The sequence below is a fragment of the Strix uralensis genome, chromosome 3 (genome assembly GCF_047716275.1).
Source record: "Strix uralensis isolate ZFMK-TIS-50842 chromosome 3, bStrUra1, whole genome shotgun sequence".
Lineage (NCBI taxonomy): Eukaryota > Metazoa > Chordata > Aves > Strigiformes > Strigidae > Strix > Strix uralensis.
This window is the reverse complement of record NC_133974.1, coordinates 35,875,732-36,150,075: the sequence shown is the minus strand read 5'-3', so window position 1 is coordinate 36,150,075 and position 274,344 is coordinate 35,875,732. Positions and strand designations below refer to the sequence as shown.

Below are 274,344 nucleotides of genomic sequence, written 5' to 3'. Positions count from 1 at the left end.
AAAAATCAACAGTTCTGTTTGAAGTCTCCGATCTTTAAAGAGTGTACTCAGTTTCTTAAGCATGAAAAATAGGAATGTCATAAGGGAGTACTTAAACATCTCTTCTGCTTTTGCAGCTATCCTGCAAATGTGCACCAGAAGTGCATGCATTTTTTATGCTAAGTAATCTAAAACTTCTATAAGAATTCTTAACTGTTATTCTACCCGTTGTGAAAAACAATACAAACAGATACATTTAATTAGGTAGCCATCTGATATCTCATACTGCAGAAAGCAGTCATGCTACTCTTAAAGCATTTGTAATCTTAAATCTTATACAGGAATGTAACTTCTGCTTTCCTCAGAGTGTACATGTTGTTATAATTATTAAACAAACATATCTAGTCCCCACCCCGCTAACTTCCACTTAATAAATCTGATTCAGACAATTTACTGGTAAAACTCCTTGTTAGATTGCAAAACACTGTAGTGCAGCTGACCATTACATTAAGAAAAAATACCTAACAAGCACATGAGGTAGTGAGCTTTTTAAACCAAGTCAGTAAGGTTTTAAATAACTCATTCTTAATTCTGTGGTTTTTTTCTATTAACATCACATTTTATTAAAAAAATAAGTTTCCTATATTTAACATGTATATTAGCTTGCTGTATATGACTGAAGATCTCGAGACCTTTAACATTAAATGATAAATCAAACACTTTCTTCACAGCTTTGAAAAAGGGGAGGGAGAAAGAAGGGGAGGACAGGAAAGAGGAAGGAAAAGGAGGAAGCACCAGGCCATTCCTAGCAAGAGAACCAAATAGTTCTACAGCATCAAATTATGAACCTGCATCACAAATGTTAGAAAAAGGAAAACTAACTATTATATTGATCAAATTTGGATATATTCCATATAATTAGAACATATCATTGGCAAAGACCAGACTGGGAAGGAATACATTCTATTTGCAATTGTCTCTTCTCTGTATTTCCAAGAAATTATTTTCCTTCCATCTCTACAAGCCATCACCGATTTACTTGCATTTGTATAAACTACTATTCCAGTATGTCAGTTGCACTAAAGCCAGGTGTACAAGACCCTGCAGGGAAACAGTCTGAAACTATTTTATCTCAGATTTCACCAAGAATATTGGATAAATTTGATGTGGGAAACAACTCAGAAGTGTTCACATTACATATTTAATTTGTAGCCCAAAAGACTGCCCCCACATGCTTTCAACAAGAAACCTGTGGAGTTATCATCTCTAACACAATGTATATATGTGGTGTTTACATATTCTCCACAGGGCCCAGGGTCTACGCAAGAAGAAAGAGACGAGGGAATGAACAACTCCCTTAAATCCCTCGGGTTATCTGTGCAAAAGATTAGCAGCCCATGGTTGTATTGCTCCATGTGCAATCCCTCTGCCTTGGTGAGTGAACCCCCTTTTACACAGAGGGTTTTGCAGGTAGTCACCTGTAAAGAAATGCCCTGGCAGTAATGTCACTAGCAGCTGTGTTTTCAGGGTTTAGTGAGAACCTGAAGTACTAGGTTAGATTTGATCTTGTGTCTATAAACTGTTCTCAGCGGACACAGAGTTCAGTAGCTGAATTCCCTGCTGCTTCTCTTTGGGAGAAGGGAATGACAAATGACATTCCCAGTAGAGAAACCAGGAGAGAAAATACTATCTGCAAGGAGGGATAGAAGGTCTCTCTTCCCCCGACAGATTCCTTCCTGGGAAGAGACAGTTTCTGATTCCCTTAAAAGGTATTTATAGCAGTAGAAGACTGGATATACATATCCTTGCACAAACCATCTCTTACTTTCCTTGTTTGAGTACCAAAGCCTTTCTGTAACAAGGATAAAAGGCTATGTTTGCAGTTTAAGTAGCAATGGCATTTTTGATTGTTGTAAAATCAAAATACACTGGAAATATCCAAACAAATCCCAACATTAGTCTGACGCTACCTAAAGCCAAGAACAAACAAGCAAGCAATGAACACTGGTATTTTGGTTTTTTGCGTGGATATTACAAAAAATAGTAATCATACACTTTTTTCTTTTTAAATGTTCATTACTTAGATAAAGCACATATGAATGTAACATTCAGAATTGTAACATAGAAAATGTAATGTGGGCAATCTGCTATTCCAAGTACACTTACCAAAATACAATTTTATAATGAAGAAAGTCTCAAAATACACCTGTACAACACTTGGGATCCACAAAATATGATTTAATAGTATCACTCAAGATCACTTCATTGAAACCACTTTTATAATACTGTTTGAATAGTCATCTCTGGTCAAAGAGCATTCTCCCCCTTTCCCTAGCCCGTCCCACTAAAGCAAGGGTGGAATTTTAATTGCAATGCATATCTTTTAAAACCCCAAATCTGAAGCAGTCCTAGTAACTATTACACTGCCTACACTTAGATACTGGGAGGATGGAAATCACCCTCTCTGAGGCCATGGTACATTGAGACACCCATATTACTGTTTGTAGCGCAAGCAGAATAATCTTGTAAAGGGCAACTAAATAGGGTCAAAATATGAATTATCTCACTACCAAATCATTCCCTATATGTTACTTAAGCCTGTAACATTACAACTTTACTGAAAAAGAAAAAGTTAACCATTTTATCCTATAAATATTTTCTTTATTTGCTTTATGTTTAGAAGTTGCTATTTAAGTTCTATTAACAGAAATACATAACAAAAGCTCCCTAACAAGTGGAAAAAAAGTAATTACAAATGCTGAAAAAGTTGGCCTCATTAACATATGTACAGACTTGCTTACTTAATACACATCTTTGTGGGAATTAAATCATTTTATGACACACATTTATACAGGCATTAAACATTCCCAAGTAACTTTGAGCAGAGAATACGCCAAATCTTTAGTTTGGGCAGACAAAAATGTATTTTCAGTTTTGATTGTGGAGCTAACATGCAACAGATACAACATTCAGTCTGAGCTGCTGTTGATAAGTTGTTCTGTTTTTTCCTGCAAAGATCTTTCCATTGAACCTGGGTCCTTTTGTCCCTTCTTTTCCTTGTTCTGCTGTTCCTGCAGCTTCAGGATTATTTTTCGTATTTCTTCTCTTTTGGTTTTCATTCTTGGCCGTGGAAACCAGTCTGTTAAGTTCATTGGTAGCTCAAAACTCAGAATGGGATTCTGAAAAGAAAGATCGTTTGGAGTAAAGAGTTATTACCTAAAAGATTGGAGAGATTTGTAGTGGGGAAAACTACATTCTTCCCCACCTCATTCTGTCATCATGGAACAAAATTTCTACAATTTGTGTGTTTTGTATGTATAAAATTAAGGTAAAAGTCAATGAATCTTCAGTATGTTACAGAGCAACATCCATTCAGATCACAGTTCTGATTGTAAGAAGGCCCAAATAATCTACTCAGTTTGCTACATCTTTTAGACAAAGCATCTGACTGCATAAATGTGTAAAATTGTTCTAATTAAAAAAAAAGAGAGAAAATTATTGTAATGATATAGATCCTTTTTTTTTTTTTTTAAAGGATAACTAGCATCAAAATATAGAGCTGATTAAGAATCTCTTGCTAAATACTCCTGGTCTTATAAACACCTTTAGGACCACAACCAACTAGGAAACACAGTTTTACATTTCACCCTAAAAAACAGGGTCTGTGAAAAGCCCCTGGCTACCACCAGCCCTTTTTACACTTACATTGTTTTCTTGCTAGAGGTCATTCATCCACGGAATTAAGAGAAGCTAACCACTGAACAGTTTGTGGAATAGTGTTTTCTCTCAAACAAACTCCTCCTTTTGTGTAATCTAGTTTACATCATTAACAGGGTTATTTAAGAGCAAATTACATTCACTCCCTGAGCTAACACTAGCAAGGCTACCTGGGAAAAAACTTGTCACATTCTGCACAGGAACATGTCAATGCCTGATGCTGCACTAGCAATGTCACCGCACATCCAAACAGAACATCAACTAGATTATACGGCAATAAACCCCCTGTGCTGAACTGACTTTGTGGATGAAACTACCTAAGGTCAGCAGTAAGTAGGCTTCAGGAGAATGACACTAAAAATGCAGAAAACCATGGGCAAAAACTGAATAGGTTTTCCATCATTTCAGTTATGAAATAGGCCAGACAAAGGTATAAGAACATTAACAAAAATTAATTAGCGTGGTTACCAACAGCAAAGATATTTCACATTAATCCGAACACACCCTTAACCAGGGCTTTTCGTCGTCGTTGCTGCTCTCTTTGGGGAAGACAAGCCGGGACATGGGTCAGAGGCCAGCTGTGCGGGTATTCCGCCGTCTCGGAGCTCCTCCTTGCTCTGGGAGTTGCTCCGTGGCCCCCTGCTCCCCCCCGCAGCGCCCCCCCTGCCCGGCCCCAGGGCGGCCCCTGGCGGCGGGAGTCGCGCCCCCGGCAGCCCGGCCAGCCCCCCCCCCCGCCCCAAACCGCCAGAGGGAACGCGGGGACCCGGCTTGTGGCAGGTCAGGGAGCTGCCCCCCTGGCCCAGGGGCCAAGCAGAACCGGCACGGTGCCAAGGGAGGGCTGAAAAAGTACTTGGTGTGATAGCTGATAGGTACCCGCCTCATTACCCGCCCTGCCAAATGAGTCTTGGCTTTAAAAAACACACATCATGATTTTAACCCTTATTAGTAAAAAAGAGATACTTTCAATAAATCCACAGAGAAGAAAAAGATGTGGCTGAATAGTCCGTGAACATCAAATTCAGCACCCCTCCCCACATACTCCCCACTCTGTTGGTACAGCTGCTGAAAACAATGAGACCTTGTGCAATTTCTCAAATACATCAGCAGCTGAAATTACTAGTTCAGAAACTGTAAGACAGTCAAGTACCATGCAGCCAGTCCAGGTTTTCCTATTCCCACTAGTGTTACTTCTGAGAATACCTTGTGATTTGCTCTCTGACATATCTACAGGTCATCCCTATTCCCTGGCAGACAAAGCTGCTCCATACTGCAAGGCCAGGCAGGACAAGGGATTCAGCCCGATGTAATTCAGCAAACAATTTGCAAGAAGGAAGGGGCTAAAATAAGTAAAACTTGGTTGCTCCTCATATCCCCTGTGTACAAGACAGGAAGCACTTGAGGATGGCTCTAAGGTCCCCAGAGCTCAACGGTAAAGCAAAAGCTTTTGGCTTCCATTTGCATGAACACACTCTGCTAAAGCCTTGCTACTCTCATATAAAGTACAAAGGAGGGGAGGGTGGATGAACAGAGAGGAAACCACCAGCTTTCTCAGGAAAAATAGTTACAGGAGAGTTTAGGAACAGTGCTCTGAGGTACTATAGACTGGAGAGAGCGTTCCATGCAGGCAACATCTCACTTGACCATCATTTCTCCTTCCAACCCAGACCTGAAGGTGCTACTGCCTCTACTTGTGAAAGGAGCTGTAACTTGAAGACTGAGACAGTTAACATTAGTAAGATTTGAACCAATTTCTTCAATGGAATCAACATTTGGCATTTAGCTGTAATGATTCCACTTAAATATTTTAATGCAAGTTATAAAAACTAGCTGTATCATATTAATGGATTTATTCAATCTCACATTTCTTAGGAAAAAAAGAACAAGCTTTTCGTATCACATCTTTAGTTTAGATTTTGAACTCAAATTTGAACTGTTTTTTAACAGATAATTTTAAAGGGTATGCACTATAAAGAACACAAGGAAGACTCTAAATGTATTTTCTTAACATTCTCTCAGAAAATTCCATGGCTTCCAATTTCTGATACATATGTGCAACTAATAATGATAATTAGCTTATTTTTCAAAAACAATTATGCATGTTAATGTGTAAACTAGTTTATAATGCATAATCTAATAAATAGGTACAAAAGCTACACTAGAGAGCCCTTTATTATTGTAATAATTTTAATAGCTCATATTTGATTGCTGTGGGAGACCCAAAATAATACGTACATAAACAGGTATACATACCTCAAAAAAGCTCTCCACATACTGTAGTATGTACACTCCACAATCACTGAAGTTGTTCTGTTGTGGCACTTTTGGGTTGGAACCTTTCATGACATCTTTGGAAAAGCTTCTTTTGTTGCCTTTCCTGACTTCCCATTCCACCTCTAAATATCTGTGATAAAAGACCATACAAATTCAAACTTCTGTTTTCTTGCAGAATTTTGTAAATAAAAGAAAAACCAAACCCAAAAACCCAGATATGAAACTTACTCCCTTAGTGTTTTCACAACATTTGACCTGGAAGGGCCTCTCAGTGAGTCCATAAGCAAAATGCAGGGCCTGAGAGAGAACAAAATTTTTAAGTACATAGTATTTTAAAGCAGTTTGGAAAACACAATGTCACACAGCTAGCTAGCTCTGAAGTAATCTGTGGGGTGACCTTGAACAAAACTAGATCAATACTATGAGTTTTGCCAGTGCTGCTGTAATCCCCTAACTGGGATAGCTACATGCAAAGTTATCTTTAGATTTTACTATACACGAAGTACAGAGAACTTCAGAATACACTTAGAAAATACACTACTGTCAGACTGAAAGCATTTGCAAGAGGCAAAATCTACTTGCTTAAACTCCCTCAGGTGTCTAGTGCTCTTTTAGATGCACAAGGTATCTGGGACACTGCCAGAGACTAGAAAGTAAGGCACAGAACCCATCAACATCCTTCTGGAGTAGCAGCTGGAGAACAGATGGGACAGTCCACAGCACCTAAGAGGACGGTAGGCAGGCATGTTCAAGAAGTGATCCCAACCAATGAATCGGAAATCTACCTGACAGTTACCCACAAAACACACACCTACTCTGTTTGATAGACTTTAGAAAAAAACTCTATCCATAAACAAACATTTTCTAGATAACTAAGTCTGTTTGAACACTCTCTTGCACACTACCCTATCACTTGATCTAGAGGATACCACCTTTGCAGTAGCTATAAACATAACAATCGTATCAGCCGCCTTATATGCAACAGCTGGATTTATAAATCAAAGCTAACTCATACCAGAGTTCAGAATCTCAGCATTAGATGCAAGATGTATTTTGAGGAATATATAGGATGCAAATTACTTTTCACAAAGCTCTGCTTTCTCTTTTCTAACAATAACACACATGCATTCAGACAAGTCATCCTTTATAGAAACTGCAAACTAGTAAATTCAGACAAAATACCTGACTGTGTTTATGTATAGGTTTGTTTGCATTTATAAATTATTTTACACAAATGCAATTTTTAGGCATAAGCATGTAGTCACTTGAATAATGTTTGCTTTTACTTGTGGTTCTTTTAATTTCTGATAAAAGAAAGTTATTATTTATGTAGAAAATGCTCTTTAAAAATGCACAATCCAGTACTGGGGGGGGGGGGGGGGGGGGAGAAGAAGTGAAAGCTTTTCAAGGTAATTTTCTTTTTCATATAGAATTAATTCAAAAATATGCTAATAGTAAAGTATTTAAGTGCCCTTAATGACTTTTGATACTTATGTCTCAAAGATCTCATGGAATTTCATGTTTGGATTAAAATAAGGTCTGGTGGAAAGTATTATGCACAGATAATCCATCATCAGAATGGGACAAATTTAGCCAAGCTATAATCAGAAGCTCATAAATATGCTTAAAACTCTCAACACCGATGGATTTTTACCCCTCCATGAAAGCATATTACGAACAGTTCATACACATTCCATATCACATTCAAATACATAGTTTTATCCTGCACCATAAGAATGTATTGTGAAAGCCTGTACCTTTCTAGTAACCATTTTATTCACAAAGAAGGAAATATAAAAATGGATAAATAAATCACAAAAAAATACAAATGAAATTGTGAAGACAGCAATAGTAGTAACAGTATTTCTAGATGGGGAATCATGCATTTCTGTCACAGCAAAATACAAACAACTGCAGTCAATCATTATTAATAAATAGTTACTTGGTTTCAAACATCAAAAATATATTTTAAGAGTTTTAAAATCCAAAACCAGTTAAAAAGTAAACAAAGAAATGTAACTGAACTTAGTACCATGCAACATTCTTAGAGAAAAAAGAATAATGCTAAGAAAAGAAAGACAATAAAGAGAAACAGCTAGAACACACTTGGGTAAGAAATGGGGGCAATTAAAATTATTCCCATTTTCCTGTACTAATTTGAGTGGTGACAAAGTTTTTCTTTAGTATTAAATTAAGTTACTTATTTTCATTTAAAGACTTTTTTCTTTTTTAATATAGAAGGATACATTTAAACATGCCTCTGCACCTTCTTTTTGTAGGAACTTAAGTGCAAGATATCAAAGAACAGCCTTATTTGAAAAAACAATCTTCAATTGCCTGAAGCAGCACACAGGCTTAACAGAAACCCAAAAAGCTATTATTTCACTCGTAGTTTCATTCATTAAATCTTCTGCTGACAGAAGATGATGATACTACAAAGTATAAAATTCTCTCAAACACTAATAACATGTTGATTAAAGTGTTTGAAGACTGATGTATGACTGTTTACCATAATTACTCTCTTTTAAATTTCATAAACTTTTATGAAATTTCCATTTTAACTGTTTTAATACTTACTGTTTGCAGATAGTAGGCTTCAGGTGCCATTGTCCCATTTCTGAATTACAGTTATCATCTACAAGGCCACCATCATCACTACTGTCTTCCTACAGAAGCAACATGTTTAAGGGTGTTTAAAAGCTAGTATTGTTTTTCAAACAGATGCAAAAGAAATTATTGCTATACTTACCATTTTTATTCAAGACCAGTAACATAAGTTTAATAAAAAAGTGATAGCTTTAATCGGAAACCATTCATTGTTTGTCAAGTTTGCATTACCAACTTTTAGTCACACAGTTTCTGAAATTCATGCCGGAACAACACGGAGCGAACAGTGCTATTTATTTAACGACTGCTGAAACCAGAAAAAAGTTGCAACTGACATTTTCAAAGCATTGCTGGCTTAGAAGAGGCACGTCTCCATTATTTAGTTATAAACCAAATTATCAATACTTTCTCTTGCTAATGATTACTAAAAACTTGCTTGGTGGTTTCATGTATGTAATCTTCTAGATGAAATGAGACAAAATCTGCAATGAACTCAGAAATAAAATTTGATCTTTACTCCAGAATGCACCAAGTCGGTTCTTAGGGCAAGGGAAATTAAACTGCCATGATATTATATCTCATGGGTTGCAAAACCAGTCATGCCACAAACCTGGGAATATCCTTTGATTTCAATACTGATTGCTATGAAGGATATGAAAGTTTTATGAGCAAAACCATTAAGTTGTTCTATCTAAAAGTAACCTAATGATCCATAGTTTCTTACCTGTCTTACCACCACAGTCCACTGAGTTATAGAGAAAGAGATGCTTTCCAAAAATGGGAACCCCCATAACAGCATGATTTGTGAGATTTTTGCTGAGAAATACATACACTTCACTAACATGCAGGATCCTATGACTGAAATCCTCATGCAATGCCATGAAGATGTTAACATATTAGAAGCTACTGCCTAGATCCTAAACACTTGTTTCTGATGCAGCCTCAACTCCATTTTTGGCAGATGTGAAGGTGCACTGAACTTGTCTTGGTCTACCATTTCTATACTTGCTTTGTGCATTCTAGAAGATATCAGAAATAGCTTCAGCCTGAAGTAAGTTCTAAGCTACACTGCAATGAGGGAACTCAACATTTTTTCTTCCTCTCAGCGAACACAGCAGGCCATGTGCTTTCTTCCCTGCCTCCATGCCATGTACTTCAGATTGGGAACACTGTACTACTCATTCTCCATCTTCAAGGAACTTTAACTGCTACAAAATAGACAGAAAGGCACTTCCATCAGGTGAGAACCACAGAATGTTTGGGCAAGTGGCATGACAGGAGAGGTGGGCTGAGTCTGTATGAAAAGCATAGTTAGGTTTCAACAATACCTGGAACTTTTATATGTGTGCACATATATAAATACTATTTGGAAGCCATTACAAATAGCTGCAGACTTTGGAAAATAATTATTTGTTCTGGACTCAAAGGTGAAAACCAGGTAATTCCTATACTGTATATTTGATAGTCTCCAATTCTTTATTTTGGACAGCTTGGAGTCATACACCTGGAACATGAACAGCAAGGCCAATTAGGAAGAGTACATGTGTAACTCCTAGCTTGCTCACATTGAGCTTGAACTGTAGAAGCAACAGGGCTATGGAATAACGCCCTCATACCCAGTAGTGAGTCAGTAAAGGCCATTTTAACGATCAGTCTCTCCACAACTCTAAAATCTAAACATCTTCCAATCTGAACAAGAACACTACTTGATTATAAATCCATGTTGTTTAAATTTGATTAGGAGAAGCACCAATGAAACAAACCAGCAGAGTAGCACCTACTTATAAATGTGTCTGTTTATGTCCAGGAAATGCAGCTGAAAGAAGAGTAACTCATTCTTGGGTCTGGTAGATAAACATACAGGTGGGGCAGATGAAAGATAGTAATGTGTTGACTTTCAGAGTTTCCACTAAAATCATTGTGTAGTATTGTCACGATGCAAAAGACTCACAAAATTAAATGCAGGATCAGTACAGCAGTTTCCTATTAAACAATTAAATGAACAAATGTACAATCCTCTCCTGTCAAGCTAATTTGCAAATTTTTGTAGGTTACAGGTGCTTTGGATTTGACACTTGCAAAGATAACTAGCTTTAGACAATGCACATTCACAATGTGTGTACAGCTCTTAAGCTGACCATTCAAAATACAACGCAACAGTTTGTATTTCCCAAATAAAATTGCTTTACCTGGTTATCTTGGTCTTCAGAAAAATCTATAAGCTCATCTTCATTTAGTTTACTGCCATCAGCTGAGTCTTCACTATAGTTTAGCCTGATTTTGTGCAATCCATCTGTATCAATCACAGATAGTAATGTTATTTAAACATCAAATACTACGTCATCTTTGAAGACCAAACTAATTTTAAATAACTCAGATTTGTTCAGGATTGCTCACAAGAACTATGATACAGCTGACATAATATTTTATTAATGCATATGAACAAGAGTGAAAAGTTTCTTCTAAGTAACACAGCAGAAATTATTCTTTATTCTGTGAAATGCCTAAAAAAATTCTAGATACCTAGATGAAAAGCCACCATGAAATTACTCTATAGTTCCATGAAGCATTTACAACAGTATAAATTGGTACTGCTACCAAAAGAGGCAGTGTCATTTGGTCCCTAATACAACCGCTTATTCCCATCCCCAGCTGGTTCCTTCCGTGACATCAAATACATCCACACACAGTGGACCAGACTGAGAAAGTCAGTCACAAACTTACTATTTTTTAACTTGGATCAGTTCCTTGATCAGATTAGCTGTGCAGTTGTATGAAGACTTGTGCTGGTAAAAGGCAAAAGGCAGCTTGGGAACGTGCTGCTAGGGAGAGTAGAACACAGGACCAGCTCTCCTGGGAGCAGCAGCTTAGAAATATTTGTGAAACTTCACTAGTTGCTACATAAAAAAAGTATCTGTAAATTAACTCCCTACCCCCTCTACACATTTAGTCACTTGGGAAACAGCATCAAAAGAAATGAAGAACAATGAATGTTATAGCTATACCTGAGAAAGAAGCAGCTAGAGGCTCACTATGCTACCACGGAAGACTTAGAACAGATTTTGAAGGGAAAATAATAAACCATGTGGAAATAAGTAAGAAATTAATCAATCATGCCAGCCAAACCTGAAATCTTCATAAGCAAACTTTTCCTAGAAGGAGGCTATACAATATATCTAAACAATCACAATAACAGAAGTGTTGGTTACAGTGTCGCTGAAGGACATATTACTTATTAAAGAAAACCAGGATTTTTATAAGAACTGTAAATAGGGCAATGAACTAGATAATGGAGAAAATGGAGAAGACCTGCATTTGAGAATACTTCAACAGAGAAGCTGAAGTAACATTTTGGAAAAAGGAGTGGAGTTCCACAGGGAGAAAATTGGGAATTAGTCTTACTCAGTATCTTTGAAAAGACCTTAGCACAAGAAGTAGGCCACATAGTAATGTGACTTATTTCTGACAGATTCCTAAAAAATAAAAATTGGGATGAGAAGAATCACATCTCATACAAGAATTAAGCAATAAAAAGTGAATTAGTTAAGTAATAAAAAAATACAATTTTGGATGATTTCTTCAAAGTTATTTAGGTATCAACTCCTACTGATTCACAAGTCCAACACCAGGACTTAGTTTGAGATCACAACATCTAAGTTTAGGCTCCCATGTACAGTAGGCATCTAGGGTCTCACAACGTTAAGTGGAGACTATAGCAAGAGCAGAGAGCTACTCAACTGAACAGCTACTCTGTGTCTGCTTTGGGCTTAGAAAAGGAGGTCTCTTGGTTTCATTGATTATACTATCAAAGAGGCACCCTCTGTCTCTTGAGATATCCTAGGATATCCAGGACATACATATGGATTTGGCAGAGTCAAGGCACTCTTCTGGAGCAACAGCTAAAAGCTGGGCAGAAAACTAAAGGTCTACATCCCCATCTTCCATCTGGTTAAAACCGAAGTTTAGACACACAGCATATCTAAATTTAGCTGCCTAAACATATGCTTAGTGTCAATCTCAAATTGAATGACACCCTTAAACCAGGACTGTGACCTGTAAGAATGTCAGCAGTAATGAAAGGGTGCATCATCTGCAATAGCTGAGCAAGAGAGTCTGAATGTTTTAGTCAGCAACAGAATGACCATCAGCCACCAATACAATGCAGCCATAAAAAAATGTAATCCTCACAAAAATGTCATAAAGTACATTCCAACTAATTACAGACAAGTAACAGTAGCAGCATCCAAGACACCTGAGACCGTATCATACAGTAGCAATATCACAAACAGTAACAATCACACATAAAATGAAAAAACAATTCAGATGAGGACATACACACACTCCCAACCCCCAACCAAGACCTTCCAGAAGTGACAGTATTATCACAAATGAATAAATTTAGAAGTGTTTATACCCACAAAGATATTAAAGTTGTAATGACCTGCAGTATACAGATTAGACCATATGATTGATAATCTTTTCAGAGCTTGTACGATAAACTATGCAATTACTGTGTAAACTAAGTCACTAGGAATACTATCGGTGACCAAAGTAAAAGTTTCTGCATGACCAGATGTTTTGTACTTTATGCCTCAAAGGGATCCAAACCTTGCAGTGAAAACAATTGTTTTCCTAATTCCTTCATCTGCCTTTAAAAGTATGTCAGCTCCTTTGTTCACTTTGGTACAAACGCTGTTCCAGATCACTGAAATCAGCCTCCACAGCAGTGATGCATGCAGAAAGCCTCTCTAAATATGATGCAGATCTCATGAGAGATTTTTTTTTTTTAAATTATTTTCTTCTTAGTCTGTTTACATACCTTCTAGCAGGATATTCAAGAACTTAGTGTTGAAGCAAAACCTCAAAATATAGAGGACACTGGAATTAAGGCTGCTCACACAATCTTAATTCAGTTCTCCCATGCACATACATTATGAAGATCCATGGTCAACTACTATTCTTTCCTTAACGATTACAGTCTTAAGTAATGCAAAGTGATATCTACAAAATGATTTCGTGTGAAAAAGGGTCTCACAACTGAAAAAATTAATCTGATTTAGGAAGACAGTGTTTTATCTCCAGTCCTTTGCCATGAGAGTTATGTCAACTGCCCCAAAAACATTTTATACACAATGGCTTTAAACTGCTTACATTGAAAGCACTCAAACTTCAGCCACATGCTAAACTTTCAAAGTATGAAGTTTACACAATTGCAAAAGTAGAAACAGATGTGAAATCTCCAAATTTTTCATTAAAATGTGCATAATTTTACAATTACATACCCATAGATTGGCTAGCAGTCGTGAATTCGCCCTGTATACCGTTTTCATCCGGAGTCCTGTGGTCTAGTTTATGGCATGCTGATTCCACAGTGTTAGGTTCTTCCACATCACTGTCTATTTGATTTAGTTTTTTGAAAGAACTTTTTCCCCTACAAGGACTTCTTATACAACATGAAGACTCACTGTCCTCGGTTTCAGTGTTTGGATCAATTAAAGCTGTATTATACTTTTTGGTCAACGTCTTCTTTGCTGTAGACTTGGAAGGCGAGTTTTGTGCATCTAACTCATTTGACAAAGGAGATGGTGTGTTGCTCTCTCCATCCGAAGAGGAAGATTTTATCTGTGCTGTAGCATTTTCATGATAGTGGGGATTTGGTTCATACTTGGGTTTTTCTAAACCAGGAAAACAGATGACAGCCAAAAACCAGTGGGCACTGCAAAGGAAAAAATACTTTAAAAATAGAATTACATTAATGCTCACAGTTAAACCTGAAGTTGGTAAAAAACAAGCAAAACACTGCATGTGCACACACACGCTAAGAAAACCTAATCCTGTCCCCCATAGTTATAAAAGATAAATTGTAACAGCTGTTCACTCCTCTGAGCAGGTTTTACTCAAGCCTTCAGAGTCTTCTCTAAAGGTAAGATGATTCCATGCAAGCATTCACCAACAAATTTATTAATAAGATGCAGGTAGTTGGAAACAGGTGCTGTCTAAATATTTGCTTCAATTTGCTCATACTTTATAATGCTTTCCCTTTGAATTTAAACTTCTTTCTTTTTAACATTTTGTTTACCACTGCATGAATTAGTGATTGTAGAGTTCATGTTTTATGGCTATAAAAATTTTTCCAGTACTAGAACTAGAAACTAATTTTAGTAGTTTAGTTCAGAAATTGCTTCTTAGTTCTAGACTAGAAGTACTTCTAGTACTTCTCAGTTCTAGTTTAGAAACTACGTCTAAATCTAGTACTAGAACTAGAAACTACATCTAGTTCTAGTACTAGAACTAGAAACTAGCTAGAAACTACTCATTGCACTAGCAATACAAGTAGTCAGATCTAATGGTATAGCTGAGTTGCTTGTATTCTTCCACCTATGAGATCTTCCTACTGTATATGACACTTCACATTTTTAAAGAAATCTTGTCAGCAGTGAATTAAAAAAAAGGAGAAAAAGTGTTTGCAATGCCATCACCACGACTCTGTTGTCCTCCTTATCCTTCACAGAACTGACATTCCAACCCTTTCAGGATAAAAACGAGTTATATCCCCCAACATAAAATAAGATAGGAGATAAGTTTTGCCCCAGTTTCCTCCTTATCTCCTTGCCTCTTTGGACTTCACTGACTTGCCACTCCATCAGAAATGGAGCAGCAGCAAATTCAGGGATTGAGGGATTGCAAGTATCAACTGACCTTACTTAGAAATTTTCTGAAGGTTCTCTGATTCCCTTGAGCAAGTAGCAAAACCAGAACCTAGCTATGTATTATGCAAGTGAAGCCACATTTCAATGTGTTTTAGAAAAAAGAAAAAGTAGTAGTTAGAAATTCATGTCTAACTGACATATTAAAAAATTAATTAATGATTATGAAGCCTAAATTCCATCAAAACTCAATGGCAGTTACAGTAAGTGGCCTTTGAAAGCAGCATATGAAGTATGGAGGCATTTTGTCTTGACTGATTCACCACACCTAGTAAATGAACATATTAAGTATTGCCAAACCCTGGAATTTGTGTGTGCTCTATTAATATAGGTTTTATGTATCAATTATGTAAATAGACTAGCAAATTAACTTGGATCTAAAAAGAAAAGAGATTGTAAGTTTTAAAACAACAACTTATTTCCATTGGAGACAGGAACAAAAAGGACTGTACTGCCAAATGACACTGATGCAGTCATGGTTAAATCAGCCATGTTAATTCTCCCCTAGATTCATCCTGCCCACCTCCAGTTACTGCAGTTTGACAGTTTGTTAGATGATGAGCCCATATTCCCTAAACTAGCGGTTATGGGAGAGTCTGGAAAGAATTTCTGGAAGTAGACAATGAAGTCCAGCAACTCCAAAGCAATCACTTCTAGAATGTACTCTTAAACCAGATGCCAGAATAAATAGCTGTGTCCTAAAAGAAAAAAAGCATCATTTTAGGCAGTATAGGAGAAGCATTATCAGAAGCAACCACTAGCAGCATTCCTGTAATGCCAGAGAAGCTCTCAAGTTTTCTCACATCCTAGAATAACTTGTTTCACATACTACTTAATTCAAGACACAAAGAAGCAAAAGAAACTTTGAGATTGGTTCTCAACCAGACTAATTTTGCCACAGATCAAGGTTTGAGACCTTTTATAAATAGTAATGATTGCAAATCTTTCACTGGAACCAAAGAAATTCTTCCATACCCTTGATCCACTACTGCATCACATTGGGAAAGTTCTGTTTACACAGACTAATAACCAGCGTGGCAAATTCCTGAACAATACCTGCAGTGCTGCAATGCATCAAGTTGCAAACACTGGGAGTCTACGTGTGAATTCTACGATCATAATCTATGAAGACAAGGAATAAACTGATGGAAGAGAAGTGGGTGATGAAGGCCTTACTACACTATATTAGGTTGCACATGCAGATGTCCAGGCAAAGGCATGTTGAAAAAATTCTGAAAACCAGGTTCTCCAAAAACCACACAGAATGGCATGTACTTTGCTTTCTATTCACCACAGGCATTACCTGGCTCTCCCTCACCACCACTGATTCTCTGTGCTCCTAGCATTTTCAATAATTCCTTGAAGTTATGAGGCAATGCCCTGATTACACACAAAAAAAACCCCACAAAACACTAGACAGCTAAACACAAAGCAGTTGGAAGTTACATTCTACTGAACATACAGCATCTAAACACCTCCATTCTTGTCAACATAAAAGCATGATAGTCCTCATTTTGCAAGTTAGGAACAGGAGCATGGGGAAATTTGGGGAAATTACACAACAAAAAAGAAGTCACACAAGGGAGCTTCTGAAAAAGCTGCAGCTTAGCACAGACGTCAGGTTGCAGCCCTCAGCCTTCATCATAAGACTTCCACATCTGAAAGACTCACTGCAGATTAAGAATCCAACTAATATACAAATCAACACCACAAATATATAAAAATGTATTTGACACAAAACGAGGTCTCACAGTCCTATTAACAGACAAAGTCCAGGGGCTATACATTTCATAACACATTATATACACAGCTACAGAATGCTACCTGAGGCTGTAACTTCCACAAAGAGGATCTATACTGTATTTGCTAACCAGATCAGAAATCCTTCAGGTTAGTATTTTGCCATTAAGAAACAAAAATCAGCACTGATACTTATTACCTCTTTTGTCAGTAGTATGCTTAGTTCTAAAAATAAAACTTTCTGGTTCTATATCAGAGAAGGTAAGAAGCACTCGAAGTGGTACTATAGTGAAGTTAATGAAAATAAAACAGGACTTGCATTTCAATTCAACATAAAGAGCTGCCTATCAAAGTAACAGAGATAATTCAAATAACGTAACCAGCAAAACCTCAAGACACTTTTTGACTGAAAAAAGTTAAGACTACTCCAGTTCTCTGCTCTCGACCCATTTTGAAACACAAGAATATATAGAAAAGAGCAGTCAAATATATAGTAACCTGGTAAAACCTGCTATTCTTCTGCGTCATGGCAATATAAGGAAGGAGGAGACACTTAGGAAGTGACAACTCTGCTACAGGGATGGAGGCCTAGAAGCCTTCATAGTCACCAGTTTTTGTGTTCTTCCCCAGGTAGCTCCCCAGCCTCCTCTCTGTCCTGCAATACCAATAACTTATCATAATGGGAGTACTTCATAGTCAAGCCATTGACTCTTTCCTAAATATGTTAGCATCTCCCCCCAAAAAGTTTAGCTTTTTGTTCCTCAAAACCTAATGCTAGGTTTTGGGAGATGGGGGAAGTGACATGTTAGAAGTGAGACAGAATAGCAAGGTACATCCAAGAAAAATACTAGCATCTAATAACAATAAATTAAAAGAAGAAATATGGAAGATCTAATTTATGCTTTGTCAGAAAGCAGGTCAAAAACAACAATAAAACCCAAACCCACTCCCTGTGCCAAATCAGCACTTTCTCATCTTCCTGGATACTTGTTTTTTTCTGCTCTGAGATGTTCTTACTGTACAAGTCAGGAAGCCACTTTTGCAAACAAATGTCTTACTATCACCACTTACCAAGTTTCAGATCACAGTGAAGGACGGTTCCAGAAAGGGTGAACACGATCATTTCCAGATAAAAGATGTACACCAAAAATAGACTTTTCATGCTCTAATCATCACTACTGGATGAGTCCATGAGACCAAGCTAGTCCAAAGCAAAATCCCACACACATACATGATCATGCCCTCCGTACAAACTGGTTTGTTCTCCAAATTCACTCCTACTGAGCTGCACTACTTGCTAAGGTAGACAGACATTGCTTTAGTTGCTTAACAGTGAATGAACAAGACAGTGAAAACTACTATGTGCTAAGTTACCTGCACTATAACTAATTCTTGTTAAACCACAGAACTGTTTCTTTTCATTTTCAGGTGACTTCTAAGTCACACTGCCTGATATTTGTAGCATGATAAGTCTCATTCCTCCTGTGCATAACCAATGTGGATGTGTGATGACACAAGAGAGGATGGTGAAAAGTAAACTATGTAACAAGCTCCAAGGCAACTAAAATTTCAGTGACAGACACTTCAATGTTCTGGCACTTAAAACTTCAGGGGAGAGCGATGGCAAGGATGAAGTCTGCAGTGGACAGGAGCAATCTCTTACAGAAGTCACTTTCATCACCTACAGACTGGCTGACTTTCCATGGCTGTACAGAAGTCATAGCATCTCAGATTCTGAAGTCAGTGCTTGTGAACAGCTTTCTCAGGGATTTACTTACTACTTTAAAACAAAGACACATCTATGGTCAATTACCTCATAACTGCCTCTCCACAGTTAGCCTCAGAATTCAGCTGGGGAGGAGGTGGGAAAAGAAGATTCAGAAAGCCTCCTCCTAATGCACAATGGCACAGTACCTAGATAGATTTCTCTGAAGAGCTTTCAATTAAAAAAAAAAAACCACACCTATTCTTTGACTTTTCAAAAGGTCAGTTAGGTATGCCTATGATAAGTCAGTTACAATTCTCCTGTCTCTCTGCCCTTACTTTATTTATGCTTTTATTGTATATTTTTAAAATGCAGTAGTTTAACTTTCCTAATTAATTTGGCTTAAGGATGGGTTAGATTCTTTTTGCGAAATGTAAAACTGTGTTGGTGACAACTTGCTCTGATCTTAAGGAAAGCAAGCATCATTAAAAGTCCTTAACAACCATTTGAGTATTAACAGTCTGCTTCAGGACCCAAGAAAGGTATCAGGACAAAAGGATATAAAGAAAAAGAATAAAACTCCCAATACAGGGCAGCAGAGATTTTCAATTACATTTTCTTCTGATATAGGTTTACTGCAACTAAAGGATGATCTCATCTATAGCAAAGAGATCTCATTAGAAGAAAAAGTAAGGACTGAAAAAGGTAAATCCAAAAGTTATCAACATCAAAGGCTTAGAAGGAAGAACTCCAGAGAACCCAGTAAAACCTAGAAAGAAGTACTCAGAAGAGTTCATTTTTGCTCAGTCTTTATATTGTCCAATACTTCTTATACTACAGCAGTGCACTTACAGATCTTACATTACTATTTTGCTTTTATCACCTGGAAAAAGACATTTATTCTCTTATTTTTCAACTTCCAATTCACACAAAACTTTCAATTTTAGAATTATGAAGCTTAAGGCTTTACCATGTAAACGCAATAAAAAGGTATGCTTACTTACGCTTCATTAAGGGGAACAAAAATGAAATCTTTCTCAAAAATGTCAACATGCCGCGTCCATGTTTTTACTCGCCCATGTCGTCTTTGTTGTATTCTGCAAGAAGAAACCAACACATGATTTGTACTGTGGCTTATTTTAATGGAAAGACTGCACTTCGAGATATTTTGACCTTAACAGCTTCTTAAGATTTTCAAGCCATATTCTACGTTTGTTATAGGTCTGGATGCTTTCTAGAGTTCTGCAGGTATCATAACATTGTCTGTAAGGATTTTATCCCTGTGAAACATCTGTTCTTCTAGTCTTCAGTGTACTTAGGTCTTCGTAAAACTAACTTATCAAGAGACTTACGAAAGGTTTGAAGTTTCATGAATATTTCTTCTTTCTCTTTGATTAAGGCGTTTATAGAAGAATGAACTGAACACATGTATTCTATCAGCATCTTCTTTTTTCAGTTTTTCAAGTACCAAATACCTGGTTAAAAAAAAAAAAAAAACAAAAGAAAAATTCATGGAAGTATTTATCAGCAGAGTAAAAAGGACTGCCAACAGTGCTACCACCCCACTGAATAGTTCCAGCCTCTAACTAACCACAGAAACTCATTAATGCAATATCTGTGTCAGTATTTCAAGGTATTAAGCACTCTGCTCAATCAACAAGTTGTTCTGCTGCTGTTGTATTTACTTCTATATTATGGCAGCAAAAAAGATTTTCAATTAGTTTGTTACATATGACTTACCTAGGAAATACACGTATTTTGTAACTGAGCCACGAAATCTCCAAACACTCCCAGAGTGATGCACTAATTTTCTATTCACCTCTAAAATATTTTAATAGCCTGAAAATTATACACATGCACCTTATATGTAGCATAAACACAGCAGCATATAATAATTTAATATGTTCCTAACATCAGTAGGCCAGTGACACCAAAAAATTAGTTTATTTGTTATGTTAATCAAAACAAATTAAATTCCAGGGAACACAAATACTCTGAAAAGAACAACTGAACTTAAAAATGCCTTTTTTTTTTTTTTCATTGCAGTTAAAATTTCCCTTTAAATGCCAATAAATTTTAAAGAACCTTTTCTCCAAGTGAGGACAATGTCACTGTCAAGCTGGATAGGAATGGAACCAAAATTTCTTGCAAAAATACAAAACAACTTTTAAAATTAGAGCTATACATAGTTGGGAGACCAAGAATTATCAACTGACCTATGAATTTTTAATGCTAGAACTTTTCAAGTTTCAGAGTAGAAGATGACTGAAAACTGATTTGAAATAAAACTTACTTTAAATAAAAATCAATTATAACATCATTTAAAAATTCTCCTTCATTTAGACAATGGAGGTCTTCATTGGTCACAGAAATACCACCTTTAGCTGGAGGAGGTGGATAAACTATCAACCTGAAAAGAAAAATACGTTCAATAATAAATATGAAATGTCAAAAACACTCAGAAAATTGTTAGAGGGCAAAGATAAGTATCTTACTTTTCTATAGGACCAATAAATACTGTATGTGGTTCTCCAATTTCTTCATCATCATCAAAATACGGTAACTGTTTATTTCGCTGCTGCATTTTGGTCTCAGAAGCAACCTTACAAGAATAAAGTCAGTATTAATTTGCATACTGCGCTCAAATTTACCAAAAAGGTAATAAAGCTTTGTGAAGTGCAGCAGTGTAATATCCATTGCTCTTGAGAAGGACTTCAAGTTGGTTTTTTACCTTTCCTAGTTAATTTATTACACTTAGGTCTGTACTCATTTCTTACAGAGCCACAAAACTTTCAAATTCTTTAAGAGGTAATTTTGGTTAAAGAAGTCATTAATCAAATTTAACTACAACACTGCAACTTAATTTCTGGTTTGAAATAACATCATTTTACCAATAGATTAATTTGGAAACAATTATGCTGTCTAGTTATACTACAAATTTCTTGTCCCTTAATAATTTTTAAACGACAACATTACTTGTGGACCATTGTGCAACCTTATGATCAAACTGAACACACTAAAAAGTATTGTGAATGCACTATTTCCCATAGTGTTATAACCCACCATGGACCAGTCTAGGAATCCTCAGATAAAAGCCAGCAGAAGTCGTTGGGATTTTTTTTTTTTGGTCTAGTGACTAGCACAGTATCTTCAGTGTATTTGTAACCCAAATAATATAATGACTTTGTTCTAAAACAAAACATAATTACATTTTTTATTTTGTTTTCTCTGTGAGATGGACTTCCTTTGGAATTGTCTTCCAAGCACTTAGTAAATGCAACAAGCCTGCCATTAGCTTCTTCAAAAGAAATTTTCACAAAGAAGTCAGAAATATTATTTCTAATACCAATGTCAGTAATTATTTTTTCAAATATTGAGTTTGCATGAGGATCAAGACCAGTTTCAAAAATCAAAATGATGTATTGTTCTTCTTGACCTACAAGAAAGCAGAGATAAAAATATTCATTTAGAAACAAAGTATGTAGCAATTATAAACAGATTTCAAAGAATCACAGGCCAACACACGTACACACCGCTGACAATACATACAAGCAGTAATATACCTGTATGCAGACAGACTGAAGGATTAACTACAAAACCCATCTACCTACATTTGGAAAAAGAGTGCATTCAATTTCTGCCCTCATCTAGAAATGTTATTACAGCTGATAAATTTTTAAAAGATATTGAACGCAAAGCTGAAACATATTTTGAAATAACAGCTCTGTGTACTGACAGTAAGACTATGTAATCAATACCTTCTCTTTTTCTTATTATGGTTTCTATCCTATTGTTTCAATACATTTCCAGAATTCAGTGTAATTTCCTCTCTATACAGGGAAACACCATGCCCTAATTTCTCTCAAGTCAACACTAAGAAGTCTAGAGCAGCTCTCTCAAAAATCAGTGAGGATATATTCATCTGTGGAAATTTATTAGAAAAGGGGAACTGTATGGGGCTTTTGTAGTCTCAATGTTTGTTATAAAAATGGCTTTCATCTACTTAACCCCTTCAACATCTACACAGTATTTTATTTGAAAAGATTTCAGCCTGGTTTTCTCCTACTTTCAAATAGATGTGATTGTAAAAGGGTAAGGAAAATTTAAAAAAAAAGAAAGAACTAAGACAACATATACTGAATTAAACAAGAAACAGTATATGAGACCCCATGATTCAGGTAGATTCATGGTCTGTCCTGATCCCAGAAGGCTACACTATAAAACATTATTGCTTTTTGAAAATTTTACATATGAAAGTTACTACAGTATATAAGCCCAGAGATGACCCTCCTTTTAACTAAAACATTCTATAAGAATCACTCCTGCATGGATATACAGCACTGACATCTACATGTCAACTCTTTCAGACAATAGAGATTCTCAGAAACAGTGACAGGTTGAAAACAATAATACTTGAACTTGGGGTAGCTAGCAAGCAGGATGCAAAACTTAAAACCACTGCTTAGAAACGAAACTGAATACTGAGGGGGAAAAAAAAGTACATTTTTGAGACAACTGTTTCCAGACTTAAATGGGAAAATAAGCATGATGCTTTTTTAAAAAGTGGATACAAACTGTGTATCACATATTAGAAGCACAAAGTTCAAACAAAACTACTCTTACTGATTCTAGTCACGTGTTGTTGGGTATGTAAGTACAAAAACCTGTAATGGCAATTTCACAAAAGAAACAGTTATTCTTCTCTGATCAGATTTCTGTTACCATAGAAACTGAAATCTCTAAAGGATCTCCAATCCACTGGCAACTAGTTTTCATTTCTAAAAAGTATGCATGTGAATAAGGAATTTAAAATGTTACAGTAATCAAAACTTTCATCTCCTTACACAGGTAAAGGGATCTCACCACCTAGAAGAGCAAAGCCCTGCCTTCAGGTCCTGTAACAAACAAAACAAAACCTCTCTGTCCTCAGTGAACATTCTGCAAACAGAACACTGTCAGGTGCTCTCTCACATTTACTCTTGATAGCCCTAATAAATCTTGCATTTCTTTTGGTACAGCAGCTTAGCTTCAACAAGTCAGCCTACACCTTTACCAAAATTGGCGACCGGGAGTAGGATTAATCAGCTATTGTATAAATAACACCCGCTCACATCTTCTGAAAAATAAAAAGCAGGAAGTTGCACCAAGAGCAATTATTTAGGCAGTCAGACACAGGAATAGGATTCAGGCTGCAAATCTCAGTCTCACGTAGCTGGCTAACTCAGAGCTGCACAGACCTGTGTTTCTGTAAGAGAAGAGTTTCAGACACACACATTACCTTCTGGTTATTCTTAACTTGGCATGCTAACTGTTGTGAAAAATAACTCTTCAGCAGCATGTTTTCCAATTCCACACACAGAATTTAGGTGTCTAGCTGGATTTTGGGTGTTCCTGTTTTGGGAACTAAGCATCTACACATAATTGCTTACACAGCTATGGGCTTAAAAGTAATTTCATTGCTCACAACGCAAATAGCAACTGTGTTAATGCAAAGTACTCTTAAGTATCAAGTACAATAAAGCAGTTGGGTGCAAAACTAGCTCAGCGCCACAGCTTCAGAGGGAAAAGCTGGGGAGAGAAAGCCTGGACACATGGAAAGGGAAGCACTTCTTACCTGGACATCTCAGGAAGCTTTTCCTTTTTTCACCTGTGAACACCTGTGTTCACCTGGGATCTAATGCCTGCTCCCAGGATTGTCTCTAGATCCCCCTCACGCTCTGCAATTACTTTTCTAATTAGAAAACTCCTTACAGCTCACACTTTTAATAGGAGGTGGATGAGGTTATTACAACAGTATGACACATTGGAAGCACACAATTCTGAGATTGTTGAAAGCATTCTTCCTCCATTTGAATGTATCATGTATCTATGAAGCTGAGTACAAGTATAAATAACCACAAAATTTAACCTAAAGAAAGGTCTATTTAAGGGGAAGAGGGCTCTATGCTAATTTAAAAACCAGTGTGCATATTAAGATGCTAGACCCTTGAAGAAAACTACGTTGAAATTAAACTTAAAATTAAGACACATGAAGACAATCCACTTGTTTTCCAAGCAGGTATTTGTCTACATCACAACATCACTACAAGCATACAGGAAAAAAACCCAAGACAACTCAGACAACAGTTTGTATTGAAACTAAGGCCTGTAAGCAGAACAGCACAGAAAGCAGAAGTATACCAAAAGCTGTCATATAAATGTAAACGTCCATATACAAAAGCTAAACAAACCAACTTGCTTTCATTCAGTACAAATATGAGTGACAAAATTTATACTAAACTGACTAAATGTTGTAACTAGCATGTGTCTGGACAAACAGAAGACTACAGTTTTGCCAAGCTGTATGCCTCATCAACCTGGGAACATGATAGTGTCTGGAAAAACACTACACCTGCCCCAGCCAGTTGTGCCAGTTTTAGTCTTTACTGCACTCAGTCATGACCTAAAACATTAAAACACAATTTAAAGTGAATAGTAGACTAAAATTATTTTACTTACTGTCTCCTTTACATTCGTACCAGACATTATCTTTACTCATTTTCAGTTGGTCTCTCAGGCTACTACAGGTTGAGGGTACTGTTTGTAGGAAAACTACTGGTAATTTTCGGACACTACACCATTCACATTTGGTAAGTTCTGAAGTTTTCAGGTTAATCTCTCGGATATCGCTTTCTGTTTCTAGGAGAAAATAATGACACTATATTAAATTATAGTAAAAGTATGAAGGTTTCCTTTACAATGTCCCCCTTGTCTTTAACAAGAAATCAGTATGTGCTTATTAACGTTTTTAAAAGTTTTTTAAAGTTTGAAATTAACACATATCCAGGAAGTGATGCCTGTTAATATCTTAAAAGATGAACTGAACTCCACTGTCATCTGTCAGGAAAGTAATCAGAAACAAACTGTTTTCTTCTCACCAACTTTAATCCAGTTTCTATTCCACAGCAAAAATGCCATTTCCAGTGGTTTAAATTTCCAAGTACTGCTATGACACATTTTACAAAAGGTTTGTAAAGCTTTCTTTGTAGCTTTATCTTTGATCAAGCTCCCTTATGAAAAATAACTTTAAAATGAAAAGGAGAACATACACATGCAGAGAAATGACCTGATTGCCTGAGGGAAATAAGGTACTGCTCTCAATTTACTACCAAAGAGAAATGTCAACAACATGGCAAATTTTTAACACTATATCTGATGCTGCTGATACCAATGTTGAGTATTTTACCGGTTTTGCTGAACTATAAAAATGGAAGGAAAAATGTGTAAAGTCAAAGTTCTTCAAATCTGGTGAAAAGACCCAGAAATTCAATGCCAGTAATTGTTTCTAGATCAGCAAAATGGTTAATGGTAGTCACTTAAAGCTTTAGTTAGTGACAGCTTCCACACGTGCTTGATGGCAGCCTCCACCACAGAAACTATATCCCCTTACATAGGGGACAACACATAGACAGGATAGAAGGAGATATGGAGTCAACATAAAGTCCTTCTAATAAATAAAAATCAATGCAAGAAGTCTCTCTCCTCCTTCTTTCCCTGTAAAAGGAAGGAGACACTGCAGGAAATTCCTGAGAAGACTAAGGCTTTCCTCGAGTTAAATTCTAGTAAGTATTTCACGACCAGACAGACAGTGAGTAAAAATTAGTAAAACAGTTACCACCTAAAGAGTTTAATTTGCATCACCCTGAATATAATAGCAGAAAACCATATGGTGAATAATTTAAAAAAAAAAAAAACAAAACAGACATACCGTTACTTTCTACCTTAGTAGTATCAGTGAGTCTTATTGTTCATGGAGGGAGTGCCTCCCTTCTCCAGCCCCCTGACATCCTTCTCTTGGCATTGAGAGCAGTCAATTTAGCAGTCACTCTCTACATCCTCCCCTCTTGCTAGCAACTGAATTCACACCCCTGTGCCTGCCAGAAAGAGTCTGGTGCTTGTGAAGACAGGGCACTTATCCAAAGCAAAGCATCCACTAGCTGCTGACTGGAAGTGGTGGCCACCACAGCTTCTGTGGAGCAGAGCAGCTCCCCTTTCTTTCTGAACCTCCAGCACCCCCATCCCACTAGCTGAGGAAGAAGCAGCCCAGCTCTGAGTCAGGCTGCAGCAACAACATGCTTCCTTCAAGCCGACTGGGCAGCATTTACTGCTCAGAACAGTAGTTTGCCATCTCAACAGGAAGAGTGGCAGAAATATGCTACATGGATCTAACTAGTTCATCTCCTTTTGTACTGAATCTCCTTTATCTCCCTAGGGACTTACACAGGAAAAAAGGAAGGTAGTAACTAAATTAAGATTTATACATGACTCCTAGAGTCTTCTCTCCTTTCTGTTTAAGACAAACAATGAAGTAGCTTTACAAGGCTAGGCTATAATACGTTAGCCTCTATAGTAATAGTTCAGTTTTCTCCTTCCTAAATGAAAACACTTTGCTTAATTCATTTTACCTAACTTCTCACTTTCAGAGGCAGACTGTAGTAACATCAATCTCAACTTAAAACCAGATTCAACCCATTTAAGTGAGGCATACAGGTCCTTCTAATGGTGTCTAGATAGAAGGTCCTTGCCAAAACATGAGCTAGCTGGTGTTTAAAGGAAACTCTAAATCCTTGTAACTGTGTTTGCACTGAGATGAAGCATACTGAATTTCATGTGGGAGGAAGACTATCTGCTCTTCAGATGAAAATTTAAATTATATTCATCCTTTTTGCATTAAGACTGGCATCTTATAATACATTTCACCATAAATGCCTTAACCTGTGAACAGTACTTCCTGTAACATTGACATAAGACAGACTTATCCATTAAAGGCAATGTCAATAGTTGTTTACGTGTTGGAAACAGAAAGCTGTTTTCTTGAAACACCAGTTGGGAGTTGCAGAAAACTGACAAGGGATGTGGAGATAATTTTGAGAACTTGACATATACACGCAAAAACAAGGTCAAGGTAGGACAGTACTGCTGTTTCTACAGCTGTTCAAAGCATTTGCCTTTCCCTGAAAAAGCATGACTTGTAATCAAGCTAAAGAAAAAAAAATATATTAGGTGTCATTTTTATTTCAAAACCATCACTTGTATTAAAACAACTCATGCTATGATTATGAAGTTAACAGAAATGGAGCTAGCTGGGAATACACCCATCTTCCTCCAGATGCAAAACTCAAAAAAATGAAATGGAGACGTGCTAAATGTTCCAATAAATACAGCATTTAGTGAGTCGCCATTTTTATGCTATTGAGGGATCAAGTCCCATGGAACTAATTTCACCATGTAGCTGTTTTGACTAAAAATTGATAGACGTTGTCTACAAATTTTACTAAGCTTTTTAGTGGTTTTTTTATAATGCATTTATTGCATGAAAACCGGTAGTTTCTATGCATCTGTATTTTAGATGCAACAAAAACTTAAATACTTGACTGAGCAAAGGCTACACTTATCTTTACAGGTTGTGAGACACCTTTTTGTATATAATAATAATATATATGTGTATAATATATAATAAAATATATATGTAATATATAATAATAATATATATGTGTATAATAATAATAAAATACAACAGCTCTCTTTTACAAGTAAGAAAAGGCAAAATTCAGTAGGACTACATCTTCACGGAACCCTAAGATTAGCCAAAGGAAGCAAAGCTACTTTTCAGGCCCAAAGCAAAACCCTACAAAAGAAAACAAAGAAAATAGAGCAATAGTTGTAAGCTCACCACTTCCTAAACTAGGTCACTGTTATTTCTTTCAGCAACATGAAATATACAAATTACAGGCTAGAGAAGAAAAAATTTTCAAGGAAGATATAGACAGGAAAGGTCTAAGACACCTGTATAGTTTTTACTGTCTACTTATGCATCTGAAATAAAAGAACTAATAAACCCTTTTGTTTGCCTTTTGTTTTTGTTAATCATTTTCAAGACAACCTTTGCCAATCATCACCAGAGTATCTACAGCTCTTCAACTAGAATGAAGAGGAAGAACTAATGACCCAGCTGCATGCACACCACAAATTGCTAATTCCTGCTATCTGTGAACTTTCTTTCTGTCAGTAGAAGGCGAGGATAATACAAAATCATTTTGGTTTTTATTCACCAGGCAGTTCAGGTCAAATTTATACTCTCAGGTTTTTTTAAACTCTTATTTGACTACTGGCATCCAGTATAATTTATTACTTACATAACAAAACCAGAATCAACATTTCATTATGATTCACTTGTTAATACCCTTGACAAAGGTACTTCATTCAAATTATATATATTGAGTACTAACATAAAATGAAAGATGTACTCACCTTCTTGACTTTCTAGGCGTATTTTAATATAATCCAGGCAAAACTGTGGAAAACAACACAAGAGTAAGATTTCACATCTTCTCCAAACCAAAACTGACTTAATACCTTTTAACTGTTAGCAAACATATTTCAATTGACTAAGTACTTAAGTAATGAAAATTTTAAAATAAAAATGTTAAATGTTTATTTTTTTTAAAAACAAAGTGTACATTTTAGCACAACTCAAGGAAGCAATTATATTCTTTACTATTCAGTGTCTCATATTGATTGTTGAAACTTAAGATCTCTCCTAAGTACTCCATTTTCAAGAAGGTTTAAAATACTCTGAAAAATACCACAAATTATAGGGAGAAAAAAAATCTTCAAAAGAGAATGTCATCTATCAGTATCAGTATTTAAGCAAACCAAGCAATAGTGTTTTGCAGGGAGGTGGAAAGAAGACGTTAACACCTCTCTGCTATCCATAAGCTCTCTCCAACCAAGCAAACAGGGTTTTCAAGGCTTTTGCAGGCACAATGTTTTATTAAAACACCAGAACTAGATCATATGCGTTATTACGTAATAGTACTTTAGGATTCTTTGGGAATCACAGCCTCTGAAACCAGAGACAAACTTAATATTTTGCCTTTGTCTGTGGAACAGTATGTTGTTCAAGTATGAAAATAACAATGCCCATCAAAAACTGAAAGGATATTTGTCAAATAACAAGTTTACTTACAATCACAGGTTCCACTACCATTCTTCGTAGTGTTCCTATTCGTATACTTCGACAGTTCAGAATGACACTTTCACAGGAATTTTGATAATTTAGAGGTACAGCCTCAGTTACAATCTCTTGAGAAATAACTTTACGACGTTTTATTGGAGTGTTAGACACAATGTTCCCAAACTGAAAAGCAATTTTCAAGGTTTCAGAATGTCTCACTAAGATTTATTACTAAAACAAGCTTGTTAAAAACTAGTGACTAATCTTCAGCTACTTTTCTCTTGGTCATCAGGATTACTTACTATAGCATCCACCTCAACCATATACAGAAGGTAGAAATTTCCTAAAGGACTTTTTGGAACACCTGAAGACGTTATTATTGCCAGATTAAAAAAAATCCTGTAAGCTAACACTTGTAGACAGTTTGTTAACATTTCTAAATCACAAATAATGCTTCTAAAATTGCTAAAACAAATTTAGTTTTTGTAATTTTGAAATACTGTGCAGCTTGGCAAAACAAAGTTATTTTTCATATATTTTATTTATTTATATAAAAACACTAATGCTGTAAAAGCACCACAATGTATGTTGTTTTTTTCTTTCAGTTTTTATTAGTCCAAGCTTTTGGTGACTGAAAACGCTGAGTAATTACTGAAGTACAGTGCATCACATTAGCAGGAGTAGAATCTTCAAGAAATATAAATAAACCCAATCAAAATTCCTTAAAGCAACTCTACAAAATTATTAACATTTTTTTAGGACAGGTTCCAGGGTCTGAGACTAAATAGTGAGAGAAGGCCACGTAGAGTTTGGCTCCAGTTCAAGGAAGTGTCTAGCTACTGACTGAAGCTGTAATCTCAATGAAGTCACCTGTCTACCAACAGGACAATCTTACAAAAACCTATTAAAATGAAAGAAAGCTGGCTGATAACCATCAGATTAAATATATTTATTTGTTGTATTGCTTATATTGCTCTACTTTGTTGAACCATTTTCTGTACACTAGTCTTTTCTTTGGTATTTATATTCCTTCATATAGCTGTTCATTAATAAACATTGTTTTGGGTTACAAAATACAATTAAACGCCCACAAAAAACATTTTAAGGGATTCAATATTTCTATTAAGACTAAATGTCTACAATTATTTTGAAGACCCTAATCACTAGACTATTTTGGCCATAATTCAAAATATACGTTTGGATGCTTCATTTAAATACAGTGGAAAAGGCAGAGATTCTAAATCTCTGTAATTAAAATATTTTCCCAGGACTCTTACTGAAGACAGCTTTTCATTTTTGTCTGCTGGACTAGCTGAATACTGTTAAAAGCTCAAAACTCAAATCACAGACAAACAGTAAAACAGTAAACATTAAAGCGGTGCTATATGTAAGCAGCCTTTTCAGTAAAAAATTAATATTTTGAAAGAAAAACAAGCGAACAAAAGCTTCTTCTATCATATCTGACAAGAACACGGTGATACCTGCAATTCTTGGTAGTTTCCTTGAATCAGTGCAAATTTTGTGTTAAATTTCATTTTAAAAAAAGTTTCCTTTGTTTTCAAAAGCAGACTCTATTCTACATTTGTCTAGAATATGCCATTAATTTCCAATGTTACAACTGGTTTTTAAAGACTAGTCAACAGGAACATATGGATACACAAAAGAAAACATTTGGGAGAGTTTCAGAAGTCTTAGACACCAGTGCCTTCACAAGGCAACACTTTCAATTAATCCAGCACATAATGCCAGAATAACTGAAATTCAAAACTATTTATCGTTCAAGGTTTTAGCCCCACAGCTTTCTTGTAGGCTAAAGGTTCACAGCTTTATACTGATAGTGGTGACTAATTATACACCACATTATAAACATCCATAATTACAGCACTAGAATATTGGCTTCTGAATCTCAACATAGGACGAATGTTTTGGCATCATTACTTCAGCGTTCTAACTCAGAAAACACAAAGTATTTGAGACTGCGGGTTGAAATCTGATCAGATACTCTTGTTGAAGTAAACTCACAATAGTGAAACTGGACAGGTGACCCAAGGATGGTTTTAATCAGCACTATTAATTAAATGCCAGTTGCCACAGGGAATTTATTCTTCTTAATGGCTATTGAAGTGGTTTTTAACATATTGTGAAATCTGTCCCCTTTGACAGCACTTAAGGAATCTGTTCATGGTGCGTTTTTTGTCTTTGTTTATCCAATTCTTGCAGTGGTACTCAACTAGAAAACAAAGCCCCACCATGAAATCCTTAAAATAAGTGCTATTAATTGGGACAGTTGTCAAAGTATTTTAATTTAAAAGGGCTACTATTGTTTCCAGTGTCCTGTTTTCATGTTTAACTTAGTATGTTCAAAGTCTTACCAGGCAACAGCTGGTACTGACATTCTTCCACAAACTAAAGAGGCCCTTCAGTTTCATAGAGAAACCCTGCCCAGTCTCAAAGAGTATACATTCAACACAGAAGCATCTATGTTAAAAGCATAATTCAAACCATTATGAACGCTTGCAAAAATATAATGAACACATTTTCTTACATTTCCAGTATTATGTAAGCAGAGATACTACTTGATGAGATAAGAAAAGCAATCAAATATAGCCATCTTCTGACAATGCAAAACAAGCCTTTACATTTTCCATTTATGATTTGATTTTTGTTTTCTTTAAACAAAGCATTAAATAGTACCTGATCTTTCATTCTTGCTTTTCTTGGTAGTGTGACTGCAATTTCTGTATCTGTTGTTATACTACCTATTCTCTGTTCTATTCCACAACTGTTTTCCTTTAATGCTGCTTCCACCTTTCCTGTAGAAGGAGCTGGGGAGGAGCGGGCTGAATCTGCAGGACGAGGTGAAATGCTTTCCATTCTCCTAGTGCTGCCACTATCCTCCTCCTCATCATCATCACTAGACAAAACAACTAAACAGAAAATATTAAATTCTCAACTACTACATTTCTATGTAACAGAAATTACTTTTAAGCTATTGCTTGAAAATAAATATATGTAATTGTCCTGCAGTGCCAAAAAAAAGTTCACATTTATCATTATATTATGCTTTCATTAACGTTTATTTGGAATCTGCTCACAGGCACTCTCTCCTTCACTTTTTATTTCTCACAAATAACTATACAATATGGGTATCATTAATCTACCTCTAGACACAGAAGTGAAGCCATACATTTCTTGGTTCAATCAAGAATTCTTACTGTGAGGGTGGTGAGACAACAGGTTGCCCAGAGAAGTGGTAGATGCCCCCTCCCTGGGAAGTGTTCAAGGCCAGGTTGGACGGGGCTTTGAGCAACCTGATCTAGTGGAAGGTGTCCCTGCCCATGGCAGGGGGGTTGGACCTAGATGATCTTTAAGATCCTTCCAAACCATACCATTCTATGATTCGACAAAGAACTGAAAGTGAATAATACAATTTAAGAAAAACTGTCACGAGAAATTATGATTTAAGTAGTTCAAATCAGTAAGACAACATGGTCCAGTAAACTAAGCATGGAATTAGAAACATAATTTCCCAAATTCCAGTTCCTTCCTGCTTATAAATTGAGTTTACACAGAGAAAGCACAAAAAATTAGTATTTTATAAATTATGAAATTTAAATGCATAGCTCAAAAGGAAAGAGGGAGAAAATATAAAATAAAAATCAAAGACTGTCTTTCCCTTTGGGAAAATGAATGATGGAATTCTGCTAATAATGTTTTTTACAAAATTATAAAGTATAAGTCTTTAAAAAAAAAAAAATCACTAAAAAAAGATTCATGAAATAATTTTTGTTTTCCCCAATGTTCATCTTTCTCAGAGAGTACCTCAGTATATGAAAAGGAAATTATAAAAGGGTCTGTCCCTCTTCCCCAAGAACACATCCACAAAAAAACTTCATGCAAAATCAGTAACATAAACCTGCAAGGAGAATTCCTTCATTACACAGTATTTTGGGTTTCCAGTTTATGGCTATATTCATAAAAAGGCACTTACTTGGATCATTTAGTTCAGATGGTCTTGAACTCCTCTGTCTTAAGCTTCCTGTAATTTTAGGATTTTTTGTCCCAGTTATAAGACCAACTTTTCCATTCTGTCTTAACATGGAATGTCCTACAACTTCATTACTCAGTAGAATATCTGTCGGACCCTTCCCAACAGTAGAACTATAAAACTTCTTTGTGTTGAACCCTGTACCTGAAGATTTTTGCCCTGTTGAATTCTGATGTATTGAAGAGCGTGATAAAGGCCCCACAGATTCATTTAATGTCACAGTTTGTCTGGAGACTCTTTGCAAATCCTTTAGAGATGCACTTTCACAATGTCGGCATTTGGTCTGATTTTCATTTGCCCGCCCACAATTTGGGCAATCAGTAGAATAATCAATTTGTTCCAAAAGCTAGAGGGGAAATACACACAAAATCAGTAATTGTGTAAGTACAAAGATACCATTTCCAAATCTTGCATTTAAATTATGTTCAGAATGAAGACTGACAACACTATGTTAGCAATTACAGTAAACAGAGAAAGGAAACATTAAAATACATTTGATTTTTTTCATTTAAGAAAATGAAAAATGTTCTAACAGAAACAAATGTCATTTGTGGCAATTTTTAAAATGATTAATGTTGGACAATTCACATTTTCCTTCTTGCCTCTTTCTATATGTAAAAGGTTGAACACCTTTCAGATATATATATATATATCTCCATCAGAAAGAAGGTCCAATTACACCATTTCTATAAAAATAGTTTAACTGGAGGAAAATAAAGTAACCTAAGGATCCACAGAGCAATGCTAAAGAGGACCAGAAGCAACCTCCTAGGTCATGAAGTTCATTTGTCCTCCCAAGATATCTTCTAACAGCCTTGTAAAGCATGAAGAAAAATCACTCCTCAAAAGAGGGAAATAAAAGAGGGAGGGGAATATAAAAAGAAAAGTATGTACACTGCTCTAGAGTCCAGTATCTCAGAAAAGAAAACAGGACTTGAGGAAAAGGAGTTCCTCAAACTTTCAAGAGGAAAGCAGGGGCTACAAGGGAAAATGTATCCTATTACTGTAAAGGCAGAGATGTATTTTGTTTCACTAACACGTACAAGGTCCCACTTAATTACCTGTCACAAGTGCAGAACTTGGACTTCTAAATCTAAGGGATTAAATACTAACATAAAGTACTGCATATGTACTGAGTTGAATACAGAACATCTCTGGAACTGAAATTCAGTGTATGTTATTGTCTCCTGGAACACTGAGCTCAAATGACATAACCACTGTACTGTGAACTACTGAAGCTAATAAATACCTACATCCCACCAAAAACATTTTGAACCTATTTTCAAAACATAGCTATCACAATTTACACCCTCTCATCCCCAGCCATGAACGCCTTCCCAATAAAGAGGACTTCCTCGGGTGTGGAATCTTCAATCATTTTTAAAAACAAATGTAAAGACAGAAGTCATACAGGGAGAATATATTATTTTCATAAAATTGAACAGAGCTACACATACCATAGTGAAACAGATGCAAAAAAATCCCACTGTATAAAATGTATCAGACCTTTAAAACCTGAGTGGTGGGATAAGATGAAAAACAATGTTGTGCCTCAGTGCTCAGTTACAGGATGTAGTTTTTACAAAGATACTGGTAACCACATTGAAGAACTTCAATCAGACATTAAAATATTCAGCAGAAGCTACCAATTGTACCTGTAGGATCTTAAGTATAGAGTAACTGCACCTCTCTACTTCAACCACACACCAAAATTTTAAAACTAACTTTATTTCCATGGTTTGAGAGCCTGCATCTTGATGGTAGGGGTAGCAGTGTTTAATTAAAGAGGGGCATACTTTTTAGACTCCATTTTAAGATAAATGACTACTTAAATAGATGAGTTCTACCTAAAAATGTGTCTGCTTTATAACTTGTATAATACAGCATTTTTTTTAAACTTTGAAATCTGCTGTGGTGGGATAGAGTTATTTTCTTCACAGTATCTGGTATGAGGCTATGTTTTGGATTTGTGGTGAAATCAGTGTTGATAATACAGGGATGTTTTTGTTATTGCTGAGCAGTGCTTACACAGAGTCAAGGCCTTTTCTGCTTCTCACACCACCCCACCAGCAAGTGGGCTGGGGGTGTGCAAGAAGTTGGGAGGGGACACAGCCGGGACAGCTGACCCCAACTGACCAAAGGGATATTCCATAGCATATGATGTCATGCTCAGCACATAAAGCTGGAGGAGGAAGGAGGAGAGGGGGGATGTTCAGAGTGATGGTGTTTGTCTTCCCAGGTAACCGTTATGAGTGATGGAGCTCTGCTTTTCTGGAGATGGCTGAACACCTGCCTGCTGATGGGAAGTAACAAATTAATTCCTTGCACATGGCTTTTTCTTTATCTATTAAACTGTCTTTATCTCAATCCACGAGTTTTCTCACTTTTTTTTTCACCCTTCTGACTCTCTCCCCCATCCTACCGGGAGAGAAGGAGGGAGTGAGTGGCTGTGTGGTGTTTAGTTGCCAGCTGGGGTTACACCACAACATCTGCAAAATACAAATACTATATGCCCTATACAAATAAATACTCTGCCCTACCTCTTAAGTTTCAGAATTCAAAGCTTGTGTTATTTTTCAGCATTTTGGTAAACACATATGAAGCAGAAAATCTTCCTTCCCTTAAAAATTATATACATTTTTAACAATTAGAAAGTGCAACCTGTTATAGTCTAGTAAGATGAAAACCATTTGCACTTTGCCTGACAAGCAGCTGGTTATGTCTGTAACTTCTCTGGCACAAAACCGTAATGAACGCTTTTGAATTGTTCAGAGGTTCCATAAACCTCTGATCAATCATCTGCATACTTTGGCAACTCATGGCTCATGAAAATGCATATGGTTCATGACAAATGCATAAATCATTGTGTTAAATCCCTTTACTGTGATAAAGGATAAAACTGTTAACCCATTTAAATAAGAAAATAAAACCAAGAGTTGTGCTAGTGAATTCAGCTGCAGCAAGTTCTCTTCTATATCCATGAAGTGTATATATCCATAGTCTTACAGGATCATAACTATCCTGTGGGACTGGAGTAATGATTCATCTAGCTGTGTGCTGTACTTTTAACAGTGGCCAGTGGTAGATGGTTGGGAGCACAGGGAACAGAGTAAGGACATATCCTCCTTACTTGATGTAATTACCAATTCAGACATTTCCTGCATCAGCGGTTGAATTTAAATCAACCTGTTTAATGATGATGTAGCCTCACAAATTTTACCAATCCCTTTTTGAAATCTCATAATACATCATGCGAAAAATATAGGGGTTTCACCTTTTTTAAGCTTACTGCTTGACAGTTTTACCACAGTGCTTTTGTCTGAGAAAAAGTAACTGGTTTCCATTCATGACTGCTGGTGTTTTCAACTTACAGATTTCTAAGATATGCATGGGAAAAAGTACCAGATGCAATTATTAAATGGCGTTTACAAGTACAATCTGTCTAATGGCTCTGGAAACGAAATCACGCCCCTAGAACAATGTAATCGAGTCTGCTGCTTTTTTATCGGGGAGACAGAGAACAGCTTGTTTTAGCTACATGCAATCTGGCTCAAGGACACTACGCTACTGATGCTTCCACATGCAGCTCCAGCCCTTGCTTTCCATGTATATACAATGTAGCTCTGGAAGTCAGTACCATGGCTCTGTAATAGGGAGGAATATGCTGAAAGCACACCTCACTTCTACATGTACACAGTCTTCTAGTTCGAGCTAGGAGTTACTGCAAATGGCCTACACAGTTCACAGTCCAGCTACAAATGATGAGGCTGCTCTCCTTCCTCTCATGCTAATTCATGTGATTTGTAATGGAGAAACTTTATATATTAAAAAATGACATTTGTTTGATCTACAGAGTGAAAATTGTTTTATGAAGGCAGTGACAAGATTCTATTTATTTTTCAACCGTTTCCTTCAATGCCCGTTTCAATCTAGAAGACTGTTTTCTACTTTCGTCCCTTACCTGACAGGATGTAATGTAGGCTGCAATGAATATTTTACTTCTTTAAACAAACATGAATGTTATCAACGTAATGATTAAAACAAAACCCACAGAACTGTAATGTCTTTTGTTTTGTTTTTAACTGTTTTGTTACTTCATTACTTAGCTTGTATAGCTCATATCTACATAGTATCATGTAGCTCAAAACCTCAGCTATTAAAATTTCCAAGTAATATTGTATTAATTAACTAAATATGTAACAGAAAGGCATAATAGTAGTAGCAAGTGTCTCATCCTAACAAAGAAATACAGTCTGACTTACTTTCTAATACACAGGAGCAAACACAAGCTGATGACATAATCACACATCTACCTTCTTTTTTTTTTTTAAAAGCAAGATCTCCTTACAGGAAAGTTTTGCTTTGATAGTCATAAAGCATAACCTGCATGTGGGCATTATGAATCTTCTACAGTAACCTGGGAAGAAATATGGAAAGCCTTACAGGAATTTCCAAAATATCTTACACTGGATATTCAGAAAAGTTCCAGACAAAACATCCTGGTTGGCTGCATCTAGACCAGAGAAGGCCATTGGGATACCTGTGTTAGTTTCACTAAGAAAGAGAGCAACTTAGTAAGAAGTACCTGCATCTTTGCAGTACCTCTATCTTTTTTGTTCTGACTACAGAAAATCATGACGCTAAAAAAAAAAAAAATTTAAAAAAATCTGTAGATCAAATCAAAGAGTAAAATATTGTTCCTCTGTTTTACAGGCAGCAAACCAAAATTATCAGTTTCTTGTCTGTCAATCAGCAAATCAATTATCAATTTAAACACAGGTTCTTTTGTTTTCCAGTGCAGCATCTGTTCAAATCAGAAAATAAATATTTCATAGCTAGTATCAATATTAACTTAAATATATAACAACATTTTAAAAAAATTTAATTACGTAAATCTTTCTCCCAACTCTTAAGGATTTTTAGAACATTAACTTATTTTACAACAATGTCTGTTTTTCAAATATGCATCAACTTTTAAAGTTAAACAGAAGTTTACATGTTTTTAAAATCTAACCTACCTTTAACTGAGTTAAACATTTTTTTGTAGCAGAAGATAGAGTCAAGTCAGATTGATATGAATTGCAGTGACGTTTCTGTTGCACCTTTCTCTTAATTTCAGATTCTGATTCTGATTCTGACTCTTCTGTGTTTTCCATTATACTGTCTAGGAGGAAAAAAAATACGAGAATGTTAACAGGAAATGTCTACTCATATGCTGTTAAAATTACGATCAACTTATTTCTTCACATACACTAACTTGAACTAAACATAAACACCTTTCTAAACATCCAACAACCTACACTGCTTCAAGTGTCTCATGATCTGTTGTATGAATAAGAAAAAATTCCCTAAAGTAACTTTGAAAATGTTCTTTTATTAATAATATTTCAGTGTCTCTCGGTGACAATCTGTAGCTTAGTATCTTCGGAGGAGGCTTTGGACTTAAAAATCTATACTAACTTCACCACAACTAGAATGGAGCAACTGCCACCGACAATAGGAGGGGATCTGCTAGATTATGCTGATGGTAACTTTCACTGAAGGACTGCTGGTGAATGCGTTTAGAATAATTGCAAATGCTCCGTGTAATTAGGATTTATTCCTTCAACACAAGACTCAGCAGTACAGTGAACTATACTGTCATATCCTGCTTTATACTGGGGCACTCATTTAAATACTGGGAGAGTATAGGAACAAAGAAACCCGTAAATTAACAATGCACTGAGTGAGATTTTCTTTTTAGAAGTGTAGTATGTTGTACAAGAGTGCCTTAATTCAGTTTAATGTAAAAGTGCTATTTATACTCCCTAGTTTAATTGCAATCTCCATATTGGAACTTTTTTAAGTCTGTATTTTTTTTTAAACAGATATGAACACTTTTTCAATATACATACTGATAGCCTCACAAGCATCCTACTATTAGAAAACATCTCAAAACAAAAGAATGACACATTTTCAAAAAAGAAACAATAATAGGTAGGTTTTTTCTAAGTTACCTTACTTTTGCATAGAACTGATGAAGTTCTACTTAACATTAACCTGAAGAAGGCACAGCAGCATAACTGGCCAGTGTAAATGGCTAAGCAGCTGAATAGCAGGTCTACAAACTGTATCTGTACTGACAAAGTTCAACCACAGAGATTTTTCTTTTCCAATTTCACAGTTTCCACACCTCAAAGTAAACTGTATTTTCTCTATTGCATCTCCATCAGTGGTCCCTAACTAATGATATAAGAGCGTATTTCTGTTGAGGCACAGAGCAGTGCTGATGCTGGCTCTTCTATTCACTACCTTAGTGCATGAACGTACTTTGTGTCAAGTATTATTACCATGTTACATTTTGCACCTACTAACAGCGCTACAGAAGTTCCTCATCAATAATTCAAGAACAAGCTCGGGGCTTGGGCTCAGACTAGATGATCTCCAGAGATCTGTTCCATCTCCCAACAATTCGATGATTCTATATCTTCCCCATTTCAGTTGTTTTTAAAATAACTGAAGCCTAATTTAAAATTAATTATAACCTGAGTGAACATGTTGAAGTCTGTCAAAAAGGGCAAAATCCTCCCTTCATGCACAAACTTGTATAAATCTACAATAACATGATATAAGGATGTAAATAGATATACTAAAGGTTACACAAAGTCTGACAACACACCCACCCAAAGCAGATATTCAAAAAAATCATTCTGCTTAAAAAAAATGAGAACTCTAAATGTAACTTACCCACTCCTTGAGACCGTGGTAACCTAATGTGGTCTGCTTCTACTTTCTGAAGCTGAGGGGGGTATTCTTTTCTGGAAAGTGAATTAGATATATGGTTGTTATTTTGACAGACACCATTATAATTTAGCCACACTTGTACATGAACAAAATGAACCTGAAATGTATCTGAAAGCTACAAGTAAATAACTTCTCCTATTACATGTTATTTGTACACTTTAAAAAATATTACCAGAACAGTAGGAACAGCTACAGTAAAGGTCTTAGAAGTATTATGATCTAAATCCCTTTTGATAATAACCAATAGTCCAGGAGTCTCTCACTTTCAGACCCAAGTCTTCCAAGACTGAAGCCTGCATCTCCTCCTCATTCATGAAGTACAACGTAGATACTTTTAAAATCCAAAAATAGAGACAATTATTTTAATATTGAACTAGATTCCACAAGTTGCACAACTTAAAAAACAGGAGGAAAAGATGCAGAACAGAGGAAAGAGATCTGACATTAAAAATTGTTGTGGCCAAAAAATAAGAACAACACAGGAGAAGACATAGCTCCTATATATTTGTTTTAAAAATATAATAATATAGACAAATTAGTGGATAATAAAACTTTTGATGGTATAATCTGCGTAATATACATATCACATGTTCTTTGTGCAAATTAATGCAATATAAAACATTATAGTTAGATTTTTTTGAGTCTCTTGAAAGATATTTTCTGTTTACACACAAGTGTGTCAAATAGTGCTACTACCAAATTCAGATTCCTTAAGCTCACTGCATCTCAATTACTGTGGCAGTTCTTTCTCAGCTATCTTACCCTGCTCTGCAGTTGTAGATTACTGTTCCTGTTATAACAGAAGATAACACGCACCTGAAACTTGGGACGCCTTGCCAACAACTTCAGCAGAAACTGTTTTTACTGACAAGTTAAGCCAGTGCACTGGGCTGCAAATGGGTCACACACATCCCATACTGCTACCTCTGATTACAAGGACATTAATCAACAGCAAGGGGGCAAAGAAACAGCTGTAGGCAGTAACATCTGAAACTAACAGCTAAATTTTGAGGACTCACCTGACAAAAATTTGACTATGGCTGAAGTAGACTTCAGCACTAGGCATAAGTTTTTATTCCTTTCAGCACAGCATCAAATTATAAAACCTTTGAATTTTCTGCATCTCCAGGTAATATTTCTCAGTGTTTTCCCATATTTTATTATTAACTAACATCTTTGGAACAAGATTAATCTATGATGCCCTCTGGGATACTTCTTACCTAAACACAAATACATTTTATTGTGTTGAGGGGCTACAGCATGAAGGAAAACACAGGCAGAAAGAAGGATGGAGAAACAAGCATGTCTGGATTGCAGCACAGAACGTAGAGATGTCACAGTACTTTACCATGAGTGCCCACAAGCACATCACAGATGACAGATTAAACAGTTTGTTACTGATTGCATCAAGCATGTTTCTGAAACAATTCTGTCTGCACACACAAAAGCTGAACCAAAATCAGAAACTCAACATGAATATTTGTTCATAAATTATGATTTTTTTTAACGTTTTCTTTAAAAATTCAAATCTCACGGGATTACTTTAAAGGCAGAATTGGTGGAAATATACAGCAAAGCTCAAGCTAATCATTATATAATGAGAAGCTGTTACTATCAAACCCAATGATAATGACATTCTAAAGGGTAGAAAAAAATCCTGTAACATCATTATAGAAGATTTGAAAAATATAAACTTTCCAGTAAGGATGCATGAGCTGTTGTCTGACATGTTATAATTATCTTCCATGAGTATTTCATAACAATACGCATTCTTTTAAACATAAACACTATCAGAAAAATTATTTTCTGTAAATGTTTTAAATATAAAACATTTAATTGATATTTAAGAGAAACAATATTGAAACTATTTGACATTTAATTGAAAGCAATGAAAACAATATGATAGATTTAGAACACTAAAATTTCTTTTAAAAATTAGTTTGACAATTCAATGTCCCTGGACATTTGTAAGTTATGATTCTTCTTCTAAAAATAGTACAGGTTGTATTACATTTTTAATATGCAACATATATTTATCTTTTTAAGATGATAAATTCATCAGTTACCATATATTGCCAAATAATTTTTTGACAATACAGTAACATTATTTACCATTGTCTGAATTTTGTGTTGTCAACAGAGACTCATACTGATACTTAATAAATAGCCAAACACAAGAATACACAAGGGCTAGCATAAAATGAGTATCCTTCTTCTCCCACAATAAAAGACTTTTACTTGTATGCTCACAATGAACCAGTGACACCCAAACCGAAGTTACAAAAAAACAGCTCCAAGTCAGCTCTGGCTTCCCACTTGGGAAGTTTAACTTGGTTAGCAATTCAAGGTCAGGTTTGAAGTTGCCTTGAGTTAGAAAAAAAAGCAAAGACAATTTTAAACAGTACTTAATTTTACATTTCATCTGAAATAAATGCTGTCCTGGAGACAGTAACAGCCCTCCCAGAAGAGGGCAGCAACCTGAAGCGCCTCCTACTAGCTTCCTTTCCTGACACTCCCCCCGCCCAAAAAAAAAAAAAGGCAGAGCCCACCACCACAAAGTTTTTACAAATGAGAAAACAAAGGCTCTCCCCTCAGCACAGTGTTTGTTGCCATTTGAACAGCTTCAGACCCATTGATACCTTCTCCAGTAAAGCACTTAATACAATGAGCAGTTTAATTGCATGTGAGTGCAGAAACAGAATGGAAACTATCAGTTTTTTAAAATTGAACATAACATCTATCTTTAAATGGACTATTTAAAAAATAAAAAAATTCTTATAAGAGATTAAGAAACATACAGCACTTCTTGCTGCTTGCCTTCTTCCTGTTAAATCCTAATTTAAACTAATAATCTCCTGTTTCAAAAGGAATAAATGAGGCACCAAACAGCTAAACAGATCAAGATGCAAGTCTATCTACATACTGTGTGTCTAAGAGTATTGTATCTATTATAGTAAATCTATTTCTCGTTTTTCTACAAGAAATACAATATTGATTGCTGTACCTACCATGCTAGCAAATATTAAAAATACACTTTTTTTCTCCCTCTTAGAATTCTTAAAAATATTTATGTGATTTAGAATTTGCTTGAAGAACAAGGCTCCATATTTAGAGATTAACTCATTTTAGGCATCTCCTTTATCTCATCAATTACAAGAAGTATTGATTTTAATACCTTGAAGTACAAGGAAGGCAGACCACTATTTGAAAAAAGTAACTTCAAAAAGTAGTTAAGCATCAAACAGCAAAACATTAATTACAGTACCAAGAAAGATCAGGCTCTTCATGCAACAGACATAACAAAAATACTGAGGTAGTCTGGACTGTGGAGAGTCCTGAACTTTTGACACATCTTAACAGCTCAACGGTATAGCATTCTTGACTAAACATGTTTTGCCCAGACAGAATGGTGTCACTGATTTAGTGTTTTCAGCACGCATTCAAGATTACTGCCATATTCCTTTGCTGATGGAATTGGACCTTAATATCTTTACCTCGGGCTGGTAGACAGACCTCTGTGACTCCCTCCAGTCAAAGGGCAATTTTCATATTAAAATTTTGTCTCAGGGTGGGATGGGGGAAGAAAAGGGGGCGGGGAGAATAGCGATGACAATTTCTGTCTATGCCAGAAAGGAATAAACCTAAAGAAACATCTGGATCTCGGAATTTAGGATACAGTGCTATCTCAGAGCAGAACTTTCAAAACTACCCATGATCTGATATGAGGCACATCAAAAATACCACATATGCGCAAGGCCACACCAGCATCTAAATTTGTTGAGTTGTAGGCTCACAAAAGAGCTATCTTTAATGTGCAGCCTGGCTCTTTGAGAGGCTGCCTTATTCAGCCTTTCTTCACTCTGCCTCTGTACACTCCTATTTGGAGTCATACCAGCACAGGCAGGCTGTTGGTTTCTATATTATTACACAAAAACAGCCTAAAGCATGATAAGATAGAAGCACCAAGCTGCTGCAGTGAGATTTACCTTCAGTGTCTTATAGGAAAAGCAGAGTACAAAAGTCAAAAGCTGAAACAGAGAAGCAGCAGCACAGGGACTTGGGTTTTTAGTACGCAGGTCAGTAGCCCCATTTGGCCCAGAAAGTCGGGAGCTGCAGCTGCACTTATGATGGTAATGATTAAAACTAAATTTAGCAGCTCCTGCCTAAATCATCTTCCCCTGATAGGACAACAACAAAAAGCAGGGAAGGAAAAAAGAACATATCTAGTAGTAATGGATGAAGAAACAGTGGGCGTCCCCAAGGGAAAATTAAGATCACCAGCATGCAAATCAACCCTAGCCTTCCATGACACACAGTGCCAAATTAAAAACATTAATAGCTGAATGGATAACTAGTAACATAAATGCAGCACAAAGAAAAACAGGAAAAAATACATAAACTCGAAGCCCATGCATCAAGAGAATATCCAAATCCCTTCTTTGAGCACCAAAACTAACTGATGAGTGTCTCTTTGATATTTAAGAAATAACAAAAGGCAGTAAAAAAGGCTTGATTTTACTACTGAATTTGAAATAAATCTAGAAAATCCCAAATTCAGAAAGAACAGATCTACACTAGATATCAGTGTTATTTATATCATTATTGGTTAAACATTATATACACTGTTTAAACAATTCAACCTAATATCAAGTGTATACTGCCAAAAAACACCTACATAGGCAGGATATTTACAAAACCTCAATTAATTCATTACTATCAACAAAACATTTCCGCTTACATATAAATTTAAGCTATATAGGAAGAAAACCAAATGTATGGTATTTCATATTAATATAACAAAATATTAAGAGCAGTAAACCAAACGTAAAATGAGTGAGAAAGCCTGAAATAAGCAATGTAAAACTAGTGTGCCTGCTTTTGCTATATGTTTTCTGTTAAATCACTTTAACATATATACTTCACAAACAGAATGTACACAGTAATGCAATGAAAACCTTTAATGCTATTCAAACCAAGCTGAGATGACAGAGTGAATGCTGTTAAACACCCAACTAAGATATGCATCAGAACCATGCTATTACATAAAGTTTGCTGCTCTACAAAAAGAATTAGCCATGAATTCTTAAATTCCAGAGAAGGTTATAATTTATCTATTTTCACATTTGATATATAAATAGATAGACAAATTTCCAGTGGAAATGTACCCAAGTTCACATTAACATGGCATTATTTCGAGATGGATGCAAAGGTCCTTTTTTGGTAAAAGGGAGAAAGTGAACCACAAAACCAGAACAAAAACAACAAACCCCCCCTCACACATGAGCAGATATTATTGACTGGATTGAATATTCTTTAACTAGCATTGGTAAAGCATTCATTCAGTTAATTTTCTTACTGCTCATTGCCATGCTCATTTCATCAACAGTAAGCTTACCTTTCCTTTCGGTCCAGATTGCTTAAAATATGAAAAAAGAAAAAAAAACATAAGATGCAAAGCCCCACATGTGTTGCACATCACTAAAATTCAAGTTATTAAACATAAACTATAACTGTTTTATTGTCTCTTGCACTCACTGGACTAATTTTCAAATGAGCATTATTTTTCACAGCATTTTTGTAACAGTAATTATAAACACACAAACAAATGTTACTTCACAGACAGCAATGGTCAGTGGTCTAAATACTACATTGTCTGGCCTTTTTCAACGTAAAATTTGATTAATTCTGAACTCAACCTGGTTGTCTCACTTAATTCACTGCAATGTAGAACCTGATATGACATATTTCTTATACATGAATTCAGATCAAGCCTCATTTCCAATCCCTGATCACTATACAAAAGAAGATAAAACAAATTTACATTAACAACTTGTTTCCAATTATTCAAAAAATATTTATGTGTTTTGAGAAATTGAGAAAAAAAAATTCAGAAAGCACTGCTTAAATATTTAGGAGACCATGTGGAAACAGCTACTAGATAGAGAAGGACAAAGAGAAGCAATCAGCCTCCTTCTGAGGTTTGGGCTAAAAAGAATCTCTGAAAATATTTAAGAATTAGGGCCACTAGTTTCAGAAGCATCTCCTATAACATCAGTGCATGTAGCTGGTGCTCACAACTCAGGTCCTTCGTATACCAAGGCTGATATAAAAATAGACCTAACTAAGCACAGCACGAAGACAACTTGAAAACAGTATCTTTATCTCTCCTGCCTTTTCAAAACTTGCAATACGGAATGCTGTACACTTTTAATCTATGTGGCTGTTCCTCCCAAATATCAAAAGCCTAACAAACATCTGTCATACATGCATTACGCTAACATTATTCTAAAACAGAACAAATTCAAACTGTTTCCTGCTTTACTTCAGTCAAATAAAACAGAGTAATGATATTCGAGTAATATAAATTCATTCTTTCCTTTTCACAAAAAGAACACTCACACTCCCACGAATAGAGCAAACTCTCTAACTCTCTGTAACCCAGAGGAATGGCAGGATTGAAAGTAAACCGGTAAGAAAGTAATCCTGATAATCCTACAGAGTGCAGTATGAAAACACAATCTCCACAGTGCTCTGAGAAGAGAGTAAAAGAAATTCAAAACTGAGTATGACCACTGCAACTTAGACTGGGGTGGGGGTAATCAGCCAATGTTGCATGAAAGTGGGGAAAAATTGCTTCCAACTGGAGTCAGCCTTTACAAACAATAAACACTGGTTTTGTACGGGTCACATCTGAGTTTATAAATCTAGTCAGATCCAAACCATGTCTGTATGGAGCCATATCCAGTATCTTTGTATCCTTGGCACAGTTAATACATAACTTGGATTAACTGTTTACAGGTGCTTTAAAGAGTCACACTTAAGAATTGTAAATTTTAATGCTAAAGAAACCTAAAGGCCGGAAAAACATTTCCAGAATGCCTCATACTGTACACTGTCATTACATTAGATGCCTCGCTTGTTTTAAAATCACAAATCATGGAATTGTTTAGGTTGGAAAAGACCTTTAAGACTATTGAGTCTAACTGTAAACCTAACACTGCGAAGTCCACCAAATCCCATATTAGTATAATGCATTTAAAAGAATTCTCACTTTGACATCTCAGAAAGATTAAGAAATGGGAATCTTGGACAGATCCAGGAATTATAACAAGCACTGTCCCTATGAATTGCTTCAAGCAGCTCGTGCATAAGATTTGTTAGACGTGCTGTACATACGTGCTACTCCAATGCCAAGTCTTAGAGAACAGTCAGTTAATAGCATATGCAGAACTATGCATCTATTAAACGAAGCAAAATAGTTTGAACCAACTACAACCCTAGGCTAAGCTGTATCTGAAAATCTGTTGTATCAGAAGTGAACAAATTTTAATTTCATCCCTGGATTTTACTGGAAAAAAAAAAGAATAATATTTTTCAAAATATTACTTTGAAATGCCCTGTTTTGTTGTACTGGAACCTTATATTTTAAATATGAGTGAAACAGATAGCCAGCCAGAATTTAAATTAACATGTGCAAAAAAGTTGGAGAAAAAGATGAGAAATACAGTACACATCACAAGCTCCAAATTCAACTTGGTAGAGATTAAAACAAAGTTTCATAATTAGCTTGCCCCATGTGACACCATCCCCACTTAAAGAACCTAGTATAAATCACAGAATCCATAACGTCAGTGCCAAAGACCCAATCTGCTCAGAATTCATTTAATTGTGTTTTTATTTTTGGTTATCCTTTCCATAATCCACTATAGATTTAAGAACAATATGTTAGGTTACCTAAAACTATTTTCCCCATGTTGTTACTGATCACCCTACCATAACACAATTCTACAAATGCAAACAATGTAAAAGAACAAAACTTGTGCTGCCTGTAAATTAGTATAGGAAAAAAACCTCAACACTTTAGAACTCAACTGCCATGCTACCAGCTTTTTTGTCTGATTTATATACCTAAAATTTTATTCTTGGTTTGCCACCCACATTCTCTACATATATTTCTTTCTGAGGAGACACATCAGAATTTACTTTTAAACTCAACTATTGTCTAATGTCAGTAAAAACCAGGAAAAAAAGATGTAAAAAATTCCCAAAGAACTAAAAATATATGGCCAAAAAAAATTACCCACTGGAATTTTGTATTATGAACAGTTCTATAGTCTTATTTTAGTTTTTTTTTTTTTCCTAACAACTATTGTCTTCTCATTCATAAACCTACATTTTCCATATCAAGAAGCCTTGAGATCCCTGTTCTTTTTTAATTAAAAAAACCCAAGAAGTATGACAGGAGGCCATGTTCTATTAATTTTCAATTCTCTAACTCAGAAAAATATTTAGAAGCTTTCAAAAAGTAGTCAATTCAGTCAACTGGCAAAAGATACTGGAATTAAAAATCCTTTTCACAGTTCCTCTATAAAGCTCACCCTCAGTCAACTAGATCACACCGGTTCTGACATTCTCCAGTACCAAACATTGCTTGGAATTGTTATGACTACTTCCTGCCTTTGAAACTCCTAAAATATTCTTAGCATTAGAGTTAATTGTCTGTTGTTAATGTAAATGCACTACAATAACAGCTCTAAAAGAAAACATATTTAGAAACATTCAAGATGACTACTATCCAGTTACTTCATGCAATATTCAGCTTGCCTATATTATGCATTAGTTTTCTTTCTGTGTGTCACACATACAAAGTTGCTACCTTTTTTTTTTTTTTTCCACATTACATTGCAGGCTTATAAAGAAGCAAGTCGCATAGGTGAGAAAGGCAAGCAGACAAATTTAACATCCCCTCAAGATTAAGAATCACTGGACTGGACTCTCTTGCATGCTGAAGAAGCCTACGGCGCTTAACTAGATAACACGAATCCATGCTGACTGGCTGTTTCAAAGAACCATCTTACAACATAGCTTAATCAAGTACACTAAAATATTAAGGTCAACATTTAGAGATCCAAGAGTGAGCAGTCTCACATGATTTTGCTTACTCAAATAATTTTAATTAGCACTGCAGATCAAGATTTTTATCCCTTAGAATTACCAAAAAAAAAGTGAAAGGTAAGGGCATGAATGCTTAGGGATGCCCCATGTTTTCCTCAGTGGAACACTGAACAAAGATACTCTCAAAAGGACTGCATGTAAAAGTAAAGAGCACAGCTGGTTCAGCCTAAACCACACTGATAACATAAACCTTGTCTTTAATTCATGGGAAAAGTTCTGCCAATCCTCCTTAGTCACCCCTGCCTTGCAAAGATGGGAAGAAATGTAAAGAAAAGGGAGATCTCTACTACTGTATCCACTATTACAAAGAGGAAGGAAATGTCCGTGCTATTTTCCATTTACAGATGATAGTACAGTTTGAAATGGAAGGAGGCAACAGTGGTGTAGGTACCCAGGGACACAACTGCAAAATCCATTTTTCAGTCTGTTTCTTCAATGCCAAATTGCCCTAATACACATTTGGATCACATCATTTATTCACGTTAGTATGTGAGCTTTGTTTTTCTGAAGGTAGCAAATGAAAGCGAGGGAAGTGGGATGGAAAAAAAAGATGATTCCTACATATGCCACCACCCCAAAAAATCTACACTAAAAAAGAGAGTTAAAAAGGGCCAGAAGGAGGCTACAAAATGCTGATGGAATGAAGCACTCAGAATCACAGAATCATTCAGGTTGGAAAAGACCCTTGGGATCATCGAGTCCAACCATCAGCCCTACTCTACAAAGTTCTCCCCTACACCATATCCCCCAACATCTCATCCAAACGACCCTTAAACACATCCAGAGATGGTGACTCCACCACCTCCCTGAGCAGCCCATTCCACTGTCTGACCACTCTTTCTGTGAAAATTTTTTTCCTAATGCCCAGTCTAAACCTCTCCTGTTGGAGTTTAAAGCCATTCCCTCTTGTTCTATCACTAATTACCTGTGAGAAGAGACCAGCACCAACCTCTCTACAATGTCCTTTCAGGTAGGTGTAGAGAGTGATGAGGTCTCCCCTTAGCCTTCTCCTTCTCAAGCTAAACAGTCCCAGCTCCTTCAATCACTCCTCACAGGATTTATTCTCCAGGCCCTTCACCAGCTTCGTTGCCCTCCTCTGCACTCGCTCCAGCACCTCGATATCTCTCTCGCATTGAGGTGCCCAAAACTGGACACAATACTCAAGGTGTGGCCTCACCAGTGCAGAGTACAGGGGGACTGTCACCTCCCTACTTCTGCTGGTCACACTATTTCTAATACAAGCCAGGATGCTGTTGGCTTTCTTGGCCACCTGGGCACGCTGCTGGCTCGTGTTCAGCTACTTGTCAATTAGAACCCCCAGATCCTTCTCTTCCAGACAGCTCTCCAGCCACACCTCCCCAAGCCTGTAGCGATGCATGAGGTTGTTGTGGCCCAAGTGCAGGACCTGGCACTTGTCCTTGTTGAAGCTCATCCCGTTAACGTTGGCCCACCGATCCAACCTATCCAAGTCTCTCTGTAGTGCCTCCCTATCCTCATGCAGATCAACACTCCTGCTTAACTTGGTGTCATCTGCGAACTTACTGATGATACACTCTATGTCCTTATCAAGATCATCAATAACTCGTGGGCTGGTGGAAATCCATGAAATTTGTAAGATAGGAAGAGCGCTGAATGGACAAATTTTGAAAGAAAATTCCTTAAAGCAATGGTTAGGTCATATGTCTGTGATGCACATCAGGTGTGAAAAGCCTATAAAAGAAATAATTTTAAAACAACCCTGCAATTTATACAAGTCTGATCTTGTTTTAAGTTTTCCAAACAATTAAGTTTAACTCAGCATAGCTGAGTAAGATTTCCCAGTTTCCAGCTGTCCATTCTAACAATTATTTATACAACCTTGCTTCTGTGAGATGTCCTAGTTTATATGTTTTATGTTCTATTTACAGACTACATAGGATCAACAGATCTATAACTTAATCTTTAGATGGATTTTATTCAAACTCGAGTTGCTGTGAATTAGTATTTGATGATCACGTTGTCAGTTATGTGAATTTCTACTGCATACTATGTTTGTCCATTTCAAAGTATTTTTTAAATGTATTTCCATTAGCAGGTGCTCTCCTACTGAATACATGCCATAGTGTGCTTTAAAATTGGTAAATTCTAAGGTTATACAATAGTGAATTCTAAATGGTAAGTTTTATGAAACTTTAGTAATTAAGATCAAAGCTCATGATCAAAAATGCACCATGTAATTACTTACATTTCTTAAAACACTTCACAGCATAAGGAAAACCATTACATACAAAATCAAAAAGGACTTTTTTCAATTGGAACATCTGGAGAAACAAATGTAGTCTTACCTTTGGGCTGCTGTTTTTACTACTGCTGTCTGCGCATGAGCATGGTGAAAACGTCTGCCATGTACCACAGTTACAGAACAAGACATATTCTGAGCATTTTCACTGCAAACACACAGAAAAACTGTTTAAGAAAAGACTCTGGTGTATTTGTACATAGTCTTAGCTAAAAATTGTGGCGTTCTGCTTTTACAGTAACAGCCATACAAAACCAAAAACCAACAAAGTATTTCTGAATCAATCATACAACTTGTTAGGATCCTCTGACAGGCATAGAAACATTCAGTCTAGAATAAAATAGACAAATAAGAATATGCACATTTTTTTCCTGGAAGTAAAAATAAAGATTTTTTTAAAATTTTATCACCATCCAAAACACTGTGAACCAGCTCTCCTTTACTCAACACTGTCACTGCAAAAAGACACTGCCTTTTTTAATGAGTTATAACTATTTATAATTGATTTTATACATCCATCTATACATTTTACTAAGGCATAATATTAACTTCTTCAATATGACTTAAAGGGCATAACATGTGAACAGATTGAATCGTACATTCAGGAATTTCCCTTATCTTATTACTCATAAGGGAAAATAAATGCAGAAAATTTATGGATGTAAGATGGCTGGTATCTGAAACAACACAACACATCCCAAAAAGAAAAAAGAAGATTCTCAGGTGCTCAAATATCTCAGCAGGACTCTACACAGAGATAGTATATTCACCAATGCCTTTTACAATTTCTTTTGTTTCTTCATTTGTTGCCTTTTGACACTTTAATCTCATTATTATGTAAACCAAGCAATTCTGGAGAGAAGATTACTTACCATTATCCTCTCTAGTAAAAGCTGATATAAAGACACAGTAGATGAATAATAGAGTACTCTTTCAAAGATCGTTAGACCCTAACAATTATCTTGCACACTTCTGTGACAGGACACAAAATACTGCATTTGAAATGTTAAAAAACCATGCAACTTTTAACAGACAGCATGTTGATAATGCAAATTGTTTCAAATTATGGAAATACAATGCTTAAATTTTAATTGCACTAAATAAAATGATGCGAAAAAGCATTCCGATTGATTCAAAATATTTCTCAGAAATATTACTCAACAGAAGTTTTGCTCCTGCCATTTGTCCTGTTACGAACCATGAAAAAAACAGAAGTACCAAAATTCCCCCAAAAGCTGACAACCAATTCCTAATTCTTCCTCTACATTCCCGCAAAAGGTGAAAATGAGCAAACTGCTAGCTTGCTTTTTAAATCTGTTTTCAGCTTAGCATTATGAACCTTTTGGGAGCCTTATATTGAGTATCATAAGTCAATATTAGAAGCTTTCAGAGCATTTCTGACTGATCATGAGATGACTGTTAAGATCTGACTGATCATAAGATAGCCATGAACATAACAGAACAAGACCTATCAAAACCAATCAAATGGTAAAACTCTCTTTTCTAGAATATGAAGTTTAGAAACATCGTAAGTATTCTAAGTTAACAGTTCAACTCCTCTAAAGTAACCTAACAGCGTCCCATTCAATCACCAAAGTAAATGCACTCATCCCACATGCTTCCAAGTGAAGATTATGCAACTCCAGCTGGTCAGTCATCATCCAGACTAATTTACAGTCAACCTTCTGTTTGATGTTGTCACCTGAGAAATAAAAAGCCGACAGCTACTTGCCCTGAATACTTAAGGATGTCTCAAATCCTCTCTGGATTCCAATTTAATGTCTTTGAAAGAGATAATAGAAAAGAAAACACAAGCAAAGTACAGGAATGCCTTTTCAAATGTTTAAAACCTAAGGAGTTTAAACAAGCAAGTCACATAATCTCATGTTTTATTATTTTATTTGTTGAATCTGAGCTTTGCCAAACTGTCATGACTGAGAAACTCTAAGTCTTGTGACCCTGCAGCACAAAAAGCTGTTAAGCAGCACTTCTGCCTTCTGCCTCACTCAAGTAGTGAGAAACACCAGTAGGTGCTGGAATAGAATATCACAGCCTGCTGGGTGATCAGATTTGAGTCAAAGCAGACTGTTCTAGATGGCACACTTAACTGGGTTCATATGGTGTCAGATATGCTTCCAAGTAGGACAGCTATAAAATGCAAGCTGCTCTCTAATCCTGTTCTTTGAATAGAACATACCCAGTGCGGACAGAATCACCAGATAGTTTAGTCATGAAGTCCTAGCAAGTTGCAAAATGAGCACATCCGAACTGAAATCTGGGTTTATAAGTTTCAAGAAAATTAACATGCAACACTAAAACCAGGGTGATGTAATGGTCAGAAAGTTCCCTCAAAGAACAAATGTTCTAGAAGACTTAAAGAACTTACAATATATGGTATCTCCTTGACATACCATTTAAACCACTTAAAGTCTAGGCTCCAATGTAAACAAGATTACACTATCACATTCTATCAGCTGATCCTAAGAATTTCTTACCACCACAGATTTAAAAGGCAAAGCACAGAGGAATCTTGCACTGGAAAAAGGGATGGAACTAGAAGTAATGGGACCATGACATTTCAGGAACACAGGACACAACCACAGACTACATTAATTCTGCTGTTCATCAAATAACTTTTTTTTTTACAAAGTATTACAAAAAAAATCTAAAAGGGATTTAATAATGTGAGAAATTTTGATACAAGTTTATTGAAAACTAGTGAAGATAAAAGCAATTTCAAGTAAGACCTCATGATTAAAAAACCCTGAACAACAAAACTATTAGGGTTAAGTTAGAGTTTGATAATGGATTTGCTTAACCAGGTAACAGATGATAACTTCTTGATTGACTTAAATTTTTGTACATGCAAATGGAGATGTACAGGGAAAATTTCTTCTCACTGTCCTTGCATATCCCTTCTTTCCATCACTCATTCCCTGAATTTTAGGCAATACTGTACTACAATAATACCAATTTGAGTCAAGCCCCACTGATCTGAAGAGCTTTTCATCCCTATTCTGCAGACAAGGTGGAAAAAAAAAAAGAGACTTCAACTTTGTGATAAAAATCACCATGAATATCTCAAGAATCTCAAGTATCTGATCTTTGTGCATTTAATCTAGCAGCTTAACTGCATGATCAACCTTCAGAATTTTCTCTAGTTGAAGAGTCCAAATATTGGAAGAGTAACTATTAAGCACCTTCTGTGCTGCATGTCAACATGAACACACCACCAGTCTTCACTACAGACAGTGACTGGATCACAAACCTTTACAGATTTAGGGATTTTGTTGTGATACATGTGTTACGAAAGGTATGATGCTATCACAGTTAAGGTATTAAATCAAGATAAACACTTATATCATAATCAAGCAGACTTAGTGGCCAAAATCTGAAAATGAGTTAAATAGTATGGGTTTTAATCCAACATTGATTGTTTATGGCAGTCGCAGTGGCCTACACACATCCATCATTCCTCCATTAATGACAGTTTAGTAAGAAGGTGTAAATTCAGCATGTAGCTCAGTAGCAGATAGAAGGTGGATGCCTGCTTTCAATGTATATGATGTGACCTTTAAGTAAGGTAACACACATGCAACAGATTTTCCTTTTTTTTAGTTAGATTTTATAAATCATACTAGGTGTTAGGTTTATACCATAGTATTTGTCAATAGAAGGCAGTCCCAATCCAAATAACAGAATGTCTGAACTAAATGCTTAGACTCTTTAAAAAAACTTGAGCGATTATTTACCTTAAAAACAAAATTAAACCCACATTCCTTTACAGAACTTAAAACACACATACACAGTCACATATGACTGCTTTAACAAAAAAGGGAGAAAAAATACGTACTAAGGTTGTATTTCACTATAAATCTGACAGCCAGACAGAAGAAAATTCTAGTTTTCAGAAGACTAGAGGAATCTTATTTTAAATGATCAGCTGTACTCAAAACAAACAGCAAATATAATGTACATGCACAGTCTTCTTCACTACTCTCGTTTTGAGTTTCTTTGTTTTTAAGGTAAATAATCGCTGAGTTTTTATAAGAACTGGCCAATATGAAGAGAAGCAAGCCAGAAATCTGTATGTTATCTTATAAATCTGTTGCGTGCACTAAAAATTAAAGATTGAAACACAAAACATCATTTGCACAGCATAAATCAACGATAATGAAGTACTGTGATAATTTGTGTAAGTGTAGAAAGAATTAAAAAAAGGGATTGAAGGAAGTACCCGTGTTCAGAGTGGGCAAGAGCTGCCAAGGAAGTGCTTGAATATGTTGGAAAATAACGGATCCCAGTGCAATGGCACAACTTTTAACATACAACAAAAAACCTTGCCATTATTAAATCTATTGTATTTTAACAAAGCTTTTTAAGTTCCACATAACATCCTATTAGTCTATCTCAAAAACCAAGACATTGTCTGTATTCCCAAAGGAAGGAAGGGAAAACATAGGTGCACTCTCACCAAAAAGCTCAGTGAAATCTTTTTTGTAAATGTCTGATCTGTTTCTGATCTGATCAGGTCTGAAACATCCGTGGAGAGAATGCAATGTTTGCTTTTATGTTTCACTGGACATTGGGAAGGCAGTGATTTTGGTTTAGGTTTATATGAACAAAACCTATACAATAAAACTCCACGGGTAGAGGTGAATTTTTAAACAGTGACAGGAGAAATTAATAGTTTTATGGAAGTCTACAGACTTTTTTTGTCTTCAATAACATTTAGCTAGAAATCATGACTCTTCAGAGGAGTTCACTATTGAAAACTTAATAAAATGTAAATAAAGCATTAAAGACACTTAATTTTATTCAAAATAACCCAGTATACAATACTTAATAGCCTGCAGTTAGTTCCAAACATACATTACATACACCCGAACAATCCCCTAAACAATGGCATGTTGGTTATAATAACAATAACTTGAACTATTAAGAGTGCAGAATTTTACTCATCAGTGAAAGTTTCACTGTTCTTTGTCAAATCTAAGTCACTGAAAAAAGAATGAAGGATAAGAATATCCTTTCATTCACCAAATAAGCTAAACTATTGTTTATATGTGGTCCTTACAGCAGTAGTTCCGAAGAGGAAAATATTCATAACTGGCCATCTCTTATCAGAAAATTCAGAATCTGTGGGGGTTAGTTTTGGTTTGGTTTTTGTTTATTTAAGAGTATGCATGAATTTAAGACCATTCACAAGCTACAGAAAAACTAAATTAGAGTGGTATGTATCACATTTGGTTAAGACAGTGGGTGAAGGCTCATCTAGGTTTTGAAATTCAACAGGATAGATTAATATGTGGGAATAGGTTACAATTACAACATAAAGGTAATAAGAGTCCTTATTTTGACTGAAGTATGAACAATTCTTGTATTTGTTCTTCTCTACCAAACTCTATCAAACTAGTCCAGACTGGAAATTCTGGATTTGTTCCCCGTACGTTAGGCTCAAAGATCAGAACTGCAGGAGAGGACACATATCAGATAGAACTTCAAGGATTTATTTTCTCAAGTGACTCTGTGATAATACGGTCCCACTGACCAACAGTGCTCTACAGATCAGCATGCAAGAATGAAGACAAGGACATTCCTCATACAGATACTCATGGGTCCGATATTTAACAACTGGCCCAACTGTAACTAGCTATCTTATGAACTATTCCTTCCTGCAGAAGTAACCAAACTGAGTGCACTTTAGCAATATGAAATACTCCCAGAGAAAGTTACATGAATGTATCACTTTTTATTATATACTAAATAAAGCGATCAGTCTGTTACAAGCTAGGGCCAGTAGTAACAAGCAAGTACAGCACTGAATGCTTAAATGCTATTCCTGTCAGCTCTAAATGCAAGTGACAATCTCAAGCTATCATGTAGGAGTAGGAATATTTGCTGAATCCTTTAAAGGAACAGTCCATGACTCCTAAATCAAATGACACCTTGCAGTAAGGAAAACAGAAAAAGCACCCTGAGTTAACCTTGGCAATTCACAGTCATGGAAAGAAGAAATTCTTGATGGGGATGTTAGAAACAGTCTTCCACATGCTAACACTGTATAGAGGAAACAATAGCGTATGCAGACAACATTGGTAAGGCACTGACAAGTGTGCCACTGAATGCTCTAACTCTATTTTAATAACCTTTTGGTATTTTACTAATGTGCTGTTTAACATTTTGGAAGATGAAAGACCTTAATCTAGTTTTCTGTCTTTGCTCAGAAGCACAGAACAGCATAGCTTCTTAAAATGCACAGCCGTAACGCAAATGTACTACAAGTTCTACTCATTTAGCATTGATGTATATCAATGATCAAATAGGTAAGTAAACATAAAACTAAATGTGGTACCTCAGTTTCTTGCTATTTCCCATCATGTTGAGGCCAATTGCGTTCCCTTTAAAAAGTCTCAGGCTTCCAGTTTTGCCTCGCCTTGCATATGTTTTTATGGAATCACCACTGGTGCCGACAGCTCCAGGCCGACAACGAAGTGACTGTAACAACAGAATTCACATATATTAAAATGCTCGTATAAAAGTTAAAGGAAAAAACAAATTACAAAATATTTATATAAATATTACTTCGGCTTCATTTGTAACAAATTTCATGTACAAAATGCATAACCGCTTTTGTACCAAATTTCACGTAAAATATACCCTGTCTGCACCCTTACTCATTAGGATTCCTTACTAAACAAAATATGAATATTTTCAAAGTATTATGAAGCATCTTGCAGTTGTAAGCTATTTCAATATACATAAAAAACCCACAAAAAGCATGGGTTTTGCCTATGCATCTTCATCCTTTTATATACACACACATATACATGCGTACAAAAGTGGGAAATCTGACAGTAAGCAATCATGGGATATACCGATTAACATTTTTAATTTAATAAATACAATCCCATTAATGAAAATTGTCTAAACTTAAAACCAGTTATTCATGCTCATATTTTCAGAGTACTATACAAACCAACAAGATCTATAGGAGTAAAAGGAACATTAAGGGTAGGCAGAAGAAAACCTTGAGCATATGTTGCTAAATCAACACATAAACTTTCACTTTGTAATACCACACAGATGACTATGCAACATTCTTTAAAAACCTAGGAAGCTTTAAAGATATGTTTTCACCAGTAAACAGTAGTTACCTTTCTTTCTTCATTGGGACTGAAAGGCCCATCACTGTCATCTATGCTGAGCAGATTTGCCTCGCTAGATAGGAGAGAAAAACAGATACATTGTAATGCAACAGAGCACCAGCAAAACATTTTAAACACAGAGTGAGGTTTTCTCCTTCCCTCTTTAAATTTAAATGCATCACATGCACATTGTACATACATGCCTAGAACAACAGGAATGTTAAGTGGGCAACGTAGTGATCCAGATGGATTATGTGAACATGAACTTAAACCGTACATCAAATTATTTCACAAAAAGCAAAATTAAAAGGATGTTATTAACTCAAAATGGAGAATACTATTGAACCTTCAATATATAATAATTATATATAATTATAACGATAACAATGTTACTGACATCATGAAAGATTCTATACAGCCCTATTCATAAATTGAGTCAATACTAAGTTAACCTATAAAACAGTCTTAGTTTGTTCATGCATATCGGTGTTCAAGTATGTGGTTTAAAACCGCAGACTTCAGTGTTGTAGGAGAAGAACTTGCATATAACTAAATTTTATCCCATAGCAATTACCACCAAAATATGTCTTCCTAAAAACATTGTACTCAGTTTGGCTCCACTGCTCATTAAAATGTGTTTCTTTAGTACTTCTGTGTTTGTCATCTTCAACTATTATAATGGGGAAGAAGATATAAAAAAAGAAACCCACTCCATGATATTGTGAAAATGTATTCTTTTCAATAATAGGCAATTATCCTCAAATGATTTTAAGTATTTAAATTAAACCCCCAATCATACATTTTATACTGATAGCAGCTAGATTAAGCTAACACATTCTTGCCTCCAGGAGAAACAACATGCTTCTCATCAATCCCTTCTCATCAATCTTGATAAGGTTACTCCTCTCTTGGCCACAACAAAATAATACAACCTTTAGCCAATTTTTAATTACATAGGTTTGGGGTTTTTTATTAAGATCATTCAGGCAGCAACTACTTAAGAATACAAGCAGTTGTATCAGGAGTTCCAAGGGAACGGCTACAGAAGAGAAACAATGATGGAGGTGAAGATGAAAACACTTTGTAGCTACAGATATGACATGTTGACTGCAATATACATAGTGAACTTTAGCTCTTTATATACAAAGTAACCACTCAGTACTCTCCCCACCCCCCCAATTTCCTAAAACCTTTTTCCGTGCACAAGATTACCCTTCATGTTACAATTCATTCCCCCACCTTATGCAATACAGATATCCTCACATCAAATAAAATAGAAGAAAAAAGTTCTTGACTCATAGGGTGAGAACTGCAGATCCTGTAACTTCAGGAGGTAAGATTGTGCACACAGCTGGTTTTGATATGGAAAGAATGATATAAATGTCAACACTTAGCCAGTGGCACTGTTGTATCTTCCTTTCATTTACAGACCACAACAATTCTAGGTGTGTAATGGTAAAATGAACAGTGTAGTGGATCATCACTAATTTCCAACAGAAAGTGTCAGCAAGACAAAAGAATATAGTTGTACTTCTGTACAGACTATCCACTGATATTAAAATTTTAAAATAGTGTAACTTTTTTTTTTTTTAAACTCCCTTTCAGGATAGCATATTCTTTCAAGGGAGGCTCACTGAGCTTTCTTAACCCTTCATCAGAACACAATGAGTTTAATGATTTCAGAAATTTTCCAGATCCCAAAGAATAAATGAAACCCTGCAGCACAAACATGAAATAGCAACCTATGGTACCTGCATCTCTGGCATTCACCTACTGTGTTGATCTAGCCAGATCATTTTACCTCTAGATACATTTTCCTTCTTCAGCTCCAGCTCATACAAAATTATGACAATTTTCAAAATGCCCTTGTATAGTGGCTATACTTTTAGGGTTTCAAGATGCCCCAATACTGTAACCATTTTAATAAAAGGGCATGTGGGTGGGTGAGAGAGAAGGTAACAGATTGCAAACGAACAAAACATTGAAAAAAATCCTTAAAACTGAAGAGTAGCTCTTATGGTGCAACTAAGATGACACGACTAGAAAAATATTTGGTAATTGGATGTTTTTAAAGAACAAATATTTTTAGATTTTAAGGAATGCAAAGTATATGCATCAGTACCAGAAAGGCTGTTTTTTCAGAAAGCAGAATACATAGTAACTGACTAATGTCTATTTGCTCATGTATCACATGCTTACAGTTGCCGCTTAAAAGATGCAATTTGTACAGACAGGAAAAAAACCCACTATACCACACTCCCACATACCAGACAATAATATTTTAACACTACTGAAATGAAACCTCAGTGGTCTTGCTGGAAGAAGGCTATGCCTCCACACTTTGTCACTTTTAACCAAAGAACCACAGAGGGATTTTCACATTAGAACTGTAATTTCTAACTTTTCAATACTTTAATTAAAAGTTTGTAACAAATGAAAGTTAAGTCCTTACCCAAATTTTTTTTTTAAGAGAAGAAGTTTAGGTAAACAGAGTTCTTTCCAAAATGGAGTTCATAATTATGCATTTGAATTTAGGCACTGAACAAGGAAAAAAATATATTCTATTTACTCATAATTTGTTTAATATTTTAAAAAATTAAGAACTGTGCAATAGCTAGATACCTCGGTTTAAGAGACCATGTTTTTACTACTATCTACAAGCAACCCAAACTTTAAACCTCTGTTGAACACTGAGATTACACTCCAATGAGCTGCATGCATATTTCTATCAACTACCAACTGATCCAGTCACGTTTCAAATGTGATTGGAATTTCTTTCCAAAAACTCTTAAATATAAAACCAGGAGGCTGACATATTTCCCCTCACAATGCACTTGTACATTCTTTATTCTAAATTACATGGTGGTAGGCAACATATTAAAAAAAGCCCTGACATCAGAGGCACAAGGGAAGCAGTGATATTATTCTACTCACACACAATGCTATCGCGTTAAAAATAACCTTAACTAAAACTCCTGAAAATTAAGAACTGAGACTCTGAACAAAAAGTTATTTACTAGTTTAAAGGCTGTAGTGCCTTACTAACAGGGTCGTAAAAGCAGCATGAAACATCTATATAAATATGAGGAGCTGTTTTGAGAAAGGAATAAAAAGGAAAACAATACCAGAAAAAAGTAAACAGAAATAATTTTTTAAAAGTATCATTGCTTTTTCATTCAGGAATAAAAGGGAACAAGCAGTTTATCCCCTGTAAATAAAAGGGAAACAAACAAACAAAAAACTTTGTGAAAGTGTTTGTTAAGAAAGGATACCATAGGGCAAATAAATGAAACGAACCCATTTATTTGTATTCAGTTTTTTAATAAGGCTATTATTAAACAAATCTCAGTGGAAGGCCCAAGTCTGGACTATTAAAAAACCAGCATGACAGCCAAGAGAAAACTGGGCCCATCAGTTTATAAAACCATTGTGAGGCATATTGAAACATACTTCAAAAACATTTACCCAGATATTAAAAAGAAAGTAAATATAAATTATCGAAGATGCTTCATTATAATCACCTGTAAAACTAGAAAGCATCTTATAACATGTTCATTTCAGTAATCAATTTAATATATTACTTTGGCCATGTTTGTATAAGTCTTCCATCTTTCATGTCTTCTGCTACGTAAGATACGCAATTTCCGTCATTTATTCTGTGATGGTCTATGCAGGTTTCAGTGTGTTCAACTGACCAACTGGTCTTTTTTTCTACTGTTCTACATAAAAGTTCCTCTCTTTCTGTGTGATGTCCAAGTACAAAGCAAGAAAAGCCTCAAGTCACTTGCTATCATCTTGACTGCTATCTGAAGTAGATCAAATCTTGTAAATCATCAAAAATGTTACTTTTACTTTTTTAAGCAGACAGAAGATTATCTGCAGGCATTTCCTTTGGGATAAGATACTTGTCAATTACCATTCTGAATTTCCATAACTCTAGTTCCATGCCTAGCAGCATTTAAAAATGTATATATTGTGTTGGGTGACAGTTTATTTTTCAAATCTTCTTCAGTTTACAAAAGTTCTTTACTCTTTTTGCGTTCATTACTTGACACCTTACCATTATGACACAGCCTATCTAATTCCCCAAATAAGTTAAACAACACACTTTTAAAATTATCTACCTATTCTAAAAATTGCTTTGGTAGGAGGTCATTAGCCACATACTCCATCAGTGTTCATCTCGCTGAGGAAAGATAATCCAAGGAAGACATCCAGTACTGACCACAACATTAGCACAGGTCTCATGGGGCAATACAAGAATACAGCCAATCCTTTAAGTGCTGGGATGTTTTTCCTGGGCCAGTTCAAAACAAACTTACTGTATGTCTGCCATTAAGAGGGCAAAAAGCTGTGATAAGGTCAGACACTAAAATGCTAGTGCCTCAACAACAAGCGTGAGAGGCATCCAGACACTTGCTTCAGAGTTACTGCTTTCTCCACACAGAAATGCAGTAAATTACAAGCACTGCTAGTAAGTATCAGCATACCATAGTGAATAAGAATGACATTACCAAAAAATTGCCAGAATACATACTTATTGCATAGTACACTCAAAATATTGGGGGGACACCAAGCTTTATGTTGGAACAGTTCTATGAACTAAAGCTGCTAATCTTTGAAATGTTCTGCTAAGGGTAACGGGAATTTAAAAAGAAAAGGACAATTTACTGTCAAAATCATGTGTTTTCTAAAGGTTCCCGTCTGTCAGTGTTTTGTTATACAGAGTAAAAACATATGAGAACAGCAATATACACAAAGTATTTCAGAATGCTCAAAGCTTACAATGCCATTAAGACAAAAAAACCCCAGGTGTTACCAGAAGTACGTGGGCAGCTTAAAACATATAGCTCTTTGGAGGGAGTGAGAAGTTGCCTGAAATGGTATCAGAGGATGAGTAAGCAAAAAAAGCAGGATCTCCAGTTTAAATCAATTTTCAACTACTCTTTTATCTATACTTCCAGACAAGATTCTGTGTAATTCACAGGTATAAAAACAAAATACTGATGTGAGTAGGTAACAAAATTTCAATACTGACTACAGGAAAACTGTTTATCGTACAGAATATTTGAAAGGAATGAAAAATCACTCAGAAAAACCATCTTAAAATCAGACACAATTATATAAAACATATGTTCTATAATCAGTTTTTAAAACTTTTTTTTTTTACCATTGCTACACTATACATATCTCATTCTGTGTTCTTAAGTGAACATCAACTGGAGACTGCAGTAAATTACTAGAAAGAAAAAAAAGCTGCTGTGCTTACAAATGTGAGTCACTTTTACTTCTGAAGACAAGTAGAATGCAAATACTAACTGTATTGTATGTACCACCGCTACACTTAAAACATATTACTGTGCACCAGAAATGGATGTAAAATTGCTAAGAAAAAAAGCAAGCTTAATTTTGTAAAACTAAAATGCCCTTGAAAATCTTTGAAAAAGTGGTCTTAACTTCTGATAGTTGTGTTGTCAAAAGCTCTTAATGCTTACCTAACACTTCAATGAACTTCTGAACTCATTTTTTAATGACTAAACCAGCACATTTATTAACATTTTCTAAGATTACAGCACAGCCTGCTGCTGCAGCCTAAGTGGTTATGTGTCTGTTTTTCTATCTCCCTTCCAATGCACAATTATTTGGCAGAATATTACAAGAATATTATAAGAATTTATATAACAATATTATAAGAATTATTTTTGTACGTAACCACAGGATTCATTTCTCATTACTGGAGAATCATAGCATCCTTTTTAAACTTGCAGGTCTTACTCTCCATATATCTAAGAACAACAAATAAACTTAACATGCATTCTTCATGCATGAAACTTGTACTTTTAACAGTTCATTAGTCCTTCTGGAAAGAAATACATTAATATTGAGAAAACATAGTAACAATAAAATGTCACAAGAACAAAGTATGTATTCAAACTACACGCATAGGCTTTAAGCTTTAGTCAAAATCCAAACATACCAAGTAAAGAAATAAATTACCAGGGAACAAAACCAGTCTTAACTTTACCCACTGAGATAAGGACAAGGGAGAAGAACCTACCATCTTTTAAGCTCAGTTTAACTTGATATAGGTCTACAGCTACAGAAGTACCTTAATCATAACTGTGAAGTACTGAGTAGCATCACCACTAAAGGAAAAGTTGAAGCTGCTTGGATACCCTACCTTTCAGTTTCCTTACTTTGCATGTTGATGTATTTCTTGTCTGTGTTCCTTAGACTTTCACAGTAGCTCCAAGGACAGTTGCAACACTTTTGAAATGTACTGTGTGCTATGTCTAAGTCCCATGTTTACAGTTAAATTTACATTATAATGCATTGTTATATGGCAATACTATTTAAAATAATCACTTCTTTGAAAACATTTTTCTTAATCACTGATTATGTATTATATATTATTTCTTATTAATAAATTACAAAAAAGTATTTATTTATAGACACTTTTACTTTCAATAGCCTAAATAAAAGGATCCTTACTCTTTCTCTGTATCTCCTTCACTTTCTTCTGCATGATCAAAGCTCCAATTATTTTTAAAACCTCCATCTCTCTTGGACTGTGATCTATCCAAAGCTGAAATGAGAACAAGTTAAGGTAAGTCTTAATTTCAAGCTGAGTTATTAATCAACACAAACTAGAGGAGTAAACCAGATGCATATATTTTCCCCAAGTATTTATTTTACTGATGCCAATGTTTAACTATCATTTGACAAAATAAGTTCATCAATGCAGTGGTGCCTCATTATCCTAAGTAAATACAAGTGAGTATCTGTCAGCATCTTGACTACTAAAGCACAAATTAGCAGGCTATTAAAAATTATGACACAAGGCAGTTTTACAAGGATTTCAACTGTTTTACTGACACCTGTAAATTTAAGGGTTCTCCGATATGAACTATATGCCACACGCAGAAAGGGTCCTCACATTCATTATTTAAATGTCTAATACCCAAGCACATATTTAATTTTTCCATATAAAAGCAACAGTTCTGAACTGCCTCAAGTACAATTTCAACACAATACCTTTTTGCAATTCAACATCGGATGCTAACTGAAATTTTGGTATTAGCATTAAGTAAAAACCTAAACTTTCTGAGAACAGTCACATGACAGCATTATCCAACAGTATGGACATTTTCATATAATATGATGGCACGGGGGTATTCTTAAGTGAAGGAGGTCCAGAGCATGAAGACAGCACTCATTAAAGCAAGGCACTGTTCACACCAGGCCCTAATTATTGCAACTAAGAGCTGCCTCACATAAATTCTATAAGACAAACTATGCAGCAGCTTTGATTTTGGTGTAATATTTAAATGTGTCTTTTCTTTACATAGTTGGAAACGCATTTAGAAATAATGAACACAACTCTATGTTTTGATAGGAAAGAAAAATCACAACCAATAACAGATGTCTAGGGTAAAGTACAAACAGTGCACAAAGAAATATTTATAGCATATACAACCTTTGCTTCCAGCTACTTGCATGTACCAAGGACTTCCTGAGCCATGGATGATATTTTTGTGTTTAACAGCCTTTGCTAGCCTTTTTCTTCTACCCGCTTGCTTTTTTAACCAACCTTACTTTACAGAATCAACAGCATCTTGCTGCAGACAGTACCTCTGCTTAAATATGTATTATATGAGTATCTCTTTTCGTTTGTTCTGATTCAATCTGGAATCTTTGGCGCCTAATTAGTACTCTACTCCTCCAGTTCTTGTACTTTGGAAGACAGTAATAAGTAATCCTTCCCTATTCACTCATGATTGTATAGATCCCTGTTGTGTTCTTTCATGGTCATCCTTTTCCCAGGTAGAAAATGAAAAAAAAAAAAACAACAGTCTTTTAAATTTTTCCTCACATAAAAGCTGTTTCATGCCTTTAAATCACTCTCAGTGCTTCTCTCTGAACCTCTTCTAGTCTACTGTTCCCTTTTTGAGATGATGATACCAACATTATGAGGAATATTCAAGATGCATACATGCCACAAACTTCTACAGAAGCAGCGTGATGTTTATGTTTTGTTCTTTATTCCTTTCTTAGTAAGTCTTAACACTGGATTCATTGTTTTCACTGCTATGAAGAACCACATTGATTTTTATGTACTAGATAATTACATCTTTCACTCGTGATTGGTAAGAACCAGTTCAGAGGCAATCATTGTCTACAAAAATTCTCTTTCCTACTTCTCATTCAGATTACTTCGCATTTACCTACATGGAATTTCATGTAAGATTTTAACCCACATAACCCAAAACCTGAGCATCTGCAATTTTCTTTAAGTAGCTAGCCATTATACTAACCCAAGAAAAGTTTGTAACATCTACAAACTTTGTCACCTTGCTATCAAACCCTTTTCCTTATATCTGTGCACCAATGTTAACGCAGAACCTTGTGGAATTCAATGGGTTACTCCTATTAACAAAATGAACCATTTTTTGCCCTCTCTTTCCATCTGTGGCCAGTTATTCCTTATAAAACTTTCCATTTTATCCAGAGGCAACTTAGCCTCTCCAAAAGCCTTTGGTAGACGACTTTACAGAGGGAACAATGAAACAAATTCTGGTCTTCATTATCACTTCTACGAATCTGGGTTGTACAGTCACAAAGCTCACTGATATAAAGTTCCTCCAATGCCTTTTTAAAAAGTTGTTATCGTACTAGCTACCTTCTTTACCTGCAACATGCTACAGTCAGTAGCTCCTTTATCCCAGAGTTCCTCTTATAACACTTGGATGAATGCCATTTGATCCTGCTGCCTTGTTCATTGTTTGCTTAATGTACTGCAATTTCTTCCACTGATGTTTCACTTTGAGTCATATACTCTATTACAGTTCTTCTTAAGAAATATTCTGGCATGAAGACCTCTGTAAGTGTTGTCAAAGTGAGTGCAAGCAATTCTGTTTTACAGCTATGACCATACATTCTCCAAAGCCGCTCGGTTGCATACTGACCTTACAGATGCTCCAGAAACTTTTCTGATTAGTTTAAAGAAATACTTAACAATAGTTTTTATGACTGTTGGGAGTTATTCATCAAAAATTTTTCTGCCTGCCTCATTGTAAGTTAAATCCACCAGCTTTTTTATTATTCTCTATTTTCATCATTCAGACAAAAGTTCAGATTCACAAGGATGATGTTTTATTTCAGACATTTCACCTTACCCTGCTGTTTAGTCATGCCAACATTTGGGGGCCTTCTGAAGTCTATTTAAATGAGCAGTACACATGTGCTGTAAGCCTCCAATATGGTGTCTTTAAATAACTCCCAAGCTGTCTGCAAATATTTTACATTTTGGCTGCATCTTTGAGTTCCTTTTCAAAAAGTTTCTTAGGGTTTTCTGTAGTCCTTTTTTTGAATTAAGCACTTCTGTGTTGGATGGTTTGTCCATCACTACAGATCAGCTCAGTTGTCCATGGAAGAGTAGTCTTAGTATCCCAGCTCTGCTCACTCAGCTCTGGATCAATTTTAACTCTCTCTAGCATTCTTGGTCCTACCAAAACACAAATCTAGAAGTATACCATCATGTTAGCCAGACAGTTCACCTGACTGAGTTACTTGGGTCATTTGGGATGTGATTCCATAGAGGATTTTTTTTTTTTAAACAGGGATAACAAGTCATCTGTTACACAGGCTGTTTCTAACTATTTTATAGTAAGACTTAAATTTGGAACCTCTACCTTTCTACTATCAAGGCCATTTTAATCAGAAGACACATTCATACCCAGAAGGTAAAAATATTCAAATAAGCAGAACTGGCCCTAAGACATTGAGACAACAGAAGTCAATTGCTATACCTCTGCCCAAGAAAGGCAGCATGCTGGAGCAGATTTCACTAGCGATAACAAATCATTTTTCATCCCACTACAAGCTCCCTTTGGTGCTGTCATGCCAAAAGAGATAAGAAATTTTGGGCCTGAGAAACTATATGGAATTTAAACAGATATCTCAAAGAGGCATATCTAATGTATTTCACTGCTTTTTTAAACAACTGTGATGAGTTACATGTCATTTTTTAAAAGCCAATTAAAAAATTTCCCCAAAAAATAATTCATATTTTAGTTTTTATTAGAACTTTTATGGCATTATTAACCACATCCTGAAGCCAGCCTTTTAAAAATCCCCATACAGTCTTTTTGTGTAAAACCTATTTAACAAATTTTGAATTACAAAACAAAGTATGCTTGTAGGAAGAATGGCAAAAAGCAGATTAACACCTTTAAGTTACTGTGTGTGGACATTGTTTTGTTAACTCCTTTAGCAGGAGTTTCTCTCATTCAACAGTGTTGTTATGCAATTCGCAGATGGGAGGAAAAAGTTCACAGTGAATCTCCATGAAATAAGAGCAAAGTCATGCATTTGCAAAAAAATCCATTAAAATTCTGCCTCTCTAAAACACTGAAGTGAGGAGTGACATATACAGTATTTAGTAAAGGGCTAATGTCCAACAGAAGATACCATCTTAGAAGAATTTTTTGCACGTCTTGTATCTTGTGCTCTAAGGCAAGTCATTCCATATGAATCTATCTTACAACCAACCAGAAAAACACACCTATTTCTTTACTGTTTTGGATGGGATGCTGCATTGAGTTTGCATGCCAAGGTTTTGGTGGTGGGGGGGGCTACAGGGGTGGCCAGACCCTGCCCTTATGTTGAACAGAGCCAACGCCAGCCAGCTCAAAGACGGACTTGCCGCTGGCCAAGGCTGAGCCCATCAGCAACAGTGGTAGTGCCTCTGTGACAACGTGTTTAAGAAGGGGGAAAAAACTGCTGCACAACAGCAGCCAGGACAGAGGACTGAGAATATGTGAGAGAAATAACTCTGCAGACACCAAGGTCAGTGAGGAAGGAGGGGGAGGAGGTGCTCCAGGCACCAAAGCAGAGATTCCCCTGCAGCCCGTGGTGCAGCCCATGGTGAGGCAGGCTGTACCCCTGCACCCATGGAGGTCCACAGTGGAGCAGATCTCCACCTGCAGCCTGTGGAGGAGCCCATGCCGGAGCAGGTGGATGTGCCCTGGAGGAGGCTGTGACCCCGTGGAAAGCCCAAAAAGGAACATGATCCTGGCCTGTGGCCCCATGGAGAGGACTCATGGTGGAGCAGTCTGTTCCTGAAGGACTACACCCCATGAGAAGGACTCACATGGAGAGGTTCGTGGAGGACTGTCTCCTGTGGGAGGGACCCCACAATGGAGCAGAAGAGTGTGAGGAGGAAAGAGCTGCAGACAACACATCATGAACTGACCACAACCCCCTTTCCCTGTCCCTCTGTGTAACTCAGGGGGAGGAGGTAGAGAAATCATGAGTGAAGTTGAGGCTAGGAAGAAGGGATGGGTGGGGGGGAAGGCGGTTTAAGATTTAGCATTTATTTTTCATTATCCTCCTCTGATTTGGTTGGTAATAAATTTAATTTAACTTCCCCAAGTCAAGTATGTTTTACCCATGGTGGTAATTGCTGAGTGATCTCCCTGTCCTTATCTCAACCCAAAAGCCTTTCATCATATTTTCTTTCCCCCTGTCCAGTTGAGAAAGGGGAACGATAGAGCGGCTTTGGTGTGCACTGGTGACCAGCCAAGGTCAACTCACCACAGATGCAAGATGCATTTACCGGCCACATGAAGACCAACTTTTCTAGGAAAGCAACTTTCTCAAATGTACCACTAGATTGCCAAAAGAACTCCCCACCACCCCCAGCATACAATAGTAGAGACTTGAAGGTTTCTATTACAACACACAGAAGCTTTTACAAGTATTTCATCTGCTGAGATCACATTCCCTTCTGTGTGCCCAAGAACCGTCCTAAACATGAAACCTAAATCAAACAAAGGTTTAGTTCAGGACCAAGCTGTTTTTCCAGGAGGACCTGAAGTTTACATTCTTTTCCCCCCAGTTACACTGGTAAAGAAATAATACAAACCTCATCTTACGAATGCTTACACCATCACAACTGCAAGAACTTACCAGATACTGCAGCATTCATACAAAAAATGCAAATTAATTTGCTCAGAATCATTGCCCTCATCCAGACTCATATTTAAGTAAATTAAAAAGAATGCTTCTAAGTTTTCTAATCTGTTGTTCATTTAGAGTCATCACATATATATTGTTAAGAGGATATAAGTACTCATAACAATGTGACACAGAAATATTTTCTAATTGTTTTACTTTCCCTGTCACTTCATTTTCTTTCAGACAGGCTTCTTCGGGCTTCTATGTAAAATAGCTTTTTATCTTCCAGCTTTGATACCATCAGTCCTAGTACATCAACTGTGTAACCACAGTGAGGTTGCATTTTCAAATTCTGAAGCAGCAATACATCAACAGGTTTACACACCCCTCATGCTTCCTAAAACCTGGGGCTTCTTGCTCCTCTCCCGCACCCTGCATACATCAGCACAGCTGTTTCTTCACTGAGAGCAAATCTGGGGAAAGAAACTAATTCAGGCAAAAATACCTTGAGCAGCAGGGGAGGGGAAAGTTATTTTTCAACCGTATCAGTTCCCTCCTCTGTTCAACCACACTATCACAGCACAGCTGTGACAGCACAGCAGAGGTAAGGGGGCATCCAGGAACTGAGATTGTTTAGGCACCACAAAGAAATCTGCATGGAACCATAGCCTAACCTACATTTATAGCTACATATTTAGAGATCTATTCCTTAAAAATGCTTTAACTTCCCTCTCCCTGAATTAGTTGCAGATGCAAAAAATCTGTCAAAACCACTTCCAATAATAGGCAGTAATGATAAACTTAACATAATGATAAACAGTGAGATAATACATGAAGCATGGAGTTCAGTAGCAAAGTTCTATGACACCAGTGTAACAGGTACAAAGTATGGACACTTTTACACATGAAGGCAACTTAATTTCTCTAATAAAAAACGCCACCTTTTCAAGAACGTGATGTCAACAGAAAACCAATGATAAACACAGAGCATCCACTCCTGGAAAAAGAAAAAACATTTATAAGAGGTCTGTATTTCAAAGATGGAAAATCATCTGCATATTCTGATAAATGACTGGGTTTTTTCTTTAGGACTTTCATACATGTTGGGTTGCTTACAGTGCAAAATATTATGTAGAATGATTGGACTCAAGAACACAGAACTGTAAATTTGATCACTTGATAAACTGTGTTTAACATTTTCTAAGTATTAGCAAGGAGTAACAGAGGAGGATAAAATGAGGCTAGAGCTTTTAAGTATGTTAAACGTTTTCTTTGCAATGTCTTTGAAAGTTTTTCTGGTAAGACAGAGGTGGTAAATATACAATGGACAACTAGTGTTTCTTGACCTTTTCTACTGATTCTCTCAACAGAGATGTAGAGGTATCACCCAAAGATGCTGCCCTTATGACAGCACCAGAAAACAATGCAGAAGTACTTCAAGGGGGCTTCTTTATTTACACCAGCAGCAAAAGGAATGCTAACCAAAACGTGGGCCCACTGCTCAATGAGATAGGAACCTAGCGACAAAGAACATGGGAAAAACTGAAGAACTTAATAATTTTTGGTTTTGCCACTTCAGATTTCACTGATAAATTCTGCCCTCTGACCTCCCAGTTCCTCAGTTCTACCAGCAGAATCTGTGGGAATGCAATATCACCCATTGTTGGGGAAGAACATTTAAGCCAGTTGTACACGTAGAAGTCCACGGGATCAGACAGGATGTATCCGATGGTGTTGAGGAAGCTTGCCAATGTCACTGCTAGGCCCCTCTACGTTATCTTTGAAAGGTCATGGCATAAGAGAGGTTCCCAATGACTGGAAAATCATACCTATCTTCAAGATGGGCAACAAGGATGACCTGGTGAACTACAGGCTAGTCTGCTTCACCTCAATCCCTGATAAGGTTATGGATCAAATCTTCCAGGAATCCATTCCCAGCTGCATGATGACAAGAAGCTGAGCTTCCAGCATGGATTTATCAAGGGCAAATTGTGTCTGAGTAACACAGCTGCATTCTACGGTGAGATGGCTGGCTCTGCAGATAAGGCGAAAGCAATGGGTGTTGCAAGGCCTTTGACATGGTCTCCCACAGGGTCCTTATAGTCAGACTAGAGAGATACAGACTGAGTAAATGAATAAGAAGGTGAGAGGAAAACCAGCTGAACCACTGGGGGTCAAAGTGTGATGACTAACAGTAAAAAAACAGCTGCTGGCATCCCTCAGCAATCAGTACTCGAGCCAATACTGTTTAATGTCTTTGTTAATAATCTGGATTATTAACATATAATGGATGGTTTATCCAGCCTTCAGAAGCGAGGAAGAGAAACCTTTTTGATGTCTTCAACTACCTAATGGGAAGACAGAAAGAAAATAAAGCCAAACTCTCCACAGAGATGCACAGCAAAAGGACAAGAGGCACTGGACACAATCTAGAACAAAAAAAAAAAAAATCCAACTCAATGAAAGAATTTATTTTTTACTATGAGGGTGCTCAAGAGTGAACCAGGTTGACCTGAGAGGTCATGGAAACTGAACAAAGCCCTGAGCAACCTGTTCTAACCGGACTTGGCTTGGACAGGAGGTTCCAACCAGCAGTCAGGTAAAATCAGTGACTACGCACAGGTACAAAGCATCACCTAAGGCAACTGCACCATCATCACAAATATTTCCAAAATGAAGTACTTCAGTCACTTTCCTTCTTTTCTCTCTCTGGAAAGGTCTGCCACCCACTCAAACTTTCCACACAAGTAATATAAATTTAAATAACATTAAAAGCAGGATACAACAATAAAAGGGGAAAAAACCCACAAAAAAGCAAAAAAGTTCATCTCTAGCATTAGGAATATGTATAATTCTCTACTTACATAAGACCTCTATTGCTAGACTGGAGGTATACTAAAAATTCAGAAAAGAAGAAGAAGAAAGTTTCAGTGTTTTTATAGGAAAGATAAATATATGAGAGATATCTTCCTATTTTACAGGAAAAATTGGAGGATAAAAGGTTAGGATAGGCTAGGGACAATTTCTGAACTGCCAATTTCGTCTCAGAATGTGAAAAAGTATATAAAGCTAACAAGACATTTCAAGGCAGATAACACTTGAACAAGAATTCCAGAATACGATTTCTGTGGCAAATCAGCATGCGATGTTAATCACATAAGATCTCGAATTCTGAACACTGGAAGAGTTTTATAAGATAAGCAAAACTCAGCAGGAAACCTTACAGTATATTATGCATCTGCTTTGCACACTTCTGATTTCAGACTTCGTTATGCACCGTGGGATCCATCTTCATTAAAAAAGCTGAGGTTGTGCAACTGAGAATATAGCAGCACTAAACAAACAGCAATCTATTTTTAGAAAGTGCTGAAACGCTGTTACATACAGAATAAGATTAATAACCTGGCCTAACTACCTGGAAATTAGGCAACCAACACTCTGAGAACGTTTCCAGGTTAGCTCCAATAATTGGAACATCAGGTTGAAATAAAGCACTGTATCTACATACCAAAAGGAAAAAGAAAGAAAAATCAAGAATTTGTATTATTTAACACTTTTGGATTAATCCTGCAAACTTTCAAAGACTATGTCAGATCTATCCCCTCTATAAAAACATACAGAAATTGAAGTCCAGAAAGGTTCCATGACTTCAACAAGAAAATAACTTGCAGATGTAAGATAGAAGAAGAAACTCTAAAATGTAATTAAAGCAGAAAAAAGCAAAACACTTCTTTGATGTTGTCAATTGTTCAAAATTCACCTGAAATGGACAGCAAAAAAAGCACACATAAAGAAAACACTCAACCACCAAGAAAACCTCAACAATTTGGTCAAAAGAAAAAGGCACATCTCAGAAAAATCTGAGTAGGGAAAGGATGAAAGGAGGATGAAAGAGTTAGTTAAACTCTAAACTGTGAGAAAAATTTGCATTTGCCTTTCTGTAAAGGCCAAAGACCTGTTTTTTTTCCCTAATCTTCATGACACTGGCAAGCTTTCATACCCATATGAGAAGGCAGTCAGCTGGATTAGATTGCTGATATGGCTGAAAAGTAATACAGACTAGCTCCACCAACACTTCCCCCTCCCAGGATTAGTTTTCTGTCAATTTAGTTCCTTCAGCCAACTCGCCATGAAGCCAGAGAAGTGCCAGCATTAACTCAAGCAAAGCTGTGAGCGTGCTGGTCTCTGGGAGGGGTAGCAGGACTGTGGCTCTGAGCAGCACAGAGCAATTAGGTAGGCCTGGCTGTGTTGTAAATTGCTGGCACAATTACTTGCAGGCCATACAGTATGGTCCCACACATGAGGACTGCTAAGAGTTAGAAAATGACCCTGCAAATGCACATACAGTTAAAAATCAAGTAAATCATGTCTGTTTATTTAAAAAAAAAATATATCAGAGAAATGCAACACATACAGGCAACAGCCTCCTGCTCACAGTAGATACACTACATACTTCAACTCCCTTTCCAATTAGAGATCATCAATGCAGTGAGGCACGATGCGATGTAACTACATTACTGCGTTAAAAACACAGAAATCTTCGTTATGGAAGTATCAAACTTCACTAGACCTAACAACAATGAGTATAAGGAACACCGACAACTGCTAAGTACATCACAGTATGCTAATATTCACTAAGCAGGTTTTATTTTTAAAAAGCTAAAAAATAACTTCAACATCCCTGGAAAAACAAACATTTTCTCAGTAATCACTTGTAAAGGCAGTGAAGATAAGGAAGTGCTATCGATCAACTAATTTTTAATATAACAAAATAACACATGCCAGCTTGTTAAATGCACCCAGTTATGAATCTACTTTTCAAGAAATAACACTCAAAAGACATCTGAAGCAAAACATCCAACTTCTTAAGAGACCATCCTGCAGCTAGAGATGAGTTTCAGACACCTTCATCCAAACATGAAACTCATGCTTACATTGATCTATCAGTTCTTTTTTTATCACAGGGCACAGAGTAAGTCTGTCTTTCAAGTAAGAAGCAGTGCCTTTTCCATCTAACAAGGGCTTTGCTAGATGAAAAAGAACTTCTTTACTACATTAATGACAAATTACTTTTTTTTTGTGGTATTCATCAGGTAAAGATTTAGCCACAATGTATTTGCCTTATGGCAGAACTATTAATATCAGCTAAAGGTTTACTGCCCCACTGTGCCAGGTATATGCAATCATAATAACCTGGACCAGAGTAGTCCAGAAGTTCACTTTTGAAAGTTTATTCCCAAATGTAAAGAATCCTTAAATTGCCTCCTGAGCAGTAAGCCTTGGTAGAAATAAAGTTACAATGGACTCTAGTAAGTGTTTCTAGAAGAAGTGAGCCTCAGAAATTGCAACGGCAATTGTAAATATGAAACCTAACATCTGCATAGTTCAAATTCTCATCTAATGGGCTCTTGAATAATCTTTCTGTTAGACTGTCGTATTAAATTCTGTCATCAGCAGGATATTCATATTCTGCTAAATGAGCCATAAAAATTGGACATGCCAAACAAACACAACATTATATCCTACTACATTAATAAAAATACATCAGTAGAATGAATTTTAGTACAAGGAAAACAACGGCATGGCACTGGATAAAAACATTCTCATGAAAATAACAAAATATTTTTGCAGCTGTTTCTTACAGACATAAATTTCTAGGATTACGTAATATTAATCATGTCATATAGTATTATGTTTTACCATACCAGCAAAATATTATTGGTATTTATCATTCCTAAAACATCATTGTGGCAAGTCTTATTTACAAAAACCTCAAACAAACAAACAGGGAGACTTTGCTCCAGCTACAGCTTATATGGTCTGAAAGCAAACAAACAAAAACCCAGGAAGGCTGTTCTTCATTTATAATTATTCACATTCAGACAGAAAAAGATATCCCAAATTCAGTGTCTTTCACTCCAAGTTATTCTTTCATAGGAATTACTGGGACATGTATTCAGAAATGTTTCCTTGCCTCATGCACCACTTAACAGCACTTGCCCGTTAACAAAAACTTTTTACAGGCCCGCTGATCAACCTGGGAAGAATAACCACAGCTGGTTAATTTATTCCCTCCAGTCTCCAGCCTTCACCATAAACTTGTTCTGCGCAGAAGTTAACCTGCTATTTAAAATAATTGAACTTCCCTGGGCAGAATAAAGCTGCTGTTACACAAAAGTATTTATTCTAAAGTTTAAGTTATGTATTCTACCTGAATCTGACTTAATAGCTCACCAGAGAGATGAAAGGGGGAATATCCTACTCCTCTCACATGCAGAGTCTGTCTGATCTCCCCAATCCCAAACCATTGTCCTTCCTCTCCCACTTACCCTTCAGTGAGCAAATTCAACAGAGGTTTGGCAAAGCGCCAATCTGGCAAGACACTACACAGCAAGTTCAGTCTCTCTAGCAATAAACTGGTAAATCTCAGGGGTGGTGGACAGTAGGAGACACACGAGGCTGGAATCGGGGCGGGGGGGGGGGGGGGCGCAAAGGGGAAAGAAGTAGACCTCTCCCTTTCCGCCACCTGCAGCAGTGAGCCCTAAGCAGCACAGCTGCAACACATAACTCCATCTAATCAGTTAATAATGTTCAGTTAGTCCCTATGCCCAAAGCAGTAAATAATTTTAAGCCTTACAAAGAGAACCAATAAATAGTTGGCACACAGCTTTACATTCAAAATGGAGTCGCAGCATGATAAGATAAAAGCAGCAACGTCACAGTTCACTGCTTTAGGCAATCCATACACCCAATTTATCATTACCCTGTACAAGACAACAGCATCACACCTAAATCATTTTACTATTCTTTGGACAGTTTATTTTGAAAGCATTATTTTCAAATTTGATATCCATGCTGCAAATTGCTGGTGTACATTAACTACAAGACATCAGTACTCATTAATTTACTACAACCCTTTTAATAACTATCCTCATATATTAGAACATAATTCCTTCCACAGATTATTTAGAAAAAGTTATTCAAACAACAGCATTGCCAAAATGCTATTTAACTCGTAGCAGACATTACACCATAAATAAAAAACCAAAACAACTTCTCAAAAGTTATTTGCTCTTAATCATTCCTGTTAGCTACAGTACCCAAATAACTATTAGCTATTCTGTATTCTGATTTATATTAGACTGTAATTCAGAGACTGAATTCCATTTGGCACAATCCCCAGTTCTGTGCAGGGAGACTACACCATACAAGAAAATTAAATAAGTTTTCAGTATTTTTACGACATTCTGTTGAAAGCACTCAAAAGACATCTCACAAATGTGTCTATGTACTAATGAACTACTAAGCTCTACTTATAACATGTTAGTAGTTCTCAAAAAAAAAGCTTCCAACCTAAACGTGTCACTGAATTAGGCAGTGATTTAATGATTAAAAATACATCATTTGATTTTAACTCATTATTTAAGAACTGGTTCTCTTTTCCACATTTCCTAAAGGAACTGAAATTTTGTAGCCTCAGCAGCAGAATGAAAAACTTTTTTTATCTTATATTTGTGAAGGATCAGGGCAATAAAGATTGCCCGGCAATTCCTGCATCATAACATCCATCAACACAGGCTGCTGGGCACCCACTATGGAAGTGCTATTACTCCTGTGAACAGGACATTCGTAAGCAACTGAGTTGGCCAACACAAGACACCAACTTCGGCTTCACCACAGCTTAAGATCAGCTTCACCTGAAAATACTACACATGCTAGGCTGCTGAACACAGTATGAGACATTTTAACAACAAATGCTTTAAAGAATTAAATGTGTAAGATAAAATTACCACCAGTTTTAATTCTATATAATAAGTACTATTTTTACTAGTGCTTTAATTTTCTTATTTTTAAGCAAGAAGTAATCAAGTACAGAGCATCAGACAGATTTCAGCCTATGTAAGAATATCCCCACCTTAAAAAAAGCCCTCCAAACTGAAACCAAATAGGTTCTAAAACATGGGCCAAAAGAAAGGAACTCTCCAAATCTGCTTCCCCCCCCTCCAACACACAACACCCCCCCCACACACACACCCCCTACACACACACACCCCCCACACCCCCCCCCCCCAACACACAGAGTGCTGTGTGCTGTGTACTGAGGCCCTTAGCTGCCCTGACCCCCCCAGGGCTCAGCCACTACATGTACTAACATCAGCAGCAAAGTCATGCTGAGGCAAGGCTGAAACCTTTGCTTCAGGGACACTAATTCTAACTTCTCCATTTTATGGAAGTGGGCAAGTTTCACAAAATTTCTAGCTATTTACCTGTGAGATCTCTACTCCTCTGCAAATGAAAGGGTTTAATAGCTATTAGTGGGAAGGGAGGAGACAAAATTATGAGATGACTCAAAAACCCCTCATATTCTTATAAAGCAATATTTAAAAATAGTGAGCTTGGCGATTAGTCTTACATTATAGGGCCTGCCACAACACAAAACACCCTGACACCTCTCAGTTACCTCAACTAAGAGACACAGCTAAAACTCTATAGAAAAAGTGAAATCTGATACTGCACTGAAATCCACACATAGTCTTCCACAAACAACAGCAATAAAAGCCAAAGTTGTTGAAACCATTACAATAAATAATCCATTATGTTTTATCCTTGTACATAAAACAAGAAGCAAAAGACTAAAATATCCAAATAGGCTTATCATAAAAGTATCTGTGCTAGCAAGACGTTAGCAAAATGTTGGTTTATGCTTGCTATCAAGCCACATAGTGATGTTATTACTTATGTTATTACTACTACTTGTGTATTTAGACTTACACAAAAAAAGACTGCAAGGACCCTTTTAGGAACATTCTCAATGGGGGGGGGGTGGGGGGGTGGGGGGGTGTGTGCCACTAAAAACCAGTAGAATTTCTTTACTTTTTCTGAGGAAAGAGTAGCGCTTTCCTACCAAATCCAAGAGCCAGAAAATAATGAATGAAGTATCCCACACAATATAGTTACTCTTACACCTGAAGCTTCTATGTCCCACTTCGTGCAAAATTATTATAGCAGCAGCTACTTAGGGAAAAACTACCAAATAATAAATGCCCCCAAAATAAAAACCAGAAAATTGCACACAGGTGCTTTCCAATTCAGAAAGCAGAGGACAAGCCTGGGCTCCTGGAATCCTACATTTCAAAATTAAAAAGAAGGTGATGATGATGAAGAGGACTTGAGCACAGGCTATTATTTTAGAATGCACTACCAAGCGTATTACAACATATGTTACAGAACATTAATAAATGAAATTTATTTTTAATATCTTTCTACGTGCCTTAAGAAGCAGTCTGTCTTTCTTAATATTTCATGCCACCTATCACCCAAGTTAGATTGGCACATACAAAAAATAAGACAGCAATAAAACAGGTTCAACTTGGCTTTGCTGAAAAATAGTTCTCAAAAAGTGGGTTTCATTCCTATTTCAATCCATCTGTCATTGAAGTCAATAAGAAGGTTTCTTATTCTTAGAACCACTGGAAAGGACACATGAACAAAGGTCTGAGAAGACAATACGCAGTACTTGAAAGAAATTCTGAATGGGTCAGAGGACTGGGAGACATAACAAGCCATGGAAGAGTCACAAACTTCCCCTTCCAGATAGAAAACTACTCTCAAGAAAAACAGGAGAAAGGAACAGAACATGTCTGGACACTGATGGGACTGATGCAAACCAGAGAACAATTCAACACCATAAAGGAGGAGTTTGGGTCATGATAAAGACACAGAAAAAGGTGAATGATACCCGGAACATCCCTTCCCCTTTTCAAGCTAATACTTATCTCCACTAGGTCAGTGTCAGAGACAATTACAACAATTAAGAATTAAATTTCACTGTTAAGAGAAAAATAAAGAGAAGAGTCATAGCAGGTAGAAAATTTTCACATATTCTATCTGAATATAAACTCCACTCTGCCCTACTAATTTGTATTACTCCGGTCAGAGATTTCTCAATATGATGAAAAAGAAAGCAAGAAAGGCTGATCCCCACTTCAAATGACAACTCTACGTCTATACACTAATATATAAATGCTGTGTGTTTCTGTACCACTCCAGAACCTCAGCTACCATTAAGATAATACACAGGTCTCCAACCCTTGCTTTAGTGAAGACAATTCTTTACATGTGAGCTGAATGAAAATGAAAACAATCTTCTAGAGTCCCCTGGCAGACAACTTTGAAGCTTCTTCTGCTGCTGCTAATGGTCCACATAGTTTTCTCTATTGTTGTTAGGAAACCTGTAGCCAAAAAAATGGAATGGAAATTGAGCAAATTCCTGTTGTGACTACATTGAAATCTCTCAGCAGCTCTGAAGGTAGGGGCTGGCAACATTACTTAGAATGGAGGTTCTCAAAAAGAAACTTCAATATCGGTTCTCAGTATCCTACTGTAACCACCATGAGACTGAAAAAAGAAAAAGAGGAAGGAATGAAACATTTCTCCTTTCTTCTGGAAAATACATGCATTTAGGAATACTTTAAAGTTTGCCTGCTATCTACTACACAAACATAGAGAAACTTTAAATTTAAAGCTGGAAAAGAGAAATTACAATTTCCTTACAACTCAGTAATATCCAAGGAGGCAGAATATAACAAGAGTTCCCACAATTTTTCTCCAGGGGTAATGATCAACAGTACTCTCTATTCCTACATGTTGAACATTCCCCTGTTCTAAATCCAAACAGATTTGCCTATCAATGCTTTATATTTGAGGTGTGACTATCAATTGAAAAACACAGGAACTCCCGCAGATGAAATCTCTAATCACTAAATTTCTAGTCTTCCAAATCAGGAAAGAATTCCCATGCAACAGGACTACTTTGTTAGTGTGAATTTCTGCATATTCTGCCCATAACTTTGAAACCTTACTGTAAGAAAGTAAATTCAGAAAACAAGGGAAAAGTTTTACTAATTCCACTTGCAAACTAGCTTAAATAACAAAAATAAGGTACTTTCCACAATTCTGAATTCTAACAGTCCTGATATTTCAAGAAAAGTAAACACACAGGACATGTATATCAATGCATATGATGTGTATCAAGTATTAGCACTGCTCCAGAATGATAACAAATGAAGCTTTAAAGAGTCAAACATTATAGTTTTAGGGATCTTTTTCACTTTTCCATAAAGTAGTCTATACAACACAGCATAAAAAATGATGACACATTAGATACGCAAACTGGACAAAAACCATGTACTAGTATGAATCACTGTCCAAGAACAGCATTACCAGAAAGGCAACAGATAAATCACTCAAGGAATACCCTTCCAGAAAGACCATTTTGTTTTTATTGGAGAATAAAATAATAAAAATATTAAAAGGAAGCACTTTAACAGCAGAATGACAGCCATATTTCTTCATAGTAACATCTGTTATACCAAATGAGAGAAAAGCAGTATCTTATGGGACATGTGGAATCAAACCCAAAATTCTGAACAACTATCATACTTAAAAGCACTTAATTTCAACTGTATGTTTATCTTAAGTCTGACTGATAGTTAACATAAGTGTGACAGCACCAGAAGTTTTTGTGTACATATATGTACACACACATACATATATAGGTACATAATTAAACAGCACAGTTTCCATTAGACTGAGTTCAATTAGTGATAGACCTAACATCCATCTGGCATATAATTCACTTGTTTTGCCCATTAATGGCAGGGACGGACAGAGAAGTCATCCTCCTCCTCCCCTCCACCAGCCTCTAATGTAACACATCCAAATACATGAAGTAAACATTTTTGGTTGTTGCTTACACAGACTTCAGCAGAGTCCATGAAACATATACACTCAGACTAGTTATAGATATAACTCCAGGCTCATGTATTAATCATCATCTTGCAACAGAAGTTGCCATATTTCCTACTTTATACACTTTCATCCCCATTTTTGACCACGTTATTACACTTGTTTCACAAGTCTGGCACTCTCGTGCTTGTCTAGCCTTTCGATAATGATAGAACCACCATTAGGTTGATCTAATGTGCTGCTGTACATTTCCAGATTACAGATTGCCAAAAAACCCACACATACATATATTCTGTGCCTTTACTTTTCCTGTAAAGTCAACATCCCTAATAAGAACCTCTCAAATAACATCTGAAAACCTTCTTCTTCCTTTGCTTCAAATCAGTACGAAGTTTACCAGCTCTTACTAGAACTGCTACAGTACTATCATCCCTTGGGTCACCCTCAGAAATTTTCTGTCACCACCACTACATTAGATTTTCTTCACACGTGTGTGCACACTCACACACTCTTAGGGTTTCTATCACATCACCGGTCCTAAAATCAACACGTCCCCAAATAATGAGGAAACACAAAACCAGCTGATAACTCAGTTCACCACTAGTGGAATACTGAAGCTTGGAATGGGGATCCTATCCAGTGTCATGTTGGTCCTGCTGTTGGAAAGAGATCTCATGAGTAAAAAACGTGTGGGTGTTGCATATGAAATCTGTCTTTTCTTAGCCACCTGTCCAACCAGCAAGAAGCCAAGGTGCACACAGAAGACAGTGACTAGTCATCACCCTGACACTTTTATTTGTCTGCATAAACCTCAGTATATTCTGTGGAGAGAGTTCAGGAAAAAATGGTGCGTCTGCGTCTCACCACCAAACACTTTAAAGGTAGAAGAGAGGCAATGTGACAGCTGTTATTAACCAGAAAGAGTTTCTGAACATCAGAATTTCAGATTAATTATTCAAAACAACAAGCAGTATTTTGTTCACACAGTACTTTTGTTCCAGAACATCTAGTAATAAAAACCAAAACCCAACAGTCTGCAGCAAGAGAAAAATCTGCAAGAGGTATATTCTGTATAACATAGGTACTACAAAATCTCCAATGCTAAACTTATCCCTGACTTGAAAAACTCTACTTCTGAGGAGTAATTTATTTCATTAATATATATTTTTCTTTGTTATCGTCATGGTAATTTAGCAGAATTTAGCAGACTATTGGCCTGTGTCATCAGGATATGTGCTTATAGCAATTTCACAAGACTACAATAGCAGATTTTTTTTTAAATCGGTGAAACGTTAAAGGCTCAACAGTTAAAAGATATTCGAATTTTAGGAGACTTTGCATTATAATTAAGCGCTTTACAGTGACAAAAAAACCCCCACCAAACCCGTACATCAAAAAAAAGTACTCAAGGCTTTACAAACGCTAAAGGTTTCTTTCGGTTGCAGCTGGTGGATTCATCATCACCTTCGTATCACAAATGTAAGAATGATCCCCCTCCCAAAATTCACCTCAGCCCCAAACCTTTAAAGTAGCATTTCAGAAGCAGACGAGACTCATTTTATGGTGGGGGGAAAGGGTACGGGCTAGGCCGGACCCTGGGAGCTGAGTAAGGGCAGGGAAATGCAGCGAGAAGGCGGCACAGCAATCCTCGCTTCCCCTCCTCACCTAGCGCTAACCTTGCCCGGCCGCCCACCAGCCCACCGCCCCTCCGAGAGAGGATTCCTCCCGCCGCAAAACCGGCCCTGCTGCACCAAGCCCAGGCTGCTCTCACCGCTCTGCCCCTACAAAGAAAACACTGCACTTCCAAAGCCTCAGAAAATTAAAAGCAAGACAGAAAGAAAATTAAAAGAAGAAATCAAATCGCCCTCACTAACCCCTCCCTCAAAAGCAGGTCCCTTTTGACCAAATCAAACCACCCCTCACGGCACCCACCCTTCCCCCACCACGAAGCCACCTCTCATTGTCGCCGTCCCCCAAAGGGGACCCATTCCCCCCCCCCCCCCCCCCCGATGCACACACACGCCCGCCTCCCCCATTCCCCAGTCTGTACCGTGCCCCTTACTGGTTGCCAGAAGGGAAACGCAGCCCATGGGCCACATTCCGCCCCTCTCAGCCATGCACGCACCTTCCAGAAACAAGCTGTCTCTGCAGCCGCCGCCGCCGCCGCCACCGGCCATCTTCCTGCTGCCGAGCCTCGCTCCCTCACTCCATCGCCCAGAGAGGCGGCGGGGCCTGGCCCTTCCCCCGGCCTGCGCGCTCCGCCGCCCACCCCCACTGCGGAAGGCTGGGTGACCCGCAGCGGCGGCGGCGCCGCCGAGGCCCGGCCCTCTCCCGCTCCGCGCTCCGCGCGCACGGCGGCCCGGGCCGCGCTGCCTTCCGGCCGCCGTGCAGGAGGAAGCGGCGGCAGCGCGCCCGCTCCTCCCTCAGCGTGGCCGCCGCCGGCAGCCCCCCGAGCGGTTGCCAGCCGGGCCTGGCCCAGCAGCCGCCGATGGCGCCCGGCGGGGCGCGCGGGCCTGGCCGGCACTCCGCCGGAGGCGCCTCCGAGCGCACGGGGAGGACGAGGAAAGGGTGCGCGCCGCGCTGCCACCCCTCTCCTCCATGAACGGCGCGGCGGGGCCTCGCCAGCGCTTCCCTGCCGAGACCCCCGGCTCGCCCGCACCCGCAGCGGGGGCCGCCGGCTTCCCCGGCCCCTAGACGATAAAATGGCCGCAGCAGGGCTGCGCCCGATAATGCCTCGGGCTCTCCCGCTCCCCCCGAGATCAGCTCGGAGGCAGCGGCTGTTGAGAGGTGAGGAGGTGGATCGGACTGTTTAAAATGAATGAACTTGCAGGCGTGCGGGACTCCATTGCGCAGGACTGGGGCCCGCTGGTCTCGCCTCCCTCACGCTAGGGCAGAGGCCCCCAAAGGGCTAATGAATTCTTATCAATCGTTAAATCTTCTGTGGCCTAATCAAGGCGTATTTAAATCCAAAAGTTGGATTCTGCAAAACGTGCAGCGTTGCCAAGCCAACTACACAGAAATTGCAAGTCATGGCCTCAGGTATACTTCGAAAATTAAAAAATCCCTCTTTAGCATGTAAGGTTTTACATTTTAAAATGCTTTCTTGTGAAGCCTAAGTACTGAAACCATACATCCTTTAAAAACTCTAAGGTAAATTATGACAGTCTTAGGGAAAAACAGATACTCCTTTCTTGAACAGGTTCCTTCATCTGGAACTTTACAGACCCCACTTCTACTGCAGAATCGAGACATTTTTATGTCTCATTTAAAGCACCTAGTTTCTAAAATGACTAATCCCTGAAAAGTGAGCTTCCAAGAGTACTTGAACTTAAGAGTTTGTAGACTAAAGTCCTAAATTAGGTAAATTCAAGTACTTAGTGCATATGAAAATAAAATTCTTTGTTCTCCTTTGTCTATTACATTTGTTATTTTCATTCCCGTTATTGTCACCAACCATATTCATAAACCGATGTGTTTAAAAATACTTTAGATGTGAGTGTCCTGTTTTTACACAAGCAAGAGGTAAAAGCAGCAGAGAAGAACACAGAGCTGGCCTGGGAGAAGACACAGGAGCCATCAGACTGCTCCCCAAATGCTATGTCACACCGCTAGAGCTAACAAGTAGTTAAGAAAGAATTCCAAAAGCTGGAACAATGCTGGCAAACCTACGTATCTCCATCTTCAAAATCTCCTTAGAAAAAAGGCTTTTTCTGAAAGGGATCACAAACTATTCTTGTTTCATTAGTAATAAAATCAACAGGAAACAATTAGGAAAAATCAGTGCAAGCTAATTATACAAAAAACAGAAGACTGTAAGTTTAATAGAAACCTAATATTAAAAACCAAACAAAACCAGAAAAAAGGAAATTTAGAATCTAATTTTCAAAAAATATCCTATTGTATCTCAGAAGGGCACTGTCTAGAGAGAGGGTTTACTGTGGAGGTTACAGCATTAATCCACAAAAGCAAGTTCCTATTGGGAGTTGAGACCAGGCATGTGGATCTACCCAATTCTTAGCAATTTTTTAAAAACTAAGGGTTATGAGTTATGATTATGAGTTACTTGAATGAATATTTGATACACAGTAGTGTGCTTCTGTTGATCAAGTCAAGGCATCACATATATAGCTTCATAGTCTTATTTTTAGCGAACTGAGGCACAGTATAGATTAAAATACCTTTTAAAGGAGAAATGACGAGGGAAGCAGTTATCAATATTCATCTAGATGCATGGTTGATTTTAGACTTTTTGATTGATAATTTAACATTACTTTCTTATGGAGAAGATCTGCCCCAAAATAACATCTCACTACAGAGTTCTTTTTCCCTTTATTTTTAAGCTCTTGAAGGATGCAAGAGAATAATATGTAGTCAAATCTCTTGTTCATTTGTTTTTCATTAAGCTTTTATTAGTAGTCTGTTCTCAGCCTTAGAATGTTTTTTTTCATTTGAGAAGTATTTGTGAGGGAATGTCATACTGAAGGCACTCAAGTCTTACAAAATCTTTTCAGCATCCTCTTAACTTTGTTTAGAACCAGAGGATTTTCTTAATGTATAAGAAATAACTGAGTGATCAATGAGAAAGATAAAATCAGCATTCCTCTTCCTGCTGGGGGATATCATACGGAATTTACTGAGTTTTCTTTCTCTTCTCAGCCAAAATGTTAGTTGTGTTCACCGAGTAAGAGCCCAGGGGTGAAATGCACCAGATCATTACTTCCTGGCCTTTAGCAGCCACTGGAAGTTGACTAGTCCCACTGTGGGTATTTGACAGTCACAGGACACCATCTAAGATCCTGAATTTACAAACACTTGCATGTGCACAGCTCTTTTGGCACAGTACTGGGTAGGGTGAAAAGCTGAATTAGTGATGAAGAATTTTTGTTTCACCTTAGAAATCTAATTTTTCCTTCTCTTTCCACAATGAAAAAATGGTTATTAATGAATTAGATGATTCAGTACTGAAATTATGTAAAAAATAGGTCTTTTTTTCTTCTTATTTCTGATTCCAATTACTTCTTGTTTCCTGTTTGTTTTGTAAGCTTAGCCAACAAAATGGGGGTGGCTACTCCACAGAAACACTGTTTCCTTACTTAAGAAATAAAATAGAATTGGGATTGCCGTTTTGCAGCTTCTGTAGTTGTGGTAGTGTATATTACTTAATTTTCTTTATTGCTACAGAAATTACATATAGAAGTTTAAGGGAATTTGTAGGCACCTTGAATAATTTTTTGTTATTTACAACCCATGAACCCATTCTAGAGACTATAAATCAATGCTTTTTAACAGTACCACCTTTCAGAAAATAATGGTTATGGACTGAATTATTTTCACTGTTTTCCACTGTTGTTCTTAGAACTGTTCCTTGAATGTATTAATGATGCACAATCTGTGTCCTTTGTTAAAAAAAACCCCAGTGTTGTTGCTGTCCTCCTGACCTGATGCCTGTTTTTTCTCTGTGCATTTTTAATGCAAATTCAGGTTTATTTTTTGTGCTTGCTATGTCTTGTTCTTGCTATTAAAGCTAGCGTTTTAATTTTAGGGGTTTTTTACCTGATACTATTCCAGCATGGATCACATACTGTAGTTAGCTCTTGAGGAACATTCTCAAATGGAAGAGTACCATTCGTCTGTGTGCTAGGATTTATAATGATACACCAGGATGTGGAGAAGTTCTTTGTCACATTTTGGTATCAAAGATAGCTTGTCGAGTAGGCAGTAAATAATTACGGATTGCTTAAGATCATTGGGACTTTGTCTAAAATGTTTTCTTAATTCCTTCCTTGAAGGAGACCTGTTTTTTAAATCTGATCAGCCTACGTTAGGACACAATATTGTGTTGTTGGAGAGTAAACCATAATAGACAAATACCTATTAGGTTTCCTGCTATTTTGAAAATAAAAATCCTGTTATTCATTGCTGTGGCTGTTGCTTTAATATCCACTATGCTGTCTTAATCATTACTGCAATATAGCTTTAAATCTGCAAGTGCTCTTGCTGGACAATGGGATCAAGCAGCTGTGTTAGGCTAAAATAATCATGACTCATTAAGCATCAAAGTGACATTTATAGATATAAAAGAGTGATTGAGAGATGTGTCAGCATTGGTAGCCACAACACAGCATCAGTTCCTACTTTTGGAAAGAAACACTTCTTTTTGCAAGGTCTGGGCTATACCTGGGAGGCCATTTTTACTAGAAGAAAAAAATAACAGAATTTGGTCCACGACCCAGAACCATTACATCAGTGACCTCTCCTAAACAGAAGAATTACAATTATGATCATGAGAAAAAGTAAAACTTTATAAAAGAGAATGATTTAAAATCTATGCATGGAATCATACTAAGGAAGAAATGACCATTTATAAATCAAATGTCAAATATTCTATCTGAAAAATTTGCGATAATCTTCTATATTTTTAATTATTCCTTAATAATGTACATTGGGTAATTATTTTAAGACACATTTTGAGGCAAAGATTGATCTTTAAAGAAAAGCAAAATGTTGATAGTAGTTTTGTAAGTCTTAAAAGGGGAGCACATAAAAGCCTCAGAGAATACATAAGATCTGAGATACTTTAAAATATACTTCCCAGTGTATATCAAAATGTCTGTATAAAAGATTTTTCAATATATTTTGACGCACTTTATCATATTTGCTGTAAATTTCCTGAAGCAACTCTCTTGTTAATCTGAAATAAACTTTTCCTTTTCTCTAATATATTTATGGTGATACTCTAATGGAAATATGTTTTTGCATACAGACTGATGAAATACATTTATTGATTGCAATCCAAGCTTTAGGATTAGGCAACAGTGTAAACTTGTTGTTTGTCTTTCAGCGTAACTCATTATTTTACTAATAAGAGCAGATGTTCTAACTGATTTAAAGGAGGAAAAATATAAAATGTTGCATTTGTCAATATAAATAGTTTGGCATAATCACAATAATCTTTCGTCTAATAACAAAAAGAATATAATGAATGCATCTACAGTACAAAATATTAAAATGAAAGACTATGTAATCAGGAAAATAAAATAATAGATATTTTTGCCACAATAAAAATAAAATAAAAGCGCAGCAAGACTTAGACTGTTACTTCAGGCATGTCAGGCATCCAAAAACATCCAACATACAAAACATACTCTCCATATATGCGCAGAGTCAGACCCTGTCTCTAATCTCTTGCTTTTCAAATCAATGGCAAATATGCCCAGATCAGCTTTTAAACTAGTTTTAAACACATTTAATAGATATCGAAACTTTTTTGTATGAAGTTATACAGAAATCACTCTCACAATCACACATGGAAAGAAATATGTGTTCTTTACTGCCAGCTAACAAAACAGATGGTCTTTCTTTATAATGGTCTCACACCCATCAGAAAAGGAAACTGTTTTGTAGCTGAAATCCGTGGAGATACTTTGTCAATAGTCATTAGCCTCAAGATCTTTATCTTAGTAGAGATGTGCAGTTTAAACAAATGCATATAATAAACAGAAAATATCTAATTGAAATTGTTTCAGCCGGGTCACACATCTTAGAGAAGGATCACCTTTCCCCTGCCTGTCTCATTAGATGCCTATGTGTCTAAAGATTTAAGAATACTTAGGTTTCAGAGCAATTAAGGCAATCTTTTAGCAAAAGTTATTACATGTTTTATATAGAAAACTTCTGTATATATCCAAATCATGTTTATAAAAATAAACTACACTAAGGTCACTTAAAACAGCAAATACTAACCTGTACACATACAAGGAAAAATACATACTAAAGCAAAGAAAAAGGTCAAGTTTGTGTACAAGGGGTTGTATCATAATCATAGTGAAAGCAGAGGCAAAATCACTACATCCTCCCTATACTCAGCGTGCGTGACTTACTCCCCTTCTGCTCATGCTGCTGGCTAAAACACTGAGTTTGTTTCTTACAAATTCACCTTCTAATTCAAAGAATTTCTGTAACCTCTTTCTCACTGTACAAAGGACATAGAGATCTGGACTATGATGATGGGTGTGCTTGTCTGTGTACTTCAGTGGTTAAGTACAGTAGTGTACTCAGTCTCATCTGTGAAGTGGAACCAGCCAAAGCATATGTAGGAATAACCGTACTGCAAAAAAATAAAATCCACACCATGCAGGATTTGAAAGATGTAAAAGGATCATTTAATTTGTCCTTCTGCATAGAGTTGTTGAGGAGACTTAAAATGCCACTGGCATACGCCCTTAAAAATCTCAGTTTAAGACTGATCTTCAGTCTCCACAGACAGTGTATTAGAAAGGTGGGGTTTTTTTCCACATTCATCTAAATAATCTTCTCTATAAGTTTCTTCTTCTACCTCAATTAGAGTTCACTGTGCTATTTTGATAACTTTTCTCTACTGGAAGATTGCTGTTGTGTTTCTCAGTCTTTTCTCTTCTACAGTTCCTTCAGTCTTCATTTATTATTTTTAATCTCTCTAGAGTCTTTTTAACTTGTCTGTATTTTAAAGTGGGGCATTCAAAACAGGATGCAGTACTAATGTAGGTCTCTCCAAAGCTGAATAAAGCAGAATGACTGTCTTCCGCTCTGACATACTGCAATTCCCTTTAATATATCCTAAAATATTTTTCAACAAAATCACAGTTAGATGATGGTCAATTTGTAATCCAATATAAATCCCAGGTCCTTTTCTGTACTGTTGTTCCCTAGCCAGCTATATCTCATTTTGGATTAGTTAATTTGATTTCTTATTCTGAAGTGTATGATTTTCTGTTTGTCTTCACTGCATATCATCTTGCTAGTTTCAGATAATTTCTTTTAATTTATTCAGATGACTTTGAACTCTAATCCTGTCCTTAACCTAACCACCTGTTAGGTGCTTGCAACACTTGTGGTCTGGCAGTGAAAATAATAGTAGAATTATGACTAGGATAAACCTGTGTAGAATCAGGTGCCTCTCTGAGACTGTCAGTGAAACACTGAGTGTGCATTTTTTAAGTCTATTTCATGGTTCAGTTTTAAGAAGTTGTACACAACAGTGGCTAATGTCTTACTAGAGTCACTATCACCTGCATTCTCTCCCTGTCAATCCTGTGTGCCAACTATTCCAATGAAGACGGACAAAACTGTAGTGTGACATCAGAGCTTTCCAGTGATTGGAATATAAGTCCCCGAGATGTGCAAGAAGACCTTCATATCTGTGTAGAAGTCCAAAGTTCTTTGCTCTTCTCAGTCTTTTTCCTCTTTTCCACAAGATGGAGAATGTCATTCTGAGACATTATTTCCTCTGTTAGAAGGATGTGGATGGCCACTGCTGTTTTTGAAGATGTCATTTATATTCGTTAATGGAGGTATATCCTAACAGCACTGGTCCACATGAAATAATCGGTCATACATATAGTAACTGTCAAATGGTAGAATATGTGTTTGGAAGGCTCAAGGCAAGATTAAGTTTTCTCCAGAATTGTATGGATAACCAAACTAGCCCTGTATAATCCCTATGAAATAAGAGGTAAGAAATATTCATGGAGTAGAGCCTTGGCCCTGATGGAGTCTGTAGAGAACTTTGGTGTAAGCAATATGAGCCCTGAGACAGGAAGGTTACAGAAATGAGAGTTGTCTTGTGTGCTCGCAATTGTATCGCAGTGATTCGTGAGTTCTGCAGTATTTGTTAACAACTGTCCTACTTCATAAAGTTGCCTATCACAACCATTTGTTTTAACTTTAAAGATTCTCCAAACCTTTATGCTCTTTGGTAAATGAGACTGTCAGTCATTATGTATCTGTCTTTCATTCATTCCAGGTGTATATCATCCTTATCATTAGATGCACGTATAAAAATGAGGTGAATCTGGTTGTCATTGGTATATTACTCCTAATGGGTGCCATCAGGTCATGTTCTTCTTCAGGTGGTCACATGTAGCTGCTAAAAGTAGGAGGCCAAGAGGCTAGGAGACAGTGGGGTCAGAGAATTGCTGCTACCACTCTGAGTCCTCTGAAATCATTGGAGCCCCTGTAACAGCACACTCACCGTCACATAAAAATGTCACTAGTATCACTATTGATTTTGTCAAAAGCTAAGGAGATGTTTAACTACTATGACCATAACTGGTATGCAGTTGGCCTGCAGATTTTTACAAGAGTGGATTAGACTGGTTTTGGTGTTTCACTCCTTTTTCTGCTAAAAATTTCTTGAATTGCTTTGGTACTTACTTGTCTTTTCTGGGAGCATGAGGTCCGTACCACTTTGTAAACATATTGTGAGCATATGTAAGCATACTGAGACTATTTAGTGCTCAGAAGAAAGATACTGTCCCTTTCAATATCATGAAGACATTAATCTCTATTTTCTTTTGAGAAAACCCTGTAACTTGTGATTAAATTTTCTTAAATATATCAAATTCTGTAAATTTCTATAAAAGGTACCTAAATCACAAACACTGTTTTCTTTATTTTTAAACAAAATAAAGGTATGAAAACTAATAAGTTTTCCCTCAGTTTGAAGATACATATACTTTGACCGAGGTTTTATGGTTGCTAAAACAGTGTGAAATTTTAGCAGACTGTTTAAATTACAGTTACTATATGACATTTAAAGTGGAGCTGACCTATTATTAATGTCTGTCCTGTTTGTTGCCTTGTAGTATAGAAGCTAAATGTATTGTTTTTCAGCATAGAAAAGTTTTAAAGTGCTGTATCAATTTTCATCATAAAAATTCCAGATTGTACCACCCATAAGGATGAATGAAAATTGTAATCATTCTATGGAAAATTCAGCAAATGAAATATAATCTTTTTAAGAATAGATAATATAATTTGAAGAAAGGAAAATTAGATCTTATTCATTACCCATAAGTAGTTTTCGAAGAGGAAAACCATCAAATGATACTCGAAACGTATTGGTAAGAAATTAGATGCTGTAGAATGTTTCCTTTCTTATTGCAACTTTGTTGCTTTCGTACAGCAGAAGATTTGAAGAGGCCTTAGAACAATACATATTCTATCTATATTAAACTATGTTACAATGTTTTTGTGGTTTCTAATTTGTAGGATCTGATTAACAATTTTTTCATAATTTGGGGGTATTTTAAGTTCTATTACTGTCCTCATCAGTTTATTTAATAGCAACCTGTCTTCTCCTCCTCCCCAGACAGACTCAGCCTTGTTTTCAGAGTCTACTTATCCACTTCTCTCACTTCTCCCTGTGACTCCTGTACTAAATGCAATCCTTCAACTTCTTGCCTGTCATTGCTCAAGTTCTTCCCTTCCCTCAATCTTCCCTAAAATCCTTCCTTCTGGCTCTTTCCTTTCATTCAGTTTCTGTTTTCAGCTTCTTTCCACCTACTCTCTCACTACCAAAAACCCTCCCGTGCTTCCAACAGAGATTTCTCCAACCCTTTTCTCCCACAATTGCCACCCCATTCCTGCCTTTTGTTGTGGCTCCCTCCCACTGCTAGTTCTGCTATACTAGTTTGTTAGGATCCATGATCCATATTCAATAACTGAGAACAGTGATATCTGAAATTTAGCTAGAAGACTAGAAAGAAAATCTTGTTTCTATATCTTGAGTATATTTTCTTCAGTGCCACAATTCAGTTTGGTAATAAAACACATTCTTCTTCGCTTGTATTAGCTAACACATGTCATTGTGTTTTTAAAAATGTTGCATACATACATGTAAGACAGAAAGAGCAATCCAACAAATTTCATACTCAGTGCAAAGAACCTCAACAAAAACATAATTAATGCAATGCAATGTTTGAGATTTTAAGCCAACAAAAGCCAGACCATTTAGAGCTAAGGTTCCCATAGCAACCTTACTCTATCTCCTCCTGTGTCTGTGTGATAGGGTCTTTTTTTACATGACCACATATTGCTAAAGAGTGTGCTGTATTGTTCCATAAATAGAACATCAGCTTAATAGGTGAGTTAACTACACAAGGACTTACAAAATTATATATATGTCTTCAAAGGAAATTAAATCAGAGTGGCTTGTAGAGGTACTGTACGTATATAAATACTAGAAGAAATTTTCATGTAAGCTTCAACATGATGTTACAACATCATTAACATAAATCCTGCCTGCAAGTGAATTTTTGGCACGTTTTTGGTTTGCCAATTATCTATTTCCCTGTATATATAAAAAATTTAAAGGCTAAATAATTATGTGAGGAAAAGTGTTGGTATTTCTTAAAAAATAATACAAGGAGACCCTTCAATTTTAAGTTATTATTTTCCAGAGTAGGCAGCTACATAAAAGCATATGGGAACTCAAAAGAGGCAGGCTTTAATCAGACCTGAAATCATCCCATTTAACTGTAAGCACTTCAGTAAAGGGGCCAAAGTTATATATCACTTGTAATTTCTCTACAGTTTAGGGAGGTAGAAGAGCATCTCCAGAGAATGATTCAGTCCTCCTGAGATGCGATTTGCCTTCTGCCTATCTTACTCCACTGAGTACACAGTAGGTCTGGAGAAACCAGTCAAGATTCCTTGCTAGCCCAATTTATTTATTAAAGTAGGATAAATCAAAGCTATATTGTCTAAGAAAAAGGAATGAGGTTTTCAGACATTTCTAAGTACTTAATGTGTCTTATGAGTTATGCAGGAGTCTCCCAAGACCACACTGATATCAGTGTCTAAATTCATGACTTCATGTACACTTGACAATAGAAATTTGTTCTGAATTAGATAGGTCAACACAGGCCATCTCTTTTGAGTAGATATAGAAACAATACTGTGATTATTCTGGGTGTACATTAACTGCAGAAAGACAAATGATGGGTTATTTGACCTAATATTGAAATGATGCAGACAATAATACCTGATTTACATATAAAGACTGTTGGAAAAACTTAACTTCATCTGTATGTGTGTATTTGAACCGGCAGAATGAGCTAACATTGATTCAGCACTTCACATTCTTCAGCTGTGACATTTTTGACTGTCTCAGAGAACCTAGGAATATATCTTTACAGGCATTGGATAAGGTGCATCAGCACCCAGCTCGTGAGTTTTGATTTCTACTTCTGGATGCTGGGTTAGGCACTACAGCTGAAAAGCAATCAAACCTAAGTTTTTGTTAGATCTAGATCAAAGTGACAGAGTTGAGATCCCTGGTAATTTATCTGTATCCTTGAAACATATATTTGGAATTGGAAGTGTTTTATATGACACTGATACAAAACTCTGGCAAACCAGATGGCAATCAGTTAATTTAGAGAGGGTTTTAAAACAAGAATAATACAATGAAGAAAAAGAAGGAGTAACATTGAAAGAAATATCCTGACACAAAAGAGAGAAATATCATCTATTTCCTCAGTTGGGCTGCAGAATACATTTTCCATATTCAGTTTCTTTGTAAAAGAGATCTAAAGAGAAGACCTGGTTAATGTTCCTACAGTTGTTAGAAGCTAAGCAAGTGAATACTGCTGGCATTCAACCCCTGTTAGCTCTGAAGAAATCCAACACTCAACAATTAGATGACTGGCAAATCCCTGAAGTATCTGTTTTCCTGTAATAATATATAGACAACAATAAGACAATATGTCCAAATAAAAGTGGGTAGCAGTCTGAAATATTGAACAGCTCCCCGCGGAAATAATAATGAGGAACTATTCAACTAATATCCTGTTTCTCACAGGGATGTTACAAGGCAGTAATCATATTGTGCTATGCTGGATTAAACTTTGTTGGAACTAGCACATTTAATTGTAAACCTTCATTTAAGGTAGTGGTGAAAGTTAAGATTTTTTTTCATCCAAACAAAAAGCAAATGCATGAGATCCTAGGGATCTGAATGAAAAGCTTTCATCTAGATACAGTTCAGGAGGGCAAAGTAGGGAAATAGCTCAGATGAAAATACATAAACAACAAATAGAAACATAATGGGGAAAAAAGCTTGAGAGTCTGAAAAGTATGAGTGTGTGACTGCTGTTAGAAGTCAAGGTTTATATGGCAAAGCGCAGGCTGAAATGGTTTCTGATGCTATGAACGGGGAACTCTTAAATTACCTTAATCCTCTTATACCCAGGGAAATAGAACCTTGCAAATTCTCTTAAGTAAGTGCAGTAGCAACAAGAATATTTGTCCTCGTTACCAATTTGTCCTTAGCTGGAGCAGTTCAAAACATTCTCTATAGTGGGTCAATATACCTTTAACCTACATTACAAAGTTCAACACATACAACAGCATATTGTTTCCTCTTGTAAGACAGGGATAACTGCGGCTTCTCCCTCACTAGGAGAGCAGCACCTGACCATCAACACCGGCCAGTGTGTGAGGAACACCATATGCTCGAACTGTGCCCTGAGACAAGAACCTCATTAATCCTGAGGGTCCACAGGCAAAAGTGTTGTTTTCTTATCAGGCTTTAGTTTGGTTATTTTTTAAAACTTGTTCACACATGGTTACTTACGGGCTTGTAGCAACTGCCTGAAGAAAGTGGATTTTGAAACAGGACGGCAAGACATCTTTCCTGAGTTGCCAGGGGAAAGGCCCACGTGTCTGGAGAGGAAGGAAAAGCTTTGACGGGAGGGAAAACAAACAAACAAACAAACAAACAAAGGCGTCTGGTCCAGAACCAACAGTCACCTGTCGGGGGAGCCTTCTGGTGAGGTTTCCTGAGGCAGCTCCTGACCAGCTCCCTCTTGCAGACCCCGCAGGAAGCCAGCGGCCGCCTGGGCAGAGGTGGCCGCGCAGCTTCTCGGGAGGTTGCCCGGATCCGCCGAACCGCCACCCCAGTGGCCGCCTCAGCGGCCCCCTCGCCCCCCGCCTCAGCGCCTGCCGGCCTTGCCGCCTCCCCCTCAGCGCCCACCGGCCTCCCCGCCGGCAGAGCCCCGGCCCAGGCCAGCTGTGGGGCAGGGGGACAGTCTGGCCTGCGCGGTCACTGGCCGGGGCCGCAGGGCGCCACACCTGCAAGGTGCGACCTCACCTCGGCGAGCAGATGCTGGTAGTGGAGCCGTCCCTCGGAGGAGAGCTTCGGCGCCACTCTCCTCGCTGGCTGCCACCTTGTTTGCGCTGGTGGTGAAAAAGGGGGCTGGAAACATCTTGGGCCCAGTGTAAAAGTGTATTTGCGTCTTTTTGTGTATTTGCGGTTACAGCTACAGGTAAATGCGGATACTGTGTTACTCTAAGAAAGCAATTTACAAATCTAGTGAACATGAATGTTATTTTCAACTGGAAAACTCACAAGCCTTTTCTTTTTTCCTTAGGCAGTGGGTCAAACCATTGTTATTTTGCTCGAGCTATTTGTTAGAAACTTCATAAACATCTACACTTTTCCACTGTTATTCATCATTTACAATATTTGTAAGTATACTGGTTATAGCACTTAGATTAATGTAAATATTAGTCTTGCAGCACTTAGGTTGAGAGATCTATGATACTAGCATTGCAAATAACATATGCAATATTTCAATTCATATAAAACAGTAGTAACCCATAAGCAAAAACTGCACCAAATGATATGTTGAATTGCCCATAATTTATGTGTACCTGCAAAAATAGCCTACCATCAAAGGTAAGTGCAAAGAGATCAAGTTAGCTTTAACGTCAACATTTGCCTTTCATGGGTCATGAAGATTTTCTTGATGCTTTTACACTCCACATGTATCATCTGCGGGACATTTGCAAGCCATAATGCCATGGGAAGTGTCAACATGTAAAATACCATAGAACCATTTTGGAACAGTGTAATATTCTGATACAGATCACTCTGGTTTAAGAAATAACCACCACTTCTAATTTAGATGAACTCAGAAACTGGCAACTTACACTTCAAAGGTAAAATTTTGTGGATGTTTTTCTGCAGCAGAGATTAAGGTTAATTTGCTAGAGATCTATCATCTGTGATTGATCATCTGTGATGCCTAATTCTTAACTGGAGCTTCTGGTGCTACTTACTATTCTGTTTACAGCAATAACATAATTTTTAAATCAGTTGTTTTCTCATAGATCCAAACAATAAAGATTAGCAATAAGGTATCAGTGCTGCAAGGTACATTAACCTGGTAGCATGAGATAAATTAACACTTACATTACTCCTCTTCTGCTTTGATGCACCATTAAGAAATTTAAGAACCAGCAGTTATGTGGGGAGAGGAAAACCCAGCTTTACTCTTGTTCAGTTTTAAATTGGTTGCTAATACAAGATCTTGAAAGAAGTTGATTATAGTAATTTGTTCAGGTTTCAGACAGAAGCTGTTGAATACCGTAACTCAGTTGTGAGAGCAAGGAATCTGAAGTACTGAAAACAGTAGAGCTCAAGCTGAGAGGGGAAAGATACTGAGAATGAGAATACATAAGAGAAGATAAGAACATCCAAATCGAACTTTTAAGTCCATCAGTAGGACCAGCTGGTGAATGTTTTGGAGAATTGGGTGCTTTACTTGGGCAATTAAATATGAAATCAGAAAATTAGCACTTGGCCTTAGTTTGTGCTTTAGAAAACAGCTGCATAGTACAGATAATACTGACTGATACTTGTAAAACTTGTGGATGAAGCCAAGCATTATTAAGAACAAAATATCTCATATATATATAATCTGAAAATACCTACCCTGAGAGGTAAGAATTCTTTTATAAATGCTATTATAAAATAAAGTTCTGTTATAGCTACCTGACCCATGAAAAGTCGGTCTTTGAACTATTCATACCTTCTAATGCCTTAAAATTCTCCTAATGAATTAAGAAATAACAGTTATCCTCACTCAAAGGAACATAGGTACAGACAGTGGGATTCGTCTTTCTTGTCTTTAGATGAACGCAGAACTGTAGTCTACATCTGAGCTAGAGGTCTAGCATTCTTTTATATTTAATGGAGAGAAATAGACACTTTTAAGGTATGAGTCATTTGAGATATTTTTAGATATATACTTCAGAATGAGATGAATTGCTCCCTCAAATTTTCTGTTTCTTTCCATTAACTGTAAAGGGGGTCTAGTTCAGATGTAGATTTCTATAGTGTAGGCATCCCTATTTGATTAAATGAATTGTATCTTGAGAGACTTCTCAGAAAATACAATCTGGCTATCTGAGTTCCAGAATCACACATATATCCCTAGTCTTAAAGAGGAAAGTACTGAATAATATTTCTATTTCTTTGCCCTGTCCAATTGTCTTAAAATTAATTTAATTTTTTATTCCTTTCCTCACTGCTTTTTCTGGGCAGGTTGTCTGCTCTAATGCTTTTGGACCCTGATTTATGTTCAGAATATGTCTTCATGTTGTGTGGTGAGTAGACACAGTCTTTCTGTGCTGTTGTGGAAAGCTGATAAAACCTCCCACTGCAAGTGTTCTGAAACAACTGAGTGTGTGCACGCAGTGCTTGGCCCTGGCTAATTAACAGTGCCACATCGCAGCCTTGTTAGCTCTGGCATGGTGTGACAGTTACTGCACTCATGCCTCTCTTGATCAGCACAGAACATAGGCAGAGTGATCTGGGACCTGTCTAAAGTAACCATGTAGACAGAGCTGCAGAAAGGTTATAATCCTTCCATCTGTTTTTTTGCAGCTGTGCAGTCTGCTTGTCATCTGATTAGGATTAAGACTGTGTAATAGAGTAGATCATTGCATATAAGTAAAGTAGAAAGATGTAATGATGTCTTGGAATTAGTGAATATATAGCTTCTTTCTTCTGTGTGATCTGATTGAGTAGACAACTCTAAAGAAAAGAATGTCCAGTCTTCTAGATAGGAAAAGCCAAAATTTGGTATTACACTAACGTGAATAAGAAGTAACTAGCACGAGCTATTTTTAAACTTGCAATCAGAGTAATTAAGATTTGAGGATGTCCTATACTGGGCAAAGGATATGATATACAGTTATTGGGGTATAGTAAGACTGAGATTCTCCAGTGAGATGGCCTTTACAAAAATGTTAATCTCTCCAGGAAATTCAAGTGACAACCTCACCTCATACAGTCTACATCTATAAGAATTGCATTCATAGAATTATTCTCCCTTTTTCTTAGCTTCATCATGTACTGTGGAAATACCTATATGACATTTTCCCTTAAGTGTTGTGTTATCTCATGGGAACAGGGAACTTTTTTCTTATCCTGCCTCACACAGATGTCATTTTACTTGTACAAGCAGCACCTTTAATCAGTTTTAGTTAGGACTTCTCTCTTTTGTCATCTCTGGAATGAAAATTTCTTCACAACTTTTTCATCTCAGGAAATGATGTTGTTATGACGATGTTTTACAGTGCTGACCTCTGCATTTGATGAATAAAACTACAAAGTTTTAAGCAAGCATAAGAATTTATCGACTGCTTGTCCATGCTCCAGAGTAAAGTGAAACACTGTCCTTCCACAAGTCATTTACCAAGCAAGTTAAAGGATTATGTTATTTTGATTTTTCATTCCCTTATAAAGTTGAAACTGAAGAATTACTCTTTTCAAGTTTTTGAGGGAGTGTTCTAATTAGTGAGCTGAAGAACAGCTCCTGTAAATGTCAATAGTTAGGCAGTCTTGGCTTTCTAAACTACATATGTGCAGTAATAAAAGAGCAAGTGTCCTTGAAAGTGACTTTGTCACCTTTTCAAATCATACGTTTAGAATTATACATTGAGTCAGATGAATTGCAGCTGAAAATACTTCATTTTTACGAAGCTAGTCTTGACCAGATTGTGCCATTAACATACTTCTGTTCACAAAACAACAACAAAAAAACCCTGTCTTGACACTCTTAGTCTTAAAATTAGGCTAAAATAACTATGAAAGTATGTATGAACACTTCACTCTTCAGAAGAATTTACAAATCTAATAAAGTACCTTGTCATATCACTGAACTCTGTAGCACAAGGCACTACAATATTAGGATAAAAGTAGCCCAAATGGGTATAAGACATCAGGAGGCATAGGACTATTTGATGACAGACCTCTTCTATGACTGGCATTTAGAGAATGCATTATAGTGGACCTTTAGTGGACTGCATTTAGTGATGTGTATTCTCACTACAGCATCAAGAAGCTTTGATATAGTCAGCCCAACTCTGATTTCAGTTTCACTTACTGAACTTTCAGTTAAATTTTTTAGTGTAAACTCCAGGATTTTATTGATCTAACGATTTTTCTTAGTCTGTCACAAGGGGGCAGATTAGTACTGTTGAAGTTTGTAATTTTTTTTCCAGCAAACAGCAGGAGCAATCTACAAGAGAATACACATGTTCAGGCTGATCATTTGAGAAATCTTGAAATACATTGTTGCCTACAGTTTGATTTTCTTATCAATATTGAATGATGAGATTTTTGTTTAAGTATTTCAATCACAGAATGAATGCTTATTCTGGGGGATTATATTTTTAATGCAAGGAGTAAAATTAACCAATATAGCGTAATGGATTTTCCATTCTGCTTATCACACTATTTATGTAGTGTTCAGTCGACCACTGCAGATGATTAGCTATCGCCGCTTCTGTAACTTTGCTAACTTAAAAATGGAAATGAGGAAGATTTGTTTCATTGAAGCTTGTTTCCAAAACTTCTGACTCTTTCACAGTTTCTGGTAAACATGTGATAATTGTGTGTCGTAACTCTTAAAAATAAAATTTTATGAAGGAAAATTAAAACAGTAGAAATTTAATTCCATAACACCCTTCTTAAAAAAAACCCAAACTTTTATCCTCTCTTTTACCCTTTATTTTTCAAACAGTATATTCTTACTTCAAACTGCATCCCTCTCTGTTTACTTTCTACAAGCATAATTCAATAGTCCACTCAATTGTCTGGTTTACTTTTAATATTCTGCATTTCCTTTTTCTCCCCATTGTGAATTCTACTCACTTTTAGCTTTTAATTTTCTAGTGAAAAGTAACATTCTAAGTTTCCTTTTTTGATATTTACTGAATTCAAAGTAACAGCATTCAAAATTATTTATGTTATGATTGGGCCTCACTATGTTTACATTTATACTGAAAGTACTGGCTGCAGCTTACAGATTTTTCAGGATAGTAAGGCTGTGGTCAAGACTTTAAATAGTTAGCACAAGCCAGTGCCTGACTCAAATGAGCTGTTAAAGGATCCCCTGAATTTTGATCAACAAAATAAATAACAAAAATTTGCTTTGTATACAAGAGAAAAACAGTAATAAATCAATTTAATTTACTGCATGCTGTAAAGAGCAGAAAAAATAATTGTATTTCTGTTATAATTCTTGCTAAATTCTGTTGTAGCAGGAGAATATTTCCTGTGCTGAGAAGTTTTAGACTGGACATGCACTGTAGTTATTTGTTTAAGTTTTTTAGAACATATTTATGTACTAAAGAATGTCTCATTTTTAATACCTATGATTCTAGAAAAATAAATTTATAAATAATAAATCAATATATTAAGAAACTGCAACAGGAGAAAGTATCTTCCACTTCTAACCACATATGACAGAAATGTTACCAGTGTCACCTGGAGAAAAGAAAATGAAAGGAAGACTGATGGTGGTATGAAAGCAAGCCTAACTGAATTTCAGGGATGAATTTCACCATTGTTTTCTAGACTCCAACATGGAGGCTAGTCAATACAGACAGAATCTTCTACCTGCAAAACTCTAACAAGCAGGCAAAGTTTTAAGCACTTGCCTTTTAAGTATGTGCAAAATAAGATAATTCAGATGGTTATAATTTGATAACAAATGGTGGCTTTACACTGTAAAAGCAAAACACCTTCAGAAGTATCAGGTCTCTTATGTAAGACAAGACTAAAAAAAAACCCAAAACCCACCTTAATTTTAGCAGAATCACAATCAGTCTTTACTAGAAGATTACAAGAATTTTTTTCTGAAATAAAATGTCTCAAACCAAATAAAAATAACTTGAGCCTGAAACTAAAATCACATGTAGAAAATTTCAGCTCAGTTGTTTAAGGTATGAGAAAATGATAGGAAATAGAATCTAACTAGTGGTTTTGTGTACTCTCTCTATACATATATATGTTTGTGTATAAATATACATATAGTGATAAAACTCTGTCAAAGGAAATGACATTTGACTAAAATATTTGACATGTTAAATTCTGATGCCGAATTTAAACACAAATTGTTTAAATGGGATTATATATCTTCATATGTATATATATAAACGCGTGCGTGTCAGGATTTGTAACAAATTAGCAAATGCCTTAGATAATCTGTTCTCAGTCTGCAGGTCATATGTATGTGGGATGAAGTACAGAGTGGTGATTGTTCTAAGATCAAAAGAAAGGCATTAAAAAGTCTTGTTGAAATTTATTCTCTATTTTTAAAAGAACAAGATGTCAACTTGCCTTTGCCTTTTTCGACATCAAAACAGAATTATTTAAATTTCTATAATTATTATGTATATTTCTTCTGTTTTTTAGTGTCCCATGGTAATAGCTAATGAGAGAAACAGAAATGTATTTATTATGCCAAATATTTATTCCATGCTGCCATTACTCCTACTGGTAAATCTGGTGTGTGCTGACCTTATTCATTGTATCCAGGACATTATGTAAGGGAAAAATATGCGTAATGTTGTTGTGGACAGTACATCCCACACTTAAACAGAATCAAAGTACTCTTTAAGACATTTTCTAGAATCTAACCAGTGATACAGACCAAACGGCAAACATTCAGCACACTCTGTTTTGCAAATTTCAGCTGAGCCCTCTAAGAAATCTTTCTGGATGTGAATGGACTTTTTACCCTCTATGCACTTTTAAAACATCATTCAGGATGTGTATCTGATCTTTTCTCTTTGATTTTGAATTCAGTAACAAAGTAGAATGCCCAGAAACTTTTGGAAAACAGTGACAAAGGCAATGGTAAGAAAGTGTTGTTGCTTTTTTTTTTAAAAAAATCAGTTTTATATTATAGTACTCCTAGAATAAAAATGTTGGAAAATTAATTTTTAATCTTAATTCAGTGGATAAATGGATTCTATTGCTTAATATCTTTTCGAATATTGACCCCATACCAAACACAGTATGAAAGAAGACCTGATGTCTTTGTACTGTTGTTAAAGGTTATGTTGTTTGACTTAGATTTTGGGGCAATATATACTTTGCAATATATACTTACATATGCATATATGTAAGGTGTATGGTAGTAAGATATTTAATAAGTTTATTACAGTTAGAAAAATTAATTTATAATTTTTAGGAAGGTATTTTTATCACTGTTTTACTGATCTCATGGCAAAAGATTAAATTTCTACAAGAAGGCAGAGGGCACACAACTGAATGGGAACTATAGTGTTTAAAAAAAGCCATTAACAAACTGAAAAGCTTGTGCTTTACATGTTACTCAGTCTTGCAGTGAAAATTACTAGAAATACACAGTCTTAAAACAAAAGCTTAGACTGGGAAGGGCTGTTCAGGAAACATCATGTAACAAAGCATCAAAACTGCTCCCTCTGTGATCTCTCTGGAGACCACAGGGTGCAATTGGAAAAGGGAGGAGAGTTTCTGAGTATGGTTCATTTTATCCACCTGCTTTTATATCATGATCTAAGACCAAAAGAGTTGACAGCTTCTTAAGAATGGGCAGTGAGAGATGGTTGTAGCTCATCTATTCAGGACTGTATCAGTATAAACAAACTATGAGAGAATATCCACTTCTAAGTAGTTTTTCCTTGGACAGAAAATAGGAAATGCACGTGCAATGCTCCAGGTGCATAAAATTCAATTCTGAGTCAAGTCTCTGAAACAGGAACTTTGCTGTCCAGTGACACTGTGGTTAACCGTGTTGTAGGCCTGAGAAGGTTGGCGTTAAGCTGCTAGAATATTTATAAACCATTTCTTTCCATTCCAGTTTGAATATTCTAAAACACCATTTACTGCTCCAGCAGACTATTTCTGAAATGGCTGCCCCATCATCTCCCAGAACATCAGAGCTTTGCATTTATACCGAGTGGGAAGCTCTCCAACAGAGACTTGGCTTCATGGATGTAACTGAAAGAACAGCTATGAAAAAATGGAGAGTAGATCTTTAATGGTAAATTAAATTGGTCCAAAATATGGGCCTGCCCACTGACACATGACCATACCATTAAATTATCAGAGCAGAACCTGTGACAATTTTGGTTTGTAGCAACCAACGTTTTCCTAGATAGTGCCTGGGAAAGCCCAGGCCAGGGTCTACTCCCAGCAGGCAGTCTGGAAGCAGGTAAAGGAGAGCCATGTGGCCACAGCATTGTTTACTAATACAGGTGTAACTAGGGGTGGTGAAGCCAGAAACCCAGTCTCATGTTAATGAGGCTGGTAAAATTGAGACATTTAAAGGCTGGTAGGAAAGGGTTTATTTCCAAAGGAGTTTCATAAAGGCTCCAGGACCCCCTGTGGTTCACCGTGCTTTATAGAGCATAGAACAGAGGCCCATGTACTACAGGGCCCATTCTGCCCCGACTCTGAGGTATCACCTCCATAGGTGGAGCATATGTGTTAAGTGTGAAGAGTTATAAATGTATAATCACATTATTATTATTTCTTGCTATGCACTTTGTGTTTTCTTTTGCTAATAACTGAAATATATTTTCATCAGTCATGAGACTGGCTGCAGTATATGTACCCTGAGACTCTAAATAACATGTTAGTTATTGTGCCTGTTATAAATGGGTAATAATATGCTTTGAAATCTAAATGGATAATAAGCTTTGAAATCTTTAAGTTTTGAGGATCAGTTTATTTTAAACACAAAAGTCATAATTGTGATGGTTTCAGTCACAAGTTACACAGTTAGACATCCTAAGTGACAACTTTAAATTTAACAATTTTCAAGAGAACTGAAACCCTATACCACTAGATGGCATTATGTAGTCATTTAGGAACTATGGAAAGGCGCAGAATACTAATAACCCATACAGATAATCTGAAAACCAGTATTACTGCACCGCAATAAATCCTTTTGTTTTCAAGTAGTAATAAAAAAGTCTTATACAACTATTAATGGTATCACTGTAAGAGCAGGATGTAAGATATGATATTTGAATATTGTTTTTGTAACAGCATGCCAGTAATTGCTAGTTTATTAACTCAGACTAGCAATATATACACACTTAAAATGATCTCTGGAAAATTTAATAATATTAAAAATGGGAACAGATGACAAAGGCATTGTGAGTGCAATGCACTTACATAGTGTAAGGTTTCTTCTGCAGTTTCTCCATTTGTATCCAGCCTTGACTTACAGCTACAGATAGGTCTCAGTTAAAACCCTGGAGATGAATAACTCCAAACCATGATGATGTTCAACATTCATTTCCAGTTAGGAATTCTGCAAATGTTCCCCATGTTTACAGTGGGGCTAACTCCTGGAAACAATTATTCATGAACTTCAGTGTGCTTGAAATCCATTCTCAGATCCAAAATTTGCAGCCTTAGTATATCTTTACCAAGAGTACTGTGGCCCCTGGGACTTTTTTAACAAAGCCTCTTCAGTTTACCATTTGCTATGATGGCTTCATAATGAGAGAAAACATCCATGAGAAACTAGTTTTCAAGTGCCTCAGTTCTGCAAACAATGTCTGTAGCCCAAAGGCTTGTCTTATCAGTAATGGCCCCAATTCTGACCACTTCTCTACAGTGATATAGCTCTTGTTGATGCACCTGTATAAATTAGGGCAAATTTAGTTTACATTTCTCAAGAATTTTGATAAAATTTCAAACTTTACTTATCTGTAAGTCTTGTTTATACATGTTTTTAGTTCCTAAAAAATTATTATTTTTCACCTATATTAAATTACCTGTTGGTAATGGTGCCAGCAGGGAGGGAAGAGTCTTTAGAACTGTTCATGGTAGAAAACCTCAATTTGTGGCACTAGCGTCTTCCAGATCCAGAAGAATGCTAAACTTCACAGGCAGCTTTTTTAGTGAATGCCTGACTAGGCAAACTCTTCAGTGGATGACTACAGGAAGAAGCTTTCCATCCTGTATGCTTTTAATGTTTGTCATTAGGGTATGTGAGCAGAAGATATAAAAATAGATAATTATTTTGAGTTTTATTCTGTTTAGGATTAATCTAATAAAGTCTTATTCAAATACAAGTATAATAAACATAATCTGTTCTTTCACCAGTCATGCTTGTTCACTCTACGCTGGATAGTATAGTAGTATTACATCTACTATATAGTGTACTGGGACAGATATATATACAAATGTGGTTAATCAATATAGTAAAGTTTGTCTGCTACCAACATACGTCTGTCTGAGGAAGTTTGTTTATTTTCTGTTGTTTTGTGTTTTTTTTTTTCTTTTTTTGTTTTGTTTTTTTGCTTGTTTGTTTTTTGCATACACTGAGTATGATGTAGTGTTCTCTATAAAGATCTGATGTAAATAAGGCTTGGATCAGACTCATTAAACTTTCCTGAGATAACCAGGATGCTTGCAAGAGGTTTGGGTATCTTGTGCTACGCTCTTCCTTGTTTATACTGGCTTTAGCTGATGTAAGCCTGACCACAGAGATAGTTAACATCAAGCGCAAGTTTAGGTAGAAATCTTGCATTGAAACTTGGGAGAAAAACATTATTAGCTTAGCTAAGTGCATTTATTTCCAAGGTACGTATCTCTATTGACCCTTAGTCAGTAGGTCTCAGCAGTCTTCACTATCTATGGCATGATATTCTGACTAGACAGAAGGGCTGAAGAAAAAATGGAAAACACAGGGCTGCTCAATGTGATGAAAATGGAGAAGAGAAAATTAGCTGTTTAAAATAGCTGCTTAAGTGAAAACTTCAGATTTGTGGAGGAAATGCAGGTGTTTTTTAGGGGTACAGACAGATTCCTGGGACCCTAAAGCAACAGTTAAGATGGTAAGGGTGAGAATCATGTCATCTAATTTGAGATGTCAGGAACATCTGATTTAACCTCAGCATCTTATGATCAGTGGAGAGAAAGAAACACTTCTAGGGAATGATTTCACCAACTGTATTGGTAGGAGAGGAACTACTCTGTAGAAATGCTTGTTTCTTTCAACAGCACAGTGAGACTGGGCAACTAGCTCAAAAGCATTCATGAACACTACAGATTTCTATATTAGTACAGCTGAATCCCAAACTGATCATAATGTATATGATCCATGATATGGAAATCATAACATAATGATGATGGGGGCTCTCTCTTGCTGCTCAAATCAGACCATGGGGGAAGGAGCCTCCTGCCCCTGCTTGCCCCTCCTTCCTGTAGAAATTCCTCAGGTTTTAGATGCAAAACTCTTAAACCAATAGGTGTTTGGTACCAAATTAATAAATTGCGATGGTTTTAGCTGCAATTTATTGACATCTTTCTACTTACCCTATAATCCCTAGTTATCTCAAGCTCATTATAGTTGTGTTTTCCTTCATTGGCTCATTGGCTGTTTTCCTTCATTGGTTCATTGGCTGAAGCCCAAAGTCACAAAAACTCCCCTGAAGTTTTGTTAGATGGGAATATCTAATCTGAAGTGTCTCTCTTCAGGTATCGTATTTCTCACAGCTGTATGATTTGTGGCATTTCTTCTTCTGACCAGTAATAAAACAGTGCATTTCTGTGTAACTACTATCAGCATCCTGAATTAGTCTCAGAGCTGTTGGATTGTGTTTGAGCAATATTTTCATATTGTAATACACTAAAAGTTGCAGTATGCAGTTTGTTAAACTGATGGAGCTAGACAAGTAACAAAAGTTAATTGGGGAACTGCCATGTTGGATTTTTAACAAATAGTACATTGCTGTTTTGCTATGAGGTGTACCACAGAAAGAATGAGAAGCTTCAGAAGCTGTGGACAGTCCAGGGGAATGCATATCTCTGTGATTCCATTTTTTGCAAAGGTCAGATGAAGACTGACTTAATTTTGCTGGTAGCTGGACAGAAGACAAACCTGTTTACATTCCAGAGGAATTAATTTCATGATTGTGGTGAAGTCAAAGAAGAGGAATTTGGGAGGGTTTGCTCATTAGTGATCTTTCAGAACAACATTTCGGTGCTCCTCCTTTTCCTTTTATATGTTTTAACTAATCTATTTTTATTTTATTCAAAATCTATTATCTTTGTTTCTGAAGTTGTCCTTTATAAATAGGGTTTGCTATAGTTGTGCTTATTCTCTTGTAATGAGATAATTTTGTAATATTTATAAAATTCTAATTTGTGAAGATAATGGTGTTGGAGAATTATTGAAAACATGGAAAATGTATCTGGCTGCCTTCTCTTCTACTTACTTATTCACTGAAAAACCTGAGGTGAGATCTGGCATGTCAGAAATATTTACATAAAAGAATAAGGAGATGTTCATATTCAGTTCTATAAATGGGTTTAAAGTTTATATGACCCATATATGTTTGGACTAGATTTTGTTCTTGGTGGAATCTCTCAAAAGTACAGATCTTAGTATTCACGGAGTAACCTATTTTTCCATTCATTCTTGTAATGTATCCAGGAAAAAAATCTGGGATAGAATAAAAGGACATGCACTAGCTAGGATTAAAGAAAAAAGCAGGCAATCGGTGGTAACAAAAAAAGGGGGACTAAACAGTCAGAGGGTATTCACTAAAACCCCTTCTGCTTCTGTTTATTACCTGAAGACAGTAGTGGAGGACCTCTTCCCACAGTGCCTCTGTAGAGGTTTTACTGGTTTTGATGGAGAAAGATCTCACAGTAAGGAGATACTGCTCTTCACTGGGAAGCAAGTCAATTTTTCTTTAGCGTGGAGTGTTTTCCTAGGAGTGACTAGTCCTGCCTGTGTCCTTGACAGCACAGTGGAGGCTCTCTCTTTCTGCAGTCAAGTGCTACTTGTGACTTCAAACCCTAACCATTCTTTGCCTTTCTGTGAGTCTACTACACTCAATTACTGGTAACTCCCTTATATTCAAGAGGGAAAATGTGTAGCAGGGAGCTGGTGAGGAGCTGCACCCTTCCTACCATCCTAATAAATGTTCTTACACATAGCTCTCATTCTATACCCACCTCCGTTCCATCTCTAGCATCCTGATGATTTGAGATCAGTAGTTTGATTGCCCAGGAGTGTGGCAGATTACCAACTACACTTAAATAGAGCGTTTGTCCAGGTTTGCTTTGTCCCATCAGTTCTAGGTCTTCACAGCTGTACCGCGTAGATCCCACTTACAGCTTCAATGACTGTCTCTGTGCTGCTGCCTGGTGCACTCCGTGATTCCTAAAACCTACTCCGAACATGCTGGTGAGCAAATGCAAACCAGTTATTTTCTTTGTTTTTCTCTATTTTTTCTGTACTTTCTGAAGGACTGCAGAGAATATTTCCTTTGCAGTTCGAACACAGTGATTAGGGTGATCCTATGCGTGACAAGGTGTAAAATGCTTATATGTGTGGAAACAGGTGGAATCCTGCCATCACCTCTATGTACATGGAGACAGACTGCCTGTTCCTTTCTGTTGCTCCCTTCCAAACAGAAATTGTTGTGAAGACACAATGTTTGTACAATATTTTTGCCTTTTAGAAATGAATGTTTTCTTCAGATGGCTTTCAACATCTTGAGTTAAAGTCTTTCTCTCAGGTCTGAGTGAAGAGTTTTTACAGTAATCTGTGTTCACAGGAAGCTACTTTCTACTCCAATGTAACTGGCTGCAATTATCAGTACAGAAAAGTATTTAAAATCCCTTACTATTTTACTTTATTGTTTCTCATCATATTTCTCTTCTGATATTACAATAATCCATGAGTATGTCTTTTGCTCTAATGATTGCTGAAGTTCATTTAGATGTTTGGAGGCACATTGGTTTAGCATATGTCTTTATATATCTTCCTATATATATATGTATAAAAAAAATCAAATCCCCATGTTTGCAGCTAAAGGACTATCTCAGTGGCTGTCTCTTGCTCTGTAATGGCCCCTGTTTTTGTTATTAATGGTAGAAATAAACCTCAGTGCAGGTAAAGGCCCGAAGCTCATACTCCTAGTAAAGAGTGTTTATTATTCTTGGATTTGGAGAGACTTATATTTAACAATGTCTGTCAGGTGGCAGTGTAAGCCAAACTAATTGCACAAAACACTTGTTTATATGTAGTTAGGTTCTTAGACTGCCCTCATCACTGAAACTTTTACACTCCTGCTACAAAATATTGGGTGTATTAACTGCCCATCCCACCTCTTCACTGGTTTCTTTCCTTGTCTGCATCAGGACATTTTTCTATTTTCTTCCCTTTCCTGATTGGATGTTTTGTTTGGCTGTTTCTGAAGAGCTTTTTCTCTCAGATTTGTCAGCTTACTGCTTAATAGAGAAGGTACAATTCTTACTAATGTCTAAGGTGAAGGATACAAAGCTCTTCATCAGATTTTGCTCCTTCTTTGACTAGCACACAATTCTTTTGGTTTCTTTGTCTTATAAAGCACTACAGCTGTATGTGACAAACCAGCCATATCCTTCAGCTACAGCAGAATTAATCTTTTCTTCAGGTGCTCAGGTTCTGCTTCTGTACTTTGTTACCCTCTGTTGAGAATTATTTATTTTACTTGTTTTGTTTTTCTGATTTGTCTTGTTTTTAACTCAAAATGGTCATGTTGTTCTATTCTGTTTGAGTTAATTCCCAGCTATGTCACTATGGTCTGGAGAGCAATAGCTTTTTTATCTATTACTTGTTTTCTGAAGGGTAAACTGTCCCTGGAAGAGTCTTAGTGATGGTGCCCTGAAGATTTGTTATTTGCTGGAAATTTTTTATATCCTAACCTATAATAGTTGCAACACTAAAAAGCAAGCAATGCAGAAGCACTTAGTGGATGATATGGAGGGCATCCTTTTGACAGAAATATAGAAGAATAATTTGAGATTCTTGTCTTCTTGAGTTTCTAGAAGGATTTACTTAGACCTGAGGGAGAAAGAAAATCTGCTTAATAGGAAAGAGCTGTGGGAAAAACATGACAAGATAAAGTAAGCCTCAGTTTTTAAAGGTATATATGTGGGAGGGAAGCACAAAACACTTAAAAATCTTGGCCTCCCGCCTTCTGTAAAAGGAGGAATGTGAGGATAATATTTGCCAAAAAGAGGTCTGTTTCTGGTTAAAGGAATCTTAGGCTTAATATAGATTCTAGGGATAATACAACAGAAGTAGCACAAAGTGCATCATCTCTGAATATTGAGTCATATGTTTCCTCAGTATCACTTAGATGGACTCTCTTAGATAGTTAAACTCTGACTTTCAAGGGCAGATAGGTACTGTGCTCTTCAGTGTTGGAAGACCTGTAGCACTTAAATGACCAGGAGAGCACTATCAGTTTGAACAACCAGCAGTGCAGCTTGTTGCCTGACCCTGCTTTATTTAGCTAACTATGAAGACTTAGGTCTTGACACATTAGAGTCTCGAAAACATAAAAATAACCAGAACTTGAGGAATTTCTGGGGAAAAAAAAAAAAGAATTATCTGCTTTATTTACTTTCTTGTCAAACCTAAACTTTATTTACTTCTTAAAAATGTGTTACATAAAATAGAACATTAAAAAGTACTATGAAATACACTCGTGAAAATAATACAAATTATTACTCTGGAAGAATGATAAATATAGGATGTGGAATTGTGCTTCAGACTAGATTCTTCTCACATTACTCAGAGTATCAAAAAATGAGTGTTTAATCATCTCCTCTGGATGAAATTATTCACTTTGACTATAGAGGAAGCATAAATAACCAGCTCATACCATATACCTAACTTCATGGCTGATTTAGGTGAGATGAAATCTGCTCTGATGTTCATTTTACGTGTTGACTCCATCTTTGGAGATATTCAGAAGCCATCTGGACATGATCCTGGGCAGCCTGCTCTAGGTCACCTTGCTTGAGTGGAAGGATTGGATGAGATGACTGCCAGAGGTCCCTTCCAGTCTTGACCATTGTCTGATTCTGTGACATCTTTTAAAAAAAGATGACACAGCAGGTAGAAAGTAGCAACATTGTTAATTTGTAAAAGAGAGGTGGCCTAATAAAGTAAATACTATGATATCATTTCCTTACAAATTTCTGTAGCCAGTACTAGCTCTGGCTTCTCTGCTCAGCAGTCTTTGTGCTGTTATGCTTTTGAGTACTGAAATAAGGGATATTTGGGAATTAGTTGAATATAAATCTGCTTAAATTAGCCAGGTAATGAAAAAGAAGGAAACCTAAATGGCTGTCAGTGGTGTTTTTTGCTTACATTTGACTTAGTATGTACCGCATTGTTGAGGTTGTTTATACCCTGAAAGCCAATCTTTTAGTGGATGCTGAACGTTTAAGGTACATTCTCTGTCTCCTTTTCATTTTCTAGGAAGAGGTGCCTTGAGAGGAGGCATTCTGTAGTGCTCTTGCTACTGCAGGTTCAGTTTCCGCTGTGTATCCCCTCTCTTGATTTCTGCACTGTGCAGTAACACATTTCCCTGTTGTCTAGGAATTCCCCTTCTCACCTCCCATCACTATTTTGGTTTCTCTAAAAAACTGCATTCTTATTTAGAAGGACTGAGAGGAACCTCAAGTAGTTTCTTCTTACTTAGAGGGTTTTTAATCTCAGTAATTTGTGTTAGTAGACAGGTATTGGACACCAATCTGTAGTGGGATTGTCAGACATTCAATGTAGGTTTTGGTTCAGATGGATTTTCTATGTAATTGCATAGTCACTATATATGGAAGAAAAGGGGTTGTATATGTCAGTTTGCTCTTTAGCGCTACGAGCACATGATTTAAGTCAGTCATGTACTGATGTGATCCTGGTCTTTTCCTACTTCAGTGCTAAAATCTCATATGGGTGTTGTTCTAGCATGGTGCTTTGTAGTCAGAGTGAAGGTGGCAGATTTTATATTCAGTCCAAACATGTTATAGTTTAAACTTTTTCTGTTATTCCAACTGCTGACTTACTGATAATAACAGGAGTAGCATTTGGGGTTTTTTACAGAGAATGTTTTCCAACAGATATGTTTTAAAAATAAAAATCCTCCTGCTGTTTGGAAAAAAAAATCAGTTGTATAGTTTTAGTGCCAAAATATACAGAAGGTTTGTGGGCTAATATGGAAAAGTTGGGGCAACACTGGCCCTAAAGCAATAAAATATCTTTTTTTTCCAAATTTCCTATTTTCATCTTTACTTGTTACGGTTTTGTTATCTAAATTCTCCTGACCTTTCAACAGTCAATAAAAAAGGCAAAACAAGTCTCTTCTAACACTCCCCAATAAACTGTGCTCTTAGAGAACTGTTCTAAACATCACTGCTTGAAAACAAGGCATTTTGAAAGACTTTTCTTTTTGACTATCACTGGCAAGCAATGTCTCTTCATGCAAGTGAATGGAACACCAATTTAACTGAGCCCTCTTCATTTACCAAATTCTTAAATAATAGGAAGTAGAAAGAAGTGCTTAAACAGATTCCTCTTCCCCACATCTGTGAAAGTAAAACCACAAGATGTAAATTATGGCAAATGTTCAGAGATATCTGGAGAACAGGGTGTATTTTTAGCTGAGCAGTTTAACAGAAGTAAGCTATTTTGCATATATCCTCTTTTTCTTTATATTTAAAATGGCATGTCTTTGATACTTCATGGAGATTATAATCTTGAATTTCAAAACCCTGCTTCTGGCCCCTTGCAGAGATGTTCCTCAAGCATGGATTTGTGCCTGAATCTAAATACCTTATCCCTTCCCTCTTGTTCTCCTGCTCAGTGCACACAAATTATTCTTGCAAATGCTATGGCTGTCTTTGAGAGGTGTATGTGTACAATTTGGTCATGGGGCTGGAGACAGTTCTTCATGAAAACGTTAGACTGTTATTTACATCTGGAATACATCTGTGGCTCATCTCTGGGGCATCTTGTCCTGAGGCTTCCAGGGAGACAAAATTAGGAAAGGCTGCTCCTGCTAACCTACCCTTTCCTAGATAAAGAACTCCAAGCAGGTACCTATTTTGAAGCTATCAGGATGCTTATACATGTTTTAGCCACTCCTTTCTCCTCAGCAGTTCAAGTTCTACAGGTCCACAGACAATGTCATAATGAGTTGAGGCTTCTGTCAATAAAATCTGCGTGAGTACTAATGATATGAATGTTAGCTTACAATGTCTTAAGCGAAGTAAGGTATAACCAGTCAGAACTTGAACTGAAACATGTAAATGACACTGAGTTGATGACAGAAACCAGTGTCTTATGGGAAATGCAGCTGCAGTCTGGGGATGTGCAATGGAAGAAGCCTCCCCCCAGCCCGCAGGAAACCAAGCGAGGAAGCAATGGATGGTGCAGAATTGGGTGCAAGGTGGAATACAGCCCCCTCTCCCGACCTTCTCCCACCGTCTACCGTGTATTAACCCTAACCTATAGATAGGTGGCACTGTGTTCTTGGAGATGTCAAAACCAGAGCTTCACCTCCTATGGAAGTTCACTAGTACATGAGTTTGCAAGGATAGGGGTGCTCTTATTGGTGATCTAGTCCTTAGGTGTCGCAGCTTTAATAATACATTCAGATGATCTGTTTTGTTTGGAGAAAACATTCTGTTACTTCTGGTCTGCATATTTATTGTGAAATATTGTTTACAAAGACTGCCACATTTCACCTCAGACTGCTGCATTTCATTTGAAGATGATTCGTTTTTTATGGAGGGGAGAGATCTGGTAGAGAGCACATCTACAGCAGAGGGATCTCACCAAGTTCTGTGGATATGTGTACAGTTACATAATTACAATAATGGAATTGTATCTGTTTGATAATTCCACTTTTTCTGCAAACTGTTGGATTAATGAAGGCAAGACAGCAGAAAGAATTAAAGCCATCTTAAAGATAAATGGCCAGACTCTCCCCTGGTATAAAACAGATGTTGATCTACTAGCTGCAATTAAACTACAGTTTTCTGGTTCACAGTTTGTTAGATTTTTCTGAAAAGACTGGGGTGCTAAGTGGGTTGTACACAGTTAAACTGAGCTACAAGAAGAAGAATGTTTTGTGTAGGTATGTATTTGATTCATTAAGAGCAAGTGTTTATAATATTCTTTGCATGTGCTACTGATAATTACCTACCTGCATCTTTTTCCTTTAGATAGATCTTTATAAAAGTAAGATTAATACTAATATTAAGTGGAAGGTGATATTTTGATTACATCACAAAAATCTAGCAATTCTTTTGGAGTCCCTTCAGGGTTGAAGAGTGCACAAACAAATCTTGAGAAAATACAGGACTATTTTCATTCAGTGCAACATCTCATCATGGGATTATTTGTGAAACATATTCTAGGTGTCCTTTCAAGGAAATAGTATTCTAATTTTGTCTGTATTTATCCATATTTATCTGATGAATAATCTAATGTCACAGGATTAGACAAGTAGGATGCTTGCTTACTTGCTTGCTTATTTTTTAACACCTATAGTTAATTTGAATGGGTTCTTTCATAATATACAAACATCTGCTAAGGGACAGTAAGAAGCTCTCTATATTTAGTCCCTAAAAGAGAAGGCTCAGGACTGACTTGATAATGTTTTTTAATTACCTGCTTAGTGAAAAGTGGTGTAGAATTGTTTTCACTCTGTGGTCCAAGGACATATTTCCAAGGGGGCCACAAAACCCAGGAGAAACACAGCTAGCTCCTGTAGGCTTAGATTTGCCCTGCAGGGTTGTTAATCTCCACAGGAACATTTTTAGAATTGAAAAAATTGAGAGAGGTTGAAGGCCACCGAATAGCCATCTCATGAGCTAGGAGCTAAAGTCAGCCAACATCAAACTGGACATAAATTGCAAAGTCTCAGTTTGCTTGAAACAGAAAGTGTAATTAACTGTTGGACTGCATTATACATTGCTGTGGCAAATTATACATATTTGATTTATATAATCTTTCTAAAAGATGTGCTTTAATTCACTGAAACTTGCTGGTTTGCATGAGGAAAATTCCACAGACGTGTAGGAGGCTGTATTAGATTATGAAAATAGTTTATTCTGTCCTTAAAAGCAATTAATACATGTTCAGCTCATTTTTATCATAAATGGCATACCACTTCTGGGGTGTGGCAGCAAAGCAAATAAGATGATTGACTCAATTTCCAGAGGTCTGGGTTGGCAGTTTCCTCCAGACTCATGCTTCAGGCTGTCTCCATTTGACCCAACTGTAAGTGAGAGCCAGGTTCTGGGGCTTTGGTCTCAAAAGTGTCCAAACATGATTCTAAAGTTATCACTATTTTTTCTGTCATTTTTTGTAGACAATGTTGTGCCCCTCTAAGCCTGATGGGCCATCTGATATTCTTGATGTGACTATGTATCTAACTGTCTCAAGTCATCTTTGAATTGCACCTCACTTCATTTGGAGAAGACTTATGGAATGCCAATATTTCTGTAGGCACAATGGAGAAATACAAAATTTAAAATAAGTGAAATGGCCAAGTCTTTTAATATGTTTCTTTCATTAAAATTACAAAAAAAAAATGCTTTTTGAAGACAGAATGTAGATCAAGACAGCATATGAAGAATGAAAATGGAAGACACTCTGTTTTTATTCCACTGATAAAGCATGCAAAACTAATATGGGAAAGACTGTAAAACTCCAGTAAGTGTTCCTGGAGGTTTGTGACTGTGGCAAGGATCTTAAGGCACTGATTTTTTTTTAATATATCTGACACGTTTACCACTAGCAAAATTAAGATTAATGACATATGTTTTGGAGATGTCAAGAAATGAAGTAAATGGTGTACAGAAAATATAAATAGCAGTGTTAATTATGCAATTGACTTCTTAATTCTACATGGGTTTCTTAGGAAAAGAATTTACGAATCTGGGAAAATATTGCGGAATGTCGCAAAGTTTTTTTAGTTTCATTAATTCAGCAAGATTATAAGAGACAACTAAACTAAATCTATGAGCAAAATGACAGAAATGTGTTTTTTTTCTTTGGATCTAAAAAATCAGGTGCTTGAGCTGAAGATATAGCAGACATAATACCTAAAAAGCAATATCAGCTTTTATGAGGTGACAACAGTATCTGGAGAAATTAAAGAAATAAATACTTAGCCCTTTCAAAATATAGATGTGAGGGGGTGCAGCCAAGATCAGATTAAGCAAAACATGATCAAACACCCTCCCTTCCAACATACCGTAAGGCAGCACATTATACTGTAAGGCAGCATGTTATACTGTAAAGCCAAAGCAAAGCTAAAAGCTAAGTAGCACAATCTAAAATAATATAATTTTTATGGAAGTGAGCAATAAGTATTATGAAAGCAGGTTGTCAGAAGACACCCTGCGTGCACTACTGTGTGCACTACCCTTCAAGCAAATGAAAAATTAACTTCTTAGAGACTAAAATACCAATGACTTACTTCAATGCATTCTAAGGAGCAACTTAATGAAGAAGTGACAGTGGTTGCTCACACAGAATTATACACATAGTAGAACTCCTCAGGACATACAGTGAAGAAACTCTAAGCCCATTTAGATAGATTTGTTTCTAATATGTTGGTCCAGTTAATTATGATGTAAAATATTTGAAAAGGACAAAGGTGGAAGGCTGCATCTCTGCATGCCACTATGATTTAAGAGAATGAGTATTACTTGCACACTACAGTGATAGATAGTTGAGATAAAAATTATATAGTAAAACTATTGTATGTGCTCCAGAAAAAGCTTATTTACTGGCACACATTCTAAGGTCAAGAGGGACCAGTAAGGTCAGAAGAAGACATCTGTTTTGATCTTCTCTATAAAAAAATGTGGATTTTCTGCCAGGAGTTTCTGCCTCAAGCCTGGAATTTCTCTAGAGCAGCTCGGGTCATAAAATTTTTCCTTCCATTTTCTAGTAAAGTAAGTACAGAGAAATACGATAGTGTGAATGATGAAAATCCCTCTTCTGTATTTGTGACTAACATTATCTCCAAAAATGGCAACAGGTCATGGTGCTGGTCTTCTTCACTCTCTAGAACCATATTTTGTCCCCTTTGCCTTGCATTGCTCTGGCCTTTGGTGTTTTGATTGAAATAATGCTGAGAGCTTTGGGTTCCGTTAAGAATTTTCTTAGATGTATTTAGTTTGGACTCCACTATCCTGGTTGCTTAATTAAGAGATAACATAAGTATCAGAAATTATAAGAAAGTCACTTTTCAGACTTAGTATAGGATGCCACTAGGACTTAGGATGATGCTGTATATTGATATTAGGACCTAATGTAGGATGACAAACTAAAATTCTCTTTTGTGGTTCTGTTTTTTCCCTTATTCCCCAGCCTCCACAACCTATCTATTTATAACTATTTTTTCCATCGTTCAGTAGAGGAGATACTTAGATGTGAACCATTTTCATACTGCACAAAGTTAAAAGTTTTACACTTCCAGTAATGCAGATTAATTACAGTCTTTCCTGTGCTAGAAGTCCTTATATTTTCTTTGACTCACTTGCAAAATCTTCTATTTTCCCAAAATTTTTCTGAAATTCCCACTGTGTTACAGGATTAATATCTGTGGTGCACAGCTGGGAAGTAAGTTTGCAAGTGTACAGGAATGAGCAGACTTGCATCGGCAGGTCACTATTGAAACCCACCCACAAGAGCTGGCACCAGAGATTGCCTCCTAAGAAGTTGTATTGTTTTTCACTCAGTGAATGTGCTGCTAACTAATGGGAGAGAAATGCTGAGAATCATTCGTTTTTCTGAGATTTATGAGCCAAGTTAATTGTTTTGTTTGCCTGATTTATTATACTTGAATGGATAAAGTACTATTAATATTGCACTTTGAGGAAGAAGTTAAGACCAGAATAGTCAAAACATTACTCATCAATTTTATAAAAGGGAACAAAATTAGATGTTCTTTTTAGAATGTGCATATATGTAACTCACTTCAGTTCAAAGTGTAAGCATGTCACACCAAACTTTGTGCCAGTATTTTATCTGTCTCTACAATAATCTTCCAAATAGCTGTTTCTGTAAAACAGAAGTATTTCAACTTTTATACATTCTAGCTATTCTGTCCAAGTCAGATACTGAAAAAGACAACATGAAAATAGTGATTATTACTTGGTCTCCAAAATAAAATATGTTTGACACGATGGAAGTGTTTGGGGCATTTGTAAATGTGTCATCAATGTCTAAATATCAGTTACTTGACATAATACCTAATATTTACTTCATTTTCTCCTTATAAGCTCCTTGGGAATGAAAGTATTTTTTTATTGTTCCTTACTTGTTTAGACAATAACACAGATCAAGCAGAAGTCATTCCAGAGACAGGGTTAGAGCACCAGGCTACAGCTAATCCTACAGCTGCTTCCCATAAGGACTCGTACTCACCCCCTGGTATCTCATAGAGTTATGGCCAATTAGGTTCCTGCTTGTTGAAATTGCCACAAAGAGCATGATACCTTTTCACTACCCATCCTACTATTTGCACAGTGACCCAGCATCACTGAAGGGTGGTGTTATGATTTGCTTAAATCTTCTTTTGCTCTGAGTGGTCGGGGTGTCTCCATGTATAAATATTGACAAGTAAATTTTTTAGCATCTTTCTACTTTTTTCATCCCTTTCTTCTTTCTTTCCTTCCTCTTCATCTAACCCTACATGAATATTGCAAGCCATTACTGGAGGAAAGCTTTCCAAAGGAGGCCCATTCTGCATTTCACTCTGAAGCACAGCTCAGATGAGAACAGAGTTGTTGTGGTAAGGAATTTTCTGTACCAGAGACGTTTACAGGGGCTGTTTTGCCATGAGGTGGTAGAACTTTGCTCTGGAGTCTGAGATCTGCAACATCTTTGGAGAATCTTGATATGGTGGTTTGTAGGCTGAAAGCTGCCCAATGTTACTGCTGGTCTGTTGATTAAGAGACTTATGGCTTAGAATTGGGAACAGTAATTAGATCCAGAAGCAAGTGTGCATACATTAGAATGTATACAGCCCTGGAGTAATGCATTCCTAATACTCATATCAAAAAAACTGGGATTTGTGTGGCTTTCCTTTTCTTCTTCAGTGAGAGTTAGAGACAGAGTAGGAATTACTGTAGGAAGCTCTTGGTCTGGGAGAAAAAGGTTGTCTTTGAAATAAATATCACACTGAAAACTTTCCAGCCTAAGCCTTTCATTAATTTCTCTGTCATCTTAATATATTTAAACTCTGTAAAAAATTATGCTGCAAAAAGTTCTCCCCGTGTAATTTTTCCTCAAGTGAAGTGCATACCTTTCAAATTATAAACTTCCTACTTGTCCTAGGAAAATCCTCACTGTATAAATAATTGAACTCATCTGCTGTGAACACAAGTATTCTTTCTCTAGCAGTCTGAAATATATGCATAAATACACATCTTGTACTTGCTGCTTTAAATAGTGATTACTCCTGTGAAGTCACTGGAAGCCCTTAAAAGGATTTGACAGTTTCCCCACAATCTTTCAGTGAATGTAGTAGCTGGGCTGCGCAGTGCTACATCCACTGATAATTCAGCAGCTGAGGAACTCAGCAAAGCCTGCTCCAAACTTCTCAGCTGTTGACAGGCTTGACTTGCTGAGAACACTGGTTAAATATAGCACAAGCGAGCTGAGCTCAACAAAGTCATTGCTGTAACACTGTGTGAAGAGACCAGAAGAGGGGAAATACAATCTGAGAACTAAACTGCCAAAGCCTAACACCACCTAGCAACAGTTGAAAAAACTTTTAAACAAAAGTCTGGGTGAGACACAGACGGAGTATACCTCCTACTTCTCCTGCCTGGGATTTCTGCGAGAAGCAGCTCCGGTCTTCAGTTCTCTACCCCATTTCCTTCATTACTTCAGCTGCTGGTAGACCTAGAAAAGTGGGAAAAGTTTCTGTCTTTGTGTTCTCCTGGGCTGGATCAGTCTACTACTGTGGTAGTAGCGTGGGACGAGCTACTGCAGTCTTGCGGTGTAAAGGATATATTCCTAGGTTCGTGTTGCTGACAGGTAAGACTGGGCTAACCGCTCCAATGCATTCTTTTTGAAAGAAGTTATTTTCTTTTCTAGTGACTATTGTGTCTTTCCTTCTATGAACAATCTTCCACATGATTCGGAAACATCAGCAGATGAAAACTGGGAAAAAAGTTTTAGATTTTTTTTTTTTACACTTTCATAACAAAAAACATTGCTTAAATAACTTTTGCAGTTCTTAGAATCAGCATAATCAAGTAGTAGTAGTATGAAAAAATGTGTATAGATTTTGACATGTATCTTGCTTCTATTTGCTTACATGCTGACAGAAGACAAACCAACATTTAAGAATAGAATACATATCATCCCTTACCAGTGATAGTATAGCAGCTATTTAAAACAATGGCAGCCTGTGTGATAAGTAAGAGGAAATAGCCATTCAGTAACTGAATTAACTGAATACTTTGTGATCCAGTGCATTTCTACTTTTTGTTTCCTTACTAACTTTGAGCCCACAGGCACACCTGGTGCCTTTCGTACTATCCTTGTGACAATAGCTCTTGGTTCTTCCTCTTGTACTTATTTACATAGAACTAATATTAATCTCTGCTCGATTGATTAGCTGTATAATGCAACCGTCCTAAAGACTGACCTTATGTTTATTGTACCCAAGTGTGATTGAGCTGGGCCATTGTTGTTAAAGTATTTCTTTCTTTTAGCAAAATAAATGAGAAATCAGCTCTCAGATGTTTTACCCTGACAGCAGAATGGAAGCTTGTTTGTCTGTTGGAAATACATATCCTATGGCCCCATAATGGTCATGTAATTTAAGGGAGGAATTGCTTAGTATGATTTGCTTTGTCTAAACTGACAAAAGCTGTTTGGTCAGTTGAAGAATGAATCCCCCCCACCCCATCTTTTAAAGTAATCTTCTCCAAACAAAAGAAATCTAGTATGCATGAATCTTTAAAAGACGTACTGATTATAAATTCATATGCAATATGAATTCAGTTATGAAGGCAAAGATTTAAAGAATGATCTTAACCAGTGCAAAAACCCTGCTCACAGATTTATGTAGAGCTGTCTCAGATGAAAAATATTTGTCCTAAAGAAGGAGTGGACTGACTGAGTCTGTGCTGTCAGTGGCATTTGACAGTCTGTGGACTCTGGGACTGCCTCAGGAAGATGAGAAGGTCTTGCTTTAGCTAAATAATTCTAGTTTCAGCCCTGCATACTATATAAATGACATCAATACCACATCTTAGCAGTGACATGCTTACAGATTGGATGAAATTAAAATACTCTGAAGCAACTTTGACTTGGTGGCTGAGAATGTAACTGCCTGTGAAACAATAAGATAAATGAAGTATTAGGATGAAGGAAAATTCTTAAAAGCAAAAATAATATAGTTTACATTTTATTTCATAGCTAGGGTCACACTACTTAAGCACTAAATAGGAATACTTTTTGGTGGCCATGATTTAATGTGATAATCATTACTGTATAATTACTACAGCACTATGATATCCCAAATCTAAATCTCAAAAGGAAACTTTGGTATTACTTTTTAATATAGGCATATTCCGAGAAAGTTATTTTTTCGTAAGAAAGCTGTACAGTGAGAACTAAAGCTGAGACAATATGATTTGTACAATTTTTGTCATCTTGATATTAGACTGAAAATTACTGTTTCTTCTTTTGACAGAGTTAATTGGCAAATAATAAACTGTAGAGAAATGGTGAATTTGACCTTTTGAATATATAGGGATGACAAAATCAGGGAAAATGCTATGCTAATTATTGACCGCTTTTTGGTTTTAGTTGTTGCTAAGCATAATGTATGGTTTTACAATTTCACTTTTCTTGCACAATTTACTTTCAGCAACGTTTTTAAAGGCAAAAAGCAAATTTATTAGCCTGATAACTGTCAAATTAAGTGTCTTTTGAACAGTCTGATAGCAACTTCCAACTCTTAACACGTGGAGTTGTGGTTTTACATACATCTGTCTTCCTTTCCACTTTAAAATGGAGGAGGAGGCTAAAATTACTCTTCTCAACAGGTGTCCACAAAGAGGCTCTGGGATTTTCCAATCCAATCTGTGGAAGATGTAATGTGGCTATTCAACAGATGGTTTCATATTTGAAGAATAGCCAATTCTACTAATGACTACAGTGAAACCAAGCTCAATTTTGTATCAAATCAAAAAGTAATTTAGGTTTTGGCGATACAGTCCATTGTAGAGATTTTCTCGGAAGACAAGTAGACATAGCATACCTATTTATTTTCTCCCTTATATATTATTTTGATTTTGTTTGTATTCCCATAACTGTGGAATGAATGGTGCCTTTCATGGTGCTAAAGACTGTGTATTCCTCCCAATCTGAATCCACTTCCAGACTCTGCCTGTGTCTCATTCTTTCACCTTCATTACAACAATATTATAATTTATGGCCTCTTTTAGCCAATCTAGCCACAGCTAAAGTCATCATCTTAACTGAGTATTTTGTCATCACCTCAGTCTTTCAATGTCTTTATAGAATGTCTGGTTCTTTTTAACACCAAATTCAAAGACTTGAAATTCATCTTCAAAGCTCAGCACTGTTCTGTCCCTGACTACATCTGCCCTGATTTTCCCATACTCCTCCCACTCAGATCTGATAGACTATTAACCTTTGGCTCTGGTGTTAACTGGTCCATCCTCTATGCTACTGGCTTTAGTAAGCTTGAAATTGACCTGTTGACATATGAGTTTTCTATAGTGCCTCTTAGTTTAGCACCTGACACTAATGTCATGAAAGACTAAACTCATCGACTAACAAATCTGTGTTGACCAAGGTAGGACTCCTGAAGGTATAGTTGTGCTTCCTGGGAGCAGCTTGTGGAGTAAGAATAAGTATACTGGGAAATCTCTACTTTTACTAGTATGCCCTGTTTTGTTCCTCTGGGTCACAATTTCACCAATGTAGCCATTGCCACACTAAAAGCTTTTTACAGGTGTATCAGGAAAACTCCTCCTGCTACTGGATCTTTCTGTTGGCACAGATTCTATATGTGCTTAATTTAAGGCTTTTGGTAATCTCATCTAACTCAGTTGATGTGCCCCCAGACATAAATTAAGACTGTGCCTCAGAGCTGTGCTGAGTCAGAGGCCAGGTTTATGCCACTGAATTCAGAGTGAGATTTTCTTTGAGTTTAATAAGATCGGGTCTTAATCTTCAGTAATTAACAGATAAATTTCCAGTCCCCTCAAGAGCATTTAACAAAATGGATCATCTATATTCCTGTCCAAATAATTTTCTTCCTAAGAGACATTTTACTTTTTCTCTAATTTCCGGTTTCTTCCCTTCCTTTCTTAAGGTCTGTTGTTGCCGTTTGCCTTACTATTTTAACATATAAACTGAATTTGAGGGCAGGGATTTTGTCCGTCTACATGTCTAAAATGCCATTTGGAGAAACAGAGCTATATTATTTGTGAAGAAGCCAAATGAAACAAGAAAACAAGGGAGAAGAAACTCCATCTATTTCCTATTTCACAAAAAATATTTAGTATATAAAACCTAAGATAAGAACTGAAAGCTCGAAAGATAAAATAACATATGTGATAAAATAATGATAATCTGTGTATAGAAAAGTTTAAATGTTTCTTTACAAGAAGCACAAATACCTATACTTTTCAGCTTCATCATCTTATTCTGGTGCTTTTCATTTTTAATCTTTTCTCTTTTCATTTCTCAGTGTTTTCTACTGAAAGTTGTTTCCTAATTTTATACAGAATACTGGGAATTATTTGGGGACTACAGGCTTTTCTTGTTATTGGAGGATATTGGATAACAAGGAAACAATTATTTCATAAAGAATTAAGATTTCTTAACCTCTCTTTTTCTCATTTAATATCTAGTATTTGTACCAAGTTAGTGATACTAGAAAAATTAAGCATTTATAACACAGTCCTGTAGTTATTCTTTGAGGTACTGGTGCCCCAGGAACTATTGTGCCTATTTCCTGTTCAGGAGAGATAGTGGGAGTCTCTAATCATGTTGAAGGTTGTGTGACTCCTAATGTATTTGTGAAAATTGTGCCTTTCTGGATACTTGATCAGATTTTTCCTTTTTATTTTGGGTCTTTTCACCTACTCCTCCAACTTCTGCAGATAATCTGCACTTTCTGTATTACTTTTTATTCTTACCATCATAGCAAAATAAGTGCTAATATCAATGCAAACACAAAGTCTTCCTAAATTGCGACTGCCTTTTTTTTTTTTTTTTTTTTTTTTAATTCAAGGTGGCTTTACCCTATCATTCTTATTCTGCTTCGGCTGGACTATATCTCTAAATCTTTTCCCCGAGTGAAGTATGATATGTAAGATTACATAGATTGTGGTCTCCTCCAAAATGGTTTACACACTTTGCAAATACAGAGAGAAAATTCCTACAATTAAAAGCATCCTGGAAGTGCAATTGCATTTTATTTTGAAATCAGTCTTCTATAAACATACAGCTGTTAAATTACATGATTTATCCCAGGCTGTTTAGTGAGTAGTGTTCTGAGCCAATGAAATGTCATTGCTTTTTTTTCCCCCCAGTTAATAGGAAATTGTTATATGTGGTTATTGTAGAACGGAGAAGAAAATTAAGAATTCCAACATCCAGTTCCTTAATTTTGCAGCTCTATGAGAGCTGAAACTTAATCAGAAATGTGCGTATGTGTATGCATGTGTACGTGCCTTTTGTAAGACAAGAAATGCTTTTTGGCATTACAGAATGCATTGCTGAAGGAGTGGGACAAACACATCCGAAGTACAGGGAAATAGGCTGGAGCTTGTACTTTTTCCCTTAAATGGGCAACCCATCTAGTTGCTGTTCGCTGACACAAGCAAAGGGGTGTGTGAATCTAAAAGATTGCTGTACGTTGTCCAAATGAATTTCATTTCAAAGCTGATAAAATGGCAGTTAAAATCTTAATTATCTATGATGTGGCCAGACTCATTCAGATATAAACCAGTGAGGTTTCAGAACAAGAGGAAAAACCTCGATGAATTTGCAGTAAAGTTTTTCAGTTTGATTTGTATATTTTAAGAGCTCTTTAATACAGTAAGGGTTGCTTTTTTGCTTTTCCTTTTTGGGGAAATGGTGTCAAAGAGTATAATGTTTTTTGATTTATGCAGTTCAAAAGTTTGTTCCAGTACATATGCAAAAGTAATATTTTGGAAACTAAATCCATTTTCTATCTGAAGTCCACAGTATTTAGAGGCTTGTAGGTTTGGGTGGGGGGAGGTATCGAACTAATTAGTGTGTTATGGCTGTGGATAGCAAGAGCTACAGCTTCACTAACAAACTTCTTTAAAAAAACTGAGAAAAAGTGGATTCTATTGTAATAACAGAAAAAGATTTTTTTAGAAACTGGTTTTAAGGCTGCTCCTATTAAAAAAAAAAAAAAAAGTAATTGAAAATGAAAGCTCATGTGTCCTTGGTACAACAATTTTCATTAGAGTTTATCAGACTGCTTGCATTTTTCAGAAAATATAAAGCAAATGAACGCAGCAGAAAACAGGACACTGCTAACATCAGTGTAATCAAATTTCTGCCAACTTGCCTTGTTTATCTAAGAGATCTCTGTGAAAATAAGGTCTTTCCCACACATGCATGAGTCATAGGATGTAATGGGGCTAAGCAGGCTTGCTTCAGCTTTCTAATGTGCATATATCTAAACTAACCTGTTTTAGTGCCTGTTCCTGCAACGAAATGAGATCTAGCTTGACATCAGGAAGGGAGAAATGTTGGTGAGTTCATGGTGCTATTTCAGTGCAATAACCTGAATGCTAAGGAAACAATGCAATTTCCATTTATTGGGAAAACTGCAGTTACTGTGACAACAAATATACACTAAAAGAAAAACATATACAATTTATCCTCAAGTTCAAATTTGTGAACATAGTAGATAGATAGGACATTCATAAAACCTCACACTACCTAGTTATGTGACTCAAAGTACATTGTTACTTTTAAGATATATAATCCAGATTGTTAAAAAAAAAAAAATCTCTTTGAAAGCCACAAACAAGGACATAAATGAAGGGGTGACAAAGCACATGTGGTTAACCATGACTGGTTTAGTGTTGGGCTGACTAAAATTAAAAAAGAATTAGGCGTATATTTCTCATACTAAAGCTATTCAATTCCTGTGTCTATCATTCATACTTATGCCCAAAATCTGACTTGTCCCACCATCTGTAATCACAAAACCTCTTGGATCTAACTTTTAAGGTAAAAGTTACAGTAGTTCTTCTATAGTGTCATTTCTTCTCCTTTTATTCTTCTACAAGGACCTCTGTAATAGAAAGAAACATTAATTATATTCCAGTAAATAAGGTTTTCAGTTCCTCAATCTGATAAAATTCTTTAGAGAAAAATAAACATTCCAATTTTTGACTCTGGGCATGAGACGGAAGGGAACGATGCCATGGTAGATGTCCTCAAGCATGTCAAACATAGTGCAGAACAAGATGTCCCTTCTGCACGGAGGGACACACATGGCAACAGAGCTTGTGAGTGCCAGAGGAACCACGTGTTACAAGGCAGCTGGCTATGGAAACCACTGCCGCTTCGAGCGGCAGGAGCCAGAAGCTAGAATCCAAGTCACAAAAGGCATCACACTGCAAACAGTAAAAGACAGGGTCACAGTAACATGTCCTCTGAATGAGAGGTGCCACTTATGGAGTTCAGAACCAGAATTTAGGTGGAAGGAACCTAGAACCTACAAGTCATCCAGTCTCACTCAAAGTGAGACTAACTCCAGAGTCTGAACAGATTGTTTAGGGCTTTGATTATTTTCAGTTTTCTTGAGTATTTTTAATTTGTAATTATTCTAAGGTCTCATACCTTATTTGGATCACAAAGTTTTGAACATGGCTAGCTGAGGAATATTTTGCCAGTGATGATAATCATTGTCTTGAAATCCATACACTGAGTAAAAGATGGCTGGAGAGATGGCTGATAGTAACATAAATCACAGGCCTTTGGCACTTTCAGAATTACAAAAGAAACAATATCTGTAGGGGTTTTTTGTTCAATTTTGTTATGTGTGATGTGTTATATCCTAAAATAAGCATAATAAGAACGAAAAATCTTGTATGTACTTTTCTATCCTAGTTTACTCCAGGTTTTGGAATGAATGCACACCCTCCTCCTCCCTGCCACATTCCCTTTGAAATCCAAACATTTAGAATTAGGATACCACTAAAGTGCCATCTCTCTGCAAAAGAATCCTGGAGAAGAGGTTAAGTACATTCTATCTTTATCTTTCTGCATAGTTCAATAAACTGAAAGGCTAGCATTGAGATTGTAAGTAATAAGCAAATAAGGAAGGAAAAGAGAGATGCTGCTTTTGAGGAAGTGAACCTTGGAGACTGCTTTCACTGCTGAGTTCACTTTTCTTACTGAACATCTCTTTCCAATTGTATCCTAATGAGGAACAGAGCATGATGCACATACGGCAAACAGTGTTCCTAGATGGAGTTCTGGTTAACCTGAGAGTAGCTTAGGCTTTTTTGGTTTAGAAAAGCCCTTGGTTGTGGAAACATCTAAATTTACCTGGTGGTGATTACTATAGCATGAAGTAAGGACAAAGTAGTGGCTTTGTGGCACTCAAAGGTATGTGGCAGTCAGTCTTCCCATATAGGATTCCTCGTACCTCCTAAGAATAACCACTGAAGACAGTTATTCTTCTCTTTAGATGAATCAACAAGTAACATTCATAAAACTGTATACTGTAAGTGAAATTTTGCCATCATCACTGGAGGTGAGTGGAAAAAAGGCTAGGGAATTCTCACAGCTGGTGGAGTACAGAGGTCTCAGATCCCATTCTACTTGTCTAGAGCAAACTCAGCACTTGCTGCAGAGAGGAACTTGAATACCTAATATGACTTGCACACACACAGAGGTCATACTAATTATCCTCAGAGCTTTTTTAATTAAAAAAAGATGCCATATTGTCCAGTGGGGGTTAAGTTAGTGACGAAGTTAGTGAGATTTAAGAAGAAGGGATCATACTTTGAAAGACATCAGAATGGTCTAGGACAGACAAGAAGTGCTTCAGCAGGAGGCCAGGAAGCTTGATATTTTAAAGCTAGGGGCCTCTAAACCATGGGTTAACCAGATTAACAGCATCTTTAACTACCCTGCCTTGAATCCATATGGGCACTGATTTTAAAAGCAGCTTATAAGTTGGAGAAAAAAATAACTAAACTGATTTTCCCGCTTTCAGAGAACACATTCTTAAACCCCAAATTATTTTGGAACAGCTTTCTATTAGAAAGATGGAGAGTGTACAACGTAAGTCTTTGATACAGAATTGGATCTATTTGTAAATGGAAATACACAACAGGATTGCTGTGGTACTTGGGGGCCCAGGAGGACCTGTTCAGAGTCCTCTCTGTGACAGTGACACAGCTAGCTGGCTCCAGGAAAACAAATTCCCTGCAGTGCTACTAGTTTCTAGCACCTGTTCAGTACCAGCCACACAACCTGTATCACCACACTGTGTCACTAATGAAGTGCTAGAAAGATACGTGATGTTAGCTATAGATGGTGTAGCTTAGACAGCACAAAGGAAACACAGGAAAATATCAGAAATAAACTGAATAATCTACATAAGTGTTTACTGAATACCCTGAATGTAACACAACAGTTTGTAACAGTTTGTTAAGGAATAAGTAGAGGCAGGAACAATTCTACAGGCTACTGCTGTCAACTCAAAAAATCCCTTCAAGACAACAGTGAGTATCTAAAAATGAGGCAAGCGTGACTGCACACAAGGAGGGTTAATTTAAATGCCTCCAGCAGTAGTTGTATAAACAAAGACTAAATCACACTGCAGGGGATAGGCTGTAAGAGTTACAGGATATCTGACAGATTGCTTATTAATCAGAAACACTTTGCTAAATTCAGGTTCCCTCTCCAGAATATTCTTGCCATGTTTGAATTTTGTTGTTTATCCTTTTCAAATAATGTTACCTTAAAATGTGAGGTGCTAGGTATCATATGGGGGAAGAGGAAGGCTGGTTAAATGACTGGCTTTCACATCAGTGAAATGACTCTCAGCAAGTTATTTACTTCTACACTTTTAATAACACCTGGGATGTTACAAGAATAAATATAGTAGTGACTTTGACACCCTGAGATGTTGCAGTATTGAACATCATGTCAACAGCTTTGAATGAGGAGACATAAATAGCCATCCTTGGAAACCAGATTCTGCTGGGAGAAGTAAGAATACAAGTTGAATTAGTCTGAATGACAAGAATATGTATTTTTAGAGGATCTCCCCAGAGGGAAGCATAGCTGTGCCCTGAGTTGCGGGTAGCATGAAATCAGCCATACTGGTAAAGTACAGCAGAAAAAGGAAAGAGGAGTACCAGGGATGTGACCAGGAAGCTGCAAGAACAAAATCATACCAAAATAGAAACCAAACTGGTGTCAATACTAAGATGTTTCAGGAAAAAACAAACCATTCCCTCAGGTTCAGTTGTACCAGAAGTAATTCATAGGGCAAAGACAGTGCTGTTAGCTCCTGAGCTTGTTGTTATTTTGGGAGTGCTCAGGACAAGCTGCCTGGTACAAGAAGGAGGCTGCTGGGGAAAAAAGGAAAAGCTTGGAAGAAAAAGGATCTTTCAGGGAAGGGATGGGCAGGTGGTGACTGCCCAAATTAGCTGGTAGTGTGGCAGTCCCGGAGACACTGTGGGGCTGGGGGAAGGCCACATGAATCCCACGTGCTGGCTGGGGGAAGAGAGGGTGCCTGGAAGACAGAAATGTCCTGCGGTGCTGCCTGTCTCCTGCAGGCTCAGTGAGTAGCCAGGGTTTCCAGTCCTGCCCACTTTGTGAAAGCAATGGCAGCAGCTCAGGTGACTCTCTTGGCAACGGAGCTTTTTGATAAGGACTTACTCTAGGGGTTAGGATGCCATTACATGACCCTCAGCTTCAATTAAAAACAGAGAAAATACGAAAAAAACGGTTCTGATGGCTTCAAGACAGTTCAAGTCTATGTGCTCTAGATGATCTGATGCTGTGATGTATTGCTTTAAAATCTCCTGAAACACAACTTTGGAAGATTATCTCAAGATTTTGAATGTGTGCAGTTGGTAATACCAGTATACAGAAGGGACAATGGATCTGAGAGCAGGGCAGAGTCCCACACTCACCTGTGTGCCACAGCACAGAAGAGGCAGGGCAAGGTTTGCAGCCACAGCTGCCAAAACACCATTGAATGCGATGCAGGTCTACCACACCTTGCCCCACCATGGTGTAACAGCAGTGGCAACTGTGAAGGTGGCCCCAAAGCTGCTAGTCCAGATCAAAGTAGGACATTTGGAAATTATTTCTTGTTTCCTTTCCAGGGGGGAAAAGAATGGGGCAATAAATGACACTTGGATTTCATGAAAGGGAGGACAGGTCTTTATTGTGAGAGCTTCCCCTGATAAAAGGAGTGAAATGTGGAAGTCCAAGCAGCCACCCATGTACCTGAGTGTACCAGCACAGGCTGCATAGGGAGAAAACTGCTTTGCATGTCCTGCTCTGCTGGGAGAGGCAGCGAAAACTGTAGTCCTCCCTTGGGGCATGATGCAGGGAAGGGTTGTGGGAACATAAGGAAAACACACCTACCAAGAAAGGGTAGGGGAGAGTGAAAAATGAGTCTCCTGGGGTGGTTATGTTAAGCTGCAAGAAAGAGGGGTGGAAAGGAAAAGAAACCAGTGGCACCCTTTTAAGTGATCCTAGCTTTAGGAAACCAGTTAATTTCACTCAACGATAGGAGCCCACAGTAACAACATTTCAAAGGCTCAAAAAATGCTAGAGAGTTGCATATGTACCATAGTGCTGTACTGAAATGTAGCAGAATCTCAGCAAATGATTTAGCATTGTGGAGAGTAGAGCTTGTCCCCATGTGTACAAAGGTAGCACCCATGCTCTTACAAAAAAAGTCATACCACTCTAGCAGACCATGAGTTCAAAAAGTTTGTTTAAAGTCTCACAGTAAATTGTAACACATCAGGTTGTTTTTTTGTTTGTTTGTTTGTTTTTTTTTTTAATTTAAGGTTTCTGTTTTGTTCTTTTTTTGTGTTTTTGTTGTTTTTTTTTTTTCCTTTTTCTTTTTATAGTGAAAGAACAAAGTTAAACCCTCAGGGTTTTGGACCTACTGTCTCAAGGCTGAACCTAATGTGTAATCTCTAAGCTCCCCTGGACAGCTTACTTCAGTCTTTTTTTTCCTGGTGTAAAAACAAGAGACTCTGAGAAACAGACGGCTAGTAACTTTGTTTCAGGGTGGTCATTTGGTTGCTTCTTGAATCAGGCATCTTGAGATGCTTGAAAACAACTCAGTGTATCTCCCCCAGAGGATACATATACATCACATCTCTGATGTGTCTAAGCTCCCTTGGCCTCTCTCCAGGAACATCCAGATTTCCTGACTCATGGCAATGTACCCTGACTGGTTGTACTTCATTAGCAGCAGCCCAAAAATCAGAACAGTGTTCTGCTGTTGCATAAGTTTTTCCAAGCAGTAAACAATAACACCCCGCCACAAGCTTTATTACATTTATCTTGGAATTCAAGATCCAGAAGAGACTGCTGCTTATTATTTTCTTTAATGGCAACCCAAAAAGACTATAAGATGTTATTATTTAATAAATATTTTCAGGAAAGCTTAGTATCTTATTTATTAAATGTTCTGAAAAGGAAGAATAAATGCTACAGAAGCTATAAGCCATTAATTTTTCTTCCAGTTGAGAAATGTGATTATGATTTTTTATTGTCATATCAATTTTATCATTAGTTCAACACTTATACACTAAAATTGTGAGGGTAAATTTAAAGCTAGAGAAGCTGAAAATAATTAGTAGGAAAAATTACATTTTATAGGAGTAGTAACATAACTTTCAGTAAGTCCTATTCTAAATAGCTCTTCTTTACTTGCATCCCATCATTCATTTAAAACATTTCAAAAGCAGTAGCATTATCAACTGGCTCAAAGCAAGCTTGAAAATAAACAGTCCATGACTATTACTAAGGCTCATTAAAAGAAAACTCTGTCTGACTCTAAAATCTATTTTGGAGCTACAACTGCTCCACTCCCCTGCTTGTGGCATGATGCAGCTGCTCTTTCTTTAATATTTTTGCTGACAGCTACAGCTGACAGATAACGTTTCAGTTCACCCCAACATCAACCCTATCTCAAGGCTCCCTTACTTAGACTGAAAATGCTGCCTTCCTTATGGCTTTACCTGCAGCACAGTGCAACCCTGTAGCCATGCAATCATTCATACTGGTCGCTTGTAATGGAGCAGCAGAAATAGGGCTGCAGGCAGGTCATGCGTTGGGGGAGTGCATCAGCCATCCCAGGGTTGCTAATGGTGCAGTAACAGCTCCTCTTCTTTCCCTCCATCTCCTCTCCCATGCTCTAAGAAAATCGGCACCTGAATCTGGGTATAAAAATAATATCACATATATAGCTATGCAGTAAGTTGATTGATATTTTACATTTTATGTTAGTTGTCACCTTATATCTTTTAGTTATATTTGTTACCATGGTCAATATAAAAAATATTTTATCCATCTTATTGTATAATCTTCTAGCAAACAGGCTTTGATTTCTTAGTTCATAAAAGTTTGCATGTAATAATCACTCAGTAATACTGTGGTGATTCACCTGCAAAAGGAACTTTCTCCAAATGCAGCACTGTTTTCCTCCCAGACAGAAACCAGGAACATTTGCAGTGCTCCCAGTTCTGCCCCTGAACGTCTGAAGCTGTAAGAGAGGAGGAGAAGAAGAAGGTGGACGATAGGTTTCAGAAGTAACCAGCATGTAAGAGAGACCCAAACAGAAAAGTGGGAAGGAGGCATTGCTCAGTTAGTACTTCAAAGGAATTCCCCCCAAAATTAATTATGATTAACACTGTGCATATATCTCTACTTTTTAGATTGATGGCTGAATCTAAAAAATAAAAACAGGTAAGTGGTTTTCTATGTTTTTTCAGGATTTGCTGTGAGGCACTTTAGTTTTTGTTTGGATTAAATATTTTACCAGACTGCAAAATACTGATTTTATTATGGGACTTTTCTAGCAAAATTTAAAGAACAGGAAAAGAAGTGGGAGTTTGGAACCATGAAAAAAACCCCAAACAACCCAGAAAGTAAAAGATTAGAATACTTTATTGCTACAATACAGGGATTAAAACACAGTCTTCCACCTCCCAGGAAAATACTTTAAATATAATGTATTCTGAGATGACTCCTTCACTCTTTGCAGAAAAAAAAATGCCTACTGTGTATGAAATACTTAAATACTCACCAGGACAAGAGCTGACACTTGGGAAGACCTGACGCTACATGCAGCCATAGAGTTGTTCTTACTCCCTGTCACCCCAAATTCTCTCATTTTTATCCAAATACCCAGTTTGAATCATGCAGACAATTTGAACAGTTTCTTTCTGTATAGTAAAAACACTACTGGGCTTTGGCAGGGAATTGGGTCATGTGGAAAAAGAGGGCAAAGAAACCATTTTCACATCATTTTTCTGCTTCCCTCTGATAGTACCTCTGACTTCTTGTGATGTTAGTGTGGGGGAAAAAAGGTCGGAAATAGCAAAAGGAACTGTTTCTGCAGTTCATATATTCCATTTTTGGTTTTTGTTTCTTTGAAACTTTATACTGAATTTGACCCAAATCTGCTTCAGAGTACTCAAGCCCACGTTTTTAGGTGGGATGAATTGTTTACTAGAAGAAATTGCCCAGCATAATTTCAGCTGCAGGCTCTCATCAGACTGTTTTGCTTCCAGTCCCCCTGCAATAGAACAAGAGGTAGTGGCCTCAAGTTGTGCCAGGGAAGGTTTAGACTGGATATTAGGAAGCATTTCTTTACAGAACGGGTTGTTAGGCATTGGAATGGGCTGCCCAGGGAGGTGGTGGAGTCCCCATCCCTGGAGGTGTTTAAGAGTAGGGTTGACATAGCGCTGAGGGATATGGTGTAGTTGGGAACTGTTAATGTTGGGTTGATGGTTGGACTGGATGATCTTCAAGGTCTTTTCCAACCTAGACGATTCTGTGATTCTGTGAATCCCCAAGGGGCAAAGCCTTGTCAGCAGGGCTAATGTGTAGCAGTAACACCAGGGGCTAAGTGAGAAAAACACATCCTTGAGCCTTTAGAGATAGTGTCCAGGTGTTCCAGTCCTTCTATAGGCCACAGGAACTGATTTAGTGCTGGAGAATATTGGTATTAACCTCATATTCCCATTTCTTTCCATAGAGAGGACCTAAGCAAGCACAAAGCCATCACACAAAAAAAAAATGTATTAGTACAAATAAATAATATGGTGTCACTATATTATGAAGAAAGAAACAAACAGGTTTTCTGTGAGTCCAATGATGATACTAGGTTATGTAGCCTTTGACAGTTTAAGAAATATCAAGTGTAGGTACTGTTGTGTTTTAATTTTGTTTTATTTTGTTTTCTTTGGTACAACTCGCCTTCCACAGGCTTCTCAAGGATGGCAAAAACTTTACGATTCTGTCATCTGGATCCTAACTGTGAGGAGTAGCATTTCATCTGTGTAAGCCCTAAAACCAAAACAGTTTCTTTCTGGAAACAAACCTGCCTTAAACAGCTTACATTAAAACTCCATTGTAGTTAATAGGTCAAAATTCCCAAGGACATTGCAGAAATTCTGGCAGAGTGTCAGATGATAGGTTCGTCTTAAAAATGCTGTCATAGAGCATTGCAGGCAGGAGAACATAAATTGCAGATGTTATGTTTTTTTATATATTTTCAGAGTGCTGCCATGTTACAACCCAGACTGGGAGCCCAGAGAGTCATAAAGGTTCTGTGATCCCCTCAGGTTAAATTAAGGTGAAACAACAGCAGATGACCAGTTAAAATATTTTACTTGTGGTAGAAACAGCTTACACTTGGAAAAGGCTAATGAGTGATGTGGTCTCTTGTTGATAAATCTATAAGAAAGAAAAGAAAGGAAAAAAAAAGAAAAAGAAAGGAGAGAAAGAGGATCAAAGAAATCCAGATCACCACTCCAGGTTCCAGCATTGTTCAGGTCTGGTAATCTTGGGTGGTGGGTGCACACCCAGCAATGTTTTCTGTCACCTTTTAAGTTCATCTCATCAGCTGATTTGCATACTAGATGGGGAGAGGCAGGTTTTCCATGAACTCATTAGCATGAGAGATGAGGAAAGATGGAGCATGTGTTCTGCGCATGCGTTGAGGTGGGATGGGGTGCATTAACCCTTTTGTCCAATTGAGTCAGTAGTCGTGATCTCTCCCTGCCACCTCTACCTTTCCCCCCCAGTTACTGCCAGTTTTCACTGACTTCATGCTTCTTGGGCAACCATCCAACCTTTTGGCTCCTTCTGGGGTAGATGTTCCCCTCTTATCAGACTTTTAGCTCATCTCTTCAAGGGCACAGTTGCTAGTAAGGCCTGCATCGTTCATACGAAGTATCAGGCTTACACAATAGAGTCAATGTTTAGCAGTCCTTGTGCTTGATGAGAAACATTTGTATGGGCTACAAGGCTACAGTTCCCCACTTTGAGACTTATCTAAGGAGTTTGGCAATACAACCGCAAGGGAATAGGGATGTGTACCCTTCAATATACTCTGCGCTTCCTTGGGTGGCATTCCTTGGACTAATCACAAAGGCCACAGCTCGTCCTTGAGGTTTTCTGTGTCGGTGAATATTTGAGGGATTAATTCCTACAGTTCCTTACATGCCAAAATAGGTCATTTGCAGATCAAATAAAAGAAAAAACTTAGCAAGTTTGACTGAAACCATTATAAGGAATATTTAGAAATTTCTTAGGGGATCTTTGAGAATGAGCTGTGTATGTCAGCTCACCGATCATGACCATTTTCTTTTTTCATATACTCTCTAACAAACCATGAAATCCACTGAGAATAAGATGGTGAAAGTCAGAACAGATACTACTAATGTTTGTTACAAACAAAATATATGAATTTATTTAATAAAACCTCTGTTTTTATTTTTAACATCTTTAAAGATGCTTCTTTTTGAACACAGAAGGAAGGGAATGGGTTTGCTGATAAGCAGTCTTATCAGTGTAGGTACATTCTGAGTCTCATCTGGTTTATTCTAGAAAGAGAACTAGTTGATCTAAGTGAACTGCTTAAGTTTTCTTTGTGAGTCCTTCCTTAAAGTCATGAGAAAATGGAAAAATCAAAATGTTCCATCCAGATACTCTTGTGAGACTGTCACAGATTTCTCTGATCTAGAAAATAATCTGAAACTCTGTTAACAGAGGCATTTGAAGGATTTCTATTAGTCTCAAGGTTTGTCATTGTGTTAGCAAAATATATCTAATCAACTGGGAATTAGCAATAGTTGAAAATGGGAAGTATAAATGTGAGCAGATGTTAAATGCTATATTAAAAGTCAGGTATGCCAATTGACTTACAAATGCAATGTTAAGCTGGGACATAGGAGAGAAGACATACTACAGAGCAAGATGATAACAAGACCCCTATCTAAGTTTGCCTGACATTTTTCATTAAAAAATCTAGTCTTGTATGAAGTCCAATTTCAGTTGTTCAGGCTGGATGTCTGACTGAGTCTGAACTGGTTTTGGAATTTTCAACTAGAATGCTTTAAGCATTTCCAAAAATTAGAGAAAATTGTTGTTTGCCCATATGAAAACAATCCCATAACCATTTTGCTGAAGAGCTTTAATGTTTCCATGTTCCAGCATGATCTACTGAAATTCAGCCAGGGAACTGCTCTGTGGCAGTGAATTGACTTTTGCCATCCCCGTGAAAATTATGCCAGGCTAAGAGCCACTGAAAAAGTATTTCACTGAGGATCCTTGGTAGAGATGGCAACACTGTCTTCAGGAATCAGAATTATCTCAGTTCAAGTCTCTTTGTGGTCTCAGATTTGTGTCATTGCTCTGTTTGGCGATTCACTATTGCCTGCCAGGTGAGTTGGACATCTCTCTGGGTCCTAGTGTCCACTTTGGCTGACCTTCCAGCTGTGAGCTTTGGAAATGATCATCTCTGATCCCTCTCTAACAGCTGCATCAATGCAAAGTCCAACCTCATCCATCTGCATGGCACTACACTTCCCTGCAAAGCTGTCTTCTTAGTTCTTCCCTTTGGATTTGGGCACAGGGCAAACTCCTGAGGCAATTTGCTCAACCTGCTTTACTTTTGTAGAAGCAGCTATGGCAGCTGCTATTCCTATATTTTTACCATGCTCGCTGCTCCTCTTCTCTCTGCTGCACTCCCCCTCAGGAATTCATTCCATCTGACTGTGCCATCTGTCTGAATGCTTCTTGTTTGCTTGCCCTCCTCTCAAAAATCAGGGCTTTGCAGTGCTGCTGCGGTTTTGTAGAGCAACAGTACGTGTTTCCACTTCTCACAGTTTTATCCTTGTTTGAAAGCAATGTGGTAATGGCCATACAGAAACTGTCAAGAATTTATGGGTGACACTTTGGCTATGTCTGTTTTCAGGAAATTAGACAATGCTAATGCTGGTTCTCTGACCCTCAGTCCAGTTGTCACTGGCTGGTCATACCTACATTATTAAACTTCCTTAGCCTTCAAAACAGGTTGGCTATGTCCAGGGTCCCAACCCTTGGCTAGGCTGGTCCCCAGCCAAGGACAATTCCTGAACCATTCCAGGAAGACCGCTGGTTAGTCCATGCCAGAATTTAGACCGAGCCCTGGCACTGTTTAATCTACTAGTTCAGATATAATCCTCATGTCATACTCATCTGAATACATCAGATGCCTTGAATCATCTGAGCAATCACATAAAACCCTTTCTGCGTTATAAAGATATATTTTATTGTTATTGAATCAGACTTCCCTAAGATTACAGATAGAGTGACTGCTTTCCAAGAATATTTTGAACTTCCAATGCTGGAAGATTCATGTGACACATGTTTAAACTGATTTTTTTGAGTTAGTTCCTTAGGCATTATTTTAGTTATCTCTGTATGCACCTTTGTTTGCTTTCTACTGTTCTGCTTTAAATGTCTGCTTCCTTGTTCTCCTTTCATTAGATGAGTGAAAAAAAAAATCAAAAACCAACAAACCCAGACAGTTTTAATAAAGCTTGGGGACCAATGTTTCCACCTGAACTATTGTAATTAATGAGCATAGCAGATGATACTTTGGTCAGATGAGTCAAAGCTGATAACACTTCACTGGGTCTTCTTAGTTCCTCATGGACAAACAGTACTTAGACCTACAGGCACAGTTGTGCACAGGATTTCACAGGACTATCTCCTTTTCAAAAGGAATCATGTGAGCAAGGAAAAAAATGCCAGCAAAAAAGCTTATTTTAACCATGTGTGGTTTTGCAGGACTGTCTTTCATTGAACAGCAGTTCAATGAGTAACATAAAAAATTCACACAGGCAATTCTAAGCTCTGTCAGAGAAGAGAATAATAAGAATGTCTTGATGCATCAAAGGCTAAACCGTAAACAGCCATCAAACCAACCAGAAACTCAAATAACCACTTCAAACCTTTGGCTTCAGCAGAATAGAGCACAAAACTTTTACATAGTGGGAACATCAGGCCATGCAGGGCCTTCTACACTGTTCCATGCAGAAGTAGAGCATTGGGGTTTGCAGCAACTTGTAAGGATTTGATGCCAGCTGCATCCCTTGGCCTTCCTCTCCTGCCTTAGACTCCCAGGAGCTGTTCCTCCTGTGAAGCAGAACCTCAGAGGCAACTCTGTCCTCAAGTGATAGCATGAAGTAAAAAAGACCACCCCTTTTCTTGCATAAGTTTCCAGTGCCCCATGTACAATGCATGTTTTGTTAAAATTAGAAATTAATATATTGCAATTTTAAAGCAAACCAAAAGGACTTTTATCTGCCAACATCTCTGTTTAAATCCTTCTCCAAGAGCTGATGAAATCATCTGACATAAAGCAGAGGCTGCATTCTTTACAGAGCTTTGAGTGATGTGTATTTTACCAACTCATCCATGAGAAAGGGATTCTTGAACAAAATGACTAAGTGAAAGAGATAATTTTAAAAATATGCTTATGTAGAATTTTAATTGTGACTTGCACCGTGACCATTGCTAATGATTTCAGATATCAGACTATTCTGAAATTAAGAAGAAATTCAATACACTTTTAAATTGTAGCTCTGAAAATGTAATTTATGCTTTCAGGACTTTTATCTTAAATAGTCTTTCTGGCTTAACAAAAATTTGGATACAGATTGTTTAAAAACTTGCAACTCCAGCACTAATTCAGCTGAAAAGTTTCTGAGGAACAACTGTTACATCAATAAACATAAATCTCTAAATACATGTAAGATTAAGATCCTTGCTGTTCAAGATATTCACCTTTTATTTTAGGTGCTTGAGGCACTACTGAAAGCTTAAAAATATTACTGAAAAGAGTGCTGTGACATCTGAGCCATGGCATGCAACTCATTCACATGCCCAGTGACAAACAGCATGCTTTGCCTTTCTGTCCATGGGAAGAGTTGATTTTGGATTTAATTTAAGGGTGAGGCAAGTGCTTTTGAGATAACATTTTGCAGTTCCCTGCTGCTCTGTTCTTATTTGCAGGCCCATTAAATAGTGTTTTACAAGAACAACTTTCTCATTTGAACTGCTCAGTAATGACAACAAATTTTTGTGGTTCAAGACTATCATAAACTAGTTCCAGAGCACCTGCCAGGAGATATTATGATTTCTGTGTACTTCAGCTGAGGGTACAGTTAGCTTATGTTGTTGCAGGGTATGAATTACAGTTTTTCTTCTAAAAATAGAAGCTGTTTGCATTCAGAAAATAAAGTAAACATAACATTTACATTCAAAACAATTCAAGAAAAGCATCCTCGGTGAGATAACAATATGTTTTTCATGTCAGAACTACAGTGGGATAAAGAAGCCTGCTTTCAAGGGCTCCAGACAAGTCATAGCAATTTAAAATAGCTGAACATCAAGTCCTTCAGTTTTAGCTCCATGTCCTGTCATCAGCAATCAGATGAAAAGAGAGGTTGCTAAATTAGTAGTAAGCCACTGACTAGTTTTCCCAAGGTGAGGTTTAGGCCTTGCACTCTTTCTGTGCCAACCCCTGCAATTCAGTCAACTACAGGGAACTTCACAGCATAATTTGTGGCAGCTGGGGACTGCATTTGTGTTCTGCTCTGGGCAAGCAAACAAACCAACCAACGCACAAACCAGCGGCTAAAAGCAGCTAACAGGGGAGAGCAAGTGCACAGCAAGGATTTGAAACTTCCCCTGAGCGCTGTCCCTGCCTCCAGCTATTTTCAATTTAAGAGTTTGCCTGAACCTGATGTGGTTTATCTGATTAGCAAGAGATACTCCAATACACACAAAAGTGAGTATTTCTTCCAAGCATTTCTACTGTCTCCATCCAGGTCATGTTAACTTCTGCATCCACAGACAAGGCATTCTGCAGATCTGCTCTTCAGTGTGTGAAGTACCACTTTGTTCTGTTTGTCGGTGGAGGATTCTTCAAAGCACGTGTAAAGCAAAAATAACTAGCCAAAGAGAGCAGGTGCCAGGACATGACAGGAGCATAGACTAGTTTTCTACTAGAAAGATGTCAAAGTCACCCACCTTCCTGGCTTACTTCCCAGACTCATCCAGGACAGGAGGCAGCTAATGATGGAGTCCTGCAGAGCCCAGCTCCCTGAGCTGTGGATGAGCAAGGAAGAGCGAAGACAAATGCTCTCTGACTGCTGCGATGCACAGACATGATCTTATAACTCTGGGAGATTCTTGACAACAAGTTTGCCTCCCACAACAAATGAATAAAAATCTGCACATGAAATTATTGCCAGGGGTCTAGGTCTAGAATTAGTACCATAAACTTTCTGACCAACCCTAGACTGTTTCTCCCTAATATTTCAGAGGAGCACAGAAACCAGCAGTTCTCAGGGAGGCTCTACTCTACTTGTACCAGTCATAAAGGAGACTTAAAACCTATGGTGCAGGAGATTCCTTAGTGAAGGATCTCTTGTATCTGATAAACAAACCTAAACAAAATAATGTGGCCCATTAGGATTTTCTCAGACACCTTTCAGGGCCCCAGCACTTCTTTGTTGACTCACTTGTGAAATAAGTTCATGATCTTTGCCTTGTCAGTGTTTGGCAGCTCTGCTTAGGATCTGCATGGAAGAGATCATGGTGCTTTTGTTATGTGAATAAGCATCTGTTAGGAATCCCACCACAACCGCTAATTTATTCCATATAAACAGCAGAGAAGTAATGAGAAAATACAGGCTCATGTTTACTACCAACCTGGCCGACCATCACACAAGCAATTTAAGTGCTGCGTTTTGGTCAGTTCTTGCTGAAGCATAGCAGCCATGCTTAATTTATCTTGTCCAAATCAATGCACTGAGTAGTTACCACTTTCACTGAACATGGAGATGATTTAATTTATGGATTGGTGAAATTAGTCTATTTACACAGTAGAGCACATATTAAGCATTGAGAAAAAAAGCAGAAAATGCCTAACCACCTTGGATTTTTGCACAAGCCTTTAAGAATAATCTGTAAATTTTCAACTGGAGATTAGCATAATTCAACATGTCACTATTTTAGAACTACATTGCTATATTTACTATAGAATGGTGGAAAAGTGGACATCATGCTTTAAATTAATTAGTAGGTGACTGATTTATGTCACTTCTAATGCGGGAGGAAGAAGTTAAAAATTAGTAGTCTGATGGCAAGTAAATCTTGACAAATCAAATGAGTACATTTTTTAAAAAAAATTGAATTACTGATGTCTAAATTCATAATCTAGTGTCAGAAAGTATATAACTTTTCTTTTGAATATGGATCAAGTTTTCTCTTAAAAATAGCATGGACATTTCCCCCTATGTATGAAAAAAATGTTTCAGAACATCAACCTTCTGAAAACTCATTAGCCTCCATTTATTCATGACAATTTGTTCCTGAAAGAGTTCAGAAGATGTGGACAGTTTCTCTTCAAATCAAGGATTATTTTTGCTTGAAATGAAAGTAGCAGTTTAAAGAGGAAACGAGACTGGTTTGATGTATATACATCATGTGGACTGCTGCATATCTCTTCTGATTGAATGCTTAAAAATATAAAATGAGAATAGAAACAAAGGCTGTGATGAAAATCACTAGCACTGTCTGAGTCAAAAGTGAAACTGTGATTGCTTAGCTGAGAAAAAAAAGTGTAAAGGAGGCATGAAGAAAGGCTGTTCAATAAGAAGAGACTGGAGAAGATGGATGCTCCTTCACCATGCATGAGTGAATATACATATGGTAAAAGCAAAAGGCAACAAATTTAAAATTAAAAAAGTGTATGCAAAGCTATGTAGACAAACATACATAAATCGGCGCTTGATTTTCATTGTGTTTGATTAAAGCCAGAAGCTTAGCATGCTTTCAAAATAGTTTTTATATAAGGTAGGAAAAGATGTTAGAAGTCAGTAATTCAGGTCCTAAGCCATCCATTAACTGATGACAATGGAGAGATGTTTTCCGTTCTACCGGATCCTTTCTTCCTGAGCATCTAATGCTGAATCTGAAGAGCTGAAATTAGCATTGTTCACAAGAAACTGGTGAGAGATTTTTAGCTTCACTGGCTAAGAAAATGAACTGCTAATAACAAAACCAGCAAAACCTATATTAGATTTATGAAGCCATTTCAGGTGGGAGTAGAGTGAATCAGATTAAGATACCATTAATTACCATAAGACATAATCTTATAGTAATGTTTTGAGCATCTTCATAGTAAAATTTGCCTTCACTATGCTAGTACACTTTATATGAAGATAGCATGCTGGTATTTCTATCAAAATTTCAAATAGGAGCTCCAGGAAAGTGAAAATATGCATAGTTCCATCGTGGCCATAGTTTTGTCCCATTCAAGGGGGCTCTCTGTGAGTGTATGTGTATGTGTGTGCATTTAGAATGAAATACTTTTTGTAAATGATTGATTTTTATATAAACATTTTACTACTTTCGGTGAAAGTAGATATTTTTCCAAACTTTTTTTTACCCAAGAAGTTTTCTGCTTTGTAGTTTTTACTTCAAGCTCAGCATAAGCAATCTTTTAAGCATGAAAAAACTGAAGTTCTATAAAGTATCTCCAAAAACATACGGCTCTGGTTTTAACAAAATGTCTTTCCTCTCATGTGTACAATGCATGCTATGACCAAAGTAAATGAGAAACAATCATAATTCTGTTCCTTTGGCTATATCTTTTGGATACCCTCCAACATAAAATGCATTAGCACAAAAAATGTACTTGTCCTTAATTAATTTATAGCTTAGAGCAGAACACCATAAATAACAGTTGAACTTCAGCTGCAAAGGTTTTAAAGTCATGGATAAAATATTATATAAAATTTATAATAAACCTTAAACAGTGCTAGAGGACAAGTAGAACTAATTATCAATAAATCCAGGAATTTCAGTGATGAACAACTGAATTAGAAGTTGTTTATTTTGTAATACGTTTGGGTTCTATTCAATTTATTGTCATTGTGGGAGAGAAAATTATTTAAGTTTTACCACTACCCTGAACAAATAAACTGAAATATTTGGTTGGGGTTTTTGATTTGTTTTGTTTTTAAATAGCTTGAAGCATATAAAGTATGCTGGCATATCTTGTTCTGAAGGTTACAGAGGTTACGTAGTTGAAGGTTACAGAATCTGCATGATATACTACAGCTTTATATAGGAACACAGGACTGGAAAGGATCTAATAGGTCATCAAATCTCTTGTCCTAATATTGACGGAATCCTGTTTTATAATCCCCTTAAAAAGTTTATCAAGTTCCACCACGAGTGCAGTTAAGATTTTTGCTGCTGTAACTTCAACTGGAAAATTGTTCCCAAATCTCGTTGCTCCAAGTGAGAACCAGTTTCTGGTTTCTAGCATAGATTAAATTCTGGCCAATCTGTGCCGATGGATTCCCTTGCCAACATTTGTCATTTAGTTCAAATGGCTCTCCCATCTCCCTGATGTTTGCCTCCATAGTATATCTATAGACAGCAACTGGATCCCTTAACAGCCTTTATTTTGCTAAGCTAAACAAGCCAAGCTCTTCATTCTGTTTTCTCATATGATAGGTTCTCTATTCCCCTGATCATCCTAGAAGTCCATCTTTGTACCTGAACAAGTCTGAGGTAATGTGCTACAAATGACAAAGTACAACAGTCTTGTATAATAGCATAACAAAAGGAACCATAGCAAACGGAGTAATAATTTCAGGCTTGCAAGAATGTGCTGTGCCAAATATTTAGGAGGTTGAGTAAAGGTTTTGTAATCTTCTAAGGGGATTTTTATTAGAAATAATGGGATTTTTTTCTAAGTTGTTGTTTGAAATTGCAGTATGAAAGATTTTAGGGCTTTAATTAAAAGCTGAGAAATCAATGAAAATTATGATTTGGTTGAGACCTTCAGCCAGCATAGTATGTAGCTGATTAGATTTGTGACTAATCTTTGAAGAAATGGGCCTAGCATTTTGAAAGTTTGTTTGACAATAAGCACTGAGAAAATTCCTATGAACACTGTAAGTATGTGATGAATCTTTCCTGGAGAAGCCACAATTGTATTCACATGTTGTCTTTAAGAAATTTCAGTGGCAGAGTTCAGGGGGTTGGTTCCCTGGAGTTAGCTCTGCAGAGTGCTCCCACCAGTGTGAGCCATTGGAAAGCAGAAGAGAATGTGGGGACAACTGATCCCACCACCTCCCAAGACCACAGAGGAAAGGATGTTTGGTCAAATCCAGTATCCCCTAGTCTCTTGTGTCATAGCTTCTTAAAAAACTTCAGGAAACTCCTGACTCCCAGCTTTAAGACTGTGACAGTAATGTTTTTTGGCTGTTTTATTTTTAATCCTTATGAGTTGGTAGTTTAATCAAGATCCAAGGGAGGCTTCATACAGAAACTTTTTCCCAGTCATGCTGGGCCTGCCATCCTAGTGCTTAGGGCCACGGTCACTGGAGTGTAGGATGCCTCTGTTAGTGTGGAGGAGAGACATTGTAGGGGTTTAGGGGAACATTTGTTTTTCTACAATCCTTCTTTTTTCAGGAACACACTGATTTCTTTTTTAGCTTTTCTCTGTCCTGTAGGGTAAGGAAAAAAGAGCTTTTGTTATACACTGTAGGAAAAGAGAAGCACAAATTTAAGCTGATACGTGCACATATGAAGATCAATGAAAATGAAAAGCTTGTAAATTACAAATAATTTCTTAAGCAAGAGCAAAGGGGAATCCCAACTGTGATTACAAGCAATTAAATACACAATTAAGGAAATTCATGTCAGGGCACTGCATGGGTGGTTGCTCCCTGAGGGCTGGAGTAGGGGAAATCCCCATGGGGACTAGAGGGCTGGGGGCAGACCCAGCCCTCAGCATCAGGCACTTCTCCGCAGATGGGGATGGGCTGAGGCTGGAATGGGCTGTGGACCCATGAGTGGGCCCAGCTCAGTGAGGCCCGTGGCCAGGCAGGGCAGGACTTTGGGGGACTGGAGACTGGCCCTGTTGTGGCAATGCTGAGGCAGGGGCTGATGACCCCAGGGGGTTTGACATGGGGTCCTGGGCCCTCAGGGACCTGACAGTAAATTAAATGGAACTGTAATTCTAACAAGTATTTCTGATGATAATAGTCATCATCAAATAGTTGATTTGATAGTGGAAGCCATCACATGCCACCTGCCCCCATGGTGACCTGTGGGCCATGGGAAATAAATGCCCCTTCCTGCATCCTAAAACCTTCTCCAGCAGTGCTGGTGGGGAATAGGGTGCTTGCCAAAATCAGCATTATGTGTCCTATTCTGACTATCAGTGCATAGCCGGATCTTCATAGTGCCTCACAAGACTGTCTATCCAGAAGGACTTGCCCTTCATTGTATCATCCCGTGTGACAGCTAGGGCTTGGAACTTCAAGGGAGTGAAAAGCAGCTTCGAAAGCTCTTTGCTTTCCCTGGCTGTTCCTTTGGGGGTCCTTGGATCTGTGGCTTGTAGATCTATGGGAAGATGGGGACTTTCATCAAAGCTGTCGTTAGAGCATCTTGGCCAACCTGCCAAAGAAAACTTCAGCTTGCTTTCTGCTAATTTTGGTTCCGTGATCTGTGGTGCACTGGGGGAAAGGGGGCATGCGTATGTGAACAAGGAAAGCTGAGAGACATTCTCCAAAACAAATCTACAGAGAATCAATAGCTTCATAATACTGCACTAAGAGTAACAAACAAAAATTATTCTACTCTCAACAACTAGCATGGAAAAAACAGCCCAAGAGGCATCCTGCTGTGCAAAGAGCTGTGATGTTATTGTAGCCCCGTTAGGTTAAAGATGCTACTGAGGCAAAGTCTGCAAGCGAAGCTGCTTCTTTCATTAGCCTAACAGGTGGTTAGGAGCATTTTTGATGTGCCTGTGTGATGACTGTGAGTGAAACACCAGCTTTTTTCAAGTTAGTGGCAAAATCCCACGGGCTTTTCAGTACAACACAATGTTGTATAATAGAGAGTATTTTAGTTAAATACAGTGATATTCATCCTGACTGTTTCTTTTGCTCACCATATTTACTGTGGCATCACTTAGTTAAAATGGAGAATAAGACATGTATAGGCATAAATATTATCTCAAGATATTTTAAAGTTTAATGAAGAAAAGGTTTTCCAGGGTAGTGTGAAATATTTAACTTATCCTGACACTTGGTAAAACATCAGAGGATCTAAATTACTCAAGTCCTAACTGTGTTCCAGGATGTCTCCTCTTGGGAAGATTTAGGTGTGGTTACTACACTTGTAAGATGACTTTAAAACAATATACAGTGGAGGGAAAGTACTCTTAGGGGCCTATTTTTAAACCATGTCTTCTGTGAACAAGGTTTCTTCAAATCACGAACAACGCCACTCTTTTTGCATTCAGTACATAAGATTTTAATCTCATTTAGACTGACGAAAATCCAGAGTAACTTCTTTAAACTCAGAAGAGTCAAGACAAATGAGGTCAGAATTTGACCCATTAAGACTTGGTCCACCTTTTCTGTAATCTTAAATAATTAGTATGAGCTGACTGACAGAAAACTGTTCTTTGTTTCTTGTACTTTGTGAATTGCACAGAAAATGAAGCTCTTCATTGCAAAAACATGGTTCACTTCCTTTTATTATCTTTAGATTGTTCCATATTAACTTTTAAAGGCGATAGTCTTGATCCTTCCTCCATTCAAATTAATGAGAAAACTCTCACTGACTTTTTTGAAGGACAAACTTTTTGTAGGGCAAAGAATTAATTCTTGTAAATCCCATGTGCCTCATACAAATTATCTCTACTTTGCTTCTTGTAAACTGTCATGCCAGATGTGATTCAGAGCCTGTGGGTATAACAGTATGATAACCTGAATTCTTTCACTTCTAGGAAATGCTTTCTACTATTAATAAATAAATAAATAAATGGTTAATTGCTCAATTTTCTCCTAGAACTGGCTGTTCAACTGACATTTCCTAAACAAATTTTCAAGAAAATTATTTATCAAAAAAGTTAATTTTTTTTCCTATAAAGTCAAGTTTTACTTAATGTGTTTGCATCAACTTAACTGTGATGACAGCTGGTTAAGATTTCATTATTGAATCTATCCTTGTGTTGTTCACAATCCAATAAATCTCATTCTTTCAATTCAGAGCAAGGACAAAAAAACCCTTCAAATACCAAGTTGGTATTTACTATTTTGTAAGAATTCACATACAGTTTGTTAAGAAATAATGGGGAAATGTGCCATACACTGTTCTAACTGCTATTAACTTAGACACTGTAGTAGTCCTGCTTTATTCCTTAAATGGTAGTGTCCCTAATATGACTACAATGTTATTAGGTGAACTATATAAATTATTTAAAAAACAGTCAGCCTGTAGAGTTGAACAAAATTGTTATTGTTTTCTTTAAAAACACCATGTTCTTCTTGACCAGACGTTCTGTCAAAGGAAAGACTTCCATGGTCTCACACTCCTCAGAAGCTCTCTGGCACCACCAGTTCTGCCACTGAGCCTGCCTGGGCACATCACTGCTCAGATCCCTTGGCTCTGATCTTTCCATGCTAGCAGTCTCTGAAGTGGGTTTGACTTACCAAACTTTGCTTCTACCATAACTGTGCTGCACAGCTGAGAAAGTCAGGGCAGAATTCAGAGAATCCACAAGGTGTATTCAAATTCTGTTTGTTTATGCAAACTAATCAAAGTCATGAATGAGGTTTTATCAACATGAGACCTTGCCTCCCTCCAGTGTTACGACTGTTCCTCATACGCCCTGCAACATCCCCTGCTTTCCAGCAGAAATGCTCCCAGTTCCCTACATGTCTCCTGTACCTCCATGGTATTTGGAGTTGCCACCAAATCCCCAGCCTTCCTTTGCTTTGTGAGCTGTGAAAGAAACTGGTCTGTAGCTCTTGCTGTGCTGTGGATTGCCCACCTGGTCCAGCCAAGGGAGTCATGCATTCTCACTGAGCAGCTAGAAGTCTGTAGACTGCGTGCAGTGTGACTAATATATGGGCCAAGCTGGATGTGTTACTTCTCTGCTGTCGTTTTGTCATTTCATTGCATTGCATTTCATTGCACGTATTCTGCAGAACTAGTCTACGCAATGAGGAACCCAGCACATTACCTACCCTTGTTTTTCCCTCCCTCATTACGGGTGCTTTTTTTGGAATGGTGGGGCTTACTTGATGTTGATTGCTAAATTAAAGCAGAAAGCTGCAACTTGTGGTACCAGCTCTTAGGAGGCAGCAGGAGTGTGAGATTTTGCTACCTGGGTTGGTATACTGTATCATACCTGCAAACATGTCACCTAATGTGTTCTGAATTCTTCAGAGTTGTTGTGCTCTCTCATGGCTTTGGATACACATGGATAAAGTCAATGGGAATCTCTAAATTAAAAAATACAAGTATTTTCAAGCCACTTTAAGTCTGGGAGTCTGTGTTTTCTAGCTGGCCTGCTGGCTGGCAGGCAAACCAACCAGAACATGCTGCTTCTTGCTTTGTCCTTGCGTGCAGCCCCTGAGCCTTATCTTTTCTCTAGGGCGCAGCAGGGACCCCAGTCAGCCTCAGGTGGGAGCAGCAGAGCAATGGCACAGGGATACCTCCATCCTCGACTCCCTCCTCCCCCCTCCGGACCTAGATTCTAGCGAAGCCCCTGCTCTGGAAGCATCCCTTGGCACAGGTATTACTCCACAACACAGGCTGTCCAGCTGACACGCAGGAGCTTCCAGGTGGAGCTACGCTCCTACATTAATAACATTCAGGAGATGCTGTTGCAATAGCATGGCTGAAAGCAACACTTGAGCTTCCTGCAGATGTCAGTTCCAGGAGGTCACCAGAATGACCTATGTCATCTCTTGTCTTTCAGAGGCTCATCTGAATTGCAAATCTGTCAAAGCCCTCAGGGTCTGTTGAGGATTACCAAGGACATCCTGAATGTACATTATTTTCCCTGAAATTTTTTAGCATAATGAGTTCATAATAAGCATCCTGAGTTAACAAGTTAGTGTAACGAGGAACTTTTATGACCATACTGGGTGTTTCACAATATTCTTCTGGGATTTTGTCTGTCTTTTAAAAGCCCCATTGCTAGTATCACATTGGTTATACGGTAATCTTTATTTCCAATTTTAAAATACCTCACGGTGCTGGAACATGCTTTGAAATTGTGAACCCAGTTCAAGAACTGGAAGGCAATCAATAACTGATTTTATAAAAATTTCACAACTTTAAGCCCAATATCATATCATGTTTTTGAATGTCTGACTCATTTGGAAATCTTAGGATTGTCTGTATTAATTATGGCCCCAGAAGATGTCTCTCAACAGTCAGAAAGCAACTCCATTTGTAGTCAAGGATTGCAAACACAATCTTCCTGGAACTGAAAGTTGTACATTGTGCAATTTTTATGGCTCGTATCACTTTTCTATTTTTAGTTGGTTGAAACCTGCAATACATCATGTAATCCTCCTTAAATTGTCATTCCTAATACTAATTTCCATTAACTTGGCATAAATAAGTTTCTTTCTTTCTTAAATTTGTATAGCTACTATTTTGCCTAACATTGTTACTCAAGCAAATTTTTAATTTTACTGATACAAAGTTGATGTGAGTACAAAATGCTAATGATGTGTTTCTAATTATGGAACTTTTAAACCAAATTTAAAAACACCCACAGTATTTTCTTTTTATTTAAAAATATGTGTGTGTTATGAAGTCCAATAACTGTTCCATTACTTCAACAAACCATTTATTTAATCCTCCACCTTTATAGGCATTTGGAAAAGTTTCTCTGAGGTTTGAGAAAGCCTAATAAAATTGCACTTTTCAGCTTTTTTGAAGATACAGTGGGAAGAACAATTCTGGGTTTTTTCCTTTCTAGAAATGCATCTTCAAGGTATAAGAGATCAAGTCAGTGACAAGTATTTATACAGAACTCTCCAGCCTGTTCTTGCTTACTTAAGTAGAGATAATGTCATGTATTTGGCTACCTGCAGAAATTGTTTACGCAACATTACTTCATACCCTGGCTGAGCAGAGGGCAGGGGAGCTAAGCCTGCTGCTGGCACACCAGTTCATGATATCTGTGCCATAATGCTAAATTCTGGGTTCTGACAATATTTTTATTTTCTAGGCTTTCCTAGAGCTCTAATTATAATCCTTTGTCTTCGACACATACGCTTATTTCAAAAAGTCCGATGTTTGTTGAATACTTGGTGTTTGCTGCTTTCTGTGGTGTATGGCCGTGTGATTTCTAGTGCCTGGCAGGCCAGTGCTACAGCCGAGCCACACTACCATGCTGGCATGTGCTGCCAAGCATTTTTCTGTGCAGCCTTTTGGTTTTTCTTGATGAAAAAGTAATAACATTTGTATCAGTAAGTACAATTATAATAAAGATTTTTTTTGCAAGCATGACTGCTACCTTAGGTCAAGCACGTGGCAAACTCCCAGCTGTACAGAGATTCTCTAAATATGGCTATTTCATACCAGGTCAGTTTTGCAGTCCTAGAATTGACTCACAAACTGCTGACTGATTTTGTTTTTTTTTTTTAATTTACGTTGTTTGTTTGGCATGCAGTCAATTATGTTGTACAGGATGAATTTAAAAGATATAGTAGGATATCAGATTTTGGAATTAACTTTGATTAAATGAGTTACAGAATTTAATATGGAGGCAAATAGGTTTTTTGGGTTTTGACTGAGTTTAATAATTTCTCTAAGATGATGATATTCAAATCCTAAAGCACTGTGCTGATAAAAGAAAATACGAAAGTGTAACTGAATAGAAATGAACATGAACTGATGAATTAGTTTCCTAGCTGATAAATATTATAATAATAAAAAAATGTATGTATTCCGCAAATTACATTTAGCTTAGCAGAGTCTTTCAAGTTTAAAAATATAAAATACTCTTAATAATTCAGTAAGGAAATATTTATTCAACATGAGGACTTTGTCCTGACTTTTCTGAAAGCCTTGTGAAGTATTCTCAGTAAATACACAGTGGAGGCTCAGCTGGTTAGTCTGAGCTTGCTTTTTCTGGACAGCTGTGCTTACCAGTCAGCTACTGGGTGCTCTGGAGAGCTGCCCTTTAACTTTCAGCTGGGCAGGTCTGAAAAAAACTCTTTCACCTCTGAAATTCCTGCAGTGTGCATGTGGACAAATACAGATAAAGGAAAGCTCTTATCTGTGGCCTATGCAGTGAATATTAAGAGGAAAGAGGTGGTACTCAAAGCTCACTTAGACGTTGTCACTAGACGTAGAAACCTGAGTGAGGTTTATTCACACTGGGAGTAAAACAGTACATGAAATGTGAAATGAGCAAGTGAGAATACGTTCTGTTACATTTTGTTTCTTAAGATAACTAAATATAGCAACTTAATATGACAAGAAGTGACTTTGCATCCTCACAGGAGGAAAACTGGTTAATCATCCTTTTCCTACACCCCTGGTGATAAGCTAAAAATCAATAACAATACCATTTTGAGCAATTCAGAGGCAGGAGGAAAGACTAGGCTTTTGACCATAATTAGCATCTATACCTAAAAAAGCAGCTGCCTGGACAGTGCAGGCTCCAGCTTCTCCCCCTGGGGCCAAGACATGATGGAGCTGCCAACAGCCACTGCAGCAGGTCCTTGCCAAGGCCATGGGTCCACCATACATGCACAGGAGAAGCAGCTCAAAGTAACTTCTCAGTCACCTAAACGTGCTTGAAGGCAGCTGAAAAATATTTAAGTAAACAAATAGTAATGCTGAGACATTACATAACTGCTGGGTTAGACAGTTTTTCACTAAATAAAGAGAAACAGTCATTTCTCTATTTATATGCTGCTCTCTTACCTGATTTCTTACCTGATTTACCAATCATATACTATCTGTATATGCCTCCCCCCCTTTATTTTTTGATGATGACCAAACATTTTGGCATTATTGTGAAAAGTCAAATCAGTCTTTTAAAATCGTATCGAGAGACTGAGTGATGCTTTAATATTTAGAGGCACCCACCAATTCCCTTCAGCAATAATGAGACCCACATTGCTTTTCTGTCATCCACCTCCTCATAGGAAATAAGAACTTGAAAATTTTATGATTTTTTTTCCAGATTTACCTTAATTATTAAACATTAATCTCTAGTTTCACTTGCTCTAACTGAAAGAAAGATAACATAGATCCATTGTTTATTGCTGTTTCTTAAATTACTTGCTTTAGGCAATAATAGCCAAATTCCCCCCACTTTTCCACCCAGGAAAGACAGTTCAGCACAAGGAGTTGTGGCTAGAGAGTCAAATGAACTCATTTCCCAGTTAGGTAGCTCAGTAAGGGTGAACTTTAGACTCTTTTCAGTACTTTTTAGAAATATTGGGTTCTCTGCTCCTCTCAGCTAGAAGTGTACCTGCAGCAGCGGTCTGTGTACCCTGTAGAAAATCTATCTCGACTGCACAAGCCACTCAAATTTGTGACTTCATTAACACAGAGTTGGCAGGGTTGGTTATAGCAGGGACTGTGAGGGGCGGACACAGTCCCACAGCCTCTGTCATATCCTAACCTTTGCTACCAAGTGTGGCACTGTGTCAGATGCTGGTAACGAGGTGCCAAATACCTGTTATTGCCTCCCCACCCAACAGCAAAATCCGCCTTTTTGATGATGCATTTATGGATCCAGTGCCAGTTTATCAATCAGCTTACTGATGCGCCCAAATTAGGATCACAACCCCTTTAGAGAGGTCAGTAGTAACTCAGAGGGGCAAAATTGGACACCCCAGGGGCAGGATGCAGTGGTGTCCTCCAGCCACGTCCTCTCACAGGGAGGCTGGAGCAACATCACTGTCTGCCCAGCACCTTTTTCCAGGGAAAGAAAATCAGGGTATGCTTTCCCTGATAGACAGGAGCCATGGTGGGCTTCAGCAGTGGTCACTGAAGCTGCATGACTGAGGATGAGGACAGGCCTGAAGTCTTAACATAGTCTCAGAGAGTTTGGGCTCCATTTCAAAGACACTGCAGATTATGGATGAAACCTAAACTCCTAGCTCAGTCACACAAGTGAGATACTTAAAGCTGAACAGTGTGAATTTGTGCCAGTGCAGATGATTTTATCTTCATGTAGGCTTGTAAAACACCCACTCCATTTGTAGGAGCTCTTTTTAATATCTTTCCATGGCTCTGAACTGAAATGACTTTCTAAGAAAAGCAGCTAATAATGTTTTACTCTATCCTAGTGGAAAAAAAGAAAATTCAATGGATTTTTTAAAGTTAAATAAGGTAGGGTGTTTGCCTAGTTGCAACAAGACAAACCCAATTCACTTAGATTTTATCCCTGTTGAAGCTGGATTTTAAAAAGTCATAGATATTAAAACAACTTGGATCTGGCAGCAGGTATTTTTAGTTATGTTAATGTGAGACCAAGCCCATGCAGATATATTTATTTGCTTCTTCTTTCTCTCTTCCTTCCCTACTCAAAGTAGCTATGCTGTGTTTTCAACTTAGCCTGACTTTTTGCTCTGAACTAAAAAGCCAGGTGAAGCAGATTAACATTGACAGGCTGTTCAAAAAAACATCAAAACCAGCTCAACTTGTAGATGCAGGATAACGCTTTAACTTCATTCTTTTCTAGTGATGAAATTGTCTAGGGATTTTGAAACCAACACATTAGAAGAGGCACATAAATATGGTTTCTATAAATGAAAGCTATTAAAGTGGATGAGGCCATTTTCAATGCCCAGGTGAGGTATCTGCAGGTTTTTGTGCTGCTCCCTGTCAGCGTGAGGCATTGCTATTATTTAAATCAGTTAGGCTGACATTTACTTCTTTACTTTCTTTGCCACAAGTTCTGAAGTCAGTGGAAAGCCTGAAGGATTACTGGGAAATAATGACAGTCACTGGGCTGGCACTGCCAGGAATGAAGTAAGACTCTCCTTTCCGTTCACCTCTTTACAAATAGTAATGACAAGTGAAGGCCGGGGCTTTGAATACTAAAAGGGCCACTCTGGAGCCTCTCAGTGCTAGTCCTCTTATCAGTGACATGAAGCAGAAGAGCTCAGTTTGTGCCACCGAGCCCAGCAAAAGCCAAGAGAAGCTTGGTATGAAATAGGGATGTTGTGCAATCTCTCTTTGCTTCAGCTGCCCTGTCTCTTTCTGACCCCTGTTGAACTGATCTATCTCCAGACCATCCTTCAGTAGCAACTTAAAAACATGCCTCTAGAATAAGTAATATACTTCTGTGTGCCTTGACATAACTTACTTGAAAAAATATGAATTCTTTTCTGTTTTCCCACCGCCCTCCGGTTATTTTCTCTCGGCAGACTGTATTTATGGTGAGTTGCACTTTCCCTTTGCACGGCTGATTAGTTTTCCATTTCCTTTGTTTGTAAAGGAGCAAGCTGTGGAAAGGAAAGGCTGTAAATTAAACAGTGCCAGGGCATGAGCACAGATACTGGAAGGTGAATATCTGTACTCCTATTAAACTATTGGAGTGGTCCCTGGCACACTTCTGGCCAGGCCACTTAACACCCTCCCAAACCATTTGAGAGCATGTTTTGGGAGTCAGCATGGGCTAGGAGCAATTCCCAGTGGGCCGTGTGGATGTAGCCAGCATGTTATGGATGCTAAGAGGGCTTAAGAGCCTGAAGGATTTTCCAGGACAGCTGGCCTCACAGTCAGAGAGCAGTCCTGGACATGGTTAATCTCCAGTATACATGTAGCCAGAGAATTCCTTTATTTTTTTTTTTTACCAACGAGAAAAATATTATTGCAAAACCACCAAAATTGATAGTGAAACTCAAGGGCAGGTTTAGTATCAGAGAGTATTTTTAACTCCTTGTTTTGAAACCAGTTAAACTTCACAGAGGAGGAAGCTTTTGGGAGGTGGAAGGCAGCCCAGTCTAACAGAGGGGGTTAAATTCACCTCTCACCAAACCACCCGGCATTCATGTGCAAGCTGGTACTCTGTATCTATCAACAACTGAAACTTCCTACAAAGGAGTCACTGAGAGATATTTGGAACTTGCTCCCTGCTTTGGTTGACAGCTGAAATTTGAGATGCTGCAGATGTGTTTTTACATTGTTGTCTCTTGGAGACAATATTAGTAGAAGATACAGGTCCTCTGTATAATTTTTTTTTCATTTTGCTGTGAAATCTGTAAGGGTATTTACATCATGAGTGTTTTTTATTATTCTTATGAAACAAAAGAAGGATAAATTAGTCAAAAGTAAAATGTAGCTATAGTTGTTTACTGGTTTCAGCAAAATCAGAGCTGTGCAAATCATGGCTACCAAAAAGAATACGGGATTCTTGATTCACAATTCATGTCTCGTTAGCAAGAGACAGCAAAGTACTTCCTTTGACCCAAAGCCTGAAGTTCGCTTTTAGGACATTCAACTTTTTCTATTTTCTCACACTTGTTAAAATCCAAGATAATTTTGAAATAAAAAATAATTTTAAAGTGAAAAGTTGAGATAGATTTTGTAGAAAGCTAGTAAGAGTTAGTTTCATAATTTCCTAATTGCAGTCCCTATTTGGCCCATGGTTCATTCCCACATTAAAGTAGGATTGCAGTGACCACAGAATGACTTTACCTTCCATGCTGTGTTCCGTCAGCGTTCCATCAGTTTTAAGTATTTTGGTTGGTCATTGTGAGGATAGGGACAAGGGACTCAGAGGCAAGAGCTATGATGATTATCAGCCTGCTCCTGTCTATTGCTGCTTTCAGAAGTTTCCTGCCATCTTGGAAGCAAAAAACTCATTGTTACAGGAGCAGTGGTCTTTAGAAACTACTTATGAGACATACAGTGTGGTTACTAAGTCCACAGTATATTTGATCTTGCAGGTTATCAGCTTGGTTCTATGCTGGCAACAAAAAGAAATCACTAATGCTTACCTAACACCAAAGACTACCCATCTGCAGGAGTGAAAAATCTTTGGTAGGCCAGCTAATCTGCATCACCTCTCTTACCATTTTCCAGGCATGTTCTGGCTGTCAGGTGATAAAACAAATATTTAGTGGGTTTGGACTGAACCTAATGGTGACATTGCTAGCTTTGTCTTCATGTGAAGGTCACAGTTTGATTTTCAACTGAAATTGAATGACTCAAAAGGGCAGAAAGCTGTAAAACAATATGTGAAGAATCACGATAGGCCACAGTGTTCATCCAGCCCTCAAGGAGTGGCTGTGTCTGGAGACAGGCTCCATCAGCTGGGTGCAACGTAGGCAGCCCCTGGAAGCAGGGGCATTTCTTTCCTCTGAGAATCCATGCTTTTCCTTCAAATCAGGAGTACTCCTGGGCACAGGACACTCCAGCAGGCTGGAAACAGGCTGGGAAGAGGGATGAGTAGGAACCAACCTACTCCCATGCCTCCCTGCTCAACTGAAATGTGCTAGAAAGGCTGCACCACAGGCAGTTAGCACTGTTGCCACCTACCTTGCCCCTGGACAGTCCCTTTCAGCCCATAGCTACTCTGGAGAATAAATATCTAAACCCTTATCAGACCTAGTGGCATGTTTGTCCAGTGGTGTCAGCTGCTTGAGCTGTCTCTTCTCTATGACTCCTGTTTGTCTTTTCTGGCAGCTGGGAAGCACAGAAATCAACACGGGTAGAGTGATCACAGAATCACAGAATCATCTAGGTTGGAAAGGACCTTGAAGGTCATCTAGTCCAACCGTTAACCTAACACTGACAGTTCCCAACTACACCATATCCCTAAGCGATATATAAAAGTTTACTTTTTTGACTGAATGATGATCTAATAGCTTATCATTCCTCATGCCTCATGCATCCAAGATGTTTTTCCAGATGAAGCCTGGGAAACATGAAGCTTTGTGAAACAAGTCTATGGTACTCCGTAGTTGGTCAGCATTCATTACTCAAGTAAAAGTATTCCAGCTGAAACCACAAGTTTTCCTGAAAATGACAAAATTAATGGAATCATACCAGCATAAACTCTGTTCTTTGTAAATCTGTGCCATAATTGAGCCAGAGAAGAGTTTATCTTGGAATTAAGAAAACGGTGCTAAAGCGGCATAAATCTGCCTTAGTGATGACTGGGTTTCCTCTTTTAGTTTTGTGAAATCCTTTTCTGCTTTCATGCAGATTATACCTATTCAGAATGGCACCTGGATATGGAATTTTAAGAAATCTTTTTCTTTTCTTCTTGAGAATACATTTATGCTTATTCCTCTCATTTCTTTTTTCAAGCAAAGGAACTACTGTTGGTATAAATGTTAGTGAATATAATCCATGTGCCACTATGCTCTGCTGTTATAAGAATCAATTTTAGAAGCTATAAAGTAAATCTTTGATAAAGCAAAAAGGCTTTGCTGATCCTTGTGCTGTACCTCAACAAGTGTATCTGCTATAACTTTGCTACTTTTCTACACTATTTGCAAGCAGCATAAAAAGAAAAATTCTATTCACCAAAATAGATTAGGGAATAACAAAATAACAGTGACTTGATAGAAGAAAATAATCTGTGTCCTGCATCTAAAACAGTCACTGTATTTTTATCAGATACCCTTAACAGGGACAAATTCTCCTTCTTATAATTAAAAAGACTCAAGTTTCTTCCACCGATGAGACTCCATGTATGGTATGACAAAATGAGAGAGACACTGTGACATCCGTCTGCCACGGGGCAATTCTCCTTCCTGCACAGGCTCCTCTGAGCAATGCCATGGCCTCTCTCCGTCACTTGAGCGCAGGCAGCGGGTGCAGCTCAGGGACAAGCCCAATCTGGCAAAAAGCTTACAGGGCAGGAGAGAGCCCACACAGAGCAGTACCGCCAGGGCAGGTGGTGCAAACCCCTCTATGGAGGCTGTGTCAACAGGATGACATGAACATTTCTTCTTCAGGGCATGAAGCTCAACACACGTGCTTGGGCGTTGCTGCTCCTAAGACCTGTATGACAAATGTTTTTCCAGCACAGCAAGCAGACCAGCTGAAAGGATGAAGGCAATAGTGGTGTTATGTAGCTAGACTAGCCACAGGTCCTCTCCTACTTCGTATAAGAATTGCAGCCCTGTGGGTTGGTTATTCCAGCTGTTTACTGAGTAGAGAATTGTCCTGATTCATAAAGTATCCATACCTCTGTGCCAATGCACCAACAACAAAGGCGAGCAGCTAACACATGCTTTCACAAAAGCACACAGGTAACGTATAATGCTGTCAGAAGATCAAAGACCTTTTCTTTTTTGCTCTTGCAGATAAGTCATGATGCATATGAGGGCAAGAGATTGGTGTGGGGTTAGAGAGCACAATGAATTAGTGCTCTAGGCATGAATATTTAGAAATCCAGGAAAGTCAAGAATTGCTAAGGGTAGATATTTTTTCCATTCTTCACTGTATTAGTCATTTGGTTTAGCTCTCTCCTCTGACTAGCATGACTGAAAGAAACACTGGAGTCATCTGCAAAAGCAAAACCAAGAATGAGGTCTGCGTTCCATTGGCATGGTTGTTCGGCTATCACACTGTCCGGAGTCTGACACATGTCTGCTGCATGCAGCATCCAAGTCCAGCTGGGCAGCATTGCTCAGCACACACCGCCGCACAATGCAGCCATCAGTTCCTACCTGGTCCTGTGACAACCTCTTGTAGCAAGATTCCTTTTTGTTTCTGCAAGTCAGACAAAACAATAATAACAAACATTTGCAGAGTCCAGGAAAACATACTGGAATAACTAATAATAAGGAGTAACTGATAATAAAACTAATGATTTTAACCAGTCTCTGAGGTGGTGTGAAGAGTTGCATCTATGCGTGTTTGTCCTGTGAAAGCCACACCACTGAGACCATGTAGCCTTAGTTCTGGCTATCCAGATCCCTTGGGGCTAAATCCATCCATGCTCATCTGGGGTGGTCCTTTCTGAGGACTTCCAAGCCAACAAAGTCAATTTGGTGTCCCTATCTTCCTCTCTTCCTCACATCTGAGAAAGTGTCTTCTTTTTTTGTATTTTTGTTTGATGGTTTTTTCTTAGTATCTACTGCTTTTTAAAATTTTTAAAAATTAAAAAAATTTTTAAATTTTTCTAACTCCTCTCTTCATTTATGGGGTGTTTCAGATCTGATGGAGGTTTTATATGATTTGATCTCCATTTTGAGTATATTTGTATTATTTTTCACTCCTGATGCTATACATGGATCTGTAATCACTGGGCAGAGATTTGGCTTGCTCAGTGCCTGAGTTCTCAGCAATCTCCTCTGTATACCAGGCACTTCTGCACAATGCTTTGCTCCACTCCAAATGTCTGTGCAGTGGAGCCTCTGAAAGATACAGTTCCCGTCATACAGTTCCCAAAGCCATGGCTGAGAAACAATTCCAGTTTTGGCTCACTAATAACGCAATTGCACCAACCCTCCAATACATTGTTAGCCTGTCAGAAACCCAGCACTTTCATGTGATATCTTAATCAGTTAGATCTGCAACTGAACTCCAGACTACAAATTTATAGCCAAAGGCAACAACCATATCATGGCTGTAAATCAGTCCTTTTCTGTGTGTGCATATAACGTTATCATTTTTATTATTATTGTTATTATTATTATTTTAAGGGAAAGCACTATGGAGCCAAAATCAGCATGTCCAATTAGCAGGGGGGACTACACTTTAAGTTCAAAGAATCCTTTTGCATTATCTGATTCCAATAGCGCTAGTAATGGAGCCTAATCTAACCTGTCATTTCAAGAGCTATAGGGAGAACAAATTGCCGTCGACTGGGGAAAGGTTTGGAACACCATGCAGCCTGTCCTCTCCTGACATCCTACTCAGCAAATTCCTCACAGATTTCCTCCTGATGTTAGTAAAACTAACATAAAGGTTATTTCATAAAATCTTGTGTGGATTGCTAACTTGTGAAAACCAAAGGACCCATGCCCAGAACAACAATACAGACTCAAGTAAATAATCATAGCATTTGTCCTTTGTGGTTAAAGCTTAACAAATGAGTGAAACAGAGGAGAGGCTGAAGAGTTCCCATGCCAAGTACCAATGCTCTGAGCACATATTGAAACAAGTAGCCAATAAATGTCAAAATCAAGGTGACTGATCATATAAAGACTTCTTTGACTGGAGACTGTTAGGAAAGGTTTCCAGTTTAATATGCAATACGATGAGGGGTGGGAAGAAAAAAACAGTAGAGTTAAGTATTAAATGCTAAAGTCATTATACCAGCTATTTCTTCAGGGAACACAATCCCTTCAGCAGATCAGGAATGCTGTAAGATATAGAGACGTGATCAGGGCAGACAGCGGGAGGACATTTGTTACCAGTGTTAGACTGGCAGTATCCCCAGAAACAATTTTGGAAGCGTGGTAAAACAACAGATAGGCAAAGTTTTGGGATTTTGGTATTTACGTACTAAAATAATGTCGTACAACTGGTCAGAAACTTTTCTTCTTTATCACGATGCCATCAGAAATACAGACAGATGTCCAAAATGATAATACTAATCACTCCTTTCCAGCACACAGTATTTCAGCCAAGATCACTGGTATGTTCTGGCTACTTCACGCTGCTCTAATTAAAACTCAGTCATCCTTACAGCTGCTTCGTATTCCTAGAGCACTGCACAACAGCTGGATCATGCCGTTGATTTTGGCCCTTAAACTCTTTGGAAATTACTGTGTGAATATCAAAACTTTGGCCCTTTCTGTCACCATTTAAGCTCAAGTTCACCTGCGTCTCTGGCTTCAGCACACAACACCTTTGCATTTGGATAACATGTTGGAAACGGATCAACATCGTAACTGAAGACAGAGTAGGTGTTAGCGTTACACTGATTTTGGCAGGCTTTTACACAAAGAAAGGCTGTTAGGGGCAATGTCCCCAGGAGTGACAGACTGTCTGCCACACTTACTGTGATGTAAGACTTGCTGCCAAATAAATCTACAAGTGCTAAAGAAATTTTTAAAACGGCCAAGTTTAACTTGCTTTAGCCACAATCATATTCTAATTAGCTAGTTGATACAAAACTCCAGATCAATTTGTTAAGCTGCTCTGCTGCTGTATTAATGAATTTAAAAAAAATAAATTTGCATTTGTCCTTTGTGGACCTATAAGTAAAAGCACACTTTAGATATGCATTCCTTATTTCTCTGTTAGCATGCTTATAAACCTATAGTCAACTACTCAGTCTTTGTATGGCTCCATAAATTGTTATCTCAGCTCCCACAGGGACAGATGGATCAAAGTGGCTGTCTTGAGTTATGATGTGACAGGGTGACATACCACCTTTTGTGAAGTCTAACATATCCAGCTAAGTGCATCTGGTTGATTATGTGATGCTTGAGGTGGATGATGTGTCTCAACTAGTCATGAGTTAAATTTAAAATTAATTATGCACCTTCAGGTCTAACAGTTGAGTCATCTTACTACAGAGAAATCACTAACGCAACATGTTACTAAGCAGAATACACTGTAATGTAATGGTCTGTTTTTCACTGGAAAACATATGTAAGACAGACTTGCAATATTTATTCTTAAAACATGTAGGATGTTCTAGAGTCATGAAGCCATTCACTGTAAGCCATGAAAAATAGGTTTGGTTTAGAGATGAAAGTGGCTGGAGGCTGTGACCCACAGGGACTCAGAAGGAAACACTTAGAAAATAGAGACAGATTGAATCCCAAGTGCTCTCTCCTGAGAGGAAGCATGGTTGGAAAGTTTAAAACCCATTAAAGTTAAACAAATTGAAAAGCCCTATCTGAGAGGAAACATAGTACAATGTTTATTTTTCCATTACAAACCTGAGACTAAAAGATTTCCTGAGGTTCTCAGGTATTGTTCATGCTTATAATGGAGATCTGTTTTTAGAAAGCCTAATTCATGTGTTTAATCCAAACTGCTGATGAAAAACACACTGCATAAGCATTCAGGAAGTTAAAGGCCATTGTATACCTGTATCACATATTGTTTGGATAGGAGCAGACCTACAATGCAAGGAATCTCATCATGAAACTCTCTCATTCAAAAACATTGGGCCTAATTCTCTCCCCATTTATGCTACTGAATGAATTCCACTGAAGTTGAGACATGAGTAACCACTGATAATAAAAAGACAATCTTCCTGCTGAGTGTGAAACTACCAAAATGCAAGGCTAATGCGAGAAAGAGGTTTATAACACTGGCCTGAGACAAGTAAGTAGCAAGCCATAGCAAGCCCAGCGTAACATTAGCCAAGCTGATTAGTCAATGTATTTTAGGTTTTGCCCCATCACTAGTGAATTGCTGCTCTGAGATCCTTATCAGAAAAGTGTGTGATGTTACTGATGTTGAGAAGCATCTGTTTGACTAATGAACAAGCTGCAAACTAAATCCAGAGATGAATTTAAGTGAGAGGAAAGATTTGGAAGCAATGTGATATTATTCATTAGATCTATTGATATAAAAACTGGGCAAGTTTCAGACATACAGACCATTCTTCAGCTTTCTTCAGTCGGTTTGTTCAAATTGTAGTTGATCTAAAGCAAGATATTTCTCTGTGCACATCCTGCTTTCTGGTGTTCTTAGACTACCTTGGATAAACTGGATTTAAGTCAAAAATTAAGGTACCAGAAAATATGATCATGTACAAAAGTAAATTGGAGTGAGGCAACATAAACTCCTGATGGTTTCCCTTGCCTGTTATACAAGCAGTTTCAAATAGGATGAAGAATATCTAATTTTTAGAGGACCAACTTATATTTTACATCTGAGTTGGGCCCTAAATTCACTGTTGCCTTTGTATTGTGTATGAACAAATATCTTGATTACAAATAACAATCAAGGTCTTCTACAGTTAAACACTGAAAATAATTACAAAGACCTACTTCAACATAACATAGGAAGGTGACAGGATAGCAATATGGGTCTGTATATAAACATATATGAGTATCCTATGCACATCTGTTTAATAATGATAAGTAATGAAATGCACACTGATGAACCCACCCTGTCTTCTGTGCCATTGTTAGTCGGTGACACGGGATGAGACCTTACATGGTAAATGGGATTTTAAGGGCTATCAACCTTCCTGGCTAATCTGAAGGGTCAAGGGGGAATAAAGGAGAGAGGTGTTCATAGGAGAAGACAGCAGACAGGCAGATAAACTAATTTTAGTTGAATGTGTTGTGTGGATGACAACCTGAAAAGGGGTGATGGGTAAGAAAGAGAAGAGCTGTGAAAAGATTTGAAGATAAGGACAAGTGGTTTAATTTGATATTGCTGAATGGCATTCAGCAGAGGGAATCAGAGAAGACTGTTGTTTGATGAGGATGATAAACAGGAAGGATGATTTTCACAGCTAATGTTTTGTGTGACACCAAGGCTATGTTACTTGTAAACTAAACAGACCCAGGGACCCTGTTCTGTCCCTGGGGTCAAATAGCAAAATCCAACCATGCTCATACTACTAAACTCTCTTCTTTTCCAGAACAGGATTCATCTGGACCTGGCCTGTGTTAATTCCTGAATTGTGCCCAGGAACTTGTTGGCAGAGTGATAGTTTGCCTGGACCTGAAGTGTGCCAAGGAGTGTGCTAAAAATTTAGCAGTACAGTAGGTCAAGTGCCAGAACTCAGGAGCATTTGCTTTCACTGCTTAATTTCCTAGGATAGACATACTCTAAGAGTGCAGTGTAGGTGCTTAAGAGGGCAGAGATGTGAGCATTCAATAACCATGACCTGACATTATGGAGAAGCCCTGAGTCTGGTGGAAGGACTGCATTGATCTTGCCCATTTACCTCTTAGTGGTTTCATGCCCTTCTGTGCTCTTTTTTCAAACTTGTTTTCAACTTCCCTTTATGGCACTTTCTGTCTAATAATCTTATGCAGTATTTAGTTTAAGATGGAGTTTACCACTTGATTTAGTCTGCATTCTCCATTTTTCTTGGTTACCTGGAATAAAATCATTGTTTCCCTCAAGGAAACTATGGACTGACCTTTGTTTGTCATGTATTGTCACTCCACTCTCGTAGACAATTTATATTCAAGAAATATGCTTTTCTAAAATTTAACTGCATTCCTGTCTCTCAAGTAAACCTCATGTTAAAATATGATCTGCTTAACAACCTACTTTGTTTTGTAGCGATGAACTGTGAATGATCAAGGTGTTGACTAAAGGAAAGGGAACACTGGAAAATGTTCCGTATAGTTTTCCTACCTCACTTGCAAGTTTCATACATTTTAATTCATATCAGCATCTTGGCATGCTGAAAAAGATGGTTGCCCTCACTTTAGGACTCTCTTAAATTTATAATTAGTGCCCTGGATTCACTGTCTGCCACACACAGAGTTGTTGAAATGGTTGGGTCTTCTACTGCCATCTCTTGAGCATGACAGTATTTTTCAGTTTTAGATTGTTGCTCCAAAAGGCAGTATTTCCACTATGGCTTCTTGTAAGTAATTTTGTTTATAAATGCATCTTTATGTTTGTTTCTTTCTAGGTAGGGATGAGATCCCGAAACCAAGGTGGAGAAAGCTCGTCTATCGGGCACTTCTCCAGTTCCAAGCCTGTCATCAGCCATGCAGAGAATGAAAAACTTCAGGAGGATGCCAAGAAAAAGAACAAACCTCATCAGAAGGAAGATGAGGTCATGGTTTCAGCAACTGTCAAACGGCACTCAAAATCACCTGGACCTACTGAACGAAAGAACAAGAAGTCCATAGAGCTTTCTAAAGAGGACTTGATAAAACTACTCAGTATAATGGAAGGAGAACTGCAGGTAAATTAAACATCTTTTTACTATATTTCCTATGTATCGATTTTTTTTTTTTAGGTTGTCCGAGATGCACAGGGCTCAACTGACAGTGACGTGCAAATTTGAGGCAAAGGACCGTAAGGAGAGAGCAGGGGTAGTTGGTGTTTGACAGGATAGTTATAGTTTTAAGTACCGCTTTATTTACCCTCTCTATCTGCACCTACCAAAGCAAAATAAATTATAAACACCTGCCACAACTGATGAAGAAAGGGGGATCTGAAGGTCTTGAACACTTAAAAACAAGCAGAAAACAACAGGGGAATCAGTTTGGAAAAAGACAAGCAAATATAGTGAGTGTAATTATAATCTGTAATACAAATATTCAAGGGACAAATCTTCAAGTCAGTAATACTGATAAAAGGACTTAAGATGGCCCCTGGACCTTCTGCATATTCAGATGTTGCTCAGGGCTCAGCCAAAGCTCTGCCTGTCCAGCCTGGCCTCCAGCACTCTGCATATTCCCTGCCTTGCAAAGGCACATTAGTTTTATTTCTTGGAGTAGTGCTTGCTTGAAAGTTTTCTCAGTTGTCCCGATTTGCATGTTTATTCAGCTCAGTAGTAAGTCCTTGATGGCAGACAGCCGGATTTTGTGCTTAACTCACATCCCCCAAATTTCCATCCAGTTTTGAGGATTCTCTTAATTGCTAATAAATCACTGAGCTCTCAGGAGTCTCAGCCTTCAGGGAAAATGCGATTTCAAAATAAAGAGCTGAAACACGGTATATCAAAAAGTCACCATGAAGACTTCTGACTTTTCAGAACTTATCCCCTTTTGTGGTAGGATTGCTTGCCAAATTTATATATTCTTCTGTTTGCAATTTAATGATATTTTTCACTGAATCCATGGACAAACACAAACTGCCCAACCTGTGTGAAAACATTTATGTCTCAATCCTAGTTAATTGTAATTATTTAACATTTCATATAAGGCTTTACTTTTTCCCTGAAACCCACATTCATAACATTTTTACTTTAATTTTGGACTTGTTACCATCTTATCTCTGAAGCAGATAAGAAGTGAAGCAATTGTTTTGGAAGTGATTGTTTAATTTCTTTGGTATATGAGTCACCTGAATTGCACCATTATCACAACACAGATTTCATCTTATTAAGTATCATTCTTCCACTACTTAATTCACCTTCAGTTTGTCGAAAAGTACTTTCAAAGTAAGTAATTTTGTCACAAAGACAGAGAACAGTCATTCTGCAGTGAAAAACTGGAGAAAAAAGCAAGAAAATCTGTTGAATGCAGTTTTGCAAAGGAAAAAATATTTTCTGATTACAGAACAGTATCCATATTTCTAATGCTTCATTTTACTTTATACAAAATTGTATGTGTCATTTCCTAAAAGATGGAGCTACCATGCAGCCTCAGTGGTGAATAGAGCCAAACCTCATTAGAAATGTATCATGTTCATGTTGTTCATAAAAATTTACCCTGAAGTCACCTTGGTGGTCTGGAAAGGGGAGGCAAAGAAAGTCACTAATGTTTCCTGGGTGGCAATAAATGTGGTCTTTATTCTTACATCTGAGTAATTCTCCTGTTCAATGCATGGAAATGTGGCTATTCAACATAGTCTTACTTTGTGGGGGAGTTACACAACCTTTAAAGGACTGCTCATGTTCTCATTGTCCCTGTGGGGATGCTGGGGACAGTTGCCATCTGCACTGTAATATGGGCTGAAAATCCTCACCAAGATGATACTTCCATTGCCCTGAACAATACTTTTAGGGATATTCATACATACAGACCCCACAGAGATTTTAGGCACTGCTGAAGCTTCCCACCATCACAGGAGGATTGTGAGGACAGCCACACTGGTAGCCGTAGCATCTGTTCTTCTGCTCCTTACTGCCAGGCAGGGAAGAAAATCATTATTCTTTTTAACCCACAGGAGTTTTTAATTTCATTTCAAAAACCCCATTTTAGTTAGTTATTTACCTGGTACCCATGTTGAACCATTACTGAAGTGGGCAAGCTACAGCACTTTGGCTTGAGATGAGAGCCTGGCTTTGACACTAGAAATGAAGATGAGCCAAGGAAGACTCCAGCCAAAATAAATATTCTGGTATTACCTCCTGGCTGTCACAGTGACCTAAGGCACTGAGTAATTTCGTGGCTTTTCATTTTCAGATCTGTTCGGACATCTCTGGTGGCTGGCTGACATTTTGTTGGACTGACAAATCAGACTGGGTTTATTTTGAAGCTATTTCAGTACTGTCAAAGCAAACATTATATAGGCATATATAAGATTTTGTTTTGAGAATAACAGCAGGCTGTACCTGTAGAGCAATACAATACTTTTTTTAAGAAAAAAATGGGGTAAAATACCATGGCTGTTTACTCAGCAACCGTGAGCAGGGGAGATTTTATGCCTGTACTACCAAACACAGAGCAGAGTGACACTGCCTTGTGAACCTTGTAAACAGCGAGCTCACTCATGGGAAGCAATCTGGTCATGACAACCATGGGGTTAGCAGGGTAAACTGGTAATGTATACATATGGTTCATGTGCTTAGTTCACTATTCACATAATCTAACAACATAGCAAACATAGACCCATGCCACGTTGCTGTTGGTATCAATTTTGAGTCCTTACTTTGGGACTTGACCTCCCAGCTCTTCATTTTGAAGGTGAACATACCAGTAAACCATGGAGACATGCCCTAGCAGAGTTGTTTGTCTTCTTTTTTTAAAAAAAAAAAAAAAATTATAATGACCTCAGGTACCTTGCCTGTGCTTTAGCTTCTAGGGCCAAGTTGGACACAGCTCTGCCTGTCGTCAGATTTCCTGGCTGGGCCCTGTGCACTTACTGAATATAGAGAAGGAAAGGTTTTCATAAACGGCTGAGGTCACCATAGCCTAGGCCTTATTTTGTAAGAAAACAAAAGGGGAAAAAAATATACAGAAGCTGTAGCGATAAAAATGTATCCCAATATACATGGCAGGAGAGCTCTTAAGTACAACCTCTCTGAAGGAGAGTGGGAAACAAATGAACTGATGACAGGGATTGATTTTAAAGGCCTTATAGCTCAGTGGAGTGTCTTTTCTCTTGTGAGATCTCAGTGTTCATATAAAAAAACAGTGATTACATGGTCTTTAAACACATATTGAATATATAGAGGCAAAAAGTCCATGAAGGATTTATTCCTAAACCTAGAAAAAAAAATTCTAATTTTTAAATACTGCAAAACTGATGCAAAATGAAAACTTCAAACACCAGTAGAAGAAATTGAACCATGAAGGCATGGCATTAATTTGCCTGGTTGTTACAGTGATTTCAGTCAAACCAACATGTGAATATTATTAATTACAGAGCAACACAGACAGTATGGATCTTTACAATGATGATATAATCCTATCTGTGGTTCACAGATTTTTGTCCGACGACCTATGTATTTGTCCTGGCAGGAATATATTCCCTGTACACTTTCTGAGCAGCAGCCATTAATCTCTAGCAATACCAACACTGATTTTCAACATTTCCTGATTAGGGGCCCAAAAGGAAATGAGAAGCAGTATTCATACATGTTTACCATTCAGTCTTCTATTGCATGTTTGGAAAAAAAACCCCACACTAATAAAAGTACATTTATGAAGACAGCATCCCACTACAAATCATTGGGTTTTTCAAGAAAAATAATTTCTTAGCCAGGTTCTGTGCCTATTTCCAGATGACAGTTTAATCTTGGGAGACAGTTTCCTATATTTCACACCAATTTAAATAGAAGCAACTTTTCCACTTGAGGCCTTTATTATAGCTGGTGTTTTACTGTGTTTCTCCAATGCAGAAATGGCATTCATCCCCTGCAGCTCAGCCACCTATTCCTGTTGAGGTCCCTTGCACACATTAGGACTGAGGGAAATGTTTCCTGAGAGTCTGGTGCTGTGGAGGAGCAAAGCTCTGCTCCTCAGAGCTGGGCAGCTGTGGGGTGTAAATGAAATACATATTGAGGTATCAGCTGTACATTTCCTCTGTTGCAGGTCTGAGGATATGAATGGGCAATATGTGAAATGTGATGTCTTGGAGAACAGAATGCTAATATACATGTTATATATACATTAATCACAAGCCACAATTCCTGAGAAGTCTTCAAGCTTCCAAATGATCTAATGTAACACTGGGTTTGGACAGACTTTTGAAGGGAAACACTTTGTAGCAGGTATTCAGAGGCATTTGCATATGCTATTTGCATAGCATCCCTCCTTCAAGGGGAGACCAAATGACTCCATTGTCAAAGAAGCCCTTTCCTTTAATCTGTATTTATTTAAAACTGCATTTAATGGTTAATTTGAGTGCTCATGCAAGGCATCAGAGTGATAGCTCCCCAGGAAGGATGTCCCCCCTTGCCTGGGGAGCAGCAGCCAATGCATCCCATGGCAATGTGTGCTCCCCCTGTATCTCTGGTCCTGGCTTGAAGCCAACACTCCCCATCATGTCCATTTTGATTTGGTCTCTCTGATGAGGTTGTTAGTGAAAACATCATTCCAGGATTAAGACTGCCAACCTGGGGTTAGTAGGTTAATTGCATTTGTGGCACTGATTGGCACAGTAGGTTAATTGCATTTGTGCCACTGTGAAACTGCAGATTGCACTGGTGGCTTCATCAGCTGCAGGAGAGATTGTTGTAGGGCAGATACAGGGGCTGGTTGCTGATGGTTGAAACAAGGTAATTGTGGGGGAAGGAGCTCTCTCATCCAACAGAGCCAGGAGGAGCTCACCTTCAGGTGGGCTGCCAGACTTTCTTCTTCACCTGGGTGTATCACGAAAGGGTTAGCAGAGGTGGATGAGGGCTGTGTGTTTTGTTCTCCCTGGTAAGGTCGTTATGAAACACTGAGATACCAGTGGCTGTACATCCTGCCACAAGGGAAATCCTCTTTCTTAACAAACTGAAATAGCAGGTACCCACATGGGTATAGGTGAACTACTACCTATTGCATTCTAACATTTTTAAAGGTATTTTGCTATTTTAGTGTCTGTCTATCAGAAAACTAAGCTTTGTAAATGTAAAGAGGAAAAGGAAAATTGTTTACTGTTTCCAATTTTCTACTTTCTACTGTCTTTCCTTTTTGTATAGCTACATATTTTATTAATACACTCTATTCTATAATCATTCTGTTCTGTTCTCTTTCCCAAGGTCTATCTATCCCTCTTTCTTCAGCTTTCCTTCCCTTCTTTATTTCTCTAGTTGTGACCTTTTTCCCTATTCTCCCTTTTTGTCACTTCCTCGTCCTCATACTGCAGATGCATTGACTGACCCATTTTCCTGAGAATTCTGGACCTAAAACTCTAGAAGATCTGCTGTAAATCAAGTCCCAGCAGCTAATTCTTTAGGCAAGCCTTTCATTTAACCTTTGTCATGAATTTATCAAGCTGTGTTTTAAGATTAGGTGGAATTGTTTACCTTCAATACTCCTATTGGAAAATAGTTCCAGAACTGAAAAGCTTTAACATTTAGCAAATTTATTTCTTTTAATTTCTAGTGCAATTGTAATTATGCCTAGTGAAACCTTTATGAAATTGTGTTATACACCAATCATGCTTTGAAAATCCTACCTCTCTCTCTGCTGTGTAATGCCATGCCTGATATGTTTGTAGACAGCAGTCTCACACTCTCTGAGCCTTTGTTTTGCTGTTCTAGCCATGCCACATCCTTTTAGTTTCCTCCAGCAAAACAGACTTTCCACATCTTCCATCACCGCTTGATCAGCACCAGTTACACCCTGGATTCATCTTTCTTAACCTCTGTAGCTGGAACTGTGCATAGTGCAGTAGGAGAGAGCTCACTGGTGCCTTGTACACTGTGTTTAATATTTCTGTTTCTCTACTGATGTGGCTTTACTTGGCCTTCCCATCATTTGTCAGTCTGATTGATATAAGCCAGAGTTTGACTCTATAGCTGTAGTTATGATGTTTTTCTCTCTCTTTTTCCTCTTGCTGCAATGTGTAAACTTTCATGTAATGCCTTGAACTGCTTTTGTTTTGAACTTGACTTTCCTGAGATGTCGAAACAACTTTATGATAGCCACGTAGGTATTGCTTAGTTAAAAACACTGTACAAACTCCTATATTTTTTCTTCAGTGCCTTTCTTGATACTCTTGCATTAATATTATTAAATATTGAGCTGCCTGAAAGCTCAAGCTAGGAATATGGGATAGATAGATAGATAGATAGATAGATAGATAGATAGATAGATAGATAGAAACCAGATGTGTTTCTTTTAGGTAATAGTAAAGTCAGAAGAGAAAGTTGGGACAAGATGCCTTGGCACCAGAGGAAAAAGTACGTAACAGAGTGAAGAGAAGTTTTCAAATGGTCATTATCAATATCTCACAGTTTGAGAAGCTGAAGAAGAGCCACTGTGGAAAGAATAGGTAAAGCCAGAGAGAAGTGCATGTAGAATAGCTTTGCATAAGTGTTTATAACTGTGAAGTCTTGTTAATTGGATTGAAATAGTTTAGGATTTTCTGAGTATATTATACAGATGAAATTCAAATTCCCTGAGAGAAAAACCTTGGCATGTGCAGAGCTACAGGGAAAAAGAGAAGATAGGGTTAATGTGAGGAGGGAGAGGTGACTTAAAGAGAATGGAATGAGAGGAAAGAGGTTGGGCAACAGAAGAAAAAGAGTATAAGGAAAGGGGGAATACAACAGTGATAAATGGAGCCAAGCTAGAGACATAGAAAAGGCAAGACAACGAAGAGAAAGATGGAATCCACACTGTAGCAAAATGAGAGCTTAAAAATATGCCTAAAAATGTCTGGCGTAAGAGTATCAGTACAATGAGTTAAAAATTCTCTCCCCTCTCACTGACCCCTTGTTTGTTTGTTTGTGTTTTGCTGGTGAAACAGGCTTTTGCAGGACAAAAAATAAATTAAGTTAGGACAGACATCAGACCACAAATGCTCTATTCTATTTTCAAGGAATAATTTATAACCAGAGATTAATTTTGCCCAGAATAGAATTTTTTTTTTCTGTAGCTTGCAATCATTGCTGTGCAAAGTGCAGGAGATATCATGGGAGCTAAGAAGGGCCCGTCTAGCAAGTCCCAGAATCATGAATTTTAAAATAGAACCCTGCTGTTTTATGAGAGAGGAAAAAAAAAAAAAAAAGATAGTATACTGAAATATAGTTAAATTGTGCTGTTCAGGCAATTTCCTCCTCCCTCTGAAATTAAGGGCAGACGTACTAGCAACCATAGTGATGATAGCCATTTCTTTGGTAATAAAACTGCTTTAGAATTATATGTTTTTCAAAGTAATTATCCTCAAAAAAATGTCACTGTCACTGGACAGCTGTAGGCTAAAAACCTTTCACAAAGACATTTTAACATCCTTCTCTGTTAATGCCTGAGCTGTACTTAACAGAGCTACACGTGTCTTGTTATCTAGGCCTGGAGAGTCAGAAGAGAGAAGAATAATTGTCAGGTATCTCTGATCTATTGAACATCTCATCTAGAGTGGAGGGAAGAGTATGAGCAGATTGGGGTTTTTTTCCAAAATTCTTGGTCTTCTATCTAAAACAGAACAGTAAGGGCTGCCCCAGATCAACTTTTAGGTTTTGGTCTTGTTCCCATTGGGATCAGTGTCTTTAATTGATCCTCCTTTGCAATCTTTTAAAAATAATTTTAATCAACTGATGTCACTTGACTCCTCATTTTTTTTTTTGTTTTACTTAATGGAAATTGTATGCTCAGAGCAATAATAATGAGAAAGCTTGTATCTTTTATCATTTTCTTGAGAGAAGGCTCACTCCATGGGAGAGGACATGGCCAACCCTTTTGCAATAAATGCTAGATGCACGGACTCTCTGGCTTTAAAATATCTGGGATTCTTGGGAGAGCTTGCAATGAGCATATGTCTTGTGTGTCATAATGCTGTCCAGTACTCTGAGTCACCAGTTGTTAATTTAACAATGCAGTTGTAGCTGAGTCTGTTTTTATTAACTTTGCTGCTCCAGTTGTGTATTTATTAAGTTTGCGTCTCCTGTTCTCCAGCTGAGTATCAGATAAGCTCTTGAGAGCAAAACGGATTATTTTCCATCCAAAATAAGCTTTAATAAAAGCAAATGTGAGTCTTTATATAATAGTTGTGAGAACATGGCTATCTGAGAAAGTGTCTTGTTTCTAGGGTTAAAGGCTCCACCTATTGGTTGACTAAAACGAGAAAATGTAACATTTTTCACATAGAAAACTGCTGGCCCTACTGAACATCCTGCGTCTTGCCACATCTTCACGAAATTGCTGCCTTCAGTGTAGAATTTGTCATGACGTTAAAAATAAAATGAGTTCAGAGACTTATTTCTGAGGGCTGTGCACATGCAGCACCCAAAATGATGCACTGCTGAGACACTATGAAGGGAAGTCCTTTCCTAAGACAGGAATGGTTTGGATTTTGCAAGTGAAGTCTTCCTTACCCTGGAAATGATTGTTTTTCTTTTCAAAAAAATTAGCATCAATTCTTCCATGCCAGCAAAATGAGTGGAAATGACTAACCCAAGTACAGTTGCATGGTAACTTTGAGGCATTTGTCACCTTCGAGTTTAAACAAGTCAGAAACAGAAGTATTGATGCGGTCAGCTTCATAATGAAATCCTGTTTCCCTGGTGTTGGCTCAGGCAGTCTCAGCAGTTCAAGCAAAATGGCATTTTGAAAAGTGTCGGGGTCATTCCTGGGAATGCAATGGGAGAATGGAGAGGGGAGAGGATGTCCAAGTGGAGCTTGGGGAGGGCAAGGGGAAGGACAGACATTGGGGAGGATCAGGGGGATTTCAGAGACACTGGGAGTCTGTGAGGGCATCGTGGGCATGGCTGGGACCTCTCACTCTGTGCCTTTCATTGCCTGCCCTCTCTAAGTTACTTCACTCTGAGTTCACGCCACATCCCTCATTTCCTCTGACAACTCCTCTGTTCAAATAATTGGCTACGCTGGTAAGTGCTTGCTGTAATGCAGTCCTACTGTTCTTGCCCATTCATCAGTCATCAGTAACTTGAATGCACATCCATGTAGCACAGAGCACTGAAAACCAGCTTGTTGAAGCCAACAAAATGCTTGGACAAGAGAAAGTTGTATATACAGTTTATTACACATGTATACACACTTACGTCTGTTGGTATCCCGCTCTTGAGTTATGCACAGAGGAGGCAGAAGGATTTCCTCTGAACTTCACCATCCTGACAGCTACTGCCCCACTGGCACCAGCTTGTCTCTCACTCCATCCCGCTTCATGCATGCTCATTCCTGACAGAAAACAGCTAGATCACTGCAGAAAAAAATACCCGGGCAAGTTTCTTCCTCTTGGAGAAGGTGTACTTATGCCAGCAGCTTCAAGTGCCTCCCAGAAGTTCAGGTCCGAGCACCTAATTTCAGATGCTTCAGTTCCTTATACAGTCAATGAAGCACTTTCAAAGAGCAATTTAGACAACCAGACTTACCTGGCTAATGAAGATACTTTTTAGTTTCCAATGGATTTCAACAAATTGATGATAATGTAGAAGTACATAAACATGAAGGAAATAATAAAAGAATATAATGAATGGGGGAAAATGAATAGGAGAACTATATTGATATCAGAGTGCCATTATTTTTTGTAGTATTCATAGTACTAGTATCTGAATCTTATATATAGTTATGAATTAAATCTCACAGTATTCCTGGAAAGTATTATTTCCTGTATGGAATGGAAATTGGAGCATGATGAGGTTAAATTTTATGTGTGAAGCACAAGAAAGAGGTCCATGAACAGAACAGGGATCTCTCGAGTCTTGGTCCAGACTGGTTAAGGTGCAGATGATAACACAAGAAAGAGGAAAATAAATGTTTTTTCTGTTACTACCTTTTCATTAATAATCTTTTTTTCTTCTTAAAGAGGTGCTATCTGATCACAAAATAAGTTGTGGTTACAAAAGGAACACGGCAACTTACTACATGACTCCAGCAATATAAAAACACCTCAATGTGTGGGAAATGTGCTGCAATTTTAACGTCTTCCCATACTGCTGTAGCAACTCATGATTGGCCATTCACTTGGGATATGGAAAGCTGCAGATCATTTCCTTAGCATGAATCAACCAGAATAGGAACTTAGTAATTTGGGTTTCATGTCTGATTTGGAGTACCTGAACCAGAGAGCTCTCCTCTGCCTTTGAAAGCATTGTGGTGACTAGTGCTGGTCAGAGAAAAGACCTAAAATTGCTTTGTTAATTACCTCATTTGTTAGGATGCACACTGCATCATGCAGCTGCATACCAGCCCTGAACTGTGAATACAGTCATTCGTGCGCTGTTGTTAATGATTCTTCCTGCTCAGGTGTCCAAAAAGGTGTTTTAACAGAATTTCCTTCCTCTCCTTGCTGGCTAGTTGGATCAATCTGTGGTGTCTGCCTGCTGCCGGGCTTCAGATCATGTGCAAAATGGTATTATATGGTTAATGTTGGCTGAGATGTAAACTTACGACTGGATACGGCAAATCCAAACCAGCAGGTTTAGCCGTTGTGATGCACTGCTGAAGCATACAGAGCATATCCCAACGTGCAGATCTGTGCGCATAACTGACAGCGACCCCTCACATTGGTCTCTGTGCTGACTGGATCATGACACTGTAATTCTATATGCTACAATAACTGCCCCACAGTTTGATAATATTGAGCAAAGCACTCTTTCAGTGTGAAAAGACAAGACAGGATATCCCAGACCCTAATAATTCTGAAAACATCAAGCAGTGTGGAGTTAATACTTCTCGGGGCCTTGCCATGGGAATTTTCTGGCTGTGGCCCAGACTACAGATAATTAATTATGTCAGTGAAAGGCTCTGGTGGCCTGTTTTCTTCAGAAAAAAGTGACATCATCCATGGAGCTCTCTGGCAATAAAGCAGAACAAAGCTGTGTGGGCAGGAAATAACAGACAGATGTCTTCTAGTGCTCATTTGATCTGTTTTGAAGCTTGCTGTAAGAAGTAATACATTGCTTAGTGCTGCTTCTCCTCAGTTCTGCAATCTTTAGCATGGACTTTTTTAAACATGAGGCCAAATTAATCTCTGATGTAATTCTTCTGGAGCCACTTCAGAGAGTTTTGTGCAGTGGATGAGCTGGTCTGTCATGTGCCTCTCCTCCAGTATTGATTTTAGAAGGACTTTCTGTGTTATCACTGTAAGATAACGCACAACAAAATGAAATACACTGTATAGCTCCAAAGGCTTCATACAAGGCCAGAAAGTTCTGTACAGTGTGGAGAAGACAGGATAATTCTGTTTCATATCCTCAGAGTCCTGAGGGATCACTTGGATTTCCAGATCTATTTCACTAAACTTTTGTACAAAAAACACTGATGGTCACTTTTCATCCCTGAAGTCATCTCTTTACCTCCAAGGTAAATAACGTATATAGACCCGAGTCTGGAAATGTTAAAAGAAATTCATGCAAGTGAACTCCACAGTTCCAAGTATTAGGAAATGAAGCTAAGGTGAAAGGTAAGAAAAAAGCTTTGCTGTACATAGTCTTCCTTGAAAGAAAAACTATGTGTACATGTCATTAGCCAGCATTTTGCAGGGCTAGCATCACTGAGTGAGTGATATAAACAAGGCTATTTCAGATATCTAGTATAGGAGATAAAAATATTTCTTGAGTTTTTATCAAAAAAGAGTTTTGTATGATGCAATATGCAGTAGAGCATCTAACTTGCCAGCTTCAAAGCATGCTCTGTACACTGAGTACATCTGACCTGGAAAACAAATTGCTACCCAGTCCTTGTAACAGAATGTAGGGACGGTTTGAGGAGTCAGTGTCACAACAAAAGTGTCATTTCAGTAGGCAAGAGTAATTTTTCTTACTTTCTCTATTCATATTCATAGTATCATGACACAAAATGAAGAAAGTTCACTTTAATTTTAATTATTTGAATTTCTGCCTAAGGCAAGAAAAGAAGGCAAGTTATTGAGTTTAAACAAGGATTAGTGGATTAGCCTTAATTAAGTTTTGCAGATACAGGTTTTTGAGTACACCTGCCTGAAGATACTTTCTTCATTAAAGTAAACTAAGCAAACACATAGTATTCACTTTCAGAAGTCTCTAATGGGAATTTTCAGAAATAAGACTATTACTGCCCTGGCAGTGACACAGCACGAGCTGGTCCTGGATAGCACAGAAAGCAGTGTGAGAACATGCTCCTGATCTCCTTCAGAAGGACGCCTTGAGTGTGATGTTTGTTAGCTCTAGGTGAAACATTTGTAGAGTCTACTGGAATTAGGAAATCAGCCACTGGTAAGACCACAACATTACACGAAGAACCTGTGACCTTATCTAGTTTCTAAAGCAGTACAGAGCAGCTGTTGCACTATAAATAACCTGAACTGTGTGCAATGCAAGTAACAACACCACAAGTAGAAGTAAAGGTTCTCGTCTGTGGTTTGTTAGTTATTTCTTGTCATTAATCACTGGCGAGAAAAATATGACTTCATAAACATTGAACCTCTATTACTCAGTGCTTTCACTTGTGCAGGTATAACAAAGTGTCATGATAACTAGAAAAGAGTCAAAAGCTGGAAATATCAGATCTTCCAAATATTACATAAGTGTATTCCTTGTAAATACTATTCCTGCTCCTGAATTTTCAAAACTTCCTTCAATTAGTTGAGAGGATTGTCATCATGTTACTGAAATATTTAGATTTCTCTGAAGTAGTTAGATGTATTTTAGATGGCTCCAAACATGGAGCTATGAAGGAAATTGTTACTGGTAACTGATTTTGAGAGGCACACTACACTGTTCATTTTGCAGGAAGGCTACTTACAAACAAAATTCAGGAGAAGAGTTTAGGAGATGTACTGGCAAAAGATCTTGAGTTGGATTTTACTGTCAGCTGACAGTGATTACTTTGACTCCATTCAGCACATCTTGAATACAACTGATTTTTTTTTCCGGTTTACTAGATGCCTTACATGAAATGAGTTTGATCAGCTCGGTCCCATTTCCCAGGTGACAGATGGCCTGTGGCAAAAATTCCCCGTTTAGTGGGTGCTGAGTTTTGTTAGCAGTCTCATGGGAGAGGCCAAAGACTGTGGGAATGGGGAGAGAAGGCTGTAGTAAATTGGCAGGGCAGGGCACGAGGAGGAAGCACGTCCCAACGCTGGGCTTGTGTAACAGTCTTTCCATTGACCAAGAATTTGGTTGCTAGGCTGCCGGTCCCCTTTTACAAGCAGCAGAGTCATGCTATTGTTTCTTAAATGGTTCCAATTTTATGCAGGGACCTTTTACATCCTTTCTATATCACTGAAATATTTTACTAGGCACGTAGTAAAGCGAGGTTTGGAACTCAGACCCCTGCTCTGCTCAAGCAGAGCAAGAGAAAGACCTTCTCTTTTATTCTGCCAAAAAGTGAGTGTTTCAGGGTAGCCCTGCAAAGAGTGGCCTCACGTCATCCTTCCAGCTGAGCGGCTAGCATGCACGCCTGAGGGGAGGGGAGCACTGTCTTTTATTTCCCAGGTAGAAACACAGAACCCACATCTTAACTAAGTGCACTTATCAGTGGGTAGTAGAGAGAAGGGAATGGAAAGTGGGCAAAGCTGTGTGGGACAGCTGTGCTCCACAGTACTTCAGCCCCTCCATGGATGTACTCAAGATTTTAGGTCATCAGCCTTTGGATTTTGGCACCTCCAGTGAGCATAAAAAAAAAGGCTTAGATACAGTTCAACCTTGCAGTTCCTCTATCAGCAAGGACAGCTAAAGGAGTTAACTGAGTAGTGTCCAGTTCTGGTCCCCACAATTCAACAAAGATGCATGTGGAGAAGGTCCAAAGGAAGGCCATGAAGATGATCAAAGGGCTGGAGAACCTGCCCTATGAGGAAAGACTGAAGGAGTTAGGTCTTTTCTCCCTGAAGAAGAGAAGGCTCAGGGGGGACCTCATCACAGTATTGCAGTACTTAATGGGTGGCTACAAAGAAGATGGAGGCTCTCTCCACAAGGAGCCACACAGAGAAAACAAGGGGCAACAGCTACAGGTTCATAAGAAAGAAATTTTTTACAGTGAGAACAATCAGTCACTGAAACAACCTCCCCATGGGTGTGGTAGAGTCACCATCACTGTAAGTTTTCAAGATGCAATTGGACACGGTGCTAGATGATCTCATCTAGGCTTCTTTTACCATGAAAGGTTAGATCAGATGATCTTTTGAGGTGTCTTCCAACCTGGGCTGTTCTATGGTTCTATGATTTTGATGGACAGGGAGTCTCTAAGCAGGCTTTGCACCTGGAGAAAATGAGTGTAGAAAAACACCTCTCAACATATCTGATCTTCTGTGTTTCTTGCCTTGAGAGTATTACTAAGAGGTAAAAGTGGCCTCTTCATTAATCTGCCTTCACTGCTCCTCCTGTTTAGAGAATCAGGTATTTGGGGGCACTTTATTAACAGAAAAGTCTGATTATTTTCAAGAACCCAGAATTTGAACAGTATAGATAGAAAGTTAGCTTGGAGTTTTCTGTAGGACAGTTTAAATAAAAGTAAATGTAAGTATTTTCTGAATTCCTTATCTTGACTTTAAAGAAATTCTCTGACAACTTGCAGTCCTCTAGACTTACGCAAGTAAGTTTCATTGTGTTACAAGCTGTTGCAATATGTGGTCTTCTCATGCTTGAATACTTTCTCTCATCAGAGCACCAACAAAACAAAAGTAAGGACTTGAGAGATGGCTTTCCTGTGCCAAACACCATGTTCCTTCTACCAAAACAGCTAACAACTTTCCTCTGGGATTTATACAGAAGTTTACTTCCAATTTGAAATGTCTTCCTTGTGTTTGTCTCCTAGCTTATGATTTACGCTAAACAGCACTGGGTTTTGAGACAAGGAAGGCACCTAGAGTAGATATCCATAAATAGAAACAGCTTGCCAGTATGGTTGCCTCTTCTTAGCTAGGACCCCCCACTTTGAGCCTCTTGTACCTTTTCCAGGTACGCGTCTTGAAGTAGTTCAAGTGTTCCTCTACAGGATTATTCTGACTTGTTTTCTGAAAATGGTCTGTATCCTGCGGTTTAATACAGTGATAGTTGTTCACTATGCATTGAAAGAAAGCATCTCTATGTAAGCTCTATTCTAGTTGTTTCAGTGGAAAATTAGTCATTTGGAGGAAACATGAAATCATGAGTTACACAGGCCTGCTGTTTCAGCTCCTTTCCTCTATATTATCCTGAGGAGTTTCAGGGAGACTTAACTGGATTTTGCAAATCCTGAGGCTGATGGGAGGTAAGGATGTTGCATGGACCCCTCTCTGACCTAGGCTAGCTGCACTTCAGATTCTTCCTATGCTGGGGGTTGTTGCTGACTGAATAAAAGCAAATTTCTCTCCAGTTTATTATTAGCATGAGGCCCCTTTTTTGGCCCAATGCTTCCTAGCAACATGAGTGTCTGTTTGTTAGTTTGCTTTTCACAAACTGTTATCATAAGTCCATTGAAACAGAGTACTTGGTGAGTGTCAATACACTTGAAAAGATAATGACAGGAGCAATGGCGAAGCCCAGAAAAGGCAGAAAGCACCTTGCCACGCTAACGTGATCCAGGTCCTGAGTGCCTGCAGAACATGGGGTGCCCAAGAAGGGGTACATGAGCGGGGAGCTGCCTGCGCCCTGGGGATGGTGGCACCCAGCCTGTCCCTGGCCTGGGTGCCCTCCCCTTGGGCTACAGTGAAGGGTTTTCAGAGCTGACAGCCCTGCCCTGTCCCCTGGAGCTAAGTGCATCATCACTTACTTTTAAAGATGAAGAAATGAATAGGGGTTTCCTTCAAAGCTCTGAACTGACCTTGGGCACCCTCTTTCCTGCTTGGGGTGCTGGTTCCTCCACTCAGCATCACCCACTCCCGTGGCACCCACTGCTCTGGCTCTCGGGGGACCCAAACCTGCAGCTTCCAGAAACCTTTCTTAGCTGGCAAGTTATAAGCTGTTTTAGGGACTCTCATTCCCTCCTGCTATGGTTGCTCCATTTTAATCATCAATGATTAAAGACCAATGAGGCTGGAAGAAAAGTATGCACAGCAGTGCACAACTGAACAGGGGCTGGGGCGCTTGCTGCAAAGAGCAGCATTTGGTCCCTCTGTCAGCTATTACTGTATTAAATAACCATTGCAGGCACTGGAGTCCAGCTCTTTGCTCTCCTAAGTCATAGTGTTAAATCACCAAGCCCACAATGTCTCTGTTTGCTCTGATTGGACCTGTCAATGTTTGATTATGCCGTCTGGGGCCTGACAGCTTCAACAGGAGAGAATGAATTCATCCTTCTCCCCTCCCAAATAGCCTAGGATCCAAGGTGTGCCTGTCCCTGAGGAATGGGGTATGGGGGACCTGAAGCTTTCTGTGCTCAGGACCAAAACAAAATGAGGTTTCGGCATGCTTGGTTGTGGCCCTTGGTGCATGGGGTAGAAGGGGGCTGCCCCCTCATCCCGCTGTTTTCGGTGCTTGCTTTGCACAGTGCTTTCCCTGAGCACGCCTGTGGCATGGGGCCCCTCCTGCGAGGCACACAGCGGGAAACTGAATTTGTTCATTGGGGCAGGATGCAGAGACGGCCTGAAAACTGTCTCTTCATAAAAGGGCCTAAGACAACACATCATAAAATCTGGATATTTATAAATCTCCCTGAACTCCCATGCTATCCTATTAGACTTTTTAAGGGCTTTTTCTTTAATATAGAAGCATTGGCCTCATAGTAATGAAGATACTAAGATAACTGTTATTTTTACAGGGATATAAAAAATTATATATTCTCGAACCTGTCTAAAACTTTCCTAAAATAACATTTTTCCTGTACTGAGAGTGGCATATTCCCAGGATGTGACGTAGTGAGGTGTCCGTGCTCTTCTGGCACTCTTTGGGACTAGCCCACATAATTCACTTGCAGTTTTGACATCCATGAGTGATGCACCTTTCCCACATGTGTGCTGAAACAACATTAATACCATTTCAGTCTGTATTTTGTATCTGGCAAACATGCGCAATACTGATACCTAAGGTTACAAAATGTTGTATAGTGTAAGCCCCTACAGCAAGCTGTTTATAATTGGGCTAGTTCTCAATTGGGTGGCATGATCTTTGCCTTGAGTTAATTTTTTGTTTTATTTTTGTGTTACTCTGTTTTGTTAAAAAAAGATTGAAGGGTCTTTGCCATTTCCTGAAATTATTTCCTTGCTCATTTTAAAAACAGGTGGTTTTTTTTAAACAAAGAAAAGTCAGAAAAGTTAGAAAACTTTATTGAAAACTTTATTTTAAAAGTTACTTGAAGAGAATATTTAGTCACAAAGTCAGGTAGGGAATGACTAGGAAATACTTGATTCGAGGCTGTTTACAAAATATTAATTCAGCCCACTTGTGCTGTTTATTCTACTCATCCCCTTACCCCAGTCAGGGAATGGCATGGGCAGTGATGATGTTCCTTAGCTATAGTTGCAACCCAGATAAAAATTCATATGTAATAGCAGGCAGGAATAGAACAATTAATGCCTACAAGGACAACATTCGGATTGCACAGATCATGTTTACTCTGGTATCTCCCAAAGTTTTTATATTTGGATTGGCAGCCTGGCATTCTTCTAATTTATTTTATTTTTGTGTATGCAGTCCATACATATTAAATGCCCCTATTTTCCCAGTTTTCCCTGTTGGTTAATAGGTTAGCTTATGGTAGTGATTTGCAATGTTACAGGCAAGGGAAGATGTGATCCACATGCTGAAGACAGAGAAAACCAAACCTGAAGTTTTAGAAGCTCATTATGGATCTGCAGCTCCAGAGAATGTGCTCCGAGTGCTACACAGGGATGCCATCCTTGCTCAAGAAAAGTCAATAGGGGAAGACGTCTATGAGAAACCAATTTCAGAGGTAATAACTTCTTGATTTTCACATTATGTCTGTGCAGGGGGAATCTTAACCAGAAGTGAGACTCCATATTTTTTGGATGTGTGCTAAGCACGCAAGAGTATAGCAGAGTATTTGTACAAATGGCGAGAAATCAAAGAAAAATTGAATATTCTTGTTCACTCAACTGCAGAATAAATTGTAAGCAAAGTCACTGGGTTTGAACACAAAAAATAAAGAGCTTGTGTGCTCCTTAGGGCTGGTGCCGTTCAGCAAGAACAAAATCTTTGGGTGTTACATTTCTGTTTTTTAAGTTCCTTTCAATTACAGGCTCCAACCTCTACTGCTCACAGCACTGGTAAGCACTCTTTGATTTTCTTGGCATACTAGACCACCATCATGGGGGTAGTTAGGTAAAGAAGACCTTCAGACATTGACTTTGACCATATTTATGGGATCATAAATCCATTATCATTTTACATCAGTTAAGCTCTAGGACTGCAAAGTCAGTTCAGCGCCTAAAGGAGACCTATAGGACTTGATCCCTTACTTTAAAATCTAAGCAATAAATGAATGTAGAATAGACCTGGGAATGCCTGAGGCCAGCGTGCACGCCAAAATAAGCAGCCACTGCTCATGTTTATAGTTTCATAACAGTCCAGAGCATGGAGAAAGAGCATGCAACGACGTAATATAATGTAGTGCCTGTCCAAATCTTCATAGTTCCTCCTATTAAAACATTTAATTTTTTCACCATGAATTGTGTCTACCAACAGGATATCTTTATACTGTGTATTCTCATTGAAGCATCTGGAATTTTTGGGATGATAATAAATAAGGAAAGAAAACATTTTCATGTGAAAGCATGCATGAAATATTGTCAAACAAGATTAAAAGAGCTTAGCAGGGCTTTTGTCTAAAGAAGCTGATAATTTGACAGGAGCCTCAGTGTAAAACTTTTGTCATGTTTAGGTCCACAGGGATTATGTTGAAGCTCAAATAGGATGGTGACAAAATTTCATAAGTGTGAGAGATCTGCTCTCAAAGGCTGAAACCAACCTGTCTCCTTTACAAAATGCAATGACTGTTTTACTTTGCCATGGTCAACTTCTGGAGAGCAAATTGCCATGGTTCTCCTGTTTTCTTTATTTTCCTCACTTCGCTGAGGCACCCTGTGAAACGGCCTGGTGCAGCCAGGGCCACGGAAGATGCAATTCCCGCGGGGTAAGGGCTGGGGACGGGTAGAGCAGGGTCTGCCAGCCGCTGTGCTGGGGGCAGGCAAGCAGAGAAGTGCCAGGGCTGCGGGCAGCTTCGGCAGAGAGGAGGATGGAGTTTGTCATATGCTCCCGAGAAACAGTGAAAGGAACAACATGAATGGCCATGGTGGCTTCAGAGTGCCCTGGCAACTTTTTAGACAAACCTCCCTGGCCTTAGTGTTTGTTTGAATAATAAATGGCATATTAAATTAATTTTAAAAACCCAAAAGACAAAAAAGGTAGTATTGCTAATAAAGAAAGAGATATTTCTGTCCAAAAAAACAGGCTGAGGGGAAAATCCCATTATAATGAATTGGTTTTAGTAATGTAAAACTGAATCTATGCTGAATCTAAACTCTTTAGACTTCATAATTCAGCAATCCTACAGGTGCACTGAAGGTGCATTTCAGCCTTGAGCTTACACCTTACATTCCACATGTAGGTGTCTAGTCCCCATATAGGTGTGTGAACTCAGGCTCCCAGGGTCTGAGGGCATGTATCCTGCCCTGGCATTTGGTACAGCTTTTCCCATGTGAAATGAGGAAAGTGTGCACACCACCTCACCACAGGGGAAGTTCTGCACTGCAACAATATTATTTGTTACCCTAAAACTAAGCAAAGTTCTGTCCTTTGTGTATCTGAGAACTGTGAAAATGTTTATTGCAAACACACCATCCAAAGAAATCATTACTTTTACAGGACAGTTACTCTTATTTCTAGTCACTGCTTTATGTAAAGCCCAAGACATAAAATTATGGGACTTGCATTTACCAAACACAACATTGTTGGTTAATAAATCAGATGAAGTAAGCAAGGAGACCTTTTAAACAGCCTATTCTCCTTTCCTACAATCCAGCTGGACAGACTTGAAGAAAAGCAGAAAGAGACATATCGACGCATGCTGGAACAGCTCCTGTTGGCAGAAAAGTGCCATCGCCGCACAGTTTATGAGCTAGAAAATGAGAAACATAAACATACAGATTACATGAACAAGAGCGATGACTTTACCAACCTCTTGGAACAGGAGCGGGAGAGGTGAGTACCTGAGACAGTGCAGAGAGTATACCCAGTGTCCCAGTGCTTGTCAGTTCAGCAGTGACATGGTCTGGTATTGTCTGTGTTTAAATGACCCTAAACTCCCGTGTAAACCATTTGTAAATGTCAGTCCACTCATGTTATTAGTAAGTACACTACTGTGCAAGTCTAGAGCTGGAAGAATACCATTTAATGTTCCTGTAGTGTGCGCTTGAGTTAAGAAACGCATTTGTTTTGAATTATTCATGCCCACTTTGTGTTCACCTCCTGGTAGCTTTTGATCAGATGTTATTTATGTTGGCTAAGTCTGGGGCTGTCTTGCTTAGCTGAGTGCTGTGTTTTGTGAAGGACAGGGCACCATTTGTCACAGCAGGAGGACAGGGTAAGGAAAACCACAACACACATTAGGATACTGGCACTCAAGTATGGATTTTGCCATGTCCTTAGCATTTAGGCTTGCAAAATCACAAACCATTTACATTAGTTTTCATATTTTTGAAGACACATGCCTCAGGCAAGATCTATGTTGTCCTGGAAGAAAATATCTTCATGTTTTATGAAATGTGCCCAGCCTGTGATGAACTATCTGCAGTGTTTATCTCGCAGGCTCATATGCTCCAGGTTTTTTTTGCTTCAAGTGTTTGTCCTCCCTGTGGGAGTAATTTGTTCTCTGAGACTCTAAAAAAAGAAAGAGCACTGACCTTAGGTGAAGAATGAGCATTCGGTAACCGCCTCAGTTTTTTAATATGAAATTTTCATGCTCATACCAAACTGCTTGAAATCAATCCACAACTTTTTTTTTTTTTTTTTTTTTTAAAAAAAAAGCTCTGAGAAAAATACTTAAGGCAAGTTCAAAGACAAAATGCTTTTGAGGAAACCACAATCTGGTGGCAGACATTTGCAAAAAGCCAGGAGCTAAAGTGTTGTTACTGTATTTCCTGAGCTCAGTTCAGTGCCAGCTTTGAGTAGGTGGCACATGAGCTACAGTGACCATATTTCCTGGTTTAATAGCTTCTGTCTTTCTGTCTTTCTGTTTTCCTGGGTTGACTGGCAAACTTTAAAGGACAAAAATGCTTCTGCATATTAGCAGTTTGATTCTCTTAGCAGAAAATAATGTGTTGTATTTCCAAGTAAGGAGCAATTTCACATCTGATTCTCATAGACGCCATTTTTTCTCTATGCTGAATACCCATGAATGTGTGGACATGTAGGCAACTAAATGCTGCAAAAGTAAAAGTGGTATTAAAATACCATTTACATTTGTCTTTACATTTTATATTCACTTTAATTTGACAATTGTTGCCGCCTTATTATTCCAGCTCAACTCAGGAAGGCCACTAAATAACCTAAAATTATGACCTGTTTTGAACTGACTTCCTTCAATGAACTGATTAAAAAGCTTTCCGTCTCACATTACTACTGCTGAGATATCAAGCCCCACCTCTGTGGGCATTTTCTTACACTCTTCCCACTCTTTCCTGACTTTTAAACTTCAGTTTTTCTACATTCTACAATTTTTGGAAAAACAGCAATAAAAAAAGGAGAATTGTGTTTGAACTTATGTTGAAAGCAGATCTTTAAGAACAACTAAATCTGCCAGCTTTAGTCGCCAGTGCCTCTGTACCAGTGGCTGTGGGGGAAGAATTGCAGTGCTGAAGGCCTTTCGATTTATGTTGAGTGACACAAGAAACTTGATGTTTGCTATTTAATCCACTTTGTCTAAGGGACTAATGAGAAAATTTGTTACAAGTTTAGTAGTGACCAAGGAGAGAGAACATGGCATGTAGCTAAACATAGAAAATCAAGCATGCGTATCCCTCCCTCTTCAGGGTCCTCTTGCCAGATCACTTGCAGAGCAGATCAGCAAAATCAGGATAGGCTGGAAACCACTCATTAGTGTATAGCCTTATATGATCTCAACTCTTCATCTTTGTTTGTGTAGTGCACAGGACACTAAGGCTGCACCCACGTCTTTGTAGGTTTTAAAACCTGGAAGTAGTATCGTTTGAGGGCTATAGTCATGGAGAAAGAGAGGTTGATGGGATCGCTTCTCAGGAAAGCCCCACAGTGGCAATCAGCAGTACAATTTTGTCAAAAAGAAAGAGTTTGTTGTGGAAAGATTAAGTCGCAATAGGACAAAACATACAAAAAACTCCCATACTCACTTAATCTGCATATTGGGACAGAGAACTAACCTGCCCAAAGGCATTTCTCAGGGTCCTGCACAGGGATTCTTGTTTTATAAGTACCACTATATATATAATTTGTTTTACTGTGGTGCTTTGAGGCCTGAGGGTTATTTTATTAAGAGCCAAACAGACTTGTAGTCTCCATGAAAAAGAAAAGGGACACGGAGGTGAACTTTGCCCGTCAGCGACTCTGCTGAACTTGCAGTTATAATGTTAATGAGACAGGGTGAGCCAGAGGAAGAACAGTCCTGTGGGATGGCCATCTCACAGCAGTCTGGTACAATGAGAGAAGTAATAATTTCTGTCCTGGATCTAAGTAATTGAAGTAATTTCTTTCTTCACAGTGTTTTACCAATCTTTCCTAACCATTGTTGCCCACATCAACTTTTAGAGGCCACAGCTGCTTTTGCTGTCCTGTGGACAAGATAAAAAGGGAAATTTTTTAAGAGCAGAAAAATGTCTCTGTTTTAATGTATTTCTAGCACTCTCTTAATGTATTTACTTTGGAATATTTTTTTTACATACACTTTCATACATTATCTCTAATCCATCCACAACAACATGATATGAAAGCAAACAGTCCCTATGAGGGACTAATTATTAGGTCAGCCTTGCACAGGAAGTAAGTAATAGGAAAACATGATTTGTCAAGAATAATTATGCATGAAAAGTGTAAAAAAGAAAAAAACTGTACACAGGGATATTAAAAATGTAGACATCTATCACGGGTAAATGGAGAAAGCTGAAGGGCCTGACTGTTGATGTTGGCTCTGCAACACCAAGTGCAACTAAGCTGTAGAAAGGTTGTGGAAAAGGTTGGCATGTTACAGGAAGAGTAGTGACAACCGTTTGCCAGATGGAGATGAAAGAAATCTGGTACTTTTAGTGGAAAGTGCTTCTACAGACAAGGTGGCTGAAGTGTTTTGCAAATTTCCCTGTAGTACTCTACAATCATATCTAAAGATGGTAATGTTGTGAAAGTTTGGGACAGCATTTTCTATTTTTACCATTTGACCAAAACTCCCCTTTTCCATGCTTGCCTGCCTCAGCTGCTGTTCCTGTAACATCAAGTTGTCCTTGGGCATCTCCTATCCCCAGGAATGCAAAAGCAGCCACCTTCCTGGAGCCTCCTGATGAGGCTGAGGAACAAGGAGAAGAGCTGAAGGCCCCCGGGGCCCCCTCAGAGACCCTTGGTGGCAGTCAGTGGGTTAAGGATTCTCTTGTCTGGCAGGTGGAAAATGAACGGACTGACTGTAGCTACACTGACAAGGTGGCTTGCAGCAGACACCTGAAGAGCAGAAGATCACACAGCAGCAGCCACAATGATAAAACTAGTCCTCCAAGCACAGGCATTCTCCTGATCTTCAGCCACGCTTTGGGGAGTGAGCTGACAGTGTGAGCTCAGGCAGCGGCTGAGCTGGCTGCAGCTAAACCAGCTATCGGCACTTCCCTACTGCAAAAAGCTCTTGTGTAAAGCAGGCTGAAGTGGTATTTGGTTGTTCTCTGGTCTGCCTAGTCCCAGCCCTCTTGCCTTCCCCTTTAGGGAACTGGTGGGAAGGAGAAATCTTTAGGATCAATTATAAACTTTTTTATTTGGTCAGCAGGGCTGCTTCTTCTGGGGGAAAAGGGAAGAGCTCTGTGTAACCTCAGCACCAGACCTCTTGATCGACCTAGGAGTTGAGGTTTAAAATCCTGATGTTTTTAGAGGTGTTCATATCTGAACAACTTGTCTCAAACTCTTCTTTGAATCCCGTTTGTTGACAGCACATTTTGCTGCTATTAAAAGCACTGGAAAGCTCCCACTGATTTTGATGGTTCAGAAACAGGCTTGTGGTGAGGACCACTGAGCCAGTCCTGCAGGATGGATGGCAGAAATAGCTTGAAAGCCTTCAAAAATGGGAGGAGGAGGGAGTTTCTTTCATATGCATAGGACATGGTTTGCCGAATAGAGGGTGCGATGTGGCAGAAAGGCTTTGTTGGAGCTCATTAAAGGAAATCTGTGCAACTGCTTTGTGAGTAATTTGATCATTTCCAGCACGATCCCCGAGACTGCTATCATTCTTTTACCCCACCACACATGTCAGTAAATACACACTCAGTATCTAATGTAAGTATTGTCTGTCTGAAAGCATCAATATTATGTTTAGTCACCTTTTATTGTAAGAATTCATTGAAGTGATGAGAATTTTAAATTGGCTCATACTTTCCTTGCTGCAACTTCAAATTATTCTTTACAACCACAGCGACAGTGTTCCCAGTGCACTGAAGCAGTTTGCATTTTCCTCAAAGGCAAAGATGAAGATTCAGTCTGTGCTTCCTAAGCAGTGCCCTGCTAAATCTGGTTTTAGTTAAACCCTCTTTTTGAAGTACATGGCCATAATTAGATCTGCTTAGAGGAGACAGCAGGACTGTGACCCCAGATCTTTCCTCCACAAAGTTTCCTTTCAGTCTTCACGTAAAATTTCTCCTCTCTGCCTCCCCCATCGCAGCACCCCCAGCAAGGAATGCACTGGCAAGTCCCTCAGAGGTCTGTGATAATACATTCCTCTCGGCTTCGGTCATCCTGGCACTGAGATGCTCTTGGCTGCTCTGCTGGTGATGTAATTCTGGGCCCACATCACCTGCAAAGGAAACTGATCTGTGAGCAATAAAGCACACAGCCGTCCTGAAACAAAAATGGGAGTGTTGATGTTAGCAAGTTTTTTAAATCTTTTTTTTTCCCCTTTTTGCATTTCTGCTTTTATTACCAAAGCTCCCCTTCTCCCTTTTCCCACGAGACGGCAGCACCAAGCCTTTCATTGGGAAGTGCTTGCCTTTCTGTTTCCCGTTATTTCATGGACTCAAGCAAGTGTAAACGCTGGAGCGTGACATAGCTTGGAGATTTTGTGTGTGTTACCTTTCCAGTTTGCATTTTCTTTTGATTTTTATAGAGATTGTAAAATAAAGAAGCTGGCAGGAAGACAGTGGGGCAGAGTATCCATCAATTACTTGTTTAGAGAACAATCAAGCCAAAAGTATGAAGTGTTCAGGGCTAATAAATCTCTGTGATTCACCAGTTTAAGGACAAATTCTGTGGTAAGAATAGCCCCATACAGAGATATTGGGGTGAGGTGTATTGTGTCAACATACAGCACAGATTTTGGCCTGTAACTGTGTAATCTGTTGGTGATTCCTTTAAAGTCTGGAAATTAAGCTACTTTACAGAAAGATTTTTGCTATTTTTTTTCTCAAAGAGTTCTTAGCCATATTTGCACCATGACTTTTTTCATATGTGGTGATTGTTACTGTGTCCTGGTTTCCAAATTGTGACCCAAAAAAAGGAAAAGCCAGCCCGATGGGACTGTGGGAATTCACTGTTGCCTACAGTAGTTACTCATCTTACCACACATTACTGGCTGTAGAAGAGCACTGAGTCACTGTCTACTTTTCAGTAAGTGCATCTCTAAACTTTTAATCTTGTAATGTAGAAGAAAAGAGCAACAGTAGAGTTTTTATTCATTTTTTTTAGGCTGACATGCTATCTGTATGGTTTGGAAACACTGGCAATTTTCTGTCAATGTAATATATTCACAGGGTCACAGATCACAAATTCTGTGGTAGTCTATTAAAAGAAATAAATGAAAAAACCTGGCAATGACAAATACCATTTCTGCACAGTTAAGTAAATCTGAAGGTCATCGATTTTTCAGGGCCGCTTTTACAGCTCTAGCTGACTGCAAGGCAGCGACTGCTCGAAGTTTGTTTTAACTAATGAATTTGGTCCCAAGTTCCAACAGAACAGCTCCAAAGGTAATTTAAAAACAAGAGAACAAACAGCCACATCGGACTGCGGAGAAACAATATGAAAGTATTGTGAGTCTTACACAATGTGAGGCTTGCCATGAGCTGGGGCTAATCCAAATCCATCTCTTCACACTTGGATAGTCTTCAAAACTGTCCAGTCTTTCAGTCACTTCTGGGATTATATAAAATGGCATCATGTGTTGTTTCAGCTACTCTTCCAAAATTATTTCTAAGTAGGCATCAGCTTCACAGCCCTTGAGAGAGAATTATTATACAAAACTATACGTAGTTCATTATTCCTAGCAAGTTTGCTTGCTAAAATCAATTCAAATGTTCCCAGGGTCAGATAGGGGGGAAAAATGACTTCATTCAAAATCTACTCACGAACCCAAAATCTGTCCGGGGTGCAATAGGTAACAATTTTAACATTTAAGGGGCCTTTGGCATGTTTCAGAGTTATTATACTACTGAAATAAATATCCATTCACAGCTCTACTAAGGCCATCTTTTTAAGTTGTAATTTTTTAGGCAAAGAAAACAAGAACTGAATCAAGGTCACATAGGGAAAATTGCTCCCTCATTCAGAAAGATTAGAAACAGGTTTCAGTTGAAGTGCCAGGTTTCAGTGAATTTCTAAAAAATTTAGATAGATGCTGCTTATTTACAAGTATAAATATATGCAAATAGGCACTCAAGCTTGAACATGTTGGATATTTGCTTTACTTTTAAATGGAATTTTACATGTGAAGAGATGTACAGACTGATTAGCAAAGTATATGACTTACTATTTTGATTAATGCCCTACAAATATTCAAGGCCTGTTCTAAATGGTCAGATAACTGCCACTAAGTTGTGTGAAGAACATCAAGATGTCATCTGACTTGGGGGGGTTATTCTGACTCTGAGCTTATATAGAAGCTTTCCTAACCCTAATCAGATGTAATGCTTTTTCCATTGTCTTTCCCCAAAAGGGTGCTAAATTGTGCATCCCTTCTCATTCCTGCAGTATCTCCACCAGCAGTGGAGAATACCAATAATGAGTTTTATATTTGCATCATTTCAGTTTTCATTTCTTTTTAAGGCTTATATGTAGAAACATCTTAAGGCAGAATAAAAAACCCAGGAGGTGCAAAAATCCAAACCAAACATTCTTGTGAAATTTGCAAAAGTTTATGCAAATGCGAGGAGGAAGAAATACAGAACACAAAATGTATAATTCAGCACATATTTGTAAAGTGCCTGTGACTTTAATATTGTGTTACCATAGTTAGTGTTTTGACTAATTTTTTAAAAACTTATTTTAAAATGTCATTTTGGATGTAAGATAATTATTATAAATGTCATCAAAGAAAATCTGGTGGCTTAATCCACAAGACCAGCTAGTCAAAAAAACATATCAAATAACCCTGTGATTATGCTGTTCACCTAGACCATAGGAGACTTTCAATCCTCCCGTCAACCTGTTGGGATCCAAACCCACCTCCCTGAGGAGGCCTTCCTGGTCATGTCATTGGGTGTCTTGGGGTGTCTGTTCCCAGTCTTCCCAGGTAAAATTGTTCTACTTTTACAAGTCACTTACATACTTTTGGAGTTTTTTTCACCAAAGGGGTGAAAATCTTCTTGCAGGTCAGTGCCTGGGTACTCAAATTCCCCCAGACATTAGGAATTCACTCGGCCAGGTCTCTCCATCTTCTGAAAAGCAAGGATTTTTCACTTGTTGGTTTAGTGAATGGTGCCAATATATGGTCCTCTCTATTTGCTGCTTTTCTTAAAATGACAAAGATGGAAATTAAATTACATATTCAAGGTGAACAAATGTTTCACTGAAATCCACATGAAACTTTTTTTTCACTTGAATGAGAGAGAAAAGTAAAGCTTTTTTCTTTAATAATCACTTATTGAATTTTTGGTTCAGCTCTAGAACTGAAAAATCAATTACTCACACAGCTCTGCTATCCAGTTGCTTATGTTAGGGAATGATTAATAGTAATGTAACTGAATATGTAATGCCCTAATGACAAAAGATAAAGAAATGAGCAGAAAATAAGGCTAAATTATAGCAGAATGACAGCAGTGCTTTTCTGATGATAGCAATTATGTCATAGATGAAAAAGTATCTCTTTGTGACAAGTATATATATCACAGGATGAAAGTTCCTGCACAGTTCCATTTAAAATGTTTATTTTCAGAGGAACTGGAAAGGGATAGACATATTCTCTTTCATCATTTAAATATCAGGCTTTTCCTCGATGACTTAACTTGTTTTAAAATGATGCATAGCTTTCAATATTTTTTCATTTTGCAAATTACTGGCTGGGATACAACCCTGGTTTCCAAAACCAGTAGGGGCAAACCACCCAAAACTGGTGAAAGGCAGGTGGGTAGTGTAGAGGCTAGGGCATTGCCACTTGCCCTTGTTGTTGCACTGCCCATGGTTTGTGGGCACTGCTAATCCTATGACGGAGGAGAGTGTGTCCTGGTTTGACTGGCTTATGTCTTTACCTGACAGACCAAGTGCTGTTTGGTCTGTTCAACTTGGTTTTGGTGGCAAGCACTATTGCTTTGTGCCTATCATAAGCATGTTGAGCTCTCTACATCCATCTTCTTCAGGTCGTAGGAAATAACTAATCTGCAAACATGCCAACCTTGACACTAGATTTTATGAGCACAAAGCTGGCATTGTTGCAATTCCTCTGAAGTTAGTAGAGCTCTTCTTGATTAATGGGATTAATGAGAATCAGGGTAGGAACTCTGAAAATGTTAAAGTGCGTGTGTATGTAATTGTAGAAGTATATATATGCATATATGAATGTATTACATACAGCAGTTTCTTGTGTGGAGTTATAGCTCCTGGATAAGAATTTGCTCTCCAGCAAAATAACTTATCAACAATATTTATTTCCTGTATGATTACATTTTTATATAACTTCTATATGCATTTCTGCTTATAATAATAATAATAATAATAATTTACTATTATATTATTTTTACATAGTTTCTACAGCCCAATAATGCCTTTGTATTTAGAATTATTTTTGGTCAGTATTGCCTATTGATTCTACCAAGGAGGCTGTAAGCTTTTCCAAACTGATTTTGCTTCTCTGAGTGTGAGGCATCATTTTCACTTATGTCATTATAACATTTTTTAAAATAATAGTGATTTGTAAGCGAGGATGCTCAGTGGAAGTCAACAGCTGACAACCAAATGCCTGATTAGAAAACAACAGGGCCAGGATGCATAAGCCCTGCAGTTATTCAGAGGACAAGTTATTCAGAGTCTACAGATATGGTAGAAAGAAATTTAAAGGCAAGCAGAGGCAAGAAGAGCACCTTGTAATTCACACTTACTGTACGAAACTGGCCCGGTTTCTCCTTGCTTGCTCTCCATCTGGGTACATGAGTTTTCCCTGTCCTTTTCTTTTGCTGTGCAAATGCTCAACAGGCTGGTGGTCTGGACATCGTCTTGGAAAGGGGTAGTGCAATCTGGAATTATTTCAGACTGAGAAGAGAAATAAAACCAGGTGTGCCAGTCTCTGGGCAAGTAATGCAGCTCACAGGCACTGGTGCAAGAGGCAGCCCCCTTGCAAGTCTTCCTTCAAATGGAAGCACCTATGGCTCCCATCATTGTGCGATGGCTGTGGTCAGCCTGTGTCTCCCTGATCCTCAGAACAGGCCCCTTGCTGTTCTGTGTGTAAAGAGATGTATTTAATGAGGCCCAGATAACCTCAGGTGGAGAATGATATTCAGTTCAGGCAGGATGATGGGACTTCTAAGGATGTGCAACAGTAAATTTGCCCAACCAAGATACAGATCTGCCCAGAAATTAGGTGCCTATGAACATCCAGATTAGTATCTGTGTTGCTTTTTGGTTTTGTCTATCTTTCCCTCTTTAAATTCTTCATTAATTGCATTCCAGAAATCTATGTGAGTCTTTTTTGGATCCTGCTCTAAGCAACTACAAGAAGGAGGTTAAAGTAGGAGCCTCATATCTTGGAAGAGTCTAGCCCGTGGGTGAATGCTGTGGGGACAGTCTCTTCTGTAATTGTCTCTCAATAGACACAAATCTAATGCAAGCAGCAAACCCAAGAATTGCATGAGCTGTAGTAATTTGCCCTGTGGTAGTAGAAAAGCTTTGTGTAGGTGTATGGTTTTTTTGTTTAGGTTTTTTTTCAGGGTTGTTTGGGTTTTGGTTTGGTTTGGGTATTTGAGGGGTGAGGGGGTGAGGGTGTCCATTTATGCTGCACCTCCAGAACACAGGGGCAAAAAGCACTAGCAAAAGTGGCATTGTGAGATGGATGTGGTGGGCAGGTGTGTGCTCCTTTGTGTTCAGGGCAAGAGCTGAGGGTTCTGGCATGAAAATTAACAAAAATACCTTCATAGCCTTTCAGATTGACAGTTGGGACACAGCATATTAGGATGTGCTGTGACAGCCAGGATTACTCAGTGCTGATGTTGTTAAAATCTATCAGTCTCTCTGTAGCTCATAAAAGCAGCTGCTGACTTCTCTTTTACAGCATTTGAAAATTTTACTGAGGATTCATTATTTGCTAAATCACTGAATATGGTGCTCACAGGAAGTCATGTTTAAAAATCAAGAAGTAATCTTCATGACATTATTTATTTTTGTCCGCGTTTATAGGTGTGTATTGTTTTATCCTTATGTCAAGCTGTGACTGAGGTGACCAAATCTGATATAAACCAGTGCAGACATAGCCTGTATTTCTAAGAAAATCTGAAACCCTGCATTGAGGGAGTTGGAGTTTTTATATTGACTTCACTTAAGCAGGCTCTTGCTCTCAAGTTGCATTGCTGTTGTACAGGTGTGTGAGCTTTTCCACGCTTGAGTAGCCCAGTGCATGCAATTGTATGAACGATGCTACTTCCTAAATCCAGGTTTTAAACCTCTTCACTCTTTTTTTTGAACACTTTTCCATGTTTGAGACCCTGTCATGGTGACTCCAGACACCATCACTTGGGTTGCTTGATGCTAAAACAAAGCAGCAATTCTTTGGAGCCTGTTTTCCCTCGTTTTTCCTGCCCACTTGTTTTATTCACTCTATCAGATATATTATTTCAGTGGTGTATCAAATCAGAAGCAGTGAGGTGGACAACCTTTAGGTTTAGGCATAGGGCTCGGGTGTCTTTCAGTCCCAGTCAATCACTGGATCACCTTGCTTTGAGGAGGGGTCAGTGAGAAGAAGCACAAAAGAAAAGGAAGTCCAGAAAAGGCCAGCAGGAGTTAGAGCAATGGGGCAAGAATGGAACTGATGGAACTGGAAGGCAAAGGACGAGGAATAGCAAAGTAGCAGGTTTAGGGCAGGGGATGGCAGCCACAAGACAAATAATATGGGAAGTGACTGAATTAAGACATTAATGAGAACACGGGGAGTGTTGAGGGGAACCAGCTGTTGGTGAGAGTGCTGTAGAGCCTTTCTGGTGGTTGAGAGAGTGAAGAAAGATGGTGAAGAGATGAAGATGGAAGAGAGACCGAGCTGTAAGCAGAATAAGACATATAAAGAAAAATACAGCAAACGTGAAGCAGAAGACATCATATTGATGATGTTGTTTGAGGCAATATAGCTCAGGCACAGGAACTTCCCAGAAAGTAATTCTACCTTGATTTTCAGTTTCCAGTAAGGGAATATTCACCACTATTCTTTATGAGTTACTTATTGTCACGTTTAAAAATGTGACTCATCTCTAGATGGAGTATTTCTGTTCTATAAATCCATACATGTAGAAGTCAGGTGAGGGGGAGGCAGCAGAAGGGACAACAACAGAGAGCCAACAGAATAAAAGCAACACACAGGTGAAAATCAGTCCGGCTTAATTCATGTCCCAGACCCAGCTTGAGCTAAAGAGGCCAAGACACTGCCAAAAAACTAAGTCTCTCCTGCTAAGTTGAGAACAGGCACAGCTCTCCCTGTTCTCAAAGCCTCAAGCTCACTCCTCCATGTCATTTTTCCACATGAACACCTAGCACATCAAAAGTGAGTAATTTAGAAAAACAAGGGTGGAGACCAGAGCAGATAAAGATGGCATTAGTGGGGTGCTCTTATAAAGCACAAATACATGAAGCAGCCAACTCTAAAAATGGCAGGTCCACAGAGGGCAGCAAGGAACCATCTTGCCTGTGCAGGTCCTGGACACCTCCTCCCCTGACTCCAGAGATGCTTTGGTGAAAGGGCCACAGCCTGCTTCTATGACACTCTTAGTGCTTATTCACAAAATAATGATCAAATCATACTGTAAAATGGTATCCTTGACATAGACAAGTCCTACTTCAGCTGTAATCACTTTTACTTCAGGGAGTCCTACCGGTATTGGAGATACTGAGCTTTCCCAGATATCAAAAGGATACACACAAGTGTTAAGAAAGCAGAAAACCAGAAGGGGAAAAAAAAAAGTGGAAAAGGAAAACAAAGCCAGGAATGCTTTTGTTAAACTTTTGAATCCTGCTTCCATAAAAGGCAGCAAATCCTAACGTAGGGCAATTTTCATGCTGCAAAGAGAAAAAGAATTTAAAATCTAGGCAGCATGACTTATTTAGAAAGATCTGAGGAGTAATAAAAAAGCCTGTGTGCAAATGTGTGTGTGTGTGAGTGTGTGCACATGCGCGCACACACAGTTTCTTTAACAGCTGCATGGAACAACCTGTTTTAAATAAGAACAAAGGTGAACAAAGCCACTTGTCAGTGCAGCTCACCAAATGAAGTTTTTTAGTGTGCATGACGTATGCCATATAAAATGTATTGCCTGAGATATAACAGCACAGAGTCCAACTTGAAGTCTTTTTCTCAGGCTTTTCCTACAAAGTCATGTTTCAAGAATTTACTGCATTTGTCTTCATTATTTACTTGTCTCCACAAGGCCCAGTGGATCACCTTGTTCACTGTGTCTTTAGCAGCAAACTAAAATCAGCCTCTCCCCTCCCTCAATATTCAAAGTTTTCATGTTCCATCAAGATGCCACTGAATTAATTAATATCTGTTACACTCAAGAGTAGGCTAAGTACAAATTGGAGGACAGGTATGACTTACCAAATGAGTTTGATTTACCAAAAGAAAGAAAAAAACCCAACAAAATAATGATGGAAGATTTTCACTGCTTTGAAGGCTTTATGAACAAAAAAATTAAGTCTGGCAAGCAACAGAGTGTACTTTTTCATGTATGTAAGTAAACATAAATTTAGGAAAAGTTTTGTTTTGCATAAACAAATATTTGGGCTTTTGTAACATGTTGGAGAGAGTTGCAAGCACTGCCTTCCCTATAAATGTTACATATGTTTCTGCACTGAAGATAAAGAGACAACAGAGAGCAGGGCAGTCTGCTGGAAAGGTTACAAAGCCCTGTTTACAGAGAATTTTATAATCAGGCAATCATTTGTTACAGGTCTCTAAGATCCACAAGAGGAATCCATTGCTGTGCAGAGTTTAGTGAATTTTTAAAGAGAGCAACTTATCAAAGAAATGTGTAGTCTATTAGCACATCATTAAATAGTTAAACCAATTCCATCTTTTGCTTCCCAGTTACTCTCCTCTATAGCAGTCAACTGTGTCAGATGCACAGTACAATTTCTGACTTTCAGAGGTGAGTTGGAATTTGGGATTCCTATCTATTCCCTCCCCTGGTTTTATTTCTTGGTGTTTTTCTTATCTGGTTTCACAATGTTGCAAGTGCTGTTTTACTCTGGAATGCGTTTCTTGGACTACTTCGTTCCAGTGAAAGCATAAACAAAAAAATTCATTAAATTCTGGGGAGCAAGTTGAGTTTCCCAGCCTTTGATGTGACTTAAAAGTGAAGGTACTCTTGAGAAATAACATCATATGGAGTACCTTCATATTTTTATATATACACATAATTTGATTCCTATGCAGTAAAAAAAAGTTGTAAAGGCGTGTTTGACCTTAGCTGTGACATCCTACGTGATGTCCTCTATAGCTCTGGTACTGCTGTAGTGGTGGGGTACCTGGAGTAGTTGGACTGGTGATAGAGAACACTTTAATTAGGAAGTCTGGTGGTGGTACAGACATATCTCAGCTAGTGCAGGGTGTGTAGGCTCACCACTACTACGCTGCACTTTCTCTAACAAGTCCTGCAGCCAGTTGTAAGCTGGCTCACATACAGGCAACTTTAGGGACTCTACATTACATTCCCTGTGCTTTTATTTCTAAGTTGCAGAGTAAGCTGAGGGAGCTGGCAGTTTGGAATAAGTCCCCTCTGGGGATCACTGGTGGTCACAGGTGCCGCTAGTGACTGTCATGAGGCAGTGTATGTGGTATATGTCACCTTGTTTTAGTGATCCAGCCTAATTTAGATTTTTTTCAAGATGAGGTTGGCCAGGCCCTGGAACAGGTTGCCCAGAGAGGTTGTGATGTCTCTGTCTTTGGAGATGTCTAAGACTCAGGTAGAGCAGGCCCTGTTCAACCTGATCTAACTGGACTTGCAAGGGGCTGGACTAGACATCCCCAAGGTCCTTTCCAACCTTAACCATTCTGTGGTTTTATGATGTGGCATCTTCTGGAGGACACCACGCAGTTCCTGATGAGTCTGCTTGTACCAGGGTGAGAGGTGGTGGCTTAGACTGGGGCAGGCTCTGTGGCATCCTCTGGGCCTTCTCTTTAACACATCCCTTGCCAGATAGGGACACTGGCAATGCCCTCAGTCACCCTCTGATCTTCTTGTGGCACATTATAGTTCTGGCTGCTGTTTTTCTGAGGTCTCTGGTGTGGGCAGGAGTCCACCTCACGGCTGCTGTGAGTGGTCGGACTGCGTGAGATTAGCGATCCCTTCTGGCCTGGACCCCCAGTGTCCCCTCGCCTCATGTCACATCTGTACAAAGCTGACTGCTGTAAACTCACAGCTGCTTTCCTAATACAAATATTAGGAATCTTTTGACATCCCTGAAATTCTTCTCTGTGCTGAAACCATGAAAGCACAGATGAGGGAAGATGTGTCACTTGCAGTTCCAGCCTGCCCCAAGCATGGCAATCACGGACAAAAGAAGAGCCAGAGCAGATGTGAGGGGACATCTAGGATGGTTGCAGATTTGGGAGAGGTGGGGGTTAGAAATAGAGTATGGAGATGAGGAGGAGCCTAGGACTGAATGGTGGGTGCAGCAGGACCGGGACAAGCTGTGCAATGAACTCAGAGCCCAGAGCCAGCCGGGACGGGGTGTGTGACCAGATATCCTCCTGCAGAGCCAGCAGCGCTGGCGGGGCAGAGCCTTGCTCTCAGCTGCTGATCACAGTCAAACCCGTCTGTCAGCAGATAGTTTTGAAACTTGCTTGCAAAGTGCTCTATGCCTTTCTAGTATCAAACTGCCTCGAGGCTGACAACCTGCTATTGCTATCAATTATTTTGTTAACTCAGAGTGCAGACTTTTATGCAGGCAACGTAAAGGATCTAAACTCTTCCAACAATCTCCCTACATGCCAATATAATGCCACATCATTACATTTCAGTTGTGGATATCTATTTTAGTGTTTGCCATTGTGCGTGCAATTTCCTCTTTTTAAAGAATACATAGCTCTACCAGAATAGTTATTAGGATTGCAAATGACACGGTAAGTAGAGTAAGCAGAACATTTGTCTGCTCAATGCATGTGATCATTTGTAATTGCGTAATCAAAGGCAAGTTTTTTACAGAAACTTTTCCTCTGACACTGGAAAAATAGAAACATATTGAGATGCATCAGCTTTGCGCATAAGAGGCAATGATTTCTCTTTAGGACCCCAACTTCATCTTTTGGAAAGTATTTAGTAAATGAGGTAGAGGAATATAAAAAGGCAGGGAATGATTAAGGCTAGTATATGTTTCCCTGGAAGATGTGACTCTACCTCTGTTGAGTTTGTGTGATGGATTTCCTACATGGCGCTAGTAAAGTCATGTGAAGCTAATTTACATGGGTTGTGAACATTTCTTTCTCTAAGACTTATTCTCATTTTGGGGAGCTTGTTAGAGATCTGGGCTCTGATGTGCAGGAGACTGGAGGATCCACTCCTGGGCTGGAGGCACATGGGGCTGTTATCTGAGCACATGGAGCACCCAAACCACAGGCGTCTGAAAACCACATCTTAGCATCACAGAATCACAGAATGGTCTGGGTTGGAAGGGACCTTAAAGATCATCTAGTTCCAACCCCCTGCCATGGACAGGAACACCTTCCACTAGACCAGGTTGCTCAAAGCCCCGTCCAACCTGGCCTTGAACACTTCCAGAGAGGGGGCATCCAGCACTTCTCTGGGCAACCTGTTCCAGCATCTCACCACCCTCACAGTGAAGAATTTCTTCCTTATATCTAATCTAAATCTACCCTCTTTTACTTTAAAGGCATTACTCCTTGTCCTATCACTACTCTTCCTGATAAAGAGTCCCTCCCCATCTTTTCTGTAGGCCCCCTTTAAGTACTGAAAGGCCAGTATAATGTCTATACATCCTACATGCCCCAGAGCAGGTGTCCCAACCAAAACTTTTGTCCCTCTGAGCTTCTGTCTCCCACCCAGAAATGAATAATTCTGTTCTCAGCAGAGTCTGAAGAGTGTATGGTAAATAGGGCCTTGAATAAAGAGCACAAAATCAATCATTAAGCACCCGCTTTTCAAATGAGCACTGTCCAGCCTGTATGCTGAATGAGGCGAGGGTCCTAAGGAAAAATGACAGAACATGAAATTAGGTAGTTTCTCAAAAATGTAAATACACACTGGTCCATTTTTTTGGCTAATAATATTTGACATGATATGCTTTCAGTGGTTTTGGATATTACAAACTTCTTAAAAGGAACGGGAAGGGGAAGGAGAAGAGGAGGAAAGAAAAGGTATAAAGGAGAAGGAGAAAGGGAAGGGGGAAGGAAAGGCAAGAGTGGTTTCCAGTTCCCCTTGTAAAGATTGAAAAGGTGACCGTGGGCAATCTAGGGGATCATTAGGCAAATGGAAGGAATCCCCAAATTCTTTTATGTTGGTTTGGGAACAAAAGGGCTGTTTTAAGACTTTTTAATGCAAAGAGCCAGCAAAATGCTGCTTTTCAGACCTCACGCAGACTCGCAGCCTTGCTACTATGCATGAATTTCCCAAACCAAATATGCATGTATGTTAAATCCACGGGGGATTTTATTCATGTATTCATGCCTTTATCAACTGATCTTAAGATCAGCCAGCGCTTACCAACAGTAGGACTGACACTTCCAACACCAGGAAGACAAGAGAAAAGCAACGGGAACTTTTCTTGAGTCAGAGGAATGAACTGGCAGCTCGCACTGGGAAGCATCGCTTTTGTGCATCCTAGTTCAGTTAAGCGAAAGCAATTCACAAGGGTTCTCTGCGATCAAATTATTATTTCTTAATCGTTAACCTATAAACCGTAAGCCCGGAGGGGGCTGTCAATAACAAACTCCGGCAAAGTGGTGCTAGAAGGAAGCGCTGGGAGAAGCGCCCCCCCACGCCGCCCACCCCCCTTCCAGCCCTCCTGCCCCGCCGAGGCGCGGCGGCGGCTCCACCCCTTCCCCCTGCCCCTGCCGGCGGGGGGAGCGCACAATGCCGCGCCGCGGCCCCCCCGGCCCCCGCCCGGCCCCCCCGGCCCCCCCGGCCGGGCGCAGCCGTCACCTTGCAGTGCGCGGGGGACAGGGCAGCGCCGTGAGGGCGCCTTCCCTCCGGCAGCGGGGCCGAGACGGCGCGGGGCCAGTCGTGCTGCAAAATTTTCTTCTTTTATTATTTTTTGGGTAGCTTAAAAAACAAAAGTCTAATTATAAGGTAAGATAATTCAGATTTTATTTTTTTATTTTTTAATTTGAGCGGTGCCAGTTGTTCTTGTACATGCGCACTGCACAGGGTAACCGAGTGTACCGGGCACAAGCGTAGGCGCCGGCGGGAGGCTGGAGCGGGGTCTGCCCGCCGGAGCGGGGTCTGCCCGGGGGGGCTGCGCCACCCCGCTCCCGCCGCCGCGGCTCCGGCCGGGCTGGACGGGGCAGAACTGCGCGAAGGGGCCGGGGCATCCCGGCGCTGGGTGTGATGTTTTTCTGGAGGCCGGGAAGGTGCACCTGGGGGGGTTGTGCTGCGGCGCTTCCCCGCCCGGACAGCGCATCGCGGGGTCACGGAAGGCGAGAGGCAGCGCGGAGACAGGTTTGGCCAATTCCGTTTCTCGGCTGAGTGCTGCTGCTTCTTCCTTTTCTCACAGATGCTGTTTGCATGCTTTCTGCTCATCCCCCTTCCTCTCCGACCTGCGAAATTAATGTGGATATCTTAATGGGGGGGGCTGGGAAAAAGTGCCTGTCCGGTTGTAATGCTGTTTCATAGCCCGAACGGGTTTTGGTCGTGGTTTGTTCTTAAAGATCTTGGGTGCTTGTCTTATTTGTAGAAGGTGCTGGAAAGGTTGGGACGGTGAACCTAATAAGTGTTCTTATTCCAAAATATTGCCTTTAGTCACTGTTCAGCTGAAGTAAGACAGTTTCAACACAAATGAACTGTTGCATCAAAAACTGGATTTTAATTTTTACAAAATCGGTGTTTGAAACAAAAGAGGAAGAAAAATTGTTGTAGAAGACAAGCAACATGTCTTCCTAAGTAAAGAAAATTCTTTCTTTTGATATAATTCAGGGACAGTCATGTAGTTCTGAAGTAGCAAGAATATTAATTTGCTTTTGATATAATCTGATACAATCACTTCTCAAAAGTTAATGCAGCAGTGAGGAATATGCAGTCTTACACTTCAACTTTGTATAGTGGGAAGGCACAAAAATTTATCTTAAGAGTTACTAGAACTGATAACTGATTTTTTTCCAAGCTTTTATTTGTTTTCAGAGTTGACCCTGTGATAAACTGAACAGCAACGTGGGAAGTTCTGTAGAAAGGTCATTCAAACTTTGTTCCTTGCCTTTAAAGTTTAATGGATAGAAAGAAGAAGGTAACACAGATGTGCTGCTTCTTGCCATGGGATCTGATCTCATTTACACCTTCTCTGAGTTGAGATGGGTATGAGGGAAGGACTGAAGGTGATGATTTGAAAGCGTTACTTAATTTTGAATTGCCAGTTTGAGTGTTGGCCTGATTGTTTTGCTTCTTAGAGAGCTTGACCATCTTTTGGCTCTCTCCGATTTTAGTAGAAATTTTAAGTGCTCAAAATCAGTGAAATTCAGCCTCTGGGTATCTCAGTCTGGCCCCAAACACTGAAGTACTCAGAAATAGTTTTGACATGTGGAGGATTTCCCAGCGGCTGTAGAAATTATCTTCAAAATCAGCTGTTGTACATTAAACAGGAAAAAAAAAAAAAAAAAAGAAGAGGGAACTCCTTTATTAAGTTAAACCACCTCTTGCTGGTTTTCATTGTCCCAGGATTCTAGTGAGCAGCCTCTCACATCACTTAATGGGCAGCAGCTTTCTAGCTACCACTAGGAAGTTGTCCAGTCTCTCTAATTCTTCATACGCAGTAGCAAAGTCTTTAGGGCTGAAGTGGAAAGATGAGCTTGCGAAGGCATTTGCTTTCCCAGCGTTTCCTTGGGATTGCTGTGAGTGGCAGAAACACTGTTGGTCCCTCAGGGAGGAAGCAGCCTTCATCAGCCGTCAGTCAGCTCATCCTTAGAGTGACTGAGTCCTCATTATTGCGCTTCTCTTAACTCCCACTTACTGGCTGTCCACGAAACAGCATAGAAGTCATTACATCACATTGCAACAAACTTTTCAGAATTGAATTTAAATGGCAGAATAAGGTACTACAGGAGCAGTACGTCTGAGATGTCTTCGTGCTAGAGCAGCAATGAGGAGCTCTGCAGACCTCCAGGCTATGTACAGACTCGGTTAAAAAGTCCTCTGGAGACCTTACCTGCCTCCATCCTTCCCGTCCTCTTCCTTCTACCTGCTGTTCCTCCTGCTGCCCATGACTTGATAGCAGGGAGAAATAGCTCTCCACCTCTCTCCAGACTGCCCTCCACATTAGCCCCTCCTTCGAGTGCTTCATCAAACACTAGCTTGGGAAGCTTGGCTTAGTCTGCTTGCAAAGCAGGGAGCTAAACCAGGCCAACACAGCTGCAGTGTGGTGCCAAAATGTTCACATGTACACAAACCACAGGGGCAGCTCATGTCCTTTCGGGTCATCCTCTGGCTTGTCCTGCCTTACCAGGGTTTCCCTGAGTAGGTGAGTGCCCATTTCTATGCTAGAGATGGAAAAGATCACATGAGCATTTATGATGTTTTCTCATCTTGATGGAAGTACAGATGGAAAGGGCAATGCAAACACTAGTATAATTGTCAATAAATGTTTTGGGGGCTTTTCACTCTTGCATGCTCTGTTTAAAACAATCTGAATGCTTTTTTGAGGGGAGAGGTAGGTTTTTGGAAATCACTGAGCATTTTCCCTCTGATAACTGAAACTTCTTTGTATTTTCTTAAAATATCGTAAGCCATTTTGGTCTCGTATCAGCTGTCAGTGCTAAGCAGGGTTTTTATAGTTCAGTTTGCTACATTTACTGTGTTTCAAATGAAGTTTATGATCCTTCAGAAGTCAAGAAAATGTCTACTGACCACTATTTGTAATTTCTTTTGCCAGTGTGGACAAGAACTAATGCTTGGTTTTAGCTAAGGTCTTGCTGCTGCTACTGCTTTTACCATTTACAAATAAAATAAACCCCATCTAAGATCCAGTAATGCCCTTTGGAGCTCTCCTGGTATGAAACTATTGCAATGTCTTTTAAAAACATGAAAACATTATTATCCAGCTGTAAGTTATAATTCATGTTGAAGTCTTGCTCTGGTCTGAGAAGAGACGCTGTGAAAATGGTACTGTGGGGTTCCTCCTTTGCATCTCAGTGTCTGAACTTAACATATGCAGAAATAAAACAGGAAGAATGACTGTGGTTAAGTGAAGTCTGTAGCTTTATTGATTCAATGAATTGATCAGCCTTAAAGAGAATGTTAAACCACCCAGATGGCTAACCAGCAGACTCCAGCAAGAAGCCCTTCAACCACTCTGCATTTCTCATTGGAAGGAGATAAAGCTATCCGTGTCCTCTGTCATCTGTCCTTCAGGGCAGACTCATTCTTGTTTCCAGCAGACCAAAGCCCTTCCCAGTGTAGCCAGTGTGCTGTTTTACAAACTGTGTCTGTGCTGTAACTCAGAACTGTCTCTTACAAATGCATTGACGCAATAACTGGACTTTTTGTCAGCAGACATGTAGCTGGGGGCGGGGGGGGGGGGGGGGGGAAAGCATGGTGTTGACCAGGTTTGCTTTAAGGAAAAATTGCCATCCAGACCTGAAGGAGTTATTAGCCCCGGTCTGAGCAAGGCAGTCAAAACCGGTAGGACAAAGCACAGGAGTATAACCATAATAAAAGAAATGAAGCCATGTCTCTGGAGGGATAGGGTTCAGCAGCTATCAGCATCCCATCGCGCTTCTGATGATCAATCCGAAGCTTGAAGAAGGGAAGGGGAAGCAGAAGGCCCTTGTGCAATGAAACGCTCAGCCTCAAACTCAGAGGAAGGTCGACAGGGAGGGCCTGCTTATTGCCCATCCACTTCCACTTTCCTCCTCGCTGGCTGCTTCCAGAACACCATGAAGGAGATTAAAACTAAATCCATACTTGCTCTTCCTCCACAGCAGTGTCTGCCTGCTCTGCAAGCTGAGATTGGTTGTGGAAAGTCTTCATGCTCCTGGCCTCCCAGCATGGCTGCCCACAGGCCTCCCTCCTGCTGTCCTAGAACTGCTACTGGTGTGGCTGTGAACAGCTAACGCTGCAGTCTGTGGAGGGATACAGGAGACACAGCTCCCTGATGCAGCAGGGACCACATGAGGTTGCATCAGTAGCTTTTGTAGTCCAGTGTCCTGCCCTGTGCCAGTCAGGCATCTTCCTTTGTGGTGCAGAATCAGGGAACAGCATTGTCCTGGGGTGTTTGTTTTTAACTGAGGCAGTTAACAGTTTGCACATATTCATACCTAAGGGTTTGCTCTTTTATTTATCCAATGTAATTCAAGGGGGAGTGTGATGTCTTGAAGGCTGGACAGCTGCAGGGCACCTGTTCTTCAGATACCTTGGGGAGGACAGATAGCAAGGAGAGACCACCTGGACCCTCATGGCAGCAGAAGACCATGTATTCAGGGAATGACTCGGGCTGCATGTTTTGACATGATAGGTGTGGTAACCTGTGGGGAAGAGAGGTGCTGCACAGATCTCAGCAGTGCTGTCCACAGAGGAGCAGACAGTAGAGTCAACTTCTCCACAGGGAATGGGAGCAGATCTGCCTGCTTCCCGGCTGTGGTCCAGATGCCGAGCCCCTGAGACTTACTGTTGAATGCAGATTATCCAATTGTATCCAAATATTTCTACCCATCTTCAAAAAAACCCCAAACCAAGTCAGCAAATACAGGGACTGGACTGGGGGTACCAAACTGTTGGCTTGTCAGTGTTTTGGCTGTTTCATTATTAAGGTTTTGTTTTGGTTTTATTTTCTTTTTTGCTTATTTTGACCCTGAATGCAGGTGCTTTCAGCCTCGACAATCCAGAGTGCATTTGCTCTGGATAACACATTGAAGACACGTATGAGTCTGAGGTGCTTTTGGTATTGCATCGGAGCCCATGCAGGTCTGCATCACTTCGCAAACATTAGCAGCAGTCAGATGAGAAGCCTGATAATAAATCAGTTGTGAGGGTCAAGCGGGGACAACATCACCTTGCGGTCCTGCTGAAATTCCAGCTTACCGTCTGAGGTCTGAGAGTTGTACAAGGATGGAAAAGCAGGAGCAAGCTTCAACTCAGCTTTATTTTAGTGTTTAGAAGTAACACTGAAAAGATGTAGATTTTGTTTATTACTTTAGCATCTGCACAGATTTGGATGCTGCTTTCCCATCTATCCCTCACAGAACCAGATTTTAGAAGCAGTTTCCCTGGACATGGAAAACAAGTGTTGTCAAATGTCTTCTGTGAAAGTTCACTTGTCAAATCTTATGCAGTCTAGTTTCACCATGTAAAAGCTGAGGTAGCACAAAATGCTGCACAGTGCTTCCTACCTTGTTCAGCATGGACATGTTAGCAAATTTACCTCCACGTATTGGCACAGTTACAGTGCTTTATTTTTGTTTTTCCCAGAGGGGCCAGGACAGTTATTCTCCACTGCTAGCTCTCCTGCTAGGTACAGCAAGGCAGTGAGAGTGCTAATGTGCTTTCTTCTCCTGTTGCTCAGTCTCATCTCTGCTTGACTTTTTTTAGTGGCTTTCTCAGTAGTATTCTCCAGTAGACTCTCAGGTAGTTGTGGGGCCAGTGAATTGTTTTTCACTCTGCTTAGCAGCCTGGCTGGCGAGTAGCAAGTGCTGGGTGAAACTTACCAAGCCCTTTATGAACAGCCTCGGAATTCAAAATCATTGGCAGTTTTCTGAGGATCTCTAGATAGAAACAAAAGATAATGCTGTCTTCTGTTTTTTCAATTTACAGGGGTCACCTTAAAATTTTCCTGTGGGTCAAGAGAGGCTGGAAATGTTCTCTGTTTTGAAGATCTCATATTCTTGTATGTTTGTTCATGGCTTTGGGAGATGAGTCATCACTCCTATGAGGAGCGATTGAAGGAGCTGGGACTGTTCAGTTTGAGGAAGAGAAGGCTGAGGGGAGACCTCATCACTCTCTACAACTACCTGAGAGAACGTTGTAGAGAGGTTGGTACTGGTCTCTTCTCACAGGTAATTAGTGATAGAACAAGAGGGAATGGCTTTAAACTCCCAACAGGGGAGGTTTAGACTGGACATTAGGAAAAAAATTTTCACAGAAAGAGTGGTCAGACAGTGGAATAGGCTGCCCAGGGAGGTGGTGGAGTCACCATCCCTGGATGTGTTTAAGGGTTGTTTAGATGACATGCCTGGGGGATATGGTGTAGGGGAGAACTTCGTAAAGTAGGGCTGATGGTTAGAGATGATCCCAAGGGTCTTTTCCAACCTGAATGATTCTATGATTTAGAGCACCACCAGGTTAGGGCACACTCTTCTGTCACGGCAAATAATATTTTGTAGAGGGATGCATACTATTTCTTTAAAAATGTAGCCTGGGGGAGATGAGGGAGAGTTCTTGGCAGAACCTTTTGCATGAAGCAGTGTGATAGAGCAGCCAGGGAATATATTGCATGCTAATAAAGTTCCTTCTTCAGTGTGAAAAGTGCATGCTTTGTGAGTGGCAGCGGGTCTTTTTTTACCTTTTGACATTCTAACTTGACCCATAATGAGGCATCCACCAGCACGCCTTTTCAGTCCTTTCCAAAGAGCTGCCAAAACTAAAGAGATTTTTTTGAGAATAATCTGTGACCCAGCAAGGTTGGCTGTAAGGTTTGTTTGTTTTTCTCTCTCCCGCTGGTTCCTACTATTCTCTTACTCCCACATCCTATCGGACTCTTGTTTTCAAATGCATTCTTCAGCCTTCTCCTTCCCTACCTACTGCATCCTGTGTTCTGCTTTCTGACTTCCTTCTCTTTTCTTATAGCTTTTCTTTCCAGTTCCTGTTCGTTCTGGTCCCCGAGGAGCAAGGAGTGAAACATTAACAGTTGCTGGAGGACCAAGTTAATATGGCTGTTGTTATGAGTTTAGAGTTCAGGTGAGGGCTCCAGGAGACATCCTTTGTGTACAGCATTGTGCCCCGGAGCTCTTTGCAGCACTTCATTGATGGGGCAGCAGAAAGGAATGTGTATCTGTGCTTCACCCGCTACCTTCTATAACCCAGCATTTAAGATAAAAATACTGATAAAAGTTGATCTTTGCTAAGATATGGAGATATGGATGTTCCAGTTATTGCAAGTTAGTTAACAGGTGATAAATTGCTCTGCTATTACCACTTCACTGCCTGTCTCGGTTACAAAGAAAAGCTTCAGATATAGGGTAAGCAAAGAAAGTGTCTTGATAGGGGATGTAGGGGTTACAGGTACTTTGACAGTGGTTTGAAAAACACGTCATTTCACAGTACATTCAGCGTGCATACCTGTGTCTTTTCTAAGCCATATTGCTGTTTTTACCACAAGGCTTTTACAGTAGTAGGGGATATATCCCTGTGTTATCTGTACCTCTTTGTCAGTTGAGGATCACCATCCTCATAAATCTGTGCTTACAATATGTGCAGGAACTTCCCGTGCTGATGTCAACGTATCCTGAATATAAATCACAGACATAAAATATTTGTATTACTAATAATTTCTCCATTGAAATGTTGCATGAGTAAGGATGGAAAATGTAGGTCTTTATTAGCTTTCTGAGGATACACCTAATTTGTGTATCGTGAGCTTTTGTATTGTCTGAAAATACAGCTTTACAGACTATATAAAGAAGAGCATTTTCCATCAGAGGTTAGCTGTAGCCAAAGGTTTGATTAGTCTCACCCTTGCACTCCACAAAATCTACTATTGTAAATGAAAATGTGCCTGGAAGAAGAAACTTTTAAACATAACAGTCACTGTGCTGGCAAATCTTCCTGCTAATTTCTTATGCCTGTAATGCCCAGATGGTTATCAGTTGTGTGCTATTGTAATATTCTGTCCTGCTGGTTTATTTATAACCAGGATTGATCCATTTATGTATGGATGCATAGAGCAATTAGTTTTCATTTTTAATCTTATTTTACACATTTTTGCATATGCGAAGCGTAAGGAGGAGTCCACCTTGTAAAGCAAGTTTGGTATAAATGGATTGGCGAGTAGATATACCTGTCCTGTTGGGATATTATGTACTTTTACCAATGTCATCCTAACAGAAAAATAAATGTAAAGGAATTAAAAACTGATGTATTTTTTATCTGTACATGTATAAAATTTCATTGCTTTTCAGATTTCTAGATGATTTTATATAGTTTTCAGTTAACTTTTGTAACTTAAAATATTTGGTTCGGGAATATAACTGTAGTAGGTAGTTATTTCTTGAAAGATGACCTAGGTTGTTAATGAAAAAAAACCTGATAAAATGAAGGTGATTTAAAAAAATGGAGAAATACACCTATATATATTTATTTAGTTAGTTTAGTTTAATGCATGTTTTCTAACTTCTTTCAGGCTGAAAAAACTTCTTGAGCAGGAGAAGATCTATCAAGCCCGGAAGGAGAAGGAACATACAAAGAGACTCAATAAACTAAGAGAAGAACTAGTCAAGCTCAAATCATTTGCACTCATGCTGGTGGATGAAAGACAAATGCATATTGAACAACTTGGTCAACAAAGCCAGAAAATACAGGACTTAAACCAAAAACTAAAGGAAGAAGAAGAAAAGCTTAAAATTATTAGTGCAAAAACAAAAGAAGATGGACAAAAACTGATGAAGTTAGAGGCAGAACTTGAACATAAAACTTCATCATTTTCTCAAGAACATGAGGAGATGACTGCTAAACTGGCTAATCAAGAGTCACATAATAGACAGCTAAGGCTTAAGCTAGTGGGGTTGACTCGCAGAATAGAGGAGCTAGAAGAAACTAACAAAAATCTTCAAAAAGCTGAGGAGGAGCTTCAAGAACTAAGAGATAAAATAGCAAAAGGGGAATGTGGGAACTCTAGCTTAATGGCAGAAGTGGAAAACCTCCGCAAGCGTGTGCTTGAAATGGAGGGGAAAGATGAAGAGATCACAAAAACTGAATCCCAGTGTAAAGAGCTGAAAAATAAACTGCAAGAGGAAGAGCACCATAGCAAAGAGTTGAAACTTGAAGTGGAAAAACTGCAGAAAAGAATGTCAGAACTAGAGAAGCTAGAAGAGGCTTTCAGTAAAAGTAAGTCTGAATGCACCCAGCTACACTTAAGCTTGGAGAAAGAAAAGAATTTGACTAAGGATTTGATAAATGAGTTGGAAGTGGTGAAGACTAGAGTTAAAGACCTTGAGGCATCAGAAAGCAAGTTGGAAAAGGCTGAAATAAGCTTAAAAGATGACCTTACAAAGCTGAAATCATTTACTGTAATGTTGGTTGATGAACGAAAAAATATGATGGAAAAAATAAAACAGGAGGAGAAAAAGGTTGAGTGTCTAAACAAGAATTTTAAAGTGGAACAAGGGAAAGTTATGGATGTAACAGAGAAACTGATAGAAGAAAGTAAGAAATTTTTGAAACTGAAATCTGAAATGGAGGAAAAAGTGTCTTGTTTGACAAAGGAAAGGGATGAGTTAATTGGCAAACTGAGAAGTGAAGAAGAAAAATCCTCTGAACTAAGCTGTAGAGTTGACCTGTTAAAGAAAAGAATTGATGGTATGGAGGAAGTAGAAAGAGAAATTACAAGAGGTCGAACCAGGAAAGGACCAGAGCATGGTTGTCATGAGGACAACAAGATTAAAGAACTTACTGTTGAAATTGAAAGACTGAAAAAACGTCTCAAACAATTGGAAGTGGTTGAAGGAGATTTGATGAAGACAGAAGATGAATATGATCAGCTAGAGCAGAAATTTAGGACTGAGCAGGATAAAGCTAACTTTCTTTCTCAACAGCTGGAGGAGATGAAACTCCAGATTGCCAAAACCAAAGCAATAGAAAAAGGTGAAGCAGTGAGCCAGGAGGCAGAGCTGAGGCACAGGTTTCGTCTGGAAGAGGCCAAAAGCAGAGATTTGAAAGCAGAAGTTCAAGCTCTTAAGGAAAAAATCCATGAGCTGATGAACAAAGAAGACCAGCTTTCTCAGCTCCAAGTCGATTATTCGGTTCTGCAGCAAAGGTTTATGGAAGAAGAAAATAAAAACAAGAGCATGGGGCAGGAAGTTCTGAACCTAACAAGAGAGCTGGAGCTTTCTAAGCGTTACAGCCGTGCACTGAGGCCTAGCATAAACGGACGAAGAATGGTCGATGTTCCTGTGACGTCCACCGGTGTGCAAACAGATGCTGTAAGCAGTGAAGCAGCAGAAGAAGAAACTCCAGCAGTGTTTATAAGGAAATCCTTCCAGGAGGAAAATCACATCATGAGCAATCTGCGACAGGTAGGTCTGAAAAAACCCATGGAGCGGTCTTCAGTGCTTGAGAGGTATCCTCCAGCAGCGAATGAACTTGCAATGAGGAAATCTTGGATACCATGGATGAGAAAGAGGGAAACTGGGGCTCAGGCAACTCCTGATAAAGGACCCCGAACACACGGTAGTCCAGCGCATCCCGGGGAGGTTGTCCTTTCACCAAAGCAGGGTCAGCCTCTTCATATTCGGGTGACACCAGACCATGAGAACAGCACAGCTACTTTGGAGATAACCAGTCCAACCTCAGAGGAATTTTTTTCAAGTACCACTGTCATTCCTACTTTGGGAAATCAGAAGCCACGAATAACCATCATTCCCTCTCCAAACGTTATGCCACAAAAAGGAAAAGGCAGTGAAAGTCCCATGGGCCCAGATCGTTCTATGTCTCCAGTCACCATAACAACATTCTCCAGGGAAAAGTCCCCAGAGGGAGGGAGAGCACCCTTTGTCGACAGACCTGCATCGCCAATTCAGATTATGACAGTATCAACATCTGCAGCACCAGCAGAAATCTCTGTCTCTCCGCAGTCACAAGATATGACCATGGGAAGGGCTGTCTTCAAAGTGACACCAGAAAAACAAACTGTCCCAACTCCAATCCGCAAGTACAATGCCAACGCAAACATTATTACGACAGAAGACAACAAAATCCACATCCACTTAGGTTCCCAGTTTAAACGCTCTCCCAGTGCTGCACCTGATGGTGCGAGTCCTGTGATAACAGTCAGACCGATGAACATAGCAGCAGAGAAAGAACTTGTGACCGGTACCGTTCTTCGATCGCCCCGGAACAACCTGTCCTCGCGACCTGCAGCAAGCAAGGTGACAAGTACTATCACTATAACGCCTGTTACAACATCTTCCACCCGAGGAACACAATCAGTGGTAAGCAGTGTAGTCTCATAATGTAGTCTTCATAGTAAGGAGAAAGGCAACCATAGTTTGGGTTTGAGACACCAGCAGGGAAAATGGGTGGGGCAAGGAGAAACTCTTGACTTCCCTACATTTGTTTCAGATACGAGCTTAACTATAAAATCAGAATTTGCCTGATTCATATATTTTTTGTACCAGTGTTGGGTGCTGGTATACTTTTGGCATTATCTCCCAAAGGAAGTCCCTTCAAAGTTCCTTCTGTAAACACTCATAATGATTTTTGGCCTGGCTGATGGGTCTTTAGAGTCTGATCATGCAGGCTGGTATTCTTTGGTATAATGCCATTATAGTTATAATTCAATTACTATCTGTTGTAATACTGAACTCCAAAGGAATAAATAGGCAGACATGCTATCACTGCTTACAGCTCCAGGCCTCTTTCAGCCAGTGAATAGTAAAGCTTTTTCTGTTCCTCTGAAATTCTCAACTTCTGTAAGTGCTGTATTACAATAGTGCTTCCTCTAACATATTTTTTTCTGCTTTCTCTCTGTGCCTCTGTGGTGGTACCCTGACTTCTTTTTTGTACTTAAAGCAGTCTCTCACCTTCGTCTTTAAACATATATAGGCATATTTAATAGTCCTCCCCACAGGTTTATTATTGGACATGGTTTTGCATTGCTTTAGTTGGAAATACTCTGGGAAAGAAGAATTTAACCAAAATAGAAAGCCAGCAGTACTGTATTAGTCCAAAAGCTTATTTAGCTAGACAGAGCCTGCAGCAGATGCTTAGGGGAAGATTATTTTCAGCGTCTGTTCCCAGTTTTTGGCAATAGGTAGGTATTTCTTTCTGAACCAGGGCCTGTAGACACATCTTTGTGTTTAATAGACCGTGGCAGAGTTTTCTTTTATTTATTCTTCTAATTGCTTTTTGAACTCATTTATGCTGTTGTTTCCACAACATCAGGGGGCAGTGAATTCAGTTGTGGGCTCTGGGAAAAATGGTCTTTTGTTTGATACCTTTTATGCAGTACCTTCATTGGTTACAGCCTCTTTCTTGTATCTTGACAAATACTGAATAGTCATCCCCTGTTCATTTGTTCATGCCGCTCAGGAGTCTGCAGAACCCTACAACACAGCTCTTCAGCCATCTCTTTCCAAGCTGAAATGTCAAAGTGTATTTAAGATACGCTTCCACACTTTTGGAGAGAGGCTGCCATTCCCATTTAAGCCCTCTGACTTGAGAAAACTTGTGTACATCATATGGATCTATTTGGAATTGCACATGTGCTCTCTCTCTCTCCCCACATATATAATGTATTGTAGCTACTTTACAGTGTTTTCCTACATATTAGAGGCAACTGTTCATTTTTTAAAAAGTCTTGAATCAATTAATTTACAAACTCCTTTGTCTCTCAGAAGCTTGAAAAAACTTTTTTTTTTTAAGAGTTCCTCATTCTTTTTTATGAGATGTCTGTCTCTACTGTGATGATGCACTGAACTGTGGCAGACAAAACTTTTCTTCACTTCATTCTCCCTGATTTGGAATGTAAGGAAAATAGTTCAACCATAAGATTTACTTTATCTTATGCTTCCCTTTGTTTTTTAAGCTCCCTAGTCAGATGAGTGGGGAACTTTGAACTAGCCCACATGTGCCTTTTCGTCCCAAACCCCCTGAAAAAAAAAATAGAATTTATATGCTCACCATCTGTTTTGCAAATGACTACTACTACAAACATATTTCAATACCCCTAGTCAGAAAAAACAAGTTGTGATCATTTACTCAGTAACCCTAGAAGAAACCAATATCGATATAATTTTGAGGGTTTAAGTTCAAAAATCAAAGAAGACAAACTGATACACAGCTGCTTTCTTAGCTCACTGGTTTCAGTTTTTTTCTTGACTCTCCTCATACAAGATGCTTTGTACAATGTATTAATGCAGTGCCAAGCTACAAAGGGGAAAATAATTCTGAAATTCCTGGCTCTCATCTGTTGCTATAACAAATTTGCAGTTACTGTTTTCATATTTGAAAACATTTAACACTTCTTCCAATTTGAATTTATAGTTATCCTCAATGCTGCAGGTGAAGTCAATTTTAAGGTGCACACATGGTACTTTTAAAGGTTCAGCCTGAACTGTGGTGTCTACCTGTATATGTGAGTTCAAAATAGAGACTGTGGTTTCATGATGGACCATCATGATTTATGAATCGCATGGATTAAGGGGTGTTATGGTTGTGTTGATTTACACTGACGTACACTCTAGAGTAGCTAGAGATTTATATATTTCCCTGATCCAAGTCCTCTTCTGAGTCTACAAGTTTTGATTTAGATAAAATGAGACCCTGATCCAAAGAAAGACATGGGTACCTGAAGGAGAACTTGGGAAATCTTTGAGCACTTAACCAAAAAGATGAACCAAAAAAGGCACTGGTCAGTGACTGTGTCTCCACTGGCACCTGAGCTCCCTGGACCCAAATGTTTTGGAGGCACTTCATGTTCTGCCTGCTGCACAAGCACAGGGCTGGGCAGCTGAGCGGCTGGCCTTGTCACACCAGTGCTGCCACCCACCGTAGTCCAGTCCCACAGGGATCTCCATGGCAGGAGCTGATGTCATGGAGACTGTTGACCAGTTGGATTGAATTCAGCCTTTAACAGAACCATTGCCACTTTGATTAAAAAAAAAAAAAGAACCAAACCTTAAGCTGGTAACCTCCCTTTATATGATAGCCTATGGATTTGAGTAATTACCACAGAACTGTAAAAAATGGGGTTTGCTCCTCCTTAGCTTGATTTGAGTCAAACCCACTCCCAGGAAAATACTTGGACTACCCTAGCAGACCTAGCAGGTAAATTTATTATTACAGATGGACCACAGCACAACCAAAAATTCAAGACTCTGAGACCAGGGGATATGCAGACCAAAATGAGCCTGAAATTGTAGCCTGGTTCTTAGTCTCAGCTTAGCACATTAGCCCCAAGTCCCTGTTCACAGGACAGTTAATACAGTTTACAGTAAAAACCCCACAGAATAAAAACAAATATTCTTTGGGGAAAAAACCAACTGTGGTGCCCCTATCTAAGCAATGTTTTTTGATTTAGGCCTTACATTTAGCTGTAGGATTGCTGGTGACTTTGGATCTCTTTGGCTACCAGGATGGCTGTTAGTCTTATAATCACTTTATCCCTGTGCTCCCCACCTCCTACAAGCCTGGCAATCCAGCACCAGCTGTTTATGCTGCCAGGGTACACAGTGAATCTGGTGACATGAAATCGGCAGGGAGCAGAGGGAATCCCGGCTGCAGCAGAGCCAGCATAGTGGCACAGCACCAGCCATGCAGGGCGTCCTGTGACTGAGGCAGCAAGGCATGGCTGAAAGGCTCTTGGCTGCCAGAGCTAACTGGGCACATGTTAAAGCAGCTATAAGGCTACTTTTCATTTGGGCAGCATTTAGTTTGAGATCAGCGTCTAAATTTACCTCTTTGTAGGTGTCCCATATATGCTCTTAAGCTTCTGTTAGAGTTACCAGAAATCTAGGGGTCAGCTCACTTGCCCACATAGAGGTGCATGGTGCTATCTGTGTGCCCGATGGCAGTTGAGACATGTGCAGGAGGCTGGTAGGTATAACACAGACTTGTAGTTTCTGCAGTGAAAGCTGACAGGATACTTCAGATGGCACAAGATGCCTCAGTGCGGGCAACTCAGTCCCTAGTCATCAGTCCCCTTGTCAGCCCTGAGCTCTGTGTGTTGGCTCTGCGGAGACTGGAGAGTGATTCAGCTGAGACCTCCATCGCTACCTTCAGTGTGAGCTGAATTGCCCACTGGGCTCCACTGACTGTATTGACTAGATCTCAAGTCCACCCTTTCAGGATTCAATTGCCTAAACATACTTCTTTAGTGTCATTTTAAGTGCTGTGAAGTAGTCTACCGAACTTCCAGCTGCTTTATCAGAGGTTGCAGGTCTCCTTGGGTCCTCTGTCTTATCTACCAGCCCTGTGCAGATAGCTTGAGTAGCCCAGGGCATCTCAAATTGCACTAGCTATCTATGTCAGCTGCTGAAGTGAACCATTGCTGTCCAGGGCAAGCTGGTTTCTGATCTGATCGGGAACAAGTGCTGAAAAAGCACCCTTGTTATTAAAATATTTCAAAAGTGTGTGCATGAAAGCACTCTTTGTGTCAGTAAAATGCCCTAAGCAGAATCTGATATAAACCACTAAAAAACGCCAAGTGTACTGTATATTCAAATTGCTTTTCTTCCTTTAATGGGACTGTCCAACATTACTGCAACCTCACAGCTTAATAGACCTGCCAGTGTCTGCAATGAGCGCTGATTATTGACCTAACGAGCTTAGAGTCTGCGTGTATTTCTCTCACTCTAACATGTATTTACTAACCTCACTCTGGCCCCCTGTGCTGTTCCAGCACCACGTCCTGCCAGCTAGGAGCCAGCCAACATCACTGTGCGTCCCACGGGCCTGTGTCTCGGGCAAGAGTTGGTTTCTGTTTGGAGCCACGTTCCTATATCAACCAGAAGACAGCAGCCTACAGACAAACAGGGCTGGAGGGAATTGCTCAGAGCTTGGTTTTTGGAAGAACTGACCAAGAGGCAGACAGTCGTGTGGGTTCTCTGCCACAGACACTACAGATGGGTACTGAAGAGTGTCACTCTCAGCAAAGGGGACTGCTTGGTGAACAGCCACCTTTGTGCCATTTCACTTAGCAAACACAAAATGCTTTTGCAGCTGCACGTGAAGCAGACATTAGCTTCCAAACGATCAACATGTTAATATGCCATAAGCAAAGCAACTAAGAAATTTAAAGCAAGTTGGAGTTCTTTCCAGAGTGCTTTTGAATGATTTAGGCTTGAAATGGGTAACTTGAAAGCGCCCAAATCCGTAGTTAATAATTTACATGTGAATAAAGCTGAAGAAATGCCTGAGATTCCAGCTACTTCATTTGATTGCCTCATGTTTACACACTGTGGAGCTGTTTCAGGGAGTACAAGATGTTTGTCATTTGGGTTCCCTGGGATGTTGACATATTTTCCGAGGCTGATGGAATGCATTTGCATGTTTTGCCCTACAGAATTGTATGGGCCTAACTTGTTTTGACATCTACATGTGAGTTCCATATTAGCCTTTAGACTGCTATTGTAAATGTTGCTTTTAGTTATTGAAAATGGCTTCCTTCCTGCCAGGCAGACAGCATTCAAGTTTTCCAATTGTGATTTTTTTTTTTTTTTTTGTGTACACATGGGGTTTTGAACTGTTCTTAGAAGATTAAGGAATGGTTTTCCTTTGAATACTCAAGATGCAGACAGAAGGCTCTGATGCTACTGGCTGGAAATCCTTCGAGAGAGAAAAATGCTCCTTTGTGGAGCATTTTTAAGAGCATTTTGAAATAAATGCAAATACGTATTGTAGTCGATGTGATTCCCTAATCCAGTCTATTTCAGCAGTTTAGTTTTATTTTGCTTACGTGTCATAAGTTGCAGAATTTAGTCATTTAGCAGATGGGTCTAGCTAGGATTCCAGGATCTTATGAGGAGAGTTCTCTTCTGTGAGATCGAAGTCTTTGTCCATTATCTGAACAGAAAAAAAGTCACATACGAAATTCAGGTAGGACACTGAAGTTGTCACCGTTAACATTTGTGTCTGTACTGCACACTGCAGAAGATAAAACACATTTTTGTTTCAGAATTGTCATGGTTATAAGTATTTTCTTTAGGTCATGGTCCATAAGGGGTAGCTTCCAGTTTTGGCCTTGCAGAGTATGTGCAATGTTATCTGGCAAATGGAGATAGAAAATACCAGTTGACCCTTCTGAATTTTTTTGTCCTATCCAAGTGCTCCTTCTGTGTTTATACAGTGGGATTCAGTTGCCTAAACGTATGTACTGATTGCATTTTCAAAGCTACAGAATAGCCAGCCTGGTCTCCAGCTGGTGGTCCAGAAGGGCATAGATCCCTCGTAGAAGCCGTGTTGGGTCTGCCAGCCCCATACTTGGGTCCTCAACCACTTAGGCCATTTTTTTTCTGTTGTTCTGAAGTCCTCACACTTGAGGATAAGTGTGATTGATAGGCTGTTGTCCAGGGCAGCAGACTGGCAGAGATAGTAAAGTGACAATGCCTGCACTGCCTTGAGGTATCCCGGGAAATCTGGGCTGCCTTCTTCACTCTCACGAGTTCATCAAGTTGTGGCTGTGGCTGGGAGGGGGAGAGCCTTCTCCCTCATCCCTCCTCCCACAGCCACAGGAAAAGGAAATCCATACCTTTGCTCTGTCTCTCTCCCAGCCGCCTGCATGTCCCAGTGCAGAAATAAGTGGCCCCAGCATGCTTTGGGAAACAAAGTTCAATTTTATCTATAATGCTGAGAAATCTTACCCCAGCTCTGAAAATATGGCAGTTACTCTGGGTTCAGCATTAGCCTCACATGGCTATACTGTTTTGAGACCCTGTGCTAGTCTCTATGCAAGATGCTAATATTGTACCTGTCTGACACCTAAACCAGCATTTCAGTAGCCTCTAAGGCTCTCCTGCATTGTGTCGTGCTGTGGAATTTGAGTTTTCCAGGGATTCCCATCCCTATGACATCTTGATCCAAAACACTGGACCCCAGCAGCTCTGGGAAGCTTGTTTGATCCCAGCTGTACCTTTGGCCCTATTCTAGCGGTATGCACTATGGCCAGGTTCCAGATGTGACATTAATTTGCTAATAGGTGTGATCTGGGACATTGTTGCTTGAGAGGTAAATGAAGAACCAATGAAAAATATAACATGAGCATATATCAGAAGAAAAAGTCCTCTGTTCATGTAATGTCTCTCTGTCTCTCTCTTTTGCAGACAGGACAGGATGGGTCATCCCCGAGACCTACACCCACCCGCATTCCTGTGTCAAAAGGTATGAAAGCAGGAAAGCCAGTAGTGGCAGCCCCAGGAGCAGGAAATGTGACAAAATTCGAGCCTCGTGCCGAGACTCAGTCTATGAAAATAGAACTGAAGAAATCTTCAGCCAGCAGCTCTGCCTCCCTGTGCGGGGGTCAGGGTTGATGGCGGTGGCTCAGGGGGTATGTTCTGCAGGTTTTACTGCTACCATGGAAGTCAGCTCCCTGTCTGTGTAGTTGCTCACATTTGCCTGTACTAATGAAGTCCTGCAGCTGTCACTTACAACAAACTAATAAGTGTGTGCACTGACTACTTAAGTAACAACATCCTTTTGTTTTCTTCCTGAAGTTTACAAAAGAAAAAAAAAAAGCCATCAAAAAGGCAGTTGTACACCAGGGAGATTTTCAGCCTAGGAAGGGAGAATGGGGCAACTGCACTAGATTATTAATCTAGTTCAGGAATTCTTAATGATAGACTTGGTCACTTTTTAATAGATCGAAGGAAGTTTGGTCACTTTTACTAGATTGTCTTCCACCTTAATGGATAACTTTCCACCTTTGCTACTGCATGGCGCACTTTCTGCCTGTGATCACATTACTGAGATGCCACCTTGCCTAGGGAAGCAATGCCAGGAGACAGCACACTTGAGATCCTGTTTTAATGAAAGCTAGTACCTCAGGTGTGGGAGGGAGGGGAAGCCCAGCCTTCTTATCCTGTCCAAATCAGCGTTTCTCAGTGGTGAGCTGCTTTCTCAAGGTGGTTACAAAATTCAAGGGGGTAGGGGGGTTGCACAATGTTTGGCAGCAGCAGTGCTAAACAGCAGTTTATTTCTTCCAGAGGGGGTTAATGCTTGTAGACAGTACTTACAACCAGGTCCCTGGCTTATACACACTGGGATACTGCCAGCTCAAGTGAGCCAAAAGGTGTTTAGTCTTTAGAAGAAGCTTGAGAAACATTGATCTGGCTAAAATCAATACAGTCCATTTGTACCTGCTCCAGAGACCACTAAAGGCTATGAAGCAAGTCACTTCATTGACTTCACTAGGTTTCCAGTTTTCCTGGTTGGATAAACTTGTGCTATATTTAAACCTTAGTTGCCAAGCATCCTTATGCCTTAGAGAGGAAGTCAGCATAAACCACTGCTGGCAGAAATTGCTGTCTAAAAGCACAGCTCAGGTACAGACAGTGAAAGAGATAAGAGTTTGGTGTGAAAGTTACTTTCAATTCTCAGTTGTTTAAAACATTTTAAATACAGACCGCCTCACAATACCGTGGTGATTCATCGTTTTTCCTTCCCTCTTTGTGATTTCCTCATTTATATGTTTGCATTTTTAAGCATGTTTTAAAGAACTGTTCCAGCATGGAAATAGTGTGGATGCCGATGATTGTAATGATTGTTTATTTAATAACAGTAAAGTTATTAAAGGGCATTTCCATTAAGTAATCAATTTCCACAGAAGAAAGTCACAACCAAAAGAAATGGAGCCGAGCAGACTGACAAATAAGCGTTTTAAAGCTTGTATAATACCTTCACCACCACAGCAGTCTGTAAGGGACCCAGTGGTTAGGAATAGCTTTCAGAAGGCAAGACAGGAAGACAACCAATAAATAATAAATACAGTTCACAGAAAAGAAAATGTACTAGTGGGTGAAATATTAAATGGCTTTCTGTATGGAAGAAGAGATTTGATGGAAGAATCTGCCACAGAAGGTCAACAAAATTATATTCAGTCCAATCAATGTTTAGTCTTCAGTCTGCAGTTTGCATTGCTCTCCAATTTAAGATCCAGATATGGCCATTATCCCAGTGTAAAGCTGGCATTTTACTATTCACATGAAGGGCATTTTGTCTGTAGTGTAAAAACTGCTGCCGCATCAGAAAAGAAGTAGGTTTCAATTTTTACATGTGTAGCATCTGCAATACCTGTTAATTTCAACGTTCTGGTTCTTACAACATCTAAAAATCAGATTCATTATTAGTAGCATTTTTCTTAACACTCAATTCACAGTATTTTAGATAAAACTTTGAAACTAGAATTAGAAAGCAATGTGAGTTACTATGCCAGAAATACATCAGGTCCCTTCAACTAATTGTTACCACTTAAAAGCCTCAACTTGTCAATAAATTGTTGTGGAGATCTTACTGTTCTAACTGTAATGTAGACTTTTTAGCAGATGTTTGAAGAAAACACATTATTAAGAGCTTTTTGCTGGATATTCACTCTAAATACTGGCAGTGAAGCAAGTCTCCAGGTCAAAACAGTCATTTAAATAATATTGCAAACATGAGCCCCAAGCTAATGTGGCTTGATACAGTGATGAACTACAGCTGCCTTAAGCCTTCCTTTTCAGATCCTTATTTCAAAGAAAGTTAGTTCCTTTGTTAAATGTTGCTATATCCAAGGCAATATTCTATGTGTGCCTGTGGTTGACAAATTTGTTTGTTTTGCTTAAGATCTAAGAAACTAATTCACCTGAAGAAACAAACCAGCCTTACAGTACCTGAAATCCAGGACAGGCAAATTAGCACAACTGAACCAGAACTGCAGGCACAAGCTGGGGATTACTCTTGTAGAGTCAGTAGGATTTCATGAGACAGACTCGAGAAATTCCAGACAGGTCAGACTGAGGATCCTGTTATTCTTCCCAGAGGCAGCACAACAAAAAGGAACTTTTGCTCCATAGCAGAAGCCTTAAGAGTTGGAATCAGGCAACTGGTTTAACCATTAGCTAAAGATAGGTATTTAGTTGTACTCACCATTTTTAACATTCATTTTAATTGACATGAGATTCTTGTTTCTTAAAGGTAGAAGAAAGGTAAGATGAAGAAAAAAGAAAGCCTATAGTTCAGAAGTCTTAAAAGTTGAAATGTAAAATGTCTCTATCATATTGGAATTTCCTCTGAATCTGGATACAGTTATGTTTAGTGACTACAGTAAGATTCTCCATTCAGTAAGTCAGCTCCAGAAGGCAATTTAGACAACCAAGTCTAGAGACAGCGTCTAAGTCCCAGAGGCATCCTGAAGATCTTCCTGAAGTTCTCCCACTGCCCTTGTCTAGTCAGTGTTTCAGTTGTGACTTGACTAGCACTGCAGCTTCTGAACCTAATCGAGCTCCATAATCTAGGTATTCTTGTATTTCCTCTAAGGGCTTTAAGTCAAGCCACAAATTCATGATCACTTAAAGTCAGGATGTAACCCCACACTGGAGTCAAAAGCTGTAATCCTGTCTTTGTCACCTGCAGCCAAGAAAGTACTCACTTCCATGTGGTTGTCCCTTGAGCTGGCAAAAGTGTTTGAACTCAGCTGAGGAACTGATGTGAACTACAAGGAATCTGGCAAAAAGCATAAAGGCTAGCTTTAACATAGCTTACTTCCAGGCTCTCGGGCCAGAAAAAGGAAGAAGTCAGGCATAGGAAACCAGTGGCTGTTTTAAAGTGACTGTGGAATCATGAATGCCTCCTAGTAGATCAACTACCACACAAACGTAGGGGTAGTGCTGCCTATTTTAAAAAGCTGTTGATTGAAACCTGTCTTCAAAAGTAGGAGATGGGCCCCCCTTCTCACCAGTATCTGAGGAGACTCAGACCCACATCAGCTTCAACCAGGTTCACCAGTGGCACTGACAGACAGTCAAGGGGGAAGAAGGTGGCATTCTGATTCCCTCCTGTAAGGCTGTGCTGTTCTGCATGGAGGGCTTCAGTATTCACTGAGCAGAGACAAGAGAGTGGTTGAGTAGTCAGGATATTGAACTAGGAGGAGGGAGCCCCCTGGATTCTGGTCCCTGTTCCAAAGGCTGCCTTCGAGCATGGCCTTTTGTGAAAAGAAGGCTTATAAGATGAACTGTCTGTTTTCATCGATCCTTCCATCTGTCCTTCGTTGATGAGTAACATTGAACACATCAACCAATTTCAGCCAAATCTGACAAAGCAGTAGGGGTCTCCAGAATAAGAAGTTCTTCCAATGTAATGAAAAGGGCAACAGAGGAGCAAGATCTTATCAGTGCCCCACTGCACAGAAGAATGTAGCATGATCTTACCTTCATATAACATCAAAGTATGAACACAAGAGAGTGATGTCAGAAACACCACAAGGACAAGCTTTGTTTAGAGCTCAGATTTTACTAGGCACCAAAGAATCAAACTCTGATACAGCGATCCATAGGAAAATATTAGGACCTTTATTTACAGGGCTTGTTGTGTATTCTACGTTACAGGATTACAATGCAGAAACCAAGTCTTCCTCTGCCCAGGTGATCATCTAGAGTGACTCATCCTCATGCTTTCTCTCTCTTACCGTTTTCTCTGTATTGATTTTTTTTTTTTTTTAAATGAAGTGGAACAGTTTCAGTAGCAAAATGCACTCAACTCATGGTAATAATCATAGTTACAGTGCTTCCTCAGGAACTGAGCTAGCTGAGAAACAATCTGTGTATTTTTGGTAGGATGCAATGTCAGCTGGAGAGATGCCCTGTTCTGGCTGACTGCATGGGCGTATAAGCAGCCATGATAACTCAAGCCCAGCAGTGGGAACATATGGCTGAGGACAGCAGTTAGGTGGAGAGGGGGAAGAGCAGGGAAAATGCCAGCCCATTCATGACCATCACATATGGACTGAGAAGGTGCACCTGCAATTCTCCAGATGATCTCTGTGATTTTAAATCTAGTTCCTAATAAGTTTTCCACTTTTCTTCCTACGCAAGATCCCATCACCTGAATTACTGTTACATATGAGTATTGCTAATGTAGTCATTAGCAGAGCAATACATTTGAGTAGGTGTGACTGAAAATGAGGGAGCACAAAACTTCAACCCTAATGCCTGGGGAATTTCTCTCAGATCGGTAAACATGCTAAGTAAATAATAGAAGAAAACCAGAGATTTTGATTTATTTTGCCCACCTTTCTTTCCTTTCATGACACCCATTAGTGTGATTTTTCAAAAAACAAATAACACTTTGTGACTCTTCTGAATATGCCCATAGAGTATGCATGTTACCGTATTTAAACCTCAAACCACTTTCAGCACATAGGAATTACCATCATGTGAGTAATCTCCAAAGTCACGTTAATATGTTGATTCATGCCAGTTGGATGCCAAGTCATGTTACTGCCTGAAATAGGCTACACATATTCTAAAACATGCTCAATATTTACATGAATATTCAGTAATTCTCATCAGATGTGGAAGAGCATGTCTTTAAAGAAAGTAAGCTACTGTCCTGCTGGGTTTCAGGTGCTTGGCATAAGCTGCAACAGTCAGGACAATTTTCAGAGCAATTACATGTTCCCATCACACATCAGTGGCTGATTTCACTGAGTCACTTTGTAACCTGTAGTTTGCTGGCAGGGGTTTCTGTGAGCTCATCTTTCGAACTTGTTTTCATTTAGGGGAATGTTTTTCTTCCCTACGTCAGTGTGAGTTACCCTCTTTCCCTTAATTTTGCCTGAGCTCTCTCAGGTAAAACTATATGCAACATTTCTCATTATAGATATTAACTTTACTTTGAATCTTACTCCCTACACACTGCTCTTACTTGGCTTTTTGGAAGATGCAATCAGGGTTAACTACTCTCAGATACAGAGCTACCAGCTCTGAGAGTCAGGTATGAATCACTCAGGTGTGAATGGTTCTTCACTTTAAAAACTCTTCAGGATTTTAAAAAGTACTGATGTATGATTCTCTTCTGTTGCTTGGGCATGCATTGTCTGTGGTACATACAGTGTTGTATCATCTGGTGTTGTTTGTATATATTGTAAGAAGAAATTAAACTTCATATGTTAAAATGTCAGTTGATGTACTTCATTATATGAACTGGTATTTTTCATAGGCCAGCTGTTAATGATGTGTTTCCTGGAGAAGTTCTGATTCACATCAGTGGGATGGAAAGCAGAATTAGCAGTTTTACATTAACTTAATTTTCTTTTCCTGTCATTAAAATAAATTGTTTTGTTTAAGTGAATTCATAGCTTCTTGAAATACTCACATTTATAACTAGAAAAATTTATGTAATCATATCCTACAGATATAATCATATTCCTGCAGGGGGTGGTCCAACAGAACTCTGACAAAATCTGCCCTACTATAATTTTAGCTTAACAACTCCTCAGACACCTCTTTTAGTAACTAGAGAGTGTGTGTATATATGCATGTGTGTGTATAATACACACATATATATAAGCATTACAAATGCAAACAACTGATAGACAAATGAAGAGCATACACATATGTGTGTGAGAAATTAATGAACAAATGAATAATAGAAGTGGAAATTCTTTGCTTTTTTAATTATTTCTCCTACTCTTTTCTGCATAATTGCTGTATTTGGTCTGTAGAAGGAAGACTGATTCAGAAACCTACTGTAGTTTTGCTGTTCATTCAGTGACTGAGCCTTTACAAGGAGCTTGATATTTTTCTGCTACCCATTTAGTTTTTAGAATTTTGTATCTAAATTCCATATTAATATATAATGTGCATAGTGAATATTAAGAAAAAAATTGTTTCATATACAGTTTGTGTGATTCCCATTGAAGTTAATGGGAGGATTTGCCTGAGGTTACAATCTGATATTAATTAAATGCAGCTTTTTACATCACATTCCGCAAGAGCTTGAAGTTAGAGAACAGCACTGGTTGTGAGTTAAAATCTTACTGTAGTTTGTGGTTCTTTCATAGTCATTGCTCAAAATTGGTAGAACTGGTATACATATCTTGTTGAAAATCATTTGTTATCGATAAAGTATATGGAAAAGAAACACTTTCCATTTGGGAAATTCTATTATTTCATTTGCCTGAACCTATTTTCTTGAATGTTACCTTAGCCCTGCTTTTCTGATGCACCATGCATGAAAAGCATCACGGGCATCTGCCATCTAGTGGCGAAGTCCTGGAATTAAGAGTACATGGAAAACGTGATTTTTATTTTTTCTGATAATGTAACTTAATCAAACATCTTGCAAGTATTAGTTAGGAAGCAGACAAAGGCAGAAGTCAATAAAAATGTAAAAGGGAATAATCATATGATTAGTGTCATTTCTTGGGTCGTGTAAACTTTGAAAAATCTTCAGTCTATTAAGAGGAAGGAATCTTAAGAAAAATAGTTTCAATTAAGAAAACTAGTATTTCTGAAAATGTATTATTGTATGTTTCTAGCTAGCAGAGGTAGGGTTATATTATTTGACATGCATAAAATATACCTTTTCAGAGAACAATGTCATTGGTAGCTAAATTCTCATATTAAAAAAGTTGCCTGTAAGAGCAGTTTAAATGGATAGAAGAACAGAAGACCAGGTCATTAGTATTTCAGCAGAGCCCACAGATTAATCAGGATCAGGAATCTCCTATGGGACATGCACGGCAAAGTTAACCCTGCTTTCAGAGACCATGCCAACACTTAGTTTTGCATGCTGTGGCTGAAATTTATCCCCATTGAAGTCAGTAGCAAAATTCAAGCAGACTTGCTGAATAAAACCAGCATAGGTTTCTAAGCCAAATTTAAATAAAAAATGAGAAATGACCCCATACCTCCTCAACATCCCTATTTCAGGATTGCCAGCAGATTTACAGGATACAAGAGACCCAACTCCAAGTCTTCCTCTTACCTGATTCGGGAGTGGGACTGGAACCTTGGTGTCCCTGTGGTTTAATCCATTCAACTGTATTTTCTTTTTCCCTATGGATGACCAAATGATGGTCTTGACACTGAAGTGGAAGCCAAGGGCCTCTGAGCCCTAGCCTGGTACTAATTTAGTTTACTTTTGTAGCATTTGCCATCAACCAGTGATGTAAGTGTATGAGACATTTGTAGAAGAAAAATGCTTCGCAGTGCCATTGTAATTGTTCTTCTTTAAAGTAACTTGTAATGTATTTGCAGCTTCATAAAACCAAATGTTTTGCTGTCTTTTCTTTTAGAGAGTGTCATCATTCACCAGTTACGCATGAACTCTAGATGAGTTACCGCCCCCACTCTATGCGCTCTGTGTGCACTACCCTCCTTGCCAGTTGGATGGATCACTGTAGAAGCTCTCTACCATCAACACCAGGGTCACTTGTGCTACTGATTATTCGTGGAAGTATTTATTGCTTCCATTAGATTTTATATATTTTTTCTTGGTAGAGCTTTAAGAATGAAGGGCCTTGCTGATGTTTTGAAAGTACATAGAGAGAGAGAAGCAGTCTTTCTGCCAGCTGAATTTCACTTTTATTTGCAAAGCCACGTGCTTGATTTTGTTTGATGTTTGCCATATAATTTATTTTTATAATACACTGTGTAAAGTAACTGTCCCAAAGTTGCAATTCCTGTTGTCCATGGCGCATTTATTTGTAGAATACACTGTCAAATTCACAATTTGATATTTTTGTAATAGAGAGTATGTAAAGAAAGAAAAATTTAACTTCAGCAATGTTTTGTGTTTAAATGGAAAAATATTCAGCACATTTTTTTGCCACCATGAGATTCTGTGAGACGAAATACTCTGAAGACTGCTGTATGGAATTTGTACTATTGCAGAATATTTCTTGCACTGTGTGATGGTTTGGCATAAAATTAAGTATTAAAGTCCAATGCCTTGAAATACAACCAGATTTACTCATTTTAAACAATGTAAGCCAGTTTTTAAAGCTGTGATTTTTTCTATATAATGTATGTTTTTATTTCTGCCTGTACCAAAAAAGTTGATTTTCATTACACTGTAACTAATAAATTTTCACAACTATGCAAATGTAATCAAGTGTTTGAATTTTAACTCTGATTTCTTAAGGTTGACAGTATTCATATATGTATTTGTTTATAGGGTCAGAATGTATGGCTTTGGAAGTTCCTTCTTCTGACTGGTATCTCATCGTGGTATCACAGTGATGTACATAGTAAAACTGATTCAGATATTAAGATAGGGAGAGGGATCTATCACCAAGCCCTTAATGACTTAATGGTTTCTAAACTTGTGCTCTCACTGCATTGGCAGAGATGTTTGACTGGTACGATCAGAATATTTAGCCCTGGACCAGTAGGACTGTATAAATGAGATGCCGTGCACTCTGCCATATGCTGAAGGGCACATTTTACAGTGGTGACTGTAGCTTTTCAAATAGCATCCAGAGAGTTCTGTGGCAGCTCTACTTAAAAAGATTTTTGAATGAATTATATATAAAGCTGGATACAACCCAGGCAAGGTCTTTTTTTCTTATACATTGCATAATGAATTATTTTTAATTAAGTCACTGGCACATATTTAAAATACTGCAGATTTTTTAATTGCAGAAGCTACTGGGAGAAACTACATTTTGGAATAGAAAACAGCGTTGCTTGCAGGAGATATGCTGTGAGATGCCAGAAAGAGTGCATTAACTCAGTGTCCCACTGAGATGACTAGGTCACAGTTCATCTTTGAAGCTGTAATATCGCACTGCTGTGTAGTCAATTTGATCTTCATGGGAGCCATGGGAGCTGCTTTTCCTTCTAGACAGGAATTCTGCAGCAAATGCTGACACTGTAGAGAACCAGGATATTCTGGGACCTGTATAAACTTTCTTGGAGTTGATCTGCATTGTAAAGAGTTTGCTAATACAGCTACACTGAGTAATAAAAATAAATGCTTTTTATCCTTGCAAAAGAGTCATTTTGTTGGTATAGCTTATGCTTCAGCTGGTACACCAAGTTTTTTAAGAAGTGGTTTTTTTTTTTTCTTACGGCAGACAATGTATGCCAATAACATAGCTGTGTCTGTAGATCATATTTTAGAGTGAGTTGAGAAGAATTCCAGCTTTCGGAGAGTAATACAGCTGAGGTGAATAAAGTTTAGTATGTGCCACATTTCAATTTGCTGTGCAGTAGAATGAACATTGTAATGACCCAGATCTTCCATTTTCAAAGCATTACTGGCGAATCAAAACTTACCCATGTTAACAACTACATTGAGCTCATCTGGAATGAAATTGCTGGCTATTTGAAAGTGACAGTGACATGCCTGAAATAAACTTCAGCTTTCAAATATGAGTAAGATGTAAGTAAAATCTTATTCTGAAATTGAGTCTGGATTTAAAAGGTCCCAATCAAAGTAGAAAATATTTTTCCTTGTCTGGTTTTTAATATAAAGCCGATTCAGTATGAGTGTATGTGTAAATTGTCCCGTTGATTTATGATTCCTAAACAACTATATAAACATTTACAGTTTCGCAAATAACATTAAATTTTTAAGCTTTACAAAATAAAGGTTTGTTTAAAGCATAAATACCGTTGTGGTGTATTTGAAATAATTTAGATTTTAAAATATTTTTTATGACCTGCAGCACTTTGGAGTAGGAGACTGGTGACACTGGTCATAAAAAATCCATGGTGATATACACTATTTCATCACTGATAATGGTTTATGCAGGTAGGACAATAAATTCTGATCTGACACCTGGCAAGCAGCTGAAGTATTTCACAGAAATGCCTGGAGGATAAAACTCAACATGTGCAAGGGGTACTTTGACAGGTGTATTTCATCTTCAGTGCATTTATGTTCCTGGTCACTTTTTTACATTACCTAATTTGGATATGAATCTAAAGCAAGTAAAGAAAGTGCATTAGCCACATAATTAGCCCATATTTGGGGGACACTCAGGAAGAAATCTATTAATATAGACTAAAGACATGATTAATTTCTACAAGTATTGTCATTTTAAAGGAAGTAATCAGGAAGTGCTTCCAGACCAAGCCGATGTAGAGGCTACCTTGGGCTATAGATATTAATAGCTTTTAAGCAACTGAAAATCAGTGAAAGATTGACTTTTCTCTTAAAGATCTTACTATCTAAAGACGATTGAAAGACCTGTGTTAGTGTAATTATAGGAGATAAAATGTTTCAACCTATTAAAAAAATCTCCAATAATTTGATTTTTAGAGAAAAACTCTACAGCCAGTGAGGTTTCCTTTTGCTTCATAGTGAAACATAATTGGACCAAAGAGGAGACAAACCTGCCTGTTTTGTAGAACCATCTCTAATGTAGAGAACAAGATATAAAATGGAGGTTACCGCCCTGACTGTTCCTGACTGACTCTTACTGTGAGTCACTGGATTTTAGCTCTTCTTCTGAACAGTAACATTGAAGTTGAAAACTTCATATTTAATGCTTTAAGTAATGTAGATTTGCTCCCTGACAGTTAATGCATTTTATTTGCCTCGCCTGTTCTAAATATTAGGGGGTTTAACTGCACAAGTTTTTATTTAATTAGGGTTTTTTTTAAAGAATTATTTAGCCCTTTCCTATTTACATCTTTTTGTACACTGTTAAGGCTCATTTTATACCCCTGAAATCAGACTTCATTTTTCAAAATAAAATTTTGTAATTTCAGCATTTAGGTAGTGTGATACATATTTGCTTCTTCCTTACCTTAAAAATGTAACACACCAAGGCCTTGACAATGTAATATATCTGTGTAGCACTCATTGCTAGATGAATGCCTAATAAATCAGTTTGCCACTCCACGTATTAGAAAAGAAACGTTATAAATGTATGTTTTAATAAGTATTTTTCTTTTTTTTTTTTCTGTACCCATTTGTCTTATAACTGCACACAAACCAATGTGAAGCATACTACAACACACAGCACCTTACTGTAAAATTTCATGAACGTGAAATTTGTTGATTGTACTTGCCTGGACATAAATGAGTTTGCCTTAGCGTAAAACTGTGAAATAATATTCAAACAAGATTTTGGCTTACCAGTGAAAAAGTAAAACCAATATACTGAAGTATTTATGCTGATATTCTTTATTTCTTTAAAGAATGGAAAATATACCCTGTGATTGCATCCAGTTATGTTACTGAGGAAGTAATTATTTTGGTAAAAAGAAAAATCATGCTTCTAATTAACCTGCTTGTTACAGTGCAAAATATATGTATAGACCAAGCTTACAGATGAACATAAGGCCTTAGATAGAACTGACTGAAGAGAGCTAATAGTGGATCTGATCTGTACGATATATTAAATAGTTTCTGTTTCACATCATGCAGAATAGCAAGTAGAGATTAGTTCAAACACATCACTTCAGTTGTTGCTTTGTCAATATGACAACGCTTATTCCCACATCAGGACTTGTCCATGAGGATGTGTACCATACCACACCTTCTCCTGTTCAAAATCAGATAGCAGCTGGTTCCCACCAGGTAGGAGGAAGGAAGTTCTCCTGTTTTCTCCTTTTTCCACATTTCCCAGATTTATCCTGGGCTTTTGTGGCCATTAGCATATCATTTGATACAAATGGAGCAGATCAGCACATAAAAGCTTTGGAGATCTTCATACCTCCATCGGACATAATTTGAGGTTTTCCTGAACTCGATTTAGCCTGGCCCCTAGGTGAAATGTCTCCCCTGCAGGTCGTTTTGAGTTTTTTTGAAGGAAAATTTTCACATCAACCTGTTTGCTTGACTGAGGGCCTCTCTGCAAGATCCTCTAGAAATTCCTTGCCATCTCACAGCACAGGTTTCTAAACCTGGGTTTGTTCCCTTGGGATCCCAGGTTGCATCTCACCACAGTTCCTGTGAAGCTGTGGGAGTAAAAGTTACTATAGCTGAAGGTGGTAATTGAAAACAAAAGATAATAAAGGGTGGCAACAGGGACAAGGCACTTAGCTAGGGGGAATGACAGCAAAAGGTAGGGCCCACAAGATGATGGAAAGGATAAATTAGGAATGAGATATAGCTTTAGCAGATGCCACAAAGAATACGATTAATTTTTGAACCCTATATAATTATTTAGACACCAAATTAATTCTTAAATTTTAGATGCCTAAGTGTCCAAATTTCCTGTGCAGTCTTTGAAGAGGTCTTTGGAGTCGCCACAGACTCTGCATTTGCACAAGTCGCTTGCTCCCCCCAGTGGTCTTTGTTGATGCTTTCGATTCTTCAGAGAACTAAACGGCATTTATTTTAGGAAAACTGTTCCACAGGCAACTAAAAAGTCTTAGACTGGATCAGATGCTTATAAAGTTATTTAATTAAATAGCTTTAATTATTTTTTCCTAAGATCAAGTATAAATAAATACTTGCTGATAGTGGATTTTGGCAAGTCTCTGTATAGTAAGGACTGCAGAGTCCTCATAAAAGAGACATTAATGTAGAAGTGCCAATAAAGTGAGAAATATGGGCTTTAAATTTTGCATTGGCCTGAGCCATGCCTGATAAAGCAGGCATTCTGGCATACAAATACATACTCCTGCACTGCTTTCCACAGGTGACTATTTAATGAATCGAATAGAACCGAGTAGAAGCCGTATGGGCTCCTAACACCACTATCTGTTATCTGCCTTCACTGCACTCCAAATCACTCACACACCTCCTGACAACAGAGCAGTGAAACAACTCCCAAAAGTGAGGGTTAGTATGAATGGCTTCACTAATCTCTTACAACTTTGCTGAGACATCCTGTATCACCACATCTTTACAGTGCCACTGATGCTGTTCCTATTTGTGAGAGCAGGAAAATTAAGTTAAGGTCTCCATTTTCGATCCAATGGATGCTCCCTTTGTCCAACAACCCTCTTCTGACGCAGAGGGAAGACGAAGGGTGGGGGGGCTCCTCCTGAAGCACGAAGTGGGGGCGACAAGGCTGCGGGCCCGGCGCTTCTCCGCTCACCGATGACCGCCAGCCTTGTCACCCGAGGGTCCGAGGGCCGCAGCGAGGGCTCTCCCGTGAGCACACAGGGCCGGGCCGCGCCACCCGCCTCGGAGAAGAGCCTGTGGGCCGGCTGGGACCTCCCTGCCTCCCGGACTGCGGCGCCGGAAGAAAGCGAGTAAGCTGGCAAGCGACGCGGGGAGGGGCAGAAGGGCTGGGCAGGGCCGGGCCGGGCAGGTCGCGCTCCCGCCGCCGCCCGAGCCGCGGCGCAGCGCCGAGGGGCAGGAACCGGCGGTGCGCTCCGACCCCTCCCGTCCAGCAGCGCGCCGAGGGCCACTGCGCATGCGCCGTCTCACCTCGCCCCTCCCCCGCCGCGTGCCGGCGGAAGCGGCGAAGCGCGCAAGCGCAGCTCCCCCTGCCCAGCGCCGGGGCGGGGAACGGTCTCTGCGCACGCGCAGCTTGGTCGCGGTCGTCCACTCGCCACCGGGAGATGGGGCGTGGCCAGGGGTCGTCATCAGCCGCGCGCCCGCAGCCTCCCTCCCTCCTGCTGCGGCCGAGGGCGCAGGCGCGGTGGCCTCCGGTCACGTGTCGGGCGGGGGGCGGGTCTGTGACGTGCGGTTGCTGGTGTCGCCGGCGGCGCCGGGTCGGGCCGGGCGGCGTCGCACCATGGCGGTGAACTACAGCGTGAAGGAGGAGGCGGACGGGCACCCCTCGGGCGGCGTCGGGGTGCCAGGCGGCGGGGCGGTGGGCGGTGGCGGCGGAGGGGCCGTGAAGACCCGCAAGCCCGATAACACGGCGTTCAAACAGCAGCGGCTGCCGGCCTGGCAGCCCATCCTGACGGCGGGCACGGTGCTGCCGGCCTTCTTCATCATCGGCCTCATCTTCATCCCCATCGGCATCGGCATCTTCGTCACCTCCAACAACATCCGCGAGTACGAGGTGCGCAGGGGGCGGGGGGCACTCACGGGCTCCTCCCGCCGGCGGGGCGGGGGGCGGTGGCGGCGGCCGGCGGCGGCCTGGGCCTGGCCGTGCGCCCGGGCGGGATGGTGGTGCGGAAGCCCCCGGAGGCCGCTCGGGGGGCGCCGGGCCGGGCTGGGCCGGGCGAGCCGTGTCAGGGATCGCCTTCCCGTAGGCGGCCGGCCGTTCCTTGCGAAACCTGCTGCCGTCTCTCTGCCGATGCTCGGCGGCAAGTAGAGGCTTTCGTGGCTTCTGTGGTAAACGGACACCTCGCCCTGGCTGTTCCGATTCAGTTTAACGTTTGTACTCTTAACAAACCATCCGTTAATTACTCTGAGGAGACGTTGAGTTTACAGAGTATCCTTCGCACAGCTTGGAGCCTTCCTGTCAGCCTTGCCAGTGCTCCCGAGCAAACTTCCAGGGAAGTTACTGCCGGTATTTAATCAACACAGCCCAACGCAAATTTTGTTCTCAGTAGTACAGAAAGTACGTGCATCTTCCTGGGGATAGCATGGGGCAATAGATTATCTTTAAATGTTTTAAAATAATTGTAGTTTCAGGACAAAACTCTGCGGTGAATGTATTGCTATAGTTCTTAATGTGCGCTAATGATTTGACGTTTTAGATGGTCTATGGGAGACCAGGGTGTCTGGAGTAAACTTAGAAGCAAAGGTCGAAGAGTGTGGCTTTTTCTAATTATACTTGCAAAAACTGAGTTATTTACATCTGATAATTAACCACACCACCGCTGTGAAAAGTTGCTGAGTGTTAACTGAAAACTAAACTGTGTATCACAGTTAGGTCCATTTGATATCAGAATCACTTTGTGTTGTAAGGAAACAACCCAAAGGGCTTAGGAACAACCTTAGAAAGCAAACTGACGAGTATGATTAGTTTCAGTGAGCTAATAGGACCAAGATTGATTGCAGGAAAAAAAGAAAGTGTAGTTGTTTGTTGGATTGCTGTATTGAAGAATATGAATTTTTGTGGATCAAATAATGCTACTCGTCAGAGTAAGCTGTCACTTTCAAATAGTGTTCAAGAACAGAGGCTTGGCTAGTGGTCATAATGTGGCAATGAAGCCCAATTAACTAAAGAAATCCTGAGGCAGGCAATGAATGGTATTATATTGTCATATTTCTGTTAAAATGCAAACAGTATTACAGTAAAACCAATTTTAAGGTTCACTTTCCTTTTATGTTAAGAACTAAAATTCTACTCAAGGAGAAAAGCAGAAGTGAATAAAACAAAGCTGAAGTGTATTTTACAGTGTCCAAATGTTGTATGTAAGCATACATTTGAAGAGTAATTGCTTCTTGTGTCAAGGTTTGAGGATATACAAAACGTTTGCAAATTGACACAAGTACTTCGGAGAATATTGCCAAGTTGTCCTGGGCATGTGGACTTTTAAAATGACATGTTGTAGTCATATTTAAGGTAAATAAAATCACATGTTTTCAACAGGAGAGAAGTAAAAAAATAAAAGCCTTGCTAACTCTTGTTTTTTTGACAGTTGCATTTAAAATAGCCACTTCTATAATAATACAATGTCTTAGATCATAATGAGTATAAGGTAAATATAATTGGATAAATATATCTCCTTTTTTTCATTATGACTGGATCTGTGTTGATCTATAAGGACAGGAAATGCATCAGAGTTTCATGAGTCCAAAAATGTAAGCAACTTCTTGTGCCTGTATTGCTGCTGTATGCATACACAGAATTTACCTACTATAGTTGCTTAGCAGCTCAGTCATGTATTCCTGTAAGTTCCAGTAGGAGCCAAAAACTAGATGTTCCTACCTAACATGCAGTACGTAAATCTATAGGTGAGCTGGGAGCATGACCGATGCTCCCCTACGCAATCAGATTGCATATATAAAGCAGTTATAGACATTTGGAAACCAGTTGGAAGGTGCTGGCCTTCCACCCTTTCTAATTTCAAGATCGGAAATGGTTTCATTCGTTTGTTTCTTTGTGTGGATTCACTCTTGTATCATCCACCTCACGTGAAGCTCTCTCAAGTCAGATCATTAGGCTTTCGTGAGGACAAGAAGGACAGAGTTCTTGACTTCTTAGAGTATGATCAGACAGCCGGGGTATGCTGGTAACAATGGAGAAATTTGGCATTTGTTCTCTGATCCTTATGCATGTTTTCTTAAGTGTTGTAAGGCAGAAAATCTGCGAGTGATATCATTCTAAAGGCAGCTGAATTTTAGAAAAAAAAAGTTTAAATCAAAAAAGGCTTTACAGTTGCAGCAACAAAATGTTGGTCTGTAAAATGTTTCATCTACATTTGGGCTCTGAACACCAGTGAGGGATGCAGTTTAAGACACTGCTGTCACCTTTATGGTTAGCTGAGATATGTCCCTGCTCAGTATGCTGGCTTTTGTTGGTAACTTCCAAAAGTTATTCACAGATAGCTGTAAATTTAGCTCTGGGAGACAAGACATCTAGAAGCTACGTGCAGTGACTAAGCTCTTTTAAAAACTTATTCGGAGGAGGAAACAGAGGTAGTTATTTACACCTACGCACTAGACAATAGCATACTTGTTAAGTGTGTGTGTGTGCATATATGTATGTATATATAGTTGCCTGTAAACTTAGTGTGTTGGAATTGAATAGGATGTATAACTTATGCCCCTGAAATACATATTTATGTACAGTTCAAATCACCCTTTCCTGGAACTAGATATTGCAATATCTCTGTGAACTGTGCAGTTCTCATACAGGTGCAAGGACTGAGCAGCAAAATGTAGCTTTTCCATTGATTTCCTTTATAAGTTCTCTTGAATTCAAATGTGGAAGATTTCCAACAGCTTAAGTGTACTAGAATTATAGTGGGTTTTTTCTATAACACTTTCTCACTGTTTCAAAGGGTATAAACAGCCATTTATCTTGGGTTTGAAAAATGAAAAATGAAAAATAGTTCATCTGGGTGGAAAATGAGAATTAGCTGTGTAAATGTCTTTTTGTCCTGTTCCTAAAGCATGAAAGAGTTCTGTATTTTCTGATTTTTTTTTTTCTGGAATGGATAAGAAGCATCGACAGAGCATATTAATGTGTGATTAAAACTGAGGAATATCCAAACCATTGTGTAGGGAAGATATAGTCATGCTGTGACTGCTGCTGTGAAATGCATAATCATAGTTAAAACACCAGACAGACTTTTAAGGCATGACTAGGAATGAAGAACCGGAGGAAAGTGGATTACTGTTGCATACATCTTCAGTGTTGTGTGCTGTTCCAGTAGCCCCACCTCAAAAATGATACAAAACTTAATAAAACCTACTGAGAGGGATAGCAAAGAGGACCAGAGTTATGGGATTTTATACAAGAAGTGGCCAAGCAGAGTAGGATAAATATGTGACAGTGTATGAAGTTTACAAAATAATAAATGATTTGGAGTATATGAATATGCAATAGTTATGTTATTTCTGTACTGCAAACATGTAAATCTACTGAGAAAGACATCAAGAGCCTGAAGAGCCATTGGTGCTGGATAACTTGGATATACCCAGATCAGGGGTTGCTGGGAAGGGCTCACTGTGTGGGTTTGTCATACTCAGCTGCTGGCTGATGCCTGGGGACCTGTGTTCCTGCTGTGGACCCCAAAGTCAGGCCTTCAGTTCTCGAAGTTCTGGTTTCACTGTTTTGTCAAGAAATGAAGACAGATACTTCTGTCCCTTTAAATAAGCTCTCTGTTGAATGTAACTTGTAAATGTGGATGCAAAAAAACCCACTTGTGTTGGCAGTTGCTGTACAGGGAAGCTCTTGGCTAGCATTGAGGCTGATAGCACTGGTCAAAAGCATGGTTCTGTTTCAGTATACATCAATTTCATGCTCCACAGAATTTAGTCAATTATATTTTTAAAAGTAAAGTCTTTAGATCTTTTGCAACCTTGGAGTACTTGAGTTTGTTCTGTATCTAAAACTTGTCCACACACTGGAGAACTAGATCAGGATATGGAGGTTTAAGTCCTTTCTAAAGGAAATGCTTGCTTAAGCTTATTCTAGCAGGAAAAAGAACCCACTGATGAACAAATGAGATGCATTGTTTGTTAAGAGCAGTGGTGGTCTGCTGTAGCTCAACAGAGCTGTTCAGGACTGCTGCCGTAGTGCTATTTCTAGATCAGCATAAACTCAATATCTTGTTCAGCTAAGGAAGCAAAGATTATGTGATCCTTTGTCTCTCTGCCAGCTAATAGCTTCTGAAGCTGACTCGTTTCAGCTAGGCTTGTCAAGGTCTAGGTCTCATCTCTCAGAAATCTGGCAGCAGAGCAGATAGTGATAAAAGTGACGAGGGAAGGGTTGCAGCTTCATAGATATCAAAGAAATTGCAGGAAGAGAAACCTTGAAGAAGATTGAGAAGAAAATAGGCTTCAGTTGTTCCCTGAACCTTGAAACTATGTGTTTGTTTTAGCTAACCTTAATACAGGTATTAGTGTGATTTATGATCTGTCCTAATTCTTGATAATGTTTTTCATTACAAGCATAAATCGGGGCAAACCATTTGCAGCAACCTTTCATAAAACTATATAGGTGTTACCATTTAAATGATATTGCTTTTAAACAGTTTGTTGCCATAACTTGGTATTTGTTACACTGATCTGAGCCTAAATTCTAAATAGGAGGTTCATAGTAAGTGTAGAAATTTATAGGCAGATGGAAGCCTTCTCTGGCTATGCTTGGACCTAGCCTGCTGAGCCCAAGTTAATTATTTCCTGCCATTCACATGCTGGAACTATATGTGAAAGAGAACTAATGTGGTCAAGTGACCAGTTGGCTTGAGTCGTAGGGTGAGCTCATAGCTGCTAAGGGTATATTATGCGTACTGTCCGGGTAGCCTGAATGTATAGATTTCAAATACTGCCTTTTTTGAGCAACACTATTAAACCAGATTAACACTGATCATCTTTCTTGTCCATCTACTGGTGTTTTACCATTCCTGGCAAAACAGCACTAGTATCTTCATCTTCCCTATTTTAGGACAGTTCTTGGGAATTAAGTGATTTTTTTTTTTTTAAATTTTTTTTAAGTTTTCTGATTAATTAGATGGCTAAAAATGGTCAGTTAAGTTTTCTAATGCAAACCTTTTTTATTCAATATCTAGACTTTTAAAAATGTAACCTCTCTGGAGAGCATTTAAAAGCTCAGATCTGCTTGTCATATAGTGGGTGTTTGGAAACATCAAGTTGTCTGGAGTATCTGTTGTTTGTGTTTTGGTGTGTGTTTTTTTTATTTGCTTGTTTTCTCCAGCAGTAATGGGCTTAACTTTATTTGAGGCTGAAATCAAGCATGTGGACAGAATTACAAAATCATTTAGGTTGGAAGGGACCTCTTGAGATCATCAGATAGCCCTGAATGGGCTTTTGGAGTTGAGGTATAATAAGATTGCAAAATAAGTGCCACGTCAACTCTCTGGCTTATTAATCAATTTTCTTTGCTCTTCCATTGTAAATTAATGACTTTTTTTCTGTTCTAGATTGACTATACAGGAACAGAGCCTTCTAGTCCCTGCAACAAATGTTTAAATGTGTCCTGGGACAGCACAACACCTTGTACTTGCACCATCAATTTCACACTGGAACATTCATTTGAGGTATGTTACCCTGTATGCAAAGTGAAATTAGAACAGTTTATATGGTTTCTTTCATAATCAATAGGAAAGCTGTATCAGTTAAGTCTTCTTTTTTTTTTTTTTCTATTTTAAAGGATTACTTCTAGTCTGTGAACTTGGATCTGATTTTTATGTGGCTTTTCAGTAGCAGGGATGAGACGTTTTTTAATGCCTTTGTTTATCAGGAAAGGTACAACATTAAATGGAATGCTTGTGTTTTACACATTTAGATTTACCATATGTGTCATACTTGGTGATTAGATCAGCTATTCCTGCATGATTTACAAAAGCTCGTTTCAGTGAGAATTGGAAATACCAGATAAGTGCTTTCTGACAAATTTGAGGCGAATAATGAGGCTTAGGGGTTTAACATAGGATAAGATAGGTGTTGGGATTAGTGCTGGTGGGTATCATTCTGATAGTTTATGGGCATGATTATACTATTTGACTTCAGGATGCCAGCTTATGTTAGGATAGTACTCTTACGTACTCGGTGTGAAGAAAGGATTGAGGCTTCTGCTTTATGAATGTTGCTGTAAATTAAACACAGAGTTTAAGAGGTTAAAATTTACGCTTTGTGCGAATGAAAACCCCTCTTGCCCCATCTTGCTTCTTGTAGAGCAATGTATTCATGTATTATGGACTTTCCAACTTCTATCAAAATCATCGTCGTTATGTGAAATCTCGAGATGACAGCCAACTAAATGGAGATAACAGTTCGCTACTTGTAGGTATTCATTGGATATTAATAAGCAGCTAACTTCGGACTATTGCATACATTTCCACATAGCAGTGTATGTAGTTTAATGAGGTACTAGAATTTTTGTATAACAGAAAACCACCATAAGGAATTCATATTTTTTTATAGAAAATAATTGTGTAATAGTGTAAAATTTCATGTTAATAATTTCATTAAGCAGACAGCAATGCAGTACTTCTTTCACTTTGCAAATTTGAATAGTTTTAAACTGTCGTGTTATCAGTAGTGTCTATCTGTATCCATTCTATCTGAAGTTTTTGTTTTCAGTATAAAAGAATATTTGGTTACCTAGCATTTGGGTTGGATATTGCAGCTAAATGCATCCATTTTTGTGGACGCTGGTTCAATATTGAACATCAGTGACAGTGGAAGATAGCAGTACTATGTATTCTGTTCAAGGCACTGTGTAATGTTTAGGGCCAGACCTCTCCTCTAATTTTTAGGAGGAGTGGAAATACAGTTGGGTTCTTGCTCCAGCAAGGATGATTCTCCCTTTTTACCTGTAAACTTTAAAAAAGGGGAGAGTTTCAGAAGGCTATATCTGACAACTGACACAGGGTTTTGGGGGGGCCTTTTTCTGCTTGCATTTTTGGCATGCTGTTGGGAGTCCTTGCAACCTTTCATGTTTTATGTTACGCTTGGTTTCTTATTAGTCTTATTTTCTATAACATTGATGCATACTTTAAAAAAACCCCACCTTTAATAAAAGAATATTTGAGTACATCATGTTGGGAAATCGTTTCTATTAAAAGATAAAAGTTCCAATAGCTTCCAAGAAAAGCCTTATTTTTAGTGCGACCATGATGGGATTCTGACTTTATTCACGTTTTATTTAGATTTTATTACTGCTTGTAGAAGAAAATCATGCTAACTACTATTGAATGCTGAAGTATTTGTAAATAACCTGACTTGTGAAAATATTGGTTTGGGGTACACTTAAGATGTTGCACGTTATTGAGGTACTGTAGTGAAAAACAGGTTAGTTGAATAAACTAGCACAGACTCATCTGCCTTTTTTCTTTCTAACTATCAGAATCCAAGTAAGGAATGTGAGCCTTACCGCATAAATGAGGACAAACCCATTGCTCCGTGTGGAGCTATTGCCAACAGTATGTTTAATGGTATGGTAACACTTTTAAGTTATCTCTTAGATTTTTTTGTGATCTAGCAAATGTTTTGTGTCGCATTGCAAATTATTCTAAGACCTCGTGGGCTTTTTTGGTTTGAATTAACACATTTTCATTGTTCAGAAAAAAAAATAAATATATTGTACTGCTGTTGCTTTTTTCACAATTGCTGTGAGAATAAGTTTAATCTGATAGTGTACAAAGGATGGAAATATCTCTTGTGAGAAGCTTGTTACTGCTGTGGAGTAGAAACATAGATATCATATATGGATAATACACTGCTATCTAATACACGTTGATTCAGAACAGCTTGTGATTGTGGCAGGTAGGTAACAAATGCCTTGTCCAGTTCTTTTGTTTTGTTTCTCCTGGAGGTAATTGTTCCGCTGCCTATCAGGATCATCTGTCTAATGAAAGTTTCTTCAACTGGTTTTCTAATTGGATTTTCTCTTTAGATACATTGGAATTATACCGCATTGATAATGACACAAGGATTCCTATTACTTTGATTAAAAAAGGCATTGCATGGTGGACAGATAAAAATGTAAAGTTCAGGAATCCTACAGGAGATGGAAATAACTTAACTGCACTTTTTCAAGGTAAAAAAAAGAAAGATGTGAAATTTTAAGAATAACAAAACACTGAAGTGCATTGTGATTCCAATAAGTTTTACCTCACTGACAACATTTTACTGAATGTGCTAATTAAAAACATTGTGGTTTCCTGAAGAAATCCAAGCTAAGGACTACTCTGTTATCTAGAAAGGTTGTCTTTAAATTATGAAAGTTGCAAATTTCACATTAAAGTGTTTGGGTTTTATCTTTACTGTAATTCTCTTTTTTTTTTTTTTAATTTCTGATTTGTTTTTTCACCTTGAATACTGGAAAAAGCCTAATATATGCACTGCTGTTGTGGTTTAACCCCAGCTGGCAACTAAGCACCACAGAGCCGCTCACTAACTGTGCCTCTGCCCAGTGGGATGGGGGGGAGAATTGAAAGGGTAACAGTGAGAAAACTGGTGGGTTGAGGTAAAGACAGTTTAATAATGAAAAAAACCCAACCCCATTGTAAGGAGGAAAAAAAAAAACAAACCACCAAAAAACCCCAAAAACAACCAACAGAGAGGAAAATGAAATCCAAGAAAAACAAGTGATGCAAAAGAAAACAAGTGTTCACCACCGAGTCCCTGAGCAATGGCAGCCCCTGCCTACCTCTACCTGCCCAGTTTTATTCCTGAACACGATGTCATATGGTATGGGATGTCCCTTTGGTCAGTTGGGGTCAGCTGTCCCAGCTGTGTCCCCTCCCAAACTCTTGTGCACCCCCAGCCCATGCACTGGCAGGGCAGTCTGAGGAGCAGAAAAGGCCTTGAGGCTGTGTAAGCAATGTTCAGCAATAAATAAAACATCAGTGTGTTATCAACACCATTTTCATCACAAATCCAAACCACAGCAGGATAGAAGCTACTATGCAGAAATTTAAGTCTATCCCAGCCAAAACTGTTACAACTGCTATAATGCTTGGATTTCACTTGAAAAGAAATCCTGCAGTTGTTTAATCAAACTCTTCATATGGAATTTTCAGTTAAATGTTTCTACTGTTAGGTTGTGCAAAATTTTCTGAAAAACATTCTTTGTGATTAGAAGTAACTGATGTCTCTCACTTGTTAGGTTAAATAAAGTTTAGTAAATCAAAGGTTTTTTTGGCTGCTAATGTCTGAAAATAATCTTCCTCAGGGCTCTAAGGTGTGTGTGTGTGTTTCTGCAAGGTATATAATAATTTCAGGTTTAACCTGATGTGGGTTTCTTGCTTAGTCACAGCCAAATTACATGTTACCAATGCGATGCTACCCTTGGAAAACAAGATACTTTACCCTAATGCAGTGTAGAATTGTATTTCCAACAAAATTATCAAAAGCATTAGTATGGCATCATCTGAAATATTGTACATAATTTATTTGCTTATGGTCCAGGAAGTGGTAGTCAAACTCTAAACAAGTGAGCAGAGGAGCTATCATCATAATGGAGAACTATCTCACTAAGTAATATTTTGAGACATGTCTTCCTAGCTATTTATAAATGTGTAGGGAAGGCAAATTTGTTTAAACAAATGGACAGTGCTGTCATGAGAATAAATGGATATGCACTACTATTTAAATGCTGCAAAATAAAAAGTTCTTAAACAGCCTAGGGTCTTGCAATAGTAGTGAGCCAACCTGTCTGTTCATACTGTTTAGAAGTTAGTATGTTTTTTTGTAATATTAGAATGAATTTTGGTGAGCCATAGTCCTGTATTTGAAATACTTCGTTGTTATTATTTTTGTTTATTCCTAGGCACAACAAAACCTGTAAACTGGCCCAAGCCAGTGTATATGCTGGACTCGGAGCCTGACAACAATGGCTTTATCAATGAAGACTTCATCGTGTGGATGCGTACTGCTGCTCTGCCAACATTTCGCAAACTGTATCGTCTCATTGAAAGAAAGAATAACTTGCAGCCTACCTTACAGGCTGGAAAATATTCTTTGGATATTGCATACAGTATCCTTTGAAAAACCTTGGAAAGTGGCTAAGGGCCTTAGCTGGATTACACGGGCATATATTTGTGCAAGTTGAAATTGAACTAGCCTTTTTTCTTACCATCTCTAAAACAAAAGATGGCATTGAGCTGTGGTTGAAAATTGGTAGTGAGAATTGTGTAGAATATTACGAACTTTTACTTCTGTTGAACTTTTTATAGAATTAGTAGCTTTCTAGTGAAAGGGAAATCGGATTGTTTGGGTGCTGTAAAGGAATTGAGAAGCATAGGAAAAAGGAAAGACCAGAGGTAGTTGGTAGTCTAGAAATTTGAGAACTTTAACTTCAAGGTGTAATGACAATATGTAATCAAGGGCAGACTGATTTTGTAAGTCAGAAAAATGCCAGAGCTGTGGGTCAGGTAGGGGTCTGTCATTCTGTTTTGGACAAACTAAAGACTTAGGTAGGAGTGCAGGAGACTAGAGGAGGAGGGTTGTCATAGTTACTGAATTCTTAACATTTGAAAGCACTTAATGATAATTTTTAAATAGCTACTGCAGTATTTTCCTCTGCTGCAAAACTGTGGAGAGTGTATATAAAACTGAATGGACATAAAGAAACATTTTGTGATAAAATATATTCAAAAACTAAAATTTAGATTTCTCTCATTTTACTAAAGCTGCTTTCAAAAACCCATGAAATCATGCATTTACTCTTCCCTTAAAAGGGATTAATATCTCCTAATGTGGCATTTTTCTTGGAGTAGCTGACAATGCCCAGATTGGTCTTGGTCTAAAAGAACAGCTAAATGTTTCATGTGTGCACTTTGAGTATTCAAAGACAGCAGTTTGTATTTGGAATATGAGTGAAATGACCCCAGAATTTTAATGTGCTTGACCACATAAGGCTAGATTTGGAAATGTTCTTCTTGTTTTCCTAAATGTTTTTCAGATTATCCTGTACACAGTTTTGATGGACGAAAAAGAATGATCCTAAGCACCATCTCGTGGATGGGAGGCAAAAATCCCTTTCTGGGAATTGCTTACATCACTGTTGGGTCCATATGCTTCTTCTTAGGAGTTGTATTGCTGATCATCCATCACAAGTATGGAAATAGAAACACTAGTGCAGACATTCCCAATTAATCTTGCATTCTGAAAACAAATGTACTGCATGTGCATCAAGGCCAGTCCAGAGTGGACCCGGTTTTTCAAAAATAAATCTTTGCTTCTGTCACTTCTGATACTGGGTATATACTTTTTATCTAAAGCTCCCCTTTCCCATATCATGGATTAACTTTTGAAAGTGATTGGTATACAATTAACTATATTGATTGTTTCTCTGCCTATGTCAGAAACAATTTTTCTGATATTTGCCGCTAACTGGGCAGGCCACATGATGCATATAGCTCCTGTTCCCTTGGTGCATCTGCTGCTTGTTCATGTGCTGTGTAATGTTGGTATGATTCAGTGCATACAGATTGTGTGGAGAAAGACTGTTATAAGATATTGTAAATGGTTAACTTTCCAGAATTCAGATGTCAGTGCTGTTGAAAGGAAAAGTCAAGTCTTAAATGTTTTTCAATTTACTGTCTTGTGTGCATGGGCTATGTTTCTTGCTGAGATTTTAATATATTTATATAAGTTGTTAAATATTTTTCCTGTCTCCTACCCACCTCTGTTGTGTTAAATCCTTTAAGTGCTGTGTAAATTTCAGCACTCTGGATTCTTTGTATATTTACAATATATGTGCCTGGCCAGTAAACTAGCATCCTATGAAAATACCAGAAAACCTATTTGTTAATTATCTGCGTGAGTTCCATTTAAAGATTGTTCTAAATTGGGAAGTGTTCGTTGCAGCTAGAGTCTGCTTTTTTTCCCAATTTTCTTTGCTTTGAGTCCTGTCCAATACTAGTTTACTTACTGTGCTTGCTGGTTTTGCTTTTTGTGAGCAGCTCCAAGCATTAATCAAGAAGAATCTAAAATGTTTTTTCTGTTCACAAATTTGGGTAAATTCCTTTTACTGAAGGAGTTTCCTAACTTTCTTGAGGCATATGTACTCTGAGCAGGCTTTGTTGTAAAGAAATTGTCATACACTTTTTCTGTCTTTAGAGTGAACACCACATTAATTTTTTGCGGTGTTAAGATAGTAAACTATAGAAATTCAAAAGTTGAGAGGGCAGTAACCTCTTTTGGCTGAAATGCAGCTTGAGCTTGCTGTGAAACCTAATTTAAATATTGCAAGTTAGAAGCAATGTGCAGATTAGTGTCTTAAATCAAATTACAGAGGGTTCACTTTTTGGCTCATTAAAAGTTAACTGTAACCTGTAAAATATTACTTTTTGGGTTTTTTTTAGATGATGCACAGAAATTGTAATGTATATGGTGGAGATCACTTTATATGCAACTAGCTTGATAAAGTATTGAGTATATTACAAAAGACCTAATAAATTCTGCAAACCATTTAATAAGATATTTTGTTTTGTTCTTGAACATACATTTATTTTCATCTGGATGAAAAGACGTATTCTTACTAAGTGTGAATGGAGTTTAAGTGACTTGTATTTCTGGGATTGCATATTTGTTACAAAAAGTTGTTTAGTCATGGTCCAGTATCTTAATCTATAGCCAGCTTTAAGCAATACTGCTAATTTATCACATAAACGTTTTCACTGAATTACTTGTGTAATCTTTTTAAGATAGCAGTTTAAGTGTGTAAAGTCTCTATAAACTGTGGAATGAGGCAGTGTTTCCAGTGTGCTAGCTTTCTGTAACTCCATAAAATAACTTGTTTGCATAGTACAGTGTGGCAGCACAGGGCTTCTAAATAGGCAAAAGACTAATTTTATTTACAGTATTGTATTTATGTTGCTGGACTTGAAGAGCAAGGGTATGTACCTTTGATGTTGCAAGGCAGAAAACTCAAACAAAATGCTGAACTTGCTTTCATCTGTAGAGTAGCTGCTAGTCCAAAATACAGTAAGCAAGTAAGGGGATGTCTCCCAATTACTCGTTATTAAAATATTTTGATTTTTAAACTTTGTGTTTGTCACTTGAAATGCAAATATACTCTATTTCATTCATAATCCCTATCTTCTTCCAAGTAGGAAATGCTGCTTTTTGGGCTGTGTTCAAAATTAAAACAAAGTGGGTTTTTATCTGTACCTTAAAATATTTTTCAATGCCTTATCTTTTTTCTACAGACTATAGCTGTCAGTGTTTCTTTGATCTTGAAGTACACCGGGATGAGAATTGCTGTCTGTTTTTTGTTACAGTTAAACTTTTTCTCTGAGAGCCTGTAGCAGTAAATACTTGTCAGGCAACATGCCTGATGGACAGTGTGCCTGAGGAGCTTAAAATACTTATAAGAGCTTAAGATAGTAGATCAGATTTGTAAACTCTTCCTTTCATCATGCTCATTTGTCTTGATGTCATATGGATAACTGCAGAGACCCTTGGATTTCGTATTTTGTAACAAGTTGCCCATATGTGACGTGTTCAAAGCTGAAACCATGGCTTCCCTGTCTGACACTTCTCAGGGCAGTGTCGCTGTCCTGATGTTCAGTGTCATGTGTTGAATTTGGATTTGACCACCTGTGACGTGGTTCTTCAGTGGCATCCTTCACAGGTATTCACTACCAGGGTTCAGAAATACAAAGAGCAATGCCTTTGCTTTCCGAGTCTTACCCAGCTGAGGCAGTGCCCAAAGTGTGAGATACTATAAGCTTTCTGGAGGCTGCTGCAGTTACAAGGGTCTGCCTATGAACAAATCTTTCCTGGATACAGTAATTTGGGAAACTAGCGTGTGTCTCTTGTGCAAGAGCTCTCCAAACAAATTATCTTGTGTGAGACCAACTTCCTTGTGGTTTCTTGGAAAAATCTACATCCCTGTAACAAAGCAGATTGTCACCTCAGGTATTTTTTTAACCGCATTGGGCTATTTGGGGAGCTGTCAATTGTGCTTTGCTGAGTCAGCTTATAACTGGAATGTGAAAGATCCTTCACAGCCTTTGCCTCCCAAGGTCACACTGGTGCTGAAACTAGGTTCTCAGTAGCATGGGTTTGCTTAAATTATGAATGTTAAACCTTGGAGAATGCAAGTCTTGTCTTTTTTTTTACAGAAATCTGTGAGAGGAAAGGCCATGACAGTCTAGGGTCAAGTAACATCTGCAGGCATATGTATCTGCTTGAATCCATCAAATAGAGCAATGAACATAGCTGGGTTTGGATTGGATTCACAGGAGGTATTATTGACTGCACCTTTCTCTCAGATGCCCTAGTTGCCATGGGAAAATAAGGGTTACAACATCTATAGACAGACAGATGTCCAAGACTGAGTTGAAGTGAGTGTCTGGTGGGAAAATGTGACTGAGTTTATAAAGCAGAATGTACCCACAATTACTTTAAAAAAAGTTAACTGATTTGAATGCAGCTGCTGAAGACAAAGAACAAGGTGTAACCATAGAGTAATCTGGAAGCACTGCAAATGATTCTTGATCTTCAAAGTTCCCGTGACAAGAATATGGTTTCTGATCTTGCCTGAAAATTTGTGACCTACCCTTGGTACTACATATGTTTGTTTTTTATAGAAGTTCAATATTTGTGTTTCCTGGGGTTGTTCCCTGTAACGAAACTAACTAGCTATGATGAGTTAGCAACAAAGAGGGCAACAACACAAAGGCCTTCAGGAAGGCCTGCAGTATCAATCTGAAAATCAAGCCAGTCCCATGAGGGTTTTGTATTGACCTAGTAAAAAAAAAAAAACAAAAAACAAACACACACCCCCCACCCCCCCCAACCCCAAAACAAAACTAACACCCCAAAATGTTCCACGTATCAAATACCTGTCTGTATTGAACAGCCTGCTAAAAATTCTCACTTTCAGAGTAGGAGAAAAAAATGTGAAAATCTAAGCTAATTTTATTCTTGCTCTTTTCTTAGCAATGTGGCCAGTTTATGGAAGAGGCAATGTGAAAATGGATTCTCAGGTAGAAAGACCAGTTGCAAAAACTTCTTTTTTTGTAGTAGTATTAAATTTTCCTCAGATCAGCAGAAGTATTTTCATGTAAAAACATGCTGCATTCTAGCTCACAGAGTGTGTTCTGATCACTGTACTGCCTTCTGAGCCTAAATGTTAAGTCTAATCTTAACAGTTTCAATTAAGACTAAAGTCCATTATGAAATGGCCTGATAAGAATTAGCAGGTTCTTATAAGACCTGAGTCAAATAAGAAACTACCTTTCTATTGGCCTTCCATTCCAAAACTGCTCAGTCTATGTTTGAAAATAAAGTAATACTGTCCATCATCTGAATTATACCAACTGTTGCTAGAAAGCCTGAAGTTGGGAAATTACCTTTCCCCTTTCCTGTTGGGAATGAAATAAAGATGAATAAAAGTGTAAGTCAATAATGAATGAAACTCAAGTTAAAAAAAAAAAAAGAAAGAAGGTGGAGTTCTTTCTCAACAGACCCTGATTTCAGCTAAAGCTGACATAAGAAAACAATTCAAGCAAACTGAATACCAGTTTAATTGAATTTGTACCTGAGGATTGTGCCCAAATCTTGCAAAATAAAATAGTGAGATGTTTTAAGTAGTGTTAGAGGGCCAGGAATGTAATTAATGACCTTATTAATTCTGTTATGAAAATGGTAAATATTGGACTGTGATATTCCTGGAAGAAATGAAAATATGATTGTCTCCAGGGTTGCGTACTGAGGCCTGGAGTTACGTGATTGAAGTTAGTGAATGCTTCACAATAGATGCTTGCAAACTTCACAACAAATCTTTGTTCTTTCTGTCAGTAAGTTCTTTGAATGCAATTTTAGTGTATTATACAACTCAGAGTAACTTGGAAAATGGTTATAGTAAGATAGAATACAGCATGTTTTCTCTCTTCATACACAATGTAGCTTTTAAGTGGGTTAGTCAATTATTTTGTTTGCAAGAAAAAATTAAACCAGTGGGCAGGCAAGACTGAGGAGGAGGTTTTAAAAAATTTTCATTTTCAGCTGTCCTGCTGCACTGGGGGTTTCCACTTTCATAGTTGGTTGGATGTTAATTAAGTTGTTTGTGTGATCTCTTTAGCAGGGTTTACATACCCTTCTATTATGGTTTAAGAGGTAAAACTTTTTTTGTGATGAATGCTTATTAACATATAGATTAACAGCCCTGTTTTCATTCTGGCTTAAACAAAACTTTAACAATGAGTTTTGATTTAACAATTTTATTATTCTTTGATACAGTGTATGCAAAAGTTACTTTATCCAGTTAGGAAAAATCAGTCTGAGTTTGCTTCTGGTGAAATCTCTTCACCCTGAGGTGGCAAGTTGCTATTTCTCTTTCCCTCAAGTTTTCCTTTCTTAATAAATTAGTCAACACTGAAGACACCAGCTGTGCCTGCTCTGAGCCATATTGTAGCTTTGATTGGTACGTTACATGCCAAGCTTTAAGTATGGGCTTTCTGTTGTAAAGTGTATTTTGAGAGACAATAGCACTGAAGTTCAGATTCAGACATACCAGGAAATGGTCCACACAGGAGAAATTAAGCAATAGTAATTTCTCTGGAGATCATTTCACCAGTGTCTAAATACAACTGAGTGTTGTATAAAAATCAGAATACAAATATTATATGCACTCACAAGATGAGATTGTGAGAGGATTGAATGGAAATCTATCTTGCAGTAGTAGTAATGTATTCTGTTATTCTGTAATAGCACTGCTTGAGTGTTTGAAAACTATTTGTTAAATAATGCATCCAATTTCCTCTGTTGTTACAACACATTTCTCCATGACTATGCTTTCTAAATGGTATTTTTAATATTCTACTCAGCTAAGACTATACCTATAAATACTTCATCTTTTGTGTTTTTAGTTTCTTTCTGGGGCAGCTCATCAGTTTGAGAAGTGCTGTGCTTTAAGATCCTTGTTATTTCCATACTAGATTGAACACTAATTTGCTGTGTTTGACACACATTATTCATTGTGAGGTTTGGCACCAGTGCAAAAGCAGTGTACTGCCAAAAACTGAGTGTACTGCAACTACAGCAAAGACAGGAAATAAGTGTTCCTGCCAGCGTTGTCTTTCAGCCTAAGGTTGAAGCACTAGAAGATGCAATCATGGGGCTAGATCTGCAATGCAGAAAAAACACAGGCTTCTCAGAGCACTTTCTTGAAGGGCAAATAGATTCTTCCTTTAGAAGTGAGTAGGCTTGCATTTCATACAAATCTGGCATTACTTCATTGTATTTATACATTGTGAAATATGAACTGAAGTTGGGTTTTTTCACATGCGGAGTACTTAGTATCCCTGTCCCTGCTGCTAACGGAGTTTGAGGCAGTGGGCAGGTGCATGTTTTAGTTGTTTTTTGGCCGAATGTGATGTCGAGGGAGTCCGTATGAACACAAGGAGCCCGTGGCGGTACTCACTGGGGACATGCTTCCAGCCTTCTGCACATCTGAAACTTTTTAATGAAAGGTGATTTTACAATCTGTGCTGCAGCTCTGAGGGATGTTTCATGGATTTGCTCAAGTGCCCTTTGAAGGCTGGGAAGTGGCTGGCAGCCACAGGATCCTGTGGCAACAAAGTTCCCCCCTTTGTGCTGCATGGCGTGGAGAAATTCAAGCCCCCTGCTTTGAAGCTCCGCCTAGCTGCCTCTGGTTACTGCCCTGTGCTTGGTGCTGGAGCCGTTACTGCTCCCGCCTCACCTTCCCTACCCCGCTCTCGGTGTCGTGGGGCTCATCCCTGATTCCCGGGCCCCAAACCCGGACAAACATCCCATCGGAGCAAACATCGAACCGAACTCGTGCTCCGCGGCACTGGGCTGCCGCCGCCCGCTGACAGCTCCTACTGCGGCTGCCCCCTCCCGCTGCCTCCCCCGCCTCAGGGCGGGGACCCTTCTACGCTGCGGCGCCGCCCGCCGTCGTTGTTTTACTGGGGAAAGATGGTCGTGGGATTGTGAGGAGGGGGACAGCTGTTCTTAGACCAGCCTGGGCACAGCCGCGGCGCGCTCCCGCACCAGCCCGCTCCTCCCCCGTGCCCTGCGCGGCAGCCGAGCCCGCCGCCGCTGCCATCTTCTCCCGAGAGACCGCCCACCCGCCGGGAGGACTGAGGCGGCTAGCGGGGTGGGGGGGGCGCTCTAGGCTCTGCGGCGGCGCTCTGGCCGCGCCGCGGGGCGGCCTCTGTGGTACCACCGGTGGGTTGGGCCGGGGAGCTGCTTCCGCTTCCGCTGCCCTTGTTGCCGGCGGGAGGTGACGGGACCAAGAGCCGCGATGTGGCGGAACCTGCTGGTGAGGCCGCGGGGCCGGGCTGGGGAGAGCCGCCCGTTACCGCCGTGGCCAGCGCTGTGTCAGCCCTCCGCGGGGCTGCTGCTGCCGGCGCGGCGCGGGCAGGGCGGGGGTGCGTGTGGGCTCCCTCAGGGGCTGTCGGCGCCCTCCCGGGCGGCGGGACTCGGCCGCCCGGTGACCGCCCTGCCGGCCGCGCTAACGGCGGGTGCTGCGGAAGGAGCTGCCGAGGCGCGGGGGGGAGGGGGGTGTTATAGTTCAGGTCCAGGCCCACTCGCTCCACCTAGTGCTGAGCTTTAGGTACTGGAAGGGATGGGAGTTGTTAGCGGGTGTAGGGTACGCGTAGTCCATCTCTAAGGAGGTGAATTTTATAGTGTGTTTATTTGGGGTGGGTGAGGGGAGGACGTGTGTTGTTTCGTTACTTATAACCAGCGTCATCTGGATGTTTTCGCTCTAGTTGCGTTTTTAGTAGTGGTAATTTCGTGGGGGAGTATCAGTGTTATCAGTGTTGTTGAAGGAGGCTGCTGGCGGTTTGGAGGTACAGCTGGCTTTTAACTTTGAGACTTGACATGTTAGCGAAGGCAGACTTGGAGCCATCAGAAGAATTATAGATCATTGGTTTTGGTGGACTGGCTTGTGCTAACGAGCGCCTGTATGATCTGACTATGAAAACAGATTCTAGCTTAGGATGCAGCAGGGTGTCTTTAAATTCTGTGTTTGTGTGTATGTGGGGTGCCTTCTTGAGCATTGTGAAGGTTAGCTCCTGTGCTGGTGGCTAGCAGGTGAACTGCAGCTATGACAGAAGATCCTTGTCTGCACAGACATGTTTGTCTTAAATATTATTATCCCCATCGCTAGAGTCAGACACAGCAAATGGTGCCTAAAACTGAGATCTAAGGGGCAGAGGTTGAGATTTCCCCCAAAAGGATGTGCTAATTGTGAAGGTTATCTGTTGTATCTTACTGAAAGTAATTTTCCTGAGTTTTTCTTTTTAGGTAACCAGTTAATCAGTCCTTTATGTAGTCTGGTGAAAGATTGACTGAATTCAAAACCAGTGGGTTTTGGTGAAGTTTGGTTGGTTGGTTTGTCTGTTTTAAAGACTTTATTTTCTTCCTGTCCCTTCTACTTCTATCATTTTTAAAAGAACCTATTGCTACCCAGTGTAGATATAGCTGAAAAATATAAGTTTTTAAAACACTGTTTATCATTTATTTCAGGGTCTTCGCCAAATTTCCCAGAGGACCATAAGTACTGCTCCACGCAGGCAGCTTGAAAATAGAGTTGCCGAGAAGCAGAAGCTTTTTCAGGTATTGTGTGAGCACTGATAGTAGAATAACGAGGTTTTAGAGGTCATAGTTGCATACGTTTTGTTTCAAAAGAACTGGTGAAAGTTCTCTTTACATCTGAGGTGAGCTCTTGAAATCAGTTTTATGACTACAGTGTTTGAAGTCAGCAGTTATTTTCTACAGAGATTAAGAGTATTTGTACATGCATACTTGACTTGCTGACTCTTTAGGTTTTTTTACCTAGTAAAATGATTTTTACCTGAGTTTTGATGAATAATAGGTACTGTACAAAGATAAAGTACTCTGAAATGAGATGAGATGGGGGAGTATGTCCTAAGAACGAATAAACAGCAAGTGAGAGGACAGAAGTACAGTGAAAAGTTAAACCTGCAATCTTACAGCTATATCTATAGCTCACAGATGAGCCCCATAATTCTTAATGAGGATGTGGTATTATTGTACATCTCAGTTTTGAAAACAGTGAAGGTTTTAAGGGGTTGGATTCACTCCTAGAAAATTATTGAATCTTTAAAAATCATTTCTGAATTACTCTCTTCCTGACTGATGGGACCACTGAGTGAGAAGTAGTGGTTCTTCAAATGCCAAAGCAGTGGAGACTTCAGAGCATACTCCCACCTGTGAGCCATAACCTGGAGCAGTAGCTTTCTACTGAGAATGGACTAGACTGGGCTTCGGCGCTGTGAAAGGGAAAAAGTGTCTTAGAAGCCCCAGTTTAACAGTTTTTGTGTCTTGTTGCTTTCCTTTCCCCTGAAAGAGAAAGCCAGTCTTGTGGGGACAGTGCTGAAAGAGCACAGTGTTCATTACCAGCCAAGGGGTGGTGGGATGTTGGTGATGGGTGAGGTCACAGGTTCTGTGTTTGCTGTCGGAGATCTCTGGGTGTATTTTTTCCTCTTCCCTTTCCTTTCCTGTGGGGCAGCAAGTTAAGCTGGGCTGGGTTGCAGGTCACCAGCGCTGGAGGCCAGCTTGAATTCCAGAGCAGCATGAACTTGCTGGCAGGGGTAAAGATCATGTGGATCTGCTGTCTAGGAGTTTTACTTCGGGTGGAGCAAACTAATTTCCTGTATGACACCAGGTGACAGTAGAGGCTCCTCCCCTTGTCGCTCCTTAAGCAGGGATTGACTGTGCTGGAGACAGATGGGAAGTTTCTAGGGCTGGTAATCATATCCTTTGCACCAGAGGGGGCTGGCAACCGGTGTCAGAGGTGTTTAGGCATCCACCAATCACTGCCTTAGAAATGAACATACACATCATTTACTGTACTTCCCTAATGAGTGATCACCTGATAACAGAGTGAAAGCATGAAAGACAAAGCGGAATCTAAATAAGGTTCAGTGTCTTTTGGGAGTTGGGAAGATAATTTGGGGAATTAATTCTTGTTCTGGGTAATTTTAGTTATATTAACACAGTATTGCAAGAATTGTACTTATATAGTTTCTTTTTGTCACTTGTTTCCATTAGGAGGATAATGGCATCCCAGTGCATCTTAAAGGTGGTCTAATGGATGCTTTGTTGTATAGACTCACCATGGGTCTTACAGTTTTTGGTAAGGCTACTACTAAAACATTTATGCTTTGGTACAATTTCCAACATGCTGATATTAAAATACTTTTTCTTTGGTACAGTCTCCAACATGACCAGTGTTTCCTCTGTAAATTAGTGAGGCAGTTCCTTTAGTCTGTTCTTAGAACATGCAAAATGCATGCAGAGAGGGGAAAAAAAAATTGGACATACTATGTATTTATTTGTGTTTTCTCAAGTTTAGCTTTTCAGATGGCTTTTTTTTCCCTGACTAATAGTACTATGGGCTGAATACTCCTTCAGAATTCATGTATGATGATAGAAAAGTAGAACTACTTAGAAAGCTTATTCTGAAAAGGGGTAAAATGTAATTACAGCACATACATATACTAGTTTTCTCATTAGCCTGACTCTTTAGTGCTAGGTGATACTTGATGTGCTGAGGTTTCTCACGTGGTGAAAATGAGCAGAATATATCCAAACTTTATGATAACTGTATATACTTAACCTTTACATTGCATGTGACATAGTTTTGTAATAACCTCTAACTTAAATATGTTAATCTAATGGATTTTCAGTTCAGTAACTTTAAGAATGAGTAACCATTACTTTACGGTCATCTGTGTAGGTTCCACAGACATGCTTCTCCCCCCCTTTTTTTTTTCCCTCTTTCTTTATTTGTATGCAGTCTATGAAGAAGTATTTAAGAATTTTTTTTTTCCTCTAAAATATGAATTGCCAAAAAAAATCATTGAAATGTGGCTATGGAAATGTGTCTGAATTGCAGCTGCTTATTGTTAATATTTCTTCTGCAACAAGCTGGGAAAGGAAATCTGACTTGAAAGGAATTCTGTTTGCCATTCTGAAAATATCTTTTCTGTCTCTTAATTCAGGAACAGCCTATGTTATTTATGAGCTGTGTGTCGCTTCAATGCCCAAGAAGCAGAAATGATTCCAGTTCAGGATGCCTCAGGGACTAGCATCTCTTCGTCCAATTCCATGTGACTACAATGGCAGCTTATGCTTACTATAAGCATCTGGCTTAATGCTTGGAATCATAATTTAATTGTAACATGTTAACTGCAATCAATAAAGCAGTTCTTGTGTTGTAGTGGTCTGGACTGTATTGTGTGTTCTACATTGGAGTGCTTTTTCCTTCCAGTAAATGTACATTGAGTTGATCAATATGCAAATCTTTGAACTGTGAGCCTCTTTTCTTTATATGTGGTTTATGTTAGTACTTCAAAGATGTGTTGAAGAGCCCTGAATCCCTATGAGAAAATGATATCTTGTCTTTGGTATAGGAATTTCCTTTTCTTGCTTTAGTGGAGCAAATTAACCTTGTAATAAATGATTAGGATTAGATTAAACCTGTGTGAAAATGAATGTTGAGGACTTGATTATGCTGTATCTTTGCTGTCAGCTGCTGGAAGTTGACTGTAATACATCTACAAATAGAGGAATCTGGTTCCTGATCACCATCCAAAGGTGACAGATTTTACTATGTAGAGGTGATAACACTGTCCTCTGCAACTTCAGGGACTTAGAAGTAGTCTCATTTGAACTCGGCACCTTCATCTAATAGATTTTTTTTCTTTTCCAGTGGCTTTTCTCTGCTACAGCTTAATGGAACATCGTATCCTGAAAAGAATGAAGATTTCTAAGCATGTGAATATGATTAACAAGTGGTTGTGTATTTATCTTGCTGCCCATGAAGTCAACATATGTGTGTTCATCATGATTAAGACTTGCTAGTCTTCCAACATTGCCTCATGTTTCAGGTGGTTAAAGCCAGCTTGTTCTCAGTCATTAGAATAAATAAAGCAATCAGTTCTTTATCATAAAATAAGAAAAAAAGTTTATTAGCAAATTTGAGGGTGTTCTAGAGCAAATAGTACAGTGGAGGAGGGGCACAGTAAACATTAATACTAACTGTACTAGTGCACTGCTAGAATTTCTCTAGTGACTGTTAATTAGATTGCTGATTCGATCTAGGCTGAACTGAACCCTATTAAGCCAGAGATACTGAAGATATTTAAGGCAGTGCTTGTAAAAGCTTCAAATTCTTACTAATTTTTGTCAATTTTTAATGCTCTTTTGGAAGAATTTCTCCAGCTCGCTCTGTAACTTTGAGGATAGGCTAAATGCTTAGAGACGACTCTGTCTATGAATTGTACTCTTCTGTAGTTTGAGAATAGGACTGCCCCATGTCTGTAGGGTAGGAGCAGATCTAGGTCATAGGTACACACCAGGTTAAGTGGATTAGGTGTCAAACAATTGTAGCATAATTCGGGTTGGGAGGGACCTCTGAAGGTCAGTTAGTCCAATCTGCTTAGAGCAGCGGCACTGCAGAGCTACGTTAGGTCGCCCAGGGTCTTGAACCATCACATGAGGAGTATCTCCAAGGACAGAGATTCTACAGCCTCTGTGCAACCTGCTCCAGGGTTTTGCTGTCCTTTCTCTGAAGAGTGTCTTTTCTGGGAAACAGGAATACATGTGTTTAAAGCATTCCTATAACAGCTCTAAAGGCAGCCACAGGGGCACTTAACTGCTTCCACCTAGGCGATCATGAATTTTACAAATTTAAAGGGGAAAGCAGGTTATCTTTCAATGTCTTATGTTAAGACCTCTCACAGAAAATGAGGCAAAAGCCGTAGGCATGGCTGAGTTTTAGGTTGCTGCGACTCCTTTGTGTCAGGGCGTCAGTAGCTGCAGCTTCTAAAGCTCAGTCAGCACTCTGGTTTCTGGGAGAGCTGTCTGCTCTGCTCCAATGTCATTTCTACTGGGTGACTCCAAACTTTCTGGCAGCAATTTGAACTATGTGCCTTAAGCTCAAGTTATGTGCCTTAGCAATAGCATGGTTGAGGAGCGCTCACATGCTCTGTTTCACCAGCAGAACTGTATGACAGCTCTCTGCGTAGGTAGAGACACAACAAATGGCTGATAGATAAAGTTAATGATTTGATCGTGATCCTTTCTGAAGCTGTCATCTTTCAGTGGCTGAGGTGGTGTTTATCAGCGTGGTATGGCACTGACAACCACAAATGCAACTGGAGATCCATTGTTGTCTTGGGTGGAGAAAAAGTTTATTGTGGTTTAGAACTGGGTGGGGATACCCAGTAATAACTATTAGCTGCTATCATGTATTTAGGAATAAACCTTGTATCTGAGGTAGCTAGTGCTGTCAGGGGAGAATGCCTGCTCTATGAAAACTGCTTTGGGGAAACATCTGTCAGTGAGTATGAGAATCACTTAAGCTACCCTGATGCCTTTTACTAGTATGACTATTGCAATTACTGAGGAAGAACACCTCTGGGAACCAGTGGTAGCTGTGCATCCCTAGTTAGGTTTTATGTTCCTAACACAATTTGTGCCTTTGTAGCCTGTCTGTCAAGTTGATACTTGTGGATTATTATGCTGAAAGTCTGGTGTTGACTGTAAAAAATAGAGCTTCTAAAAAGAAATTCCATCAAAATAATCCTTTTGTTTCTCTTCACAAGGAAACAGTGGCTTTTCCAAAATGTGAAAATGTGCACAAAAATCTAGCTTCCCACTACAGTACTATTTTAAGCCTGTTGTGGAGTAAGTTTGTTTAGAATTTTTCAATGCTGTCCTGGACAACCAGTATGCTTGTTAAACTTGAGGCAAACTGGAAGAAAAGGGCCAGTGTACTCAGAAATCTCTAGTAGAACCTAAAATCTTAAAAAAGGAGAGTTGGGGAATACCCCTCGATGGTAGTCCCTCTGCATAGGTGGGTTTGGCCAACTGCATGACGAAAAGAGTAAGAACTGCTTGGATGGATGTCTCAGAAGAAGGTTTGGGAAATGGGGTACAGCTTATCTTGAGATGAGCATTGACAAGGAAGAGAAACTTCACAGCACACTGAACTTACATGGTTCACAGCATGTGAAGGAATGGGTCTGCTCTCTGCAACACTGGCAAGGTTTCTGCTTCTCCCATGTGCCATGGGTTCCTACCAAGATGTGGACCAAGTGGTGGGCATCTGGAAAGCAACATAAAGAAAGATCAAAATCTTTAAAAAGCCCACATCCTTTCCCACCTGCAGGAAATATGAAGAATATTGAAAGGAGGACAATGGTTTAAATAGTCTAAATTATAAAAATTCTGTGATGAGCTAGGTGGTAAATGTGTATTTCTGTGTGTAGCCGAAGCAGAACGTGCAGCCGTTGTTATTCTCCCAATCAACTGCATCTTGGAGTCTGCTGTCTGGAATGGCTGCACCTTGTGAGCGGTGCTGCAGGCAGCAGCCCTGGTGGGAGGGCATGTGGGGTAAATGCAAGCTGGGAAAAACCTTCACAACAGAAAGCAATCAGTATTTATAGACAGAGCCTTGGAGTGTTATTTAAATGAGTAGCAAATGACAAAAAAAATGTTCTGGCAGAGGTGGGTCTAGTAACCCCAAAATGTGTCCCTGGAGCACGTAGCTGGAGGCAGGCTGACGTTGCCAGGGCCCCGCTGTGCTGCTGCTGGGCGCGTGTGGGGTGGTGTGTGCAAGCTGTGGGTCTTCTGGCACTTCTGGATTTTTTTCTGCTGCAGAGGCAGTTGGAGGATGAAACCAAACAAGACCCATGGTCAGCTGCTCATCACCATTTTCTGGGACTGCATTACAAGGCTAACAGGGACATTCCCATCTGCTGTTCAGTCATGTGTAATTTGTTGCAGGCATGTCCACATCACAAGCTGCCAGAAGGTGCAAACTAGGTGCCTATACTGCTATACTGTCTTTCTCTAGGAAAATGCAAAAAGAGAGCTATGCATCTTCTCTAGGGCTAAAATTAATGGAAAGTGTTTGGAAATATCTGAAGACCTTACCTTCAATCTCCTATGGGTGTTATATGAGTAGAAGAAAAGCAACATCTATTACTCCTTGCTAATGTGAAAAAATGATTTAAAAAATAAAATGGTAACATGAAGTCATGGACTGCTGGCAGTTAACCCACTCAAATTGTGTGCTTTTCTTGTCTGATTCTATTGCTGTAGTGCTTAATTACCATCCTTAAATCAATATTTTCTGGTTAGGTATTATACTGATGTACAATATTGCTACCTAACTGCAGTCCTACTTTTGGTTGTGTTTAGGCAAAACACATAGTATCTCTCCTCAAAAGAGATTTAATGTAAAGTTTATTTTTCTATTTCAAGTTCATGTAAAATTTATTTTTCAGTTACTGTTATTAGAAATGGTAGCTATGATTTTTTTATATTTTGCTTTAAAGGATGGGAAAGCCTCCTGGAGCTTAGGACATGGAAACACTGTCCTGGCTTCCAGTGAGCTGGACTGTTCTAAATGTCACCCCCAAAACATTCTGCTAGATAGGCAATGAGTACTCCATTTCTTCCACTTCCTTTACCACCCTATTTTTCATTATCTAAGCTTTTAAACTTGTATGGTTTTAAGGTTAAAAAAAGGAAAGCTTAGTAGCGTGCTAGCTGTGGCAGAATGAAAAAAAAATGTTTGTCCTACTGTAAGAGAAATGACTATTCAAGTAATAATCAGACAGATGAAACAGGCAAAAATTAGATCCTCAGTATTGCAGTTCTAGGTTACACAGTCCTTTCCGAGACTCCAGATGTACAGGCCATGTTTTACTTTCTCCATTGGGAAGGTAGCTCAGAACTCTCTACTCTTAGAACTGTGCCCTGGGCTACATTTTCTTGGCTGCTGAATATATGTGTAGATCCAATTAGCCTGACGCACACAAAAATTTCCCCAGTAGAAGTCTGAGGACTAATAATACACACTATGATAGCATTGGCTTCCTAAAAGACAGCATGAAAAAGTTCAGAAACTCTCAGAAATAAAACACTAGAGAGATCTCTTAAGTGCATGATCTTATCTGTACTTTTTTTCTTTCTCAAGATCCAAGAGTAAAAATACCGCTTTTCTAATGTTGCTCACCTTGGCTATCACTGCTCTGAACTATGAGAAAACATGATGATTTTTTTTTTGTCATCTTTTGTATTAAGCTGTCTTTCCTTGTTCTCCCATTCTTTCCCTATTCTCTTACATATCAAAAGAGCTGGAGGTTGACCTTCATACTTGCTAGAGTGAATCAGACTTTCAAATACAAAATCAATCTGGTTAACCTGACTTGACCCTAAATAAGGTATCTGGGGGATGAGTAAGTCGGAACCAACGTATCTTTTCATGTGCATGCTTGTGCGTTTATTTTTTTAAAGAAGTTCCTTTTAATAACAACACCACCTTCCCTAGTCTAACTTGCCTGAGCCTTTTCACTTATTTTTCCAGTACTCAGTCAATTCTGCTGTAAAAATAATGGCTTGTCCAGAAACACAATCTGAGGAGAATCTCTTAGCTGTACTGTACTTTTTCTGAATGTGAGTATTCAAGTCTTCAAACTTGGTGGGCAGTGCATAGTCTGTGATATATGTTTTGGTCTTGTCCCAATATTTCTCAAGAGTTGCTCTTATTATTCACAGATTTTCTATTAGACTGATCACAGGCTTCCCTGAAACACGTGTAAAGCTAAAGCACACTTGTATCTATTTTCTCAGAAAGATGCATCCTCGCAAAACCCAGTAATTGGCTGGGATTCCTGTTTGTAAATGTTGTGACAAGCCAATTTCACTCACAGGGTCTGGGGAGGTACTTGAGAGAAGGGTGTTATCCCACTGAGTCCCCAGTCGGGCAGTCCCAGTTTTAGCTCCTCGGGAAATACCGGTATCTGTATACAGTTCACTCAGCTCACAAAATATTCACTCCCATTACATACAGCCTGCTATGTCCTACAGAAAACTGCCAAAGAGGGCTTAATTTGCCCTTCGCTAATGTGTTTCTTTCTTTGAGTTCCCAATCCACCAATCTGAACTTTCTGAAACGTCTCTCCTCTGTCTGGTTTATGCAGTGCATGTAGTTATCTTTCCTCTCCCTTCCCAGTATTTTATTGTTTTATTGTTATGTTACCAGCTTTGGCATTTTCATTGGTGAAACTCCCTTGTCTTGCTGTGTCTTTGCTGGCTGCAGAAAAGACAAGATGCTGTCTGGTGGGCATGGAAATAGATGGAAAGAGATGATCTGGTAAGATCCAGTAATATTTAAGGTTTATATATACCAGACCATGGAAGGAACTACAATAGAAAAGACCACAGGAGGCTTGGAGGTTTAGAGTTATGCAAATTAAGGCTTCCTAAATACAATAGTTACAAACTAAGTATGAAATGAACAAGGTCAGGGTATTGCTTTAAAAGCACAGTGCAGCAGCATAGGTGCTCTCTTTCTCTATGAGCAACATGCATTTGACTGCTAACAGAGGTGTAAAATAAGAGAGTAGAGTGTCTTGTGATATGTCAGTCTAATAAAATGGTATCCTTACTGTTAGAGTTGTATTCAGCAATATTTGTCTTCTTGAGGCTGTCTGTGAAGTTCACATTGAGATGCAGTTCCCTGTGATTTCACCAGGAGCAGCGGCAGAATGTTTTCCTTGAAAAGAACACAGTAAGGTGTTCAATTGAGACACTCTATATAGGCTAATCCAAAAGTGTTTCAGCTGCCACAAGGACCCAGAAACAACTTGAACTGTCTCTTAATTTATTTGGGTTAAAAATTTTGTAGAGGACTTCTCAGAGCCAGAAGAGACACATGTTTGTCCAGTTTTAACAATACCTGAAACAGCAGCAGAAAATTTAAATACTCGTAGATGGGTATCTTTCCTTTTCCACAGAAGTTTTCCCCGTTTAACCAAGAAATCTGGGCTGCACAGGACCTGAAGTATGTGATCTGCCAAAAACGTTCTTAGTCCCAAATTAAGATTCCTTTGAGTTTCTATGCAAATCTCCTGGTATCGTTCTCATCAGTGTGACCATAACATTATGCATAGATATTCAGAGATGCATTTTGGAATAAATGGGAGAGAGGGAGATTCAGCGCTGCTAGAACTTGTCTCACCTGTTGAGACCGTTTGTTCCCAATAACCGTGAGCAGCTTCTGTTCCTGCAGGGGTGCAAGGAGGAGCTTGTGATTCCATCAGGACCTTTAAGCTATGAATGTGTTCTTTAACTAATTGAGTTATATATGTTTATTTAATATCAGAATGGCTCCACATTGTTTCATCTCAACATGAACACTTACTCTGGATGACTAATGCCCTGGGACCTGAAGTTTATAATGGAAAGGCTGACACACACATGCAATCTTATCTATCATAACACTATGCAGAAGAGAATTATATAATTAAAACATTTTAATGATCTCTATTGCTCAGTGGTAAGTTACAAGTACCAAAGGAGCCAGGCCAGCTTTGTTATCAAGGTTTATTCAGTCATCTCTTAGGAGCAGTAGGGCACATTTTGCTAAATATAGTGCGGTGTGCTAATATGTGCTATGTGTGGAGCATTGCACTGGGACCACTGTGCCACAGAGCTGGAGCGCAGTGCACTGGGAGGTTAGTACACCTTCTCCCTTTGGCTGAGATTTTCAGAAATAAGGGCCTAAACTTAGACTCCTAAATCCATACTCAGACATTCACATAAATAGACTGATTTTTTAGAAGAGCAATACCAAGAAATTCTCTTCTATTAAAATCATAAAATAGAAAAAATATCTTACAAGAACAACAAAAATAAGAAGAAAGGATTTTATTATTTCTGGAAATAGTACTGAAATGTATGGCCAGATTTATGGGACAATAAGAGGGGAATCACAACTTGTGGTTACCCCAGCTTAATTAATTATGGGGTGTAAATGCAGTGTCTGAAAGGAAGTCACAAAAATTGAGAGTGGTGCGGGAGAGACATCAACTGTATGGCTAGGCTGTAAAAGCTTCTTGTGATGTATTTTACAGTTAGGCGGGAACCTCTGTCACAATCTTTACCTCTCTGCTTGGGTCTGAGATCCAAAAGCAGAGGGGTAGAGACTGGAAATCTCTACCATCTAAACATCTTTTGATCAACATCAGGCACATTTGCTGATCTCATTCTGGTTCCCAGTAAATAGGTATTTACTTGAGCAGACTACGTTTGGCACCAGCAGAGGACTTGGCTGGCAAAAATACCAGAGATTAAAAGTGCTCAATCCAGTTGCCTAAACTTGGGTGTCTAGCACTATTTCAGGCTATATGTGAGGCATTTGCTTTGGGCTGGCAAATACAACAGAGGACCTGCAGGAGACTCGCACACTTGTGTTATAGCAGCTGGGGGCCTAGCAGATGCCTGTGGCACCCAAAACAGCACTGGGCGCTCGAGTCTGCCTCCTAAGTGGTCTAGTACAATTTGAGATGTGCAGCATCTATGTGTCCTGGGCTGTAGCTAGCAGCTCCATAAGAGGTCTCAGACGCTGTAGGGCACTCAAATGGCTCTAGATCCCAATGTGAAAGGGGCTGAGCCAATTCCCATGAACAGTAGGTGGCCAAACTGCTCAGGCACTGCTGTGTTTGTTAACTAGATCTTCATCACCCACTGCAGAAGTTTAGATGCTGGGCTCACATGCCAGCACCTAAACATATCTTAACACAGAGCCAAATGCCACCTGAGGTGACCATGCAGGACAGAGCAGTGGGCACAGCCGATGTTCTCAAGCAGTAAAGCTGCGATGGTGGAGCATGTGTCAAGGAGCACAACCCCCATCTGCTTTCTTGGCTTCTTTGGAGGTCAGAGAAGATTCTGTAGTTTTTATTAGAAGATAAGGCCCCAACAGCCACTCCCAGCATAAAGAAAGGGACCTCGTCTTGCAGCTGCTGCTGTTCATAACTGGGGAAGAAGATCATGATGTAGTAAAGCCCCATGTTGTGATGTGCCTTAAGTAGCACTTCACCTAAATACATTTCAAAGAGTACTGGGCAGAGGGTAAAGGAACAACAGATCAGATTTACCAGCTGAACATTTATGCTCTAGAAAATGTAATAGCAAAGGATAGAAAGAACTTGGTGGTGTTTCAGAGTGTAATTTGTCCTTAAAAAAACTATTTGTTTAAAAATCCCAAGCAGATGATTTTTTTTTAATACTGTTTAAAAATATATTTTATTTTATTTGTAAAACAAAGAAGAGACACTGGAGCTAGTAGCAAACACATTTCTCCAGAGAAGAGCGTGTTATAGCAGAAATCAGGACAACGCCAAAACCAAGACATGTTGCTAAAAACTAACAGATTAGGAGGCCAGCTGGAAAGCATCCAAGAGAGTGGAGGAAAGGGCATATGAGAAGAGACATTTTAACAGCTTCCTGTGAAGCCTCTCTGCAGGCTGTAGAGGTGTTGATACACAAGACAGATACTGAACTCCAACAGGTGAAAAAGACTGTTAGCAAAGAGTGGATAGGAGCTTTTAAGTAACCTTTAAAAGCAGAAACAAAACCCAGTAGTTTTCTGTTTACACAACAGAGTGCTTCTGATACTGAAGCACAGGGCAACATCTATTTATAATCCAAATAAATCTTAAATTCTGGTATTTGGAACTGTCAGCATTCAACATATTGGGAAGCAGCCACAAGGCTGCATTAAGAAATGCTGATTTAAATTTGCATTGGTTTGCTCCGTGTATTTTCCCCTTTAGTCACTAGCCAATTATGACTTGTGCAAAAGAAACAAATTTCTTTTTTAAAGTTAGCTCGTGTGGAGTTCACAAATGTCCTGACAGGTGGTATCTAGGCAGTGCTTTTAATGCCTGCAAGCTAAGCTCTTGCCTGACTATTTTTTCCACAAAACCTCAGAATTTGCATGTGTCTGTCAACACCTGTAATAGGTGACATGCAGATGAGAGCCCCATAGGCCTCATGGTAGCATATATAACCTGTGCTATCCAGCTCCTTGGGCCTGATGTATTCCTTGGCCATGTCCTGGCCCAAGTTTTGCCTCTTGTGCCCTTTCTTTTGGAGAGGAAAGAGCTGTGGTGAATTCCACAACCTGCCAGTCTGGGTATCAAGGCACTGAAGGTGGGGGGTGCAGGGGATGATGATTACCATGGAGTCCATCTCCCCTAAAGTTTAGAAATGGTCAAAAAATTACATGACTGTCAAGAGTAGACATACTGTAACAGCAAAAGGTTTTTTAGCAAGACTGGTGGGGTCTGTACCTCTGGCAGTCACATGCAGGAAGGAATCTCCCAGTCCTGGTTCTTTGATCGCAGGCTGAGAGTTTGCAGAGTTGCCAGTTAAGCAAACAATTAATTTTTCATACTAAACTGAGACTATTTTCATGGAATCATACAAACATACAGGCTTCTCTGGTGTAGTTGGTTTGTTTTGGTTTTTTCTTTTCCTAAATAACTTTTCCTTTCACTTCAAAGTAGACTTTTACTCTGTCAATCCAACTTATTTCTGACTGCTGTGCTCATAGTCCAACTATGGAGAACATGCGACTCACCTAAAAGAAGTTATTATCTATTGTCAGCCACTAGGAAACAGCTCCCCAAAGTATGCTGTTAGTACTAAGTATGGTATGGAGGATTTCTCTTTGAAGCCCTGGCATACTTTAAACAATGGAGGATGAACTAAATGACCTCTAGGGATCTTTTCCATTTATTATGGTTCTATGCATTCGTATCAGATTCGCTTGTCAGAGTGTTTAAGCTTTTGAATGTTTGTCCTGCTGAGCTGACAGGAAGTTTGGGGCTGACCTTTACATCCTCTAAAACTTCTTGGAAAAATGCGTATCGGGAGAGGGTGCAGCAGCAGCTGAGTATTCCCCCTTGACAGGTTCCCTCTGACCTGCTTCTCAGTCAGGAGAATCACAGCATCCCTCCATACTCAATGCCTTTTGTGCCTGTGGGGGAGAGAAGGACAGCATCAGCGGTTGGCCTAATGACAAGGTATTTGATCTTAAAATTCCCCCACTATCATTAATTATTCCACTGTCTGCAACAATGGGATCAGATCACTCATTAGCTACCGCAACTTGAACATTCAATAACTTTGAATAATGTGTCCATTCAAGCACAAGCTTAACTCCTCCATAAGCCTACCTACTGCCTACACAGACCCTTCTGTCACAATATATATTGATATTTTTTGATATAGAAGTACTAAGACAAATTAGCAAAATGTTCCTGTTCAGAGCTTGGCACTGCACCATTTCAGACTTTGTTGATGATTAATATTGTGTGCTTCTTTGTAGGGAGTAATTACATTGAAACAGTTGATGGGTTACCAAATGTAGGGGAATCCATGGTTATTAACCTTTCATCATAAGTTGAATCCAATTTAGGTACTCAGAGAACATTGTATCAGAATGTTCTGCAAGTAGCAGCTAGTGACTAACGATTTTTAAAAGTGTTTTGATTTTTTAAAATTATGTGCTTTCTCAGGGGATCATTGTTCTTTCACTGGGGACCCCTCAGTCGTGTGGAGGAGTGCTTAGACCTGCATCCGCAAGTCTTTGTGGCTAGTCCATTGCTGTGACAGGAACGGTCATGTTAAGACATAATGTGATACCTGACAAATATACAGGGTCACTGTCCTCAGTGAATTTATTTTCTTGCCCTCTTTAATCAAGCAAGATCTGTACTGGCTTCACTGGGGAATGTTTCCTGAATAGGTCAGGATTCTCTTGTGAAATAATGAACCAGCTTCTTTGAAAAAAAACAACTTAGTTTAGGAATGTTTTAATATAAATTGTGTTTGTGTATATATATGGGAGAGACTATAAGTTCGTTGCATCTAATTTTTTCCAATTTTAGTATGAAATATCTGATATTTTTTAAAAATGACTGAATGCAAATGGCTTTTGTAAGACTCCCAAATTGCATTAAAAGGCCCGTTCCTTTCTATTTATACCTCTCTTTTGAATGATTTATTTACTTTTCCAGTTCTACTTATTTGGAATTACAATCATATCTTACTTTCAGAGCATTACATGATGGGAAAAATCAGTTAGAGAAATTAAAGAAATAAACAGTTGCTAAGGAAAACATACCTGGTGAGGTAGATAATTATTTTATGGCTGTAACACTCTCCAGGGACACTGCTTCCATAGCTGTTCCATTAAATGAGTAGATTTCAGATAGAACCAGTCCTTGCTGAACACTGCTAATGTAAGAAGCCATTCCTCATTATGAGAGGTCAGACTAATACTGCTCTCTGAATACCAGCTCTGAAATGAAATTATCCAAATAAATAAACACCAGACTGAGTTCTTCTCATGCCGCTGGCTGGAAGGCTCTCAGAGAAGGCAGGGCCTGGAGGAAGCGGGTTGCCTTATTTTGTCCTTCTGCATTTTAGGGATATAGATATAATACTGTGCAATATTAGCTTTATGACTGATTTAATAGGGAATAAAAAATACACAGGAAAGGCTGTCCTTTGCATTGTAAGGAACAAATGGGCCTCCTAAATGACTGTACTAACAGAGTGTTTAATTTAGATACGCTGTAGTGATAGATGCAGTGATAGACCCACCAGCAAGGTACTTCCAGGGTAGATGTGGGTAAGTCACTGGTAGCAGCACAGTTTTTCCTGTATAACAACACTTAATGCCGAATCTATTTATTGTTTAATGTTCATAGAGTTGACAGTTCTTTGATTCTTCCTCTGTGCAAAACATATACTCAGATACATATGAATAAGGCATTTACCATATTCATATGTAAAGCAGATGCAACTAACTGCCAGGAAGCCACAGAGGCCAAATCTAGTGTGATATCCACATGGAAATCATATTCAAGGTTTACAGTGCTGAAATGCAGAACGTCCTGTTTTTTTCTGCCCTGGCAATGCAGCCCGACGAAACAAAAAAAGGTGCCAGAAACACAAAATAGCTTGAATTACTCTAGACCCAAAACCTGTTCAAAATTTCTAAGAAATTCCTGGTTACCTGCAATTTTACTATCACATACCTACACCAGAAATGGTCAGTATTATCAAAAGCATAAATATTATTTCAAATCTTGATTTTTTAAAATTAAATGTCACTGTTTCGATTTATTCAGCTTAGCTAGCAAACAAAATTGCAGAGCTGGAGGGTATGGTCTTAATGTGTTTAACACTTGTCTAAGAAACAAGCAGACAGGAGAGTGTTAGTAAATGTTTATGCATTTCAGAAATGCCTTCTGCATCACATATTATGTACTCAGACTATGAATGTACATAGCAACAGAGCTGATTAAAAACAACCTGTTTAATTACTGTGATGTATGGAAGCACACACTTTAAATGCAATTCGTTGGTGTATTTTACATGTAAAAGATCTTAGGAGGAGCAGGGTTAGAATGGTTAGAACAAAGAGTTAAAGATAAGAAAGAAATCGTGCTGCCCTTGGAGTCAATGGATTATTTGCTCTTGCCAGCTCTGAGTCTTATTTTGGAACAAGAAATTAAGCAAAGCTGCTCAGCTGAGAGGGATGGGAGACAGTCCCCTCAGCAGCACCTGAGGCTATGAGGGAGAGCCTAGAAGATTCTTGTACCTGAGAGACCCACTGGTTTCAAAGTCTCCACTCATGTAAGTCCAGTTTTATGTTCAGTACCAAATTAAATATTTTAAAATAATTGTTCTGAACAATTTAACTTTTAAATAGAATAATACATATTTTCTTCCATCCTCATTATTTGCATTAATTGATTTTAACTATTAACATAAAATCTCAGTTATCCTATGATGAAAAAATCCACAGTACATTGTAAAAAAATACTGTTGCAGTGCACAAGTGATAAAAATACCTCATTTGCATTAATCCACTTCCTATGGAAGGATGTTTCATCGTAATCCCTGATGTCCATTCTTCTGAAACTATTGTTCACACCACGTTTATACAGGTGTTCTTGGTGTATTCATTCAGGAAATTAAATTTTTAAAAAAAGGTATTATTTCTTAGAAATATTGCTTTTACATATCAGATCTAGATAGGAAGAAATTAAATTCCTCATGCCAAAATGCTTGAAAGAGAAAAATCCAACTCAACAGCTGGGCAAGAGTGTTAATAGGTCAAAAGTATTTGAAAGTTTATCAGCAGAGGAGATGTTGCTTTTGGAAAGTGCATTTTATCAATACCAGACAGTTGAAGCTGTGGCGTGTCCCTAAGAGTAGCTGACTCACTTCCAAAGTGTCTGGAAATGTCAGCGCACGTCTTTTGGTTGTCACTTTCTTTTCAGCGTTTGGGCTCTCATGCAGATAACTGGTCTGATACAGAAACGAAGACAACCTCACTCAGCTCAGGAGAGACAAGCCCTCCCGTCGACATGCCCTTGACCTCCCAGTCCCGCGGAAAAGTGCCCAGGAGCCGACGTCCCCCGGTGAACTGCTGATCTCCACCACCAGGCACTTCCAGTTCCAGGCTGGAACTCGTCCCCGTTCCTCTGACAGCCGACATGGGGCCCGTCCGAGCCCACCGACTTCTCCCC

General features: G+C 38.7%; 4 protein-coding genes and 1 long non-coding RNA gene across 10 annotated transcripts; 3 read left to right on the top strand and 2 right to left on the bottom strand.

Annotated features, from left to right (window-relative positions):
• Positions 1 to 1,979: 1,979 nt before the first annotated feature.
• On the bottom strand, positions 1,980 to 85,012 carry SENP6 (SUMO specific peptidase 6). 3 transcript variants are annotated; one of them, XM_074861895.1, is made up of 24 exons: positions 84,766 to 85,012; positions 65,427 to 65,520; positions 58,944 to 59,007; positions 58,142 to 58,284; positions 51,833 to 51,934; positions 45,949 to 45,969; positions 40,497 to 40,567; positions 38,789 to 38,934; positions 33,714 to 34,116; positions 32,417 to 32,649; positions 29,735 to 29,905; positions 29,017 to 29,059; positions 25,225 to 25,404; positions 21,936 to 22,162; positions 21,222 to 21,328; positions 21,020 to 21,136; positions 20,079 to 20,201; positions 19,731 to 19,823; positions 13,857 to 14,290; positions 10,764 to 10,867; positions 8,545 to 8,633; positions 6,196 to 6,264; positions 5,947 to 6,097; positions 1,980 to 3,158 (listed from the first exon to the last, which is right to left on the bottom strand). In XM_074861895.1, the coding sequence occupies exons 1-24, from the start codon at positions 84,815 to 84,817 to the stop codon at positions 2,949 to 2,951; spliced, it is 3,447 nt and encodes a 1,148-aa protein (XP_074717996.1). In that variant the 5' UTR covers positions 84,818 to 85,012; the 3' UTR covers positions 1,980 to 2,948. The 3 variants fall into 3 exon arrangements, with proteins under 3 accessions (XP_074717996.1, XP_074717997.1, XP_074717998.1); XM_074861896.1 differs by lacking the exon at positions 45,949 to 45,969; XM_074861897.1 differs by lacking the exon at positions 65,427 to 65,520 and having other exon boundaries at positions 84,766 to 85,009.
• A 36,954-nt stretch (positions 85,013 to 121,966) lies between these two features.
• Positions 121,967 to 233,590, top strand: FILIP1 (filamin A interacting protein 1). Of its 4 annotated transcripts, none has more exons than XM_074861891.1 (8): positions 121,967 to 122,392; positions 151,425 to 151,565; positions 167,289 to 167,567; positions 185,281 to 185,454; positions 187,543 to 187,721; positions 213,690 to 216,495; positions 223,324 to 223,547; positions 231,273 to 233,590. In XM_074861891.1, the coding sequence occupies exons 3-7, from the start codon at positions 167,295 to 167,297 to the stop codon at positions 223,528 to 223,530; spliced, it is 3,639 nt and encodes a 1,212-aa protein (XP_074717992.1). In that variant the 5' UTR covers positions 121,967 to 122,392; positions 151,425 to 151,565; positions 167,289 to 167,294; the 3' UTR covers positions 223,531 to 223,547; positions 231,273 to 233,590. The 4 variants fall into 4 exon arrangements, with proteins under 4 accessions (XP_074717992.1, XP_074717994.1, XP_074717993.1 ...); XM_074861894.1 differs by having other exon boundaries at positions 121,968 to 122,392; positions 223,324 to 223,381; XM_074861893.1 differs by lacking the exon at positions 151,425 to 151,565 and having other exon boundaries at positions 121,967 to 122,375.
• A 3,995-nt stretch (positions 233,591 to 237,585) lies between these two features.
• On the top strand, positions 237,586 to 250,974 carry TMEM30A (transmembrane protein 30A). Its single transcript, XM_074861890.1, has 7 exons — positions 237,586 to 237,896; positions 243,400 to 243,516; positions 244,154 to 244,261; positions 245,328 to 245,415; positions 245,877 to 246,020; positions 247,755 to 247,961; positions 248,889 to 250,974. The coding sequence occupies exons 1-7, from the start codon at positions 237,624 to 237,626 to the stop codon at positions 249,080 to 249,082; spliced, it is 1,131 nt and encodes a 376-aa protein (XP_074717991.1). The 5' UTR covers positions 237,586 to 237,623; the 3' UTR covers positions 249,083 to 250,974.
• A 5,095-nt stretch (positions 250,975 to 256,069) lies between these two features.
• Positions 256,070 to 260,153, top strand: COX7A2 (cytochrome c oxidase subunit 7A2). The gene is made up of 4 exons (XM_074861889.1): positions 256,070 to 256,223; positions 257,435 to 257,524; positions 258,983 to 259,067; positions 259,936 to 260,153. Exons 1-4 carry the CDS (start codon positions 256,206 to 256,208, stop codon positions 259,992 to 259,994), a joined length of 252 nt encoding a protein of 83 aa, XP_074717990.1. The 5' UTR covers positions 256,070 to 256,205; the 3' UTR covers positions 259,995 to 260,153.
• Positions 260,154 to 266,434: 6,281 nt separating this feature from the next.
• On the bottom strand, positions 266,435 to 271,955 carry LOC141941750 (uncharacterized). The gene is made up of 3 exons (XR_012628412.1): positions 271,926 to 271,955; positions 270,631 to 270,776; positions 266,435 to 266,504 (listed from the first exon to the last, which is right to left on the bottom strand). It is a non-coding gene; the product is annotated as an uncharacterized LOC141941750 (long non-coding RNA).
• Between the last annotated feature and the right edge of the window lie 2,389 nt (positions 271,956 to 274,344).

Coding starts and splice junctions, on each gene's coding strand:
- FILIP1 (XM_074861893.1), top strand. CDS start 167,295: ATGAGATCCCGAAACCAAGGTGGAGAAAGCTCGTCTATCGGGCACTTC. Junction 167,568..185,280: donor TAATGGAAGGAGAACTGCAG/GTAAATTAAACA, acceptor GCAATGTTACAG/GCAAGGGAAGATGTGATCCA. Junction 185,455..187,542: donor ATGAGAAACCAATTTCAGAG/GTAATAACTTCT, acceptor CCTACAATCCAG/CTGGACAGACTTGAAGAAAA.
- COX7A2 (XM_074861889.1), top strand. Junction 257,525..258,982: donor AGAAGCAGAAGCTTTTTCAG/GTATTGTGTGAG, acceptor TGTTTCCATTAG/GAGGATAATGGCATCCCAGT. Junction 259,068..259,935: donor CATGGGTCTTACAGTTTTTG/GTAAGGCTACTA, acceptor CTCTTAATTCAG/GAACAGCCTATGTTATTTAT.
- SENP6 (XM_074861895.1), bottom strand. CDS start 84,817: ATGGCCGGTGGCGGCGGCGGCGGCGGCTGCAGAGACAGCTTGTTTCTG. Junction 51,935..58,141: donor GGAAATAGCAAGAAACTGAG/GTACCACATTTA, acceptor GTGTGTTTGCAG/TGAAAATGCTCAGAATATGT. Junction 8,634..10,763: donor CTGAAGACCAAGATAACCAG/GTAAAGCAATTT, acceptor TTGCTTCTGTAG/GAAGACAGTAGTGATGATGG.
- TMEM30A (XM_074861890.1), top strand. CDS start 237,624: ATGGCGGTGAACTACAGCGTGAAGGAGGAGGCGGACGGGCACCCCTCG. Junction 244,262..245,327: donor GAGATAACAGTTCGCTACTT/GTAGGTATTCAT, acceptor TCTAACTATCAG/AATCCAAGTAAGGAATGTGA. Junction 245,416..245,876: donor TGCCAACAGTATGTTTAATG/GTATGGTAACAC, acceptor TTTTCTCTTTAG/ATACATTGGAATTATACCGC.